The sequence below is a fragment of the Vipera berus genome (assembly GCF_964194415.1).
Source record: "Vipera berus genome assembly, chromosome: 5".
NCBI lineage: Eukaryota > Metazoa > Chordata > Lepidosauria > Squamata > Viperidae > Vipera > Vipera berus.
The window spans coordinates 42015130-42255648 of NC_138207.1; the positions used below are offsets into that span (position 1 = coordinate 42015130).

General features: G+C 39.0%; 5 protein-coding genes across 13 annotated transcripts; 3 read left to right on the forward strand and 2 right to left on the reverse strand.

Moving 5' to 3' along the window:
- The first annotated feature begins 11560 nt into the window (after positions 1 to 11560).
- IGF2BP2 (insulin like growth factor 2 mRNA binding protein 2) lies at positions 11561 to 88176 on the forward strand. Of its 4 annotated transcripts, XM_081328138.1 has the most exons (17): positions 11561 to 12452; positions 13388 to 13569; positions 14925 to 14985; positions 51709 to 51757; positions 53881 to 53932; positions 56807 to 56870; positions 63307 to 63579; positions 65863 to 65997; positions 71771 to 71893; positions 73158 to 73293; positions 73491 to 73619; positions 75982 to 76050; positions 79450 to 79566; positions 82189 to 82263; positions 82906 to 83037; positions 83255 to 83368; positions 84111 to 88176. In XM_081328138.1, the coding sequence occupies exons 2-17, from the start codon at positions 13395 to 13397 to the stop codon at positions 84204 to 84206; spliced, it is 1800 nt and encodes a 599-aa protein (XP_081184264.1). In that variant the 5' UTR covers positions 11561 to 12452; positions 13388 to 13394; the 3' UTR covers positions 84207 to 88176. The 4 variants fall into 4 exon arrangements, with proteins under 4 accessions (XP_081184264.1, XP_081184266.1, XP_081184263.1 ...); XM_081328140.1 differs by lacking the exon at positions 13388 to 13569; XM_081328137.1 differs by lacking the exon at positions 11561 to 12452 and having other exon boundaries at positions 13286 to 13569.
- On the reverse strand, positions 54204 to 123756 carry SENP2 (SUMO specific peptidase 2). 4 transcript variants are annotated; one of them, XR_014026490.1, is made up of 18 exons: positions 123263 to 123756; positions 121209 to 121264; positions 118138 to 118247; positions 117313 to 117388; positions 116621 to 116696; positions 114652 to 114808; positions 111245 to 111348; positions 110460 to 110527; positions 106755 to 106800; positions 103983 to 104031; positions 97807 to 97971; positions 97395 to 97526; positions 96541 to 96744; positions 96364 to 96443; positions 96058 to 96142; positions 95803 to 95907; positions 94000 to 94095; positions 89450 to 89518 (listed from the first exon to the last, which is right to left on the reverse strand). XR_014026490.1 is itself a non-coding variant. In XM_081328141.1 (17 exons), the coding sequence occupies exons 1-17, from the start codon at positions 123370 to 123372 to the stop codon at positions 89456 to 89458; spliced, it is 1677 nt and encodes a 558-aa protein (XP_081184267.1). In that variant the 5' UTR covers positions 123373 to 123756; the 3' UTR covers positions 88620 to 89455. The 4 variants fall into 4 exon arrangements, 2 of the variants coding, with proteins under 2 accessions (XP_081184268.1, XP_081184267.1); XM_081328141.1 differs by lacking the exon at positions 95803 to 95907 and having other exon boundaries at positions 88620 to 89518; XM_081328142.1 differs by lacking the exons at positions 89450 to 89518; positions 94000 to 94095; positions 95803 to 95907 and adding an exon at positions 54204 to 54246.
- A 506-nt stretch (positions 123757 to 124262) lies between these two features.
- TMEM41A (transmembrane protein 41A) lies at positions 124263 to 143244 on the forward strand. The gene is made up of 5 exons (XM_081328719.1): positions 124263 to 124549; positions 132563 to 132716; positions 133931 to 134092; positions 140367 to 140505; positions 141426 to 143244. Exons 1-5 carry the CDS (start codon positions 124449 to 124451, stop codon positions 141647 to 141649), a joined length of 780 nt encoding a protein of 259 aa, XP_081184845.1. The 5' UTR covers positions 124263 to 124448; the 3' UTR covers positions 141650 to 143244.
- Positions 143245 to 143744: 500 nt separating this feature from the next.
- Positions 143745 to 194683, reverse strand: MAP3K13 (mitogen-activated protein kinase kinase kinase 13). 2 transcript variants are annotated; one of them, XM_081328385.1, is made up of 15 exons: positions 194643 to 194683; positions 188061 to 188173; positions 180732 to 181312; positions 179395 to 179578; positions 177798 to 177989; positions 177532 to 177690; positions 176805 to 176963; positions 162808 to 162916; positions 156033 to 156142; positions 155310 to 155426; positions 154826 to 154963; positions 152885 to 153608; positions 152582 to 152652; positions 148913 to 149210; positions 143745 to 148358 (listed from the first exon to the last, which is right to left on the reverse strand). In XM_081328385.1, the coding sequence occupies exons 3-15, from the start codon at positions 181231 to 181233 to the stop codon at positions 148257 to 148259; spliced, it is 2865 nt and encodes a 954-aa protein (XP_081184511.1). In that variant the 5' UTR covers positions 181234 to 181312; positions 188061 to 188173; positions 194643 to 194683; the 3' UTR covers positions 143745 to 148256. The 2 variants fall into 2 exon arrangements, with proteins under 2 accessions (XP_081184511.1, XP_081184512.1); XM_081328386.1 differs by lacking the exons at positions 188061 to 188173; positions 194643 to 194683 and adding an exon at positions 187373 to 187440.
- A 4244-nt stretch (positions 194684 to 198927) lies between these two features.
- EHHADH (enoyl-CoA hydratase and 3-hydroxyacyl CoA dehydrogenase) lies at positions 198928 to 233316 on the forward strand. Of its 2 annotated transcripts, XR_014026594.1 has the most exons (8): positions 198928 to 199064; positions 202993 to 203096; positions 204899 to 205081; positions 208977 to 209081; positions 210566 to 210670; positions 213988 to 214329; positions 230452 to 232752; positions 233066 to 233316. XR_014026594.1 is itself a non-coding variant. In XM_081329011.1 (7 exons), the coding sequence occupies exons 1-7, from the start codon at positions 198991 to 198993 to the stop codon at positions 231720 to 231722; spliced, it is 2184 nt and encodes a 727-aa protein (XP_081185137.1). In that variant the 5' UTR covers positions 198928 to 198990; the 3' UTR covers positions 231723 to 233316. The 2 variants fall into 2 exon arrangements, 1 of the variants encoding a protein (XP_081185137.1); XM_081329011.1 differs by having other exon boundaries at positions 230452 to 233316.
- Positions 233317 to 240519: the final 7203 nt, after the last annotated feature.

The following is a 240519-nucleotide window of genomic DNA, read 5'->3' on the forward strand; positions in this document are numbered from 1 at the left end:
CTATGTAAGGCACAAAATAGTTGACCATGATTTGACTGTTGCTCCCATTAACCAGTGTTCACCCAGGGTATAATAAAGTTCTGCTTTCTGCACACTCATTAATATTTTCTCTATCATATTTGTTCAAGCCTCATACTTTTCCTTGTTTTTGTTTCTTCCTGTCTTATTTAAATAAAAAACTTAACTTTTCTATGAATTGGTCAGGTATATTCCACTTACAGCCATTATAACATCTAAGGTATCCTGATCAGAAGGCTTTGTACAATCAAAACAATATATTTGATACTGGAAAGAAGAGTCATTGCAAGCCAAACATCTATATTTACCAACAGAAAAGAATGCAGGTCAGGGTTAAAACTAGCTCAAGGGTGAACTATACCAAAACCTCCCCAATTCAACCCAGAACTGTTTATTCAGGGGACACGTCAGAATTGGAAGAATTCCAATTTGCTATTAGAGGATCACATTACACCATTCCAAAGTCTCCTGATCCAAATAACTACCTTTTGGGAAGCAAGGATGTATTAACTTTTTTCCTTTTGAGATTCCAGCATTACTACCATATGACTATCCAGTGCAGCTGGATCTTTCAAGGGCCACCAGAGGGCAGTCACCACCATTTCAAAGCTAATGTCATTTATAGCTTGCACTTATTTCAGGAGCTGTTCTATCTCCCACCTCTGCCCCTAAAATAGCAAACACTGTTTGTTAGACTTGTATCCCACTTTCAGCAACTTGAGACAACATGCATAACATTCTCTCCTGTCATTTTGCCCCACAGCAACACCCTTGTGAAGTATACTTGCCAATAAACAAAAAAAATGCTCAGTAGAGTTGTTAAAGATGTATTTGGCTGATATAAACACAAGGAGAATCCTCAAAATCCTGTTTAATGCAAAAAATAAAAACAGGCTTTAAAGTAAAATTAATGCAAATTCAAACATTTCTTAATGGGTCAGAATACAATCTTTAGACTAAAGTCCTGGACTTGCTAATCTACAGTATCTACTATAAATCTAATGTCTTCCAATCTGAGGAAGGAGGAGGAATAATGCAGATATTCAGGTTGAATATTGCCATGCCCATCTTTGGAATTGTTTTGTGTCACTTCTTCAAAGGCAATGATCTCTGGATAGCCAAAAGAGACTTCCAAATTGATGACTCAGGAATTCTGGAAGTTGAAGTCAATAAGCTCAACTTGGTGGATGCTTCAGATCAGAAAGGAGCAGAAGTCCTGCCAATTGTATTGTTTCTCGGGGGGGGGGGGAATGTTTTATTGAGGCCAGAAATTATGTTTCCCAAGCCAACTTCGTTTAATTCTAAATTCCACAGCACTAAATCTCATCTCAGAATTACCTGGATTATTTTTCTCCATTTGAGTTTATAAGAATGTAAGAGCACCGTGAGGTAGAATAGTTAAAGAGAAACAGACTCCATAGAAAGGATTTATACTGTCTAAATTTTTTCCTTCCCTTCCTCTTCCTATAGCCCAGGGAGTCAAGGAGGAGCCAACCAGTATTTTTTTTTCTCTTAACATTTTTTTTCCATTTCCATGGGCTTAGCACATTTATCAGTACCTGTTGTCCTAATAGCTTTTGGATGCCTTCTCCAACATCATTTCCAAAGGTTCCCTACAGAATGATAACTAGCTTCCCAGAGTGGGGATACATATTCATTCATCTCAAGCAGAAACAAACTTGACGAAGGCATGAATACTGTCATAGAAAGCAAAGGCAGATGCCTTAGCTCACCCCTCTTGGGGTAGGAAAAAGATGTTTCTTTTAAAATCAGAAGCAGAACTGTAGGGAAACAGAAAAGTTGTGTGTTGGTTGTTTCCTTATCCTTCACACATTTCAGCTCTGCCCTCCTATCGATGAGGATGTAGGAGACTAGCAAACATTGCTTTGATTCCTGAGCAGGGTGCATTAGTCTAGATCAGAACTGGCTGTGGAATTCTGGAAAGTGAAGTCTACACATCTTGAACTTGCTGAAGTTGAGAAACATTGATCTAGAGGTAAGAGAAAGGGCACTCGAGTTGCCAGGCTTCCCAGCTTTGACTTGGCAGAAGCTACCAAGACACTTGACGTAGTACAGCTACAGAAAAATCTTTATTGCATAGCAAGGTAAAGACATTTAAGCAATTGTTTGCCCTCTGTAAACATGAGAGTGCAATTTCTCTTTTTGTCTATTTTCATTTCCCATAGTTTAACAAACATTTGTTCTGTGTTTCTCAGCCAAGTGCCAGTTGTTTTAACTGGCATTCCTTCTCTGGGAAACTCTAAATCTTACTGTAATTCCATAAAAAGGAAAATATGACACTGGGAAGAACAGGGTGACAAATGAGAAGGGAGGTGAGAGATCTTGTGCTTCTCCTCTCTTCTGATTGGTAGATAAGATCTTTCTCATCTAAGATTTGGTTATGCATGAGAGGACGGCTCTACCATGTTATACAAACACCTGAATTGGATAACTAGGGAATGCTCAGTATAGCACCAGAAAAGGTAGTCAGGGCAGAGGAATTATTGGAATGCCTAGAATCTCTTTCTCCAGGCTTATTGTCCACTCAGGCATCAATCTAGAATTTTTGGCTATTCAGAAAAAAATGTGGATTCTTCTACAGTAGTATGCCATCCTATCTGAGTGGATGGAGATGGTCTCAGGTGTGGTTCAGAACTCCTAGAGGATGAATTCTAGATAACTTTAACTTCCCTGCGAAGACTGCTTTGATTGGGGCTGCCCAGAAATTCATAGCTGCCATGCCAACCACTGATTTCTGTCAACTTGTTTCTGGCCCAGCAGACATCATACTCTGCATTTGATTTTCTATTGGGTAGAAGGATAGTGGTCAGAAAGCAACAGATTTTACATCTATTCCTGTCATTGTTGAATCAATTCCTACAGAGATTTCAGCTGATAACAACCATTTTGCTCCACAGAGGTGGGGAACCTATTAGATTGATTACCCATGGCAGCTGATGAATTGCCAATTGATTCTGGTAAGTTCTTCAGTGTTTTCTGGTTAGTAAGATTTGTACTTCTGTCAAAAATTTGACTACTCTGAATTCAACATATATGTATCCTCTCGTATACTGCAGATCTTACTCTGGCCCTTGGCAAACATATCAGCTGAGAATAGTGTAGCATATTGGGAGATAACTGTAGGTTAAAATTCATATAGAATTCTGTCATATTTGATACAACTTTATGATGGTGATGGAGGCAAAAAAGTGTTTCTTTTCCATTACTACATCCTCTCAGTGTCACCCAGTAGACCTTCAGGCCTTTAGGGAGCATGACCAGATTGGACTGGCAATCATCAATAGTCAAATAACTACTTTATATTAACACTGTAGTCTCCTGGCTAAATAAATGTTAAATAAAATAAATTTCACTATATATGCTTGTCTAGCATTGTAATTTTTTCCACTTTCCAGAATTGTGATTCTATTGTTGGAAACCCTTTGTTTGAATATTATCACATTATTAATGTCAATTTATTTACTGTATTAATAATGCATTATATGTCTGAGATTGCTAGATGCTGTATTCAGATACAATATTTAGGAGTCACATACTTACCGTATAATCTAAAAGCTGCAAAAGAAAAAATATAGTAAGGAAACAGGCACACTTCTATGTACTTTTGTGACATTTGATTTGTCCTGTTAAAGGAATTTACCTGGCAATGTATCTTGGATTTTTTTTTCATGTGGACTAAAGCAATTATTGTATTTTATTTCAATTGCTGATACTTTCTCATAATGAACAAGACATAGAAACCAAGTTTTTGGTAATAGTAGCATCCCTTTCAGAGAGATGTATGGGTCCAAATTAACTCTTGAAACTCATTTCATGATATTAAGACACCTCCCTTTAACTCATATTTATTCTTGATATCATAACAGCTTCCTGTGCCTCCTATGTCTTCCCCATAATTGGTTAGTTCTTCATAATATTAGCATTTTGATAAGAGTTGTGCTCTTTCCTACTTGAATATCTGTCATCTGAATAAAATCAATGCAGATGTGGTGTTCAAACATTCTGAATAGCTGAACAAGTGTTAGTATATAGTACACCAAAATGTTTACAGTGCTGGGCATACTTGACAGTACACTTGATGGCATTCTATGTGTATAGCAGCTATACTAGAGTGAGTGAGATCATGTTAACAAGAATAAAAAACGTTAAAGTACTGATTAATCCATAACTTAATGGCCTCAGATAGATGACATTAGCATCACCACCCCAAGTTGACATTAATTCTGTAAAAATTAGACAGATTAATTATTAAGAAAACCTAAGAGTTCTAAATTACAACTCATCCTCAAATAAGGATCCTGAGACATCATTCATTCAAAGTAGCTAATTTTACAATGGCACGGTGGTGTAAGAAAGGTTCACATAGAAAGTTTGGTAATATCCTCCCGCCTTTTAATGTAATTAATTTTTAACATTGCTTGCCTTTTTAAATTTTATATATGATTTTTTATGTTTTTAACATATTATTTGTACACTGCCCAGAGTTCCACTGTGAAAGAAATAGGTGATTTTAAAATTTGGTAAATAAATATGCCATTAGCAATAACTATACTTTGAAATTATTTCTTACAGCTCTACCTTATGCATTGCATATAAAGATAAGGTTCTTCACTGACTTCAATGGGATTTATTTTCAGCTATTGAAAGGGAAAGTTTTAAGTATAGGTACCGTATATACTTGAGTATAAGCCGACTCGAGTATAAGCCGAGACCCCCAATTTCACCCCCAAAAACTGGGAAAAGTTATTGACTCGAGTATAAGCCGATCCGCCGTTCTGCAAGCCTCCGCCGCCGGCGGAGGCTGGATCCGCGCTCTGCAAGCCTCTGCCGCCAGCAGAGGCTCGATCCGCCATTTTGCAAGCCTGAATACACAGGAATACCCTGTGTGGCCGCAGCTCTCGGGGAAGCCCTGGCTGTCCGCTTCCTCGCTCCACGCTGCCATTCGGGGCCCGCGCGTTCCCCGGGCAAATCGCGGCGCCCAGCAGACGAGGAAACACGCCCGCTCCAGTCGCCCCCCCTTCCCTCAGGAGACGTGAAGCAAGTGACCGCCCGGAGCTTACCGAGGACTTGCGCGCGGCCGAGGCTTCGGTGCTTCCAGGATCGCGCGCACCTCTCCCAAGCCGCCGCCGTCCGGAGACCTGCCGAAGTTTGGGGAGGTGCGCGCGCACCTCCCCAAACCTCCCCAAACGTCGGCAGGTCTGTGCGGAGGAACGGAGACCTGGGGAGGTTTGGGGAGGTGCCCAAACCTCCCCAAACGTCGGCAGGAGGAACGGAGACCTGGGGAGGTTTGGGGAGGCGCCCAAACCTCCCCAAACGTCGGCAGGTCTGCGCGGAGGAACGGAGACCTGGGGAGGTTTGGGCGCCTCCCCAAACCTCCCCAAACGTCGGCAGGTCTGCGCGGAGGAACGGAGACCTGGGGAGGTTTGGGGAGGCGCCCAAACCTCCCCAAACGTCGGCAGGTCTGCGCGGAGGAACGGAGACCTGGGGAGGTTTGGGGAGGTGCCCAAACCTCCCCAAACGTCGGCAGGAGGAACGGAGACCTGCCGACGTTTGGGGAGGTGCCCAAACCTCCCCAAACGTCGGCAGGTCTGTGCGGAGGAACGGAGACCTGGGGAGGTTTGGGGAGGCGCCCAAACCTCCCCAAACGTCGGCAGGAGGAACGGAGACCTGCCGACATTTGGGGAGGTTTGGGGAGGCGCCCAAACCTCCCCAAACGTCGGCAGGTCTGCGCGGAGGAACGGAGACCTGGGGAGGTTTGGGGAGGCGCCCAAACCTCCCCAAACGTCGGCAGGAGGAACGGAGACCTGCCGAGGTTTGGGGAGGCGCCCAAACCTCCCCAAACGTCGGCAGGTCTGCGCGGAGGAACGGAGACCTGGGGAGGTTTGGGGAGGCGCCCAAACCTCCCCAAACGTCGGCAGGAGGAACGGAGACCTGCCGACATTTGGGGAGGTTTGGGGAGGCGCCCAAACCTCCCCAAACGTCGGCAGGTCTGCGCGGAGGAACGGAGACCTGGGGAGGTTTGGGGAGGCGCCCAAACCTCCCCAAACGTCGGCAGGAGGAACGGAGACCTGCCGAGGTTTGGGGAGGCGCCCAAACTTCCCCAAACGTCGGCAGGTCTCCGTTCCTCCGCGCCCTGCCTGCCTGCTTCTTTCCGCTGCGGAAAGAAGCAGGCAGGCAGGGCGCGGAGGAACGGAGACCTGCCGTTTGGGGAGGTTTGGGGAGGTGCGCGCGCACCTCCCCAAACCTCCCCAAACTTCGGCAGGTCTCGGACGGCGGTGGCTTGGGAGAGGTGCGCGCGATCCCGGAAGCACAAAAGCCTCGGCCGCGCACAAGTCCTCGGTAAGTTTTTTTGTTGACTGGAGTATAAGCCGAAGTGGAATTTTTCAGCCCAAAAAGTGGGCTGAAAAATTCGGCTTATACTCAAGTATATACGGTAATCCTCGATTTACAACAGTTGTTTTAGTGACCATTCAAAGTTACAAGATTGAAAAAAGTGACTTATGACCGTTTTTCACACTTATGACCATTGCAGCATCCCCATGATCAAGTGATCAAAATTCAGATGCTTGGGAACTGACTAATATTTATGATGCTTGCAATGTCCTAGGGTCACATGATCACTTTCTGTGACCTTCTGACAAGCAAAGTCAAAGGGGAAGCCAGATTCACTTAACAATCATGTTACTAACTTAACAACTGCAGTGATTCACTTCACAATTGTGGCAAGAAAGGTCGTAAAATGGAACAAAACTCACTTAACAAATTTGTCACTTAATAACAGAAATGTTGGACTTAATTGTGGTTGTAAGTCAAGGACTATATAGAACATTTAAAAACTGGGTTGTATAAGCCATAAAAATGCCCCAATCATTTGTGTTTCATTTAATAAAAACTACTCTCTAACTCTTACTCTCTAGCACCTTTGGGTCCTCTTTCCATTCAAAGATTAGCAGCTTAACATCCCCCGCTAAGAACATTGTGCCTCCTTTACTATTTCATTCATATTGCAGGACTTCAAGCAGAATTCTCAAGTAGAGATTGGAGAAAAGAAGGACTAGAAGAGATCTTGTGGGCATGAGGCCTTCAGTGTATCTCTTTATGGTACTGTGTATTACCTCAGACAGAAAAACATTCACTGATATAATTAAATTAAACAATTATATTTAATTAGATACATTTTATGCTATTTTATCTTCACTTTCCATTATCTGATGAGAGTCCAAGCAATAAGACACGTATTAATAGCTCCTTTGTGATCTACATCAAAGCGCACAACTTAAGTAAATAGTTCTGCTGTACTGTTACTGAATGGGATGCAATATACATTTATACTAAAAAGTAGTATAGTCTGCATTTGTAGATACAGTGGTTTTTTGTGAGCTGACTGAAACTAGGAATGTAGTTTTTCTGTTGATGACAACAAATATTACTTCTCAAAATCTATTCACTAAATCCATTTGCTGGAGGAAAAAGTAGGAAAAAATTGAAAAAGTCCACTACCACTAACAGTGCATGTGAGTGGAAAAACGAATCTAATATGATATAGATGCAGCATTTGGAAAGGCATTCTTGAATGCTGAATGGCTGCTATTAGATTGTTTTATATAACTTGGCATTCCAGGTTTTTTAAACAAACTGTTACTAACAATGTGGGAATTTTTTCAGGCTAATACAGATGCTTGAAAGGATAGTGTGAAGTGAGAACATTTGCAGACTTATCTTCAAAAGAATGTAAATAATCACAATTGTGAAAAAATTGTTTGGAATGAAATGATATTCCTCAGGGTTAATAAATTGTTGGAATACATGAGGTTGAATGAAATTATGCAACAAAACATTTTCTTAATTGCATTGCACTCAAATATATAATGCCAACAGTCTTGAACAGCGTTAAACAGAAGGAAAGAGGGAATAGGGAATATTTGAGTGGGATGACAGCTCACAAGACCACAAAAAATTGCTCAACCTTATTGCAAACAAACATGCATTATGATTCAAGAGTGTTTATAAAAAATGAGACTTATTGAACTCAAAATGAACTACTGAAGGCATTTCTTGCTTATCCCTAACCATGATACAAAAACTTGTTTATTTTTCTTTATACTGTTTTCTTTGATTCCCCAACCCATGACCAGGAAAGCCTTAGCTGTGTTACCATTTTTAAATAAATGCTGTGAACCTTCACTGACTCCAGCAAGGTCTTATCCTCTGACCCCAGTAGTGTCTGTGGAGAAATCAGAAAAGGCAAGATAATGGAAGTGGTGTCACAATTCAAGTTCCATCCTTTTGTATATGCTTTATGATATTGACTTGTGGGCTTGCATCTTAATACTGTCTTAACATTTTTGCCTCTCCTTCTGTTGTTGTCATTATTTGCCACCCATTGAATCAGATATGAAATCAGAATACTAGTAATGTGGCATTTATTGGCCCTTTTAGATTAATGAAAGCATGTCTCAGACTCTGATCCCTTGACAACCATTCTGCTCTTATCTCATTAAGAGATGGACACTGCAACACTGTTCAGATGATTTCATAATTGCTCAATAGTGTCAAACTGTTTGGCTGCTAGTACTGTAAGCATTTTGATTCTGTAACCCTTGTTGATTTAGCACAAGGTAAAGTAGTAAACCAACCAACCAACTGGTCTTATTGTCTATAAAAAGAACACAAAGAAACTTGGCACTTGGCATGTGTTTCTTATATAGGAAAAAAAGTATAAATTCTAAGTAAATTAACTACTTGTGACTCAGCTCCCTTCATGACTCAAAGTTGTTTATTTTTTAGCTTTTTTCAGCTTGGTTACAACAGAATGTAGTGTATGATGGGCACAGGAAAGGAGCTTAAAGATGATGCAGTGTCCCTTTTGAAAGCAAATCCAAAGTGTTGAACAACATTTTTCAAGAAAACCTGGAGATTATCCACTACTAAGCTATGGAATTATCACAGTAGTATTTCTGCTTAGTTTGCAAATATACATATCCTACTGGTGACCAAAGATTTTCCTCTCAATCCACACCAGTCTAAGAACCCAAAGATCTGGAGGGCATCATGCCATTTTCCTCAAGGGTGATATATTTTTTTCCTTACAAATGGGTGGTTTCATATAGTGATCTACTATACACACTTGTCTGCAGGGAATCCTGGGATACATTCCTATTGGTACAATATCTTTTAATGGAATCTTCATATTGATTCTCCATAATGATCTAACTAAGGGAACACATTATACCCCTTCCTAGTTGTGTTATCTTACCTTTCCATATATGTAGAATTGGATATCATGGTTATCCAGTTAACATGTGTTGATGGGTTCCTTCCATGTAGAACTAATACAGGGAACAATAATAGAATGCAACAATACTGTTGCCATGGTCACTCTAGGAATATCTGTAATGTTTATGTGCTTTCTTTTTCTTAAAATAATATAGTTTCATGAAGTATATAGGTCTTTTAATTTGAAGGCACCACCCCACCCACGCATATACCTATCTATATATTTATATCTACACACACACACACAGTGTCACAATATGGGTGGCAAATCAGAGTGTTGCTATTTTCTACAATAATGACTATATAAATCAACAAAAGGGCTTCTGGAAGGGAGGATGTTCTAATCAGCCACTCCTTCCATCTGTCAAGTTTTTTCTACACATATATAACTTTGGAAGCAGTTCTCTTGAAAAGAGGAAAATAAGTATAATAAATTAAATGTGTGACAAATATAAACACAGAGATATTGATGTATAAGTAACTACAAATCATTTAGCTATTTAGTTCATTAGGAAGAAATAATCAAAAGCCCATAGCATGATGTGACCATCATCAGACTGAATAATCACAAAATTGTGAACAGATGGCTGCATCCATCTGAAGGATTCATCTGATGAAGCCCAGAGGTGACCTTTGAAGAAAGAAGCATAGGATGAACTTATGTATCCAGTGGCTACAAGAGGGCACAGGGCCAGGACGCTGCAGCACATTTACAAGAAATTGGCAGAGGAGACAGCAGCAGAAAGCAAGTGCATCATCAGTAGTATGCAGAGACTACCAAGGTGGCATATGTGGTCCCAGCTTTGGCAGCAGGTTTTTATTAAATAGCCCATACATTCAATTAAGCATCTAAAAAGCAAAAATGGAAAGCGCTCCCCAGTGTCCAGAAGCCGGAGAGAGAGAGAACGGGGCGTCTGAAATGAAAGAAGATAGGAAAGTGGGATGGACATTGAGAAGCCAGAAAAATCAGGGCTGCAACAGGAACACAATAGGAGAAAGTAGGATGACATGAGAGGCAAAAACAATTTCCTGCAAAAGGTTAGGATTTGGCTTTTTTTTATCATTCCTCCTCATCTGCCAGGTTTTTAATTTAACTTAAATAAAACTGGAAAATTCAGAGAGCGCAAAAACATGTTAGTTCCAAGGCATAATATAAAAAAATAAATAAGCAAAGTAATATGAATGACAATTTATTCAAAATTATTTATATTTACTACTTGTAGGTGCATAATCCTTCAATTTCTTATTTGAGAAGGAAACTACAAAAAACTTTAATACAATTCTGATTTATTATTCTGGATAAAGCAAGCTTCTCCAATATTTGGGGGAAAGGTGGAGAGGTCTGTGTAAATTGTTTACTGGATTAGTAAAAATATGCAATCTATTTTTTTCAATTCTGATGGGAGGTAGGAACTAATAATCAACTTCAGACATTAATATTGAACTTCATTTCACATACTACATTTGGATGCCATCAATTTCAACAACTTTTTACACATACTTCACTAGAAATATACCCATGTACCCCTATTTCTTAAGAGTTTGTGCAGAAGCTTATACATCATTATGTTCTGTTAACTGAAGAGATATTGGGCAAAACGTTTGCTCTTCTGAGCACCTTGAACTCAAAACCCTTAATGAATAAACATCCAGGGATTGCAAAATGTCAAATTCTTCACTAAGGATTTACAACATCTTATAGGATCAGCCAAGCATCGCCATGCTGTTGTTTCAGTAATAAAGACAGACACTGTCAGGACCCACCTCAATCCACATCTTAGGAAATAAGAACTCTTGGATGCAAGTTTAGTCCAAAAGGAAAATGTTTACTAGGATGGAATCGATTGTGGCAATACAAGACGGAATCTAACAAAGTTACATTTCAATCCTATATAAAACATTCCCATTTCAGCCCCTCCCCTCATCCATTTGGTCAGGCTCTCATCAGTTGCTAGGTGTCAGGTCCTTCCATGGGAAAGGGAACTCTCCTTGGTTTTATGGTTATTGCTTTCCTTTTCAGTTGTAAATGAAGATGCAATCCAGATCTGTCTCCCCCTCCCTCCCCCAGTTAAAACATTCCCTGTTGTTTGAAAATCGCTTTAGTAACCATCCTCTCCCCCCCCTCGGAGAGATGGCAGAATCCCCAGAAATAGCAAGTTGTTCTACCTATACAATTATGAAATGTGATATAAATGGATTCTGACAGACTTTTTATTTCCACAAAGATTTTCAAGTAACTCTAAAAGGTAAAACAGAGGTGGAAAAATAGTCAATAATGTCCAAATTGAGAAGCAGCGTTTAGCAGCAGTACTGCTTAGTGAACATATTCTGCTAGAAAAAGTGGCTCCCTCACCTAATTGTGACAACATGCAATAAAAAGACATTCTGACAAGCCTGAAAAACGGTATAAAAGTTAGGCATGACCCTGATTGTTGCTTTAATATTACTACTTAGCTTTTTAATCACCGGATACCATAATAACACAGGTAAACACTACAAGTGAAGGTGGAAGAGGGAAGTGGCCAAAATGCTTCATTTTGTCTCTATCCAAGTCCTCGTTAAGAGAAGTCTCAAAAAGAGTCCCATACAACTCATAGCAATGCTCTCCGTTTGTTGACAGACCCAGCTCTGCCTTTCTGGAACGGCAGAAACACGTAGCACTAAGGTCAACGGGGGTGGGGAGGGGGAGGAACCATCGCTTCTGACAGCAGAGCACAGGCTGTGGCTACGAAAATACGGACGGACTGGGCTCTGAGTTCTGATTCACCCACCCCAAATCCCTTCGCGCCGAGCGCGCTGCGATTTCAAGTCGAGCTGATTTTCCAGCCGACAGACGGGGCTCAAGTCAGGGGGACACGGAGCATCTCAAAGAGTTTCCACCGGGCCGAGCAGCAGGAAGTGCCCGGCCATTGCGCTTGCGACTTGGTGAACAAGATAGCTTTTCCTCCTCGCCACTTCTCATAGGCTAAAATCCCGGTTGAAGAAAGACGAAAGTGCCCATCAAACCAAACCCAGCATTAAAACGGAGACTTGTTCGAAAAGTTGCTTTCTACTTCCCATCGTAAACCGCAAAGATGGACGCGGGCGGGGGGGGGAAACAACAAACAAACTCTCCCTCCCCGGCTCTTCTCTCCCAGGTAAGCATTCGGGCGCTTCGGAACACGCTCGCCACACAGGAGATTAAAGGAAATCTCGGGGTTTGCCATCCCGCCGCCCGCGCAATAAAAAAAACGCCGCCCTTCGCTCTCTCTATACCCTCCGGTCGTCGGCGAAGGGCTTGCCCAGGGGTCGGCAACCTTGGCTCTTTTATGACTCGCGGACTTCAACTCCCAGAATTCCCGAGCCAGCATAGCTGGCTCGGGAATTCTGGGAGTTGAAGTCCGCGAGTCATAAAAGAGCCAAGGTTGCCGACCCCTGGGCTAGCCCGTCCCGCAGCAGAGGCGCAGAGCCATCGGTTTCAAGGCATCCGGTCGAGGGGGACCTTCGTGTGGGAGAGGGCTTCCCGACTCACGTGCGATTCTCCGAGAGTTACTTAAGCTAACGAGGAAGGAAGGAAGGAAGGAAGGAAGAGCGGTCAGAATTGCCGCGGGAGCTTCGGCAGAGCCATCCGGCGCGGGCTGGGCGCGGGGTAAACCCCGACCGAGCACGTGGCTACGTGTTTCTGACTAAGAGGAAAGGAGAGTGGAGGGGGGGGGTAGGTGGGGCTTGCTTGGCCGCTCGTCCCCCTCCCCTCTCTCCGTGTTCCGGCCGAGTCTCCGCAGGAGAACCGCTGGCTCCGGCCGCCGCCCCCCCTGTCTGTCCCGAGCGAGACAGGCGGGACCGAGGACCCGGAGAGCTGGAGGGAGGGCTTGCGCGGGGCTGGGCTCGGCCCCGCCTGTTCGTTTACTCGCTGCCCGCCCGGCTGCGGGGCGCTGTTGCAAGCAGCTTAGGAGGAGCGGCTAAGCTGGGTTGGGCCGGCCGACGGCGGGGAGGTGCTGGGACTCGAGCTTGACTAGGTGGGTGGGTGGTAGGAAAGCAGGAGGGGGTGGCCGCGGCGGCCTTGGCTTCCCTCCGACTCTCCCCCTCCTGATAGGCGGACGATGAAGAAGCTATACATCGGCAACCTGAGCCCGGCCGTGACCGCCGAGGAGCTCCGGCAGCTCTTCGGGGACAGGAAGTTGCCCCTCACCGGGCAGGTCCTGCTCAAGTCCGGCTACGCTTTCGTGGACTATCCGGACCAGAACTGGGCCATCCGCGCCATCGAAACTCTCTCCGGTAAGCCAGGAAACGCGGCGCTCAGGACTAAGGAAGAGGGCGTGCGGAGATACCTCTTAGCCTTGACACCCCCACCCACCCCCGCTCTTCCCGGGCTGGCTCCTGGCCATTATTCCGCCTTCCGTCTGGATGGACCAGGCCCCTTGGAGCCGGCAGGGCAGCGAGTGTCTCGGGGAGAATCCCCGCTTGGGCGAGGTGTTGACGCAGGGGGTGGGGGAGTTTCTGGTGTTTGCTCAGCTCCCCCGCGAGAGACGGAGAGAGGGGACCCGGTGCCCCCCCCCTCCTGACCGAACCGAAGCGATCCTCGATGCCTCTCGGAGGGAGCCTCTGAGCCGGTGCCCGCGCCTAGGCGCCCTTTCCCGTTCGCCCTGAGCGCGCTGCGCTTCAGCAGGCGGCCCGCCGGGCGAGGGAGGGATTTTTCGCTGATTTTTTTCTCCGATTTTATTGAGCGGCTCCCGAGTGCGGGGTACCGCTTCCTTTAGTTTTCCCGGCATCCACTAGATCTGGGGCACCTTTCTACGAGGTGCCCTGTCCCAACTCACCGGGAGCCCGGCGCAAAGAGCCCCAAATCTGCCCGGGGGCCCGGAGTGACGCGCAGCCCTGAGGCCGGCCAGTCACACGGGGGACGAGCAGAGCAGGGCTTGAATTGACGGAGAGGGACGTTTGGGTCAGCTCCAGGAAGGGAGACCGTCCATCGGGTTTGAGCGGGCCGGCCTGGAGCCGCTACGAAGAACCAGTTGGAGTCGTTGGCCCTTGACTCACACGCGCACCTCGCCCGTTTCGTTCCGGAGGCTGAATGCTAGCCAGAGCCCAGGTGGGGCCAGCCCAGTTTGTTTTAAGCACCCACCCTTTAATATGTCTTACTCACTCCTCGGTCGCTTGCTCGCGGTCCTAGAAATAGTTTGGGCAGAAGAAAATACCTGAATGGGCGGGGGTCCGCGCGAGCACCCACGGAGCAAACAGACTCCCGAGTCTTTTGGGCTGAAGCGCGCGCAAAAAATTCGTGTGAACGGTCCCAGTCGTAGATCCAGATGGGCAGAAATGTTTCCACGGACATGTGATGAAGTGGTTCCTTTGGCAAAACAGTCAATTGAGGAAACAAAGACAGCTTTCCCCCCCTCCCCCCAGCATGCCTGAAATGCTTTCAAAGCCCATTTCTGCTTAAGGGAGTTTTTACTCCCAAAGGGTGACTATTTGCTATCTTTCCCATCAAATTTCTCTCATTTTCCATTCTCTACCATCAACTCTGGGCAATCAGAAAAATGAGATGACCGTAGTAAGTTTCAACAAGTTTGGATGCTGAGCAATCAGGACTCTGGCACTTGGAAACGGATTCTTTTATTTTTACTTTTAAGGTAAAGCAGAGTTGCATGGCAAAGTCATGGAAGTGGATTATTCAGTCCCCAAAAAACTAAGGTAAAATATTTATTCTTGCTGTTATTACAAATTATTAATAAGTCGGAGAAAAATAAGCAGCAGAAAGTTGCTTCTTGAAGTTTAAACTGCAGTGCGGAAAATACTTTAATATGACATTTTTTATTTTGTTGTCTTGAGAGTTGTTTTTCTTTCTTGGAAATCATATATATATTCTTTTTAAAAGTCCTGATGCTATAAAACAAAATTGCCTCTTACATAAAAAAAAAACTTTTTCAGGATTCTCAACTGAGACCCTGGTTTTTACAAGGATGGGAACCAGGAATTTAAGTCATACTAGCTTTTTAGTACCAGTCAGCCAGAAGTAAAGATATGGCCAGGGACATAGATAGATATCAGTTCATAGCTCAATTAAATAAATATAAAAACAACTTTGGCTAAAGATGATGAGAATTGTAATTCAGAATATCTGGGAGAAGTTGTACTTCCAAGCCTCAACTATGTTGGGGAAGCTTTTATGTCTAAAAGCTTCTTTTATGTGACTTGTATAAACCATGTCTTATTTCTTGTGCTTTTTCAAAAAGTAGCAATCAGTGGCAGAAGTGTGTTACATAGATGATACTAGTATTTTCTAATTTGCTATTCTGGTTTTCCTATGCTCTATGTTGGCACAATATTTTCCACTGTTCTAAGTGAAGCATATTCCAAAAAGTTTTAGTATTTTAGATTAGAGGGCTGTGAAATTGTAATGTTTTTAAACCATCATTTTCTAATGTATTTTACTGATATTGTTAGATAAATTTCATCATTATAGCCCTCTACACAATTTTGAAATGCTTTCAAATGCAAAGTTCTGCTCTAGTTTGTTTCCAAATTACTAAAACAATGGAATGGATGAATAGAGTTATTGATCTTTTTTACTTATTTATTTTAATTGTGTGTATATATTATTTAAAATTGTACATTTTGTACAGTACTAGTCCTTCTATAACAAATTAGAAAATTGACTACACCTCTATTGCTCTGGAAAACTCTGCCTCTATATTGTTTTGTAATGAAATCAATAGATGTTTTGCACCTGGGAGTGTCAAATGATTTCTCATTTTCTGAAGATCTTAATTTGCTGATCTATAACTGAATAAAGATTTGATCTGATCTGATTTGACGATATTAAGAGGATTATTCTTCATACATTTCATACATCATGCATTTCAACAGTATTTTTGAGGTTCTGTTTAAGAAAAAGTTTCATAGTGTTTAAAAATAGAACTTTAAAATTTAAATTCCAAAAATATGTGGTACATGAATATGGTTTTTAAAGAAAATGGTTTTAAATCTAAATATAGTACAAAAAGTTGATTTCTAAAATACTTGTGTAAATGTGAGGGAGTTTTTCTTTGTTTCAGAGTGTTATTAAGTGACAAACATATAAAGTGTGATGTGATTCAGAACTTATCTGTTCTTCAGTTTGGCATTTCTAAAATATGTTCAGTCTATTAGAAGTTTTGTTTGAAAACCCTTGCTCCTGTGTCCCTTGATATGATTCTGACCTTTGTAATTAACTTTTCTAAAGGAAGTTCAAAAAGTTATTGTTTTATGCACACTCATACAAAAGTAAGATTCACTGTACTTACTAGGACTGATACTTAAGCAAGCATGAATTGGGTTTTAGACTTAATTGAAACATTTATAATAATTTTTTAATGCAGAAGTAACATGTTTGACCCTATATGGCCAGATTCTAACATGAAATTTTGTGTACGATGAAATAAAATATAATTGAAAATAGCTGCAAATATTTTGAATTATAAGAAATATTGCATCCAATTACTCAGTTTTTGGCTACTATGTGCTTTAATATGGTGGAGTACAAAAATATGGGAATTGGAGAATAATACAGTTATTACAACATTGTTCTAGTGACAGCTGTTTAATGCTGATCTTTTTTGGGGGGAAATGTTGATGTTTATTATATAAATTTGTCCTGTTTTATGTCCTTTATGTGGTACTTAAAATTCTCTAATTCATTCTTATCAGTTGTCCCAAAACTGTATAATCATTTTCAATTACATTTTTTGATCACTTCAGTCAGAATTATTGTTTTCCATTTAACCATGTAGTTACAATGGTGTGTCTTTGTCTAAACTTAAGAAAATTTCTTCCACGCTTCACAATTGATGAATAGAATCTTTGATAATATTCAGTGGGAATATTATCATGTTTTTGAGTTTAGTTAGAAGTTGAGAAGTCCTTGAAGTTTGCATTAATTTTTATTAGGTGCTCAAAATCCAAACCAGTGTCCTTTGCTTAAGCTACTTTTAGTTGATTTTTTTAAAAAAGAATAGATTGCAAGGCAACTATTTTGATCAGTCACAAATATTGTCAGATTTAAGGTTAGAAATATTATATTCTTAAATAGATTACTTTCATACTGTGGCAGTTAATATAAATTAATTATTTAAAACAAAAATAAATTTGGTATTTAGGTTTATTTTAACATTGTTGATATTTGGCTAAGTATGGCATGAAATTGTAAAATTTACAGTTTTGTGTATTAAGCTTGATTATTTAAATTGTGTTTCTAATTTGATCTTAATTTTATACTTTTTATGGAAATTTCAGTGATATATTCTGAATTCCTATGAGGTGCAATTATAGGGAGTTTTTGTAGAAACTAAAATATGTATTTTAAAAAGAGTTTTAAAATTGCAAAATATTTAAAAAGCTTATTCAACATGTAAAACTTAATGAATTGTTTACTTTAAAAATAATTTTAAAAATAAGAATGGGTTCGTAGTCTCTATCCTAAAAAGCCATTCGCTGTAATGACTTGAAATATTTGAAAGAGACAGTCTCATATTTGGTTTCTAGTTAATTTACATGAACAGGAAAAATACCTTTAATCAATTATAAAAGAAAAGAATACTGACATTTTTTATCTTTTAAAAGATGCCTCCAAATGTCTGTGTAAAACAAAACACACGAATTACTAAAATACTTTTTGTAGTATGCTTGGGTATGCTATGAATGGAAAACAGTTTTTCAACTAGAGCAAGAATTGGTGCCATTAACTGATCTTTACAATATGAATGGTTTTGTATTCTTAAAACATTAAGGAGACTAGACTTTATTTTGCTAATATAAACTATTATGTCATTACCCACCTCTTCATCTTGTCAGATAGGTTGTAATATTTTTTTAAAGTAGGTACTTTTCATTCAATTTATTTTCTATTTAAAATAAATTGCCAAAAGTGTTTTTAGTGCTTTGAAAGAATTACAGCAGGTAGTTATGCTGTATTGCACAAAATTAAAGCTATTCTTTAAGAGAGAAATATACATGTATTAGAACAAATTCTATTTAATACCGTAATTATTAAAACAGCTATCATTCTTATCTGACATATGATTAAAAATTATTAAATTGGTTCCTCAGTAATCATTTTAGTGATTCATCTGGATTTTGTTGCTTCTGTGAGTCACTTTCATAGGAGTATCTGAATGAAAAATAATCAGCATCTTAACCTGAGCGATGTGGAGAGATTAAGAAAGTTATGATAGAAATAGTTGCTAAATACTGGGTCAAAAGGTAAAGAGACGTAAAGAGAAGTTATAGTTTCAACTTATTCTGTGATACAAATGGTGACAAAATATTTCTGTGATACAAATGGTCACAAGTGGTAATTTTCAGGATTGTAAATCATGAGGTCCCTGTTCTTGGGCTTTTTAAAAGTAAGCAAAGAAACTGAAATATATAAAATAATTAGAAAGAACAAGTTAGTGGTCTTCAACTTCTGTGGGGATTGTGGGAAAGAGTGTTATGTAACACCTTAGTTGAAAAATGCATGGAATGAAATGAATTTTTCTAATACTTATTTCTAAAAAAGACTTGCTGAATGTACTGAGAATGACCACATTATATACATACTGTTTTAAATGATTTGGTATACATAATTGTTGTCAATTTTGATATGCCTGTTATGTATATGAATTCTTCCATTTCCCAAAGATACAGTTGATATGCCTTCTAAGGTTATAAATCACTATATAGACCTAAGGTACATTAGGTTTGCTGTATAAAAATATTCATAACCTTAAAGACATTAGACTCCCTGTAATTACTTATCTCAGTAAAGATAGGAAGAAATTTTTTTGTCTGGATGGAGCTTCAACCTAGTGATAGAAGAAGTAATAGAAGATGTACATGCATAGCCCCTAGTGCAGGGGTAGGCAACCTTGGCTCTGTTATGACTCGTGGACTTCAATTCCCAGAATTCCTGAGCCAGCCATTGCTCTACCCTAGCTCTAGTGGGAAGAAAAAGAAGCTACCTGGAATGATTTCCTTTATTTCACTAATTTGGCATACAATCCAAATGAAAACTCAGTCTATTGATTATAGGCTGAACAAGCGAACAAGGAAAAAGAAAACTAAAAGTAGAAAAAACGAACAGAATAACATTTGCTTACAAATGAAGGGAGAGAAAGGGACCACTTCTTCTGTTTCAGCATGATTAAATATTTTTAGTCTAACATCTTAGATGTAATTGTAACTGATGATGTTCCTGAAATTAAGTAACATACTCATGAAATGCATTTCTGCCAGTCAAAAGGAAGCATAGGGAAGGAAGAAATTTCTGCTTCTGCATGGATACAAACTGTATCCAGTAGGTGTAGAGAGGGAGATATTTTAGATTTTATTATAGACAGTCATTTTTGTTTTATAAACATCAATTATCCATTTTTTGGTGAAATGCAGTCCTGCTTTTCAATGTCCTGTGTTCCATTTCTGTATGTACCTGTAATGTACTGCTGATGGAGTTTCTTGCTTTATAAAAGAACGATTGTGTAGGTAACTGATGACATAATATTTGAATATCCCAATTACTTATATAAGCATCTACATCAAAGGCAACTGTAGGATTTTATTTTGTTTTTGACCAATTCAAAACTGAATTTTCTAAAGAAAAAAAATGCTGATCTGAAATCTAATATTAAGCTGGGTTTTAAAATGCCTTCTTAGCAGGTTTGTCACCGGGCATCAGAAATACATTGGAATTCTCATTCTCTCTCTCTCTCTCTCTCTCTCTCTCTCTCTCTTCATCTTCTTGTGATTTACACTGAAGCGATTCGTTATTCATACTATCTTACTATGAACTTGCCATCAACTTTCCTATATTATACAAATATGGCTCACCCTGAAAAAGATCAAGGTCTTCCACTGATCTCTGTGACTCAGACTGAACTCATGCCATCCAATCAGAATTTAGCCTACTCTTTGCCTGAGCTCATGAAAGTGACCCTGTCTTTTATCTGAAATACCGTCTCTTGTTTTTTCCCTTTGACATCATATCTTTTTCATTGGCAGTCACCCTTGTAATAGTGCTCTCATTGAGGATTTAAATGGCATGACTCAGGTTTGTCCAGAATCATGAGACTGCTTTGCTCATTTTACTGTAATCTACTTGGTGTACTTATTATTCATTAATCTGTAAGAAATCATGCTAGCCTTTTCTTTGAAAGTATGCAACTATCCACAAAAGGCTATTCTTTCAAATGTAAATCAAATGCTGTATCATTTTTCAAATGCTAAAGCTGACTCTGGGTGCTGATAAATTTCAGAGTTTGTTATTGAAGTGTGAATTATTCATTCAGCCATACTTCTAATCTTGGACAATCTAAGTCCAGTTGGCAGCAAACCATACCTAGGGATGAGTTAAAATTGAATACTTCATCAAAAAAAGTGTCACATTGAAAAGTCTCATAATCTTACTCTTCTAATGAATCAAAAGAGTTCAAAATATTTGCCTATTTAAATTATTTTATTTGCCCCCAGCATATTGTCTGCCTCACATATAAGATAAAAGATAAGATAAATGTAGTCACTGCTGGTTAGGAATATAAGCAGGGTCCTGTTGGATAGGACTCCTGACCAATCTAGTACAGCAATCTGTTCTCACTGTGAATAACCAATCACACAATGGATTTAATCTCTTAATGACTTTCATTGAAGTAGCACTGCCATCAAGACTAATAGTCATTGATCTACACAGTTTCAAGCAATTGTTCCAAGCCAGCCAACCTGGAGCAGAAAGTGAAGAGGAACTAAAGAGCCTCTTGTTGCGAGTGAAGAAGGAGAGTGCAAAAGTTGGGTTGAAACTAAACATTAAGAAAACCAAGATCATGGCATCCAGCCCTCTCAATTCCTGGCAAATAGATGGGGAAGAAATGGAGGTAGTGACAGATTTTATTTTCCTGGGCTTCAAGATCACCGCAGACGGGGACTGCACCCAAGAAATTAAAAGACGCTTGCTCCTGGGGAGGAAAGCCATGACAAACCTAGACAGCATATTAAAAAGCAGAGACATCACCCTGCCAACAAAAGTGTGCATAGTCAAGGCTATGGTCTTCCCAGTTGCAATGTATGGCTGTGAAAGTTGGACCATAAGAAAGGCTGAGCACCAAAGAATTGAAGCCTTTGAACTATGGTGCTGGAGAAGATTCCTGCGAGTCCCTTGGACTGCAAGGTGATCAAACCGGTCAGTCCTAGAGGAGATCAACCCTGACTGCTCTTTAGAAGGCCAGATTCTGAAGTTGAAACTCAAATACTTTGGCCACCTTATAAGAAGGAAGGACTCACTGGAGAAGAGCCTAATACTGGGAAAGGTTGAGGGCAAGAGAAGAAGGGGACGACAGAGAATGAGGGGGCTGGATGGAGTCACTGAAGCAGTAGGCATGAGCCTAAATGTTCTCCAGAAGATGGTAGAGGACAGGAAGGCCTGGAAGAACGTCCATGGGGTCACGATGGGTCAGACACGACTTCGCAACTAACAACAACAACAAACCAACCTGGAAGGTAGCACCATGTCTTGTAGCAAACTCTAAAGCTTGATTATGCATTGTGTAAAAATACATTTCCTTTTGTCTGTCCTTATTCTTCCAGGATTCAGTTTCATTGGATGACATAGTTCTCTAACACATTTTATAATTTAATTAGTAGTCTTTTTCCTCTGGTCAGCCCCTAACACTTAATCTCATCATACAATATCAGAAGATTCCTAGGTGAGTGAAATCCACACTGAGAGGTTTTCAATTAAGTATAGGTAGATCTCATTTAGTGACCACAATTGGGATTTGCAACTTGGATCATTAAGTGAAGTGTTTGCTAAGTGAAACCGGGACCATACTTTTGATCTTGCTTCAGCTTTCCTTTGCTTTACTGACCTACAAAGGTCATAAATGTGAGGATTCATCATAAAGTTACATTATTGTCATAAATGTGAGTGGTTGCTGAGTGAGGCAGTTACTAAATGAAGACTATCTGTAACTTCAGGCTCTGGATTGCCATCACTTACCCAGGTAGTTATTGATCCTATGAGATGGAAATAGTAGAAGATGGCTTCCTGTATTTGCTGACATCTGTAAGGAAATTCAGTCAGATCATTAATTACACTCTTCCTACTTTAAAAAAAATAAAGTTAAGATCAAGCCAGAGATACTAACAACCTGTAATTCTGCCACCCAAATAACACTAAATCTTTTAGCTCCAACCATGAGAAAACTGGCCTCTAAAAACTGGAGTTAACCATTTCCTGGTTTACTCCAGAGATGCACATAAACTACTATCACATTGCAATATCCCCTCAAGCTAATTCTCTCAGGCAGCCTTTTGGCAGCTTTCAATTCCTTTCAATGTCACTCCTGTTGATAAGAAATGTTCTTCTCAGAATTGAAATGATCAAAGCTAAAATTTCAGCCTTCAGTTCTAGTACCCTGAATTAGATATTTCCTTGGAACAATTCCTATGACTTGTAGTTTCCTAAGTAGATAATTTTGCTGCCTTGCATATATGAAAATCTATTCCAGCTTCATATTTTAAGATGGAGAATAGAGATAGCCCTTTTGCCATATCAAGCATATAACATTACAAAAGATATTACAGTTCAGTTTTATGCTGATATTGTTCAGTAAATGAAATGACTTTTAACTAGTTGGTAACCATGAAGAGCCATTTTATCCTGTAGCAATAGCTGAGAAAATCTATATTCTCCCTTATTCTTCTCCCCAAAGAGAAAATAATATATAATCTGAAAGTTCATTGTCAGTCCAGAGCTGTTCTTAAAGGTAATTACTTGATCCAGGTAATATTCAGTGAACATAGAATATTGGATTCTGAATGCCGCTGAAGTATCCTTTGCTGGCGTGCCAGCTAAAGTGAACAAAGAGGGAACAAGTTGAACTTTAAATGAATGAAATATTTTTTCTCCATTTTTGCTCTTTAAAAGAACTGTAAATTGTTTTAGTTGTAGGTCAAAATTTCACACATTTTATTTATTTAAAACATTATGTCACTTATGTTCTACCCAGCTCTGGGCGGCTCCTAATCAAAAGTTAAAACAACACATACAATTACATTAAAACTATAAAATTAAACAGATTAACACATTAAAACATTGGGAATATCAAAGACCTGGTGCCAAGTCAAACTTCTAATGTGCAATTATCCAATATTATCCCAACGCCTGGGGGAAAAAGCCAGGTCTTCAAAGCTTTATGGAAGGCTAAGAAAGTAGAGGCCTGCCAAACTTGGGGGGGTGCGGGGGGGGGAAGGCAGAGTGTTCCATAGGACAGGAGCTGCCACAGAAAAGGCACACTTCCTAGCTCCCATTAGATGGTAATATTTAGGGGAATGGACTAGGTTCAATCACTAGGAGCATGCCTACCTTATCTGACCTGGTATTAAAATTGATAAAAGTGAAGGGAGTCTGAATACTTTCTGAATGCACTGTAGATAATTAGGTAATGGCTAATAGCAACATGATTTACACTTCAGAACAAAGGCTTCTAAATAATTTGCACAGTGCTAATTTCTTCCATGAATTTTGTCTGTAAATATGTTGAGTTTTGATCATTTCTCATAACTGTGATAAATATATTTGTGTCCTCAAAGCAAACCTTCCCACCACACACATTGGTATTCTAAACATAAACTTAATGGTAGAGAACAACAGAGAAGAAGAGAACATGGAGCACAGTAAAACATGTAGCACCAGGAAAAAATTTTCCAGCTCATCATAGTGAGATGACGTACTACTTAACATTGAAGCATTTAGCATTTGTTCCACATTTTCATTACTGCATTGTTTAAAAGGGAAGCCTCCATATATAGAATGAGTAAATTAAATCACAGTATAGTTGCAGCAGTTACAGTATAGGGACACGGTGGCTCAGTGGGTTAGGACGCTGAGCTTGTCGATCAGAAGATCGGCAGTTTGGCGGGACAAATCCCGAGTGCCGCGTAGCAGAGTGAGCGCCTGTTACTCGTCCCAGCTTCTGCCCACCTAGCAGTTCGAAAGCACGTAAAAATGCAAGTAGAAAAATAGGGACCACTACGGTGGGAAGGTAACAGTGTTCCATGCGCCTTTGGCGTCTAGTCATGCCGGCCACATGACCACGGAGTCATCCTCGGACAAATGCTGGCTCTTCGGCTTTGAAACGGAGATGAGCACTGGCCCCTAGAGTTGGAAACGACTAGCACGCATGTGCGGGGGAACCTTTACCTTTATAGTTGCAGCATATTAAGATATGAGAATTCCCTTCTTTCAGCTTTCTCCTAAAAATGTATAGTTATGGAAATGGTTTGAAGGGCTGTTGAGAATGCAGAGAGCATTTTTCCAATATTTGAACTTATTTTCAAGTATATAAGACAGTGATGGTGAACCTTTTAGAGACTGGGTGCCCAAACTGCAACCCAAAACCCACTTATTTATCACAAACTGCCAGGACTGTATCAGCATTGTGGTGCCCTCGGAGGGGGTGTGTGGGGGGGTGGCCCACTGGGTGGACGTGGCTGCAGTGGTCATGGCAGACTGGGTGAGTGTGGCTGGGGCCAGTCCCTCACCATCTCCTTTGAAACTTTTCCAGGGGAATCCTTGCTCCTAAAGCAGTACATCCATTGATGTTCAGGACACTGAGATAATGTGAGGCTATGAATCAAATGGTTTATTTCTTTCCTATTGGCAGCCATCTAGAAACTGAACTTTGAGGCATGCACCCCCCCTCCAATGAATCTTTCTGATAACATGTAGAAAGAGGCTTTTTTCGGGGGGGGATTTCAATAAAGTGTGTCGATATGTGAGTGGGTTAGAGATAATATGCAGGCAGCTCTGAGAGGCTGACTAAAATAATGTTTAAGAATTTAATCTAGAGAAAATAACCACATATTTGGACCAACCTCTTTTCGCATACATGGAATTATGCAGAAATGGATAGGAGGAATTTAAGGTTGATTTCTGAGACCTGATTTGGGTGGCAGACATTCACAAAACTGTAGGATTTGGGTATGGAATCTGAGGTCCTCCAATTGTTGCTGATCTACGGTTTGCAGTAGCCCCACCCAGTATAACCAGTAATGAGGCATGTTGAGAGCTGTCATTCAGAAATGTTTGGAGGGCAATATCCCACTCTTTCTCTGAAGACAGCTAATCCATTAAGAAGGGGGCTATATAATGAGGGGGACAGATAGTTCCATGACAACAGTAGGCATTTCTGTTCACTTGTAATTTTTTGTGTTCTGATGGTTCATATGAGACACGGCCAAGTTAATGGAAGACTCCAACAATCCTGAGAGTATAATCTGTCTTCTCAGATTTCAGATTCTAAAATCCAGGAAATTTAACTTTTGCTCTAAAAAAAAGGGGGGGTGCATTGGCTATATAAAGGCTATATATACTCTCCAGATTCAAGAATGGCACGTTTAGGTTCTACTAGATCAGACTATTTGTCTATCCAGCATAAAATTGTCTGCCTATGGCTAGATGAAACAATATTAGGCTAGATAGACAAATAGTTTGATCTAATAAAAAGCAAAAAAAAATGTTACTCATGTTAAATATACATAGAGAACATATTGGGATCTGAGCCTCAAGCCAAATCATGTATTTGCCAACAAAATGCTGTACACAAAACAAAACAATGTCATTGAGGTTTGGAGAAACAAGAATGTACTTACACGAATAACAAATACATATGCATACAGAGGGACGCGGTGGCTCAGTGGGTTAGGACGCTGAGCTTGTCGATCAGAAGGTCGGCAGTTTGGCGGGTCGAATCCCGAGTGCCGCGTAACAGAGTGAGCGCCTGTTACTCGTCCCAGCTTCTGCCCACCTAGCAGTTCGAAAGCACGTAAAAATGTAAGTAGAAAAATAGGGACCACTACGGTGGGAAGGTAACAGCGTTCCATGCGCCTTTGGCGTCTAGTCATGCCGGCCACATGACCACGGAGACGTCCTCGGACAAGCGCTGGCTCTTCGGCTTTGAAACGGAGATGAGCACCGGCCCCTAGAGTCGGAAACGACTAGCACGCATGTGCGGGGGAACCTTTACCTTTACCTTTTACCTTATGCATACAAACTCCCAGGCAAAAAACACATAATTTTAAAAAAGAAAAAAGCCCTCCCTATTTAATACCCACCATGTACATAGAGCATAGGAACTTCCACTGGTCAATCTCTCTAGATCTTAAAACACTCAACTATCTGCTATTTCCAGTTTGTTTCATTGTTTCAACTGGTCGTACTTTAAAATGAAAATAGGTTTTAGCATTCTTCCCCTTTGAGGAACTTCTGGGTAGTAGAGCCATTCTTTGAAATAAGAAAGGTCCTGAAAAGGCTGTTTTATAACAAGCTGACCTTATAGAGGACCCCAAGACTAATCCCTTGTGCCACCTTACTTAATGTTTCTCTCTAATTTCATGAAGAGCCTGGAAGTTCATATTATTAATAATACTTGTTCTGTAATACATGCCAATTTGTGTCAAGAGTCCGAATTTTGATCACATGACCATGCGGATGCTGCAGTGGTTATAAGCGTGAAAAAATTGTTTTTTCAGTGCCCTTATAACTTCGAATAGTCACTAAACAGATGGTTGTAAGTTGAGGACTACCTGTAGTGTTAACAATTGACTTGATGACAGAACCAACTTCTAAGGTGCTGCAGGCTATGGTCCTAAAATTTTATAAGCAGACAAAGTAACACTTAGGGCCCCTGATGTGGAATTTTACATTTCTGGATTATGAATCTCTAACCAGCATCTCTGAATTGATATCACTTCATTGAAAAGCTTGGCTATAAGTAATAACTTTATGAAAACCATAAGCATATAAATACATACATAACTAACTAGAATTCCAGTTTAAGGCTGTACTCAGTTGTCCATTATGTAGAGGTACACCTGTATTTCCTGCAGTCTTCTGTTGAAATTACGGTGAAAGTTACTACAATCTTGATGGAACTTCACCAGGGCCTTCTGCCATTAACCCAGATAATAAAGATGTCATCAAATTTCTTCAAGTGGTAAAAAGAGCTTTTGGAACTAGAACTGAGAGAATATTGTTAGCTGAGTAATTATTGTTACAAGCCACCACAAAGATTTAGTGTATTATGGGGATGTGTGAGTTCCTGTGGCAATGCCACTGATTTAGAGATGTACATGCAGTCCAAAGCTGAAATAATTCTGAATGGGTAAAAGTGATATGGCAGACTTTGCTGGCTCTATATTCTATAATCATTATATTTCAGGTATTTTTTTAAATTTCATCTGCATAAAAGACTGGTATAAACTACTTCAGTGCCATCAATATTTAGGGTGATTCTTATGGCAAATTGATAATGAACATTATTTTTTGCCAAAATGATTTTCCATATGTGACTTGGAGTGTTGATGCCATAAAACTGAAGACTGGATTCTATGTAATTAGATACTCACACTTCTTTCCATAAGCCAGTGTTACATAAAGCTTTGTTTAGAGACTGATTTTATCTCCAAATTTTCTATCTACCGTAAAAATGGTGGTGGTGGGGTGTTAGTGGAGTTGTTGTATTGTTGAATACTCTACACCAGGCATGTCAAACCTGTGACGTATCGCGACGTATCATGACTTTTTTCCCATTGCTGGCAATGGGGTGGACGTGGTTTCAGAGTGACGCATCTGGCCTGCGGGCTGGCAGTTTGACATGCCTGCTGTACACTGCCGTGATGTCTCAATTAAAGAGTGGCAAAGAAATGGTGAGATATAAATGCAGCGAGTGAATTTTGAATAAAGTTGTTGGCCACTTGTCTTTGAAAGATATGGGCCTGATGAAGAAAGAAGATATAGAGAGAGCTTTTCTCCTTTTATATGTTCTGCTGATTGTACAACCTCCCAGTTGTGCCTTAACCTGACGACTTTCTAATTGATTTAGCTCCTTTGCCTGAACTGCAAATTAGTTTACATATTCTCTGATATCAACTTGTTCTACGCAGAATAGGTTTTGGAAAGTTTTCCTTTTTAAATTTTAGGGCTCTGCTTTGTTCACAGGAAGAATTTGTAAATAGCTGGATCCAGGTTCTGGCATCCATGTCTTTTAATCCCATGTACATTGTATGTACTTTTTCAAAGCTCCTCATTGTCTGGATTCTATTAATCTGTTTTGGTTATCTATGCAGAAATAACTGTAAATATGTATTTTGATGCATGGTACCAGCCAGGTGTTTATTGTACATGTAGAGGAATCCTGATATCCAAAGGTTAGTATGGCAACACTTCAACAGTGAACAGGTAACTGAAGTCTGTGTAAGCCTGATAGGGGAAAGTTCATAGTACAGTTTTTTTCAGCAGCTGAGTAACGTTATTTGAAGTGTTATATTTATCTGGATTCTTCTTGGTGTCATGTCTGACAATATGCATACAATAGAAAGGAACAGACAAAATATTCAAAATTAGAAAAGCAACTTGGTAAAATTTTTTTTATAGTTTTGCTTTGTTCATGAGCTGTAAAGAAATAATGCTTTGTAATGTTTATTAGTTTAAAATAACTAACATTGCTTTATATAAAAGGTTCATAATATTTTTAACATATGCTAGGAGCTAAAAGTGGTTTCTGAACATAATTGCTAAGAAATTACATTTCTTTAGCTTGAAAGAAGTGTACCTGACTCTGAAAACCCATTACTATAAAGATATTTATAGAATAATAGCTGCTCCAAGACTAAACAGTTTTTGTTATTGTTGTTTTCTTTAAAAAATGGAACATTATTTTTAATGTTCTCAGATGTTGCCTTTAAACTGTGTTGGCTTTATTAATTTTCTGAAGATCACCACCACTCTAGTCGGCTCCTCTGAGTGATGTCAACATAAAACAAACAAGCAAATGAAGCAAAGGGTGGCTTTGAAATACATTTTAGTAAGCAAAGCAGCAGCTTATAGAGGCAATATTTAGTGTAGATCTTATTTTATCAGATGAAGATGGTTTTATATTTGGCAACCCATATATTCATAGAGCATAAGGTTATATATATATTTATTTAGATTAGGACCAACCTTCCATTCTAATGATCTCTTTGCACCTCATTTCTAATCAAATTAAGAATCATCCCAACAACTGGTTTGAATTTAAATGAAAACATTGCACGTTATGACCAGAAATGTTCCACATGGTATATAGTTTGGTCCCAGAGGAAGTATTATTTTGTCAGTCATCTCTTTAACTTAAGCAAAGAGCCCTAGGGGGGAGCGGGAGAGCTTCTGGCATTTTTTCCTAATAGGAGATAAGCAGCTACCCCAAAGAGAGAGGGAAAATTAGTAGTGAAATTGGACAGTAACACTTGGTGACCAGACTCACCCATTGCACCAAGCTGTGGTTTACTTACCCATATTTTATTGAGTGAACAATAAAATTGTCTTATTTCTGCTGTAATTAAGTTTGGGTAAACTGCTGAGTAACACTCTCTTTAAAATAGATGTGACAGTACATATGGAATGTCGGAATGTAGCTGTGATGCTCCAAAGCAGATTGTGACATATTGTGGAACAGTGCCCATCTGAGCAAATATCAGGGGCACCCCAGAGATTTTCTGTACGCAACTCTGTCGTGTATTGATTTGGATTTGTAAATAGAATAAATAGTTTCATATTTGCTCATTGAGAATGTAATTGTGATGTGTTTTTTAACATTTTTGCCATGTGAGAAAGAGAGAGAGAGAGAGAAAGAGAAAGAGAAAGAAAGAAAATGAAAGAAAGATTTTCAAGTTTCCTGAAAACAGATATAGCTGTGTTTAAAGGTTGCTTTGGTCACATTTTTGTACATTGTCTTTCAAATCATTTTGGAAGCCTGCACAGCCCTACCCATGATGCTTGCTTACAAAGTAGTACTATATGGACTCAGGTGCATTGTGGGAAACTGCAGTAGTTCCACCTTTCAAACATTGCATTCCTCTTCGGTCTCTATCACCACAAATCAGTATACTAGGGCAGCCAACTCTTGGCATTTATAAAATAAAATGCCATGTGCTGATATGTGACTGTTTCTGTATAATTATTACAATGAGGTCAAACAAGACACAGATAGTCCAGGAGTTAAATTAAGCTGCAGGTATATTGCGCCAAGTGTTACAACCATCCTCAAATCTGCAAAATCAAAATCCAGGACTAGTTGCTGCCATGATATGTTATTCACTTGGCTCTCTGCTTTTCTTGCCTTGCACTGTTGTAGCAGGAGATACGTGGCACATCCAGCCAGCTTATTTAATATGATTTGCTCTAGGATGTGTCTTACTGTGGCTGATCAGAGTTCAAATCAGGAAATATGGATGTATCAGCACATCAAAGGAACAATTTGTAAATGATCATATAAGCACTGCAATAATATAAATATTTAATAACAATGCTGTTATTGCCCAATCAATATTATTTTAGACCACTTAGTTTCTACCGCCATTTAGTGTGCTGATATTAACTTATTAGCTGTAATATATTTTAGCAATTTTCACTCTTTTCCATTAATTTTCTTATGAAAATTTCACTGTTTTTTACTTGAAAATTACAGTTTAATTAAATACTATGAGTGCTCACATTGATAAATAAATTTAAAATACTATTTAAACTGCTCTTTTTGATAGAAAAATACATGGAGAAGAAAAGCGTATTCTGTTTATGAGACCTTTTAGTATTTAGTATGTTAAACAACAAAAAAAACCTGCCCCATCTTCAAATAATTACAAGTTGCATCTCAGTGTTTTTAAAACTTGGCCATTTTAAGATGTGTAGTGATTTGTAGTATTGTAACATGCTTATAGCAGAGTGGAGAAAAGGCTTAAAGAGAGATAACCTGCAGTCCTGCTGTGCTTTCAAAGAACTTTTTGTCTTGAGTTTTTATTCTGGCATGTGCCAGGATCTTCTCATGTACTGATGATAAAGGCTTGCTGAATTTAGTTCCAAGTTAGTACTTCCAGAAAAAAAGTCCTGAAAAAGCATGAATTATGCTGATACATCAGAAACATCATATTTTAAGGCACACTATGCAGCTTTTCAAATGCATTATTAACATATACTGCAGCAAACAGTTGCAGTTGATGTCAATATATCAACTGCACCTTGGAACTAATTTATATAATGGCAATTAGCAAGTGGTATTTGGGGATTCATATATCCCCAGTGCACTTTTTTCCCCCTTTTTGCTGGAATATTTATCCAGAAATGCATGACTTCTACAAATTAGGTTTGTAAAGTTTTAGTTCAACCTTGAAACAACTGGACTATGATAGTCTCTGGTCTTAGTAAATAACAATTATTTTTTTCATTATAGAATTGTAATTTGGTTTAATAATTGTATGTGAAACTTCAATCTAAGTTTTTAAGAAGCAAAGCATGAAATACAATCTCCCCGACATTTACAAGTAATCCTCAACTTACGACCACAATTGAGCCAAAATTTTATGTTGCTAAGTGAGAAATTTATTGAGTTTTGCTCCATTTTGCAACTTTTCTTGCCACATTTGTTAAATGAATCACTGCAGTTGTTAAATTAGTAACACAATTAAGTGAATCTGGCTTCCCCATTGACTTTGCTTGTCAGAAGGTTGTAAAAGGTGAACATGTAATTCTGGAATGCTGCAACCGTCATAAATGTGAGTCAGTTGTCAAGCATCCAAATGTTAATCACGTGACCATGGGGATGATGCAATGGTCATAAAGTGTGGGAAATGGTCATAAGTCATTTTTTCAGTATCGTAACTTCAAACAGTCACTAAGCGAACTGTTGTAAATCAAGGACTACCTGTATTTAGAATGCAGTAAAGGTAGTCCTTGACTTATGACCACAGTTGAGCCCAAATTTTCTGTTGCTAAGTGAGGCATTTGTGAAGTGAGTTTTGTTCCATTTTACAACTTTTCTTGCCACAGTTGTTAAGTGAATCTCTACAGTTAAGTTAGTAACCTGGTTGTTAAGTGAATCTGGCTTCCCCATTGACTTTGCTTGTCAAAAGGTCACAAAAGGTGATCACATGACCCCAGGACACTGCAACTGTCCGAAATATGAGTCAGTTGCCGAGCATCTGGATTTTGATCACATGACCATGGGGATTCTGCAGTAGTTGTTAATGTGAAGAATGGTTATAAGTCAAAAAAATTTCAGTGCCATTGTAACTTCAAAGGGTCATTAAATGAAATATTATAAGTTGAGGACTGCCTGTACCACTGTGAAAAATGTCCATAAGTGTAATGGATACATGGTATTGAATTGTAAGAGCATAATGAGAAAGGTAGGTAGGGCTTAGATACCGCACTAAACTGTTACCTACTGTAGCTTCATTGAGGATCATTTTTTAAACCATAATTTATGATCAGTTGTGATTTACATCATAAACTGTGCTTAAGTACCATGGCTTAATACAATGTACAAGCTTGCTAAGATAGTATTTGACAAGGGATTGTAGATAGCCCCCCAACTTAGCTGTGTTTTCACTGCAACAGATACCCATACTTAATTTAATCATAGTTCTTTTAAATGGATTATCATTAGTGTTATTGGTTTTGAATTTTACCTTTTTTCTTGAGAGTTCAGGAGAATTTATAGAAGAGCTGACCTTAATTTTGTCTCCACAGCAAAAAAAACCCTGTAAGGTACATTCGGTTAGTCTGAGACAGAGTTATTGACCCAAAGTTGCACAGTTTTATGGAACTTGAACATAGGTCTCCCTGATCCAGGTACAACGTCTTATCTAACTACATTATTTTGCAGCTATTCTTCTTCCCATTCCTCTGAAGGAAGCACTCACTTCAGGAACTTGAAAGTAAGCATCCCTGCAATTTGCTTTTTGTAGCAAAGAAATTAGTTCTATATTAGTTACTGTTTTAATCTGATAGCTATGAAAACTCTTGATGTTCTAGCTGTAATTATACTGTAACTGTTCTCCCATTTGTTCCAATTCTGGTTGTTACTTCAAGATTTATACCCTACTACTTCTCTTAAATAACTAGTACCCAAAGTCCTACTTCCAATAAAATTAAAGGTATCTTTAAAAAAAACACCAACCCACTATTATCTGTGATAAATTGGATCAGACACTGAAACTGAGAGGCCAGGCTCAAATCATTATTTAGCATTGCCAAAGGTTCTGATTCACCATGTGATCCAAGTACAAGACCCATGGAATACCATGTGTCAGGAGTGGTTCAGCTACAAAGCTTGATTTTGAATCTCTACAAATTTTGCCACCCCAAGAGAGCAAAAGCTTGCGGAAGAATCTGGTCATACATCTTAATTTTATTTTCTATTTCTGGTATATAGAGTAATCTGTTAAAAAAAAGAAAGAAAGAAAAGAAAAAAGGGGAGTGATACGGATAAAGGAAAAAGCACTTTCTATGGTGAAAAATGCAAGGAAAGTTAATATTATATGAATTATAATATTCATTTATAAATATTAGATGCTTTACTGATACTGATCTGTCAGATACTGCAAGGAAAAAGCTAGCAAGTATCTTATTATTGAGTACCTACCAGGCATATTGAATTCAGCCTACTGACCCAGTGAAAGTAAAATTAGAATCATTCCTTTTGCCGTTTGGTCTTGTTTGTGAATGCTCCCACTGTGTGTTGTCTGCTTCTGCAGATGATGCGTTAGAGGTTGGTTCTTTTTCTCAACAGCATTACCGTGCAGTTGGACAACATGTCCTGCTATGATGTCAAACTCCTCCTTTCACTGCTAACAAGCTGATTTAGGTGTAACAGCCATAGTTTTTTCTGCAGAGAGATATATCCCATTACCTGAAAGCATCCCTTCAAATGTTATGACATGTTTATATCAACTTAACTTTGATTAACCCAATTTTCTGGCTTTGCACAATATATTGAACTACAATATAAATAAATAAATAGAATGGGCACTGAGTATACTAAGATATGCTTGACACTGTGTTCAAATATGTATTTTGTTTCAATACAGCCAGAGTGGACTTAAATAATAATTATGTAGAGATTGTAAGTCTTTAATTGGTTGAGATAGTTATTTTATGCATTAGATTCATATCCTCTCTTTTGTCCCGCTGCTCACTGTGGCATTGAAACATAGAATGTAAAGTTCAGAAACTATATTGGGGATAATCTGGACCAACCTCTACCCAGTGCAAACCATCTCTTTATTTTTATTTATTTATTTTATTTTAATTCCATTTATATCCCGCCCTTCTCCGAAGACTCAGGGCAGCTTACAAGCTTAGCAGTAGCCTTCATTCTATGTATATGCCTGCTTATTAGGGTTTTCATACACCCCCCAAGTGGCATTATTACAAAGTCAGCTTAATTGCCCCCAACAATCTGGGTCCTCATTTTACCTACCTTGGAAGGATGGAAGGCTGAGTCAACCTTGAGCCTGGTGGGATGCGAACCTGCACTAATTGCAGGCAGCTGGTGTTACTTAAGGAGGCATTAGCCCACTGCTCCACCAAGGCTCTTTCCATCCACCCCGACAATATTTCTGTGAAGCTGAGGGAGAGGGGGAGCAGGAGGGGAAGGGAGGGAAGGAGGGAGGGAGGGAGAGGGAAGGAGGGAGGGAGGGAGACTCAATTCCCCCATGAGTTTCAGTGATTGGGGATAGATTTAAATCTTGAGTCTCTCTAGTCCCAGTCCAATATCTTAGCCACTTATACATTATGGACTTTCTTCTATTATAGACATTAAAATTGGAGTTGCCATTTTTCATAGCAATGAGAATGTCTAAATTTCTCACAATAATATAAGATAGGGTCATTTTTAAAGAAGAGATTGGAGCTACATAAACCACAAATTGATCTTAGAACTGAGTGGCAGAGATTGATTCATATATCACACTAAGTCTTAATGTGGTTGTTTGCTTTCAGTTTGTGGGACCCAGTCATTGTTACTTGTAAACTCTAGTTTATGGCTTTATTCAATGTGTTAATTATTCATTAAATCACTGTTTAAGTAGACCATGTCTTAGCATGATACCTGAGCCCATCGAACCCTGTGATTGAGAGAAAGAAAGAAATGGACTAGGTACCCAAACTCCAGGGCAATTAATGTCTAAAGTTCAAAACTAAGACAAGAGTCATTAACTTTGGGGATAGAATCGGTACAGGGTAGAACAAAAGGTTCGGTTGTTTGAGAAACAGCAGGAACTTCAAGGAGCTTTCCTGCTATTAAACTGAATTAAAATTAGTTAACTGAGCATTACAATATCCCGGTAACTGGGAAACAGGTGGAGCTGTACAGAACAAAAACCAGAGTGTACTTTTAACCATCTAGTCTAATCTGGAGTGGGAATGCTTTTGAATGAGGTTCTACTGCTCCTTAATGTTGTGAACAAGCTGTGTGGCTACAGTAGTGACTATAATCAGAAAGTGCAGAATTTCTTTCAAGATCCTATGGACCCAAGACATATGTGGCAAGGTATTCAGGTAATTACTTATTATAAGGCAGCTTCCCTGACATGTAAGGATGACACAGACTCTCTAAACAAGCTACATATATTTTTGGACAGTTTGAGGCCACAAACAACAATCCAGCAAGGAAGGCTCTTCCCCTTCCTGATGAGCAGGTGCTCAGGTTTGATACAACTGCTGTTCGGAAAGTCCTGTGAAAAGTCAATACTTGGAAAGCTGCGGATCATGATAATATCGGATGGGCGACTACTTAAGGAGTGTGCTGACCAGCTGGCCACTGTTGTCACAGACATCCTCAGTCTCTTGTTGCACCAGGCTGTGGTTCCATCATGTTTTAAGACTGCAATCATTGTACCAGTGCCCAAAAAAACTATAATCACATGGCTTAGTGATTACCATCCAGTTGCACTCACTTCCATTATGATGAAGTGTTTTGAGAGATTGGTAAAGGACTATATATAGTTTCATGCCTTCCTCCTACATTTGACTCATTACTGTTTGCTTATGGAAGAATCGCTTTGCAGAAGATGCACTTTTCCTGTGTGCTTCATCTTTGCTTGGTGCACCGGGAGGGGAAGAATACTCATGTGCGAATGCTTTTTTTTATTTTAATTTTAGCATTCCTCAGCATCTGGTGAACAAACGGCCTATTAGGTTTTAATACTCGATTATGTAATTGGATACTTGGTTTCTTTATTAATAGGCCACAGTTTGTGCGAGTTGGAAAGAAAGTTTCCAACTCCATCTCCTTGAGTACGGGTTCCCCACAAGGCTGTGTCCTGAGTCCGCTACTGTTCACCTTGATGGCACACCACTGCTGTGCCATATTGTAAAGTATGCAGACGACAGGGTAGTGGTGGGTCTTATCCAGGATGATAGTGAAGATGCTTATAGGGAAGAGGTGAAGGCTCTGGTGGACTGGTGCAATAAAAGTAACCTGGTTCTAAATATTGATAAAACAAAGGAGGTCATTGTAGATTTTAGAACGAGCCGGCATAGTCATACTCCACTCAGTATCAAGGAGCCAGCTGTAGAGATGGTCAACAGTATTAAATATCGGGGGATGCAGATAACTTAACAATCTGAATTGGTCTCTCCACACCTCATCCTTAATGAAGCATGCAAACCAGCATCTGCATTTCCTACCTCAGATGAGAAGAGTACATCTTTCTTTCTGCCCTGGCCACTTTTTACAGAGGCAGACTGAAAGCATTTTAACAAACTGCATCACTGTCTGGTTTGGTGGCAGCAGTGCCTCAGATAGAAAGTCCATACAAAGAATGGTAAGGACAGCCAAGAAGATCATTGGAAGCTCACTTCCTGGTATTCAGGATGCTACTTCTAAGTGCTTTGTGCTTAGAGTTCAAAGCATTGTTCAAGACCCCACACACCCACTTTACAATCTGTTTCTGTTGCTCCCCTCTGGGAGGAGGTCTCAAAGTATTTCTGGCAGGACTACCTGATTCTGTAATAGCTTTGTTGCCTATGCCATCCGTCTGGTAAACTCACAAGATTCGTTTTTCTCGCCATGTACATGTATACATAACCCAGACTAGACTGTGTTGTTTCTCTGTGTCATACAATATGTGGGTATGTGCATAATTCTGTATTTATTTCTGTCATATTTATCTAGCGTATATCGGAGGTGGTGACCCTTTGAGAGCTGAGTACAACAAAATTGCATTTTAATGTATGGCAATTAGTGTACATTCAAAGTAACAATAAAGTTATTATTCTATTCTATTATTCTATTGTATTCTTATTATAAGGATAGTAGGACTTTGTGTCACTAGAAGATGCATATTTGAGCACTAGATATTGGCTCCTTCGTTAAAAACTGATCTACTCCTGTACCTGGAACCGTTAAGCTTCTCACTCATTGATGTTTGAAAACGGTAAGAAACTAAAATGCCCAACTGATGCATTAAAACATGTATACTTTGTGCACAGAAATCTGTAGTTTTGAGTTTCTTCTATAGCAAGTAATCTGGATGATTTTTTTTCTTGGGACAAAAAAGAAAAGGCTAACAGTGAAGAGGTACTACTAATTTATTTATTTATTGCTTTTATGTGAGATATTATTTGTGAAGACTCATGCATCTTACATAGATATAAATGCTAAATTACAGTTACCATTATCTTCTGTTGTAAATGACTCATTCTGAAGCAAATTACCAAAGACCTGATACTATGTTTATATCTCAGTGCTAGACTTAAGTAATGTGTAGCATCAATTTTAAACTTGTTTTGTACTATTTTCTTTGAAGAGTCCTCCAGAGGAACAGAAAGTGAAACAATAAGGATATTTATTCCTGTTTGCCAATGCCTGTGTGCCTGCATATTCGAATGAACTACTGAAGTTTGTTAACCACATTAGTTTCCGCAGGAAAATACTTGACTTTTTTTTGCTTCCTCAGAAAAACAATATTAAATTGCTAGTCTAAATGAACTTTTTTAATTGCAGAGAGTATAATCAGTGAAGAAATTTGTGTAAGTGAATAAGGCAGTGTTCATATGCCACACACTGGACTGCTAATTGTAATTTAAGTAATTGCTTTGCACTCACCAGCACATATAATGAATTTATTTTTCAGTATGTTATGCAAACTAAAAAAATTGTTGATTGACTAAACCAGGGGTCTTTAAACTTGGCCCTTTTATGACTTGTGGACTTCAACTCGGCACTCGGGATCTAAAAACCTATTTATTTGAGCAATCTGGCCTGGTCTGATGGGTTTGGGGTTGGGTTTTTAATATGGTTTTAACTATTGTATATATCGGGCATAAATTATTTAATTGTTTTTTAACTTTTGTATTTTGTTTTTTAATATTTATTGCCCTGTACACCGCCCTGAGTCCTTCGGGAGAAGGGCGGTATAAAAATTTAATAAATAAAAAATAAAAATAACTCCCAGAATTCCTCAGCCAGCATGCCTGGCTGAGGAATTCTGGGAGTTGAAGTCCACAAGTCATAAAGCATGGTTGAGTTAGACAAGAGCGAACACATACAGAGAGGACCTTACAACCATCACCTGGTTGGGCTACTGCTTTATCTAAGGCTGTCTAAAGGCACATAATTTTGAAACAGCAGTTGGAATAAAATGTAATGTCTCATGTGCTAATTGATGTTAGTAAATCAGTGTTGCAGCCTTTAGTGACTGTCAGCATGTTTCCAGATTCAATTTAAAGAGTTGGTTTTAAGCCATAAACCCTCTATGGTTTTGTAAAGAGGGATCGTCATCCATCCTACTTAAGCTCTTTCGATATAAATAATATTTAATAATTTAATTTAATTTAATAATTTGATTTCTATACCGCCCTTCTCCCGAAGGACTCAGGGCGGTGAACAGGGCAATACACAATAAAATAAAAATAAAAAAAAGCAATAAAAATCAGATACAAAAATTAAAAAACCATTAAAAACCATTAAACATCATGCCCATAAAATCAATACATATTAAGTTAAAAACTAATTTTAAAAACCCAACCCCATCCACCAGCATTTCCCCATGGGGGAAATGCTGGTGGTTCTCCGCTATGCTGAAGTCAAGGAGTCTCAGATTAGAAAGAGGTACTTTTCCACTATGTTGTGGGATAGTCTTCCACTGGAGATCAAAGCAAGCCAAAGAGGAGCTATTCTGAAGGGATGGTGTTTTGTTTTTTTTTAAATTAGGATAATTCTTTAAAAAGAACTCTGGTTTTAAACTGAGAGATGTTTTTCTGATTTATAATTATTATATAATTGTACAATATTTTATTTTGTTTTTAAATTGCTGTGAGTCCCATGAGACTGTGGAGGTCTAAAAGCCTAATAAATAAATATATAAATAAATTCAGTCATTTTTATTTAAATCATTTATATCCAGCTTTCCTGTTCCTAAAAGCATTAATAACAAATAACGTAATTGTTAAACATTATCTCCAACATAATATCAAGCTAAGTAAGACATCTCCACAGAAATATCTGAGATTACATCTGTCCTCCAATACAAAGTGTTTTGCATTGACATGAAAGAACACTTTATTTGTAATTGAACTGATTTATTTTAATAAAAAGGGGCAAATTTTTCAGATGCAAAAAATGAGAAAAGTCTTGTTCGGAGCTGAATAGCAAAGAATAATCCAGGAGTATAGTTTCTTAGGGACACGGTGGCTCAGTGGGTTAGGATGCTAAACTTGTCGATCAGAAGGTCAGCAGTTTGGCGGGTCAAATCCTGAGTGCCGTGTAACAGAGTGAGCGCCTGTTACTCATCCCAGCTTCTGCCAACCTAGCAGTTCAAAAGCACATAAAAATCCAAGTAGTAAAATAGGGACCACTACGGTGGGAAGGTAACAGCGTTCCGTGCGCCTTTGGCGTCTAGTCATGCTGGCCACATGACCACGGAGACGTCCTCGGACAAGCACTGGCTCTTTGGCTTTGAAATGGAGATGAGCACCGACCCCTAGAGTCAGAAACGACTAGTACGCATGTGCGGGGGAACCTTTACCTTATAGTTTCTTATGCAAGATGTAACCTGGCCTCTTTTCCACCTAGGCTATTGTGTGTGCTCATGATAAAAATAAAAACATTTGCATTAGTTGCTCCCCAAGAAGTTCCATTATATGTAAACTTCTACACAAAAATTTTAAAAATTCACACTAACAGTGAATTTTAAGAACCAACTATGATTAAGGTTAGGTGGAACTGAAATAAAATATCCCCTTCAGTTTATTTTCCTTCATTAGATTACTATATAAGGTAAAGGTTCCCCTGCACATGCGTGCGAGTCGTTTCCAACTCTAGGGGCCGGTGCTCATCTCCATTTCAAAGCCGAAGAGCCAGCGCTTGTCCGAGGACGTCTCCGTGGTCATGTGGCCGGCATGACTAGATGCCAAAGGTGCACAGAACGCTGTTACCTTCCCACCGTAGTGGTTCCTATTTTTCTACTTACATTTTTACGTGCTTTCAAACTGCTAGGTTGGCAGAAGCTGGGACGAGTAACAGGCGCTCACTCTGTTATGCGGCACTCGGGATTCGACCCGCCAAACTGCCGACCTTCTGATCGACAAGCTCAGCGTCATAACCCACTGAGCCACCGCATCCCTTAGATTACTATATAGTTCATAGCAAATTGGACAGCATGCTATTACTGGAAGTTTCATATTCATGAACTAGAGAAAGTGTCATGTTTAGATATTATCAGTAATTACAAGATATAATGCCTTGAATAAAAAGATTGGTTGTAGCTGTAACTACTTGGGCACGTTATTTAGTTTATTCTAACTTGTTTAATTCAAATTTATTCTTAAATACTACTTTAAAATTATAATTACAGTCCATGCATATAGGTCCCACATATTTCCTAATCCTTCCTGCCTTGCTAACTCCAAAACTTGCATCCATTCAGATAAAGTAACACGATCTACACTGAGTTTACTGTACACAGTTTGGCCATTGCTCTCGAATATTAGCAATAAACCAAGAGGTTTTGCCACTGGAAGCCCTGAGGGAAGATTCAATCTAATAATTGAGGATGTCAAGACAAATGTTATAGTAAAAGCAGCATTTGTAGTACACTAATGCTATCCATTCTGATCCTGAACCAAAGGGCTGTCTGCCCTCTTGTGGCTAGCCAGAAAATAGTTTTAGATTCCGGCTACCTAAGAATCCTCTGTGCCACAGCAAATATTATTAAGGATTTTGCTGAACAAGATTTTTGTTATGCAGTTTGCTTCATTCATGGAATCTTCATTTTTTCCCCCTATGTCAGTCCCTGAAATTTACCCACTTCTTTGTTTTGTTTTAATTCTATAAAAAAAGAATATTACAGAAAAAATAGCTGGATAATTTTTTTTGTTTGGTGGGGCTTCTTTCTGGAAGTATTACAAGTTGCATGCTGTGTGGAAGAACTGATTTAAAAAATGAAACAAAATGCACCTGAGACAGAAAAGCAGTGTGGAACCTTTGAAAATTTGCTAGGCAGAGTGGTAGTTTTTATACCACTTCCCATTCCTATTTTCATTTGCCTTCAGTATCTCCAAACCAGTTACCTTTTCTGCAAGGAACCAGGTTGCAGTTTTGATTTGCAAAAAGATAGATTCTCCTTTTCCACCATTGTGAACAAATTTGCATCCCTGTGATCACATTTCAGATTGATTTAGTTTGTAAGAAGAAACCCAGTCAGTGCTCTCATGAATAATGTTTGAGTCTAAACAGAAATACCATTTTACGAACATCTTTTAGTTTTCTTTGAAACATAGGTAAAGGTAAAGGTTCCCCCGCACATGCATGCTAGTCGTTTCCAACTCTAGGGGTCGGTGCTCATATCCGTTTCAAAGCCGAAGAGCCAGCGCTTGTCCGAGGACGTCTCCGTGGTCATGTGGCCGGCATGACTAGACGCCAAAGGTGCACGGAACGCTGTTACCTTCCCACCGTAGTGGTTCCTATTTTTCTACTTGTATTTTTACGTGATTTTGAACTGCTAGGTTGGCAGAAGCTGGGATGAGTAACAGGCGCTCACTCTGTTACGCGGCACTCGGGATTTGACCCGCCAAACTGCCGACCTTCTGATCGACAAGCTCAGCGTCCTAACCCACTGAGCCACCACTTTGAAACATAAATCTTACCTAATACTCTTGAACCTTTCTTCACTTTCTCCTGAGATGAATATTTAATCAGTTTCTAAGAGAACTGAATACAATATTCCTCTCTCGCCAGTTTGGCATTCCCTCTTTCAGGTCATTGTGAATTAGACAACACTAGAACTTAGGTGTGTATTCCCTGGATAGTATGGAAGAGCAGATTAACCTGTAAGCATTCAGGCTTGTGTAAAAACCATGCATATATGAGTTGATGTATTTGCATGTCCGAAAGTACTGTACACATATACCAACTAATAATTCTATAAATCTGATTCTCCATATTCTTGAAAAGTAACACAACTGCTCTACTGAAAAACATTTTAATGAATGGCACAAAATATAGCCAATTAGAGTAGCGATTGATTACATATATCTGCCAATCAAAATAATTTCTAGTCCATGAAAATTTACATCATAATAAATCAATTAAGTTTTGCAGAGTTACAATTGACCAAGATAACTAGTCTAGAAAATTGTCAGGGAGTACTAGTTCTGGAACAAGCTTGCCAAACAAGGAAAGAAACACCTGTTTTTCAGATTAACTTCATAAATGTACAGATTCTGCCTTAGAAAAGGCCAGGAGCTTCTTATACAGATTGTGTATGTTCTATTAGGCTCTAGCTAATTTCACAAAATCTGAATTGTAGTCTTTGACTTGTGACCTTCTTGGAAAAACAGTTACAACGTGGTTGCGAAGTTCTGACAGTTGGAGGCCTTCTCTCAGTCAATTCAGATACTTGGTGACACGGCTGCATTTATGGCGACTACGGTACTAAGGCTTCCGTCTAATGTTTTTTGTGACTATATGAGCAAGAATTTCTTATAGATTTTTAATTCATTTATATTGGAAACACAAGAAATTAACTAAACACTTACCAAGAATTTTCAACATATTGGAAACAACATGGGAGTCACCAATCATTATCACCTTCATGCCTTATTAACATAAAACTGGATTTAACTTAGAAGAAGACCAAGTATAGGAAATGATATAAATTTCTAAAATTATTGTGTAGGAAAGTTGGTGGGAAAACTCACTCTCTCAATTAAGTTTTGCAGAGTTAAAATTGACCAAGATAACTACTCTAGAAAATTCTCAGGGAGTACTAGTTCTGAGAGATTCAGTACAGACAAATTAAATACTCAATCCAGCACATATTTATACCATGGAATTCACTATTGTAAGATATAGCACTGCCCAACATGAGGATAATTCTACTAATGGCTTCTAATATATATATATATATATATATATATATATATATATATATATATATATATATATATATATATTACTGATTTTTTTACAGTCTTTAAGTCTCTTAAGCACAGTAAAAAAAATCAAGAAATGATTACCATTGTAAAAATCCATGCCAGAATTCAAATTCAGTGTTTAAGAAATCACTGTAGATTTATTTTTCTTTTGTTTTAGAGTTTGGCCATTAACACATCATTGTTAACAAAAAAAAATAAACTTCTACAAGTCTTAGCTAGATAAAAATCTTATAATTGTTTAAATTTTCCAATTTTTTACCCATTCATTTTTCATTTGGATTATTTCTGATTTCTGAAAAAATGAAAATGGAACCTTTATAGTCAGCACTAATGCTTTGATTTTATTCTGGAGGGTGAGAATTGTTCTATTTCCCTCGAGTATATTGCTACTTCAATTGATTTGGGGTGAAATACAATTATAAGACATCATTGGGCTTAGAAATTAATTTTTCAGTAGAATCATAAGAGCAGTAAATAGTACGTAATTAACCTGAGTATCACATGATGCTGCTATATTAACTGGAGAGGGTATACACTTAAGTATGTGGGATTTGCAGGGAGAAATCTATTTTATTCTTCTGTTTGCCAGCATGAGTGAGGCAGTGGCTTTTTCAGAATGGTGCCCTCAGATACACATTCTGTTTTGCCTCCCTTGTGCAAGGGAGTCCTCTGCTGAAATGCATAACAAGAAAACACTAATAGAAGGTTTCACAAAGAAGCTTCTTATGAAAATGAAAGTATCGGAAGTGCCAACTAAAGAGAGAAGAGTCTTGAATGACAAAAGTCTTGGAAGGTTAAACTACTGTACATAAATCATGCATTGATGCTTGTGTGTCTGGCGGTAACCCAGTGCCAACTATGTGTTGTTTTATCATATACAAATTAGTGTATGTGACATTTCCTATTTGTATATATTTGAATACATGTGTGGAAGTGACTTTGAAGGTTTTGTATGTCAGAGAATGAATTGTTACCTAAATTGTCATTGTGTATGAAAGATCATGGAATAATAATAATAATGGCATATTATGCTTCAGTGGATGATGAAAATGAAAGATTCCCAGATGAGTTTTGGCAAAATTCCACAACATTCTGAATAAATGTGTTCTGGGGAAAAACAAAGATGGGTGATATGAATGGATGGATGGGAATGAAACAAAGAAGTACTTAAACAGTGAGTCAGCCATTCAGAGATCTAAGAATGAATCAGCAGGGTGACTGGTATCTGCTTAGGAAAAGATACTGTTCGTCTCACTAACTGGTTTAAGTATGTCTATTCCTGCACACGCATGGCAAAACTAAAAGCTTGATTGATTTGATTGTTTATAATGAAAGTTTCAGAGAATTAGTGAAGAATGCAAAGATGATAAGAGCCTTGGTCAGGCAAGTAATTATTTTGGTAATGTCAAGAGTGGATCTTGACATGAAGGAAAATGTAGCAAATATCAGAAGTGAAAATACTGTACATGTTTTGTATGGACAATGTTAAAAAAATAAATTAATCCACTGAATGAATGATGAATGATGATAAGGCAATGATTCTCAAACTGATCCCTTTGTTCACCACCAGTCAGCTGGCTAGACCCTTATCATCAGTTAACTGGTTTGCAGAAGTGGATCAGTGAAATATGGTTCATTGAAACCTACACATGAATAAAGTAAGAGCGTAAGTATAAAAATTTAGAAAATTAACAGTAGTGAATAACCCTTGAGTGCAGGTAACAGCCCATATATACTACCGTAAATGGAACTGAATTTTGCATATGTAACTCCAAAATATTTTATATTTCATTGGATCTTATTTTTCTCCTATACAAAGGAAAAATAATGAGTGATTCAATGATTAAGCATTTTTGAGGTGTTTGGCAAAATCTGATTGAAAAGGTACATGAAGTGACAATGTCCAAAAGTTTTGAAGCACGGTTATGTTATATGAAGTATATGGTGTCCAAATTCTTGCTTTGCGGAGACCTTGGTGCTTTCTGAGCTTGGTTGTTTGTTTGCAGATGTTTCATTACCCAATTAGATAACATCTTTAATACTAGAAGACAGTGAGATTTGTTCTTTTTTATATACAGTAACTTGCCCTGTCAGTTTTTGCTTTTTAGAAGATCATTGAGAAATATATGAAAGTAAGAAAAAAGGTTTATTGCATCTTTATTCATTTAAAGAGAGTATGTAAAAATTGGCTTGAATTACAGAATGTTTTGCATGATTATTTTTAATGTATAAAGAATGCTTATGATGATGTTAGATATATCAGTCAGCAGTGTCAATGTATCTGTATTTTTGTATGCAGATCATACTGTGCTGTTGGTTGACAACCCTAATTGAAGTTAATATTAAATGGGTTGTATGAGGCAAAGAGGTACACAGACCTGTTTCAAAGAACAAAATACTGCAGTTTGACAGGGAAAATGGAATAAATGTTTATAAATTACACATATATGGTGAAAAATTAGAGTAAGAAGATGAATGTATATATGTACCTTTGTAGAAAGTTTCCCAAAATAGAAAAATTGAGACATTTTAAGACATGCAAATATGGGTGGTAACATAATATGCATGTTTTTGTGAGCAATAATGTTGAAAGAAGCAGAAATAGCTGTGTATAAGTGTGCTTCTGCTCACCTAGTTATGTGGGAGTGAGAATTGTTATAACATAAAATTAAACGAATACAGTGGGAATTGGCTACTTAAGTGAATACATATATGATCAAACAAAGGCAGGGTCAGAAATACAAGGGGGCCGAAGGAATGTGGACTTAATGAAAAAGTGAGTGACCATGGTGCAAGAGGTACATTGAAGTAGCTTAATTAGATAGAGAAGGACCAAACGCAAAATAAATATATGAAGAAAGAATGAATGGATCAAGAGGAAGGGGAAAACCATGCAAATTGTGTTTGAATTAAGTTGATGAAATTCTCAGGAACAGACAAAATAAAATTGTATGAAGCTGCATGTGGAGTCAAAGCAGGCAAGGGTGCTGTGGAAAGTTACAAGGTTAAGGATAGCTGTAAGTAATTGTGTCTGTTTAAATTAGGTTTACATTTACTTAAAAAAATATCTTATTGCCCACCTTTCATTTCTGTTGCCCACTTTTTTCTTGTCAACTCTTTCATGTTAATCTCATCAGATGTAACTCCGACAGGAGAGTCTCACCAAGCAGGGAGATTGGCAGTATATGCATTTAATAGATAGATAGATAGATAGATAGATAGATAGATAGATAGATAGATAGATAGATAGATAGATAGATAGATAGATAGATAGGCTTTAAATTGTAAATAAACCACGGTGCATTGAATTTTGGAGGAAGCTGTGCCCACAAACTTAACTTCCTCCATTCATGTATCTTATCTAATTACGTGACAGACATTACTATATATTTGCCTTTTTGGATGTACTAAGAAATGTAGTTTGTAAATCTGAATTTATGCTGAATTGCCATATACAAGAATTCATAGGCAAATAATAATTTTAGTACCCTTTTGCAGGAAATTTGTCAGACATAAAATTCTCCTAAAGTTTAATGCTTCTGCACTTAAAACAATATAGATTTTTGCTACATGTTCAAGAATTCTTGAAAGTATGGAATCATGTAATTAGCTTACATTAACATAGGGCCAGAGCCTCCTTCCTCCATTGCTCCAGAGCAGGGGTAGGCAACCTTGGCTCTTTTATGACTCGTGGACTTCAACTCCCAGAATTCCTGAGCCAGGCAGCTCAAGAATTCTGGAAGTCCACATAAAAGAGCCAAGGTTGCCTACCCCTGCTCCAGAGCAAAAGATAACATTGCATAGAAAACCAGAGGAGGACAAGTCTCACCCTCGATGTGCCTTTGTTCTCCTCTGCCTGCTATATATCCTTCGCCACTGAGGGGGAGTGATTCACAACTATGAATGAGCAATGCCACAATTCCCATGCTTCACTAGCACAATATTAATGCATTTATACCCCCTATTTCTGGGATTTTTGTCCAATACTCAAGACAGTGTACAATAAAAATATGAAATAGAAAGCAACATATTTCTTTTTAAAATTTAATAACCAGAGAATTCCAGGGAATAGCAATCATGTGGTCTGAAATGTAAGAATGCAGTAACTACTCTTCCCCGGGAAGAAAGATAAAGTAGATGAATACTGTTTAGAAACTTGCTGATAACAGATTTGTTTTAGCTTTATTGTCAGTTCATCTTACTGGTTCTTCTAAGTACAATCCAAAATGAACAGTTCAGGTTCTAAATACTCTATAATTTCAAGTTCGTCACAGCTGAAATCTATTATATTCTAGAGTACTTTGCCCATTTTTTTGGTAAATAAAGGTTATAATCTATCCTGGGATTAACATTCAGCTGTTAATGAAGGAAAATGATTTTTATTTCTGTTTTTTATCCTACTTGGGACAGGATAATTAAAGCTGAATCTAGCATGCATTTATATGGAAACAATTTTTAGTGAATTGAACAGGGCTTTATTTATGTATAGATATGTATGAAACTTGAAACTTTAATACAGCTAAAGACCAGCATTGTACAATGCCGTAGGTAGGTTGAAGATGTTAATACTGTACATGAATGTACAGTACATGAATGCCTCCTACGTTTTAGACTGCGTATCTGAGCAAAACTCGTTTATTAAAATGTCAGTGATATTGATTCTTGGATTATATATTTTTATGTTGATCTACTTATACAGTGAGGGGAAAAATGATTTGATCCCCTGCTGATTTTGTACATTTGCTCACTAACAAAGAAATGATCAGTCTGTAATTTTAATGGTAAGTTTATTTTAACAGTGAGAGATGGAATAACAACCAAAAAAATCCAGAAAAGCACATCTCAGGCGGGATTTTGTCCCACTCCTCTTTGCAGATCCTCTCCAAGTCATTAAGGTTTTGAGCCTGACAATTGGCAGCTCGAACCTTCAGCTCCCTCCACACATTTTCTATGGGGTTAAGGTCTGGAGACTGGCTAGGCCACTCCAGAACCTTAATGTGCTTCTTCTTGAGCCACTCCTTTGTTTTCTTGGTTGTATGTTTTGGGTCATTGCCATGCTGGAATACCCATCCACAATACCCTGGCTGAGGGAAGGAGGTTCTCACCCAAGATTGGACGCTACATGGCCCTGCCCATTGTCCCTTTGATGCCCTGAAAATGTCCTGTCCCCTTAGCAGAAAAACACCCAGAAAGCATCATGTTTCTACCTCCATGTTTGACAGTGGGGATGGTGTTCTTGGGGTCATAGGCAGCATTCTTCCTCCTCCAAACATGGTGAGTTGAGTTAATGCCAGAGAGCTTGAGTTGAGTTAATGCCAGAGAGCTCGATTTTGGTCTCATCTAACCACAACAGTTTCACCAGTTCTCCAGCATGATAGATGGAGAATCCATGAATGGGTTAACTCTGTCTTCCTGCCCAATTAGACTAAGTCAGTCAAACTTGCCACACCTCTCCTGGGCCAGGACACCTCCCAGTCACGACTTAGTCTGTGCCCAGAAAAGACGTAGCAAATTTGGCTCCCAGAATCCTGCTGAGTCTTCTCTTCAGAGTAATTGGAGCAGGTCATATAGTCCCCCCCCCTTTGTGGATTCTTGTCACCCTAGGGTTCTTCTTCCCCTTTCCAGCTTCAAGCTCTGTCTGAGCTGCAGCCTTCCAAAAGCCTCAGCCTTTCATTTTCGGCGGCCGCCATTTTGAATGCCTGCTGTTTATTGTCAGTTCAGGGGGAGTTTTTCTCAGTTCAGCTGTCTGTTTAAGAATGCCTGAAATTGCAGGAGCTCCTGAAAACGTTCCTTTTTTTTTTTTTAGCTGCAAGCTCTGACTAAGCTGCAGCCTCTTCTGACTCTCTGGCTTTTGTTTTCGCAGCGTGTTTATTGCGGCCGTCATTTTGAATTCTGTTTTTGAATTTTCCAAGTCTTTGGGGAGGCTTTCACTTAGAAATTCTTCGTTACTTGTTTTTTTCAGTGTGCCTGAAGTAGCAGAGGCACGCGAAGAGTTTAACATTTTTTTGCCTTCTATCTGGTCTTGAGGGGAAGGAACAGATTCCCTCCTGTGCTCATTTTCAGTAGCGGCCGCCACTTTGGGCGTTGCTGTCATCCCAGTTTTTCCGGAAAGCTTTGGGCTCAGTTTGTCCTTGCCAGCTCAGGAGGGGGAGGGGGTGGATTTCAAGCATCCCCAAACTACAGAGTTGCAGTTTGCTTTGTCAATCCAAGGGAAGCTGGCCTCTGAGGCGAGGACAGGAAATCTGAACTTTCCTTCCGCAGGACCCACCAGGCTTCAGCATGGGCGGTGAGGGCGGCCACATCCACCTCTTTCTTTGCCAGAACCTCCTTTCTCTGGCTCCACCAACTTCAGGCCAGAGTACCCCCGGAAGAAGTCCGAATGCACCAGGACTTATCCAAGTTTGTGGCTGCTTCGGAGTACATGGCGGATGCATCTTTACATGCCGCCAGGTTCTCTTCTAGGGCCATAGCCTCCAATGTTACCACTCGCAGGCTCCTGTGGCTCAAACACTGAAGAGCGGATGTTAAATTCAAGTGGCACTTGGCGGCTGCCCCTTACTGTGGTGGTCAGCTTTTTGGGGAGGCCTTGACACCTTATTTGGTGGAGAACAAGGACAAGCATAAGGTGATGTCTCATCCTCTTAGACAGGCAGATAGACGGCCTACCCTGTACATCTGCAGGCAATTTTTCCAATCAGGATTGGAGTTTGCTCAGCCTTCCCGCTCCTTCCCTCCCAGGTCTGACCGTCAATTTGACAGCTTTGGTATGTCCCATTCGTGGATTCTCCATCTATCATGCTGTAGAAGGGGCGTTGTCTTACCTGAATACCTTTTCTCAGCATGATGATGGAGAATCCACACCTACCCCTTAGTGTCCGTCAGGTCCTGTGTCAGGGGTATGGGAGCCAACACATCGGAATGTCTTCATTTGCTTTGCCTTCTTCGTGATTGGGAGGTGTCTTGGCCCAGGAGAGGCATGGCAAGTTTGACTGACTTAGTCTAATTGGGCAGGAAGACAGAGTTAACCCATTCGTGGATTCTCCATCATCATGCTGAGAAAAGGCATTCAGGTAAAACAACGCCCCTTCTCTCCTGAATGTTCATTGGCAAATTTCAGACAGGCCTGTGCATGTATTTTGTTGAGCAGAGGGACTAAAGGACTGCAGGATTTCAAGTCCTTCACAGCGTAGTGTGTTACCAATTGTTTTCTTGGTGACTATGGTCCTAGCTGCCTTGAGATCCTCCCGTACGGTTCTGGGCTGATTCCTCACTGTTCTCATGATCATTGAAACCCAACGAGGTGAGATTTTGCATGGAGCCCCAGACTGAGGGACATTGACAGTTATTTTGTATTTCTTCCATTTGCGAATAATCACACCAGCTGTTGTCGCCTTCTCACCAAGCTGCTTGGCGATGGTCTTGTAGCCCATTCCAGCCTTGTGTAGGTCTACAATCTTGTCCCTGACACCCTTGGCAGCTCTTTGGTCTTGGCCATGGTGGAGAGTTGGAATCTGATTGATTGATTGCTTCTGTGGACAGGTGTCTTTTATATAGGTAAAAGCTGAGATTAGGAGTACTCCCTTTAAGAGAGTGCTCCTAATCTCAGCTTGTTATCTGTATAAAATCTTGCTGGTTGGTAGGGGATCAAATATGCAAATCAATTTATAACTTTTTTGAAATGCATTTTTCTGGATTTTTTTGTTGTTTTTCTGTTTCTCACTGTTAAAATTAACCTTTAAAATTAACCTTTATAACCATTTAAATTATAGACTGATCATTTTTTTGTCAGTGGGCAAGCGTACATAATCAGCAGGGGCTCAAATAGTTTTCCCCCTCAATATATGTTACTTGATTAGAATGGATTGCTTATAATTCCAAAATGTACTCCATGTGGCATATAATTCTTAATCAGAAAGAGGGAGAAAGGTGTAAAATTATATTCTGGACTGGTTTTGTTTTTTGTCTGTTGTGATTAAAAGACAACTAGAGGTTAGAGCCACTTTGCAGGAACCAAATATATGAGGTAATTTCGTTGTTATCTTAATTTGGCTCATTGCATTCAATTAGAATTGCTAGAATTGTATGTAATACTAGATAAACCATGTTCTGTTGTACTGTCTTAATCTGATCTTGCTTTGTGGACTCTTTCTTCACAGAAGCAGAAAGATTCAAATCCGGAATATTCCTCCACATTTACAGTGGGAGGTAAGGGATAAGATGGATTATTTTCTGCAGTCTATTTTCCCCAAATTATGTATAAGAAATATTTTTTTTACTATTTCTCCATAATATTATCTAGGATATTATAGTAGGCTTACAGAGGATAAAGTACTTATTGTAATTTGTATTGACTCAATGCCAGTAGTATATGCAAAAAATTGCGAATTTGGCCCCTTTAAGCTGAAATGGCCAATACAGAAGTATTCTGATTTTAGAAACCTCTGGTAAGATCAGAACAGCTTTGGGACATTTCTATAAGGTCAAAGTAGCCCATTTGAAATTTGAAATACTGTACGTGCTTCTATTTGATGTCCAATAGATAAGCATTAAATGATACTGTTCTAAAATTCATATCAGAATAGGTGTTACGAGCATACATTGTCAAATTATCTCTACAACTTTTGCTGCTGTGTATTGTGATTTAGTACATTAAAACGCATGTTCCTGTTGTTCTGTTTTAGTTATGTTTCATATAGTAGACTAACAAAGTGTGACTTACAATTGCCATTTATACGTGATGAATGCTACTTCCAAATGTACCTCAGCTACAGTGAGGTCTTAAATCCATCAGTTTCCATTGAGGCATCAAGCAGAAGAGTTATAGTTCAATGTTAGAGCACATGCCTTGCATATAAAAGATCCTAAATTATATTTGTGTCATCTCCAGGTTTTTCTAAAATCTGAGGGAACTGCAGCACCAAACTAGATAGAACAATTATTTAACTGGAGAGAAGGCCACTTGTTGCAGGAATCCTATCACTAAATTTCAGGTTTTTAAAAAGCTGTCCATAAGTGCTTTGCAGTTATGAAACGCAGAGCAGTTTATAGATTAACAGGTTGATTGTCTTGGTCTGGTTTCTTAAGTCAGCTGGAGTAATGAGGGCAGTGGATCACTTTTGGCCAGCCATAGCTTGAGAATGAAGTCTTAATATATCCGGAAGGTATCAGTTTATGGAAAACGGATCTGTAGAGAGATTGTGAGTGTAATTTGTGGCTTATTGTTTCATTAGTATTGTATATTGTATTGTATATTGTATATTGGAAAGACTTAATTAAACCAAAGAATGAGGCAGTATGGTTACTTTCCATAGTTTTGGAGTCCTAAAAAGATTTAAAAAACCCCTTCAGAACAGGTTGATAGAGGAACATTTGGGGACGGAAACTTTTGTATCAGTAGTCTCGGTTGCAAGACTAGATTATTTTTCCACTCTGGGCAAAGGAGTTGTCAGGAATGACTACACGTGAGTGTTTGTTTTTCTTGGTCATCATTATCACAAATATGATGATTTTGCTCATTAGAAGGCCTGTTGTGCTGCTTTTATATAGAGGCTATTGTGCTAGTAAAATGGGTGGCAATAAAAATCAGGTGATTGAATTTCTGCTTTCGGGTATTGGCTGAAGGGGACAGCTTAAATGTTTAATTCTGGGAAAGGGGGTTGCCTGGCAATCTGTGTCAGCAATCTGTTAGGGAAGAGTGAAACATCTGCAATGGTCTTTCAGCTCAAAGGCTGCACTAGACTTAGCGTGAAAGAGAAAGACTGATATTCTAAACTGAGGCATGTGCAAGGCCCATTTTTTTGAAGAAGATTCAAAGGTTTTATGGAGTGAAATAGGTGTCTTTAATAAACTTAAATTCCTTCCTCTCCCCATCAAAGAAAGAGTTCAAATAATTGGGTCTGCTCATTATAGGGCAGTCACATATTTCCACCCCTAAGTTCTTTTTGTACCTACATACCTTCTTTGTACCTGATCTATCAGCTGTACTTAATTCTCTTCAATATTAAGGTAGGTTGGGAATTGATCTAGCCATTTATAAAATCCCTTACAGCCATTACTTTGTGAAGTTCTTTTTTTACTAGTTTATGAAACAAGAAAAACAAAGAGGAACAGAAAAGACTGGAAAATTATATTCCTTATTCATTAAAAATAGGCTAATTCAAAAGTTGATTTCAATCATCTTAATCAAACAATCATCACTTTCCATTCTGACTGCTAATAAAGTTAAGTTGGAGTCAGTTGAAGAGAGGGCTGATTTGTGCTTTAGTAACTTAATTTGACAATTTTTCAGAATTTTGTTACCTATATTTTATGACTGATTTCTATTTCAGGTGCTAGATGGTCTTTTAGCTCAGCATGGCACAGTAGAGAATGTAGAACAAGGTAAAGACATTTCCTGCTGTTTTTGTTTTTATATAATTTAAAATGCTTTATTAACATTAAACTTTCTTTAGAGACCAATGTACACATTGAATATCTGCTTTATAGTACTTGAAGATAATAAGTTTACTGTTGACCTTGTGGTGTTTAAGAAGATTTTTAGTGAAGTATAAATGCTGAAACATTAACAAACAGATTTTCTTGAAGTTATAGGACTATTTATTCACCCAGCATAACCATTAAAAGGAAGAAGATCTAGGGCTACTTCCTGGATGGTTCATATCTCTTTAACCAGGTCAAAGGTTTACTTGCTGTGACTGCAATAAAACAAACTTGGTTAGTTTTAATTATAATTTAGTTCATTTTGTTACCAAAGTTCAATATGCTATGTAAACTTCAAAAATGACTTAATTCAAGTAATCAAATCTTCTGAGACTCCAGCTATGATATATCACAGAAGGAGAAGCTCTGAATATCATAATGTATGAAGGCATAGGTGCTACTGTATGGGCACTTGAAAATATCTGATTAGCAGAGGGGGGCACAGTAGTTGTCTCCAGGTTTTCTACATGTATCTTAAAAGAACTAGAATATTTGATATTATTCTGAAATATGTTGCTTTGTCTTTCCAAAAGCCAGAAATCCTGTTAGCCTGTACACTAATAAAACTGTGGACTAAGCAATTTTTAGGTCACCTTAAAGAGTTCTAATATTTCTTTTATAAAAAATTAAAAGTAAAACTCAAATGGGAATTTTCTTATAGATGTTTTGATGACTGATAGATGCATGCTGAGGTAGCCAAGTTATTTCCACATTTCTGACATTTCTCTCTGTGATTCTAAACCAAACAATAATTTCAGGTGAGCATATATGCACTCTTTAGAAGTGGTAAGGGAATTTCCAGCCTGTTAATCCTATTTAGATGATTCAACATGGGTTACATTAACTATGAGTTTATTAGATGATTTGCTTGTTCATTGCCATTGGATCTAATTGTCCTGCATTGGTATATGTATGTATTTATTCATATTTATTTGCTTCTGTTGAAAATGGATATCATCATCCTGTTCTGAGATTCAGTTTTTTTCTTTGATATATAAAAGTTTTCTTGGGGTTTAAATTGGGCTGGATGGAGATTTTCAGCATGATTGTTACTTGCTGTGATTTCTTAACATTTAAAATGTTGTCAAATTAGATGAGTTGTCTTATAGATTACTTCTTTCTTGCTATTTAGCAAATGAACACAGTATCTTGTTACAAAAATCACCGCTAACACTACGTATTTTGAGCCTGCATATTTCATCAGTTTATGTACTATAGCAAGAAACTCAAAGCTGTTTCTAACTAAAAGTATCTCAAACCAGAAGATGACTGTAATGAAGGTACTAGTTCATAGGATTATTTAGACCATGTCAATAATGGAAACTAGCTGGTTCTCAGACTATGTGCAGATGGATTCACTTCATCTTAGATGCATATTGTGGCATGCCATTTTATGAAATGTGAAATAGTTAGATACCAAACTTCACTCCGATTTGAATTCTACTTCCCATGTCATATGAACTAAATCAGTGATGGCGAACCTTTTAGAGACTTGAGTGCCCAAACTGCAACCCCAAACCCACTTATTTATCAGTAAGTACCAGGGTTGCATTAGCATTGTGGTGCCCTCGGGGGGGGGGGGCAGGAAGGCGCCTCTGAGTGCCGCCTCTGGCACACAAAAATTGGGGTTGAAGAAACGGCCACCATGGCGCCGCGGGGTGCAGATACACTGCGCAAGAACAGCAGGGCTAATGAGTACTACGCAGGCACTAGCCCCACCCCATTTGCAGCGCTTGCGTGCTCACGGCCCTGTGTGCGCATGCACGCATGTAAAATGCTTCCCCCTCCCTTCCAGTCCACCAATCGACAATGGTTGGTGACCTCTGCTCTACCACCTCTACTCGAGCTTGCTAGTTGGCCGCTTTGCCTCCTTTGTGCTGGGCAGGGCTCCTGCTCTGGGCGGCGGTGGCCTGATGGACCTATTGCTGGCGGCGGCGGCGGCATGCGTGCCAACAGAGAGGGCTCTGAGTGCCGCCTTTGGCATGCGTGCCGTAGGCTCGCCATCACTGAACTAAATAAATGATAACAGAATGATAATGTGTTCTAATTTTGTCAGGTTCACACGAATTTAGTAAAAAAATTCATCCAGTTTCAGAATTTATTTTCAGGTGGGTTTTTTTTAAGATCCAAATATGAAAATGCTATTTTTTTGTATTCAATTTTTCCTATATAAAGTATTATTCTGTGCAACTTTCTCTAATATACTTTAAAACAACCTTAATCTGGAATCACATTTCTAAAATGGAGGAAATGTACATTCAGAAGATAGATATCTTTTAAGTAGCTATTGAGAGCCATATTGGGGTAGTGGTTAAAGCGTTGGACTAGAAAATAGAAAACTTTGACTTCTAGCCCGATCTTAGGTATGAAACTGTGTGACCTTGAGCCAGTCACACACACTTTCAGCCCCAGGACGGAGGCAATGGCAAATCACTTCTGAAGTCTTGCCAAGAAAGCTTTGGACTTGTCCAAGCAGCCTCCAAAAATCAGCTTTGATTCAAAGTCAGCAAAAGAGAAAAAGAAAAATCTGCCTACTAATTTGAGGTGTGCAGACTTGACTAGTTTGCTTTGAAAAGATTGCCACACTAATATTTGCCCTACTCCCATTTTCTTGGATTGAAAATCTGCACAATCTGTATTTTCTTGTTCAGTTGCTATTGACTTTGTACAAGGTTCTACAAAAATGTTTGTCCTCATGATATTTAAAATACACCTTTCTGAAATTTTCCCAGTTGGTTGCCACACATATGTATTTGTTTTGTTTTTGTTCCTTAGTGAACACAGAAGCGGAGACAGCAGTTGTCAACGTTACATATGCAACAAAAGATGAAGCAAAAGTGTAAGTGGTTATGATACTTTCAGGTGTATTTTCCACTTATCCTGGTCTTTTAGTTTTATTCTCTTGGCAGGTTCTCTTAAATTTTCTTTCTGCATTTACAAGTTTAAAAATTGACATAGAATTCCCCGTTGCTGTTATCCCATAAATTTCAATCTGCTGCCGCCTCAATTTTCTGCTGAGTCAGAGCTGATACTAATCAGCTAATGAGCTTTGATTTTGAGAGCAGTGCAGAATAAATATTATAAAATTGGAGTGCCATATATGAGATGTTAAATAATTCTTAAAGCACTTCTTGAAAAAAGGAATTCTGTGCAGAGGAAAGGATTGGCAGGTACACTCTCATGTGTATCCATAGAAGAATAATGGGCATATAAATATAATCAATCAATCAATCAAACTTGGTTTGTGTTCTACTTATGAAATCATAGAACCAGAAATAGCTATTTGGGTCATTATGTCTAGCTCTCTGCTCAGTGCAGGAATCCCAATTCCTGCAGATTTGTCTAGCTTCTCATTCAACATACCCAGTAAAATTGAGCCTGCAAGCTTTCTAAGCAATTGATTCCATTGCTCTTACGTAGGATTTCTTTTTCCTGATACTCAGTTGGAATCTGCTTTTTTGAACTTTAATAAATATTTTTCTGCATTTAGAATAACAGTGAGCATGTCTCGATCTTTTTCTGAGTGACATCCTTCCAGATATATAAAGAATGCCATCATATCTCCTCACTCTTCTTTCTCAGCTAAGCTTTCTCAGTCTTCAATCTCTGTTTATAGAGGTTGATTCTAACCCTTGATCATCTTTGATCTTTGATTCTAACCCTTGATCATCTTCATTAATCCTTCTTGGAGTCTATCCAGTTTGTCTGAAACTTTCAATCATAGCTCTGATTTATCTGGTAAACATTTAGCTTCTCTCATTCAATTGAAATTGGCTTCATTTCATATGCTACAGCTTATTTTTTAAGTAACTATACTCAGAATTATGGTGCAAATTCCATTGCAGCAAGCCATTTATTTAGCATACCATTGTATCTGCATGAGATCTCAGTGTTTATAATCATAAATCAATAATTAAAAAATCTATGCTGAGATTATCAATAATTAAATGATGTTGAAATAATATCACAAAAAATGTAACAACATGATAAAACAATCATAATAAATAGTGTCTGATATTAACCATTAGATGCTCCCTGGAAGAACAGCATCATAACTATCTTCCAGAAAATAGTAATAGACACAGCAAGACCCGGCGTTAGAGCCTGGAGGATCCATAAGGTTGGGTCTCCAGCTGAAAAGTAAAATTGAACCCAGCAACGTAGGTGCCACCAGTGTGAAATGCAAGTATAAAATTTTACTAGTAACCTGTATTTGCCAGTAAACAAGCCACCATACTTTGTATTAACTGTATTTTCAAGGTGGGCTTCAAAAATAGATCATATGGCAGTAGTCCAGCTATGTAATACTGAGGACATTAGCTGCTATTTCGAGTACTCAGGGCTGCTACTAGTATACTAGCCAAGTCTGCCCATCCAGCAGTGTCTATGAATCTAAAAGAAACTCTTAAGTCATGGACCTTGCTCCCTTAGGGCTTTCTCCTCAAGAGACAACACTGGAGTTAACAAGAATCTTAATGAACAATCAGTAATGCTGTCTCCTTTGGATTCAATTTCACACCATTCCCTTCCATCCAGAATCTAAAATGTCCAGACATTAGAATAAGACTGCCATGCTATCACTTTTATGGTTTTGCTACTGTTAATACTGCCAGTAACACAAATACTTATTACAACAATGCACTGTATGATAGTGCTTCCAATACCCAGATCTTGCTTGCAGTGCAGAAAGATATGGTGGTTGATGATATCAAAGGCTGTTGAGAGATCTAATAAGACCAGAAGGGGTGCTCCATCCCAATCCAGTTCCTGACATGTCATTCATCAGCATAAATGGTACCATTTCCATTGAATTTGTCAGATCAAATGAATGCCTATTAAGAAAAGGGCAAGGCTGCAGACCTCTTCAAATAAGCAGTGACAGATGTCACCTTCTGCCTTTCATTCTGCCACCTGCACTCTGAAGGAACTAGGAAAGCATAGAATTAATGTGCAAGTTCCATAAGGTATACATTCATCAAAGGCCAAAAGGAATTCCTGCTGGTATGGCAAAGTGTCCCCTCAGGCACCACTCAAACCCTGTGCACACTGAAGAAACTTTTGGAGTGCGAAATGGTCACAGTAGCCAGGCAAATATTCTTTATGCCTCAGCTATAGGCCCAAATGTGTCTCACCCACACTCAGTCATTCAACTTTTTACCTTTTTTTTGCTTCAGGCATCACTTTGCCAATTTGTCTTAGTAAAGGGGAAACAGATTGACAACCCGAGAAAGGTTGTCCTCAAGAAATCACATCAAGACTGAGGGTCATCTCCTGATGACAACAAGTACCAACAATCAGTGGAACTATTTAGCAGATAGGTGGGAAATTCCATAATTGGAATCCATGCAGTTATGAAGCACTTGGGGCCAACCATCCTCATTGATCAGTTAGCCTTGCAGAGGTCCCAGTTAACAGTATCATATGGACAGAGATAATTTCATCATGGGAGAGAGCTAGCCCTGCTTATCCAGATCACCTCATAGATCTTTAGAGGCAAAGATGATGTTCAACATGTTAAATCAGAGATTACTGGGATGACCCCATGCTTGCCATGGAGGTCATGAAATTCTGAACTTACCAAACTAAAATCCAAGAGCATGAAAACTAAAGTCCCCTGACACAGAAATTTGGGTGATTCCAACATCAGCCCTGATATTAGATACAGCACCTATAGGTTCCCCGTCTTGTCTCTACAGCCCGCTGTATCACAGAAGTAAAATATCCTACCACTGCAAAAGCACAGTGCCTTGTTGCAGGTGTGATATCTTTATAAATCAAGTACACAGACACACACCACCTTTGCTATCAAGACTACTGTAGGACCTCAAGGTTAGGAAGGTAGATCTCAGGGTGATAAAATAGTAACTGATCTAGTCCAATCAGGTTTCAATAATACAAGCCCATCCATTCATCAACTACTAAGCTGATACTCTTTTTACAGACTGACTCGATATTTACCTTCAGCAGTTTTAGGTCAAGATCTCCAGTAATTTGACAACCAGGTCTTGGGTTCAGGGTCAACAAGCCAGGAGTGGAAATCAACACCAAATTATCAATTCTTCTTCACCAGGTATAGCACACTTGCCTCATCTCCCAGTTGGGATTATCTTGGCAAATTCAGGGTTAAATCTATTCCCTGCATTTCCAAGGGGAAATAGCCATCTCACAATCTCACCAATCAACTGGGTGGCCAACAATCTAGTGATCTGTTAGACCCTTGACTCATTGTTCCACATATCCTCTTTTCATTCCAGTATCCTAAAAATCACAACATTAGGAAAAAGCCAAACACAGCAACCTCTTACAGTGCCCACCATTCAAGAGCCTCATGTCTGACCTACATTTTTACATTAGGTTAAGCATCCCTCAGACTTTTAGGAAGCCAAATAAAGCTAGAGTCCAACTTGCACCCCTTGAGCTCCTTCTTCACAGTTGGTACAACCAACTTAGAGATGCTGATGTTACTGGAGGCTCCCAGTCAGGTGTGAATCAAGGCCTCATATTCTGGACCTTTGTGTTAGATTAGTCCCTACTCATCTGCTAGCTAGACTGACCTCTGTCTTCCTTTTGTGCCTTCCATTCAGCCTTTAGCTCCAGCTGAATGGAGCAATGGCAGCTATTGATTTGCATCCCGTCACTGCAGCCTCCATTGCCATTCTAGACCTAAGCATAGCTCACATGCCAGTTCCTGGACTTCATTTCATTTTGCCACCACACCAGAGAGCTAACTCAGCTGGCAGTCAGCCTTTTTAACAACCAGCAGACAAGATGACCTTCCAGGTTAGAAAATCCTTCAGAGAAAGAAATCTTCCACCATTTCTTCACAGCTTCCAAAATACTTGAACAAAACAGTGCCATTCATTTCCACAGTCACTTCAGCCATTGCCTGTTTATATCATATCTCTAAATCTCTTACTATTTCTTCAAAATATTATTGCCCTGACAACCTACTAAAATAATCCACCCCTTATAATTAAAAATTAGAAGCATTTAATCATAACTATCATGTAGCTGAATGTAAGTCAAAAATTAATTCTGCTGATTCCTAATAATTCTTGGAATATATTTGATTTCATAAATTATAATCAGTCATTCCGCACAGTACCTGCTCTGTAACACAATATTGTTGAATCATTTGCAAGTGCTATTCAGGCATTAATAAAATACATTTGGTTAATCTGTGCTTTAGAAAAATACATAAACAGATTTAAGGTAACTATGGAAAACCACTCAGTGCAATTGAAGGGAAGAGATTATTTAATACATCTGATTTGACAAACAGGATCCACATTCAGAGACAGGTGTATAGAACTGCTTATTTTGTGTCATGTCCTGCCTTCTAATCAAGAATATTATTTGTTTTTTAGAATTGTTACTAACTTGTATCAGCAATGTATACTAAAGAATCAACTTTTTATTTTCTATGTTGTTTTGGAAATACAATATATATCTCTGCTTCTTTTGCTTTATATAGAGTTCATTTACCAAATCACTCAGCTAGATGCCTCACTGACTTTTCAGCATATAATAATTTGAAAGAGCTAAACTTCAGTCTATATTCTTGATTTCATAATTAAAGAATTTTGATATGTATCTTTAAAATAGATGACCGGAAAATCTTTGTTTTGTCAGTGAAGTGAAAGCCTCTTAACCAAATTGCTGAAGATAGTCTGAAACATTACCAGATTTTCCCCATTTTAAGACAGGGCTGGACAAGTACTATTCAGAATAAAGACTAAAACCTGCTTCCTGCCTGGGCATACAGAAAGATGTTGGGGTGGGACTTAAAGCAATAAGATTTGGTTCTTCCTCTTATTTCTGTATTCAAGTTGTAGGCCATCCAGCCCTGTATCAAGACAGCCTGTTGCCCTTGTGGCGCAGTGGTTAGAATGCAGTACTGCAGGCTACTTCTGCTGATTGCCGACTGCCAGCAGTTTGGCAGTTTGAGTCTCACTGGTTCAAGGTTCAACCTTCCATCCTTCCGAAGTCAGTAAAAGCAGGACCCAGATTGTTGGGGGCAACATACTGACTCTGTAAACTGCTTAGAGAAGGCTGTAAAGCACTGTGAAGTGGTATATAAGTCTAAGTGCTTGGTATTGCTATAATAAAAATATTAATAAAATATAGATGATACAAATAAGATCCCATTCTAACCACAACCAAAAGAAAAAATGCAGAGGTTCTACCATCCTTCAACCAAATTCTGGGGAAAGAACCATGTTTTCAAAGCTTTTTTAAACAGTCAGTATAAATTACAGGATGGATGGTATTCCAGGGGGCAGATGCTGCAATTGAGAAGACATTTGCCATTGGTCATACAGTATGAAGTGGGGAGTCTGTACTTCCTATGTTGTTCTGCATGAACTGCTTGAGTAAAATGTGGAATGACCAAAATATAGATGCCACTTGGTGATAGAAACTAGAATGCCTGCAAAGGCAAACTATTGCTTGATCTCAACACCTTTTATCTTCCCCTGTAAGGTAAGTGCTCCATTTGGGAGGTGAGGGGCATAGGTTGGGGAAATGGGGTCTCATTCAAGTCCCTGTGTTCCAGATCAGGCTTATCCCTGCTTCAAAGTAATGTGTAGGCCCAACCTACTTGTGATGCTTTCTTCTATATGTGACAATTCTGTACTTTCAAAGCACAGGGCAGCCAAATTATGTCTAAGGCAGTATTACAATTGTAAACATCAAAATTGCCATTTAAATAGAAAATATTGGCTTCCAAAAGATATCTATTTTTGCAATCATATGCTCACTTGTATAATATGTGTGTGTGCGTATGTATGTATATGCATATCTATATATGTGTGTGTGTATGTATATGTATGTATGTGTGTGTGTGTATTTAAATGTTCAATATTTCAAAATTCCTCTGTGTTTTATCATGGTATTAGTGATTTCCAAAAGGTGAAGTCAAACATTAGGATTGAGGTATGCATCCATATGTTAGGAATGTCATATGCATCTATTTTAGTAAGCATATTGAAAAAAGGAATCTCAATGTTAGCTCTCTATTTAAGTCTAATAATAGCCTCAGTGAACTGTTGTATTGGTGGTAGTATAAATGCCAACTAGAGAATCAGGAATGTTATTGGCATGATTTTCTTTTAGGAATTATTTATATAATTATTTGGGGCCTATGGGTGGATGGTGATTATGGACCTTCATATGCAGATGCTACATGTTGAGGCAGGTTTTTACAGAGGCTGGTGTGCTGAAGTAAACATTTCTTATAGTAATTATATTCTCCACTCCTTTCTTTGTATTTCTAGAGCAATTGAGAAGCTTAGTGGTCACCAGTTTGAGAACTATTCCTTCAAGATTTCCTACATCCCAGACGACGAGGTGAGCTCCCCTCAGCCCTCTCAGCGATCCCGTCGTGGGGGCCACTCTTCCAGGGAGCAGGGCCCCTCCCCTGGGGGTTCCTCGCAGCCCAAACAACTCGATTTCCCACTACGGATCCTGGTGCCCACGCAATTTGTTGGTGCCATCATAGGAAAGGAGGGCTTGACCATAAAGAACCTTACTAAGCAAACCCAGTCCAAGTAAGTATCACAGATGGTTTAATTTCCTTCTATAGAGGTTGTTTGTAGCCTTTGTGTCCCTAGCTTGTGATCTTTGGACCGATTGAGCTGTGAGCTCGTATGCGCATTACATGACAAAAGCTTGTTATCTTGTGTAAAAGCCTTTTAACTCACTGTTGATGTGTTTTGTACAAATTCTTAGGAATGTTTTAATAGTTACTGTAGTCCTACTAATATTTATCCTTCACTCATCTTGTTTTTCAATAGGTATTATTTATCTGTTCTGAGATATTACTGTAACCCAGCACTTTTCCCCCATTCCAGATATTTTTTCTGCTCCTTTTCAGCCACCTCTTAATGATTTCTACTATTCAAAGAGAAATACTTTCAGCCAACTGAGGAGATTAAAAATATGCTTTCCATTTTGTCATAAATAGTATAAAATATTGTGGAATTACTATTTGATCCTTCATCTCCGTGTTAGCTTTCTAATTAAGTCTAACAATATCTTCAGTGATCTGTTGCTTTGGAGGCAGTACATATAGGATATGACTTTAGGAGTTACTTTCTTATCTGTATTTGAGTATTAATTGGGAACATTTACCTCCTTAACCACATTTTGCATTATAATGCTTGGTGTGTTACTGAAGGCAAATCGTATGCATGAAATAATAATGCCATTTATTTACTTAATATTTGTAGGCCACCCTAAAAAGAAAACCTTCCCAAGCTCTACCTCCTTGAGTAGAGCAAGGAGGAATTGCAATCACTGTATTCTGTAATGCTTCGTATCTGATATTGCATTGGTTATGTATATAGTACTGTTGAGATTAGAGCTGAAATTTTATATGATTCTCTTAGGTAATTATTTTCCTAAAAATACTGCAAATGATACTTTAGCTAAAGAATATAAATGAATTTTTATTCATTTTCTGTTGTTTCCACTATTTTACAAAATGAATTTGTGCCTAGACCACAGGATTGCGCCCATTCTCCCCTTTAGACATTTATTTCACCTTCAAAATAAATGTATGGTTTTTGATACAATGTTTGCCTAGTGCAAATGTAAAATGATGGTCTAGTGTTTTTTTGATTGAAACTATATGATGATAGCTAGAAGTGCTTGGACTTACAGATATCAGATCATATATCTTTAGGCTTCTCTGTCAGCCATATTCCCTGAAAGATCACCTGATTAGAAGGCTAGGTATTTTTGGGAGATATCGTGTTTCCCCGAAACACGACCTACCCTGAAAATAAGACCTAGCTTGATTTTTGGGGGTGGGCCTAATGTAAGCCCTATCCTGAAAATAAGCCCTACTTAAAACCTCGCCCACTCAGCCCCACCGTCTTGTTTTTGGCAGGCAGGATCACGTGCCTCTCCCCCCCTCTTCTGCCTATGCCTGTTGCTTATGTCACCGCTACGAGTTGGCCTGAATGTTAAGAGAGCACGGGGTGGAGGCAAGCATAGGCTGCATTTTTGTATCCCTGCCCGGGATCGGGTAATCCAGCAGTCGGGCAGGGGTGGGGCTGGCTGGCTCGTCAACCATCAGTTCCTTTCTCTCACCCTCCCCCTGAAGCAGCCTCCAGAGGTGGTCTGCACTGCCCCGCAGGCTTTGCCGGCTTTCTCTTCCTCTGTGGAAGAGTGGGAAACAAAGCTGGGCATCCTGAGCTGTCTGGGAGGTGACTCAAGTTTCACTTGATGGAAGAAGGAAGGTCTTTGAAACTGCCTTTTCATTTACCTTCATCATCTTCTCCAAGAAGCTTCTCCAGCTCTGAAACATCTTTGAAACTTCTTCAAAGAAAAACAAGGAAGTCCAGTTGCTTTGTAAAAAAAAGCATCTTTGAGATAACCATGACCTGGATGACTGAGAATCTCCATAGACAAGTAGCTGTGTATTCTTTATTCCCCTTCATGTACCCTAGATTCCCTTTCAACAAATTACTTTCTGAACTTGAAAATAGAGCAAGCTTCTGTGGACAACAGATGCAAATCATTAAATGCTATTCAAATATAATAATAATAAAATATGATTTGTCATGAATCAGGAAGTCAAAGTGCAGGAAGGAGCACACAAATTCACACCATTACAAAGCAATGGTTTTGGACTAACATGTGAACAAATTGTATTTGATTCCAAAGTCTTAATACCTCCCTTGCATTAGCCTTCAAAGCAAATTAATAGTTTTGTCTATCCTTGTAATACTGTTGTTTTTTTATTTGCCTGTTTTATCAAGGTGTCAACTTAGGCACCATCCTCTGATCCCTAGCAGATTTTTTTTGTATGCACTCTGTTGCTGCAGGGTAGACATTCATCGGAAAGAAAATGCTGGTGCTGCTGAGAAACCAATAACCATTCATGCTACCCCTGAAGGGTGTTCGGAAGCATGTCGCATGATACTTGATATTATGCAGAAGGAAGCTGAAGAAACAAAATCGTAAGTAGTTCTTGTGTTGTCAGGGAAGGTGGGAAATGAAAATGTTTCTTTTTAAAAAAAATATGCAGGAGGAAGGTGATCTCTAGAACTGTAAATAGCAAACAACATTTATATGAAACCAGTTATCAAAACTACAGTCATGCTCGAAATTGTTGGCACCCCAGAAATTTTTCCAGAAAATCAAGTATTTCTCACAGAAAAGTATTGCAGGAACACATGTTTTGCTATACACAGGTTTATTCCCTTTGTGTGTATTGGAACACAACAAAAAAAGGGAGGGGAAAAAAGCAAATTGGACCTAATGTCAAACAAAACTCCAAAAATGGGCCAGACAAAATTATTGGTGCCCTTTCAAAATTGTGGGTAAACAAGATTGTTTCAAGCATGTGATGCTCCTTTTAACTCACCTGGGGCAAGTAACAGGTGTGGGCAATATAAAAATCACACCTGAAAGCAGATAAAAAGGAGAGAAGTTCACTTAGTCTTTGCATTGTGTGTCCGTGTGTGCCACGCTAAGCATGGACAACAGAAAGAGGAGAAGAGAACTGTCTGAGGACTTGAGAACCAAAATTGTGGACAAATATCAACAATCTCAAGGTTACAAGTCCATCTCCAGAGATCTAGATTTGCCTTGTCCACAGTGCGCAACATTATCAAGAAGTTTGCAACCCATGGCACTGTAGCGAATCTCCCTGGTCGTGGACAGAAGAGAAAAATTGATGAAAGGTTGCAACACAGGATAGTCCGGATGGTGGATAAGCAGCCCCAAACAAGTTCCAAAGGAATGCAAGCTGTCCTGCAGGCTCAGGGAGCATCAGTGTCAGCGCGAACTATCCGTCGACATTTAAATGAAATGAAACGCTGTGGCAGGAGACCCAGGAGGACCCCACTGCTGACACAGAGACATAAAAAAGCAAGATTACAGTTTGCCAAAATGTACTTGAGTAAGCCAAAATCCTTCTGGGAAAACGTCTTGTGGACAGATGAGACCAAGATAGAGCTTTTTGGTAAAGCACATCATTCTACTGTTTACCGAAAACGAAATGAGGCCTACAAAGAAAAGAACACAGTACCTACAGTGAAATATGGTGGAGGTTCAATGATGTTTTGGGGTTGTTTTGCTGCCTCTGGCACTGGGTGCCTTGAATGTGTGCAAGGCATCATGAAATCTGAGGATTACCAAAGGATTTTAGGTCACACTGTAGAGCCGTGTCAGAAAGCTGGGTTTGCGTCCGAGATCTTGGGTCTTCCAGCAGGACAGTGACCCCAAACATACGTCAAAAAGCACCCAGAAATGGATGGCAAGAAAGCGCTGGAGAGTTCTGAAGTGGGCAGCAATGAGTCCAGATCTGAATCCCATTGAACACCTGTGGAGAGATCTTAAAATTGCTGTTGGGAAAAGGTGCCCTTCCAATAAGAGAGACCTGGAGCAGTTTGCAAAGGAAGAGTGGTCCAAAATTCCGGGTGAGAGGTGTAAGAAGCTTATTGATGGTTATAGGAAGTGACTGATTTCAGTTATTTTTTCCAAAGGGTGTGCAACCAAATATTAAGTTAAGGGTGCCAATAATTTTGACCAGCCCATTTTTGGAGTTTTGTTTGACATTATGTCCAATTTGCTTTTTTTCCTCCCTTTTTTTGTTGTGTTCCAATACACACAAAGGGAATAAACCTGTGTATAGCAAAAAATGTGTTCCTGCAATACTTTTCTGAGAGAAATACTTGATTTTCTGGAAAAATTTCTGGGGTGCGAACAATTTCGAGCATGACTGTATATACAAAAAACTGTAAGGAGTATAGACTTTCTTTCCCATTCTTGTGTTGTAGTCTTACTGGATAATCTTAGTGAATATTTTACTTAGCTACAGGAGAAGCAAAAGCTCTGAAGAAAACCAGAAAAAATGCAGCCTAAAATTAACCAGAAAGGGAATACAATTTTTGTATAGGATATACTCAAAAAGAATTCAGTTAGCATATTTTTGATAGTTAATAAATTGATATTCCTTTCCTGTTTGGACAGGATGATCTGGCCTGCTCTTCATAACGTTCCACCTATCAGGGAAATTTATTTGCTATAAAGCATGAGGTTTAAATCACCAGCATTTTAAATTAAATTATTTTGGAATCCTGAATATCATAAAACTGGAAACCACTTTCAGATGGGGACGAGAAACAAAGTCCTTATCTATCAGAGAATAATACTGTTGGGAAGGATTGCATCTGTATGAGGTAATGAACACACATGTACTTGAATGCACTTAAAGATGCATGCAGACAGATTGGTTGAACAGTAAATAAAGGCTTTCACCCATGATTAGGCAAAAAGGCTCATTTGTGTATCTGTTATACATACATGACATGGGAAAGATCTTGCTGGAGCAGAGAATTTCTGGTTATGTAGAAATTGCTGCCAGTGTATCACTGTAAAGCAATTAAATAAAAACTGCCTTTGTAATATGTTGCTGCTCTCTTCCCCGCTCTTATCTTTTTGGCCATTTTTGTCTTGAATGTTACATGGTTTTTCTACTATTTTTATTGTTTTTACTGTTGTTTGTGGGCCACTGCATAAGATGGGCAGTTCTATAAATATTTTCAAAAATTAATAGATTAATCAATACAAATTTAGCTAAGAAGACTAGAGGTGATAATGGAGGAAGAAGCTACTGGGAGTCAAGTAAATAGTTGACAAGTTATAATCATAAGCTAAGTAGATCTCAACAATTGCAAAGTAAAACTTAAATATCTCTGTAAGATTGTGATAAAGGTACCTCTAAAGAGTAAAGATGTGTGTCCACGTTGTTTTACTACAAGCTTGTTACTTTATTCAGTATAGAGAAATGCTAATGTAAGTTGAATAGTAAATCCCATTATCTTTTAAACTGTGCACCATTGTCTGTATTCACCGTATATTCCACTGACTCAATATGAAGTGCTTTTAATTCTGTGTGTAACCAGCCATACACTAAATAAATCCACTGACTCAAATTACTATAATAAACAGAAGAGTTCAACATCAGGAAAATTTTTGTGGGTTGGAGTAATACCAAATCTATAACTCCCTAGAACAGTGATGGCGAACCTTTTAGAGACCAAGTGCCCAAACTGCAACCCAAAACCCACTTTTATCGTTGGGTGCTGGGTGGGCATGGCCCATTGGGTGGGCATGGTGTTGGGTGGGCGTGGCTGCGGTGGTTATGGCAGACTGGGTGGGACTAAAAAGTTCAATCAATCAATTCCAATTTTGCAAGATCTTTTTTTTCCCCGGGAGAAGTTGAAATTGATTGATTGATTGAATCTCTTTTTTTTTTTTGCACACAGCGGTGGAGGCCTAAAGCAAAAAGGTTTTATAAAACCCAGTTGAAGGCCTAGGACTGGGGCAACAGTGCACGTGCCCACAGAGAGGGCTCTGTGTGCCACAGATTCGCCACCATGGCCCTAGAAGAACACATCCCCAACCTATCAGAAATAGTGCCATAAAAAACAGAATAAAAACACAAGTTAAGATAGGCAAGAAAATGGTAAGGGAGCACCTGTCCAGCCTAGATGAGTTCAAATCACCAGGTCCAGATGGATTACACCACAAGGTTCTCAAGGAATTGGCGGATGTGATCTCAGAACCACTGAACTATATTTTTCAAAGATCCTGGAGCACTGGGGAACTACCAGAGGACTGGAAAAGAACTGATGTAGTTCCCATCTTCAAAAAAGGGAAAAAAATGGATCCAGGAAATTACTGACCTCAATACCTGGGAAGATTCTGGAAAAGATAATCAAACAATGAATCAGCGAACATCTAGAGGCAAACAAAATCATTACTAAAAGCCAACATGGGTTTGTCAAAAACAGATCATGCCAGACAAATCTTATTGCATTCTTTGACCAAGTGACAACATTAGTGGATCAGAGGAATGCTGTGGATATAATTTACTTGGACTTCAGTAAGGCATTTGATAAAGTAGATCACAACCTACTACTTGATAAGATATAAAAATGTGGGTTAGACAGCACCACCACCAGATGGATTCGTAGCTGGCTGACTGGCCGTACTCAGCGTGTGGTCCTCAATGGAACCGCATCTACATGGAGGGAAGTGTGTAGTGGGGTGCCTCAGAGCTCTGTTCTGGGCCCAGTGCTCTTCAACATCTTCATCAACGATTTGGAACTCATCAAATTTCCAGATGACACAAAGCTGGCAGGAATAGCCAACACTCCATAAGACAGGCTTAAGATACAGGAGGATCTGGACAGACTTGAACACTGGGCGCTATCTAACAAAATGAAATTCAATGGTGAAAAAAGTAAGGTTCTACATTTAGGCAAGAAAAACCAAATGTACAGGTATAGTATAGGGGGTACCTTGTTCAATAGTAGTAACTGAGAGGGATCTCGGAGTCCTAGTGGACAATCACTTAAATATGAGCCAGCAGTGTGCTGCAGCTGCCAAAAAAGCCAACACAGTGCTATGCTGCAGTAACAGAGGGATAGAATCAAGATCACATGAAGTATTAATACCACTTTACAATGCCTTGGTAAGGCCACACTTGGAATACTGCATCCAGTTTTGGTCACCACGATGTAAAAAAGATGTTGAAACTCTGGAAAGAGTACAGAGAAGAGCAACAACAATGATTAGGGGAGTGGAGGCTAAAACATATAGGGAACGGTTGCTGGAATTGGGTATGTGTAGTTTAATGAAGAGAGGGGTGAGGGGTGACATGATAGCAGTGTTCCAATATCTCAGGGGCTGCCACAAAGAAGAGGGAGTCAAGCTATTCTTCAAAGCGCCCGAAGGCAGGACAAGAAGCAATGGATGGAAACTAGTGAAGGAGAGAAGCAACCTAGAACTAAGGAGAAACTTCCTGACAGTTAGAACAATTAACCAGTGGAACAACCTCCCTCCAGAAGTGGTGAATGCTCCAACACTGGAAGTTTTTAAGAAGAGACTGGACAGCCATTTGTCTGAAATGGTATAGGGTTTCCTACCTGAGCAGGGGGTTGGACTAGATGACCTCCAAGGTCCCTTCCAACTTTACTATTATGATTAATTTTTAAAGTCTGTCTCAGACAACCTCCTGCTTCCCAACAACATGACTTTGTTGTAGTAAAATTGCTTATTGATACTATTCTGCTATTAACTAATTGCAGAATATACAGGTTAGTTTTTAGAAAACTGATTTTTCATGCCGTGAAGTCTTACTATTCTGACTCCAACTGTTGTTTAATGATGTATCCCCTTGCTGAGACCCCTGTGCCTGGCCTGTATAAGTGGATACTATCACTGCTAACAGCCTTTGCCAGATAGTAGAACTCATGAAATTACCTTTTTATCATCCACAAGGACCTTTATTTGCGTGCAGAGAAGATTACAGCAGACAAGATGTAGTAGATGATGAAATGGACGGTATTTCAAAGTCAAAGACAGTAGAATTCCTACAGCCTGCAATCCATATGTGTGTGCCATATCTGCAAGCAAGCTCAGTGCAATCCGCCATCTTGTGAAAGCACATGGTCGCACAAGCTTACTGCACATCTCCTGTGTATGCTGAAAACTGTTTCTGTACATTGGACTGTGTTATAAAACCTGTCTAAGCTGCAATTCGTCTTCTTAAAGAGACAGCACACTAACAGTAGATTCCCCTTCCTCGGTTTACAGTATTGGGTGATGGTGGTGATGGAATATCCAGCACTGTTTTTTCCTCAAAAATCTGGTTGGGAAATTTTTGGAAGTGCATTTCCCTGTTTCTTTGACCTTTTGTATGTTTTTTATACTCCTCAGGGCTGAAGATATTCCTTTGAAAATCTTAGCACACAACAGCTTGGTTGGAAGATTGATTGGCAAAGAAGGAAGAAACTTGAAGAAAATTGAGCAAGATACAGGGACCAAAATCACTATTTCTCCGTGAGTACCAGTGAATGTTGCTGCCATCAGGCAAGACCAGCCTTCCCCAACCTAACACCCTGCAGGTACGTTGGACTTTTAACACCCATTCTCCCCATGCAAGACATCAAATAACTGTGTTAGCTGGGGATGATGGAAGCTGTAGTCCAGCACTTTTAGGGGACACCTGGTTGGGAAAAGCTGGACGCAACTCTTACTTCTTAGTCTTGTGCATGGTGCATTCTAGATCCATGGCTTGCTCACCCTCCTTCTAAGCAGAATTCACATGTACTGCCTTAGCTACTTGAGAGAGAGACATCTAGATTTCATTGAGCCCAGAAACATTGTAGATTTATAGTGCTAATGTTTAACTGAGTTGTAAATTTGCATGGCATATTTAATTCTGTTTGCCACCCAGAGTCCTATTAGTACACAAATGGCTATATAAATTTTAATAATTTATAAAACACATCAGCTTTTAAATAAAAAATAAAATAGATAATATGTCAGTAAAACACCACATGTTTATGTGGCTTGAAAAAATGAATGAAACAGGGAAATACCCTTAAAGGAAGGAACATAATAGCACTATAATTCTATAGTACTAATTTATTTATAGGGATGAGGGCTTGCTTTCCAACAGCCATTGTCTTCCTGCCTTTGTCTCATCACTGTCTCCAATCATCCACCCATCCACCAATCCGTCTACTTACCTCTCTGTAATGAAGTAGTTAGTGCTAATTAAAATGACTGAAAATAATAAAACTAGAGTGATAATCTTTACAATGGGAAGTATTTTACAGCAGATGTATGCTAAATGATTCCCTTTCTTCAACACACAATGTCACTGTTTCTGGTTTGGGAACAGTACAAAGTTCATCTAAAAAAACCCAGTGATTTATTAATACAATAAGTAGTCTAGGAACCTGTCTTTTTTGCACATGGAATTTCTCAAAAGCTTTAGTTCACAAGCAACTCTACCATTCAGTGTGATTCAAGCAGTCAGAAATTAAAGACCTCAAAGTATAAAGTCAAGCACTTAATAAAATTATTGGTGGCTTGTAGATCCCAACTTTAACTCTTCCATTCACTGTTGCCTTCTGCCTAAATAGGGTGTTTTCCTAATTTGTTGGGTTTCACCCACCAGCAATATAATTTAACTGCTTAGGTTTTATTTAAAAAGGCTCATTCTGACAATCTTGCCCTATTGACCACATTTTAGAGCTGGCTATAAATCTTTTTTTTAATTGAAAGGATATTCATCTGTTATTTTGTGGTTGTTCAGTTTGCAGGATTTAACCATTTATAACCCTGAAAGAACCATAACTGTGAAGGGTAATATTGAGGCCTGTACCAATGCTGAAGTAGAGATAATGAACAAACTGCGGGAAGCCTATGAGAATGACGTGGTAGCAATCAATGTAAGTTCCTGTCCTAGTGTATATGTATTTTCTTTGTCAAAGCCAAATAATTACAAATCATATATGAAGTCTAATAAAGACAGAAGTGAACCTCCGATGCTCCAGAACTTGCTAAATAAAAGTCCTGTAGCCTAATCTTTTTCCCCTCTCCATCAGATTATATTGTTTATTCCATTTTTCCTTGTGTTTCTTTCTAGCAACAAGCCAATCTCATCCCTGGACTTAATCTCAATGCATTGGGCATCTTCTCAACAGGTTTATCCATGCTTCCTTCAGGAGCTGCAGCCCGCAGACCTGCTATTACTGCTCCCTACAACCCTTTTGCTGTAAGTAGACACACATGTCCATCTGTAAATATAACCCACAACATGGTTCCCAAATTGCTAGTAGGTATACAGACCTGTGCCTTGGAAGATTGCCAAGCTCCCTGTCCCAGATTGACTTTTTTTACATACATACATACGTACATTTATTTTAAAAACCCATTTTTTAATAAAGCAAGTTCAGTATCATCTTTGCTTCTGAAAGTAGTTCTGGGCTCCAGAAGGGCCCCATAGGCAATCTTAGAAAATAAACTTATTATGTGGCTGTACCTCAGTGTTTATTTGGAAGGGTACCTATCTGCCAAGACCCCTTTTCTATAAGTCTCAAATGCTTAGGCTGGTTGCTGATATGCTGGCCTTCAGTTCTTATTAGGAACTAAGGGTTATAATAGTATTGGGCTTTCCTCCTTTGGCTGTGTATAAGAACATGTTTTAATCTGTAAGGGAATGTCAGCTTTGTACTACATACTTTCCTCCTTTGTTTGGCTGTGTATAAGAACATGTTTTAATCTGTAAGGGAATGTCAGCTTTGTACTACATACTATCTTTACACAATTGTAATCTCCAATTGTAATTGGAGAGAAACAGCAAATTCAGTTGCAACAGACTAGAAATAAGATTTTCACACACGTTAGTAATAAAGTTCCATCTCTCAGATTATTTCCAATCTAGTGGAGAGGACTTTCAAACAAGGATAAAATGACATATTTCTTTAGTACCTCTCTTTGAAAGCCAACTATCATGGGAGAATTTGCCTTTTGTGGCTGAGTGTCTTTTGAGTGTGCATTCTTTTGTAGAGGAAGGGTTGCTGGATACTTTTTGATTTGCATGAGCTTAATTTTGAAAACAAAACATATAAAATCTTCTTTATAGATCTGTGACTACATTTGGGAAATGTATATTCTTATTTGGTTATCAGTATGTCATTCCATGCAAAGTAGTATGATTTTCATCATCCATTTCTGGTTCTCCTATGCTAAAGTCACTGTTCTTTCTTATACTGGCCTCCAGAATATACTGAGGTAATGATACAGTTGTTTGGTGGTGGAGCACATGTTTTGTATATACATAGGTTTCCAAGGGATCCCCAATGAAAAAGGGATCTTAGACAGATCTTGGAGAGCTACTGCTACCACTGATGGGCCAGTGGTTTGATTCAGAATAAGACTGATTCATATGTTATTTAATTTTAAAAGATTGTACAATGGTTCACAACTATGACAATAATAACCAAAATTACAGAGAACTCAAGTCAGTGAAACAATAAAGTAGTAAGGTAAAGGTAAAGGTTCCCCCGCACATGTGTGCTAGTCGTTTACAACTCTAGGGGCCGGTGCTCATCTCCGTTTCAAAGCTGAAGAGCCAGCGCTTGTCCGAGGACGTCTCCGTGGTCATGTGGCCAGCATGACTAGACACCAAAGGCGCACGGAACGCTGTTACCTTCCCACCGGAGTGGTCCCTATTTTTCTACTTGCATTTTTACATGCTTTCAAACTGCTAGGTTGGCAGAAGCTGGGACAGGTAACAGGCGCTCACTCTGTTACGTGGCACTCAGGATTCGACCCGCCAAACTGCCGATCTTCTGATCGACAAGCTCAGCGTTCTAACCCACTGAGCCACCGCGTCCCACAATAAAGTAGTACAAATATGCAATTATAAAAATAAATCAATATATGAGACAATGGGACGCGGTGGCTCAGTGGGTTAGGACGCTGAGCTTGTCGATCAGAAGGTCGGCAGTTTGGCGGGTCGAATCCCGAGTGCCGCGTAGCAGAGTGAGCGCCTGTTACTCGTCCCAGCTTCTGCCAACCTAGCAGTTCGAAAGCACGTAAAATTGCAAGTAGAAAAATAGGGACCACTCCGGTGGGAAGGTAACAGCGTTCCGTGCGCCTTTGGCGTCTAGTCATGCCGGCCACATGACCACGGAGACGTCCTCGGACAAGCGCTGGCTCTTCGGCTTTGAAACGGAGATGAGCACCGGCCCCTAGAGTCGGAAACGACTAGCACGCATGTGCGGGGGAACCTTTACCTTTACCTTTTTACCTATGAGACAATAGAAGCCATTTAATGGATCTTAAGCAATAGCACATAAAATCAGAACTACATTATCTTTTGGTTGGTTTCAGGCATAAAATAGAAAGAAATAGTTTCTGGAGGTGTTGTTGAGGAAGCTCAGTTTGTTACAGAGGCCAGTTTTGTAAGATGCAAAAAGGCTTTTTTTGCAAGAACCTAGAGGAATAGGTTCTCAAGAGGTTTTGGGGGTTCAGTCCACTATCTCTCCAAAAAGCCCCTCACGTACATTTTCCTGGTACACCCTTGGCTTCTGGCCTGTCCTCACTGACTGTCACTTTTTTTCCTGCCGTAGAGCCAAGCAGCATACCTTTCGGGCCTTAATGGAGCCTCGCTGACAGGCACATATCCCCATCTGCACTCCGTAAGTGCGTTACCCTCTTCCGTCTGGATGCCACCCTTTCATGCACCTTGCTTTGTATCATGCCCGCCTTTTGCTTTGCAGGCTTTGAGGCTGCCTTCAGATGATTCTGCATTGTAGCAGTTTTCTAAACATTGATTCACCCAGTCCTGTTTAGAGAAAGTAATTTAGCTGTGCGATAAAGCTAAGCAGACCTTCTCTGTCCTTGCATGTAGTATTTGCTTTACACATTTTGCTTACAGTTCTGGAAGTACCTACACCAACTGCTGCACTTTGTGTCTCAATGGGCGATTCGCCAGTCAAGATCAAGTATAGAAGCACAGTGGTCTCATAATAATTGTTGGAAATAGTTTTCCTCAGGACAATTGCTAGCAAATCACTATTTATCATGTCTCAGAATCAGTTTTGCTACTTTGATAATGTTTTACCATGTGAACATATAAAGCTGCCTTGTACTGTCAGCTATTGGCCTTCATCCAGTGTTACCTACTTTAATTGGTAGTGGCTCTCCAAGGTTATGGAAAAATTCTGTGAGACCCATAATGGCAGGGATTGAACCTGGGTTTTTCTGCATGTTATATTATGTACACTACTGCTTGTTTATGGCCCATACCATTATGTAGCAGCTTGGTGCCTTCACAGAGAAAAACTTCACCAGTGGCAGAGATCAAAAGCTAAATCTCTGAGCTTCAGAAAGCTTCACTTGATACAATTCTGTTATTGCCTAGAGTTCATGACCATAATGCTACGTTGGTCCCTCTTGCTGTATAGTGGCAGTGGACAGTGTGTTCTTTAGATTTTTTTTGACATTTTAATTCTCTGACAGTATTGGCTAAGAGTGATAGCGAAGGTCAGAAACAATTGGGAGGGCTGTTTATTACTACTAGACAACCCATGACCCCTTTGGTCATCGTTTCAGAGATATTCCCTCACCAGATTCCTCAGTGCCTTCAACAATGACAGAGCTTCCAAAGTACTGCCTTCACTGGCAAAGCTGGGATACATTCAGAGATATAGCTGTGTTGAAAATAGCCCATGCTGAACTTTATAGCAGTCAAATGTCAGCACAGGAAGTATTTTATGACATTTTGTATTATGTCAAAGTGTTTCATGATCATTTTTATGTCATACAATGTTTTATACAATTTGCAAAATTTCAATTCCATAGGAGTCATGGCTCCTGGATTTTAGACACATTCTGTAAACTAGTTCATTTGAGGTATCTCGATTGAAAGGTTTTACCCTATGGTGTACCGTTTTGGCCAGTTAAAGATTATAAGAATCAGAGTTTAGTAATATATAAATCCTTGCTCAATTAATCCATTGGGAAATTGTCATTTCTTGAGAAATGACATTTTAAAATGGCAGATTTTCCCTTCCTGTCCTATTTTTGCGGTATATTTCATTTTTAGTAATCCTTGGGAGGCATTCCCGCATTTTCAGATAAAACTGCATATACTTATCTTGGAGTGGGATCCTAAGACCACTGGTTTTATATTCTTTTCTTCATTTCATAAAATTGTAGAGCTGTGAATTATCAGCCTTTCCACTCTGCTTGTATCTGTGTATGTTGGGATCTTTTGTTCATTTACAGTTCAGTTCTTCTGTCCTAATATAAACTAGAAAATGCTTTTAGTGATGCTTTACAGTCTGACATCTCTGGGTATGCATTTCTACTATAGAAATAATTCAAATTCAAAGGATTTTCTCCAAGCAAAGTTGAAAGTACATAGGAAAAGTAGAGGAGCCAAGCTCTCATATTGTCACCACTGCTGTTATCCTTTCAATAATAGCCTGGCATAGTACATAGTATTCATGACTCTCAGTGACTAGAGAAAGTTATTGTGTTATTTACATTTGTATACCACCTAACTTCTAATGACTTTTGGTGGTTCAGAAAGAGACATTAAAATGACTAATATAAAATTTATTAATTATTGAGCTTGTATGCCTTGTTCTGGCCAGTTTACAATAATAAGCAGAAATTAGAATAAAATCAGCAACAGAAGTAGTGAACTATACATAGTCCACAGTTGAGATTGACAGCTCATTTGCCAAATGACGTGATCACTAAGTGGATAATTGTGTGACTGCAACTGTGCTTATGATTTTATTCCATTTTTTCTTTGCTTTATAGCAGCGCCCTCCCCCCAACCTTTCCAGCCTGCCCAAGGGTGGGGAAGGGATAGTTCTGTGTGAGTGGCAGGTACGCTTAGGTGGGTGCAACTGTATTTGTGCAAGCAGAGGCCATGTGCACATGGATTTGCGCAAATGGAGGTTCATGCGTAAGCATGAGCGCCCCCGCTGGCACAAATGGAACTTCACAAATGGAGCTTTGAGTGCAAGCACCTACAACTCACACAGTACTCATACAGTAGTGGCTTGCAAGGCCTGATTCCACTACTGGGCCCAGGGAGTTGAGAGCCAATCTTATAACTCTTTTTCCCCACTCTCCCACCCTTTAAAAGGCTTATCTCAGTGCTGGGATAATTAGCAAGAAGAGAATAATCTTTGTATTTACATTCATTGAAGAGGAAGGGATTGCAAGGCAGTAAGCAGACGCACAGTGAGAAATACACATTGAAAGTTATACACTATCATTGGCTGTTTGCTTAGCATGTGACTAAAGTCTTGTCAGTTACAGGCAGCAGTTGCCAGACAGCTAATTAAAACCACAAAGCTGAGCTTGCTAACTTGAAGTTAGCATCTTTTTGGTAAGTGCTGCACTACAGAGAAAAACAGCTCAGGAAGAGATAGCTTCTTTATGTAATCTCTCTGCTCTGCAAGGGAGAGGGAAGAAAAAAATGGCACAGGACAATGTGTACTGACTGACTGTAAAATAAATATGTGACAGAGAAGACACGGCAAAAGTTTTCTCTTTGCAGGCATGGTTGCAAAGTCACTTTTTCGTTAACATTGTAATTTTGAATGGTCGCTGCCTAAATGAGATCTCCCTGTACTGCAAATTCCTGATCTTCTTCTTGCTGATCTTTGACTTTGATCTTGTTCTTCTATACAAGCTGATATAGTGTTTATGTGGTTCAAGATGATGAGGATGGTCAGTGATATATAATGTGAATTAGATCCCATTTAATGAAGTACTATTCTGTAATATTAATAAGGATTGTAAAAGAGTTTAGTGCATATTTATACATGAAATTATTATTCTAGTATGTGTATATTTGTGTAGAAAATACTTATTCTCTAAGTGTAGAACCTTGTATAGTAGCCATTAAAGAGTCATTAGGATCAGTATTTTGCATTAACAAGCTGGCTTTCCTTCCTCCTTTTCTCTGTTCCTGCATGCAAAACATTTCAAGTATACAAGATAACCCAACTTGGGAGGCAAAAAAATCACCGTCTTCTCCCAAAGTACATTATGTCTCATTTTGTTATCCACAGTTGCCAGAGCAGGAAGTTGTGAATTTGTTCATCCCAACCCAGGCAGTAGGTGCCATTATTGGAAAAAAGGGCCAACACATTAAGCAGCTGGCAAGATTTGCAGGTGCTTCAATCAAGGTAAGATATGCGATTGGTACCATCACCCTCTTTTCTCTATTGCTATGTTTTGTTTTTTCCATCACATAAACCAAAGTCCTATACTGAACTTTGGTCAGAAAGTGAGGGTGCTGGATTGGGGTTCAAATCCACCGTCAACTAAGACGGCTCTTGGGCAATCATTCTCCCCCAGCCTAATGTTCATTACAGGATTGTTTTTGTGAGAATAAAATGAAGGAAGATCCCATGTAAGCTGTCTTCAGCTCTGGAGAAAAGGCAGGATATAAACTAAAAAAGTAAAGAAAAATAATTAATAATAAATTTATTTATTGACCTTCAAATATTGAAGAACCAGCAGCTCCAGCATGCATGACCAAGTAGTAAAGGGATACTGGGAGTTGCAAAAAGCCAGTTCATTCTAAGAGCTGGGCAATCTTTGGGGAAGAAGGAGTACCTGAGATGTTGGGGCTACGTGCCTGTACCTGCAAGAACATTTCTTTAAGAATTTAAGATACAAGTGCTCAGTTACATGAAAATATATTACATTGAAAACTTATCTGGTCATTTTGAGCACTATTCACAAAAACTTTCCTGCAAACCTTTCTTGCTGTAACAAACAAGATAAGAAAGATTTCTTTCAGCAGTGCAACTTTCTTTAAGTAGAGCAGTATTCCTCTGAGACCTTTAAAAAAACACATTTGCTGTTTTCCCCGCTCTACTGCCTTCCTGCAGCTTTTGTGATAAGCTGGTAATGTAACAGTGAATTACATGTATCTTTTCAAGAATTTCATATTTAACTATTTCTCCACTGTATGTATGTGTATCTATTTCTACAAACACTATGCCTACTTAGACTTAGGTAAGGATGTTAATTACACTTGGCTACCAACCTGATGGAAGTGGTGGGACTCAATCATCAGTTCTTCAACAATCTGCCAGGTCTGCTGTCTAAAAAAGACCCAAGTCACTTTCTGCATCTCTCTGCCTCTTTGTGTCTTTGGGCATTCTCCTAACCAATTGGTTGCCATTTTCTTTCTTTCCAAAACAAAACATACACACATATCTGTCTGCTAAATTGTAAGCAAGATAGCAGGGAAGACTTACTTCACACACAGCTCACATTCTTCCTTCTTTGCACACCTTTTAATGCTCACCTACTTAGGATAGTGGGCTATTGTATTTTCTCACCTGTCAACTATCTTAACTGAGCAGTACTTTCCGAAAACCTTTCATGGGCTTCCATATACAGTATTATTCTGAGAAGGTTCCCCCCCCCAAAAAAAAACACCTAATAGTACTCTTAGGCAGAACTGACTGACTGGTAGACTGAACAAATGTTAGCAAATATTGAAATGTAATCCACAGGTTAGCTATCCATTTTATACCTTATTAACACCAAAATATAAAACCCTATTTTCATTCATTTTATGAATTGCAATTGCTTCCTACCTATCCCCTGGGTAATGTAAATTACTGACCCCTGCAAACAACAATGTACCAGTGAAAAAGAATTCTCTGGAGGAATAACTGCAGATCTTAGCTATGGACATCTCTTTAGAAGGCAATTGTTTTCTCCCAGCCTTCAAATACTGTAGACTGATATAGAAAAGACATCTGGATGAGTACACAGGAAAGTAGTGTATTTAAGAAATGATTCATTATGAGACACTGACTCAAGTTACTTCTGGGACTGTCTGATGAGGGGGCTTGACTTGTCTTACATTACATGAGCAAAACAGCTTTGGGTAAAGTTTCACCAATCAAAGTAATCTCTGAATGAATCCCCTAAATTATACTCATGATATCTTTGTATTGCAGCCTACGATACACCAAAACTACTGCTGAACTTATTTGAATATATTCTATATAGAACTATTGAATTGCTAACTTAACAAATAATTATATTTTTAATATAGTTTTCACTCTGAAGCTGATTCCCATGGTAGAAATTGAGAAATGAGACATTTCCCTTAAGAAAAAAATTGGAGACTTTGTTGAATTCCAACAGGGTGTTTTGATGTGAAATCTTTTGCCTTTGCTCTCTTAGGCTGATCTTGTTCAACTAGTATTCAGATGTAATTATTACATGCTATAATAATTATTCTATACTATATTATTACTGGATTATGATTTCCATCATCCCCTATGGTAATGGCTAGGATCTTCATTGCTGTCCAAAATATATAAAAGTTGGGAAAAGCTATCTCAGGTTATAATCACCAGTGAAGGAAGAGTGGAACCTTTTCCCCCTTATTTTGAGCAAGAGGTTCTATTTTTGAAGGAAGGATTCTAGAAATTGTTGTTGGTCACTCTAAGAAACAGAATAGAATCCGTATTGTTAAAAATGAAGAACAGTTTTTCCGTTGCTCCCATTTATACTTGAAATTGCTATTCAAAATCAAACACAGCAAAAATTGCATTAAAAAGCCTAGATGCAATAAAGAATCCAGAGATGAATGCAAGAACCAATCTAGATTTTCAGTAATAGTCAGTTGTATGTTTTCATTGCAAAGGAATCCGCAGCAGTGTCCTTTGAACTTCAGAGTTGCTTCATTAGGTTTTGTATTACATTTATAAGCATTGATTGAAAGCTGAGGGAAAAATAAATTTATTATACACTGTTGTGTTCTCTGTAACTTGCAGATTGCACCAGCTGAGAGTCCAGATGCCACTGAGAGAATGGTTATCATTACAGGGGCCCCAGAAGCACAATTCAAGGTCAGTATTAATAAGCCTGTATCATGAAAAGCGAGACAGTTGCCTGCATCTTTATTCCAGCTACTGAAATGATGGGGGGCAGCAGCTGTTCAAGAGGACTGATACACTGGCAGACCCAGCAACCTACCAATTTTACTGCTGCTTACCCCAGTGTTACAGGGATATGAATGCAGGCAATCCTCACAACCATAGCTTTAAACACCATAAAATAGTATCCAGAGCATACTTACAAGAGTATCCAATTAATGCCTTCACCCATTCTTTACTCTTGTTCATATGGTTTCTTCGTTTTCAGAGAATGCTTACACAGGTAGTCCTCAATTGAGCCCCAAATTTCTTTTGCTGAGACGGTTGTTAAGTGAGTTTTCCTTTGTCACTGTAGCTGAATTTGGTATTGCACACAGGCTGAACGAATCCTCAACACAGCACCCCCATACTGATGTCATACTGGATATGTTAAGTAATTTCAAGCTGTTTATCAACTACCTTTCAAAAACTCAATTCTTTCCCCATGAAACACCAAAATGGATTCTTTGTATCATGAATACATATTATAAATTAAATTTCATCTTTTTTCTCAAAGCTTTCTTTTGCTGGTTGATGAATAATAGAGAGACTCCATTGACCTAATTTCTACCTTAGGCCCAAGGACGGATATTTGGAAAACTGAAAGAAGAAAACTTTTTCAATCCAAAAGAAGAAGTGAAGCTTGAAGCTCACATCAAGGTGCCTTCTTCTGCAGCAGGTCGGGTGATAGGAAAAGGTGGCAAAACGGTAAGTGGGACAACACCTTACGTTGAAGGGAAGCATTCGTCATAGTTTACGGAATGATTCGCGAAATAAAATACAGTACATGGTCTAATTCTGAAATAAGGAAAGTGGTTTTAAGCAAAAATTGTTCTTTGTCACCAGAAGCAAATGGGTGCATCTTCACTTTGTTAGTTTGACAATAAACCACCTTAGAACTTCTTCTGTATATTTGCTGTTATAGGTGAATGAACTACAGAATTTAACTAGTGCAGAAGTAATTGTACCACGTGACCAAACTCCTGATGAAAACGAGGAAGTTGTCGTCAAAATAATTGGTCACTTCTTTGCCAGTCAGGTACAGTAGTACTATAAAATTTGTTCAGTAAGTAGCTAATCAATCTTCAAAGTGCTATTTGGATGATATAGAAATGCATGCTCCCAGGTATAGGTGTATGTCGTCAGAATGGTGGAAACAGCCGTGCCCATCTTCATCAGTATCCTCTTATCCCACTCCTGAAAATGCCACACAGACAGTTCTGCTAATTGCAATTGGCTATTTCCTTTGGGAGCAAAGAGCCCAACAAACCCCCCCCCCCCGCTTAAATCTCATTTGCAGCAATACCATTTGCTATACCTCTCCATCCATTCCTATTATTGCAAACCAACTTTGCTTACAGCACGGTCACACAACTTTTACATTGTTTTTTGTTCTATATTTGTCCCCTCAAAGTATATACATGCATATTTTCCCATTTTTTAAAAGAAATCCCAAACTACTTTGCAAATACTTATGGGTGGCTTAGGTTGGTGTTTAGGGAAATAGCTTGAAAATAAACTCTTCAGTAAGTAACTGTAATTTTCTGCTAAACTGATGTTTAAATTCTACACTAAAAATGGGAAAAATCATGCAGCATCCCTAAATGTCACAGTATCAATGTTTTCCTAACACAACGCATAGCCCATTCATTGTTTATGGCTTTTTCCATACTGAAGAGGAGGATTAATATACACATCCTAATCAATTATATAGAGACAGCTTTCCAATTTTCTCCCTTTTTGAAACCAACAAGTACTCTGTCTTTCTCCCTATTATATAGACTGCTCAGCGGAAGATCAGGGAAATTGTCCAGCAAGTGAAACAGCAGGAGCAGAAACATCCACAAGGCACCCCGGCCTCACAGCGCAGCAAATGAGGCTGCAGGGTACTGGCCAGCAACAACTAATGAATGTAGCCCTTCCAACACCTGACAGAATCACCGGACCAGGGAGCAAACCAAAGACTATCTGACGGCATCCATGTCTGCCCAAGAGGCTGGGGCTCTACAGAGGACATCCAGTACCCAGGGAGTGGGAAGGGATGGGCTTCAGCCAGCAGGAACTGCCTCTCTCACCCCATAGTCTCCATGGAGTCTCTCTAACAGTACAACGCTATCCCTTTAGTTGGACTAACATAGGCAGAAATTTTGCAAACTTTTTCTGTACATGTATGTACATACTAGGAAAGCATTTTTTTTACACAGTGCATGAGCTGCTGCACCAGATAGCATTAATATATTTTAGAATTAATCTAGCTAACTAAACTAACTCCAGTCTTTAATTGTTTAACAATTACATTTCTTGCTTTCTTTTTTTTTTTTTTTTAGAAAAAGCCAGCTTTTCTAGACTAAAATTAAAAGGTTAGTCCATTATGGGTTTCTAACAGAAAGTAGGATGGGGACGTAGGATAGCCAGAACAAAATTGAAATGAGACTCAAAAGTGAACAATTACTTTGAAGGACTTCAGGATGATTAATGGTAGCAGCACATCATCATAGATTGCCTGTAAGTGCCAACAGAAGGGATACCGTCTTGTTAGCAGAGGAATCTCTATGCATTTCTTTCTCCAGCTCGTATGATCTTCTCTTTGCTTCACAGATCTCAAAGTGGTTTTTGCATACAGTCTCTCATTTTGTACCAGGGTGCAATCCTCCAAATACATGCGCATGTGTGCATGCGTGTGTATATATGTATGTGTGTATGTGTATATATGTATATTGTATACATACATACAGACACACACAGAGAATGTATGTGTGTGTTATATATATATATATATACACACACACACACATACACAGACACAAAATGCCAAGCTTTATATCAGTTTCCTGAAAGGGTGGGGGAGGGGAAAAAAATTTCCCTGCTTACAGGAAAAGAGCACACTTGGTATTTTGCGTGCAGAATGCTGCCACCAATACTTCGGGAAATGGATTTTTAAAATGGGATTAACAAGAGGGTGTTGGTTCAGGGCATGAAAATTGTAACTTTTTTCAAAAAAAAAAAAAAAAAGAAGAAACAAACTACCTCAGGTGTTTTCATACCTCAGCACCTTGCTCTTGTGTGTCCCTTTTTGAGATTTTGTATGCCTTGTAAAACTGAGAGTTGGAGCATTTTTTTATTTTTTTAATAAAACTGAGTTGGAAATAAATTAGACAAAAGACAGCTGCCAGGTGGAAGAAAACATCATTCTGTATGATGATTATTCTGTATTATTCTTCTGCTAGATGTGAGTCAATAACCTTCAAACATAGTAATAATAAAAATAGAAGTGCAAGAGACACTGGAGCAGAACTCCTGAGTTTGACAGGTTAAACACACTATTAGAGAGTTTGTTTGTGCTAACAGATGGATGTTATACTGGTTCTGTCAACATACCATTGTACCATCAGACTGAAACACCAGTTTTCTCTACTTCAAACAGTGTTCTGTGGAAAAGCAAACAAAAAACCCAAAATACATCCAGCTAACAAGACCTGACCTCTGTAGTTTTATTTAACTACAAAGTTGGAAAATCCATGGGGTGCAAGCTTTCCTCTCTCTAATTTATGTTTTCCCTTGCTTTTAATCAGAGGATCTTTTGTGGTCTTGTGAGGTCAGTGGGTGGAACAGAAACAAAGATGTGTTTTGTACAAGTACCTGGTTCACATTCACTTAAATTACAGTGGAAACATCAAATCAGATAGAAATGCTGTTTCAGCCATAGAGCCAGCATACTCAGTGCAACAATCCATTTTAAAGCATCCCTCCCAGATTATGTCCAGCCATTGTTTGAAGGCATACATTGAAGGGAGAATCTTTTTAACTAAGATGCCACTACTACAGACTCCAAAAACACATTTTTCATCTGAATTTGCAGGGGACATTTAACGAAGCCCTTTACAAATAAAATGAAAGACACAGAATTAAACCAAGATGACCTGATAACTTAAAATATTTTGGGTATCTGGCTATTTATTGTGACAGGAAAAAATATTTTCTAAGATAAAAGTTTACAGAGCACTAATATCTTACAGCAGAACCTTTGAACAGTTGGTCAGGACACTTGGAGATCATAGACAATTTAGGTCATAGTTGCTTTTAAAATCTGATCAGGCTTGTGAAAACAAAGTCAGCATGGTCAAAAAATGCCTCCGTCTTTGTGAAGCCACAAGTGGGCAGCTGCAGTACCACAAAGTTGGAGAACTCCTTAATAGGAGTAACATCTGCCCAACTGTAATCACAGTGAAATAATTATTTTATTCATGGGCGATCACATTTGTTCATTTATCATTTTAGTGGGTTATGGGTTAGGGAGTTTTTGAGAATTGAGAGCCACTGTTTTACAGAATTAACTGGGCATTTTGTAAGATACTTGTTTTCCTTTGTAGAACTAAACTTGGTCCTGTTGGGAGTGCCCTATAAAGCAGAGCCAAAGATTAATAATTCTCCACTGGTTTATCCCCAAATCATCATCTTCCAGCTCCAACAAAGACTTCACACTTTTACAGAGGGCATATTCTCTCAATAGTCTCCAACTCATTGCCTCCTGCCTCTTGCTGCTGAGGCAAGCTGAAGGCCTATCATTCTGTCCTGTAGAGCCACTTGAGATGACAACCTGCAGGGCTCCAATTGGATTGCTGCAGGATTGTACACCCCATCCAGCCACAGGTACCTCTAGCTTTTTATGCTTTCATGGAAAAGACTCTTAGAAACCCAAGGTCTTAGAAATAATGATCTCATGGAAGGCCTTCAATTCTCCGAATTCTATTTTGGCTCTTTCCCCCCCACCCTCCTTTAATTGTCCTGAATTTAATTCAATTTTCTTCCTTGAAACTGCCCAGTTTAGAGCACAAAGATAGGAGATTCAAGCTGGTACTCAAAGCTAAAAACGCCCATTTACCCAAGAATTTGCAGAATTCTGATTTCTAATATGCAAAGACTTTGGGCTGCATGGGTCTAACGTCTGCTTCCTCATTCCCAACAAAACTAGCCACCTCACCTAAGCTGCATCTGTGCTGGCTGACCAGTGACTCTTCAAAGTACAAGAGGCCAAAGGATGATCATGGATTTGGATGGGCAACAGTAGGCCAATTCCTGTCTCAAGGTGACGTCTTCCCTCTGCCACAAATATTCACAAGTCACAAATGGAAATACTTCTACTGTAGAGAATGCAAGGAGGGAAGAAGAGGCCTGTTGTCTTGTCCAGCCAAGTGGATACTTTGCCTTCCCTACTGTCCCACAAGCATATAGGGAAGGGAATGTCCAGCAAAGGATAGAAGAATAAGGAAGGTCCAGGGTCTGCACTGTAAGAATCGTCCCTGATCTGCAGCTGTTAACTACTATCTGCATTAGGGCAGGTAGTCTGGCCTTGATCCTGAGACATGGTAAAAGGGGTTAAAATGGCAATGAGTTTGACATCAGTATACTTTTTTCCCATTGAATAGTCTGAGTAAGCCTTTTCACACTAAATGACAGCATCTGCTGTTAAATTTCTCCTTTGTTTTGGAGCACAGCTTTTAAATTATGCTTACTAGAAATGCAGTCAAATTATTCTCAAACACCTAGACTGAATGTGTAAAACTGATAGTTGAGCTATATTGGAAGAGCTGGCACAATTCAGCACTGATCAGCAAGTGCTAATCACTCCAGTAGAACGTACTTCTAGAGAAGATAGGGGTTTTTTTAATGTAACTGAATATATCTTTACCAAGAGCCCAGAAACCATCACAGTTTCCATCCCTGATGTATTTTACAGTAAAAGACTTAATTCTGCCCAGGACACAGCTTTACTTTGTAATAAAATTACTTCCTGTAAACCTATATCCATTGTCATCTCTGTTTAACAGAAGTCAGGGCTTCAATATTAACTCCAAATGCTAATTGTCCAGTACTGTATAATAAGGCAATTCAGTGAAATAGTATGCATAGAATAATAGAAAACTAGGCAACTACGATATCTGCAAAACAATGGGTAGCAACAATAATTACGGTTATATTATTTTACTAAAAGGTTGCTGTGATTAGGCTGTGAAAACAGTAAATAACGGCCGTTATTTGTTTTAGCTAAATTCCATGATAAGCTGTTAGAAGAAAGCTTTCTTTATGTGGCATGAGATGCCTAACATTGTGCACAATCTTAACGTTTAGCCTAAAAAGCTTGACAGTAATGAAAGAATTAAGGTTGTCATTTTCTGAAACAGAAAATCATTGATCTTGCTATTCCTCACCCTTATTATACTGCAGCATATAATAACATAGTTGAAAAACACTTATTTCACTTCTAAACAGAAAAGGCAATGAAAGTCACATAATTTATATCATTTTTACTAGATATTTATCTTCATTTTAGTTAAACTATCTTGGAATTCCAATACATGTCCAACACATACAAGAATACAAATAAATACTCTCATACAACATTTTAGTTTTTAAATAAAGAATAATTCCCACCCTAGGGCTTTCACAATGGATTTGTTACAAATCAAACAGAATTTTCCATTCTTCAGCATCACTAAGATCCAGTTTTATGAAAATATAAACTCAGGAACATACAATGGGTAAGCGTACTCCTTTCACTGTCTTGCAAAATACAGTCGTCCCAACCATGGTTTTCCGGACCAAATGCCTCAACATTAGTATACAATAAAACTTCAAAAATAAAGCTCAAAAAGCATGCTTTTTGCTTATAATCAAAGGGCGAGTCCAAATTGTATTTTGGGTTGAGTGGATCAGTTAAAATTAATGGGACAAATCAGCTACAACTACAATTGCATTACTTATAAGCAGTACTAAGTTTGAATCCAATCAGGGCATTGAAACCACAGACAATCTGGCATTCTTTGGAAAATCGCAATATATATATATATTTCATGTTACATAGGTCATATTCATCCAAAAACTCAGCATCATTCTACTTAAAAATACTCTGCAGATTCCTGCCTTCATATCTTTTTTCTCCTTGGAAGGAAAATTTCAAGAAAGCAAGCTTCAAGAAAAAAACTTCTGGATAACTACTGGATAACTCCCATCTTTGAATGGAGCTTAGCCAAGAGAGTATTTTGAATCTTTGCCTTTAAATGGGTACAAGTCAACTGTATACTTAGATGGTGTTTTATGCACATGAAACCATAATAGTGCTCTGGCATCATAGCAACTGCTGATGAAGAATCTCCCATACCATTTTTTTCCGATAATAAGGCATGTGAAACTGCAAAAAGAAACTCTGTTAACATATTTCATACTTTCATTTAGCAAACATGCTATTTTATTTTTACTTTCCTTAATAACAAATGTTCTCTCAGTAACTGACAAAGCACACATGCACTAAAAATCAAAATAAAACAAGCATTAAAAATGAGACTCACCAGCCCAGGATATAAAATACAAAAGACATAAAATAGCTGAGATAAAATTAGTAAAGCTCTAAGTCTATAACTACTTGTGTCTAAATAGTTAAGTATCTAGAAGAAGAGAAATTATTTGCCTAGCTGTTGAAATATGGGCACTAAGCAAAACTCCTTTGGAGACTGCATTCACAGAATACATAACCTAGCTTAAAAAGCTCTCCCTAATGTTTATTCACTCTAGGAAGACACTAGGGAAGGGACAATCATTTAGATTTTGGCCTCAAAGTCAATAAAAGTCAAAGCCAATGTTTGCATAGGACTAGAAAAGACTGGAAGCCAGTGCAACTATTAAGGTACTGGCATTTCATGGTTGTATCAATCAATACCGTTTTAAAAGGTCCCTTTATTCTACCCTCTGAAGATCCCGAACTGTTTTCAGGAGATATCGTTACATACAACACATTACAATAATCCAACTGGAAAATCAGTTTGTTCTCTCTTATCCAGATATGAGTTACAACTGGTATATTAACCAAAGCTGATAATTGGACCTTTTAATCATTGAGACATCTTGTGCCTTCAGTGATAACATAGAATCCAGGAATAATCCAAGCTGCACATTTGAATTTTGGAGGAAATTTAACTTCTCCTACTGCCAGAACAGATTAACCACTACTCAACTAGGCAAATTAAGCACCTTTAGATTACTGCCTCCTTACTACAGAAATTAAGCTTTAGTTTCTAGCCGTTATCTAAACTGTTATCTTGTGCAATATAGGTCACCTACTGTCCTCTCAAATTAAGTAAAACAGATTATATTAATCTACATACCAATAACATGAACAGCGGCATAGTGTTTAGTAGGTACTTGCCAATATGAACACATTACATTTGTCCTCCGGGACCTTCACTGGCTTCCAATCAATTCTTCTATGCAATTCAAAGTGTTGGCTTCACCTTTAGAGCCTTTCAAATTTTGGTACTGAAGCATCTCAAAGGCATGCTCCACTCGTTTCAACTTGCTAGATACAAAACTCCCAAGAAAATCTATTAGTGGTCCCTCTTTTCTGAAAGGCCACTGCTTTTATGTGGTGGTGCTGATGCTATGGAATAGCCTGCTGTCTGAAATCTGATCAGTTGCCACTTTGTTAGGCTTCAGGAAATTATTAAGAGCAGTACTTTTTAAGACTTACAGATGCAATGACTATTTTTACTGCTTTTTAATTGCTTGCTTTATAATTTTATTCAGCTAATTACCCTTGTTATATAAATCATTTATACTATACACATTTTATTAAGATTGTAAGTCAGCAAAAGTTTCCTGATGGCAACATTTTTAAAAAAACTAATAGTTGATTCAGGATACTATTTTTTCCGGTATCAAAATCACAGTGAAATCCAAAAGAGCTAATTGGGTGATATTTTATTTTTATTTATTTATTTATTTATTTATTTATTTGTTTTTATAAACCGCCCTTCTCCCGAGGGACTCGGGGCGGTGTACAGAATAGGGTAGGCATACAGAATGAACAATAGTGAAAAACAAACAATAGCAAAATACAAACTGGGACCCCAATTAGAGCTATCAGGCCAGGCCGGACTGCTGGAACAGGTAAGTTTTTAATTCGCGCCGGAAGGTGCGGAGGTCAGGGGCCATCCGGATTTCGGTTGGCAAGCTGTTCCAGAGGGCTGGCGCACCCACTGAGAATGCCCTCCCCCTGGGGGCCACCAGCCGACATTCCTTGAGTGGTGGCACCCTGAGGAGGCCCTCTCTGTGGGAGCGCACAGGATGGTGGGGTGCTGACATTGGCAGAAGGTGCTCCCGTAGGTAGTCCGGACCCATGCCATGTAGGGCTTTGTATGTCATTGTTAGCACCTTGAACTTCACACGGAAGGCAACTGGAAGCCAGTGCAGCGCACGGAGGAGAGGTGTGATATGGGAGTATCGGGAGGCTCCCAAGAGTGTCCGTGCCGCTGCACTTTGCACCAGTTGAAGCTTCCGAGTGGATCTCAAGGGCAGCCCCAAGTAGAGAGCGTTACAGTAGTCTAGGCGAGAGGTCACAAGAGCATGGGTGACTGTACGTAAGGCATCCAGGTCCAGATAAGGCCGTAATTGGCGAACTAGTCGAACCCGGGAGAAGGCCCCCTTGGTCACAGCTCCTATGTGATCTTCCAGGGAGAGCTGCGAGTCAAGGAGGACACCCAGGTTGCGGGCCCTATCAACAGGGGGTAGTAACTTGTCCCCGATGTTAAGGGATGGGATGTTCTGAGTATCCTGGCTTGCCGGTACGTACAGCCATTCAGTCTTGTCCGGGTTCAGTTGAAGCCTGTTCCTCCCCATCCATTCCCGGACCGCTTTCAGGCAGCGGGACATCACGTCGAGGGCATCACTGATGTTGTTTGGAGTTGAGATGAAAAGCTGGGTGTCATCAGCATACTGATGGTACCCTACTCCAAAGCTGCGAATGATCTCGCCCAGCGGTTTCATGTAGATGTTGAACAGGAGAGGCGAGAGGACCGACCCCTGAGGGACTCCGCAAGCGAGAGGCCTCGGGGTCGACCTCTGTCCCCCTGCCAACACCGACTGCGAGCGACCCTGGAGAAAGGAGGAGAACCAACGCAGAACCGTGCCTCCCACTCCCAGTCCCCTGAGGCGTCGCAGCAAGATACCATGGTCGATGGTATCGAAAGCCGCCGAGAGGTCTAATAAGACTAGGACAGAGGAATGGCCCCTGTCCCGGGCTCTCCAGAGATCATTTATCAGAGCGACCAATGCCGTCTCCGTGCTGTAGCCCGGCCTGAAGCCCGATTGGTACGGGTCTAGATAAACCGCTTCATCCAGGATCTGAGGGAGTTGGTGCGCCACCACGCTCTCAACAACCTTCGCAAGGAAGCGAAGATTGGAGACTGGACGAAAGTTATTCAATGAGGATGGGTCCAAGGTGGGCTTCTTGAGGAGAGGTCTCACCACCGCCTCCTTCAAGGCGGTGGGGAAGTGACCCTCACTCAGAGAAGCGGAGATGACCGCCAGGAACCAGCCTCGTGTCCCCTCTCGAGCTGCATATGCCAGCCAGGAAGGGCACGGGTCCAGTAAGCATGTGGAGGAGCTCAACCTCCTCATAATCCTGTCCACTTCCTTCGGAGTCACAGGATCAAATTCCTCCCAGGTGACGTCGACAAGACTGTCCATGCCTTGTTCTTCCAACTCAGCCCAGTTGGAGTCCAGGCCGGTTCGGATCCGAGCAATTTTATCCAGCAGATATTGGCCGAATTCCTCGGCTCGACCCTGCAAGGGTTCCTCCCTCACCTCTTGGTTCAGTAGGGAGCGAGTCACCCTGAACAAGGCAGCCGGGCGATTATCTGCGGACGCGATGAGGGTGGAAAAGTAGTTGGATTTTGCCACCCTTATCGCAGCGAGATAAGACCTGGTGAGGGTTCTTAATCGCAATCGGTCGGATTCGGATCGACTGGATCTCCAACGGCTCTCTAGGCCCCGTCTCCGACGCTTCATTTCCCGGAGCTCCGCGGTGAACCATGGGGCTCGCTGGGATCTGCGCCGGGTCAGAGGCCGCATGGGTGCAACTCGGTCCAGAGCCTCCGTGGCTGCCTTCTCCCAGGCTTCCACTAAGGCATCCGCCGAGCTGTGAGCAGGGAGTGCATGTGCGTCCCCAAGCGCTGCCTGGAACCTATCAGGGTCCATTAGGCGCCTAGGGCGGTACCATCTGGTTGGCACCGCGCACCCACGGCGGGGGGTGGCAAAGGGGAAGTCTAGCCGCACGAGGTGATGATCGGTCCATGACAGGGGCATAACAGTCGTGGCACCCCCACCGATATCATCGCGCCACCGTCCAGACAAGAACACTAAGTCTGGGGTGTGGCCTCTCTCATGAGTCGGTCCAGAAATTATTTGCGACAGGTCCATGGCCGCCATGGAAGCCATGAACTCCCGAGCCAGGTCGGACGATCCTCCCAGGGACGGTAGGTTAAAGTCGCCCAAGACCATGAGTCTTGGGAATTCAACCACCAACCCTGAGAGGACATCGAGTAGCTCGGGCAGGGCTGCCGCTGCACGATTAGGTGGTAGGTATGCCAGCAGCAGGCCCAACTGCGCTCCTTCTTACATAAGGGAAGCCAAAATAGTTTCTGTCCAAAAATTAATCCAAAGATGAATCCAGACAATTAGTTTCATCTTAAAATGCTCAAAAATAATTAACAATTCCAAGCTTGAGCATCTTATTCAAGGGGATAATAATCAGTCTACTGTTTCTATCACAGCACTAATAACAAATATCTCAAGAGATAGAGTAGAAAGAAAATTATTTCCTAAAGTATTTCAACTCACCTGTGTAAATGCAATGGGTTTATCCCTAGTGACAAAGTCTGCAAATTTGCAAGTAAACATTCCACAGTCACTGCCATTTAATTGCTGCGGAATTTCCTAAGATTGAGAAAAGGGAATATACAGGAAAGCCTATTAACTTTTTCTTGTTTTATTTAAATTACAGATCACTGAAACCTAAGAGCAGCAATTCTATAACAGATCATCAATTAAACAGGCATCTAAATTGATTGCTCAATTTCAAAAAAATTATATAACAAGCTGTACTTTAAGGAACAGGAAATTCCTAAAGATGGACAATAAATGTTTATTCATTCAAATTTACAGGCCACCTACATCATGATAAAGTAACTTTGGGTGTCATACAATAAATCTTAAAAACGATTAATCTATAAATTATTAAAAAATGAAAAACCCAAGTCTAAGAGAGAACAGCAGATGTTAATAACCATGGAGCCAGTTCAATATCTCATTGGTCTCCTGGAATGTCCGGGCCTGATGGCATAACCAGATTTTGAGGGACTTCTGGAAACTCAACAGTGATAGAGCCAGGTCATTTCAGGGGAATTTCCATAAAGCAAGTGGCATTCACCAAATGCAGCTCCCATACAGGACCCATAGCATGCCTCTCCTGCTGAATCTGGTGGGATGGGCAGATACAGTCAGGGAGAGACAATCCCTCAAACAACCCAAACTATGCCATGTAGGGATTTAAAAGTCAAAACCAGCACCTTTAATTGGTCCCAGAAACAAACAGATATCTAATGCAGCACATGGAGCAGAGGTGTAACTTGTATTGCTGTATAGATACACATTAATGCCCCGCACTGCTGCATTTTGCACCAGCTAAGTTTCCGGATACTCTCAAGGGTAGCCCCATGGGCATGACAGTAATCCAATTGGAAGGTGACTAGCGCATGAGTGATTGTGAGCAGAGCCTCCTGATCTTGGAACTGGTGCAAGCAGCACACAATATAAAGTTGTGCGAAGGCTTTCTGTCAGGTCTGAAAAACCACGTCTGCACCTGAAGATTCAGTTTAGCTGATTTTTCTGTTAAAAGCCTATGCACAGGATTCTTCTCAGCAGTCATGGTTAGAGTCAGATAAGAATCAAGGGTATTCAAGGGGGGTTAGTTCACTTCTGGCTATATAACAACTGTAAGCTGATCCCTCTTTTAATTCCTCCTCCTGGTTCTGCCAGTCCTTCTCCTACACTTTTCTTGCCATGACTGACACCTGCTGTTCAAGCACAATTCCTGAGTCCAGGAAGACTCCAAGATTATGCATGGAATCTCTTTGCAATCCCATCCAGCAGCAAAAATAGAATAAATCAGGAACTGGCAGGCCCCCCAATCCCAAGACACTCAGTCTTTCCAAGGTTCAGTTGAAGTCTGTTTTCCCCATCCAGACTCTCATAGCCTTCAGGAAGCGAGATAAGATGTGCGCAGCAACACTTAATTTTCCAGAGGCAGAGATGAATAATCGGGAATCCTCAGCATACTGATGACACCTCACCACATGGTGACAGATGAGCTCACCCAGCAACTTCATGTAGATCTCTCCCCTCCCACCACATCACCACTGACTGAAATGCCACTTGATATTTTAGAAGCTTTCACCTAATACATTTTATTTTTAATAAACAAATGTAGGTTTATGCTGCAGATTCAGAAACTACACAAATGTCCATTTAAATAGAACTTCACGGCATCTACGGTATATGTTGCACTTAAATCAGGTGTGGATATAATAATCGTAGTTAAGAATCTATGATTTAGCAAATCAGACCTGAATAAACCTCTCTTACCCATCACATCTTCCCATATCTCTGAAGTGCTGTTGTTTTTTAAACCACAGACCCATTTCATGTGCAATAAGGAAGCTGTGGTTTGAAGAAGTCACCACTGAAGCACTGAAATCAGTATAGAAGGGAAATTGGGGGTGTGCGAAGACTAAAACATTTATTCCTAAATTAATACTTGAATCTTGCTGAAATGAGCATTTTAGAAGTTTAGAACTTGAGATGCGGAGTAGAAATGAAAAACACAACAGTTGCACATACATGAGGCTTCATACTGTAAAGTATCCAAGACGAAACATTAATATCCAGGTTTTTCTTTGCTTTACTTTCCTCTTGCAGATATTGTCTGTTCAATAAAATCATAACAAACAAAGAGAACATTTTCCTAAGAATTAAGATCATCACTCTTCAGAGGTAATAAAGTTTTGCATGCTGTATTTTTAATACATAAAAAGTAAAAAAATATCCACCCAGTTTACAGCACTCAACAGATGTAATGGTTCATTTTATCAAACTAATAGAAAAAGTAAAAAGGGATATTTTTTGTACCATTAGACATCTACTTACAACAATCTCATACAGATCCTGATGCCATTTTGTCCCATTGAATCAAAATATTTGATAGTTTTTCTTCTCAAATCTATAACCTACAACAAAATGAAGATTTTAGTAGAATCTGGCAGGCAACCATCACATTATATCCTCATCACCCAAAGAATTTCAGAAAAGCTAAAATGTATTTACCACTAATGCCCAATGTAGTCTGATATGAATAGGCACCAAGACTATGTCATGTTGGAATAAGTCAACTTCTTTGGTCCATTTTTTTACTGCATTATAGCCCATAGAACTTAGCTTGGAATAGAAGAAAGTACTAAAAGCATAAAGTACTGGAAATCCTGGCATTTTATTTCTCTCAACGAGAAGATTCATATAGAAGTTAATGACCTATATCAAAGAGAAGAGACAAGATAAGAGGAAGAAATACACACACAGATACGTATGTGTGTACGTACACACACACACACACACACACACACACACACACACACGTATGTATGCATGTATATATCTTCTAATATACTAATAAAATGCAATTAATTCTCAGGGCTATCTTTATAGAGATATTCCCGCAAAGCCTTTACTGGAATATTTCTATTCCTGAAAAATAACCCTGAGAATTAATTGTTTTCATTAGTGCACTTGAAATAGTGTATAGGCAGTCCTCATTTAATGACTGCCTTGCACAGTGGTAATTTGCAATTTTACAGTGAGAAAAAGTAACCTTGTGACCAATCCTGACAATCACATTTTTGGCACACATTTTCCTTATTTAGGAAGAAGATGCACATTTGACAAATTGTCATGAAGTTGATGAAGTGGGACTGTGCTGCCTTTCTATCTGTCTCTTATGAGGGAAATTAAAAGCAGAAATGGACTGAGATGACCTCAACATTTTGCAAGCCAGATATACTGGTCTGATGGGTAATTCAGGCCTCTAGATCAGAAGCTTTGCAACCCCGTGATAGGTCATTACAGTTATTTCTACAACAAAGGACTAATGAAACTTTAGCTACTAATGAGAAAATTTATTTTACCACATCATTGAGCCACTGCTGGTTTCTTAACGTTTGAATGTCTCTTCGTGTAATATTCAGCTTGAAGGCACAAGTCAAAATTTCATCATCTTGACCATAGCTCAGAGCATTTGCTATCTCTGTTTCCATATCCTGCAAAAACATTTTATACTATGAAGGTCATAAACAGTTAATATTAAAACTAAACTTATACATTTTGAGGAAGTGAAGTGAGGATAGAAATGACATAATCAGGTTTTATCTTGTAAAGAAAAAAGTTAATTCAAATGTCTTATTTCTAGCATACTTTATACTGAACAGTTTGGATATAATCTCATTTGAATGACTATTTCTTGAAATAAGTTACATTCCTATACTGGGGACAATAAAGGCAGAAGATATCTGGAGCTAAACTTAGTCCTTTAATACCTACCTCTGTAAATTCAGGAAAGCACTCTGTAGCCTTTTCCAAACTTAGATATTTTTCTCTTAAATCAACCAGAGAACGTCTTCTGTATGACGATTCTTTCTGGACCAGGCTTAATCTAAGTGACACTTCTTCTGATAGATCATTTCCCATCAAAGGCTGCATTGAGTTCTAAAGAAAATGGAAAAAAAGAAGCTGCAAAATCAAACTCTGTAATTGGATTGTTCAAGGGAAGGAATCCTTCAAAAGACAAAGAATCCCATCAAAAGCTTCTTTATAAAACAACCAACTAGGAAATCCCTTACCTTTTTACCCAGTGAACTCCTGAGGCTTATAAGAGCCTTGGTGGAGCAGTGGGCTAATGCCTCCTTAAGTAACACCAGCTGCCTGCAATTAGTGCAGGTTCGCATCCCACCAGGCTCAAGGTTGACTCAGCCTTCCATCCTTCCGAGGTAGGTAAAATGAGGACCCAGATTGTTGGGGGCAATTAAGCTGACTTTGTAATAATGCCGCTTGGGGTGTGTGTGTGAAAGCCCTAATAAGCAGGCATATACCGTACATAGAATGAAGGCTACTGCTAAGCTTGTAAGCTGCCCTGAGTCTTCGGAGAAGGGCGGGATATAAATGGAATTAAAATAAATAAAAATAAAATAAGAGTTTTGGCTTATAAATTAAACTTTAAAAAGGGAGGAGGGGGAGAAGTAATGAGTTTATGGTTCCCTGAGGTGGAGACATGAGATATATAAAAAAAGGCTCGACTCTTTCCCTGCACCATGAGCTTAACTCTCAAGGGAGAGAAAAAGTTGAAGGGTTTACTTTTTCCTTTTCTCAGTCTTGGAATATGCCCAGCTCTCTGACACATAACAAAATGCTCAGGTTTGAGACTTGCAATTGCTTCTTTAGTACTGCAGGCAACAGCACAGAAGGTTTTAGCAGAGCTGAACATAGGAAGCTACCTCATAACAGATTGTTCAACAAGTCCAGTATTACCTATTCCAACAGTAACCTTCTAGGGTCTAAGTCATGATCGTCCACATCATATTTGAACTGATGTGAACTGGAATTCATCAAGGACTGAACTTAAATCTTATACCTACAAATAATGAAATGCATGTCATTGAGTTATAGTCTCCTATTTGTTTCCTTTTCTCCCTCCCATCCCTCCCCACCCTTCAGCAACATTTTAAACCACCCCGAACCTATAAAACCAATTTCCTAGAATGGTTCCTGACTGTACAATTCCAGCTAGTTTGGAATAGAATCCTAAAAAATACACTCAGATCTGTTACAAAAAAAAATCTGAACAATTTCAGTAAGTCATGAAAAGAAACACAACCATCATTCTGGTTTTTACTCTACATTCTACAATTAACAATGCAGACTATCCATGTCCAGATAAAATAATATACTTCTACATGAAAAGAAGGAAAACATTTTATTAGTGCAGTATATATTACAATATTAATCTTGTATTGGAGATAAAACAACTTGGCATCTAACAATTTTACTAGTCAGAACTAAAAAAGTTGTCAGACTCCAAGATGTTCCTTAGAAGTGAACACATACCTGCTATAACATTATGTCAAGTATTTAAATCTTAATTTATTAAGATTGACAAATGGTTCAAGAAGTTCACAAAAGTTATTCAAATGTGGTTAAAAGATTTTTAAACAATCTCCTCCGTCCCAGCCCATCCTTGAGATAATGAGTGTGCTATAGGCCCTCTCTATTAAACAATATGATCTTGCAGGACTAGGAAAGCATGACATTGCTATCACAAACCCTGCCCTCTGAACAGCATCTCCCTCAGAGATATGGACAGTGCCCTCTTTCCTAGGATGTAGGAAGGGCTTTAAGATGTGGGGTTAACATGTTTGTAGAGGCCTTGTTGTAGTTTGTTGTTGTTCTTATGGTTGTTTTAGCCTGAGTTGTCCTTTTTATGTTTTAAACTGTTTTTAGGATTTTGTAAGTGGCCCAGAATCTACTCAAGTAGGTGGCCATAACAATTTTAAAGAAATAATAAATGGAACTCTACCATTATAGGGTATAATGATAGAATCTTAAAACCTTAACAGAGATTCTCTCTCTCTTCTCTTATACCAAACAGAATCAAGCTAGGACAATCTTGATTTTTCCCCCCTTATTCCATCCTATTTGGGCTAAGCTAATATTTAGATAACAGTAATTGAATTCCCCCCTTCATGGATTACTGCCTTGTCGTGGCGAAGGGGCTTGCGTAATTCAATGAAGCTATGAGCTATGCCGTGCAGGGCCACCTAAGACGGACAGGTCATAGCAGAGAGTTCTGACAAAACGTGATCCACTGGAGAAGGAAATGGCAAACCACTCCAGTATCTTTGCCATGAAAACCCTATGGACAGTACCAAAAGGCAAAACGATATGACGCTGGAAGATGAGCCCCTCAGGTCAGAAGGCGTCCAATATGCTACTGGGGAAGAGCAGAGGACTAGTACTAGTAGCGCCAGAAAGAATGAAGCGACTGGGCCAAAGCCAAAAGGACGCTCAGCTGTGGATGTGTCTGGTGGTAAAAGGAAAGTCCGATGCTGTAAATATTTTTTCTCCATAGGAACCTGGAATGTAAGATCCATGAATCAAGGAAAGCTGGACGTGGTCAAACAAGAGATGACAAGACTGAACATCGACATCTTAGGTATCAGCGAACTAAAATGGACAGGAATGGGTGAATTTAATTCAGATGACCATCAGGTATACTACTGTGGGCAAGAATCCCTCAGAAGAAATGGAGTAGCCTTCATAGTCAATAAAAGAGTAGGAAAAGCAATACTGGGATACAATCCTCAAAATGACAGAATGATCTCAGTTCGAATCCAAGGCAAACCATTCAATATCACAGTAGTCCAAGTCTATGCCCCAACCACCAGTGCTGAAGAGGATGAAATTAACCGGTTCTATGAAGCCCTACAGCACCTTATAGAACTAACACCAAAAAATGATGTTCTTATCATCATGGGGGATTGGAATGCTAAAGTAGAAAGCCAAAAGATAACCGGAATAACAGGCAAGTTTGGCCTTGGAGTGCAAAATGAAGCAGGTCACAGGCTGATAGAATTCTGTCAAGAGAATACGATGGTCATAGCAAACACTCTTTTCCAACAACCCAAGAGACGGCTCTACACATGGACATCACCAGATGGTCAACACAGAAATCAGATTGACTATATGCTCTGCAGCCAAAGATGGAGAAGCTCTATACAGTCAGTAAAAACAAGACCAGGAGCTGACTGTGGCACAGACCATGAGCTTCTCATTGCAAAGTTTAGGCTTAAACTGAAGAAAGTAGGGAAAAGCACTAGGCCACTCAGGTATGAATTAAATCATATCGCTGTTGAATATACAGTAGAGGTGACAAATAGATTTAAGGAATTAGATCTGATAGACAGAGTGCCTGAAGAACTATGGACAGAGGTTTGCAAAAGGTAGCAACCAAAACCATCCCAAAGAAAAAGAAATGCAAGAAAGCAAAATGGCTGTCTGAGGAAGCTTTGCAAATAGCTGAGGAAAGGAGGGAAGTGAAAGGCAAGGGAGAAAAAGAAAGATACGCCCAATTGAATGCAGAATTCCAGATAATAGCTAGAAGAGATAAGAATGCCTTCTTAAATGAACAGTGCAAAGAAATAGAAGAAAACAATAGAATAGGGAGGACCAGAGATCGTTTCAAGAAAATTGGAGAGATGAAGGGAACATTTCATGCAAAAATGGGCACGATAAAGGACCAAAATGGCAGGGACCTAACAGAGGCAGATTAAGAAGTGGCAAAATTACACAGAGGAACTATACAAGAATGAGCTTAATGTCCCTGATAATCACAATAAGGTGGTCACTGACTTCCAGCCAGACATCCTAGAATGTGAAGTGAAGTGGGCCTTAGAAAAGCTGAGCAACAACAAAGCTAGTGGAGGTGACAGTATTCCAGCTGAGCTATTCAAAATCTTAAAAGACGATGCAGTAAAAGTGCTACACTCAATTTGCCAGCAAATTTGGAAAACTCAACAGTGGCCACAGGATTAGAAAAGATCAGTTTACATTCCAATTCCAAAGAAAGGCAGTGCCAAAGAATGTTCAAACTATCGCACCATTGCACTCATTTCACATGCTAGTAAAGTCATGCTTAAAATCCTACAAGCTAGACTTCAGCAGTATGTGGATCGAGAACTACCAGAAGTAGCTAAAGCCTTTGATTGTGTGGATCATAACAAACTGTGGCAAGTTCTTAAAGAGATGGGCGTACCAGACCATCTTATTTGTCTCTTGAGAAACCTATATGTGGGCCAAGAAGCAACAGTGAGAACTGGACACGGAACCACCGATTGGTTCAAAATTGGCAAAGGAGTCCAGCAAGGCTGTATACTGTCGCCCTGCCTATTTAACTTATATGCAGAGCACATCATGAGAAAGGCAGGGCTAGATGAATCAAAAGTTGGAATTAAGATTGCTGGGAGAAATATCAACAACCTAAGATATGCAGATGATACCACTCTAATGGCAGAAAGTGAAGAAGAACTAAAGAGCCTCTTGTTGCGGGTGAAGAAGGAGAGTGCAAAACCTGGGTTGAAACTTAACATTAAGAAAACCAAGACCATGGCATCCGGCCCTCTCAATTCCTGGCAAATAGATGGGGAAGAAATGGAGGTAGTGACAGATTTTATTTTCCTGGGCTCCAAGATCACTGCAGATGGGGACTGTAGCCAAGAAATTAAAAGACGCTTGCTCCTGGGGAGGAAAGCCATGGCAAATCTAGACAGCACACTAAAAAGCAGAGACATCACTCTGTCAACAAAAGTGCATATAGTCAAGGCTATGGTCTTCCCAGTTGCAATGTATGGCAGTGAAAGTTGGACCATAAGAAAGGCTGAGCGCCAAAGAATTGAGGCCTTTGAACTATGGTGCTGGAGAAGACTCCTGCGAGTCCCTTGGACTGCAAGGCGATCAAACCGGTCAGTACTAGAGGAGATCAACCCTGACTGCTCTTTAGAAGGCCAGATCCTGAAGCTAAAACTCAAATACTTTGGCCACCTAATGAGAAGGAAGGACTCACTGGAGAAGAGCCTAATGCTGGGAAAGATTGAGGGCAATAGAAGAAGGGGACGACAGAGAATGAGGTGGCTGGATGGAGTCACTGAAGCAGTAGGCGTGAGCTTAAATGGACTCCAGAAGATGGTAGAGGACAGGAAGGCCTGGAGGAACGTTGTCCACAGGGTCGCGATGGGTCGGACACGACTTCGCAGCTAACAACAAAATTGAATTCCTTCAAGGCCATCTCCACACAATTCTATACAACAAATTGTTTTTCTTTATATTTAAACCAGGATCCTTGGGGGTGGGGGGAGGATCCACTATAGGATTTTATTCAAACTAGTAACATTAATTTGGAAGTCTTTTATCTTGTCCCGTTATACAGCAGACCACTGCCATCTTGGAATTTGTCTAAGGTGCTTGGATTTTGAGGAGAATAGTTCATTTTAATTAAATTCTCAGTAGTAACACTATGATTTGAGAGCTGTGTGATTTGTCTTTCTCGAAGTTAATATTTGCATTTTATATTTAAAATTAGGAAGGATTCTTAACATTTTTAAGTAAGTTTGATTTTTTAAAAATCTCTGGTTGACATTGCTCTATTTCCCAAGGAAGGAGAAAAGTGCTTATTTTTTTGTATATTTACCACAGCACGGGGTATGATAGCCCTCTCCCTCTGACACATCAGCGGTAAGGGCTTGGATACCAGATGACGCTACTTTAGAAGGTAATGGCAACAGGATTTATCAAGCCACTATCCTAAAGCAGAAGATAGAACCAGGCTGAGAAAACCCAGAGGCATTCTGACACAGGAGATTTGAGACTGTGGGCTTTCTATTCTATGTGCTCATTATTAATATTGTTCAGAAAAGCATTGAAAAGGAAAAGTTGAAGTGCTGAAATGCAAGGAAAATAATACTTGGTTGAAAATTTTCAGAAAACTGTTCTGAATGGTATTTGAAAATTAATGTTGGCATTCTAAACAGCTTCATTATAATGCATTTCATTTCTTGTAATTATTTTAATGACATTATCTTGGCTAAAATTTTAATTGAATTCCAAAATAATTATTAATAAAATTGAAAAGAAAAAAAGACAAAAGTGTCACAATAAAGAGTGCATCTCACCTCTTTTTTCTGTTTGAATACCTTTTCATGTTCTGTTGTTCTTTTTGATCTGATAGAAACATGGAGACAAAGAGGTTACTGGGAATATTACAAAAGTAGAAACACTTTTATGATCAGGAAGAATTTTACAAGCATTTTATGCTTGCTAATCTAATGTAATCCTACAGAATAACCCTATAAATGTCAATTACTGTATAGTGGAATACAAAGAATGAAGCAGAACTAAATTATACATTGTTCAGTGGCTCATCCTTTCACACAAAACGTTATTGCTGAAGAATTATAAAATCACTACAGCCATGTAAAAAAGGATCTAGGATTAAAAGTTTGGTTAAATATTTAAAATCTGTAAACTTGTTAAATAGTACAGTGAAGAGAGAAAGTCTGTTAACGCATCTCAACCAACTATGATCATGCAACCCTAGGATCTATAAATGAGATGAGACCTTCATTTAGACTATCTTATTACATAAAGAGATTCTGGTTAAAACCAAACCACAATACCATGTCATGATCTACTGAACACACTCTGCTAATTCTCATTTTCTCTGAGTCTGCTCTTCATGACACAGGTTTGTGAAAGTGAATATTTCAATCAAGAGAGACTCGCAGAACTCAAAAAATAGTTGTCAATGCTCATCAGAATGGGAGGCTTACAAAATTACCGTCAATGGTCAGATAGAAAAGTGTAAAAATGGAGAAAATGCACACTGTGATTAATTCCCAGTAATAGTTGTCCAACAAAATTCACAAGAGCAAGGCATGTAACATTCCAAAATGCTGCAAAGAATGCCAGGTCGATACCAAAGGATCTACAGGTCCTTCCTCCGTAGCCTGATGCCAGCAGTCATAAATTTACCATACGCAAAACATTGAACAAAAGTAATTTACAGGAGGATATCAAGGAGGAAATTGCTACTATCATAAAGCGTATCACTGCCCATTTTAAGTTTGAGAAGGACTTTTGCAATGAAAACCAGTTGAAAGTAAACCAGTTGAAAGTAGAAGTTTTATGCATTAAAGAGAAACATGGTATTAGGAGAGAATCAAACCTTGCATTCCAACAAAAAAACCTAACTCCAGCTTTGGAGCATAGCAGTGGAAATGGTATGGTTGCAGCTGCTTTGCAGCCTCAGGATCCAGAGACCTTGCTCTCCTTGACGGAACAATGGATTCATTGAGGGAATAATATAATTTACTAGCCAATTCTACTGGAGGATGTCAGGGTATCTGCCTGTGAGCTGAATTTTAAATGAATTGGGCTCACGCCACACAACAATAATCCTAAACAGAACAAGTAATAGAATGGCTAAAGTAGAAGAATTCTGTATTTTGAATTGGCTGAAACAAAGCCCTGGATTTAATCCAATGGAACATCATGGCATAATCAGAAGCAAATAGTTCATGCAAGAGAGCCCAAAGATATCAAAAGATTAAAGCAATTCTGTAAGAAAGATTGAGCCAAAATAAATACTTGCCTGCTGATGTGCAGATCTGATTATCTGGGACAGCAAATGTTAGGTGGAATCAATGCAACTGAAGTGCCACCATTTATATATTCTAATACTTTATATATTTCAATGTGTTCACCAAAAGTATAACACAGAACATTGTTTTCATGCTGTTTGTTTAACCAGAATCTCTTTATCTATTAACAGAATTCAGGTAAAGCTGAGGTCTCAGTGTAAGTCATAGTACTACAGGATAGCTCTAGAGTTTACAAATATCTAATTAATCTGTGTTTCACTGGAAAAGTTCCAGAACAGCATCATCAAATGAAATGTTTAAAAACTATACATCCACTATATTTAGAAAAAAATATAGAAAAAAATCAACTAGCTTTTCATTTTAATGTCTCTCTCCTAATTTTATGTTGTATGTACTAAAACTAATATGTAACACCCAATTTCAAGTTTGCTTCACTCTGAGCCAGTATGTCTCAATAGAATAGAATAATAGAATAGAATAGAATAGAATAGAATAGAATAGAATAGAATAGAATAGAATAGAATAGAATAGAATAGAATAGAATAGAATAGAATAGAATAGAATAGAATTATGGAAGGGACCTTGGAGGTCTTCTAGTCCAGCCCCCTGCTCAAGCAGGAGAACCTATGCCATCTCAGACAAGTGACTGTCTAGCCTCTTCTTAAAAATCTCCTGTGATGGAGCGCCCACGATTTCTGGAGGCAAGCTGTTCCACTGGTTAATTGTCCTCACTGTCAGGAAGTTTCTCCTTAATTCCAGGTTGCTTCTCTCTTTGATCAGTTTCTAACCATTGTTTCTTGTCCTGCCCTCTGGTGCTTTGGTGAATAACGTGACCCCCTCTTCCTTGCGGCAGCCCCTCAAATACTGGAATACTGCTATCATGCCTTCCCTATTTCTTCTTTTCTTTAGACTAGCTAAACCCAAGTCCTGCAGCCGTTCTTCATATATTTTAGTCTCCAGGCCTTTGATCATCCTAGTTGCTCTTCTCTGAATTTTTTTTCCAAACTCTCAACTTTTAGAACACAAATGCTCCTGGCTCATAGCACAGATAGATGCCAAAAGATGACATATAGAATAAATGCTCTCAGTAGCACATAACTATTTAGATATGAGTGTTTTGTTCTTCCTCTTATGTAAAAGGTAAAGGTTCCCCCGCACATGTGTGCTAGTCGTTTGACATTACTCCTGAGAAAAGGACCAGAACAAAACCTAATGCACAAATATTTTCTAGGTTTTAATCCTCTCTTAAAACCACAAATTATAAATCAATGAACTTTCACTTACCTGCTCATATCATTTTTAGAGCCCAAGGGACCAAAGTTTTTGATTCCTTAAAAAAAAGATATAATAAACGTAACTCAGTTGCCCTCTCTACACATTGGTGGTATTTTAAAGGAGCATTGTCTCACACATTTTACTGATTTATTCTTTCAGTTCTTAGTAATTAGCCTAGAAAAGAAAGCTTTTCAAAGAAGAATTCAGTTCTTGATGCAAACCAATAACTCATTTCCAATAAAAAGAAGCACTTTTGTTTGATCTGCTGATAATGAAAAAAAGAACCCTGCTGGGGGAAAAAAAGAATGGACAGGAGATACAGATTGTTGGGGGCAATAAGCTGACTTTGTAATAATGCTGCTGGGGGGGGGGGCGAAAGCCCTAATAAGCAGGCATATACATAGAATGAAGACTATTGCTAAGCACATTGATTTGTGCTTCTTAGATTGTAAGCCGCCCTGAGTCTTCGGAGAAGGGCGGGATATAAATGCCTTTTGCCTCACTTCCACCCACTATATTAGCTTCTTCCCAGTGCAGCTACCTCCTACCTTTTCCTCACTTCTATGGGGTTTTTTTCTCTTTTTCTGCTGCTTCTGCTGAAATCAGTGTGAGATCAATTTGTGCATATGAGAATGACTGTTATCTATAGATGAGAGATCAGTTACGTGTGTAGTGACATGGACATGTTAGTTCTTTTTGGATGATGGTTTCTGATATATAGATACATTATTATTATTATTTATTTATTATTATTATTATTATTATTATTATTATTTATTATTATTATTATTATTATTATTATTATTATTATTATTATTATTATTATTATTATTATTATTATTATTATTAATTTTATTTGTATACCGCCCTTCTCCCGAAGGACTCAGGGCGGTGAACAGGGCAATGCATGTTAAAAGACAAAATACAAAAATTAAAAGAAATTAAACAAAATGCCCACAACTCTTACAATAAGTTAAAACACAATAAGAAAAGTTAAAACACATTAATAAAACCCAACCCCATCCCATACAAAAGTGCATGAACTTGTTTGACAGATATGCTTTAATATTAAAAATTGCTCAGAATTAAATTTTATATTTTTAAAATAGTATCAAAAATCAAAAGGCACTCTTACTTTTTCAGACTAACACATTTTATTTAAAGGCATATACCTTTGTTAACTACACAACTTTAGATGCAACAAAATTTACTGAAGCTTATGACTTCCAATAGCATTTTTTGAGAAGGTCCCACTGGATTCTTTTTAATTTTTAGTCAACTCTCTTCCTCCAAGATATTACCAAGAAATTGAAATCATATCTTTTAGGGCGGGGGGAAGTATTTATCAAAACAGGAATAGGATTACATCAAAACATTTTTGCCAATAAAAAATTTCAAATATTTTTGAGTTTTTTAAAATGATATGGGTTAAGATGTATATATGCTAAGAATGATAGAATATATTTGGATGCAGAGATATGAAGGATGTATTGAATGTTAAAATGGAACAAATTTTGGTTAATGTTTAATATGTGGAAACTATAAATGAAAAACGAATATTTTATTGTCCTCCTCCTTTTTTCCCCTCCTTTTTTTCTTTTTTCCTTCTTTTTTTTCCTCTTTTTCTCTCTTTTTTTTTCTCCTTGCGATTTGTATCTTAATGACTACTATTTTAAATATTGTAAAATTGATATAGATATGGAAATGAGATAAATGAGAACTGGATTACATTATTAAGTATTGAAGAGAATTGTATAAAGGAAAAAGAAGTTATTTAGTAATATGAAATTGAAATTAATTTTAATATTAATGTAAAATTAAAGCTAGAAAAAATAGATAAGGTGTTTGATGTTTTAAAGATGGAATGTTAAAATGAAATATATTAAAAGATCGATGGATATACATTCAAAAAATAAAATAAAATAAACTATTAAGTGATTGATGGATAGCAATAAGAAATATGTTAATTTAGATAAGAGATAATATATATCGAAGAAAAAAGAGAGGAAGTATTGGCTATAATAATGTGGAGATTTGTAATAATATGTATCTGTCTGAAATGGAACTATTGTAACTCGGACACGTTGCTTTTTAAAGATATTATTGTAAACATTAAAAAACTAATAAAATATTTTAAAAAATCAAATATTTAATTCAAATATTTTATTTCAAAAATTTTATTTATTCCAAGAATAAAATATTTGGGGGGCCAGTGGGCACATTGTAAATTTTGACAACACATTAGAATGATAAATATGGTCAACAGCAAAAACTCTGACTTTTTCATTCATTTGATTTATAACCTGCCTTTTGTCTAAGAGACAAAGAGTAGTATTATATAATGCATTCTCCTCTTATTTTTTTTTCTTACAATCGCTACCCTGTAAAATAGGTGAGATTGAGAGGGAATAACTGGCTCAAAGTCACCCAGCAAGCTTCCCCTGTCCAGGAAGGATTAGAAACTGTGTCTCCCTGATCCTAGTCCAATCCCGTCTTCATACCAGTTCTCACGCAAAAGCAAACTAATGAGCATCCTTTCCACTACTCTCTCTAGCGCACATATAGGTAAGTTCCCTTAGGTGTGTGTGAGGTGCAGCACAGGTTGGGTACGTTAGAGGTATGGCATGGGTCAAGGAGGGTGCAGCAGGGGTGTGTGGGTGGCTGGTGTGAGCACAGCAGGGAAGATTGCAAATGGCGATCTTACGAACACCAGGCACTGCAAGCAGTCCTAAGTGTAAACCTGTTGCCAAGTGCCCAGATCACAATCATATGTTGAGTACGGCCGGTCAGCCAGTTACGAATCCATCTGGTGGTGATGCTGTCTACCCCACATTTTTCTTTCTTATCAAGTAGTAGGTTGTGATCTACTTTATCAGACGCCTTACTGAAGTCCAAGTAAATTATATCCACAGCATTCCTCTGGTCCACTAATTTTGTCACTTGGTCAAAGAATGCAATAAGATTTGTCTGGCATGATCTGTTTTTGACAAACCCATGTTGGCTTTTAGTAATGATTTTGTTTGCCTCTAGGTGTTCGCTGATTCGTTGTTTATCTTTTCCAGTATCTTCCCAGGTATTGAGGTCAGGCTGATAGGTCTGTAGTTTCCTGGATCTATTTTTTTTCCCTTTTTTGAAAATGGGAACTATATCAGCTCTTTTCCAGTCCTCTGGTAGTTCCCCACTGCTCCAGGACCATTGAAAGATATAGTTCAGTGGTTCTGAGATCATATCTGCCAGTTCCTTGAGAACCTTGGGGTGTAATCCATCTGGTCCTGGTGATTTGAACTTGTCTAGGCTGGACAGGTGCTCCCTTACCATTTTCTTGCCTATCTTAACTTGTGTTTCTAGTTTATATTAATCCACTGGACAGATAACTTTAAGATAACTCATTTTAATCTACTCAGATATAGCAATGAAAGTAAATGCATAAGAGAAGTTTAAGATGGAAAATACTCTGGAAGGGTTAAAGATACAACAACTGGAGATCAATTTTATAAACTAACAAGGGAAAGTGACAGACCCTGAATATCAAATGTTTACCAGTATGAAATGTCAAGGCAAGGTTGTAAATAAATAATACTGATAACTAAAGTACAAATGTAAATATGCCATTCACTATACATTTTTAGAAAGTTTCCAATCCTTCATTTAATATCCCACTTAGATTTTAACTTATTTCACTGCTATGTATATTTATTCACTATTATTACTTACCATTTCTTGGCATTTCAGATGAAGGGATGAGATCAAACTTTAAGGATCCAGTGGCATAATCCTGAACACTTTATTCAATGTATTTGAAAGAACAAAACAATTAATGTTTTGTTAAGGAAAAAGTATTGATAGTAAAGCATGATATTGAATTTAATCTACATTTTATATATTGTATATCAACATTTAATATTGGCATTTAATCATTAATAGGGTTATAGCATGGGTGTCAAACTTGCAACGTCATGTGACATGTCACAACATATCGCGACTTTTCCGTTGCCAGCAATGGGGTGGGCACGGTTTCACGATGCATCCGGCCTGCAGGCTGGCAGTTTGACACCCCAGGGTTATAGGTATTCCATAGATTAAAAAGATAAAACCCTTTATATAGATAACAATATTCCACATTTTAATTTGGGTTAATATCACATGTATTGTAATAATTGCAAACAAGACTGAATTTATAACAGCTTTAAATTTGGCTTAAAAACACTTATCTGCAGTTCAGAGATCACTTCTTATAGAAACAGGTTAAATATGATCCTGACTTGTTTTTCCACATGTATGGAGAAGTGAAATGGTAAAACAGGAACCCTAGTGGACATTCTAAATCATGAAGTTATGAACTAAGCCTAGAATGGAATCTGAATGCAACCAATACTACTGCATCATATAGTTTAGGATGGTATTTCTAATTCTCAATATCCAGTGTGCAAAATTCCAATTGCTTTACTAGTTTATTTCATTGCTTCACTTTAAATATTATTTTTTCTGCAAGAACTTACTTATGGTATTTTGCTACTGCAGCAGAAGAGTGAATTTTAAGACTCTTTTCTTTTCCTTGCTTAAGCAGTTCTTTGTATTTCTCTTGCTCCAGTCTCTGAACTCCCTAGGATAAAACAAATACTACAATTATTTATCTTTAAGAGCATAATAAACTTGATACTTAAAATTCGTATTTTAAGCATACCCTTTTGTACTGTGCTTGAGATTTCATTGTATAAAACAGGGGAAATCATTTTATCTACTTCTTACCCACCAACGTCAATGCAGGAATCAGGCAACCCGATTGCTAGACACTTCAGCCTCAAGCTGCTGTTTTTGAATGTGGGTCTCCCTAAGACATGATTGTAGATGAGAAGACAAACCAGCATGTGTTTCTGAGACCTAGCTGGATGAATGAAAGCTCCCCCTTCCTGAGATTCCTTCAGCAAAGTTCTGCACTTGGCATCAGTCCCAACTCCAAGGCAGAGGAGTTGGCATGTACCCGAAGACCTTTGGCATTGTGATAAAGACTATTCTCCAGGTTTAGCAGATATGTTAGGATTGTGAGGCAGGGCCAAAGAGGAAACTGAAGTTGCTGCTGTTCAACTGCTTCCCCAACTACATGACAGTATCTCTTCCCAAGCTGTTGGATCTTATTGTAGGAGTGATTATGGATTCCCTCAAACTGTTGATACTGGCAATTTTAATCTCCTCCTGGATTTCAAGAAAGCTCAAAAACTTTTGACAGCCACAACAACCATGTCATCACTGGCCAACCTACTTTACTAGCTACCCATTAGATCTGACATTTTTCCTGCAGCAGATGAGATAGGATTGAACTTTGTAGTAACGTTTACTTTCTCCTGATGGTGAACTAGAGCCACCAGTCTCAGCAAGGAGGAAAGACTTGTTCAAAGGGTCCCTTCAGAAGTCTCATGGAACTGTAATGGTTTCAGACAATATTTGGGGTTTTCCTACAAATCTGGAGGACATATATGTTGAGTCCTGTTTTAATCTCTGGAACACAGAGGCAACCAAGCCATCAGACAGGATTATCTCTAAGCAGTTTCTCCCCAGCCACTGATCCTGTGCAGGTTCTTGTTTTTCCAAAAAGCCCTAGGAAATTAAGCAAGCAGAGATATCTGGATTGATGTTAATGGTAAATAAGAAATAGAAAGAGATATGGGTATGATGTCAAATGCAAGCCTATGCTGAGCTGATAAAGGCATTGGAACTGAATTACTTCTGATCTTTTACTGAATCTGTAGAATATCAGTCAACTGCACTAGTTGGAATGTCCCGGGTCCTTTAAAGGGAGGGATGGGCCAGAAGAATCCATTATTATAAATTGTGATTGTCTGACATTTCTTGAATAAAATTGCTTACATTCACTTCAACCTAGAAATTGAATAGAAGGAATCTATTAGGATGACAGAGGGGATGACTAAATCTTGATTACCTTGAGCCCCTGAATGCTGAGGAAGTGAACAGAGATGTCTCCAAACTCAGTTCTGCCACCTGTATATTGGCTCTCTGGCTAGTTGCCGAGGCTAGGGAGAGGTCTGGGAACTGGATCTAGCCTATACTGTAGTCAATGGGACCACAATTACAGAGGGTTTTGGAGGAAACAGATTATCTGGATTCAGGTTATCTATCTGCAGACTTGGGCATGGGATGGAAATTGGAATGGCTGCTAGTAAAGAGACTTGGGTGTATGGAACTAAACTATCCTTATCCTCTTGTAGTGGGGAAAAATGGGAGTCAGGACAACAACCCTGTAGATCTGATACATTATTACCAAAGCCCAATGACGGATACAAAAGTCCTGTCCTGAGGTCTGGTAAATGTCAAGAGTCTGACTGGGGGGGGGGGGGAAGCTAGGAATCAATTCAAACAAGATACAGTGGATATAATTTTTTTAAAAAAAACCTCTCATGCTAGGACTGTAACATATTTTACACTCTTGAGGATTGTGCTTCCCCAGATACAACAAGCTTACAGATGGGTTTCTCCTGGACTCATGGCTCCTGCTTGAGGAGCAAGGAAATCAAAGCCAGGAGGATCTCTATTCAACTTTGGCTGCTATGCCAGTTGCACTGAAGATACATGCCTGAAAATACTACAATTTGCTCTGTAGAAGCCCTTGTTCACTAATCATGATACTGCTATGTCACACCACTACTTTGGGAGCTGAATTGCAATGTATTTCTGAGTGCAATTTATAAAATGCTGATATGGCCCAGGGCTTAGGCATCTAAGACACCATCGTTGATTCTGCCTGTCAGACAGGCAGCACCTACTAAATGTCCTCACCTATCAGACGTTATTGTAAGAGGGGAACTAATGGTGGATGTTCAAGGCATCAATAGAAAACGATAGTTAAAATTTGTAATAACAAATGGCTAGAAGATTGGAAAAAGGTAATTGTTCACTAGCCAATGGAAAAGCACTGTCTTATGAGTCCTGAAAATAAATGCCTAAATCTGATTAAGTAATAACCGATTTACTTAAGCAAGAACAAAAAATTATTTTGTGCAAGTTGTTCTCTTTTGGTCTAGCCTACTTTGCAAGACTGTTGGTGCAGGGAAAATAGGAGTGAGTATTATATATGCCACTTTGAATTAGGCAAAATAAAGGTGGATATAAAAAGGATATAAATGTAACAAATAAATAATATAAAAATTTAACACTGATTGCACAACACTGTTAAAAGTTCCTAAATATTTATTGCCGTATAAATTTGACATAGTTGGTTGCAATAAGCAATTAATATGTTAAGAAAGTATCAACCATCTAGACTAGCCTTAATCAAAAAGATTTAGCAAATGTATGTACTTCCGAGTGTACCTGCATTAGTGTCCGTGCACATATGTGTACAAAAAAGCACACATGTAAAAGATTAAATTGGACTATTTCCTTAAATGAGCTCCACAGTATTAATACTGCCGATATAATTATGGATTCACCGCTAGGCATGAACAGAATGTCAGCAGCTTCTCTCAAAGATCCAAATTGATCCACTTGGAACATACTCATACACCCCTCCCCCCCACACACAAAATCAGTTACAAAAATGAGTGGCCCAAAATCACACTTACAAAAATGAGAGTCCAAATCCAAGAAAAACAAAGTATAAAATACTTTATCATGGCAAGAAATATTAGTTTATCAGTGGTTGGACATGAGATGGGAATGTCTTGGCTTCAATCAAAATTCTACATGGAATAAGTATTACATATATATTCTTCCAATTCTTATACTGAACATAGAAGCTATAAATTTTAATATAATTCAATCGATTTAACATACATTCTGCCTGAAACAAACTGCTTTCACATTACTGAATCAAGTTCCATATTCAAATATTTTGTAGTAATCTGCTATGAAGGACGATTTAAAATGCAATTTTATACATCTGCAGACTTGCCTCATCCACTGTATAATGAGGTTTCCTTTGATACCTTCCAGGCTCTAAACAAGAAGCTTCTAATGAATGTCTGCGAGTAAGATGCCTCCATGGCCGCAAATCCTCTTGAAGCACATGATGACTTTTCTTGTTACTGTTTTTGGAAGTAAAGTCATCTCTGATAGAAAAAAATAATATCAAAATGAAATACACTGCTGAAATCTGCATTTCTATTTGGATAACATCATGTCATTTTGAAAAAGGTACATATTTGAGGGTTGCTAAAGAAGAATTATTCTTATGTATATTATTTAAGTCACAATAATTCAAGCTACTGGTATTTTGCACATAAAAAAATGTCGGAGAAAGCATAATTAATTATAGCTAACCTTCCTGAGATTTCACACATTTCCCTGATTATTCAATTTATTTAAGTTCATGTAATGTTAAATAGCCAAATGCACAAAGAGTTGAAGTTGAATTCTATACAATTTAGAAGCAAATTTCCTGTAGTATTTAATCTGTATCGATAAATGAAAACTTCCTGCAAGGCAAGTTTATGTCTCATGTACAATGTTCAACAAAGCATATTTTGTAAGAGTATACATTAATTCTCCTTGCATCCTAAATTGAGGATGAGGATAAAGCCACATAAATGCACCAGGCTAAAGACCAGGAGACTGAGTTCAAGTCCTGCCTTAGCCCTGAAAGCCAGCTAGCTGTCTTTGGCCAATCACTCTCTCTCAATCCAGCCCACCTCACAGAGTTGTTGTTATTGGGAAAATAGGAGATGTATTGGCTATATTCATTGCTTGGGTTGTTTGCATACATACATACATACATACATACACACACACACACACATACACCCCTCCATATCCAAGTAGCACAGTAGCCTAGAGATGAAGATGTACACCTTCCACTCAGAAGGTTGAGAGTTCAATCTAGGCAGCAGCAGAAGTTTCTCTATCAGGGTGTAAAGAGAAAATATCTGCTGCAAATGCCATATAGGCATCAAGGGCATATATTTTCTTTGTATGACCCTTTCAGGATGACTGAATGGAGCTGAGCATTTACTGGCCAGATGCCCTTCTTCTCATTTTTAAAACAATCATCACACATTAAATTAGAACAAGGTTGCAGTTCAATGAGTGCAAAATGCTTGAGATTACTATCAATCCCTATGAAAAGTAAGTATTTAGGTAGCTGGTTAGAAAGTGTTTTCTAAACTGCAATACTAATTTCAGGAATGAAAGAAATGATATACTAGTATATTATTAGCAATATACCAATGGCACGGGTATATTATTGGCAATATACCAATGGCACCAGTAAGTCCATACTTGAAATACTGTGTCCAGTTTTGGCCATCATAATACAAAAGAGCCTGATACTCTAGAAAGAGTGCAGAGAAGAGCAACAAAGATGATTAGGGGACTAGAGGCTAAACTGTGTGGTGAACGGTTGCAGGAACTGGGAATATCTAATCTGATGAAGAGAAGGACTAGGGGTGACATGGTAGTCTTCCAATAATTTAATCGGCTGTCACAGAGAGGAGGGGATAAACCTATTCTCCAAAGCACCTGAGGGCAAGATAAGGAGTAATGGATGGGAGCTTAATGAAGAGAGAACCAATCTAGAATTAAGGACAAATTTCCTGTCAATAAGAAACAATTAATCAGTGAAACGGCAGAAGTTGTGAGTACTCCATTACTAGAGGTTTTTAAGAAGAGATTAGACAGCCATTTGTCTGGAACGATACAGGGTCTCCTGCTTGAGCAGGGGTTAGAGTATAAGATCTCCAAGGACCCTTCCAACTCTATTATTCTGTATTTTGTAATATGCCACATTTTTGTATAATGCTAGGTTCAACACTAATTATTTATGTTAGAATAGACAGAGAAAAAACTCCAAAGGGGAGTACTGTAATGGCCCTGTGTTCTAAGAATTTCATTGTCTGTTGGCCACCAGCAAAAATTAAACGTTTTACCTCATATAACTCACTGGAATACGAGAGTCAGATGCTACATCTGGATGAATACGGGTACCATAACTTGTTTTTTTATCTATGGAAAAGATAAGTCATATTCATCACAACTAATTCCAAAACAACAGTACATTTTAATCTTACATGGCTCTACTCCAAAGAATTATTCAAGTCTGCCATATCAAACACATAGCAAAACTCATCCTCAATGGCAGATGTATTGACTGGGAATATTTATGATGCAATCCACTGCCTTATAAGGAAACTGCAGCATTCTAGAACACTTTTCATCAACTGATCTAAAAACAAAAAATATAAGGGATACATACTACAGCATGGAAGAACTGGAAAAGCTCAGTATATATAAAGCACATATGGGAAAGAAGTGGTAAAAGAAATGTCCATAACTATTTAAGAACATTCAGTGTAGACCCAATACCTATAAGCAATGGCCTACAATCTATAAGAGTAAATTACATCTTAGTGCAAGTAAAATAATAGCACGAACTAATTTAAAGGAATTATAACATGAGCTTCTTCTTAATCAAAATCAACATATTGTTTAATTTATAATATGCCATATAAGAGTTAAGTACTTCACCAAACAAAAATAATTACAACTATTGCAAAGGAAAATGAATACACCCATTAGAATAACAGGATCTAAAATATAGCCTGAGTATCTATTGACTTACCAAAGTTACACATCTGCATCTCACAGTTAGGTTGCATCTGCTTATCAGCCAAGGCATCAGAAGCATTTGGGAAAAACTTGAAAATATTTGTATTAGTGTTACTCCACTTATATCAAATGAACAAAGGCCCTCAGCCACAAAATCTTAGTGGTCTTAAACTATATAGGTGCCATTAATAGGGCCATCAGGGACTTCTCCCCTTAAGATCCACTAATTCATTCTCTAGAAGAATAGCACACTTGCTTTACCAGGTAATGTAGACCAATACTTTCTGAGCTGCCACCAAAAAGCATTACATATGGAAGAATGTTGCTTTCCTGTTCAACTCTTAATGAAAGCTTTTTCCCATTCAGTACTGTTCATTTCTCATGCATTCATTCAGCAGCTCTATAGTCAGTCTTAAGGATCAGCAAGAAGAGTACTTGTTTGCTTTCTCTATTTATTCTAAAGAAGCAAGAGGAAACAGAAGAAGATACCTTTGCCCAGAATTTGCTTTGCTGCTTGTGAAATAAGGCAGAGGTAATTAAGATAGTAAAGCTAAGACTGAGGTCACAAGGCTGACATCAATTCCCAGATACAGAAGTTCACTTGGTGAAATTGGGCCTCTATTTCTCAGCCCAACTATTTTTACTGGGGTGAACTGAAGAAAATATATATGTTAGCTTGAATAACTTCCAACTTCTGGATATGATACATTCCATTCTCTCTCTTATTTAATTTAATCATGCTGCTATTCTAGAAGACAAAAGATCACAGACCCAAGAATTTAATTTGCAAACAAAATGTTTGCAATTTATTTTTAATCTTCTCAAAAGGCACACAAACCTCTTTTGTAGTTTCAGCATATTGATCTCCAACTTGAAAATATTTAGCTGTTAAGTGGGATGGTAGCTTAATCAGACTGACAATTCCTTGAGTGAATATACCAAAAATATCTGGAAAAAGTTAAAAGTATTAAGCTTATAGTCAGAAATGCTGACTTTCAAAGCAAAACATCATATTTGTAAACAAAATGACTCCCGAGTTCATTTAATTCAACTTTGGCAAATGTAAGAATAATATTTGGAATAAAATTCATGCAGCGTTTTTTTATTCTGAATATTATTCTTACATTTACCAAAATTCATAGGTAGGTCCAGCAATGTCTGCAGCAACCTTTGAGACCCAAAAACATACACAGGGCGATGTCATTGACTTGTCTTATTGTACTGGCAGGATGTATCTGATATGATAACATTTAGCATTTTCCTGTTTATAAACATTGTATTGACTTAAGAGATATATTTATGAAAGTAAGTTCCCTTCCTGTTCTTTTATTCTAACATTCTACAATCTATTTAAAGTACTGTGTTTTGTTTTGTTTTTGGGGGGGGAGATTGTTTTCTATCTTGGTTCAAAGGTGATATTCATTTTATTTATTCATTCATGGTACATATATAACACCAGATTCCCAAAATGATTCAAAATACTGAAGTGATTACTGTCTTTTTATTAAATCTACCTCACCTACAGTTATACAAAAAATATCTTAACTGTGGGAATCTTCAAAAATTAAATCAAAATTAAATCATGAGCAATGGCTGCTGCTGCTTATTGTCAAAAGTCCTCCACTAAGGATTTGGACTAGCAGATACTTGCCCGTTTTAGAACAGGCTTGTCTTTTCCTAAAAATGACAAGTTGCTCTGTTCACATTCAGAGAAAGAGGGATTTAACCTCACTTTTCTTAAAATATTTCTGGTTGCATCAATCCTACACTTCCAATCTGGTGTTACTTCACTAGATGCCTTTTTATTGTATTGCTTTATAGTAATTCAACACTTTACTCCCCCGTTCCCCCATTCCCCTTCCATATACCAGATAAGACAACCTCCCCATATTATTTTTAATAAATTTACTTTTTGTTCTAATTAAATTATGTATCACTTTCCTATATTTATATTTATATATTTATATTTATTAAACTTATATACCGCCCTTCTCCCATAGGACCCAGGGCGGTTCACAAGGCAATTAAAACATTACAATACAAAAATTAATAGCAATTAAAATAGATTAAATTTTCCTTGATTAAAATCTAAACCCATATATCTCTGATTAAAAACCCAATTACAATAAGTTAAAAAATCCTCAGTCCTGGCCGGAAAGCTCAAAGAGCCAGGTCTTCAGGTCCCGGCGGAACTAACGAAAATCAGGGGCAGTCCTAAGCTCTACGGGTAACTGGTTCCAAAGGGCAGGCGCACCCACAGAGAAGGCCCTCCCCCTGGGTGTTGCCCGCCGACAATCCTTTGCTGGTGGCACCCTGAGAAGGCCCTCCCTGTGGGAGCACACAGGACGAAGGGAACTTGATGCCGGCAGCAGGTGTTCCCTCAAATATCCCGGACCCAAGCCATTTAGGGCTTTATAGGTCATCACCAGCACCTTGAATCTCACCCGGAGGGCAACCGGAAGCCAATGCAGCTCACGGAGCAGAGGTGTTATATGGGAGTATCGGGAGGCCCCCATCACAACTCGCGCGGCTGCATTCTGCACCAGTTGAAGCCTCCGAGTGGTCCTCAAGGGCAGCCCCATGTAGAGAGCGTTGCAGTAGTCTAACCGGGAGGTCACAAGCGCATGAGTGACCGTGTGCAAGGCATCTCGGTCCAGATAGGGCCGCAACTGGCGCACCAGGCGAACCTGGGCAAAAGCCCCCCTGGTCACGGCTCCTATATGATCTTCAAGGCTGAGCCGCGAATCCAGGAGGACACCCAAGTTGCGAGCCCTATCGACGGGGGGGGTAACACCTCACCCCCCATCATTAAAGATGGAATAGAATGGTTCACTCGAGATGCCTGTACGCACAGCCACTCAGTCTTGGCAGGATTGAGTCTGAGCCTATTTATCCCCATCCAAACCTGAAACGCCTCCAGGCAACGGGACATCACGGCGAGGGCATCACTGAGTTGGTTTGGGGTGGAAAGAAAAAGTTGGGTATCATCGGCGTACTGACGATACCCCACCCCAAAACCACGAATGATCTCACCCAGCAGCTTCATATAGATATTGAACAGGAGGGGAGAGAGGACCGACCCCTGAGGAACTCCACAAACGAGAGACCTCGGGGCGGACCTCTGCCCTCCCGTCACCACCGACTGCGAACGGCCCAAGAGGTAGGAGAACCACTGCAAAACAGTGGCCCCCACTCCCAACCCCCTGAGACGTCGCAGCAGGATACCATGGTCGATGGTATCAAAAGCCGCTGAGAGATCTAATAGGACTAGGACAGAGGAACAAACCCTGTCCCGAGCCCCCCAGAGATCATTCATCAGCGCGACCAATGCCGTCTCCATGCTGTACGGGTCAAGATAATCAGTTTCCTCCAGGAACAGAGGAAGCTGATGCGCCACCACACTCTCAACAACCTTCGCTAAAAAGCGAAGATTGGAGACTGGACAATAGTTATTCAAAATAGCTGGATCCAGGGCAGGCTTCTTGAGAAGGGGTCTCACCACCGCTTCCTTCAAGGCGGCGGGAAAGACACCCTCGCTCAAAGAAGCAGATATCACTGCTTGGAACCAGCCTCGTGTCTCCTCCCGAGCTGATTGTATAGCAATGTTTCTTATATGCAGTAAAGCAGCCTTTGGCTTTAGATGTTAATAAATTAGCTGTTTCAAGTTCAAAACTGTTTACATATTTCCAAAAGTGTTATAGCACTGTTGCAAGCATTCAGGAAATGTTCTAAGTTTGAAACATTTCTAAGTTGATTAGGCATCAATAAGTTTAATGAGCTGAACATTCTTACTTTTAGGTCAAAACATTTTTTGTAATTGTTAATTATCACAATTTAGAATAAAATCCTTTCAAATATTTATGAAGTTATATTTCAGTCATGAGAAACATCACAGAAAGTAGACATTACCAAGTTTTCGTCTTTTTGCTTGCTCCTGATCAGGCTCTTCTACATAGGACTGAGAACTAAGGAGAAAAAATAAATCTGTTTAAGGTAGAGTACTGCTGACTAAAGAACTGGTTCACATAACTATAAATTAAATGCTCATATTATTTTTAAAAATTATCTACATCAATAACTGGGACATTATATAATGATAATTTTATTGTCACTTTGAATGTACACCAATCGGCATACATCAAAATGAAATTTCGTTGCATACAGCTCTCAAAGGGTCACCACCTCCAATATATACTCCTTGTTCGGGGCCTGCTCAAATTTCACATTGTCCATTTTAGTCTCTAGGGAGTGAACGATGGCAAACAGGAGAGATGGAAATGGGGCTCCATGTGGATTAGCCCTCAAGTTAGCTTGTATTCTTTCTGATCCTGACTCTTCCACCTTTTCCTTAAAGAGGCCTTGCTTCTTTTCACCCCTGGAGCACGCTGCCGCCGCCACCAACTCCTCCAAAAGCCTTTCTCTCTTCCTCTGGGCCTGCCAACAGCCTCATCCAGTTCCTTCGCTCCATAAGCTCCAGGTCCTCTCCTCCTCTGCCTCCTCTGGAAACAGCCCTGATTTGCAATACAATCCATCACTAGGCCAGCAGTCAGATCTTGCTGCTGGTAGAACAAATTCAAACAGCGCCAACGACTTTTAACGGTCTCACCAGCAGTTCCAAAACAACTAGAAACTCGCCAGGCCAGCAAAGATTGTCGGTCGTATGTTACCTTAGTTTCACCATGTTGCTCAAACACATTAAAATCTTCCTGATCATGTGGCCTATAGCCCTTACTATCCCTCCCAAAACTATTCGCCTTCAAGAGCCAATGCAGCCGCAGCCATTCCAGGCGCCGCCATCTTAGATGATCTATGATATTCATAAAATAATATATTAATACTTTGCAGATTAAAATGTAAAAAAGTATGTAAAATCAAAAATTAAGAGACAACGGACAAAGAGGTCCTCTTATCACCATTAACTACTTCCAGTGGTGAGCGCCCCAAGCCAAGTTTTAATACCCCTAAAGGTAAAGGTAAAGGTTCCCCCGCACATGCGTGCTAGTCGTTTCCAACTCTAGGGGCCGGTGCTCATCTCCGTTTCATATAATACCCCTATAGGAGGCCAAAATGATGGGAGCAGTTCTCCAGTGGTGGAATGTTCCACAGGGATGAGGCCATCCTGAATCCACATAAACATGTCTTTCCTTCCTTCTCTCTCCACAACCTCATCCCAATTTAAATCTTACCTCAGTTTAGTAATTCTATGCATTTGATAAAGTGAGTTGCAGCTTATAAACATGTACGCCTTTTAATAAAATTGTTAGCTGGAAAAGATGCTACCGGTCTCTCTGTTTGGGGACCTCACCATCCGGCCAGAATTTCCCAATTTTGCGAATCTATCCACAAAGAGGGAATTTTAATAAGGATCTAAGAACCAGTTTGGTCTAGTGCAGGGGGTCTTCAAATTTAGCCCTTTTATGACTTGTGGACCTGGCTGAGGAATTCTGGGAGTTGAGGTCCACAAGCCATAAAAAGGCCAAGTTTGAAGAACCCTGGTCTAGTGATTAAGCCTTAATCGTTAAGGCATCAGGGTAGAAACCAGGAGACTGACAGGTGTAGTCGCGGCTCAGGCATCAAAGCCAGCTGGGTGACTTGGGAGAGGGTAGAAGAGTATTAGGTATTTCCGCCACCTTGAGTTCTTTATACAATTAAAGAAAGCGGGGTAGAAATAAATAATTGCAAAACAAACGTATGAAGGAAATGTGAATGAGTCGAGAGGAAGGGAAGACCCAGGAAGTCAAGGCTGAAGGGAGCTGACGTGACGCCCACTTTAGCTCGGGCTATCATGCAGGAGGCGTTCAGATCCTTTTCCGTTTACGTTGAGTCTCTATCTCGATTCACGCCAAAGTCTACCAAATCTTCTGAGCGGCATCCTGGAAGTATTTTGCCTTTACCTTGTTCCGGGAAGCTTTTCGATTGCCCGGACTAGCCTACAGCCCTGAAATGATTTCGTGCTCTCTCACCTGTGATACCGTCTCTTCCGCGCTCGAGGGAAAGCAGGCTCCACATCCCGGTGACAAGAGGAAGGTGAGAATAGCCAAGAACGCAGAGTCTCACAGACCCACTTGTACATAGGCCTCAGCCTCCACGGCCAGGCCGGAACTACGTCACGGATGACGCGCCCAAGATAATGAAAGCCCTTCCCTTATCACCGAGATGAAGAGAGGCCCTTTTGAAACATTCCCCTCGGTCCGCGCAGCCGGGATAGCTCGACTCCCGATTGGCCTCGTTCTGGCAGTTCGGACGGAGCTTCGTTTCGGTTTACTTCGCCGACATCAGGCAAGCAATCCGGCACCCTCAGCGTGACTTCCGAGAGTCCTAGACCAAAACCAAACGCATTCTGGTTTCAGTATAACTCGTCTTGGGTTTCCCAACTCTGATTTTCTGATTTGTGGTTTATGAGTCTTTTATGTGCATTAAGCTATTATTTGACATGACATGATTAAACATTGGTTTAACGTAATCCATGTCTTGTAAATTGTCTTTTCTTCCGGGCGACTAATGCTCAGAGCGGAATCGTAGGTTAAGCAAGATCCGATCCTGCTCGCTTTGACTCACTCGTTCATTTATTAATAAACGGGCGGCCTACAACCAATAAAACAGCATAAAATCAACACCAATAAAATGAAACACTTTCCCTGAGATTAGTCCAGGTGCAGCCGTGTGTCTCTGGACGAAGAACTGTCAACGGGAGTACAAGCAGAGCACGACACCTCGGGGTTTTAATATCCTATAAAGCCGCGTTGCTCAACCTCACCATTTTTTAATACTCGGCGTTGAAGTCCCTAAACCAGGGGTCTTCAAACTTGGCCCTTTTATGACTTGTGGACTTCAACTCCCAGAATTCCTCAGCCAGCAAAGCTGGCTGAGGAATTCTGGGAGTTGAAGTCCACAAGTCATAAAAGGGCCAAGTTTGAAGACCCCTGCGCCTAAACCTTAAAAAGTTGCCGAGGTTGAGAAACGGTGCTATAGGGAATAGTGGTGGACGGACCAAGCTTCTGTGTGTACTCTTTGTACAGGAAGTTTCGCCATTTACTTAATCTATGGAAGGAAGGAGAAATTGTGTCACTCGCCCGAGTGTGAGTATTCAGTTCATCGGCCGTTGCCTTTAGTTCCTGCTCCTCTTGGTGTCCCTTATGAGCGGCGGCGATGCGGTCGTTGGTGGGGTTCTTGCTGGTCCTGGCAGCAGCCACGTCGGGCCTTTATTTGCTAACTGCCTGGTTGCCTAGAGGACCGCGCGCGGGAAGCGGGTGAGTTGGCCGTCTCCTCTTTATTTCGGGCCCGCTGTCATGCCGGGCGCTGGTGTCTCCAAGCGAGTTTTGGTTTAGCGGCAGTCAGGCAGCTGAGTTCTGCAAGCTACCTCAGCTCTCGGTGGGTCTCAGCTTTCAAAGGCCGAAGGTCTGGCTTTTTGCTGAAAGGGGCTAGTGACGTTGAGAACCGACTGGAAAATATATCGCCATCGAAATTTCGCAGACGTGGCAATGGTACTGCTGAGGACTTCGAAGTTGTTATGAAACCTAATCGCAATAGCGCGTTTATTTACAGTGATTTGACGACCCGGCTTTGAACGACGCTGTTTTTTGTCGAAAGGCGATTGAGTGATTGCAGTACACTATATCCTTCTGCTTTGTATGTAGCCAATAGATTTCCTCTAAGCTGATTTTAAAATGCTTTTAGCATAGTCTATTCAATTTTAGGGACGGGGTGGCTCAGTGGGTTAGGCTGAGCTTGTCCATCAGAAGGTCGGCAGTTTGGCGGGTCGAATCCCGAGTGCCGCGTAACAGAGTGAACGCCTGTTACTCGTCCCAGCTTCTGCCAACCTAGCAGTTCGAAAGCACGTAAAAATGCAAGTAGAAAAATAGGGACCACTACGGTGGGAAGGTAACAGTGTTCCGCGCGCCTTTGGCGTCTAGTCATGCCGGCCACATTTTTTTTAAATTTTATTTTAATTCCATTTATATCCCGCCCTTCTCCGAAGACTCAGGGCGGCTTACAAGCTTGACCACGGAGACGTCCTCGGACAAGCGCTGGCTCTTCGGCTTTGAAACGGAGATGAGCACCGGCCCCTAGAGTTGGAAATGACTAGACTAGCACGCATGTGCGGGGGAACCTTTACCTTTACCTTATTCAATTTTAAGGTATCTTAATTTGATTTATCCAGCAAGGATAGCCCTTTGTATTATAGTTTGAGATGTCATATATGTATGAATCTTGCTGCCTCACCTGGTCCATAACATCCTAAGGGAGAAGAGTAGTTGCACAATAAGAATTAGGTTTAGAAACACACCATCAAGTATTTCTAAAGATCCTCAGTGATTATTTCAGATACCTATTGCTTGCTGTACCTACTACCGGTAAGAGCAAGTTTCTCGGTAAGAGCAAGTTTCCCGTATAGAAGCACTGAATAAAAACAGCATATCTACTTACCAACCAACATCTTTCCTAAGTAATTTAAAAGTAATAGGTCAAGTCCAGCAAAGCAATAAATATAGAATGAAATAATCTTGGTGTTTTGTTTACTTTCTCTGAGAAAATCGAGAACATTTCCTACAATAGTTTCTGTAGGGTTTTTTTTCCCTTCCATTTAATTGTATCTGATTCTTGGAGATTACCTGGAACTTCTTTCTTTACCTCTGAAGTATATGCCACTTTTTTTTCTTCATAGCTCATCTTTTTCTTTCATATGGTATTTTTTTCTCTAAACTATACGACTTCTCTTAGGAAAAAAATGTTCAGCATGGCACCATTTAGGCCAGATATGTCAAACACAAGGCCCGGGGGCCGGATCTGGCCCGCATAGTGGTTTCATGTGGCCCGCGAAGCCATCCTGGAAACAGTGAGGGAACGGCCCCCACTGCCTTGGCCCTGGCCCAGAGACCCTCCTTCTGCCAGAGACCCTCAGATCTGTCCCACTCCTGCCCAGACCCCCATAGGCACCCTTGATGCGAATGATGTAGAGCTGGCCACGCCCACCCAGTAGGCCATACACACTCTAGCCACGCCCACCCAGTAGGCCACGCCCACCCTGGCCATACCCACCCGGCCCCCTGAGGGCAACCGCAATGCTGATGCGGCCCTCAATGAAATTGAGTTTGACACCCCTGATTTAGGCATACTGATACTCTTAAGAATTTTAAAAAGAATAATGTAAACAAATCTGCTAAATTTAAATGCCATTCAATTTGCATTGATTCTGGGGGTTTAGAAAATATTGTAAAAAATCTAATACAAGAAAGAATAGTGAACAAAAAGGAACAAAGATGGCAAAGATCTAACCCACATAGGAACAAACAAGAAGGGCTTCATGCTTGCCAGAAGCCTGGACAAAGAGCCATGACTTGAGAGCCCTTTTGATACACCAGTAGGGTACGGCCATTCGAATCTGTACTGCTACAACGAAAGCATGTTTCTGGGGTCCTGATAGATACCATTGTTTAATTGAAGAATCCCAGTACAAATTATCAGGGGTTAAGCTACTTTCCTAGAGAAAAGACTAGATTGTTGAACTACAGAAGTTTTTGTTTTCTCTTAAAATTCTATGGGTCGTTGAATTAAATTGATAGCAAAGATATTTACAATACACCAAAGAATTTTTTCAAGAAAATATATAATAAATTAACTATCAGAAAACATGTGATGTCTATTAACTTTGGTGTTTTTAAAAGGCTTCTAGATAGACTCCTGGATAATTGTACTATCACAAGCTGTTGGTAATAAAGATTCAACATTATATCTTGATTGGGTGCAGCATGTCTTCATATTTATTTATTATTTATTTATTTATTGATGGGATTTATATCCCGCCCTATCTCCCGAAGGACTCAGGGCGGCTAACAACAAAACATATAATAAGTACAGAAATCAAGATAAAAATAAAATTGAAATCATCTGTGCAATAAATTAAAATTAAAGAATTAAAAATAAATTAAAAATTCTAAATATAAATTAATTAAAATGCCTGTCAGTCCAGGTCAGCCTGGTGGAACAGGAGTGTTTTGAGGCCGCGGTGAAAGGATTGGAGGTTTTGGGCCATCCGAAGCTCAGGGGGGAGCTGATTCCATAGGGCTGGCGCTCCCACAGAGAAGGCCCTCCCCCTGGGGGTCGCCAGCTGACATTGCCTAGCTGACGGTACCCTGAGGAGGCCTTCTCTGTGTGAGCGTACTGGACGATGGGAAGTCGTTCCCGGCAGCAGATGGTCCTGCAAGTATCCCGGACCTAAGCCATGTAGGGCTTTAAAGGTAAGTACCAGCATCTTAAATCTCACCCGGAGGGCAACTGGTAGCCAATGCAGCTCACGCAGGAGGGGTGTAATATGGGAGTATCGGGGTGCTCCCATCACAACCCGTGCAGCTGCATTCTGCACCAGCTGAAGCCTCCGGGTGGTCTTCAAGGGCAGCCCCATGTAGAGAGCATTACAGTAATCAATACGGGAGGTGACGAGTGCGTGGGTGACTGTACGTAGGGCATCTCGGTCCAAAAAGGGGCGCAATTGGTATATAAGACGAATCTGTGCAAATGCCCCCCTAGCCACGACTCCAATATGATCTTCAAAACTGAGTCGTGAGTCTAGGAGGACGCCCAGATTGCGTGCTCTATCAATAAGAGTATACCAGTACCAGGAGAACAATAGTGTGAGAGAACTATCTCCTGCTTCCAAGAATACCAGAAATGTCTAATTGGTCACTGTAAGAAAGAAAATGCCTGACTAAGATGAACCTTGGTCTGAACCACAGGTCCGGAGCCGCATGTGGCTCTTTCAGCTGTCTCCTGTGGCTCCCAGTCCTATGCCATGTGCAGTCCAAAAAAAAAAAGTGGGACTAAAAAAGTTCAACCAATCAATTCAAATATGCAGGGTAGGTGCATATCTTGCCTTGGCTCCACTCTTCAGTCAAACCCTGTTCTGTGCATGTGCGCATGTATGCGCATGTGCACACATTTTTTTGCGGCTCCCAGTTTTTCCTTTTGTGAGGGAACCGGTTCCGAGTGGCTCTTTCACTATTTCAGGTTGCTGACCCCTGGTCTGAACCAATAGAGCTGTTCTTATAAGTATTGGGGCTTGTTGAAATGAAACAATATATGGCATGACTAAGCCACAGTTAAAGGAAGAACACATTGTTTAAAGGCACAATATAATTTTTGTTGTGTGGACATCACAAATTACAGAGCTTTTATTTTTTACATTTAAATTATAGTAAGGGTCTCATAAATTCCTTAGATGACTTGGAGACAAACTTAGTTTTTTTAGTGAAGGATGCAATTAGGTGGGGGAAAGATAATTATTTAGGTATCAGCGAACTAAAATGGACAGGAATGGGTGAATTTAATTCAGATGACCATCAGGTATACTACTGCGGGCAAGAATCCCTCAGAAGAAATGGAGTAGCCTTCATAGTCAATAAAAGAGTAGGAAAAGCAATACTGGGATACAATCCTCAAAATGACAGAATGATCTCAGTTCGAATCCAAGGCAAACCATTCAATATCACAGTAGTCCAAGTCTATGCCCCAACCACCGGTGCTGAAGAGGATGAAATTGACCGGTTCTATGAAGCCCTACAGCACCTTATAGAACTAACACCCAAAAATGATGTCCTTATCATCATGGGGGATTGGAATGCTAAAGTAGGAAGCCAAAAGATAACCGGAATAACAGGCAAGTTTGGCCTTGGAGTACAAAATGAAGCAGGGCACAGGCTGATAGAATTTTGTCAAGAGAATACGATGGTCATAGCAAACACTCTTTTCCAACAACCCAAGAGACGGCTCTACACATGGACATCACCAGACGGTCAACACAGAAATCAGATTGACTATATGCTCTGCAGCCAAAGATGGAGAAGCTCTATACAGTCAGTAAAAACAAGACCAGGAGCTGACTGTGGCTCAGACCATGAGCTTCTTGTTGCAAAGTTTAGGCTTAAACTGAAGAAAGTAAGGAAAAGCACCAGGCCAGTCAGGTATGAATTAAATCATATCCCCGTTGAATATACAGTAGAGGTGACAAATAGATTTAAGGAATTAGATCTGATAGACAGGGTGCCTGAAGAACTATGGACAGAGGTTCGCAACATTGTACAAGAGGTAGCAACCAAAACCATCCCAAAGAAAAAGAAATGCAAGAAAGCAAAATGGCTGTCTGAGGAAGCTTTGCAAATAGCTGAGGAAAGGAGGGAAGCAAAAGGCAAGGGAGAAAAAGAAAGATACGCCCAATTGAATGCAGAATTCCAGAGAATAGCTAGAAGAGATAAGAATGCCTTCTTAAATGAACAGTGCAAAGAAATAGAAGAAAACAATAGAATAGGGAGGACCAGAGATCTTTTCAAGAAAATTGGAGAGATGAAGGGAACGTTCAATGCAAAAATGGGCATGATAAAGGACCAAAATGGCAGGGATCTAACAGAGGCAGAAGAGATTAAGAAGAGATGGCAAAATTACACAGAAGAACTATACAAGAATGAGCTTAATGTCCCTGATAATCACAATGAGGTGGTCACTGACCTCGAGCCAGACATCCTAGAATGTGAAGTGAAGTGGGCCTTAGAAAAGCTGAGCAACAACAAAGCTAGTGGAGGTGACAGTATTCCAGCTGAGCTATTCAAAATCTTAAAAGACGATGCAGTAAAAGTGCTACACTCAATTTGCCAGCAAATTTGGAAAACTCAACAGTGGCCACAGGATTGGAAAAGATCAGTTTACATTCCAATTCCAAAGAAAGGCAGTGCCAAAGAATGTTCAAACTATCGCACCATTGCACTCATTTCTCATGCTAGTAAAGTCATGCTTAAAATCCTACAAGCTAGACTTCAGCAGTATGTGGATCGAGAACTGGTTATGATCTTTAAGTCCCTACATGGCATGGGTCCGCGATACCTCGAGGACCACCTGCTGCCGGCGTCGACTCCCCTCCGCCCTGTGCGCGCCCACAGAGAGGGCCTCCTCAGGGTGCCTCCTGTCAAGGAATGTCGACTGGTGGCCCCCAGGGGGAGGGCCTTCTCTGTGGGTGCTCCGGCGTTATGGAACCAACTGCCGGTTGAGCTCCGGATGGCATCAGACCTCCGATCCTTCCGTCGCGGGTTGAAGACCCATTTATTCGAACTAGCGGGTCTGGCCTGATGGGGGTACTTGGGTTTTTTATAGGTTTGTTTTATTATTCTGGTTTTAACTTGGGCATTAATTTAATTATCTTTTAATGTTTGTACTGTTGTTTATATTTATGCCCTGTGAACCGCCCTGAGTCCCTTTGGGAGAAGGGCGGTATAAAAAATCTCAATAAAATCAAAAATCAATAACTACCAGAAGTACAGGCAGGATTTCGAAGAGGCAGAGGAACTAGAGATCAAATTGCCAACATACGCTGGATCATGGAGAAAGCTAGGGAGTTCCAGAAAAACATCTACTTCTGCTTCATTGACTATGCTAAAGCCTTTGATTGTGTGGATCATAACAAACTGTGGCAAGTTCTTAAAGAGATGGGAGTACCAGACCATCTTATTTGTCTCTTGAGAAACCTATATGCGGGTCAAGAAGCAACAGTGAGAACTGGACACGGAACCACTGATTGGTTCCAAATTGGGAAAGGAGTCCGGCAAGGCTGTATACTGTCGCCTTGCCTATTTAACTTATATGCAGAGCACATCATGAGAAAGGCAGGGCTAGATGAATCAAAAGTTGGAATTAAGATTGCTGGAAGAAATATCAACAACCTAAGATATGCAGATGATACCACTCTAATGGCAGAAAGTGAAGAGGAACTGAAGAGTCTCTTGTTGCGAGTGAAGAAGGAGAGTGCAAAACTTGGGTTGAAACTAAACATTAAGAAAACCAAGATCATGGCATCCGGCCCTCTCAATTCCTGGCAAATAGATGGGGAAGAAATGGAGGTAGTGACAGATTTTATTTTCCTGGGCTCCAAGATCACTGCAGATGGGGACTGTAGTCAAGAAATTAAAAGACGCTTGCTCCTGGGGAGGAAAGCCATGGCAAATCTAGACAGCACACTAAAAAGCAGAGACATCACCCTGTCAACAAAAGTGCGTATAGTCAAGGCTATGGTCTTCCCAGTTGCAATGTATGGCAGTGAAAGTTGGACCATAAGAAAGGCTGAGCGCAAAAGAATTGAGGCCTTTGAACTCTGGTGCTGGAGAAGACTCCTGCGAGTCCCTTGGACTGCAAGGCGATCAAACCGGTCAGTCCTAGAGGAGATCAACCCTGACTGCTCTTTAGAAGGCCAGATCCTGAAGCTAAAACTCAAATACTTTGGCCACCTAATGAGGAGGAAGGACTCACTGGAGAAGAGCCTCATGCTGGGAAAGATTGAGGGCAATAGAAGAAGGGGACGACAGAGAATGAGGTGGCTGGATGGAGTGACTGAAGCAGTAGGCGTGAGCTTAAATGGACTCCAGAAGATGGTAGAGGACAGGAAAGCCTGGAGGAACATTGTCCATAGGGTCGCGATGGGTCGGACACGACTTCGCAACTAACAACAACAACAACAACAACAACAAAGATAATTATGAGAGGTGATTGGAAATTTTGCTCTTTACTGTTAGCATTACTAGGGTAATTCAACTGGAATTTTGGTCTATTTTCAAGTTTATGAAGTTTAATATCTATTGCTATTAGTTTGAGCAACTGTATTTCAGTGATTGTATACTTCCAATAGAGAGCCATTTTGGTGTCAAGTCATCAGTCTAGAACTCAGGAGAGTGAGTTTTAGTCCTATCTTAGGCATAAAGCCAGCTGGGTGACTTGGGCTGGTCATATTTGTCAGTCCTAGGAAGGAGGCAATGGCAAATCACTTCTGAAAAACCTTGCCAAGAAAACTGCAGGGACTGTGCAGAATTGGACATGATTGAATGGAAGGAAAAGAAATACTTGTAATGTTAATAGCTGCTTTTTCCCAACACAAAATCCAGTCTCCTATCTTTTTTTTATAGTCCTGCAGATATTGTTATTGTTAAAGATACATTTGTCTTGTCGGAACTAAAATAGTAGAAAATGTTAATATTTTGTTTTTAACATGACTTTTGATTTGATGTTTCCTTTTAAGCTCATTTTAAAAAACAACTATTATAAACATGTTAAGTAGCAAAAAAAACAACCAAATATCAATATTTGTAAGATTGAACTGATTTATTTTCTTGAGAGAGCTCCATGTTGCAATAAACCTGTTCATCTTCAAGGCTGATCTCATAATTATCCTCTGTTCCTTCTTTTAATCCAATCGTTGTACAACTAAACTAATTATGTTCTTTCTTTATCAGGTCATTAAAATTCCCCTCAGATCTAGAGGAACTACAAGAACTTGCAGAATTTCTACAGTACTACAATAAAGAGCACCATGCATACATGATTCTGCTTTTCTGTAGTGCTTACCTGTACAAACAAACCTTTGCCATACCAGGCTCTAGCTTTCTGGTATGTATATATGTCATAAAAGTCATAGATTGGTTTTGCAGCATGTTGCAAAAAAATATTCCTATACTTATATTGTTATAAAATTTATCCTTCCATAACACACACATTTTATATATATATATATATATATATATATATATATATATATATATATATATATATATATATATATATATATATATATATATATATATATATATATATATATATATATATATATATATATATATATATATATATATATATATATATATATATATATATATATATATATATATATATATATATATATATATATATATATTCTTGCTGCTATTTGTCCATTCATAGGAAAACCCCTTCAGAATATAATATGTGGATGTGTGAGAGAATGTTGTCCTGGGAGCCCTGAGTTTTTATTGTGACTTTTAGGAGGTGCTGTTTTTATTGCCTTGTGAACTGTCCAGGGTTGTGATTACAATATAGACAGCCGTATCAGTCTTAGAAATAAATGTTCCATCTTGCTGAAAAGTCAGAGAGTATATATTTTATATTATATATTTTATAAATGTATCTTTTAAGCAATCAGGATATACTGAACTCAAGGAATCACCTGTCAGAAGGTGGTAAAGTTAAAAAGTAGATACTTGTCATAGTATTTCCAGCCAGGCCTAAGCAAGCACAAAAGAGACAAAGAAGCAAGCTTTCTTTGTAGCATCTGTTGCCACAGAGCAGAATTTCAGATGAATCATAAAAATAATTCTCATTCCTTCTCTTCATCACCATGGCTTCAATCCAAGTTATGTTTTGTTGGCCTCTATCTTGGGGTTCATTAAAAATGGTTCATTATTCTTTAATTCTGAATTATTTCTACTGTTCCATTTACCATTTCAACCTGATGTAATGTGAGTTTTTTGAGTTAGCTGGGAGGTAGGGATGGAGGACAACCAGATCATTTTATTGAGGAACAGTAGAAAAATTCTTGGTGGAAAGTTATATAAATAGCACATTGAGGCTCATAATACAGTATACTGTATTATATTAAAAGTAGCAAATATCTGTGTTTTATACCCAGTTTATAGATTTGGCAGAGACATCACTGACCACTGCTATTAATAGTATGAAGTAAATGGACCAGGCAAGGCTGTCCTTACATTCTTATGGTTCATAAAGCCCTTAATGCTTTCCTCACAGTTTTTAATGGACTGGATCACTATCTAGTTTTGCTCTAACAGAACATCCTTGCTGGGGCTCTCTTTGGACCATGGATAGGACTTCTGTTATGTTCTACTCTGACTTCTGTGGGTGCTACTTGTTGCTATGGACTATCCAATATTTTTGGGAAAAACGTTGTTATGTACTATTTTCCTGATAAAGTCACCATGCTTCAGAGGAAGGTAAGAAAAAACTAATTACAATTAAATTTTATTTAGTAATGGGTAAGAATTGTATATAATAGAATTCAATGGTATATGGCTGCACCTAAAATATCTCAGTTTCAATTTCTGGCATTGCAAAGTAAAAATCCTATCTGAAAACTTGAAGACCTGCTCCTAGTCAGTGTACAAAATATGAAGCTAGATGGCCCAGTAATCTAGCTTGGCAGAAGGCATCTTGCCATGCTTCTGTGACCATATTCTAGCCGACAAAGTTTACTGCTAGTGATTTAACATGCATTGACTGAAGTTACATAGTTTTATAAGATTTTAACAATCCATATTATAAAGTTTTTAGTAATCCAAATTAGATGATTAAAAAAATGATTGAGAGCATAGGGCCACAAATTTGGCTTCTGTAGGCACTTCTTCAACTGAAACTTGTTTTGTGCAATTATCTACGTAAGCCAGGAAAAGATGCAATTTCTTTAGAATAGAATATCTTTACTGTGTTTGTGTATCTCACAGTGAAATTAAGTGCTGTCCACAGTGCACACTACACACAGGTAAAAATCACAAGTAAAACATACCTTATTTACACACATACTTCACATTCTATTCACCATTGTGCTGCCCCTAATAACTTGAATGTTGCACTATATGGAGTATTTAATGTAGTTACAGCTCTGGATAAAAACTATTTTTCAGCCTATTTGTCTTTGTTTTTATTATCTTGTACCATCTGCCAGATGGTAATAGTTCAAAAAAAAAGAATGTCCAGGATGAGATGAGTCTTTAAGAATGTTTTTAAGCTTTCCTAAGACCGTGGGAACTGTTATGGAATTTATTGTGCAGAGGTCTCCTTGTGCTACCAAAGAGTTGCACAGACAAGGAAGGGCACTGAGAGCAGTAAAAGTCACACAAGAATACACTGAGTTATAAAAACAAAAAGTAGTTTACTTTTGAGGTGGTGTAAAAACAAAAATGCACAGTCAAAAATAAACAGTCCAAGTAGCAATCCAAAATACAAAGTCTTCTTACCGGTCCAGAGGTCAATACACAGTTCAAGTTTACAACAGTAGTAAACCAACAGCAGAGCAAAAAACAGTAACAGTAGAGATCAGTGAATTCAGAGAGAGAAAGAAGCTACGTTCCTAGCTTCCTCTTATGGCCATGAGAACACTTACACACCCATTGGCCAATTAACTTCTTAAAGCCATAGCATTATGGTTAATATATTTTCAACCCAACATTGTAGGCTAACACCATATGCCTAACATTCTCCCCTTTGGGTAGAATAATATATAACTCTTACAATCTTATGCACATTCTTTCACAATTAGCATTGTGTTTCACAGCACTTTGTACCTTCGTAAAATGGTCTGCAATATTTACATCAGATGGACAATACTCTAACTGTATTAATTTATCTTTGACACATTGTCTGACATTTAAATAACGAAGATCAGTATGTTTAGATCTTGTTCTTACTGCAGCACTATTAGCCATCTTTATCGCAGCTTGATTGTCCTCATACACAATAAATGGATCATTTACATTTAAACCCATATCTAACAATAATTGTTTGTACACTAGCAGTTCTGTACATAACACTGATAGACATGAAAATTCAGCCTCCATTGTAGACAAGCTTATGTGCTTTTGTCTGATGGACTTCCATCCAATCAAAGAATCACCCAACATTATAGCCAACCCTGAGGTAGATTTACGAGTGTTTGAATCAGAGGCAAAACTCGCATCTGCATATGCAGTAAGGATTAACTCACGATTTGGCTCTAGATATAACGAGTAGTGAATAGTTTGCTTCAAATACCTTAATACTCGTTTAGCTGATTGCCAGTGTCTAACAGTTGGATTATTGTTGTACCTAGCTAATTGGTTTACACAGTAAGAAATATCAGGTCTAGTCCAATTACTCAGATACATAAGACTTCCTATCAAAGATTGGTACATAGTCTTATCAAATACAGGACTCTCCACATTAGTGTCCTTAAAATCCATAGCCATCGGAGTTTTAGCTGGTTTACACATTTCCATATTGTATCTCTTTAATAACTGAGATATCTTACTGGCTTGCGACACCTTAAAACCCCTATTTGTTTTCACAATATCTAACCCCAAATAGTGGCTTATTTCTCCAAGATTTCTAATTGTGAATTTATTTTGCAATCTTGAAATGATAGTTTGTGCTTCTAACTCAGTTTTTGTTATTATTGCAATATCATCTGTGAATAATAAGAGAAAAGATAATGCTCCATTGTGTTCTCTTCTAAACAAACAAGGATCAGCATTACTGGCCACAAAACCTAATGCACTCAACTCATTAACTATACATTTATTCCACTCATAGCCCGATTGTTTCAATCCATAGAGGCTTTTCTTTAATTCCCAACAATCATGGTCTCTATCACTGGTCAATCCTGGTGGTATTCTTAAATAAATAGTATGTTGCAATGGAGCATGTAGATATGCAGTTTCAACATCTACATGATTAACCATATATTGGTTTTTAGCCGCCCATACTAAAGCTGCTCTTAAAGTAGTTGCCCTTAGACTGGGTGCAAACACCTCGTCATAATCCTCAGTAGTTTGGGCAAAACCTTGTGCAACCAAACGTGCCTTATGGGTTACAGTCCCGTCTACACCTTTCTTTAACTTATATATCCATTTACAACCTATAGCTTGCTCACCAGGTGGCAGTTTTGCTTTCTGATAAACCTTAAGATTCTGCAAAGACTTCAACTCCCTGTTCATTGCAGCTTTCCAAGATGCTTGTTCCTTTTCAGGATACATCCTGATCTCATCATAGTTAGATGGCTCTACACTAACTTGACATATACTTGCTTCATAGCGATCAGGTGGATGTCTGATACGCGTTGAACGCCAAGGAATTACAGGGCTTTGAATTTCTGACTCCTTTCCTTCCTCTGATTCCTCTTTTATCTCCCCTATCTCCTCTTCATCTTTTATATTTACAGGAGAAGTATTATCATTACTAGTTATGTTATCATGGGAGTCCTCAAACACTAGAGGATCAGTATTAACGGTTACTTGCTCTAACCTATCCCAACCATCGTGCTCAAGGAATTTTGCACTCGCACTGTTATATACATTAGTTGTGCCCCGTTCCCAGAAACGATAGGATCTATGGTTAGCTTCGTAACCTACGAAGTATAATTGCCTAGCCCTATGTTGGCCTTTACTCCTGAGTTGTGCAGGAATGTGGACCCAAGCTGGGGTGCCAAATGTGTGCAGGTAATCAAGGTTTGGTCTTCTACCATGCCATATAGTATATGGTATTTTACCAGTAGAAGTATTAACAACTATATTCAGAACATGGTTTGCACATTTTGCTGCCTCCCCCCACAGTCTATCTGTTAAGCCAGAATCTCTTAACATCGTTCTCATCATGGCTTGTAACGTTTGCCCACGTCTCTCAACAAAAGCATTATGTTGAGGTCTATAAGGGGCTGAACGTTTATGCTCAATGCCAGCTGATTCTAGCATATCAACAAAACACTTATTTGTAAATTCAGTACCATTATCAGTAATTATGCACTGAACCTTTCTCTTTGTTTTTCTCTCCACGAACTTCAGCCAGTTTGCAAATTGTTGGAAAGTATCTGCCTTTGACTTAAGCAGATAACAAAAACCATATCTAGAGTAGTGGTCCAATATACTTAAAACATAACATGACCCTCCTAAACTTGGTTTCATGGGTCCAATTAAATCAGCAAACACAACTTCCAAAGGAACAGTTGTTTTGAAGCCGTTTATCCTGTTTGCAGGAGTTGCCTTGCTCTTTTCCTGATTACAGGCATTGCAATTCAAATACTTACTACATGGCTTCAGTTTAACTCCCTCTACTAATTCCACTGTTTTACGTAGTGAGTTAAAGTTTACATGCCCTAACCGCCTATGCAATAAATGTATACATTCATCATGTGGCTTCTTGTTCTCACATATTGAGTTAGCTTTAACTGTACTAACCTGGTTACTTGTGAGAATGAATAAACCATTTTTCAAATTAGCAGTTACACAGGTTCCATTCCTCTCAATAGTGCATTGCTCCCCTCTGAATGTTACCACAAACCCAACCTTAACCAATTCCCTTACAGATAACAGGTTGAATCTTAGTTTAGGTATATATAACATAGGTAACTGTTCATCAATGCATGGACAATAGGAATTACCTTCACCAGAGGCCTTCATCCTCCAACCGTTGGCCAGTGAAACATATTGGTTGCTGTTTTTCATAGTAATAAACCTCTTTTTCTCTTTAGTAATGCATTGTGAAGCCCCACTATCAACAACCCACAATTCATTATTTCTGGATGTTGGTTTACCAGAAATAGCCAAACCAATGCTCTTTTTAGCCTTCCCACTGCTATTTACATTCTGTTTTCTACCCTTTCTACAGAATTTGGCTATATGCCCTCTAGCCCCACAAGAATAACATTTCTTGACATTGTAAGCAGTGGTAAATTGCTGCTCCTCTCGTGGCTGTGTCTCTCTCAGCTGGTCTCTGTCACGCCTCCTTCTGGACTCTTCCAGCAGTCTCCCAGTAATGTTAGTCAATGTCAGTTCCTCTCTGGTCAGGACTTCCAAAGAAGAAACATACCCATCATAACTCTCATCCAAAGATGACAGAATAATGTAGACCTGATGCAACTCTGAAAAAATCAGCTCCTTTTCATGAAGCTCTTGAAAAGTTGCCTTCATGTAATTTAAATGGGTCAGCATATCTCCATTCTTCTGCAGACGAGCCCTAAACAGCTTACGCGTAAGGTGTATATGTGCACCCACACTGTCACGAACATAAAGCCTTCGCAAAACATCCCAACACCTAGCAGCAGACTCCTCACCACGAATATGGACAAGCTGCTGGTCATTCAGTGTTAGTCCAATAATGCAAAGAGCTTTCTCGTTGCTTCGTTTAAAGTTGTCTAACTTCTTTGCATCCTCTTCGTCATCTGGATCCCAAGCAGTAGTATCTGGTGGGTTATTTACAACAGCCCATAGTCCTTCCTTGCGCAAAAGCAAGCAGCATTTTGTGGACCAGGAAACATAGTTTGTCCCATCCAACCGGGTTATCCAGGAGATGCCTGACAACTGTTCTTGTGCCATTTTACACCAAATAGCTAACACAAACTCAGGTAGGAATACTGTGTGAACTTACTCTCAGTACAGGCCTGGGCCCATAACCAGTGTTATGGAATTTATTGTGCAGAGGTCTCCTTGTGCTACCAAAGAGTTGCACAGACAAGGAAGGGCACTGAGAGCAGTAAAAGTCACACAAGAATACACTGAGTTATAAAAACAAAAAGTAGTTTACTTTTGAGGTGGTGTAAAAACAAAAATGCACAGTCAAAAATAAACAGTCCAAGTAGCAATCCAAAATACAAAGTCTTCTTACCGGTCCAGAGGTCAATACACAGTTCAAGTTTACAACAGTAGTAAACCAACAGCAGAGCAAAAAACAGTAACAGTAGAGATCAGTGAATTCAGAGAGAGAAAGAAGCTACGTTCCTAGCTTCCTCTTATGGCCATGAGAACACTTACACACCCATTGGCCAATTAACTTCTTAAAGCCATAGCATTATGGTTAATATATTTTCAACCCAACATTGTAGGCTAACACCATATGCCTAACATGAACTATATAGTTAATCCCCCCGGGGTGTGTGTGGGGGGGGCAGCCAATAATCCTTTGCACGATGGTAATGACTTTAAAAAGTGTGCAGTAAAATTGCTGCATAGACTTATAGTAAATGTTTTTTGCTAGTATGGGCCTATACCTAATCAATAGAACACAAACAATAATACCATGGTAACTATACCTTCCACCAGCAAACTGTTTCTCTACTTTGTTTATGCCAGTGGAAAATGTCTGCTAGTCTTAGATCCTAACTAGTAGCCTACATTTGGAAGGACTCCTTCCAGTCATAGATGGGTCCAAGCTGCAGGAAAAAAACCCTGCCTTTAAAGAGCAGAAGGAAGTTTTCAGGCATTCTTCCTCCCTTCACTGTCTTTCCTCAGGCTCCTCAGATTTCAGAGAAGGGAAAATTACCAGAAATATAGTATTCTTCCCTCATCCCCATTCTCTTGTGGATGCCTTCCTTAAAAGAACAGAAGAGCTGAGAAATAATAAGTTGATTAATTGAATATTATTTAGAACATGTTTATATTACAGTACTATACAATTTTTGGGAGAAGAAAGCATGTGTGGAAGAAAGCAGTTTGATCATGTCTGGTTTTTATCTTCCTTTCACAGGTAGAAGAAAATAGACATTCCTTGTTCTTCTTCTTGTTATTTCTGAGACTGCTCCCCATGACTCCAAACTGGTTTCTGAATATTGCATCTCCAGTCTTGAACATCCATGTAACTCAGTTTTTCTTCTCTGTTCTCATAGGTAAGAACAAAAACAGCATATTTACATGCATATTGTTTAGTATTTTATTTGGTCTTTCTTCACTTTTGCATTATGCTTGCTTCTCATTATTTCTATTATTCAAATTCAGTGATTTTTTTTTTGCTATGGCAGTACATGTGGAATAATGGTATGGTTGCTTGTAGGTAAATGGTATGAATGGAGGAGATGGATGAATTAATGAGCCCATCTTCTCTCAAGTTTCTGGAGCTATAAACGTTTAGTGTTCTTTGAGATAAAGCATGAATTGAACTGATTCTTGAAGAAGAGATGGGAAGCATTTCTGCCTGGCTATTGCAGCTTTTCACAAATGCAGATAAGCAACCTCAGCTTCAACGGAACACACATTGGATTTCTTTTATACAAGTGTCCACTAGGCTGCAGAAAGCAAATACATAAATAATTTACAAATTACATAGCAAGAACATATTTTTGCTAGGGTTCCCTTATTTCCTTATATTTTACCAGAAAGTGCTAACAGAAAAACACTGATTTTTTTTGTTGAGCTCATTACTTCTTATTGTGAGAATTGAAAAGTATCTCCAATTTAATGCCATAATTTCAACAATTCTTAAAGTGATTAATAAAAACTTTATCAGTACCATTTTTATAATGTGATTTAAGATGTTAAACCAGGTTGCACAAACTGTAAAAAAAAAATATCCAGGTAAGCAGAAGTTTCCAGCTTGTTCATGTGTAGGGAACATCTATACATCAAACTTGCAAATTCTTTATTTTCTCCAATGACATTTGTAAATTTATGTTTTTTCTCCTCCATTGATGCTCATATCTATTCCCCTCCATTTGTATATTCAAGCCCTTTTTCTATTTGCAGGCTAGAACTTAAGAGTTTGTGAAATGTATACATTTTTCTAATCTTAGAATTTTCCTTTCACTTACAGGATTGACTCCCTATAATTTTATCTGTGTCCAGACAGGCTCAGTACTTTCACAGATATCTTCCCTGGATAACATTTTCTCCTGGAGTAACTTATTCAAGATGTTGGCTATAGCCACGATGGCATTAATCCCTGGGACTCTTATTAAGAAATTCAGTCAGAAATGTCTCAATTTAGACAAAAGTGAACAGAAAACTTACTTGCTGGATGGAAGAAAATACAACTGAATAAACTATCCCTAAATAGATATCACACAATGTGGAATTCTATTTAAGAGAGAATTGGAAAAATAGGTATTTTGAATCAGCAGTTCTGTTGTCATTGAACTTTGGACTTCTTATTGCTGTTTTAGGCATCCTGTTTTGTTAATGTATAAAGATGAATCTTTTAAATTACTTTTTTTTAAAAAGAGCTGAGACTGGTGTGTCCCATTTTATTAAATTACTTGTGATCCAGTTTATCCAGAAGTCAGAGTTTGAGGGACCAAATGGACCTGCATCTATTGGTTTGAGGAAATCTAAATCCTAGCATCACTGAGTAAGCCTGAAATTGCTTGCCAGGTGAACAGCATTTGTTTTGCACATTAAGCAGTTACAATGTTGTACTTGGGCCAGATATTGATTTGTTTAAATAACAGCAATGATGAATTGTGTTTCCTCCCAATGTGAGGAATGCAGTGAAGTTTTGTATTATTTTCTTTCACCAGTTGAAACATCACAGAGAAGAAAAATGATATACTGTAGAGGGTGCTACAGTCATGCAGGAATGGCTTGCCTCTTATCTTTCTCAGCATTACAATTTTTAATAAGTATTTTATGATTTCCTGTATAAGGTAACATGAAATGCCTGTGGGGTCTAGGAGACTTCAGATTAAGTCTCTGAGGAAATTTTCTTTCTGGCTCTATGGAAAATTGCATTTTTCATTTTTCAAAGTAAAATTATATTAAGCAAAAGTAATATTTTGAATATAATAATTGAAATTCTTATATTGTTTGCTCAGTCCAGTTTTCATAGTTGTGAAAATCCTCTTATAATATGGCACTTGTTCTTAATCCAAGTGTTAGTTAATGCCATTTTCCCCTGAATTTCCTATTTGAAAATGGCCTTGGTCTTGCTTGTCTCTGCATCAGACTGTGGCTTCAGAATGCAGGAAAGAGCCTTGTTTGGTCCTTTTTATACTACAACAAAGAAATGGATAGAAGACAAGGTGTTAATGAAATTGATAAGGGGTTTTTTTTTGCCTGATGTCTGCAGTGATGCAAGTTTGCCATTTTAGAAATCAAAGCAAGCAGAAAGTTGCTATACTCTTAAACCAGAGGTGGGGAGTAATGGCCCTTTTATGACTTGTGGACTTCAACTCCCACAACTTTATGACTTGTGGACTTCCTTGGCTGGCTCAGGAATTCTGGGAGTTGTCCACAAGTCACAAAGCGGCCATTGTTCCCCACACCTGCACTAAACAAAGGTCATATTGTATTAAATGTATCAGTCTTAGCAAACTTCTTAGGATGGTTGCTGTTGATTCTTTGTACATGTGGTATGCCAAGAAAACAGTAATAAAAGCTAATCTGAAGAATACACTGTGCAAGTTATAACTGATTATCTGGTTTGCATCAGCATGAGCAGCAATTCTATCTTAAGCACCTTATTTTTAATACTTCTTCCCATTATGGAAATCATAATCTGTTTATTTTCACAGACATTACATATTTATCAGATAAATGGTAGTGAAAATGGTTGATAGTTTGATGAAATGACTTTATGAAGTGCCATATGAGTCTGTATAGCTCTAACCAGGTCTTGATCAGCTCCTACCTTTCAATTGTGCACATTAAATAATGAGGAAAAAACACTGTTTGACTTTATTTCAAACTGCTCATCTTTTCCTTCAAGCAAGAAACAGTAGGCTGGCATGCAGGAGGCTTAATTTAGTTCCATCTGTATTATGTTGTAAGGCTGGCATTTTTACACTTTCAACATGTCCTCAGGAGGTAGCAGTAATAGGCTGATGTTAGAATAAGTACTCCTTAACAGAGGATATAGAGAGGAATATATTCACATTCATGTTGTCCTTTAGTAGCAAAGGACATAACTAAACTGAATTGAAAGCTGAAAATGTCAAATCTTGCATTTATATAGCACTTATTATACAGAATAAGTTATATAATATTACATTTCCTCCACCCAAAACAATCAGCAAACCACCTTCTTATAGTTTGAAACCTATAACTACTGTACAGAAAAAAAAGATGATTTTGAATAAACACAGATATACCTTTGAGTCATACATTTATGTTCAAAATTGAAGCTGCAAACACGTAATGAGGTACACTGGCTTTTTATTCCATGCATCTATTTGATAGTCATTTGTTCCCAATTGATATACAATGTTCAATACAAAAAGAAATCAAGTTTGCCTCAAAGTAGAGAGAAAAGACAGCACAGAAGATAAAATTATAATTCTATATGACATATAAACATAATTTCCACTAACCATTAGCCAACATATCGATTGTACCATAACTGGACCCAGCAAGTAAGAATAGAGTGTACAAATCATGAAAATATGCCAAAGAAGGCTTTTCAATCAAAAGCTATCTCTGGTTTGCATTGCTTATTCTTATGCTTTGCCACTGTCGACCCCTTAATCAGGTAGTTACAATATTGTAATGCCCTTGCACAGAACAGTCATAACACAGCAAGAAAACTAACACTAATTCACACATGGCAATACTGTGTCATAAACTGAATGAAATGGTTTATGGCTTTTGGTTTGAAAAATTTAAGAACTAAATCTAGATTCTGCTATTCTTTTGTAGTCTGTAAGATTCTATCAAAGAATTAATACAATAACAGTACTATTTCCCTTTCTTATTACAAAACTGCATCATTTCTTGTGCTAGCTGCTTCTATGAATTCAATGTAATATGTGAAAAAATATGGTGGCTCCCTTTTCTTCCAGTAAGGAGACCTCTTGCTTCCTAGGAGAAAGGAGTTAATATTCTGTTTCTTACTATCTATTCCCATAGTTCTGAACATTTTTCTTAATATTTTGTGCTGTGAACTAATGCTCCAGAAACCAAATAGTACTTTTCTATTGGGGCGAGAGAACACAGCAAACTTTTTAAAATGCCCAAATTCACCTGAGAATTGTTTCCATGTTTAAAAGAAATGTTTAATTTTCACAATTGAGAAAGCTTTAAAAAGGTAACCGGCATATACTAGAAAATCAACTATGTATGTTTGACCAATATTTAAAGTGGAATTTGTCAACATCCAAAGTTTAGAATTAATTATTCTATCGTTCTTGAAACAAAACATGCACAGGTGTATTGTAATAACAGAACAAGCAACATCTCTGCTTAGAGTCAGGTTACATCACTGTTGAATATAACTATTGCCTATGTACCTAACTTTATGACAGAAGAACTTGTTGTATTGACTGTTTTCCCACAGTGATCATAATATGTAGCCCAGCTGTCAGTTTAACTATTATCAGCAATAACACTGCTTAATTTGGATCCCTTTGCAATTGTGAGACTATATTTGTGAAGACATAAGACATTTTTAATTTGTGCTTTAGGGAATGCTCTGAAGTTAGAACTGATATATAGTGCAATTGAACTGGGAAAAGTAGGATTGCACTTGTGATTAAAATTTCAGTTTCAAAACTTTCTACTTGTTTACAGCTGAACAAACTTTTAGGTATAATTTGATAAAAATGTATCTAGAAGAATCCTTTTATTGTATTCAATAACAAACCATGGATTTCTAGCCATTTGGAATGTTTGTAAATTGATCAGTAACAAATATTAAGACACATCCAAAATATCTGCTAGATATTACATTCTTAGGACCCCCAAATTCATTTTGCTTCTTAAACCAGTGTCTCCTAATAAGTAGAGAGCTCTTTGGGTAGGATCATTTAAAACACTTTTTTTCTTCAGTGTAATGAGATACACAGGCTACATATTAGCAGGAGAGTGTAAGACTGAAAACTTTACTGGATACTCATCCTAATTATTTCTTGAATCATAAAATAGTCTCTTGAAGAATTGCATTGTGCAGCATGTCATTGCAAATGAGGATAAGTGCAAATACCAAAAAAGAAACAACCAGTATCTACCAGACACAAGAAAGATAATTAAATTGGACACATTCTGCACTAATGTAGAGACTTTTACTTATTGGTAAAAGGCATGCTTTGCATGCATAAGATTCCAGGCTCAATATCTGCAATTAAAGGATTACAAGAAAATCCTTCATTCAGGATCCTAGATAATTTTTGCCTGCCAAATTGATAGTTGTACACTCCTGTATTCTTTTCCAGGGTAGCAGGATATTAGAATAGAACTTCTCATAGAAGAAACATTGGGGTAAAGTTAGCACTGAGATAATAATCCCAAGTGCTTCATATGGGGGGGGGAACAGCATGCAGCACTTTGTCAATCCTGACACTCTTATTTTGCCATTTTTTTAAAAAAAGGAATGTTCTTTTCCAAATACAGAGCTATCCATGGGCTGTTAAACTCCAACCTGAAGCCATAGGGAGAACATGTCTTTATTGCTAACACTACCTGCAAAGCAGATACTTGTTTGGAGATTATCTTCATAATGCAGATACAAAGTGGTGATAAGTGTTTATGAAAGAGTGACCCTAAATAGAGAAAGGGCAACGTGATAGTTGTTCCTGTCAGTTTTAACTGCCTAGATCAAGCAATGTTTCTGAATTAGGGATTTTCCATGGGCTTGGCAGATGCAGCAATCTTCCTAGATAGTTTGCCCCATATATATAATTGGAATGGCATTAATGGGGAATGTAGTATCAACAGCATATAGGTCTCCCTAGAAAAGTAGTTCCTCCTTGGGGAAATAGGCAGGGAATGCAGGAAAAGCAATTTTGTTCAGAACACACAAAACTCGGTTCCCTCTGATATAAAGCTTGAGGAATCTTATTTTAGCAGGAGATGCCAGTTCAAGTGAACAGGTCTGAATTCTTTTATATTTCAATCTGACAATATCTCACAGTGTTATGGATTGCAACAGGGAACCTAATGCATGCTGAAGCTTCATATGATTTACTACTTATATACTTGACACTCATGGCAAATGGAATTTTTTATCTGACTATGCCATGTTTATTTTCCATAGGTTGCTGCAATTGAGTAAAATCAGTGTGGCCTATATAAGATTATTAAATTGCATTATACATAGAGCACTTTGGTTACTATTCCTCCTGGGATATAATCCACAGCATAGCTGAAGAACATGCTGCAGTACAACAAGCCCTATCATTAATCTATAGAAATTATAATAAATAATAAAATAATTTATGATTCATGTAGTCCAGCTACAGAATTTGAAAGTATGGAATAATTTAACTCATACAATACTGTTCTTTAATATTAGTAAAGAATTTTCCTACATTTTGTCACTAGGCTATTAATGCTTTAAAAAAAACATTTCAAATCAAATGTAAACAAACAGCAGCACAATATCAACCCATGCTTGCCTTTCATTCTGCAGATGAAGTGAACGGTGCAATTGATATTCACTTAAACCCTGCTACGCTCGCCAAAGGCTTTCTTTCTTAATGTCATTCTTTAGCCAACATGATGGAAGGAAGCACTGATACTTAACGATTAACACTTTGATTCGAAAACCGGACTTTAGTGTTACGTATTTTGCTCTTCTTGAACATTTTAATTATAGGAAATAGAATGAATGGTAAACCATATTTGTAAAAAAGAAAGAGGGATATCAGTCCAGAATCCACAATATAAATATAACTTAATATTCCTTCAAGCTCAACCCAAAGACCATTTTCATGAATTGCCTTTTTTAAAAAAAAAAGTTATGTAACTTTCCATCATAGTAAGTGGCCAGTTCTCTCCTATTAAAACCGTATCACTGAAACAGTAGGAAGACAAATTGTGTGGCCTAGCTGGACTATCCCCGAGCTGTAGGGGGAACAGTTCTAATTTCTTCCTTCAAGATATATAAAATATATCTTCCATGGCTTGTAAGTTCTTCAGCATTAATTTGATACGTATATTTTTAATTGAAGGAACCAAATAAAAGGCAACATATAAAGAGAACAAGCTAACAGAGCAAAACAGTATGTGCATCTATCCATCAAACTTTCAATACTTTGATCTGTCCTCACAGTAATATGATGATCATATAAATGCTGAAGAGAAGCTGTAAATGTAGTTGTAAGATTTTGCAATCAAGTAACAATGAAATAAATTTTAAAATGAAAACAATTAAGTTTCCATTTTCTTATGCTGAGGAACAGCATCTCAGATACTTTTTCCTTGGAATGTGAATACTTTATATTGAAAAAGTTACATTGGTTATACAAATGATTTTTTGCTCATAGATTATCTCATGCACTGTTTTAGTGAAATCAATGAAGTTGCTGTGTTTTTAAACTGTCAGCCCTTCAGAGCCACATGGCCAAGTAATGACAAATTCTATTCTGTCTACATATGCTCTCTTAAAATTCAAAATGATTCTTTTTCAGATTTCTATTTTTGTAATGAATTATTTTGCCTATGGACAGTGATCATCTTATTCAGTAAAAAGTGTTAAAATGCCAAAAATATGATACAATAGTTCAATTATTCAATAAAATACATCCCTGCCATTCATGATTGAAATGCTCATTGAGAAACCAATTCATCAGAACATTTCTCCAAAGATTCAAGTTATTGCAGATCATTTAGTTGATGGGGTGGAGGAGCAACTTCTCAAAGACGGAATGAAAAAGTTTTTCTGAGTGGAATCAAAATGCCAGTTGATCAGATTAATGAGGCTAAAGGAGATTTATCATTACAAGGTTGCAGAGTTGCAGACTTTACTGGTTCTCACAGTTGCATCAGAACAGTCTTCTTCTGAAGATTCACCACCCGAGTCTCCAAACTCCCCAGGATTCTGTATTACAAAGTAATAGAAGCAATTCAAATTATTTATTGGCATTTCAAATATACAATATTTTTATTTGACAGGTAAAGTGGTTCCCTTCTATGCAAGCTAAAAACATACACAAGCCACTGATGGAATTCAAAGTTTATTTCCCCCTTCCCCCATTATCCACTATCCTAATAAAAAAAACCCAATCCTCTGATCATCTGGAAAAGCTGTCTGAATGTTGCAAATGACTGCAGGGAGTGGGGAAGTTATTTCTATGAACTTCCTAAGGTTAGCTTATTTTAGGATTTAGCCAAGACATTAATAAAATCATTTAAGAAGCAGGTAGGTGATCAAGCAAAATGATTTAATTAAACACAGGCAAACTGGGGTATTCCAGATGTTGCTGAATTCTATCTCTCATAAGCCATAGCAAGTATGCTCAAGGGTGACAGGTGATATAAATTTCATAGGATCACACGTAGGTCACCCCTGCATTAATTGGTTGACAGACCTGGTTACAGAACAACTAAATAGTGTGTAATATCCCTAAGCAAAGGAGAGACAATGTTTCTAACCTCATAACTATGATCCTCTGGACACAATTTGCCAAGTGACATCTGGGTTTTCACCCTGCGTACAGCACTCTCCTTATCTGAAAGTCCATCAGACTGAGTAGATATCTCAATGGGGATTTCTGGAGTTTGTGACAGCATGTCATCGAACTTCTCAGCCAAACAATCTTCCCGCCTATTAGCCAGCTCATCCAGACTGTTGGAATGGTCACTGGTATTGCCCTCTTCCCCATCAGACACAGAGAGGTTCTCGGAACTAAAGGTTGAATAGGACTGGCAACTACTGATGCAACGATGTGGCCTGCAAATCCATTAATACATGAGTCAGTTTTGATTCAAATGCTGCACACAACTGTTTTTATAATACTGTATATGCAAATAAAATGACAAGTAGAAAGCCAACTTTGACATTCTTAAAAAACATTGTATATACAATTTCAAAACTATTATGCATAAAAATGTAATGTTCCTCTTCATGAAGAATGCACATTCTGTTTCATAATAGTCTTTCTTCTGCTTTTTAATAATTGTAAACTATTCTAAATAAGTTGGAAACTATCCTACAGCAAAATACAGTCTCTTTATTCTATTCTGGTATGGTAGAGAATTGACAAGATAGGGTTTAGGGTAAATGAATCCAAAGAAATTCACAAATGAAAACTGCCCATTTCCTTTTGGACCTGCAGCTTGCTGCACCATGGAAATCATTTTCAGAGACCTTCCTACACTATGAGGAAAATTGGGAGGTTTGGGAAGGAGAGAATACTAAAATTAAATGGCTCTATGTTCAATTTTGCACAATTCTTCCATTCACAAGTGCCATTCCACATTGCTCAGATGAGGTCAGAGGATCAGGGAGGGCAATGGGGAGAAACTTCATTAACTCATTTTAGAAACAACAGCTTTATCAAATGGCAGCAGTAAAAAAAAATGCTAATTTTTCTGTCAGCAAAATAATAAGTTTATAATTATTCCTGAACATTTAGAATAAACATGAAACTTCATTTTTATGTTATCTCAGAAATCATTTAAATTTATGGAACATGCTAAACCCCACAAAAGAGGATTTTTTCTTAATGTTGAAATGGATCTCATGACATACACACTTTTTACCCTGTTTTCTGACAAATTTTTTAATCCATATACATCAAATGCACAAAAACAATCATGTAACAATACATGTTTTATTTTCTTACAAATTAATAACGTTTGCTTTTTTGGTCCATTTTTTCCAAACAGTGCACTTTGGTATGAAGAAATCTTACTCATAACCTGCTCTAAACTTTATATCCAGATTGGTACTTAGATGACAATTTTCATCTAGAGTATTTTCCTTTCTGTTGCAAAAACCTGGATACATTATCCATAATCTCCTAATTTTTTCTTTCTCAAAATTCATTTATCTCTTTCTCCAAATTTTGTCATATCCAGCTTTTTTCCATCAAGGAAAAAAAAAACATTAACAGCAGCAATTCTCAGTATCTGCTAAAGTTTTGAATACACACCCTATATCTCAACATTACTAAATTAAAACAGTTAATCTTAAAGAAATCAATAACTATCAAATGGATGGCTGGAGGATAACCACCAGACTTATCTTTAATTTCTCTGAGGATATCAGTTCCACTAGATCCAGATTTGCACAGAATGAGCATGCTCCAGGTCCCTTCCTAGAAACACTGCCATCTAGTGGGTCTTAGGAAATATGCCTTTTAAATTCCTACCATTCCTACCTTTTGGAATATACTCCCCCCAGCAATCTGGCAAGCCCCCACATTCTTAGCTCTATGGAAGGCCATTAAAGCCTGGCTCTTTACCTAGGCATTGGAATAGAGTAGTGGACCTACAGAAAGTTGTTGGAGTTGCTTGGGAGGTGGAGCTGGGTTTTTTTTAGTTTGTATATGTTTTTTATACTTTTATTGCTATGAGCTGCCCAGAGTTGGATGATCACTCAAATCTATTAAAATGATAAAAAATATGCTAAATGCAAATCAAATTACAATTTTGGACTGTGGCCAGACACACAAAACTCAAGGACCAATGTGGGTCCTCAGCCTGAAAAAACGGTATACAATTATGTAAAACATTTTTACTATAGTATCCAAAACATTTTGAAACCGAAATATTTTGGGCCTGAATCTCTGAATATTTCTAGTTTGAAATTGGTTGTTCCAAACATCAGGTTAAAGTAGCTCTCTTTCAAGGTCAAACAATGTTTCTAATTTGAAATGACTGAAGTTGGAAAAAGAATATTTCAAGTATGGAACATTTTGAATTTCAGCCATTGTATACAACTCTCTTTTGTACTCTTGTACCTGTTAGGCTCCTTCCAAATAAACTCAAATTATGATATGAAATTCACCAAAATTTATGAAACATTCTGCAAATACTTAACAAAATATAGTTAAAAAAATGAAAACTTCTATTCAAGTTAGAGAAGAAAAACTATGAGAGAGATACAAGAAAAACAAGGAACAGGTGGCAAAGTCCTACAGTATACTTATCCACAAACATTCCTTGTTTTCCTTGTGTCTTATTATATTTATTCTTTACTCTGAGAATGTCTGTAAATTGATATATATCTGGGATATACATGTGTGTGTGTGCATGCACACACACATGCACACACACAAACATATGAACATCTTTGCAGTTATAGGCAATAATCGTTACGTCCCCCAAAAGGATCAAAGTAGTAGATTTAAGGTGCTGGTACTTACCTTTAAAGCCCTACATGGCTTAGGCCTGGGATACTTGCAGGACCATCTGCTGCCGGGAACGACTTCCCATCGCCCAGTGCGCTCACACAGAGAGGGCCTCCTCAGGGTGCCGTCGGCTAGACAATGTTGGCTGGCGACCCCCAGGGGGAGGGCCTTCTCTGTGAGAGCGCCAGCCCTATGGAACTAACTCCCCCTTGAGCTTCGGATGGCCCCGGATCTCCGGTCCTTTCGCCGCGGCCTCAAAACACTCCTTTTCCATCAGGCTGGCCTGGACTGACAGGGATTTTAATTATGTTTTTAATTTTTTAACTTAATTTTAATTTATTCTACTGGGGCTATTAATTTAATTTCTTTTTAACTTTTGTATTATTGTATTTTATTGTTGTTAGCCGCCCTGAGTCCTTCAGGAGATAGGGCGGCATATAAGTCCCAATAATAAATAAATAAATAAATAAATAAATAAACTTTCCAAGCGTTATCTTTTTTTAAGAGTCACTTTTCATGTACCGGTACGTATTGTAGACGCGGTAGAAAGATCTTTCCTGATAATTTCATCTGAACATTTTATTCATAGTGGTAAGTTTGCACATATAATAAACTGTAATTTTTATTTTCATGTCTGTCCATTGGCCACTAATCATATCCCAGTGCTTATCAGTGAGATCAGTGATGTGCACGTGTGCTGCTGAAAGAAGCAAGTGGTGTTGTATCCACGTCTTACTTGCTCAACATCTTAGGTCTGACACAATACACACATTTGACCATATTGTTTTATCCCATATATTTTGTTTCTAAAATAGAGATGGAGAAGCAACTCTTTGGATGAAAATCTTAGCTAACATTGTCAAACTCAAAAGTTTTCTTTATGCAGAAAGGAAATTAAATCATATGAAGATTCCTTAAATGAACTGCTATTAAATAATTCATAAAATGTCAGACTGGGTTGTTCTACCTCTGTCTCCGTGGAAATTCCACTTCACTATCCACTTCTCCTTCTTCTTGTTCTGAAGAATCATCACCACTCTGGTAGGCAACAAAAGGAATTGTTATTTGACAAATAATTACAAATATGCAGATTCCAATTTAAAAGTAAGCCTCATAAATATGCAATTTTCAGGAAGAAAAATCTTTTAATTTCATTCTAGTCAGCATAAACTATAAAACCTTGACACAGTATAATTAAGCAAATAGCATGAATGAGAAAATAGAACACAGGTAAACAAGAATATTGTTTTAAGAATTCTGAAGGCCTCACCTTCGGAATGGATCGAGTTTTACCCAGCAGTCCTGGAGTGCTTGCAAGATGAGAGGAGCCAAGAGGAGACACTGACCTGTGGCTGCTGAATTCACCTTCTTTATTCTTTGCAGGAAACTCCAAATTTGTATACGCTGAATCGTACAATGGTCCTTCAGGCTGTTCTAGCCCTGGATCAAGTGATTGTTGTTGATTTGCATCATTTGCTCCCATTCTGCACTGAGGACAGAGACTATATGTATCTGTTTGACAACATTCCCAAAAATCAGCTTTATTCTCTCCATCTTTCTTTACCTCCAGATTTCTCCTTGAATCGGCTTCCACAGCAGCAGAGATAAGATCAGGACTAGAGCCAGACATCCTCCGTTGGGCATGACTGCTAAGAGGGCTGCGTAGGGCAGCAGCAGGACCAAAGTATCGTAGGTTGTTAGCACAACTGGCTATATCTTGTCCATGTATATTAAGTCGAAGATAATTATCATGATGATGGGGATGATGGGGATGATGGTGAGTTGGCTGGCCCACGTCATCCTGTGCTGGCTGATTTTTCAAGACTCCAGTAAAATCATTGTAACTGCCTTTGCTATTTCCTCGCCGGTGGCGTGGTTTGCTGCGGTAACGTCCCTTGCTACTAAGTGTTGTCATTTTGGGACTCCCTGAGAGAGGAGAGCCGCTAGGGGCCACTTCAGTGTTGGATATGCCATCAGATCTCAACAGGTCAGGTCTGGAAAAGAATGCAAAATCATTCAAATTATAGGTAGTTTTGCTTTCCGACCATTCACTCAAAGTCATTCAGAGTTATAATGGCGCTGAACAAGGAGAATTATCACAAATGAAGACAAACATACATGTCCCAGGATAATGTTGCAGGATCCAATCCGGGTTGGTCACCGGATCATCACTAACCATTGTCATGCTCAACAATCCACTGTGATTTGCTTAATGAATGTAGTCAGAATTGATGTCATGTCAGATAGAGTTGTGTGGTTTTTTCACTTTTTAATTGCATCACTTGGTAACAGAGTTATCTGTGCTAACCTGCAATATATTCAGTTTTCTTCATAAAGATCTATGGGGGGAAGTGTTGAAATTTGCATCATGATGCAAAAACCACTAGTTACAACTTGCATCAGATATCCGACACAAGGATAAAAGGATGGAGCCTGCATCATGACATTGCCCCATGGGTGTCATCATTTTAATATAATTTTGATTGGCTAAGGAAGCCTGTGGCTTTATTATTATTGCCAATGAGTCCACTTATATGTTTAGAATAAAGAAAACTAAATTGCACATATTTAATTAAAAATAAAATTATGGATATCATGTAGGAAAGTGCACAATGTGAGAACTAAGAATGGAGGTGTAGAACTATTTGGGATGTAACCAAAGATAGATCTTTGGAATGATGTCCACCCAAAACTGAGTTCGTTGGTTCTATCCATGCAGCCTTTAGAAAAGCAATTAAAACCTGGCTCTTTACCCAAGCAGTTGGTTGAGATACAGTGTATTTTAGTACTGATTGCCATTTAATTATTTTAGTTTGCTTTAGTGGTGCATGTTATTTGTCTTTTCAGTTCTTTTTTCTTTTGTATTTTTATTTAATGACTTTATATGCCATCCAGAGTCATGTGGTTTGTGTTTAGTATCCATGTAAGTGTTTTAAATAATAAATAAAATGTGTTTATTTACCACATCTTACTGTCCAAGCTTCAAGACCCATTAATCATTTTATCTGATTATTTGAACATATCCATTTGTGACTATTAGGTTCTTTTCAAAGCAGTTAAATAGCAAACTATATTCATATTCAAATATTACTATCTAATTTATTGCACATGTCAACACCACTTCAGTGATCAGAAATTGGCATTCAAAAGAATTCAGGAAATTATGAAAAGTAACCCTCCCCCTTGAATATACTATGGTTATTTGCCTCACCGTTTAGTCTGCCCCCCAGATTTGTGGGAGAGTCCTCTTCTCTTCATTAATTTTTCCATTGCATTAGCATGGATTATTGGTCTGACAGGATGACGCTTGTAAGTTCCAGGATACTTTTTTTCCACAGCTTGTTCCCGTCTAAATGTAACATTAAAAAAAACCCTCTTAATCTTCTCTTAATCAAAGGTTATTCAAAGGTTTACAAACTGCTGTAAGCAAAGTATGTTAAAGTATATACCTGGCAGTTGGAAAAACCTAATTATCCTATAAGGCATCAAGCAAAGTTGTCAGAAATTCCAGTTATGCCTCATATCAATATCCAGTAACCCAACAGAACTATCATTTCCTGCAAATGAATACACCTTTCTTATTCACAACTTTGATCAGAAGAAAAAAGTGCTTAACAAGAAGAATAAAGATTCTCCCAATTTTGGAGTCAATTACAGAATTCTTATAAAAATTAAACATAGATGGATATATGTACTTGAGGAGCTCTTTTTCGCGAACTTCCAACTGTAACATGATGGCACTGAGTTCCATGTACAAATTATTGGCTCTTTCAAGTTTTCTTTCGTAATGTTCACGAATGTCCAAGGCATGCCTAAGAAAAGGAAAGAGCTGACAGTACAATCCTATAACCAACAGCATATACTTATGCAGCATTATTCTTAAGCATGTTAAGGGTAACTTTTAAAACAGACAAAAGTTATGAAAACATTTGAATGCTGTCAAAACAAAAACATGGTTTATTTAGAAATAGATAATAGTATTTGGTCTCTTTGTCAAAAAACAAGAATTCAGCTCCACCTAGTAAAAACAATTAGCCTACAGTTCAAACCGATAAAAACTCATTACTGACAAGAGTAAATCAACCTTTCGTAATCTGGCAGTTATTGGGACTACAGCACCCAGAAATTAAGGAAGTATAATCTCAACATATCTGGAAGGAACTGAATTGAAAAGGGCAGATTAGACACTTTAGGAAGGGCGTATTTACCAATAGACAGTTGCCATGCTAATTAAATGCATCTCCCAGGTTCAGAAGTTATGTGAATACCAACTGCTAGAACCAGAGCTGTTTCCTTCGTGTGACCCTTTTAGAATTTCCAGATATGACTTACTGGCACATGTGGGAAAGGTATAATAAAGTAGATGGATTCTTAATCTAAAACCAGTAATCACCGTAACCTCTTAAATAAATACAGACCTGAGCTCTTCTCTTCTACGACGAATAAGTTCTTCATCTAACCGGTGTATACAAGTTCCTTCACTTTTAATCTTTTCAAAGTGCTTCTTTACTTCTTCTCTCCATTCAGCCTATTCAAGCAATTTTACATTTAGATGGTTATACCTCATAACTCAGAGCTTTGGCAATTACATCACGAAAAGTTACATTGCACTAACATATGAGAAAGAAAGCCGAGCTACACTCAACTTGTTTCTCAGCCTTGAGTTATTTATACAAAGTAATAAAGGTGGGATAAAAATCTAATAAATAAATAAAATATGATCAAGGTACAAAAAGTATGCATGTTACAAAGAAAACAGGTAAGGAGTCCCTGAAAACATTACAAGAAGGAATCTCCCAATGAAGCTAATTGAAAGAGAAAAAAAAGCACTTCTCTGCCCAGTGTATAATTAACTTGGGGAATTTACAGATTAATATCATTAGCATTAGACATATGAGGGTTACTAACATGGACCTACAAAATGAATCTGTTATGCACTGTTAGTCTTGAATAATCAATTATACATTCAAGATATAAGTAGCAAATCTCCAAATACCAGTTGCAAGACATCATTAATAGGAGAGAGGTATATATCTGTCTCCTTGCTTATGAGCACCTCAGAGGCACCTAGTTGGCTACAATGAGACACAAAACGCTGAATTAAAATGGACTTTGGCTTGATCCAGCAGTCTTTTCTAAAGTTCTTATGACAAGATGACAGACTGAATCTGTTGCTCTCAGTAATTATTGAATTAGAAGGGGGCGGGGCCAGCACCGTGGCGGGACGACACATCCTTCGGAAGCTCCCAAAGGATTGTCGCTTTTCAGCTGTTTGGGGGTCTGAGTTTCAGACAGATCAGAGCTGTCCTGTAGGGATGGTGACGAAGGGAGGCGCAGTTTTGGCAGCACAGGAGGGATCACAACCTCCTGGAGAGCCGACGGAAGCTTCCCGGACCAGCAGCTGTCAGACGGCCATTGCGAGCCGTCACAAGCCAGGGCGGCCATTTGGAAGATCTTGAAAGTAAGTTTGGAGGATTGCCTGGGTGAGAAGATTGAGAATCCTTAAATGCTGGAAACTGTGGGGGGGGGGGAAATAAAAAGAATTTGAAGCCGTGCAGAAGTGAGGGAGGGGAGCGGATTTTTAAACTACTCCTCTCCTGGAACTGCAGCGGTGGATAACAATGGAAGGCAAAAGAAGGCAATGAATCAAGTATCTCGGCTGAGATACCCTTGAAGCTTAAGAAAAAAAGGGAGAGTAAGTGACCTTGAATGACAGCTGCTGAACTCACTGATAAGAAGTTTACAGAGTCTGTTGTTGTTGTTTTTTAGTTTGCAGAATGATGGATTGTTTTTTACTTTGATTTTTTTTTCTTTTGGACTAAGGCACAGAGACTCTGAAACGAACAAAGAGTGTAACCTGTATGGATTTCTTTCTTTCTTTCTTTCTTTTTTAAATATAAGGATATTTGGCTTTTTCCTTTTTTTCTTTCCTTTTCCCTTTGTACTCACCTTTACTTGTCGCTGAAATTTTTCGTACTCCTTTTTTTTTGGAGTACATCTGGATTATAATACCCCATCAACATTTGGATTACAAACTACTGGAGAAAATGAAGAAGACCACAACACACCCAGCAACAGCTGCCCTAATATCACAGAGTCCGGTGGCACAGAAATCACTAGACAACACAACGCAGCAAGATAGATCCAACATGGAATTGAAAAATATGATACTGGCTCTACACACAGACTTCAAAGAAGGGATTGGTAAACTAGAAGAGGACCTAAAAGAGGTCAAAGAACTGATGGAGAAAAATGAACAAAGATTGCAACAAGCTGAAGAAAGAATTGAATTAATAGATAAAAGACTAGAGGAGATTGATAACCGACTTACATTAACAGACAGGAATCAGGAAAAAATGATCATTGTTTTAGAGATGGATAGAGCCGATTATTATTTAAGATTCCAAAATGTTGAAGAAGAAAAGGGAGAGAACCTAGCAGATGTAATGGTGGGAATATTAGCAGAAGCATTGGAGGAAAGCAAGGAAAAGATAATTAATGATATAGATGAGATATTTAGAATATACACTAGATATGCTATGAGAAATACTCTCCCCAGAGAGGTGCATATAAGATTTACTAAAAAAGCATTAAGAGTAGATATACTGCAGAAGCTGTGAAATGTTAAAATAAAATATAAAGGAAGAGATATAGTGATGTTAAAACAGATCCCAAGAAGAGTGAGAGACCTGAGAAAGGAGTATCAATCTCCGATAAAATGCTTAATTAAAAAAGGGATAAATTTTAGATGGTTAATACCAGAAGGAGTAATGATAAATTGGCAAGAACAGAGACATAGACTGGACACATTAGAGAAAACAGAACTTTTCTATGATCAATACTTTGGGCAGCAAGAAGAAGAAAGGCTGAGAGGGGAAAGAGTAACCAGACAGCAAGGAGACGAGACAGAGAAGCAATGCAGTAAGTATAGCATAGAACAGGAGGAAAGGGTGTTGAGAGAAGGGACAAGAGCAAAAGAGCAAAGAGAGATCAGAATAACGAGAGCAACTAAAACTTCAAATAAATAATCATGGAAGAAGAAATAAAAGCAATTTCAATAAACGTAAATGGACTGAATTCGGCTATAAAAAGAAAAAGAACACTAAATAAATTGGGGAAATTAAAGATGGATATAATTTCTTTACAAGAAGTTCATATTAAGCAACAACATAAATATCTACTAGAATATCCAAAATTGGGAGAATTATATACCTCACTTGCAGATCAGAGTAAAAGAGGTGTGGTATTATATATTCAAAAAGCAATACAAACTACATTGTTATATTCAGATGAAGAAGGGCGAATTTTAATGGTGGAAGTAATTATGAATTGTAGAAAAACTTTATTGGTAGCAATTTATGCCCCAAATGAAAACCAAGAAAATTTCTATTCAAAATTACACCAGAAAATAATAGAATTGGAATTCGAAAGCATATGTATGATTGGAGATTTCAGTGCTATCGTAAAGGCCGGGCTGGATTATAATACGACAAAAAAAAAAGACCCTAAGGAGAACACTTCCAAAATCTTTTCATAATATGGTGGACGAATTAAATATATTAGATGTTTGGAGAGAAAAATATCCGGAAAAGAAGCAATATACATTCTATTCTAACAGACACCTGTCCTGGTCGAGAGTAGATATGATATGGACATCAATAGACTTATTTACAAGTACATACAGGGCTTTTTTGTCATAGAACGCTCAGAACAGAGTTCCGGCACCTTTTTTGGATGGAACCTTGTAGGGTAGGCAAGGCGGGGTGTATGACATGTGTGAGTTCCGGCACCTTTTTCTTTTACAAAAAAAGCACTGAGTACATAAAATATAAACATAGAAACAAGCACATGGGCGGACCACAATCGAGTCACAATTACATGGAAGGGACAAAAAAAAAAGAACAAGATGGACATTAAATCAAACTGTATTGAATGAAAAAGACTTCCAGCAATATATGGAAAAAGAAATGACTTTCTTCTTTAAGGAAAACAAAACAGAAGATACCTCACTTCAAAATGTCTGGGATACGGCAAAAGCGTACATGAGAGGACTTGCTATATCTTATATGGGGAAAAAGAATAAACAGAAAAGACAAATTAGGGAAAAACTGGAGGAAGAATATAAGACTCTTGAGAAAGAATTACAGAAAGATACACAAAACAAAAAGATAAAAAATTTAATGGAGTTGAACAAGCATAAAATGAACAATAGAAAATGAAGAGGTGGCAACGAAAATAAAGGCAGTTAAACAAACCTTTTTTGAACATGCAAACAAACCAGGGAGATGGTTGACATATAAAATTAAAAAGGAGAAAGAGAAGAGATGGATTAAACAACTGGAAGATGCCGAGGGGACTTTACAACACCGGAATGAAGAAAAGAAAAAAATAGCTTGGGAATATTATGAGAATTTATATAAGCAACAAGCAGTTTCAGATGATAGGATAAAACAATTTTTGGAAAAAACAGAGATACCTAAAGTACCAGAGAAATTTAAAAAGCTACTAGAAGAGAAAAAAACAATGATGGAATTAACAGAAGCAATTAAAAAACAAAAGAATGGCAAAACACCAGGACCAGATGGGCTACCAGCGGAACTATATAGAACATTGCAGGAACTGTTAGGCAATGTAATGCTGGAACTCTATAATGAACTCCTCTCTGAAGCTAAGATCCCAGATTCATGGTTGGAAGCACAAATACCTGATACCAAAGGAAGAAACGGAAATACCGAAAATAAAGAACTATAGACCGATTTCCTTGCGGAATGTGGACTATAAAATATTCGCATCAATCATGGCTGAAAGACTTAAAAAGTTCCTAAATGAATTTATACATTTAGATCAAAATGGGTTCCTGCCCAAAAGACAGATTAGAGACAATATGCAAATTATATTAAACACATTAGAATACTATGAAACACACCCCGAAAAAAAGATAGCATTGATGTTTTTGGATGCGCAGAAAGCATTCAATAATGTCAATTGGCAATTCATGATAAGACAACTACAGATTACGGATTTTGGGGAGAAATTTATAAATGTAATTAAAGCAATTTATAATAAGCAAATAGCCAAAATAATGATTAATGGAGATATGACTGAAAAGATTAACATTGTGAAGGAACAAGGCAGGGATGCCCTTTATCCCCATCATTGTTTGTATTGACACTAGAGATACTAAATAGAACTGTAAGACAGAATAAGGATATAAAAGGTATGAAAGTTAAGAGAGAAGAATATAAGCTACAAGTTTCGCATATGATTTAGTATTTATCTTGGAGGAGCCACTAGAGACAGGACCTGTATTAATAGAACAAATAGAAAAATATGGTGAGGTAGCAGGTTTGAAGATTACCGGTAATAAAGATAAAACAAAAATAGTGAAAAATATTACTGAAAAACAAAAAAAAGGATTGATGGGAAAGTTAGATACAATACCAATAAGATTGGAAAAGAAATATTTTGAGGGGCTAAATAAAATAATTTTGAAATATATTTGGCAGGGGGAAAAGGCAAGGATTAATTTTAAAATGTTACAGGATGCAAGACTCAGAGGTGGATTTAGCTTACCTAATTGGGAATTATATTACCAGGCTGCAGCAATGTCATGGATGAGAGAATGGATTTTACTGAGGAATACTAGATTATTGACATTAGAGGGACATGATTTACAGTTGGGATGGCATGCGTTCATATGGTATGGGAAAAATAGAATACACAGCTATTTCTAGAGACATCATATCAGGAATTCTTTATTGATGGTTTGGGAGAAAATAAAGAGGAAACATTACTTGAGGATTCCAGATTGGCTCTCAACGATGGAAGCGTTAATACACCCCAATATGTTTAACATGGGAAACATTATAAGATATAAAGACCTACTAACAGATACGGGGAAGCTGAAAACCAAACAACAATTAGAGGAACAAGGAATAAAGATGGATTGGTACATGAGAACGCAAATACAATCTAGATATGAAAAAGATGCTAAAATAGATGGTTTTAATTTGGGGAGAACAGAGTTAGATGAAGTACTTACGGGAACTGAAGAAAAATGGATTAAAAATGTATAGGTACTTATTATATAGGGAATTAGAAGAGGAGCAAGTTAAGGAGTCAATGATAAAATGGTCAAGAAATTTTGGATATACGACTGAATTAGATAGATGGCAACAATTGTGGGAAAGTAACTATAAACTGACAATGGCGACAGCGTATAAAGAAAATACGTACAAGATGTTCTACAGATGGCATATGTCTCCAGAGAGACTAGCTAAAATGTTTGAGGACAGATCTATGAAATGTTGGAAATGCCATCAAATACCAGGCTCTTTCTATCATATGTGGTGGACGTGTTCAGAAGCTAAAACCTATTGGAACATAATCAAATCACGGATAGAAAAGATGATACAACGTATAGAATTAAGACCAGAAATATTCCTGTTGGGTATTTACCAGAGAAATATAGCAAAGAGAACACATATTTGATTATTCATATAACCACTGCAGCTAGGATTGTGTTTGCACAAAACTGGAAGGCACTGAAAGCTCCTCCAGAAGAAGAGGTGATCAGGAAAATAATGGAATGTGCAGAAATGAACAGATTAACAATGATAATTAACGATAAGACAGAGTCAGTGTGTTATGAAATTTGGGGAAAATTTTACGAGTGGGTGGAAAAGAGAATATGCTTAAAAGACGGCTAACACTAATTTAGATGGAAGAAAAATGAGGAGATAAGGATATTATCATACCTAATATAGACATTGAAAATCCAAGAGGAGCTGCTCGGACATCTCCCCTGAATTGTATCGGAAGAGGAATGGGAGGGAAGAAAGGAGAGGAGAGAGGTTGGAGGGAAAGAGGAGAAGTGGGGAGAAATGGGGGGGGAGTGGTGAGGGAAAGAGGAGAGGAGAGGAGAGGAGAGGAGAGGAGGGGAGAGGAGAGGAGAGAAAGAAGAGGGAAGTAGGAAAGAAAGGAGAAAGGGAGAAAGAAAGTAGAGAAGAGGGAAGAGAGAGAAAGAGGGTGGATACGGTGAAAGGGGAAATGGACGAGCAGCACCCAAACGTACGTGTAGGTTTTTATGTATGGCGATATATTTGTTGACTTGTTTGTGGAAGAAATGGAAAAATAAAATTGAATATATATTTTTTTAAAAAAACATGTAAAAAAAAGTAATTATTGAATTACCTGAGACTTGAAATAAGTCTCCTGTGGGGTAGCCAAAACATCAGCAGATGCTATGTCAAGGTGCATAAGTGTCTGTCGAAAAGAAGGTCGATTCCGTGGCTTGCTTTGCCTGCCAAATTAAAGAAAACAAAAGAGATACCATCCAGTAAACTAACTTTAGCCAATTTTTTTTCCTTTGAAGGTAAACTTACAGAAGGATATTAATTTCTATATCAGGGGTCGGCAACCGGAAAAAGGAAAAGAGCCACTCAGAACCGGTTCCATCACACAAACAAAAAAGTGGGAGCTGCAAAAATTGCGCGCGCGTGCGTCCACACATGCGCATGTGCAAAAAATATTTTGCGCATGCGCAAAAAACATGGGAGGCACCTGCGCGGCGACGGGTCTCCCCTTTGGAGAGGTGCGTGCGCACCTCCGCCCGAACGAAGTTCTCGGCACTAGTGGCTTTTGTAAAGCAGGAATTGCTTCCAGCGGAGTCTTTTCCCTCTATTTTTTTTTTACAATAAGTTTCTCCTCCCTCTTCCCTCCCTCAAAAATAGAGGGACCTGGTCCGAAGCGCTAATTAGAAACATCATTTGAGCAATAAACTTAAACACTTTCGAGCAAATAATGCCTGCGGAAAAGAGAGGGAGCGAGCCAGGAAGCTGGTCCTCGCCTACAGCGGCCGGGCCCCGGTGGCTTTTAAAAGCCCGGGGCCTCACCAGGAACGTAATTTTTAAGGGAGGGCTGTGAGAGGGAAAATGGAGGATTTTCACCTGGAGGTTGCGGGGGATCGGGCAGCTTTCCAAACACGGCGCCATTGTCCGTTCGGGCGGAGGTGCGCGGGCAGCTCTCCAAACCTTTGAAGAGGTGCACGCGCACCTCCGCCCAAACAGCGGTTTGGAGACCTGCTGGTGCCGGTTTAGAAAGCTGCTGCGGGCCGCGGCAGCTTTCTAAACCGGCACCAGCAGGTCTCCAAACCGCACCTCCGCCCAAACACCAGCAGGTCTCCAAACCGCTGTTCGGGCGGAGGTGCGCGCGCACCTCTCCTGCGCGCGCAGCTCTCCAAACCTTTGGAGAGGTGCGCGCGCACCTCCGCCCGAACAGCGGTTTGGAGACCTGCTGGTGTTCGGGCGGAGGTGCGGTTTGGAGACCTGCTGGTGCCGGTTTAGAAAGCTGCCGCGGCCCGCAGCACCTTTCTAAACCGGCACCAGCAGGTCTCCAAACCGCTGTTCGGGCGGAGGTGCGTGTGCACCTCTCCAAAGGCTTTCTAAACCGGCACCAGCAGGTCTCCAAACCGCACCTCCGCCCGAACACCAGCAGGTCTCCAAATGGGTGTTCGGGCGGAGGTGCGAGAGAGGTGCGCGCGCAGCTCTCCAAACCTTTGGAGTGGTGCGCGCGCACCTCCTCCCGTTCGGAGTGGTGCACGCGCACCTCCGCCCGTTCGGAGAGGTGCGCGCGCACCGGGCGACTGGGAGAAGCAGGAGACGGCTCAAAGAGCTGCATGCGGCTCTGGAGCCATGGGTTGCCGACCCGTGTTCTATATCTACTAGAATAACCCAAAAGGGATGATTTCTAACTAAATATACCATAACTAAAATAACTAAACAATAAATTTGCTGCTTTTCTCACTGTATATAGTCTTTTTATGAATGGACAACTAGTCTTTCTTCTTTTAACACTCTATAGTCTGCATCTCCTTTATTCTTTTAGCATATTTATGTTTTCTATGCCACACTAATACCTCAATATTCGTAGCATTCCTTCTTCATTGCTAATTTTTACTTCAAGCTACATAAATGTACACTTTACACCTGGACATTGCTTAATAGACAGCAACAGAATACAATAAGATACATATTAAAAAAGTCAACCAGGATATTTCCATGTGCAGATTGTGGAATGTAACACCAAACGTGAGACTTCCGGGTGGCAAGGCTCCGCCGCCGGCAGCCATTTAGGCTGTCAGCCCCGTTGTTTCTGTAGAACCACCAAAAACAGCGCTGATCAGCTGTTTTGGCGGCTCGGAAGCCCGCTCCTCGGGAGAAGAGGAGGGGGTGAGCGCCCAGGCAGGGGTAGAGCTCTCCCAGACCGCCAGAGTTAAAACTCTGGTGGTTGAAGGATTGAGCCCCCCTGAAGCCTGAGTTTGCTCCGGACTTCGGGACGCCTCTGCTCCAGGGCTTTGGAGCAGAGCAGGGTGCAGCAACCATCCCTGCTAGCGAGAGTGAACTTTGGATTACTTGGATGCAGGCAGAGATGTACAGGAGAATCATGTCAGAGCAAGTATATGATCTTTAACTCAGTGGACTTTGTGGAGATTTTTAAAAAGTGAAAGTGCGCAACAGAATTGAGTGGGTGAAAATGGCTGCCAAATCATCTAAAGTTCCTAGAAGTGTGGGGGCTTCCCCGGTGCAGCAATCTTCGTTACAGGCTTTAATGCCCCCTCCCCCTGCACCAGCTTTGACAGTAAAAGATTTGCAGGATGTTTTGCAAGAGGCTATGAAAAAGCAATCTCAACAATTAGTTGAACATATGGATGAGAAGCTTACAGAACTTATGGATGAGAAGCTAACAGAAATGAGGGCAGACATTTTACTTGCATTTCAAGGCATGGCCGTTTGCATTGAGCGCTTGGACGAGAGAGTAGAAGAACTTAGTCAAAATAACATCAGATTAGATGCTAAAATGACGGATGCTGAAACTGTGATGGATAAGATTGACGACGATTTAACCATGGTCCAATACCATGAGATGGAGTTTGCTGTGAGAATTAGGGGCTTAAAAGAGGATTCTAAGGAAAATTTGAAAAAAGTAGTTTCAGAAGCCCTGGAAGGCTTTTTGGGGCGTTCAGCAGAAGATATTATGGTGGATATAGACAAAATATTTCGTGTTAATTCATGGATTGCAAGACAAAGGAAATTACCTAGAGATGTGGTGGTTTATTTTACAAAGAGAGCAATTAGAAATGAGGTCATTCAAGCTTTTTATAATAGTAAGTTTGCAATTGCAGAGCAAGAAGTTTTGATTTTAAAAGAGATCCCTCCAAAGATTTTAAGAAGAAAGGAGTTTGCTTTTTTGGCAGAAGAATTAAGAAGACGGGAGTTCAGATGGGAGATTCCAGTGGGTATAGTGGTGATGTATGCAGGCACGAGACATCGTCTTCTTACAGTGTTACAGGCACGTGATTTCTATGCCAATGTTTTAAAGGCAGTCCCTATACCACTTTTGGAATCCAAAAAGAAGAATAGTGAGGGAGAGCGTCAATCACAAAGTAAGAATGCACAAGGTGCTGAAGGAGCTACGCAGATGAAAAATGGAGAATTTCAGAAAGTAACAGGAGTGGATCAAATTTCAGTATCATCGCAGGAGGTTAGAGACCAAAGAATGACACGTGCTGCTGCTAGACGAATGAGACAAGAGCAAGAGCAAGAACAGCAGAGAGTTATGACGGCACCTCAAAAACTTACTTATAGTGAAGCAGTGGGAGGAGTGCGACCAAAGAGAGTGCAGGTGATTTTGGAAGAAGCGCTCCAAAAGCTTCAGGTGAGGTGTGGTTGTGAGGACGCAACGTATTTTCATATATGGTAGACTTGTAAAAGGGTTAAAGCTTTTTGGATTAAAATTTGGTGGAACATGCAAAAAATATTCAAGAAAAGGATAAAGTTTTCTCCGCAACTGTTTTTATTGGGTATTATCACAGATACTACTGTTGTGGACACTAAGTTGATGTTGAATTTAATTACGGCAGCGAGACTTTTAGTAGCGCAATATTGGAAGAAGGAAGAACTGCCGACTATAGAAGAATGGACTTTAAAAGTTTCCAACTTGGCGGAAATGGCAAAGATCTCAGCGTATTTGAAAGACCAATCGCAACAGAGATACATTGTGGAGTGGAGGAGATGGATTGATTACATCCAGAATAAATATGGGACTAAAAAGTTTCATTTAGCATTTGAATAAGTAGTGGATATATATGATGTATAACTAGCTTGTAGTTATTTTACTAAGAGTTACAGTGCGATAGAATTTAATATTTTATTGTTGTTTGCATATTTTAGATTATGTTTGTTTGTATTTTTATACCCTGTATTTTGCTCTGGGAAGTCGGGGAGGGGGGAGAGGAGGGGTGGGGGGGTGGGGAGAGGGGAGGGGGAGGGGGGTTGTATTCAAAAATGTATTGTAAAACTTTTCAATAAAAAAAACACCAAACGTTAGTTTCAAATATTTGGGTTGAACTTAAAAAATTAAATGACCCAGGACATATAGTTGAAATGTCAGGCAATGTAAGTTAATTGTTTCAATACATTTAATTTATACAAAAAAATTAGAAAAGCTCAAAAAGGCATAAGAATCACTGAGTTCCTAGAATCGAGGGATAAGCCAACAAAGATTGGGGGAAGATCTCAGCATGGACAAAGAACGAGTGCCTGAAACCAGCACCCCAGCAGCGGCTGATACCCCAGAAGGGAGAGCGACAGCCAGAGCCGGTGGAGAAGAAACTTTTTCAGGCCTTCCAGCTGGGGGCAAAGCCCAAGCCGCGAGGACAACTGATCTGGTCATCAGAATGAACCCTACCCAGCAGAAACCTCAGACACCTCGAGACGGCCTTGCCACCATCAAGTGCTTCAAAGGCGGATGAGGTTGAGCTGCAAAGAGGGGATTCCTGCATGCTGCGTTCCCCAGACCGGGGAATAACCACAAAATCATCTACCGCTGAGGACTCGGGTGAGTGGAAGTACCTGTCCACAGCCCGTAGTCAGTCAGTGGAGAAGTTGGTGGAAAGATTTGAGAAGCAGCCACCAACTCCTACCAAGGGGAACCTCCAGTCCCCCCTGTGCAGATCAGGCAGCCTCCCCATCCTCAAAGCCACCAACCATGACTTCCAGCCCCGCGGGGAGAGACAGCTCCAGTCGTTGCTCCTCCAAAAGCCCAGATCGCCACCAACAGAATAAGAGCTCAAACCGTCACCAGGACAGCCAAACCACAGATCAACGTGCTTACTGGCCACCCAGCCCGGGGCCCATAAAACAATGGGAATGTCACAGCCTCCCCAGGTGGGAAGCCAGCAGTCACTGACTGTGCAGCAGCCAAGCTAGGGGTGGCCACAGCCCCCAAATGTGCAGCAGCAGATGGGGACCTTGCAACAACTGGGGATGATGCAGCTGTCAGGGGGTCAGCAACTGCTGGGAGCACTGAAGCAGCAGTGGGGCTGGCTGCCTCCTCCAAATGTGCAACAGCCGCTGAGGTACCTGCAACTACCTCCGGGGCTGCAGGGGGGATCTGCAGCAACTGGGAGCACCACAACCCCCCGCAGGCCAGCAGCAGTGGGGATGGTAGCAGCCCCCACCCATGCAGCAACCGCTGAGAGGCCTGCAGCAGCTGGGGGTGCCATTACAGCAGCCACTGAGACCAGTAGGGTTGTACAGTAATTGGGGGTGCCACAGCCGCCGGCAATGCACCAACAGCCCTGGGGGTGGCAACTGGGAATGAGGCAGTTGCCATGGGGAGGCCAGCAACCACTGATGGCACCACCTTTTAGGGCCATCAATGGGGACCCAGAGAAGCTGATCTTTTTCCTTAATTAGGTGTGGTCTCACTTGAACCGCTGTGCCTATTTCTGTCTGAACCCAACCACTATGGTCGATGTGATTGCATCCAGCTTGGAAGGAGAAGCATCCAAGTGGCTGAACAATGCATATAACGAGCAAGCACCCAAGTTAGAAGACCCCCCATCTCTTCCTCCTAGGACTGAGAGCAAGGTTCAAGGACCCATCCATTGCCCTAAAAGCGGAGGAGCAAGTCCACAAAATAAAACAAGCCAGCAGGCCTGCACTGAAATACATACGAGAGTTTCACAAGATAGCCGGTCGAATAGAGAGGTGGCCCGAACAATCCCTAGTCCATCACTTCAAGGAGGGACTAGACAACCACCTCTCCCAGGCTTGTATCTATCAAGCAGTCCCTGATCAGCTGCTAGAGTTGTACCAGGCAGCAGTTAGACTAGATGTTCAGCTTGCCCACTATCAGAAGCCACCCCCACAGGAAGCTGAGTTGAGGCCAAACCAACCCAAACGACATCCACCCCCCCACCCCCCGAAAGCCTACAACTGCTGAGACTACTGAAAATCCCAGACCACCTGCTGGCCCACCTATCAAGTGTTTCAGATGTGGACAACAGGGAAACTGAGCAGCGAATTGCCCAATCTCTTACCCTCAGCAGCAGAAAAGACCGGGACCACCAGCAAGAAAGAAACCAGCCCAGCAGCCAACAAAAGAGAAATCCAACTGGATTGCGCAGGAACCTGTTGCCCAAGTCACGTCCCCCACGCAGGAGAGTACTGAGACTCAAGCCGAAGTTGCCGCCACTCTACCCTCCTACAACAGCGATGACAAAGGAAAGAACAACCCGATAGTGAGTCGACATGTCCCACCTTTTTCACTACCTGCCAAACTCATAATCCCCAAGACGGGGGCACAGATAGATTTAAAAGTACTAGTCGACTCCGGATGCTCAAACTATGAGGTTTGAGCAAGCCGATGGCTCCCTAATGGGAGGAACTTTAGTCACACAATTCACTGAACCCCTACGCTTAGAAATTGGTGAGCACTGGGAGTTCATTCGTTTCATGGTGGCTCCGAAAATGACTGAGGCTGTGATCCTAGGGCTAGCCTGGTTGGACAAATGGAAGCCGTTTATCTGGTGGGAGAAGGGAATGAGGACCGTAAGGTTACCTACAGGACCCAAGCCCCCCTTAACTCAACGGATGTTACAGGAAACTTTAGCCCACCCAACAAGCTAGCGCACATGGCTGTCTTGTCTCAACCAGGCGAGTCACTCATCCCCAGTGAATACCGGGACCTAGCAGAGGCGTTTAGTGAGACGGAATGTGACACCCTGCCTCCCCACCGACCCAATGATTGCTTTATCGAATGTTACTGGGAGCCAAACTCCCACAACCAAGAATGTATGCTATGTCCTCCCTTGAAATGGAGGAGATGCAGCGGTATGTGGACAAAAATTTAGCAAGGAGATTTATCGAATGGGCCAAGTCTGCCGTGGGAGCCCCGGTGTTATTTAAAGAAAAAAAAGACAGGTCGCTTCGTCTCTGCGTAGATTATAAAGGTCTGAACACGCTAAGCATGGAAAACAAACACCCCCCTCCCTCTCCTGAAGGTTTACTGACCCACCTGGCTAAGGGGAGGGTCTTCACTAAGTTAGACTTATTACTGGGTGAGGATAAAGAAGGGAGATGAGTGGAAGACTGCTTTTAACTATCCCATGGGGAGCTACCAATTTAAGGTCATGCCTTTTGGTTTGCAAGGGGCTTCAGCTGTCTTCATGCAGCTGATAAATCAGGTACTACATGACCATTTATACAAAGGGGTTTTGGTGTACCTTGATGACATCCTGTACAGCACAAATATGGCTGACCATATAAAACTAGTGAGAGAAGTGCTAAAGAAACTGTTGAATGCCAAACTTTATGTTAAACTATCGAAGTGTGAGTTTCACCAGACCCAACTGGATTATCTTGGCTACAGAATTTCCAGCAAGGGCATTGAAATGGACCCAACCAAAGTGAAAGCTGTAACTGAATGGCAACCCCCAAAGACTTGCAAACAGCTCCAGAGCTTTCTGGGATTCGCAAACTTCTACCATCAATTCATTCCCTCCTTCGCCGAAATTGCCCTGCCCCTTACGGAATTACTAAAAACAGGCAAAGGGGGAAGAAAACTGCGTCCAGGCCAACCACTAGCATGAACTATGAACTGCTTTTGAAGATTTAAAAAAGACTATTTATGCTCAAACCAGTCTTAAAACATCCTTGCCCAGGGAAGACCTTTGTGATTCAAGCCAATGCCAGCAACATGACTGCAAAAGAACCAGACTGAGATCCTACAACCCTGTGCCTATACCTCAAAAAAAATCACTGAATGCGAGAGGAGGTGGGCTGTGTGGGAAAAGGAGGCTTTCAAAATCCGCTGGGCTCTCTCAGCCCTCGTCTGGAGAAAAGGGAAAAAATGCAACCGGAACGAGCGCCAAGTCCACAGGGAAAAGTTTATTGTCAACAGACAGCAATTTCAGGGAAAACAAAGCCAGCGTTGGCCGCAGCCAACGCTGCTAAATACCCGCCGAAAGCAAACGCCCACACCCCACCCAACCGCACCCACATCCGCCCATCCCCTACTTAAGGCCCGCCCCTCCTTGGAAGAACCTTTCAGCCCTCGCCCTGACACCCAGCACCCTCCACCGTCCCGGTAAGCCCCCACCCAAGACCACGACCCACCACCATCATGTTCCGCCCTTACGCCCCACCCCAGGGCAGGCTCCACCCGACCCAGACCCTCGGACACCGCCCCACCCCCCACCCCAGCCGTCTGGGCATGTTCGAGATGCCATTGCGGCTTCGGCGATGGAGGAAGCGCAGGAGTCGGCTGCCGTGGAGCAGGTGCATCAGAGAGACAGAAGGGGTGTGAGTGCCTCGCCATGACAAGGGTCCGTGGGTGCGGCGCTGGTCGTCAGAGGCCTGCTGAATGTCGGGTCCGCGGGGCGCAACAGGCTCTATTAAACTGGTGACACTATCTAGAGGGGAGTAAGGTGCCTTTCGAGGTATGGACTGATCACAAAAACCTAGAAGCACTAAAGACTCCCCACAAATTGTCCCCAAAACAAGTATGATGGGCGCAGTACTTTAACATTTTAACTTCACCCTAAAATACATACCGGGAGGAAAAAAATTCTTAGCTGATGCTCTATCCAGACTGCCCCAGTACAAAAACCAGCATGAAGAGGTTAGTGAGGCAATTATCTCCAATCCACAAACCACTTCTCAGCTCACACTGCACAGAGTCCCATCTCCAAGAGCCCCTAATCCCAATGACCATGGGGCAAAGAAAATAAAACAAGAGCTCCTCACCGACCATTGGTTCAAGGACAATCAAACCTCCCTAACATGCAGGGACGGGTTGGCTTACAAAGGTGGAAAACTATATTTGCCAGAGACACTCCGCCTTAACGTGCTCCAACACAGCCATTACATAAAACAGGCTGGCCACTTTCGATATTTAAAAACACTACACGTCATCCACTGTCAATTCTGGTGGCCGGGATTGAAATGGGACATGGAAAACTATGTCCGGAGTTGAGCTGTATGTGCCACCGTGAAAAGAATTCCAGGAAACCCACTGGGTTATTGCAACTGGTGACAGACCCTTCCCAACCATGGGAAGAAATTGCTATGGATTTTATAGTAAATCTACCTGAAAGTAGGGGAAATACAGTTATCTGGACTGTGATAGATCTGTTCTCAAAACGGGCTCACTTCATTCCCTGCAAAGGGCTCCTGTCTGCCCAACGACTAACCAAAATGTTCCTGAAACACATCTACAGACTGAATGGCGCATCTAAATGAATAATCTCTGACAGGGAGGTACAGTTCACAGCTAGGTTTTGTAGAAGTTTTCTTAAACTAAATGGCTCAACTCAAGGATGATCTTCTGCTTTTCATCCATCTACTAATGGGGCGACTGAATCCGCAAACTCAATGGTGGAGCAGTATCTCAGATGCTATGTTGATTATCAACAAACTAACTGGACTGACCTCCTCCCTTTCGCAGAGGTGGCTTACAATAACTCTGTTCACAGCAGCACCGGCTTCACGCCTTTTAAAGTGGCCACAGTAAAAGAGTTCAGCCCGATACCCAAATACCCCCAACCACCCTCCGCTTCCCAGACTCTTGATCAATGGGTGAGGGGGTGGGAAGAAGTTTGGAAAACCACGAAAACTGCTTAAAAAAGGCTTCCGAGACATACAAAAACAGGCAGATAAAAAGGGCTCCTCAAAGAACATTCCAAGTTGGGGGAAAGGTTTATCTGTCAACTAAATATTTACAGCTTAAGTTACCTAGTAAAAAGTTAGGACCGAAGTACTTAGGACCCCCCCTTCATGGATTACTGCCTTGTCGTGGTGAAGGGGCTTGCATAATTCAATGAAGCTATGAGCTATGCCGTGCAGGGCCACCTAAGACGGACAGGTCATAGCAGAGAGTTCTGACAAAAGGTGATCCACTGGAGAAGGAAATGGCAAACCACTCCAGTATCTTTGCCATGAAAACCCTATGGACAGTACCAAAAGGCAAAACGATATGACGCTGGAAGATGAGCCCCTCAGGTCGGAAGACGTCCAATAGGCTACTGGGGAAGAGCAGAGGACTAGTACTAGTAGTGCCAGAAAGAATGAAGCGACCGGGACAAAGCCAAAAGGACGCTCAGCTGTGGATGTGTCTCGTGGTAAAAGGAAAGTCCGATGCTGTAAAGATTTTTTCTCCATAGGAACCTGGAATGTAAGATCCATGAAGCAAGGAAAGCTGGACGTGGTCAAACAAGAGATGACAAGACTGAACATCGACATCTTAGGTATCAGCGAACTAAAATAGACAGGAATGGGTGAATTTAATTCAGATGACCATCAGGTATACTACTGCAGGTAAGAATCCCTCAGAGGAAATGGAGTAGCCTTCATAGTCAATAAAAGAGTAGGAAAAGCAATACTGGGATTCAATCCCCAAAATGACAGAATGATCTCAGTTCGAATCCAAGGCAAACCATTCAATATCACAGTAGTCCAAGTCTATGCCCCAACCACTGGTGCTGAAGAGAATGAAATTGACTGGTTCTATGAAGTCGTACAGCACCTTATAGAACTAACACCAAAAAATGATGTCCATATCATCATGGGGGATTGGAATGCTAAAGTAGGAAGCCAAAAGATAACCGGAATAACAGGCAAGTTTGGCCTTGGAGTACAAAATAAAGCAGGGCACAGGCTGATAGAATTTTGTCAAGAGAATACGATGGTCATAGCAAACATTCTTTTCCAACAACCCAAGAGACGGCTCACCAGATGGTCAACACAGAAATCAGATTGACTATTTGCTCTGCAGCCAAAGATGGAGCAGCTCTATACAGTCAGTAAAAACAAGACCAGGAGCTGACTGTGGATCAGACCATGAGCTTCTCGTTGCAAAGTTTAGGTTTAAACTGAAGAAAGTAGGGAAAAGCACTAGGCCACTCAGGTATGAATTAAATCATATCGCTGTTGAATATACAGTAGAGGTGACAAATAGATTTAAGGAATTAGATCTGATAGACAGAGTGCCTGAAGAACTATGGATGGAGGTTTGCAACATTGTACAAGAGGTAGCAACTAACACCATCCCAAAGAAAAAGAAATGCAAGAAAGCAAAATGGCTGTCTGAGAAAGCTTTGCAAATAGCTGAGGAAAGGAGGGAAGCGAAAGGCAAGGGAGAAAAAGAAAGATACACCCAATTGAATGCAGAATTCCAAAGAATAGCTAGAAGAGATAAGAATGCCTTCTTAAATGAACAGTGCAAACAAATAGAAAAAAACAATAGAGTAGGGAGGACCAGAGATCTCTTCAAGAAAATTTTAAAACGTTTCATGCAAAAATGGGCATGATAAAGGACCAAAATGGAAGGGACCTAACAGAGGCAGAAGAGATTAAGAAGAGGTGGCAAAATTACACAGAAGAACTATACAAGAACAAGCTTAACGTCCCTGATAACCACAATGAGGTGGTCACTGACCTCGAGCCAGACATCCTAGAATGTGAAGTGAAGTGGGCCTTAGAAAAGCTGAGCAACAACAAAGCTAGTGGAGGTGACAGTATTCCAGCTGAGCTATTCAAAATCTTAAAAGACGATGCAGTAAAAGTGCTACACTCAATCTGCCAGCAAATTTGGAAAACTCAACAGTGGCCACAGGATTGGAAAAGATCAGTTTACATTCCAATTCCAAAGGAAGGCAGTGTCAAAGAATGTTCAAACTATCGCACCATTGCACTCATTTCACATGCTAGTAAAGTTATGCTTAAAATCCTACAAGCTAGACTCCAGCAGTATGTGGATCGAGAACTACCAGAAGTACAGGCAGGATTTCGAAGAGGCAGAGGAACTAGAGATCAAATTGCCAACATACGCTGGATCATGGAGAAAGCTAGGGAGTTCCAGAAAAACATCTACTTCTGCTTCATTGACTATGCTAAAGCCTTTGATTGTGTGGATTACAACAGTGAGAACTGGACACGGAACCACTGATTAGTTCAAAATTGGGAAAGGAGTCCGGCAAGGCTGTATACTGTCACCCTGCCTATTTAACTTATATGCAGAGCACATCATGAGAAAGGCAGGGCTAGATGAATCAAAAGTTGGAATTAAGATTGCTGGGAGAAATATCAACAATATGCAGATGACACCACTCTAATGGCAGAAAGTGAAGAACTAAAGAGCCTCTTATTGTGAGTGAAGAAGGAGAGTGCAAAACTTGGGTTGAAACTAAACATTAAGAAAACCAAGATCATGGCATCCGGTCCTCTCAATTCCTGGCAAATAGATGGGGAAGAAATGGAGGTAGTGACAGATTTTATTTTCCTGGGCTCCAAGATCACTGCAGATGGGGACTGTAGCCAAGAAATTAAAAGACGCTTGCTCCTGGGGAGGAAAGCCATGGCAAATCTAGACAGCACACTAAAAAGCAGAGACATCACCCTGCCAACAAAAGTGCGTATAGTCAAGGCTATGGTCTTCCCAGTTGCAATGTATGGCTTTGAAAGTTGGACCATAAGAAAGACTGAACGCCAAAGAATTGAGGCCTTTGAACCATGGTGCTGGAGAAGACTCCTGCGAGTCCCTTGGACTGCAAGGAGATCAAACCGGTCAGTCCTAGAGGAGATCAACCCTGACTGCTCTTTAGAAGGCCAGATCCTGAAGTTGAAACTCAAATACTTTGGCCACCTAATGAAAAGGAAGGACTCACTGGAGAAGAGCCTCATGCTGGGAAAGGTTGAGGGCAAGAGAAGAAGGGGACGACAGAGAATGAGGTGGCTGGATGGAGTCACTGAAGCAGTAGGTGTGAGCTTAAATGGACTCCAGAAGATGGTAGAGGACAGGAAGGCCTGGAGGAACATTGTCCATAGGGTCGCGATGGGTCAGTACCCCGCTTACAGTGGAATTAAAACTTCCTGGGCTCTTAGGAAAAGTTCACCCTGCTTTCCACTGTAGCCTAATGAAACCTTTTGGGGGTCCCACTTTAAGACCTCCCCCTAAGAAGGCACCCAGTCCCCTTGTGGTGGCAGGACAGACTCACTATGAAGTAAAGTGTATTCTTGATTCTAGAATTTTTAAGGGGAAATTGTAGTACTTAGTGCAATGAAAGGGATATTCATTGTCTGGACCAACTGGGTGAAGTCTAGCGATGTGAAAGCTGACAGACTCATTAATAGGTTCTATAAGAAACACCCTAATAAACCAAAAGGCAATCCATAACCTCTACTTTTGTTTACATTACAGGATTTTTCCTTTTTGTAAGGGGGGGCCAGATGTCAACGTTGCTAACATCGGATGTTTTTGCTTTGACAATAGATGGAAATGCAGCCATCTTTTCTCTTTCACTTTTAGAGTTAGATGATGCTGGGAGGGGGATGTGGATGAGAGCCCAGTTAGTCATAACAACAATAACTTAGTCACGGGAATCAATGTTATTGCACCCAGAACTGATAAAGATTTGGCGGGCTGGAGAGCTGGGGAGAAAGCCCGCGATTCAAGCTAATTGGGGAATGTGATTTATGACTGTTAATTGGAAGAGGGAATTGTGCTTTGCTACTTTGTGCCGGGGGGGGGGGCAGGAATTCAGTTTTGGCTTTAACTATGTAGTGCTGATGCTTTGTTTCTCAAATAAAAGATTCTTTAAGGTAAACAATGCCTCGAAGTTCTTTTAAAGAGTTTCATCTGTGGGAACAATGACATTCATATTAATACTCATTCTTTAAACTTCTCAGTTTTATCCAGCCAACAAATGATTTAAAATCATACTGTTGCAATTTATGTACAAACAGATAAGATTATACTGTTAATAATTCATTTTACTTCCAACGTCCAATTTTTATCTATATTAAGGTACAGTACAAGGAAGTACAATAACAATTAAATACAATTTTTACCATGATTGCTTCATAAGGATCTTGAATCCATCTGGACAAGTCGAGGGTACAGGAAGATGCAAACTATTACTACCTACACCCCAGATGATGGCTGAAGAGTCTACATCTTTATATGGAATTTCTCCAGTGAGAAGCTCCCACAAAACCACTCCAAATGACCTAATAAAATTAGGGAAAAACAGTATCAAAAGCAGGAAAATATTGAAATTTTATTTATTGTCAATAACCAGCAAAGTAGTTAGGGTTTATATGTTCTAGTGTTGTAACTACTTTGCTGGTTGTCTATGGAGATTCTTAGTCATCCAGGTCATGGTTGTCCAAAGGTACTTTTTCGAAAGGCAACTGGACTTTCTTTGTTTTGCTTTTGGCCTTCAAAAGTCCAGTTGCCTTTCTCAAAAGTACTTTCGGACAACTATGACCTGGTTGACTGAGAATCTCCATAGACAACCAGCAAAGTAGTTACAACACTAGAATATATAAAAGCAGACTCAAACATAATAAAAGCAATAAAGCCCTAAGGATCTGCCAATTAAAATTCACAGGTATAAAAACAAAGTACCGGTAAGATAAATTATTTTGCAGAAAGCATAGTACAGAAAAATATTTATCAAAAAGAAAGCTTAATAAAAAATAAAATCTGCCAGCAACCACAAAACATGGAAACATAAAGTAATGATTTTTAATGGAAGTACTGAAATAGGTGAGTAGTTATAATAGTATTACTTGCCATATATCTACTTTTTCAGAAACAGGTTCATTACGAATCACTTCTGGGGCCATCCAAGCAACTGTTCCTGCAAAGGACATTTTTGTACTCTTATCGCAGAGTTCTTTAGAGGTACCAAAATCAGAAATTTTCACACTATCGTTGTGGGTAACTAATACACTGAAAAGAATAAAATACACAGGAAATGACACGAGAGATTCATAGTAATTACACCCTTATTTCAATTTCCTTTATCTCCTTATATTTCATAAACTCTGGCTACTCACTTGGGTGACTTGAGATCTCTGTGGATAATTTTATGGAGGTGTAAATAATTCATTCCGCTAGCAATTCCAGTGGACCAGTCTACAAGCAAACGAGGTGTTATCTTTCTACCTGCTCGCAACACTTCGTACAATTGTCCATGTGCACAATATTCCATTATTATGCAGTAGCAGGGTGCCTGTGTGCAAACGCCCCTAAGATAAAAAGATGTTTTAAAAAATCAAAATCAAAGCAATGGGGAATTAAGAAAGAAACTAGTAAAGATAAGTTTCTGATTCACATTTCTACAGAATAATCAAAAGCACTTCCTAAGAAACTACTATTGCTTCTTTGCCATTTGGTCAAATTAGACCTAGTATATGCAGAAAATTTAACAGTAAACAGTACATGATTTCCCTCGAGAACAGATTACGTACATCCTTGAAGTGCATGAAATTGTACTGACTGCATAATGGTAAATGCTTTTTTTTATGCTCAGCAGTGACATTTTGATGAGATGAAGATAGAAAAAAAATAAGTTCATTATAATGAAAATTCCAAAGATTTCCCCAAAACACAGACATTTATTATTGTTCCTGGCTAGAAGTGTACCAAATATTTGAAAAGAACAGAACACTAAGAATTGTCTGAACAGCATTAGAACATTTCTGCTAAAGTTTGAAATAGTCAAGGTTTCAAGGTTGGGACATTTTCATTTCAAAAAGCTTTCTGCATGAGTAATAGTCTTGTATTGACTATTATTTAAATAATGGGGAAGCAATTATAATAGTTCTCTAAAAGATTTCATTATTCTTGCTCTTTTCAACAATATTGTTTTTAATCAAAAGAAATAGCATATGCTATTACAAACTACTTCTTACTACATCAGAAAATCCACTTACAACAAAAGTAGTAATTCTACTGTATTACCAGATAACACTTTTTCATTAAGAACTAAAATTCAAAGGATAAAGGAAACTTCAGTACTGTACTCTGAATGGCTTTAATTCAGATACCCGTGTATCCCTGAAAATAAGACCGGGTCGTTTTTTTTCCTCCAAAAGAGGCACCAGGTGTTACTTTTGGGGGGTTTCTTACTCACCTCCAGCACCGACAGCTCCGCCCAGCTGGTCCACTTCTTCTGGGGTCAAAGGAGCAGCTTCATTCTGCAGCTGCATTTTGGCCTGCATTTTGCAGTCAGACATTTCCGGAAGGACTATGTAGCCGTCTACCAAGCTATGGATTAAATCCATAGCTTGCTCCTTGGCTGCAAATTTCTTGCAGAACCAAGCTATAGATTGTGACTGAAGAATGCAGGCCTGGCTGCACAAGACACTTCAGGAGAAGTGGGCCGGTGAGGAGAGGCCTGGCTGCAAGTTAAGTGGGTGCAGGATGCATAGGGAAGATCCACCACCCCACCCCCATCCCCGCTTGATTTTTAAGTGTGTGCCTCACCCCACAACTAGGGCTTATTTTGGGGATAGGGCTTATATTAGGCCCACCCCCAAAATCAAGCTAGGGCTTATTTTCAGGGTAGGCCTTACTTTCAGGAAAACAGGGTATGAAGACTTACAGCATTAGTTTGAAAAGGTAGCCCTAGAATCAGAATAAGTCACCTACTTGAAAGCAATGATGTTTGGATGTTTTAGCTTCCTCAGGTGTTTGATATCAGTTTCACTCTGTTCTCTCACTTTCTTGATGGCCACTTCCTCTGTTCGAAATTTGCCTAAGAAAACAGCTCCTTGTGCTCCACTGCCCAACCACTGAAGCTCAGATATCTCTTCAAAAGGAACCTCCCATGTATCTGATAATAAATAAGCACAGTTATTTTAATTGCAAGTAACTGCCTAATGACAAACAACAAAACTCATCTAGTATCTTGGTAGTTTGCAGGCTTTTTAAGAACATGCAAAATGTATCTTGAAAAGATTTTGCTTCCTACATAACAATAAATGAGTAATGGAATTCTAAAATATGATTGTTTTAATTCCATATAATGGGTTTGGGGAATTGCTTAACTGTCTTGAAGTCCTGCAAAGAAATAATATTTTTTAAAACACCTCCTATCTGCATTATGCCTCCATCAGCAGCAAGGTGTATTAGATAGAAATCAGGAAAGTCTCTTCTTTACCCAAATCACAAAGTTCGAATTAGAAGACTATCCTAACTAATAAAAGAGAAGTCAATTGTGACTGAAATCCAGTTAAATCTTCAAAATGTATTTTTTATTTTTATTTGGGGGGGGTAGTTAGAACAATGAGTACAATTTATACAATCATTTCATCTATGTCAAGAGGGAATTTTTTAGTCACTCTGGTCAACTGCAATAGAAGGACATAGAAGACCCAGCCGTTTTAATGAAGATAGGCAGCGAATTACAGCGAAAGCTTGATTTCTAATTTAACTTTGATTCCCAGGGAGAGGGGATTATAAAGTCCTCAAGCCTTCAGGAAATAAAGAGTTTCCATTCATTTAAAAGCTATGAATACTATTCCAACTGTGCATTAAGCTTTTTAAAATAAATGCAGAAAATGTAATTTCTGAGTAAAGTTTCTTTCTGTTCCACTAATCTATTTAATCTTAACTACAATAACAGATGCTTTGACTTAGAGAAGCTTATATATGATGAATTATTACATTATAACTTATCTGAGCAATAAGAAAAATGGTCTTGTCAAAGCCAGGGGAGTCCATTATTTGCATGGAGTGATTCCTAACAACTATTAACACACTGAGAGCAAAAAAGACAAACCAATAATGAATAACTAGACCAAAACAAGATGTATCAGAGACAAGATTATCTGCTATTTTTGGAAATGTCTAAATATAAAACGTATACAATAAAACTACATATAAATATAAAATGACACATACTTCCTTTTCATAATTCTGAGTTTTAAAGTGTTTTAAAGATAGTTTTAAAGTGTTTTAAAGATAGTTTTATTTGCAGAGTTTACCTTGTTGTTGTAGTTTGTAGTCAGTAGAATAGGCTTTCCCTATAATATTCCATACTGGCTTTAAACAGCCAAAAAGTCCTTCAAGAAATCCACCATTTCCACTTCCTGTCCTATTAAATTGAATTTTGATATCTTCAGTTCCATGGTTGTTCTGTCCACTTATATTGTTACTATTGCCCTGATGAACAGTAGTTTCTAAATCATCTTGTTCAGTTAACTGGAGCACACTATTTTCAAATTGGTCCCTGGAATCTTCACTCACATTGGTTAATACTGTTGTGGCCACTGGACTATTTATATTGTCTGATGCATTGTTGTGAGGTAAGCCCCTTTCTCTTCCATCTTCTATGACTTCAGATGAAGGATGGACACCAGAGGGTATACGTTCCCCATGCATCCCACTGAAACTTTCATCTTCATCGAGACTCTTATTGATAATCGTTGTAGAGGAAGACCAGCTCAGGAGCTCCTGAGAACTGGTCATTGTATTGTGGGTATGCATGTGTATGGAGCAAATAGTCAGATATACTGCTTTAGAAGAAATGAAAGTCCATCCTTAGTGCAAAAAGTGGCCACAGCACCTGTAACAAAACCAAGGAACAGATTACAAGAATCATACAAACAGGGAGCACATCTGGTGAGGACATGGCAAGCTGAACTTCCTCCAAGGAGCGGGGATGGCACTGCAGCCTCTTATCTTCCTTCAGTGTGGCTATCCTATAAAACAGGAACTCAGAAGCAAGGCAGCACAGTGTAAGTAACATGTAAAAAATGTGATACAGTGAGGTACTGAGGACTATGCTTAGAATATGCATCTTTTGGATTGCCCACAGATTTAAGAATTAGAATTAAGGATTTTTTAAAATAAGCAATTATTTTTATTTATTTTCTAACTTGCTTGGGTTTCTATTATACTCCACCCATTCAATTATCAGCAGGTTAGAAAATGAACTAAACTATGCTAATTTTGTTATGATTACTGCCAATATTTTAAAAGAGGCATTTGGCTAGTGTACCACTTATGTATGATAAGGCACGTTTCATATACTGTCCCCAGGAAGATAAAATTCTGCCCTTACCTCTTTTAGAAGAATGTTAAAGACTTCAGCTGTTTTCATGACTTTTGCCGTCTTGTACTCTTACATTTATTCTTTCCCTATTTTTTTTGATTAAGGTGATTCTTGATTTATGATTTAGACTTTTTTTTAATATACCATGGATTATAATTAATTGTTGATATCATAGAAACTATTGAGAGTCCTTGGATTGTGTTAGGTAATAAATAGTTTAATAAATAATGATTTATTATATTAATTTGATCCAATTTACAGGTTTAAGTTTCAAAATAAATCAACTTTCAAAAGTATTGTTTTTTTAATAACAGCTGCCCTATTATTATAGCTGAAGAAGCTAGCTCTTGCCTAAAATGAACATTTAACATTAAATGTGTTTTTCATCAAAACCATAAATTTAAATTAATTCTATGACAACTAACATTGCTTTTTACATTAGTTTCTCACAGCAGAGTATGCTGAGTAGGTGCATATTAATCAACTGGGAGGGAAGAAAGAAATAATAATATCAGGTGCTCAGGAGAACATGCCTCAGCCTGAAGAAAAGCTAATTTCTCCAAACACTGCAAACTATCAGTCTTACTAATATTTCCAATCAGAGCAATAAATGCAGGAAAATACTTGGTGTGGCTCCTTAAGGACAAAGAGAAGATAGAATTATCCCCTTTAAAGTAGTTATCTGACATTGCTTCTTCAATTTCTATACAGTATCTATACTATACAGTAACTCTACAGTACTTTGGAGCTTATTCTTCAAGGGGTGCAATGCACTGCCCTTCTTTGCAGGGATTATTCACAATGAATTTCTACTGACCTCAGTAGCTCCTACTGCAAGCAATTCCCGGAAGGGGCACCACATTCTGACCATCAATAAATAGAAATAGATTGGGATTATATATGAAGTACAATGCTAGAACGGGAGCTGACAACATGCTGAGATTTACGTTTAATGCAAAACGGTTTAATGCAAAACATCTGCTGTTAAAAAGAACTGCTTGCATGTGAATGACCAAATCTACCCATTAACCAAAAATAGTTAAAAATCAGTTTGTTTATAAAAATGAAACATCTTAAGAAATAAATGTGTAACTCAGAACTAAACCGCGTAGCATGCTTTTTTCCTCCATCCAAAACATACTGCTAAAACTGTTAATCATGTTAGATTTTAAACTATATTAAAGGGTTCTGAAGCCATTTCACCAGACAATCAGATTACATTCTCACAAAGGAAAGGAGGGAGAGGGGAGGGGGGGTAGCCTGCTGTTCTGAAATCAATTGCAGTTATTTCTCTTAATATTCTCATGATAACCTGCATTTCAACTAATTATTAAAATTCATTCTGTTCTGTTTTAGAAATGGATGAAGATCACTGCACAATATGCCAAATTGCAAATTCAATATGTCTATAATAGCTCCACAGAGAAGTAAAATACAGACAGTTGCCCAAATACAAAAATATCCTTAGCTTTAATATGTCTTCCAACATTTTTCTATTGTACTGACAGACAAATCTATCCTATCTTTTGAAATGAATGATTAAAACATAATATTGGTCCATCTGCAAACACAGACCTTGAAGCAAGACAGATTTTTATCAATATACTTACAATGACAGGAACATTATACAACTATGCTCCATGTCCTCATTTAATGCAGAGTTAGCTAAGATAAACCTGCTCAATAAAAGACAGAAAGGAAATTCCACCCACACAATCCTGCAACCCCACTGCAAACACAGAAGCTGCTAACGTCACAGATTCATGAATGGATGCCTACGAGGCTGTTTCAGGTCTCCGAACAAACCCTGCGGTGGTGTGTGCCTGGGAAGGGGAGGGAAACAGAGGAGCAGCCAATCAAAGGCAGGCAACTATAGCTTGCCTTTCTTCAGAGGAACCTCATCGCAGAATGGAGAGTTACCACCAATCAAACCCAGGCCACGCAGTCTCAAAGGGTTATCAAATAAACCCTGCCAGCTGGAAGGGGTGCAGAGCAAATAGAAACAGATGACAACATAAACAATTCTAAGGCATAAAGGCGAGTATTAGAACAACATATGGAAAGCATAGAATTGTCGTTACAAAGCTGCAAAACAGAAAAGCTCTATACTTCCACTATATAGTGAGCATAAAAATAAACTTTCTTAAATAGGCTTTGTTCACCACCTAATGTATATTTTGTTTGTTATTAATATATATATCATAATATAGTATTATATTTATCAAGATCACTCTCCATTTTGTTTTAAAATTGCATATACAGCCCATGAAATGTAGTAATCTTAAAATATGGATAGATTAGATGTCTGTCTAAAAGCACCTTTTTGTTCTAGCACTGCACAACCTTCTAATTTAATGTCTAGTGCAGATGAAGATATTCTTCTTTAAATGCCAGTTCCTCCAAAACCACATACAGCATTTGAAAACCTCATTAAACAGCTTTTGCATCTGGTGTATATGTCTGTACTTCTGTGTATTACATGTCATTATTTTCACATTCCTTTATGACAAAGAAAAAAGAACGAACAGATAAACCTATAACTGACAACCATAATACAGATATTATAAAGAAGACCTACTTAAAGATTATACCAGCCCGTCATAAATTCCTCCCTAGCTTAAAAAAAAAACCTCCACGTTGCATAAAGTGTAGTATACATTCCTCCATGGAATTTATGGCTACCATACATCTTGCCTTCCAGAACTCCACCTCCTTTCCTCATCCCTGTCAGTTCCTTTAAAGAAACAATTAGATTTGGTCAAGATTGCATATAAGCATGCCCCAGATGCACAAAAGCAAGAGGACATCTGTGGGAGAACTGGTGTGGCTTTCCACTAAGATTTGTCTGTTCCTGGTAAATGGATAAGAAAAAGATGGAGTGGAATGTATTCTGGATTCTAAACATAAAGCAAAATTTATGAGTATGTCATTCACTGGAAAGGCTATTCCAAATCAGAGAAATAGAGGGAGACGGCAATAGATGTCCATACTCCACCTCTTGTATTCTAGTTCCTAATGAAATTCTTGCACAATACTTGCCTCTATTAATTGTAGTTACTATCAACAGCTCCAGAATGGAGACACTTAGGTTCTCTGATGCTGGGAAGGAGAGGGAGGAACTTTCCAGTTCTATCTGACTCTACTCTGCCAAATTTATACATTGACTTTGTTGAGATGCCAGGCCCATTTGCAAGTGAAAGAGACAGGAGGAAGTCTGTAGCCATTGAGAATGATTCTAACAGCTGAGGTGATATACAAGAGTTTATAGTTGTCCTTGAGGAAGGAACAAATGAGCCAAGAAGCTGAGACTTAAACAAGAGCTATTACGCAGTCCAGAGGTCAAGACATATCTGATAAAGTCACTCAAAATAACCCTACCTTGATTTTCTTTACCATATGATGAGATAGAAACTGGTCAGCCTTTCAAGATTCTGTTACCTTACAATAATAAAATGTCTTTCCTAGTATCCCTGGAGTGTTTGTTTCTTGACCTGGCCTACTTCAAAGGGTTGAAATTAAGCTATATTATGAAAAAATAAAGCAAATTGATTTGTGTCATTTGGCAGAAGTTTTCTAAAGTTAGGGATGTGGATGAAGAATTTTTAAAATTTATACATCCTCATAGAAAGATATAAGTATATGTGGTAACACAAATAAGGTCAAGAATAAATGAATGCAGAATGAAAGTAGAGTGAATATAAAAATAAATGATTAGAACAAAATAAGTATATTACGGCAACGTGCTCTTTCAGAGAGAATAAATGAGGATCAAATTGCTAAACAAATTTATGAAGGAAGAGTGAAACAATCCAGATGAAGGGATAGATTGGAAAAGCTGAGGTTTGGTGAAATAAATGAGATTCCCCAAGAAGACAAAAAGGCGAGAGGTTTAAAGGAAAAAAGACAATACTTTAATGTGTCTATGTTGTTACAAAGCACAGCTTCCAGGGATAGAAGCATATGGAAATATGTAGAAACCAGATTTAGTAGGATTTCATTTTCTTTTCTCTTATCTCCTGCCTTTCATTTTATTTGCTTACTATTTCTTATTTTTTTCTCTGCATAGTATTTATTATTCTGAAAGGGAACAGCATGACAGATATGCATACAGAAATAATTTATTAGAAATACAACTGCTTATCAATAGTGTTTTATAAAGCAGCAGTTAAACACGTAAGAAAAATATGAAATATTTATTAGCATAGACGTTTGGACACATTGGTAAGCCAGTGTTATTCGAACTGGTTAAAAAAAACAACAACTGTTAATCTAGGTCTATTGATACTGAAAAAGTCTTTACTCAGAAGAATGAGAAAATTCGTTTCTCAAGAAAAACCTTTATTTATTAATCACTGTACTTGACTCATTTTCTAGCCAATTTCAGATATCAGTATAACAGTGAGTTAGAGACATATTCTATTTATTAAAAAATAATTATTTGTCAGACTATATATTTCTGTTCCACTGATTACCTTCAATTAATAAACTTTGTTCCATCAGGGCTCACTTTTGTGACTTTTTTACACAATTTATCTGATTTCAAAAGCCTTGTGGTTTTTCTGTCCAATTCAGATTTATTATTTTAACTGCTGGTTGTTAAGCTTTATTTAAGGGTACAAAGGTCGAGTTTAACACACAGGAAATCAAAGAACATTAGGGAAGCCAAGAAATTGTGTTCTATGTGTTATTTCCTTATGTATGAGTTTCTGGCAAGTCGTCACATTTTCTTACTATCAATCTTCTGCCTTTCTCTTTGTTTTCTAAGGATAAGTATTATAATAGATTACCAACTGCAGCAAAACAATTTTACAATCAGCACTATACAATAACCTCAGTCTTTCAAGCCACTTTGGTCAATGGAAGGTCTTCAACATTAATTTGTAAGATTTTATAATAGAATGTCAATCTAATCCCATGTGTGATTGTTTTTTTTAAATGCCCCTATGACAAAAAAAATGCAAAGGAAAAATAAAAAAAACATGAAAAGGAGAAATGCACAACCCTGGTTACTTTGGGCAATGGAGTTTCTAGGCAATATGTAGAAATACTTTGCACTTGTAATAATTGTATTCAAAGAAAACTATTTTTCAAAACTAAGTTCACTCAGTTTAGTTAACTCACTGTAGCTCAGTTCTTATGCTTACCTATCATTCAATCTTGTTTCAAAGGCCCTTCTAAATCTTGTCAATACTTTTATATCCAACGTATTTTATTTTATCCTTGATTACAACTAGATATTTTACTATGTAAGTTATTATATTAACACTACTAAAGGAAACAGTTATAGTTCATCAAAATGAATTCCCCCATATTTATTTAAAATTTTCCATACTGATACTTTTTTGATGTAAAAGAAAAAAGCCAAATATACAGCATTTAAAAGCAATTCTTAATCTGAATAAACCAAAAAGAATTCCTATCCTAATTTGGTCTGAGCTGACTGGGGAGGGGTGCCATACATTTTGAATAATTTTATAATTATTGTTTTGTGGTATTTATTCAATTATACTCTCTACTTAGATGTTTGTTTTTTTAGTTCTCTACCCAAAGTCCTTCATATAATATACATACTATTTGTTGTTAGCTGTGAAGTCGTGTCCGACCCATCGCGACCCCATGGACAATGTTCCTCCAGGCCTTCCTGTCCTCTACCATCTTCTGGAGTCCATTTAAGCTCACACCTACTGCTTCAATACATACTATATTAATGTCAAATTATATTCTTACTATAAGGAAGCCTTGATTAGCAAGATATTTAATTGCATAAAATAAATTCTAATGAGATTCCTTTAATAACTTGTAGAAGTAGTCCTGGACTTATAACAGTTTGTTTAGTGACCACTGGAAATTACGACACTGAAAAAGAGTGATTTATGACCATTTTTCATATTTACAACCATTGTGGCATCCCTATGCTCAAGTGATCAAAATTCAGATGTTTGGCAACTGACTCATATTTTTGACAGTTGCAGTGTCCCGGGATCATGTAATCATCTTTTGCAACCTTCTGACAAGCAAAGACAATAGAGATGCCAGATTCACTTAACAATTGTATTACTAACTTAACAACTGCAGTGTTTCCCTTAACAACCGTGGCAAGAAAGGTTGTCAAATAGGGCAACTCACTTAACAAATGTCTGTTTTAGCAACAGAAATTTTGGGTTCAATTGTGGTAAATCAAGGACGAGCTGTACATTTACTCTTCAAAAGATGTTTTATGTCTCTAGAATTTTACACAGAGTAAAAAGTAATCACTTACCATTCTCAAATCGTGAATTCCAATACAAAGGCAACAATTCATGGCTTATTTTATTGCATTCCTGCTGATTGCATCTGCCTGATTCTTCCTCCCAAAATGTGGATTTGGGCAAACTAGAAGGCAATTTCAACAAGTTAAATGTATGTAGAATCAGCCAAATATATTATCATATAACATTGTCAGAGTTTGTTTTATTTATAACTTACATATATTATTTTTATGCCATATTTCTGTGCGACATTATATTATATTATACACCTAGAGTATTAAGTTACATTTTATGCAATATAAAATACATATATAAAATCAATCAAATATATTTCATTTTATTCATGGCTGGGAGTCCAGGGGCCTCTCCCAGGTCATTCTACTGGGACATGATTTTCTTGTTGGACCAGTGACAATGTGATCTGAGAGATCATAGTAATGGTGAGATCACACCTTAGTCACTTTGAGATCCTCTTGCACTACCCCCCCCCAGTAGGGAGACTGCACTCATTCAGTTGGTCCACACTCGATGACTAAGGGATCCAACTGGATTTCAAAGAAAGTTGGGGAGGCAGGACCGCACCTAGGCAGCCTCTTCTGACCCATCACTTCCATTACACCCCATGATTTGCAGAGGAGTTAAGAGAGTTGAAAAAGGTCAAGAGATGCCTAAAGTACCACTGAGGGAAAACAAACTTACCGAAACATGAGTTAAGGCTGTTATTAAGGGTTACCCTGTGGCAGTAAGAGTAACCTAGCATCAATACTTTGCTCTTATTGCACCCGCAGAATGCCCCCCATTGGTCCCATTTAGGGTCACCCTCACCCTATCCCTAGAAAGGGGGGGGGCAGAGGTCCATCTACAGACCCATGCAGAGGAATTCTCCAGGCATAAAATCACTGATTTGTTCCAGTTGGATACCAAGCATGATGTAAGTTCTGTAGAGAAGCCCAGAGAACAGTCCTATCTATTTATCTGGGAACAGTTTAATTTTGTGGACAAGGGTCGATGGAATGCAAATGCTACCATCTGTGCATTAGATACATCCTCCTCCTGTCTGGTTAAGGCAGCTTGGGAGATATCATGTGGTGGGTCCAAGCAATGGAGAATTTATTCTTTTGGAGGTGTTCCCAGCTCCTTTTAAAGAGGCGCTTGTTTTCTTCCTATTCAAGTAGCCATCACTGAAACCTACCATTCTGGACAATTTTTGTCCAATTTCCCACCTCTTTTTTGGAAAAGTGGTTGAGAAGGCGGTGGCATTGCAACTCCAGAGGATCCTGGAGGAAATGGATTCTCTGGATCCCTTTTCAGTCAGGTTTCACATCCAGATATGAGACCAAAATGGCATTGGATGATCTCTGATAAGAATGGGACGGTGGTGGTGCATATATCTTGCTCTTCTTGATCTCTCAGTGGCTTTCGATACCATTGACCATGGTATCCTTAGGAAATTGGGAGGGGCAGAGTTTTTTGCTTGTTCACCTCCTTTCTCTCAGGCAAATCCCAATCAGTATTAATAGGAAGTGAGAGGTCCAACTTACAGCCCCTGCTTTGCAGGCTATCACAGTGCTTGATGTTCTCTCCACTCCTTTTTAACATCTACATGAAACCTCTAGGTGAGATCATTACCAAGGGATGAGGTATCACCCAGACACACTGATAATACCCAGTGTATCTGTCCCAGATGAAATCTGTGATGTAGTCTGCATCAGTTCGGCAGAACCAGTAGCTAATTTTTTGTTGCCCAGGCCAGAATGGACTTCCAGAAGCAGCATCCACACAAAGAACCAATTGTTCACATATATGAATCCCACCACTGGATATAGTGGATATTCTTCTGCAGTGCCTGGAGGCTGCAGAGGCCTGGATGAGGAACAACACACTTCAGCTGACCCCTGGTAAGACAAAGAGGCTGACATACCCGGTGCATAACTTGGGGGCCATCTTGGATTAACAGCTCTTGCTCAAAAAGCAAGTAGCAGCCATGGCTAGGAAGGCCTTTGCTCAACTCCATGTTATGTGCCAGTTCGCCCTTCCTGAATAGGGAGACTCTCCCCTTGGTCATCCATGCCCTAGAGCAGTGTTTTTCAACCACTGTTCCGCGGCACACTAGTGTGCCGCGAGATGTTGCCTGGTGTGCCGTGGGAAAAATTGAAAAGTAATTATAAAATACTTTCTTTGTGTTTATTTGATTCCTATTCAAGAGAATTACTTTATATATAGTCAATATAGGCACAGAGTTAAATTTTTTAACATTTTCTAATGGTGGAGTGCCTCGTGATTTTTTTCATGAAACAGGTGTGCCTTTGCCCAAAAAAGGTTGAAAAACACTGCCCTAGAGCAGGGGTGTCAAACTACCAGCCCACGGGCCGGACGCATCACATGGAAGCTGCGCCCACCCCATTGCTAGCAATGGCAAAATTGTCCCGTCGCACGACATCATGTGACGTTGCAAGTTTGACAAGTCTGCCCTAGAGTCATTTTCTATTTGGATAACTGCAACATGCTATCCTTGAAAAGTATCTGGAACTTCAGCTGGTAAAAAATATGGAGCTATATTTGGTGCTCAAATCTATAACACCTCTGCTCTGCAAACTGCATTGGGTTCCAGTTTACTTCTGGGTCCAAGTTGTTGGTTATGACCTAAAGCCCTACATGGCATAGGGCCAGGCAGTGCTTTTTTTGTAAAAGAAAAAGGTACCGGAACTCACACGTCATACAACCCGCCTTGCCTACCCTACAAGGTTCCATCCAAAAAAGGTGCTGGAACTCCGTTCTGAGCGTTCTATGACAAAAAAGCCCTGGGGCCAGGCTTACAGAACTGGCTTCACCCCATTATATTGGTCCTTCCCACCCAGTCGGACAGGAAATGTATGTTACAGATTCCGTCAGTTAAAGAACTTTGACAGGCAGGGTCTAGTCTATGACACATACTTTTTCCAGAGGTGAGGCAGGCCCCCACTCTCCTGGCCTTCCAAAAATGGGTTAAAACATGACTCTGTGACTTTGCATGGAATGAAGCACAGTTGTGGGGTTAGTTGGTGCCATGACAGCCCTTCTTTTGCCTTTGGCAAATAATTTTAACAAGGTCTAATTATACTTGCCTCCTTATATTTTTTAAAAAATTAAAATTTCCAATTTTAAAATTTTAACTCCAACATTTTAATTTTTTATATGTTTTTATATTTTGATGTTTTATTGCACACTGCCCATAGTTCCTCCTGGAAGGAAATAGGCAATTCAGAAATGTAAAAAATAATTAAATACATAAAAATAAATATTAAGTTGTATTAAAACATTCAAAATATATATACTAGTAGCCATTAGTAAGAGCACCAGTTTGATGCAGTGGTTGAGGGCAGGCTAGAAACTAGAAATTGTGAATTATACTCCTGCCTGGGCCAGTCACTTTCTGTCAGCCATACAAAGGAGACAATGGCAAACCACTCCCAAAAAACCTCGACAAGAAAACTGTCAATCAAAAACTAACTTGACCCCATTTTTTTTAAAGTCATTGTATTGGAGAGATGGCATCAAACATATAATAACAATTTGTCAGTGCAATTAATTTGAAATAAAGATAGTGCATATTTTTTCAGTATCAAAACCATAGCAGACAATAGTGTCTTCCTGGTTGATACTGAATGCCAATATGATGCAGCAAGCTCAGGCAGTTCTCCATTGCTACAAAAGCTGCTTCATGAAGCACTGTGGTTCCTTGACTTCTTCATATAAAACAACCATGTTGCTATGCCTCAGACTGCCTGGAACTCCTCCCAGCTTTCTCCTGCAGAATTTGTGCTATGAAAGATGGCTAAGAAAAGCCTCATTTGGCCAATGTTGTGGAAAACATTTAATGCACCCTCACAAAGCATTAGTCAAAGCATTTCTAGGTTTGGCACTTTAAGCAAATGGTGCAGGATTGCTCTAACTGTGCATTGAAGGTGCCCCCCAAAGATCATCTAGACTGGATAGCTTCACCAAGTAATCTCAAACTCATTGAGTTTAAAATTACTTCAACCAGTACTAGTGGAGATGGAAAATTTGACAAAGCAAATTGTGTGACCAGACTGAAGCAAATCCATTGCTTAAGATAGGCATACTATTTACTGTATAGTGTCTTACTACCTGTACTGTGCATTATGTGATTCTGGGTTTCTTTAATGAGTATGCGTTTTATCTGTATTTGTGTGTGCATGCATAAAATTTGCAAAGTATTGCAGAGAAAATTATAGATATTTTAATCCATCAAAACACAGATTCCCAAGGAGTAATAACGTGGGAAAAACATGATTTATTTTCTGAGTCTGTGCCTCTTTTCTAATGTCCTTGATAATATTTTAAGACAATGATGATGCAAATTGTGTACTGTGCACATCATTTGCATCACATGCCAAATGTAAATTACATAATTTGTGTTATTTACATATTTTTGTTACAAGATATGCAATGTCTTAAGTTTTTACTGGAGCCTCACATGCTTAGGTAACTTTTTCTCTATTTCTGCTAGGAATCTACATCTATATTTTATTAAAAGGACCTATTTGGTAAATCCATCTTAAAAACCTGCTTATACAAAGTGGCAGCATAGATACATATACTATGTTATTTGTGTGTCAATGGATGTGCTTGTGGGATTTTTATATAGGATATATTTTTCCTGAGTGTATTTGTCAAGAACTATTATTGTTTGTTTTCTACAATAGTTATTTTTGTTATACTTTATGGGGACAGTATTTAAGTTTGGAATTTATGACTCGGTAAAGAAAGTGAAGTCATGAACTACTGCCAAGAGAATAAGGAATTGGGAAAAGAAGCAAGAAACTGTAATTTAATTGAACGTTTTAACAGGTTACGCAGCATACTGCTGCAAATTAGGAAAAGGCTTAAACTAAAAATAAATCAAAATTTCAGGTTCAGCTATAAACAGTATAACCATTATATATATATTGACAAAAATCATTTTCTTACTTGGCTAAGCTGAGAACTTCTAGCTTAGTATTCCGTGTTAATTATTTTAGACCTTCTGAACAAAGTTATAACAGAAAATATAGCAAATAATACACTTACCATGGCATAAGGAATATATTTGCTAGCATTTAAAACTGTATAAATTAATTGCAAGACAAAATTTTCCTTTAAAAGTATAATAGATGAGTACAGGATCAGAACAAATTAGAAAACATTAAAAAGACGTTCTTATTTTATAATGTTACTTCTGTTTTGCAAGGCATACTGGAAAAAGCATTACAAACTGTTCCAGAGATGAAGTAGAATTTGAAATTTTTCGTTACTACTTATTTGGGTAGTCAATGTATTTGCACCACTTCCAAAATACAGAGTCTGTAGAATGTATCAAATGCTCGATAGAACTTTTTGTGCCTTCCTATTAAAAATGCTATCTTCCCTTTTTATAGTAGTACTCAATTCCAAACATAACCCCATACCCTTTATCTATTTCAGGTATTCACCAACAATATGCAGAAGAAAAAAAACAGGCAGTGAGAAAATGCACAATACTGCAAGTAATCTCCAATTCATTTATTTTTGCCCCAGGTTTCATGTCAAACACAGATGAAATCTTGGATTTCTTTAACTTAGGTCTTGTTATCTTTGTTGCTGATTACTGCATCTAGTTTGAAGCGATCCAAAACAAGCATTTTGAATTCGAATGAAATAGTATCAGGAAGCCTTAATAAAATAAGGTATATACTACATTAAAGTGATGTCTAGTATGGTTTGCATTTCTTCTGCAATTGTGAGTATACAGCAAATGTGGGCCAATTTATATTCAAAGTTGAAATCATGTTCTATGACAACAAAACAATTAATTAACAAAGTTTCTTACTCATACGTGGCCATGTTTCACCTTACTTTTGCCTTGGAGGAATATTTGTTATAATGCTATTACTGCTAGGGTGTAGTGCTATTATTCCTTCACATCCTAAAGTTTTGTAGAAAAAGGACGTGTAAGTGGAATTTATCACTAGCATGCATTTTATTCAGCAGATAAAACAACCTTCTGCATACTACCTAAGAATTAGTCCCACTGAACTTAGTAGAACCTATCACTATATAGTTTGAATTACTCTCCCCCCTCCCAAAAGGGTTTTTAAGACACTCCTTATACTACAGAATAACATATTGCGGGATGTGTACGGTTTATTTTTATTCTCAAGTATCATCACACCTCTACCTCACTCCACCCCCCAATCAGTAGAAGACGGGCACGACTGCTTTCCAAAAAATATTCCTATGAAAACAAAAAACAAATGTTACAAACGTGCTTTAGTTTCTGTCTGATCGATAATGGACACAGATGATGCGCGCCTGATGATGCGAATCTGCAGAGCCGGTGCTGCATTGACTCCGGCGGTCCTGCCCCTACCACGTAGCCAGGTATCCATATCAAAGGTGGAAACACTCCTTTGGCCAACAAGACTAGGCAAAGCCAAAAAACACCCCAGCGCAGGTAGCTCTGAATATCCCAAAGTGCCTCCTGATGTCCCCACGATCAGAAGCCGCTATGCCTCTGCCATAACAAGAGAGACGCACATTCCCGAAGAGCTCATTTCGCGGCGCCCGTTACTTACCGCCTGAATGCCGTCTTAAATCGGCCATTGGTCCTCCTCCCACCTGCCGGGTCGTCAACATTGCATCACTTCCGGCATCACCTGACAGAAAAGAATACAGCTACTGCACTGCCTCCTATAAATTCGCTTTTGATAAATGTACTTCCGGCTATGCCCTCACCCCGTAGTTAAGGTTGCAGGAGTGTTGTGATCCTTTGCGAACGGTGAAATTCGAGACTCGGGCCTGAAATACTTGAATTGAATCGCTGTTAACGTAATGCCAAGCCCGGCAGTCTGTGCTTTCTCTTCACTGTAACCCCGGTGACATACTTGCATAAATAAGCCCGAGATATCCTCCTAGCCACACAAACCAGTGCAAAAGATGCTCTCTTGTCCTCCAAGTCAAAAGGGTTGCTGCCATTACCGTACTGTACCCCGTTGTCTGAGTTAGTGTTTTCTGTCCATGAATTTGAAAACGAAAATCCTTAAACCTAGAAAAGGGAAGTGTTGAATCAGGTGTTTTGATTCCTCATCGCTGATTTTCATATTATTGAAAATAATATTAAGCATTTACCTTTGTGTGGCTTCGCCTCTCCAGTCATAAGTTTTACAGTGTAGCTTCCACGGGTGTCAAACTTGCCACATCACATGACATGTCACGACATATTGCGATTCTTTTTGCATTGCCGGCAATGGGGTTAGCGCGGCTTCGGTATGCTGAAACTGGCCCGCGGGCTAGCAGTTTGACACCCTCTACTACTTGATAAGAAAGGTGAAGTAGAATGGGCCTCAGCAACGGTTGCTAACGTTCCCTTTTGTGACTTGTTTGATTTGATCAGTTGTTTAATTCCTGTCAACCAGGTGATTTGTAAAAAAAATTGCACTTGTTTTGTGTGTTCCAGTTGCAAATAAGCCCACTGAACTCAATAGGATGTTTATCTACACAACAATACCTACAGTATATAGCTGTTGCATATGTTATTGGAGGAAAAGGTAAAGGAATCCCTGCGGATTTTACTCCGCTAGTCATTGCTGATCATAGGGGGCGGTGTTCATTTCCGTTTTTGTTAGGAAACAGGATCTTCTGAATTTAATCATGTGTCCCCTCCAGAAAACCTTCATAAGTACTGGATTTGCATTTTATCCTTGCAATCTAGTAAATTCTGCACCTATATCTGATAAAATGTGTCTGAAAAAGTTAGTTGGCTGTTCTGAATTGCAATTAATGATTGGAATGACTGTTCTCCGCTGCAAATAATACATTTCAGTCCACTTCCAGTTTACAAATGTGGCCGCCACAGTCATTTGGAAGGCGAGCTCCGTCTTCCACGTCCGATTCCGCATAGCTGGGGGACCCTGGAAAGGGTCAAAAGTCGCCCGTAGGGGTGACCAGCAAATAGGGATCCTGCTTGATCGCGGGAGGGCAGTAGCCCTTCGGCTCAATCCAGGGTAGCCCTCCAAACTGGCAGACGGAAGACTGGCCATAGCAATATGGCTCGTCACTAGGCTGCTGACAGCCGAAGTCAAATTTACCATCAGGCACCTACAAAGCAGCGCGGATGAGACTGGGTGAGATCTACCTCTTTTCAATCCTACTTATTTTTTCCACCTGTATAAGCTGCCCAAAGTATTTTTCCCCCTGTAAGAGAGGGAAGGGAGATTCTATCCCACCCTCTAAAAACAGCAATGACTGACTATCCAGGGCAGTTTAAAACGTTGCAAGAATAACCTGATTCTAACTGGAGCTTTATCCTTTTAAAATATGTGGACTAAAAGATTTTTTATTCTTATTGAAGATTTCGGTTTCTACCTACAAAAAAGAAGTAAAATTGGAAAAAAGATTATAAAAATTTCGGACTTTAAAGAAAAAAAACCCTAAATGGTATGGGCGACATCTTCTGGCTAAACCTGATATTACAATTTGTTATTGTCTAAAAGAAACTTGGCTCGATGCCTAGACTATAGATAAGACTTTTGCAACCTTGACAGATATCAGATGAGAGAAGCACAGCTGTGTTCTATACTCTGTGACAAAATTATTTTCATTCTCTGATTGTAAAGCTTTTAACTTAACACTCTACTAAGAGAACATGGATGAAGATCAGGAACAGATTCTCTTTATGTTGAAAGCAATTTCTGAAACTATTCTTACAGCTACTGATGAAATAAGAAGCTACAGAAAAGAACAAGATGTCAGCCCAGATATACGAATCAAAACTTTGATTACAACTAAAGAATGAACTACACAGAATATAATAGAAGTAAAGCAATTAAATACTATGATAGAAGATTCAATTGATCAACAAACACAGTTAATGGAAAACCTAGAAAAGAGACTGACAACATGGAAAAAGGAAAAGACTTTCTATATAAACCAGAAGAAACCTGAAGATTAAGAACAGACTGAAGGGAAGATAAACATTTCAGGACAACTACATCGAGATGGAAAAATAAAGAGACAATTTGTTAGTCCTCCCAAAAAAATGGCGACCAGATGGCCTGTTCTACTTTAAACAATATGTATAATAACACAGGGAGATCTATTGGACGACTTAAAAGCACGGAAATGGAGGGGGAGTTGGCAAAAAAAGAAAGCTAGACTAAGACTGAAGAAAATTGGGGTTTTGACTTATTAGTGAGAATTAAAATAGAACATACTCAGACGAGTACTTTGAATACTAGATTTTATTATGAGCTGAGACAAAGAAAACTTTGGTCTTTTAAAACTTGGAAGTATAACTATTAAAAGTTAAACTCGAATATTGATTTGCTTATAAGGGTTGAATGTAAAAGTAATTAAGATATATATAAGATAAAAATTTATTGATAAATAATAAATGTTTTACTTAGCTGTTATAATAAAAATTTCTAGCTTAAATATGAGATAGTAGACATCAAGAAAAAAAGAGATGAAATATTTAATGTTGAGATAAGTGAAAATTTTGGTTACTAAATTTAAGACATTTGAAAATAGAAAATAAGAATGTTATATTGTATTATTAATTAGTTGATGTAAGAGGGTGAGAAATAGAATACATTTAAATAGATGTGTATTCTGAATATTAGATTTTGTGATGAATTGCGATAAAGGGAATTGTGGTCATTTGAAACTTGGAAATTATAAATATTAAATGTTAAACTTAAATATTAATGGGAAACTAAAAATTGGGAAAAACTAATTAGAACATTGTCTATAAAGACTGAATGTTAAAATAACCAGGATATGTATAAACTAAAAATTATTGATAAATTTAAGAAAGTTATTTCTATTTAATTGATATAATAAGAATTGTATTAGTTTAAACATGAGATAGTAAATACTAAGGGGAAAAGAGGAAATACTCAATGTAGTAGTTTGAAACCTGTACTAAAGATATTTGTATGTAATTGATTTATCGATCAACTCAGCCACCACGTTGCTTTTTAAATATTTAAATGTAAAACTAGAAAATCAATAAAACTTAAAAAAAAAAACAATTTCAGTTCATAAGTGCAAAGGCTGCATCCTATAACATCTCTAGCTATTTCTTCCCTCTTAAATGATTTTTCTGTGCATTTTAATGGCCTAAAATGACTTCAAAATACTTTTTTTAAAAAAACCCCAAAGAAACATTAAAGAAGATATCAATATTACCATTTTATTTCCATTTATTTAGGTATATACAAGCACTAAATCACTTATATCTCTAAGCTCTTCACAATTATTCGAAATCAGGAAATCAGGGGGGAAAAATTCTAGAAAATCTTTTTGAATAGCACAATAGGCATACGAAGGCATTTACAAGAGAAAACCCGTATGATATATCATCCTATTTCTATCCCGTTCCACTTCGTATTTATATGTATTTTGCATTGACTTCAATGGAACAGACAAGTGATCTTGTAATTTTTCAGCCCCCATTACTCTTCTTTCTATAGATCTCTTTGCTAGAAAGCAGCCCCGGTGTAAAACCATGTTGACCGCCTTAATTTAAATCGAAATATTTTCCGCGTTTAGTCGACTCCACAGAATTTGGATTGCTCTAAGCCAGGGGTTCTTCAAACTTGGCCCTTTTATGACTTGTGGACTTCAACTCCCAGAATTCCTCAGCCAGCTTTGCTGGCTGAGGAATTCTGGGAGTTGAAGTCCACAAGTCATAAAAGGGCCAAGTTTGAAGACCCCTGCAGCGCGCACCGCCTTCTGTCAGGATTTCCTGCTCCAGTTGGAACCTCCCTCTTAATGCGCGCGCGGATGTAAAACAGCAACGCCCAGTTGCCAGGTCTTGCTTTCACAGGCTCGCCCCACCCCCATTCCCCACCCCCTGCTTGTAGCCCGAGTAAATTTCCAGGATTTGTTGTCTTGCTGTTCCTTAACGATCTATCGAAAATTATGGCTGAATACCTGCGGGGAGCTCCTGAAGTGTCAGTGATTCGAATATGTAATCCTCCGCTCAATACAATCAGGTAATTATGGGTAAAGACTGGAAAAGTTACCAGCATAGTCCCATACCTGTTTAGTCGTGAGTGAATAATCGTGTACATGAAGAGTTCTCGAAAAAGTGAAACCTTGTACACCCCTTTGGATTAATTTGATGGGTAGTATCATCCCAGTTGGATGGATTTTCAGTGTTCCCCGAATGAACCAATAGTGCTACGTGCCACTGAATTTCCTTGTGTTTAATAGACGTATGCAAAGGAATGTTGTTCGGGTAACTAGTACACTTGCATTTTTGGATCCAGTTAGATTTATTCCATGAAAAATGCATAGGAACCAACTTTATTGCTTGTCTATTATCTTTTTGTTAAGTTTCTGTCAGTCAAGCTTGGTTCCTGGTGATTATATTGACACAGCAGTGTAATTTACTTGGCCACAGTGCAGAAATGTTTGCTTCTTCTCTATCCTATTGCCCAGGTATTTTTGTTTGTTTCGGACTAACATCCAAGTACTAATCATTCAAACTATGCCACACTGGATTTGAGGAGGAAAAGTGTACTGGAGTGCAAATATACCACCTGTCAGTAAATTCTTAAACCTGAACAAACAAAGAAATAAATAAAGAAATAAAGAAATATAAGACCATGGGAGAAAGCATCAAAGTTTCACATCCTATACAGTCATCACATGGGCTGCCTATTTCCATAATAGCAAAACTGATGTTTAACTAAGTCGGAGTTGGGCAATATGGAAATTCATTTTTGCACAGTGAAGTCCACTAGTCATAAAAGAGCCAAGGTTGCCTAGCCCTGGTATTGCCTAAATTAAAGATAAATTTTAAAAAGAATATTCTTGCACTTTCAATTTTTCTTGATACAGTAAAATGTGGAAAATAATTATATTTAAAAATGAAGTAAATTATATAAATTCCGCTTTCAGAATATAGAGTAATGTTGGCACAATAATGATTATGCAGGGGGAAAATATCATGGAAAGAGTTCTGGTTAATATATAAACCTTGGTGTTCTCAGGACTTTGGATTCTATTCAGCTGACTCAGATCAGTAATCCCATTATGAAATGCTCAGTAACTATGTATTACTAAATGAACTGTTTTTATTTTTCAACTTTAATAAAACATTTGTAGCATGTATTCCAGATTTTGCATTTTGTTTATGATATGAAGATGCCCTATTATATGCCAGACATTCTAATACGTCATACTGAATTCAAATAATTCAAAGATTTGTGAATTCTTAAATATGAATTAAATAATGAATTAAAATATAATTTAAGTATAAATTAAATACTTTATAGGATGTGAACAATTTCAGTTGAGGCGTTCACTTTTTATTATTGCAGAAACATGTTTATATGATACAATACTCTGAGCAAAATATATCATCAATCATACATACTATGTTAATTACCTATTAGGCTAGAGTCAGATGACATACATACCAGTAGCATATTAAAACTTGTCAAAGTTTCATAATAACTGATGTCCCAATCATCTTTACAGTGATTGGCATTTTTATTTTGTTTTGTTTTAAATTACAAAATAATTAAATGAAGTTGGTATCAAACTTACTGTGGACAGGATGAAAATTGGCATTGCAACATGTGATGAACAATACATGTATCGTTCATGCATCAAATACTTGGATTATGAGATTCTTCAATTTCCATTAATCTGGAAATGATAAAAAACATTCAATTCTTTACTTAATATACGATAAATTCTTGCTAGTGTTATAGCTACCTCTAGTGGCAATTTTAATCTTCTCCATCTTCATGTATTAACAATGTGTCAGATTTATAAATTATTTTAAGAACACAGTTTTTAGCAAAAGGCAAAGTGTCAGGACCCACCCCAATCCACATTTTAGTAAAGAACGAACTCTTGAAACAGGAATTGTCCAAAAGGAGCTTTTACTGAACCATGATTGGTAATGGGAATAGTAGACAGGATCTGAACTGTGTTACAGTTTGGTGCTTTTTAAAGAGTCCCCGGGTCGAACCCCCTCCCTCCAAGCCATCTGGTTTGTCCTGGATCAATTAAAATTCAGGTGTCAAATCCTTCCATGGGAAAGAGGGAACTCTCATGTCTTTACGACAATTGCTCCCTTCCTTTAAATTCTAATCGGAGATACAAACCAGATCTCTTTCCCCCCCCTTCCTTTGTTGTTCTCAGTTCAAAGGTTCTTCCCCTGGTCTTTGAAGACAGCCTCCAAGCAGGCTGAATACACATCCTCTCTTCTCCTCCTTGGAAAAATGGCAGAATCCAGAGGGAGGTATAAGATTTTAGAAACATACAGATAGAGTTTTATGAATGGGATATAAATGGATTCTGACAATCTGCTCCCCTTAGAAAAAAGTTAGGTCCATCTGTAGAGGAAATAAAATATAAATGTTAGCTTGGTTTGTTCGGATATTCTGTATGAAACCTCTTAAGCAACTTTGGTGCTTTAATGTGGTGTTTATTGACCCACTCATTTTCTGAAGAGGGAAGGTGTTTCCAAGCCACTAGATACTGAATTGCTCCATGGTGTTTCATGGAATCTAGGATTTCCTTCACCTCAAAATGTTGTTCTCCTTCCACCATGATGGGAGGTGGTGGTGGTGGGTTTTTTGTTCGCAGGGGTGACTGTTGTTCTCTCTTTAGTAAACTGCAGTGAAATATTGGGTGTATTTGTCTAAGATTTTTGGGCAGTCCTAATTCAACTGTTACTGGGTTTATGATTCTTTTAATTGGAAAAGGACCAATATATTTTGGTCCCGAGTTTTTTACAGGGTTGTAGTGATTTAAGTATACACCATCTCTCCCACCCTGAATAGTATGGGATCTACTCTTTTTTTGTCAGCCTGTGTCTTGTATGCTTGTCTAGCTTCATCTAAAGCTTTCCTAACGATTGGCCAGATGTTTTGCAATTGAGCAATCCACTCTTTCAGTTCAGGAATTACCGGTTTGGTTGGGGTTAGTTCTGGCATGGGGTTGAAACTTTGACCGGTAGCTACTTGAAAAGGAGTGTAACCTGTGCTGGAGTGCATTGCAATATTATATGCCACTTCTGCGAAAGGCAGTAGGTCTGTCCAGTTTGTTTGCTGGAAATTAATAAAGCATCTTAAATATTGCTCCAGCACTGAGTTAGCCTTTTCACATTGACAGTTCGATTGAGGGTGATGACTAGATGTCAGTCCTTGGGTGGTTCCTAAAAGGGATAAAAATTCTTTCCAAAATGCCGATGTGAATTGCACTCCTCTATCAGATATGATGTGTTGTGGTGCCCCGTGCAATCTGTAAATATGCTGTACGAAAAGTTTTGCTAACGCTTTTGCGGTTGGGATCTTTTGGCAAGGTATGAAATGCACTTGCTTAGAGAACAGATCTGTGACAGTCCAGACTACCATGTTCCCGTTACTTTCTGGTAACAGCTGCCCACATAGATCTTGATCTTGATAAGCAAAGTAAATAGAAAATGACAAATATATAGATATTATGTAGTTCTAACCATTGAAAATAAATATATTACCACATTATGACTATCAGTGTAAGAGGCCATTGTACTGATAGTGTACATGGAGAGCTCATGAACCAAAGATGTAAGCTATACTTATTAGAGCTACATTTCAAAAATCTGGATAACCACTAAATGGCAGCAAGAAATTATTTTTTGCTTTATTTCTTTGTGTAGTCTAGTTGTCCAGATTTGTTTTAACCTGGATCTATTAAGTTATTTTTAAAGAGCTGTCAAACTACGGTATTACTTCTGAATGAATCTGTTTTATGGACACTGATTAACCTTTCAAGTAGATTATTGTTGCTGAAGTAAACTGTCAAGATTTTGTCTTGTATCTCAACTTATTTCAACTATTACTTGAAGAATTCTTTCTTTTATATTGACACTCGGGCAGGTGTATCTTTTTTCTTACACTGTAAATGACTGCTTTATTTTAGTGCTGTGACATTACAGGCTTTAAAACAAGAAGTAAATCGTGCAAACATTGACCCCACTGTGAAAGCTGTTGTGATTTGTGGAGCAAATGGGAAATTCAGTGCAGGTAAGAACTTTTGATTCAATTCAATTTTGTTATAAACACTGAGAAATATTCAATATTCATACACATCAGATACAATACAAACAATGATACAGAAATCAAATAAAATTAAGTAACATAATGGAATATTAATTCTATTTGACACCCACCTGACCTGATAAGTAGCCAAACAAAATTTTACAACTTCTCATGCCTGCAAGTAAATAGGTTAGGGTAAATCATCCAAGCAACTATGAATTTTGCAAATTGCACAATGCTACAAAGTATTGCACAAGTTTTCAAAAGAAATAATGTAAGAGGGCAGGAGCGGATGTTTCTGTTATATTTACTCTATCATCATATGTTTCTTCAAAAATTGCTGAGGGAAGGATTTTGAAAGATTCCAAGAAACTCTGTATCATATTTTGTTTCCAAATATGTTACTGTCTACAGCTTAAACTTCCTATTTCCAATAATTGCACGTGTAGAAATTCTGTTATTATCAACTTTATATCGCTATGCATTTTTCTTTGCCTTTGTGCTGTTTTTGCTTCATAATATCCTGTCCTATTCTCCCACTCAAACCACCTTGCCCACTGGCTCCAATGTGGACTAGTGTGATGCTCACTTTCACAGTATAGGATGTGCTGCCTTAACATAGCCTCCATCTTCTTAGTATTCATTCTGATAACCAATGGACGAACAAAAAGATCAGAATACCTTACCACCAGCAATCAACACCCAGATGAACATAGATTAACATCAATATTAACATCAGACCTATAGCCCAGAAATAAACAATTTCCCACTCAAGGAACTGCCAACCAAGCTAAGAGTAAACAGCCAACTAATAAGGTCATGGTTTATAGATTAGGTCATTTGGGATTTTTTCCCCCAATGGATCAGAATCTCATCATCATTCATCACTTAGCTGAATTTTTAATTCATATATTTAGACATTTCCATTTTCTTTTCTGCTTTACATTTACACTTGACAATAGTATCCTCTGTTGATTATAGATATACAGTATTAAATATTTCAGTCTGTTTCCCTTCGGAGTTGGGAAATGTGGTTCATTCCAGCCATAATTTCATCATTCAACTGCCCCATATCTGCACCTCTACCATGATGTACTGGATCAGAGTCTATGTTTGCTCTCTTCATTGTTTATTCTCGTAGAATTTATATCTCTGCTCTCTCTTTTTTTAAAAAAAACCTTGTTAAACATTATTTTGAATCTTATATATAGTTATCTTGGATTTTCCTTGTTCAGTAGCTACATTCATAAATTTATCAGGTAAAAATGTTGATTAACTAGACAAGATCCCAAAAGCAAGAACTACATAGATTTCAGTAAGGTATTCTAATGTCAGTCTTTGGTAAATACAGAATCTTGGAAACTATCAGAAGAATTTTTTAGCCACATTTATCATGAATAATTTAAGGCAACATCTCTTTCAATTACTCAAAATACTTTTCAGATTTCTTCTTACCTTGGCTGCTGTCTACAAAAAGCTCACCCTTTATTTCATCATTTTTAAGTCAATTTTCACTCCCATTCTCAGCCTTCCCACATTCTTTCTCAAAATCCCACTTTTTCGCACTACAAAAAATGACATATATTGTACACTACTGAAGTTTTTTATTTTTATATTTGAATTGAGTTGAGTTGTACAGAAGCAGAATCTTGTATCACAATTACCTTCCCCATTTGAAGTATGTAAATCTACAATACATTTTGGTTCTATACTAATTAGCACATCTTTAATGGGGTGGTTACTTGAAGCAATCGTGGATTCTCAGAATTTTGTTCAATTTTTTTTAGGTGCTGATATAAGAGGATTTTCCGTTAGTAATCCAAAAAATACACTAAGTATGGAATCTGTAGTTGCTTTTATAGAGAAGAGTGAAAAACCATTTGTGGCTGCTATTGAAGACATAGCTTTCGGAGGAGGCCTGGAGTTGGCACTGGGCTGTCATTATAGGATTGCAAACATGAAGGCAAGATGTCTTTCAAGTATCATTTCCAACCTATACATTAGCTAGAACCCCCTGATACCTATGTATCTCTCCCAACATATGAATTATCAAATGTTCTATTAAAAATTTAAAGATATCAATCCTGGCATACTAGTATATAAAGAAACAGAAGATTATGGACACTGGAGGCAGAGGAATGATACTTCATGTTACAATTACTTTATTGTAGTATTTGCAAGGTTGTGTCATTGTGTGCATGGTATCATTGTGGTTTACTATGGACGCTATTTCAGTAAGATTAATAACTCCAACTGAATCAAAAAAGAGCTTATAAAATGAATAGTATGTAATCAAGGCAATGGGTACTTATTATAGAACAACAGAGGTAGTCCTAATTTAGCAACTGCCTCATTTAGCTACCATTTGTAGTTACAACAGTGCTGAAAAAGTACTTTATGATCAATTCTTGCATTTATGTCGTTCACAGTCCTGTAAAGCAAAGGAAAGCTTTAAATAAGTAAGATCATAAGCCCAGACACTGTTTCACTCAGTAACTACTTTGCTTAACGACTGAGGTGTCAGTTCCAATTGTGATCACTAAACAAGAATTCTTGTAGGAAAAAGAATGCAAGAGAAATGGGGATACTAATATTGTGAGGCACACACTCTGTTAGGGAATTGTTCCAGTCAAAGATAAGACCTTTTAAATTCCAGTTTCATGAGCAGGAGATATAAATATGTACCATATTCTCCTGTTAAAACTATGAGGAATTAAAAATGTTCAATATAGTTGGAACAAGTCTATAAGTAGTTACATGGTGACTACTTATAGGAATCTCTTAACAGCAGTTATACGATGTATTACTGTTACTAATTATAAAAGTAATATTTTGTTTTATGCTTTGTATACAACTATAGCCTATAAGACCACAATTGGGGCCAGAATTTCAGTTGCTAAGCGATGTAGTAGTTAAGCAAGTCATCATCATTTTACAACCATTTTTACCATGGCCATTAAGTATATCATGCAGTCATTAATGAATTTGACTTCCCCCTTTGATTTTGCTTGTCAGAAGCCAGCTGAGAAGATTGCAAATTGCTATTACATGACTGAAAGATGCTGCAACTGTTGTAAATTTCAGCTGATTGCCAAGCACCCAAGTCACAATCACTTGATCAAGTGCAACAGTTTAACTTCAAGGACAGATCTTAAGTCATTTTTTTCATCACTGTCATTATTCTGACCTGTTGTTAAACAAATGGTTGTAAGTTGAAGACTACCTGTAGTACAAAACAGTGGTTCTCAACCTTTTCTTCACTATGGACTCCATTTAAATACCTTTGTGGCCATGGGCCATGGCCTTGGGCCCCCAAGACTTAAGATTTAAATCATAAATTAAATAAAAAGATAACTAAATGAGTTAAATAAAAAGGTAATAGATTTATTCCTGAGAAAGAAGAACAGTTCAGGTATACATAATCAAGTTATACACTGAGATACTTTTAGATGTATAACTTGAAATTGCCTATAATAATCTCCATCACTAAGTATGAAAAAATACTAAGGTCTTGTATTAATTTTACAATTGTTGATTTGTTTTGTCAATATTACAGATAAATTATTTGTGCGTTTCAATTGTTCAGTCATTTCTGAAATTTCATTGAGTCATAAACAGTGGTTCACATTTCATTACATTACACCGTATTTTCCGGCGTATAAGGCGACCCGGCGTATAAGACGACCCCCTACTTTTCATGTTAAATTATAGGGTTTGGGCTAATAACTCAATAGTTCACTTCCTGGCACACAATCTGCATATTAACAACTCATTAATAAATAAAAGAGGTAAACTTCGTGACCCTCCCAGCCCGTGCATAAAACAGAAATGAAAAGGCTTAAGCCTTTCCGTTCCCAAATACCAAGGTTTCCCCCGAGTTTTGCGCGGTTAAACAAACGGCATTTGCATATTAATGTTTCTCCACGGAGCACAAAATTCACCCGAATTAAGGAAAGTGGGGAGCTAAAGAATGTGGGGCTACAGGGAATACCTGTGGCACGACAGGCAACCCTGGGAAACACGAGGACTGTAGTGGCACGCTCAGTTTGCACAATCCGATCCAGAAAGCACCCGGAGGCTCCTTCGTTACTTCTAACTGCAGAACGTCTCCACGTCCTGCCCGCCTTGCCTTTTAAACCCCGCCCCCTTTTCCCCTGTAACGTTTCTCTGCTCCGCCTGCTCTGTGATTTGCCCAGCTTTGCTCCTTCCCCGCCAAATGGGCGCCTCGCCTTCTTTTCTCTGAGCTCTCTCGCCTGGTGCGCTGCTGCTCTCAGTTCCGGGCAAGGGGCGCCAAGTGGCTGCAGACAAGAGGCGCTCCATCTCTCTTTCCCCCCACCCTCCCGCCGCCCAAAACCCGAAGATTGATTGGCAGACTCACCACACTGAAAAGAGCGCCCCGCGCGCTGGAGACAATTCACGGGCAGCGGCAGTGCGCGAAGCCGAGGCGTGACCGGGCAAGCAATTCTGGTTGGCGCGAGTCAGGTGGTGCCTCAGCGGGAGCAAAGGTGCTCCCTTCCTACGGTCGAGCGGGGCGCCTCTGGGGACTGCCTGCCCCTCCTCTCATCGGGGGCCTGACGGCCAGCATTGGAGGCGCTAGCACGGCCAGTCCTAGAGAGAGCAACGGCAGCAGCTGCAGTAGCCGCCCCAGAAGCTGACGAGAGTTTGTCCTCCATCACCCGTTCGCCGTTCGCCGTCAGCCGCTTTACCACGGGTCGCCATGCCTACCTCCATTCACCCAGCGATCCCGCCGCCCAGCAGAAAAGAGAAAAGATCCGAAGGGTTTTTTTCCCGGCGTATAAGACGACCCGGCGTATAAGACGACCCCCCCAACTTTTGAGGTGATTTTCATGGCTTAAAAAGTCATCTTATACGCCGGAAAATACGGTAGCTTAGTTTAATGAGGAAACCCACTGATACTAGTTTAATGAGGGAACCCGATTGTAAGAGTTAAATAGGAATTCTTTATCACCTTTGGTAGATTTGTAAAAGAGTTAAATAATATTGGATGGAAATGAGTAACATAATTCAACAAATTTTGAACATTAATGTACAGTTTAGACTGGAAATTTTGTTAGATTTTAGGGATAAACCAGTGGAAAAATCACAGTGTTTTTGTTGTTATATATGATACTGTTATATATGACTTTTGTATGCTCAGTGTTGGAAAGGCATACAATACTCACAATAGAGGAATAGTTAATAAAGGTGACAAAACTGGAATCATTGAAGGAATTCATCTACAGTTGAAATCTTTTGTGGAAATTTTGCAGGAGATGGAAAAAAATCAAATTTGACATATGGATTTGATGATTATTAAAATTTAAAAATGGGAAATATTTTTCTCCTTTTCTTTTGAGGGGGTGGAAATGGACATTTTATTATAGTCTTAAACGAAGAGTCAAATGTAAGCATTCTTTATATCCTTGGAGGATGAAGTCAGAAGTCATTCTTTGTATATATTTGGGTTTTCCTTTCTTTATACTTTTTCACACTTCTATCTCTAGTCTCTTTTTATTCTTTATCATTTTTTGATTGTTAGTTTAAGTTATTTTTATGCTTATGCTTTGTAAAATTTAATAAAATTTATTTTACAGAGAAATCCACTTATATAAGTAAGATTGAGTTACTGATCCAGGAATCAACGTTTGCATGATGATACACCAACTGTAATGTATAATTTTAAATATAGAAAAGGATTTTGAAATACAACTTTCCCCCAGATCAATTGATCTTTTCTTACATTATACATATATATCCACATATAGGCTTATATAGAGCAGGGTTTTTTTAAAAAAAAGAGAAGATGCTATATGTTTTATATATTGTAAATATTTACAAATATTTCATCCTCACTTCAGGCTAAAGTTGGTTTGCCAGAAGTCACAATAGGTTTACTTCCTGGAGCTGGTGGGACTCAACGGCTTCCAAGATTGATTGGGGTACCTGCTGCACTTGATATGATCATCACAGGTAAATTCTTTCATTTGTGAATACACATGTGTCGTGTGCAAATAATATATGGCATATTTGCATATGTTGCTGTTTTTATGTAATAGCAAATAAGCCTGCTAAAAATATAGGACAGTATGACTAGAGTAAAACATGCTTTAAACTTTCTGGGTTTGTTAGATTCATCATCTGAAATGTTAGCTAACAAATCTTAGCTAGCAGCTTAAAAAGATTTGATAAAATAGCAGCACTTTAGATGGACTTTTCACTAAGATGTATATTGGAAAATGAGTGTGTTGATAGAGGAATTTCAGCTTACTTTTAAGAATATCACTTTTACTTACAATCCTACAGAGAAGACTGAAAAATATATAGTATTTTTGGGAGTTCTGTTATTCCAAATGAGGTTTGGCTTTCAGCTTTATTTTGAATGAGACTGTGCTTCTCATGCAAATACATGATTTCTGAATGTTTCTAGATTTAGCACTGTTCTGTCACAACATTGTTGTATTCTGTCTCATTGCTGGACTTATTATGTAGTCAACAAAACCTGGGTGAAGCAGTGAATTTCTTGGATGTTATTTTTAAAACTTTGGTACTGCTTTGGCTTTATATTGATTATAATTTTTTATTTAAAAAAGGATATAAATTAAAAGTTTGTGTTTTACTAAAATATCAGTGACAGCTTGTTTGTGCCATTCAGCTCAAGAACATCAGTTTTGTGATCTGACATTCAGCATGATGTTAAATAGGTATGAACAATCAGAAAGCCACTTAGTTAATTCCTGAATGACATTGACAACTGAGAACCTAAGCCAGAGCCAATTATTTATAGGCTTGTATTTGCCTTTACTGTCACCTGACCCCTGCTGATTTGTTAGTTATAATTCCATCATGTAGTTATCAATTCGAATGTTTCAGCACAGCAGCTCAATAATGAGTTGACAAGCATCCTTATTCTCTAGCTGGTTGCTGTGGGACAGAAGGCACCTGTAGAACAGACATGTCAAACTCACAATGTCATGTGACATTGCACGACGTATCAGAGCTTTTTCCCCATTGCCGGCAATGGGGTGGGCACAGTTTCCGGGTGACACATCCGGCCCGCAGGCCAGCAGTTTGACACCCCTGCCTTAGAATATGTGGCCCACTTCTGCCTTACAGTTTAGTAGATAGTATTGCCTTGCTGACCCCTTTGTGCTTCTGATGTTATTGGATTTCTCTTTATTATTTTAATATGCTGTTCTAACACATGATTGTAGAATCAAAGATTAACCAGTTTTGTTTAATGCTGGAGGCTCCAGACTTATCAACTTTAAGAGTTGTTTCCATGGCTAGCTGAGGAATTCTGGGAGTTAAAGTTCACACGTCTTAAAGTTGACAAGTTTGGAGTCCGTTGGTCTAGTGTGCTTAAAGTAGCTACCAATAACACACCTTGAAACTCCCAAGGAGCAGGTGGAATTTAAGTGAACCCTAAATGAAAAAGTCATATTTCTATTTGTCAGGTAAACATGTGCCAGCTACTGAAGCACTGAAACTGGGGATCTTAGATGAGATTGTTGAAGAAAATACAGTTGCAGCAGCTATAAAGTTAGCACAAAGAGTATCAGGTAAGAACATTCAGTTGTAGCAGGCAAAATGTAATACAACAAATTCCCAGAAGAAAATACCAACCAGTGGAAACAATTATTTAACTGATGTTACCATTGGTTGGCACAAGGTTTTTTAATTAAAAATTGTAGTGTATTGCTTTAGGAGTTGGGGATCAAGCAGGGAAAAGTTAAAAATAGACAGATATTTTATAATTGAAAATCAGATTTATTATCTGTATCTCTCTTTTTCTGTCTGTCTCTCTGTCTCTATCTCTCTGTCTGTCTCTGTCTGTCTCTCTCTCAATCATTTGTTGGCAGTGTCTGATAGGTTTTTGATAAATTGATGTTTTATAATTCACTATATCTGTCATGGCATCCACTTTGCGAATAGGCATTTTATTATAGCATTCACAAATACTAGTTCTACAAAATAGGAAATGACCATTTTAAAATGTTTTTCTTTTCCACCGTTTTTCACACTTACGACTGCTGCAGAAATCCCATAATCATGTGATAAAAATTTGGACGCTTGGTAACTGGTTCATATTTATGATGGTTCCATTGTCTCAAAGTCATGTAATCACATTTTGTGAACTTCTGACAAGCAAAGTGAATGGAGAAGCCGGATTAGTAACAATCGTGTTATTAACTTAACTGCAGTGATTCTTTTAATAAATATGGGCAAGAAAGGTCATAAAATGAGGCAAAATTCACTTAACAGCTATCTCACAGCAACAGAAATATGGGGCTCAGTTGTGGTTGTAAGCTGAGGATTATGTGTTTTATAAATGTGGATAGTAAGGAAGATAACCTTGACATTAGTTTGCAGGATCTTTGCCGAACTACAAGGAGATGTAGCATTTTTAAGACTGGAAGAGCTTATTCAGAAGTGGTCAGCCAGATGCCTCCCTAATTCATTGAACTATGAGAAAGGGAAAGAGATACAGCTCAATCAGACTTGCAAGACTCTGTTATTATAGCCAATTCTTATAAAAGTAGCTTTAATGTTCTTGTGGTATTGGTTCCCTGGTCTTTTGAATAACAAAGCACTGGTTTGGTCAACATGTTTATCTTAAGTATCAAGAAAATAAGCTAGATCTAGAAACTGTATTTTCCCACGTAAATTGCCATATTTTTCACTGTTTCTCTGAAGAAGACAGTGATTAATAACATATACTTCATATACTCAGGCTTCCACATTTAACCAGTTAGCTTGTAAACACACTGAAGTGATGATTCTATCTATATTTACTAGGTTTTAGTCAGTTGGCATTTCTTCTCAAAAATACATATTGGGTTGCCCTAGGGATTTACTTAGATGCACGGAGATACAGATGTCTCAAATGCAACTTGTATTTCAGGAAATATTATTTTTAATTCAGTTAAATCTAGTGTGAACAAACAACAAATGTTTGACTTGTGTGGATAATGTTTTGCATCAGTTGCGTTTGTCCACATGATGGCACCAAATCTTGAAAAATAATGTCGCTTTCTGTCATCATTCTCAATGTTCATGGAAGCAATAAATGGCAGCTTATCTAAGTTCCAGGAAAACAACTACTGTGCCGTTATTAAATAAAATCTGGACAATGGCTGGCTTCATATTAATACTATAGCTATTCTAGACTTCTTGATAGAAGAGAGGAACATAACAAAAAATTATCCTGTCAGTTTATGTATTCTGTGCGTAAACCAAGCCAGGAATGCTTCCAAGTCTTACCTTCATTATGATAGCAAATCTTTACATAAATCTTCATATCAATACTATTTGAATTTTATAAAAGCTGTTTGCAGATAATCAGCAATTATCTCCAAACATGCCAGCCATGAAATAGTGCATAAAAGGAATACACTGCCTCACCAGAAGCAAGTCCACTCATCCCTATTCCATATGAAAAAGTAATAAAATACTGTAAATTGCTTGCCCACACACCATCCATATTCTTATTTCATCTTGCATATGCTTTTGTCTTGCATAGGAATAAGGGAAAATGTTCCAAGCTGCCTCTTTCTTTAGAAGAGAGAAATTGCAAGGACAAGGCTGCAGGGCGACACAAGTGTTCCTGTTAATGGGGAAAAACAGTTTCAAATGCCCTGCAGATGGACCAAAAATAAATCAGTTCAACCGTTAAATACATCTGATATCACAGGGTCACGACAAGCTGATGCATGGTCTTTATACAGAAATGCTACCACATCTAAGACAGCGTTCTAGAAAGGCACATTTTGCTGGCATTCCCGTAGTTTTACTGTCTTTACCAATGGTGCTTTAGGAATGAGAAGATAGGGAAATGTGGTTTATCTACCTACTTGCCACAGTCTACAAAATGTTTGCCTGCCATTTGGTTTGTACAAGTAGACATGGATTGTAATTTACATCCCATAAGTTTTATGAGTCTTGTAATCATATAAGAAACCTTTTTTTCTGAACATCTTGTTTGAAGTCAAAAATAGGAAAACTCCTTTCCAGAAATGCATATCTTTCAGGGACTCTTGTTCTATAGAACATAAGTACGGTAATATTTTTTCAAAACTGATCCAGGACTATAACTTATTAAATTGTTTTAATATTTATTAACTATGGTTTAAATTTCAAGATAATTAAAACATATGAAATAGTTTTGTTTATGCTATTTTCCCTTTTATACAAAAGGCAGTCTCTGTTGAAATAATGTTTTAAAGTTCTCAGCAAACGTGAAACTTACAATTCTTTTAAATTTAAATTGCTACATTTTCTGAAATACTCTTTCTGTGGAAGAAATACCATTAAATCATTTTTATAATTAAAAATGCTCAGCAACTCTCAGGATTCTTTGAAGAGCAACTTATTTCATTGCTCTAATTTTGGTAGAAGATAAGGAAAAGAGGTTTAGGGAGGCCAGGCCGATAACTAGATTGCTATACAAATTGAATTTTTTACACTACTGCTGGTCCAAATTGCATTAATTTGCATTTCCAAATAAACAGCATTAGACAATACAGGTAAGTTTTTAATTTACAACCATAAATGAGCCTGAAATTACAATTGTAATCCTTGTGGTTGTTAAATGGGTCATCACATGACTGACCCAATTGTACATTTTTTTTGCTATGGCCATTAAGTGAATATATGGTTGTTAAGCGAATGCTCATTTTTTTTGCCAGAAACTGGAAGTAAACATTAGTTTCCAGGAAAAATATATATCATAAATTGTGACCAAGTGACTGCAGGATGCTGCAAACAGCCATAAATGCAGGCCTTTGCTAAGCATCCAAAATGTAGTCACAGGACCATGAGTGGGAAACTGATTTCTAAGCTAGCCTGTCTTATGAGATGATTTGTTTGCCCTCTCTAGGTCAGCCATTGGGACCTCGCAGACTCTCTCTGAAACAGACTCCCAAACTCCCTAATATGGAAGCCATTCTATATGATGCACATTTGAAGGTGAAGAAAGAGGCTGCAGGATGTCTCTCACCTGAAATGTGCTTTCAAGCTGTGGAAGCTTCAGTGTACTTGCCCTTTGTGGAAGGAATTCGCAAAGAAAAGGAGCTTTTTCTCTTTCTTCTCACTTCAGGCCAGGCTAAAGCATTGCAATATGCTTTCTTTGCCCAAAGAATTGCAGAAAAATGGATGTTGCCTAATGGGGCATCCTGGAAGACTGCATCTCCTCAACCAATCCGGAAAGCAGCTGTGATAGGTAAGACTGTGGGCATCTTTGAATTATTCAAAGTTCAACTGTTTTTGTGTTGGGGAAAGAAAATATTTTCTATAGAAAACATGAAGAAGACTATGCAAACACTACACAGTTACTTTAAGGTACCTAGTTTGCACTTCAGGCAGTGCTTAATTTCATAGATAAATTGCAAAGCTAGATTGTTAATTCCTCTTACCGTCAGTTTCCTTACTTCAGAAGCTCAAACATAACACAGGTTAGAGGAAAGATCATGGTTCTATTTGCATTACTACATAATTGTAATTAACTAAAGATGGATCAACTAATCCAGTTTTCTGAGATCACATACTAAACAATACAGTAAACAAACAGACTTAGTGCACACAACATCCTGGATTACGTGTGATTGGTTACTGTAGTGTCCATTGGATCATGCAAACTCAAAATAGGGTTGTAAACAAGTAAATCTTTTCTTTTAAATCTCGCAATTGAAAAGGGACAAAAGGCAGTCAGTGACATACTAAGTCCCTTCTGCATTTTATTGCTTTTAAATAAAAAATAGCAGTTGATGAAGAATGTACTTTTTTGGTGATATGCAGCAATGAAAGAATTTGTAATTTCTATTATGCAGTTTTGTCACTGCAAGAATAGAGATTGTTCTGCTTTCCCTCATGCCACCCTGGGTAGAATCTCTGTAGGGGGAGTTAGCAAAGAGACTCTCAAAAATTGTTTTCTTCCTTTAATTCACATATTTAATCATTAATCTCAAAATGTTGTGTTGACACTTGCCTTTTAAGAAGTTTTAATTTTCATTGTAATGATCCACTGCTTCCATTTCTCCTTGCCTATCCCCAGGAAGATAATGCACTCATTAATTTTTTATAAAGGTATTAAAATTAAAAAAGCTCTCTTTGATGTACTGTACACTTTCTTCAAAAGCTCTTTGTTGCTCTGCATATTGATTGGTTTATACTCAGTGGGAAACTCTTCCCTAAGTAGCCCAGTCCTTGGTAGTGCCCTCTTTGATTTTAAGAGAGTGACAGTCACGTTATACTTTCACTGTTCTCCCCACTCTTTTCACCCCCGCAGTCTGACTGCTATATACAAGATGTGGTTTGCTGCAGCGTGTGTACGCTGAACTCTCTGAAGCTCACCTGAGCAGGAGGCAGCCTTGAGGGACCAGTCTTCATATGTTTCTTTCCCTCTGCCACTTTGCAGCCTTAATTATGCTTCTCTGCATGATTTATATCCCTTTAGCTTAAAAAGTGGCAAATTAAATCTGTTTTCAACCTTGAACCCTTTTAAGTTGCTATGACTTATTGGAGAACTGACATTTGTGTGAAGTATCGTGGAGTCTAAACTCAGTATTTGTGGAATATCATTATTTTGCTCCATATATGCACACATAATATGTATGAGTCTAATTTCCCTTGCCATGCAGAAGGAAGAGTCTTCTTTATGAAATTTCATGGAAAGTCACTAGTGATGAATATGCAGAAATACTATCTTAAAGAAGCACAGATACAATTTCAGATTTTTCCAAGTTACTATGTGGAATGAAGCAGAACTAGTAGATGTCATGGCCCCATTGGAGCCTGGTTCAGAGGAGGAGGAGGAGGAGTTGGAACCGGGCCGTCCGACACGGGTGGCACATCTCTCGTAGAATGTTTGGAGAAGCCAGGGACTGAGGGCGATGCTGTCCTAAGCTCCTCAGGCTTTGGGGGAGGTGGTTGACCAAATGGAGAGCTGCCTGCCCTCACAGACACAGTACAGGATTGGCTGCTAACAGACATTGGTAGTGATAGGCAGCAAATCCCTTCTGATGTGGAACAGCTGCCTCCCCTATTTGATCCAAGGACACGGAGAGCAGAACATAGGCAGGTCAGAGAAGGGCTGTGAGGCTACTCAGGAGAAGGAGCACCTGGAGTGGATTGACTTAAGTAGAAGCCGTGGGGAGTTAGTCTTTGTCAGGAACAATTCTTTGTTTTGGTTTACACTCGCCTTGCCTGGAGGACTGCCTTTTGCCTTTTGCCTTTTGCCTTTTGCCTTGCCTTGACAACTGCCTTTTACCTTGTACCTTGACTTTGTCTTGTGGACTACAGTTTGCCTCGGGGACTCACTTAGCCGGGTGGACTGGACTTGGGACCCTGGACCATGTAAACATGCCCTGTAAGCATGCTCCTACTCTGTGGACTTTCTTTGTTATATGTGGGCTGTTGTTTGGGGGACTGAGCGTGGCTGCCTGCAAGCATGGAGCCTTATCAGTTGTTGGAGAGCTGTTTGTTGGAACATTTACTTAGAGCAATAAAGGGCTCTCTAGAGGCCTGCCTCACCTTGATGACCTGTCGTAACAATAGAGGGTCTTATATCAAGCTAAGAGCAGGTTACTACGGTATATGGAATGAAGCAGAGCTAATAGAGGGCCTTATATCAAGCTTATTATTTCATGCAAAATGTATGCCTTACTTAGTGGACTGGTGCTTTATAGTGCATTGACTCTGAACACTGAGATAATTTAACAAAGCAGACCATGGCTGGGAGAAGCACGTGGTGACTGCTAGTTTTTTACATTGTCAACTGGTCAGCTGGAAATGCACTAACTGCCTCTTGTTCATTATGTTTTAAAGTCTGCAGCAGCAAGAATGACTATGAATCAGGTTAAAACTTGTTTCTGAGGAACAAGCAATTTAATAATAATTCTAGGGGCCATGTTGTAGAAGTATCTAAGAGCTGCTCAGAGTTGAGTTTTAAGAAAAACGACCATGCAAATCTTTTAGAATAAATAAACATTAATGTCTAGCCATATTTGTACTCACATTTGGAAGCCTCTTAGCATATTATCAAAAGAAGATGTATATAAAGAACTTAGATAAACATTAGTAGTTTGACTGAACAATTATGGTTTGAATATATTTTAGGCCTCCTGAAATGTCCACAATAAGCTTTCTGTAATTACGGAAGAGCATGAATCATTATGTGTTGATACAAGCCTGATATATTGCTTCAAGCTAATAGAATCAGAAAAGCTTCTGGGGCACTGGTAAAATACATTTTGCTAGATTGATTGCTGCATGACCATTTCTGGTGCTTGGCTGCACAACAAATTGATCTTTTCTTGTAATAAGTAAGCATGCAGTAACCTAGTACTAGCTCATAAAGCTTTGTATGTTGTGTGTACTAAATACAAATTTCATTTCTAGTGTTTTACTATGTACTAATATTAATATTCATTAGTGCTTACAGGTTTTTTAAGAACCAGGACTGGGCTCTTTGATTTGAACTTCTGTATAAATACTTTTCTCAGCACACAAGTAGGCAAGAAATTGTTTCAAGAAAAGAAAATACTTTTCTGTCCCCACTAAAGATGAAATTATATTTAATGTGGAAGATCCATAAAAAGAGGTATGTGTGTGTGCATGTTTTAAAATGTGACAGTTACCATGGAAAACAACGATTCAGGCTGGGGTTAAACTCTGGGGAAACAGGACTCAACCTTTTCTCCATTTATATTTTCCCAATTACAATTCCTCTTCCAGCTGTTTAGGGGCTTCTGAGTTTTTGGAAGAAAGACATTTTTCTAAAAGGCCACATGGGTTTTGAAAAAATGATTTAAGAAAAAAACTTGTAACCAGCAATAAATGAATAGGCTCAAACCTCACAATAAGCCATGTTGCATGCAAATCATGGTTTGTTGAATGACCCATAAGTGCTGAGTTCATGCAGTATGTTAAAGAAAACCTAAACAGGTACAATCTGTTTATAACCAAATTACAGTAATGGATAGAAATGACTGTTAACTATATTCACATTTCATATAAAATTATTATACAGTTCATTTCGCGTGTTCTGCAAACCCAGCTTTCTGGATTATAATTTATGGTATATGCTTTGGTGATGCTTTTGTTAGCCTTAGGCCTTTCCAGATGCTCAGAATTCAGTTCCCAGAATTCTCTGCAATGGTGATATGCTGGCTAGGAATTTTGGTGTTAATGTTTATAGATCTAGAACTTGGGAAAGACCAGTTTTATGTCCTCGTATGAAGTAAATCATTGTGACTTATTGAACAAACAGCAAAGTCTTTGCTAGGAGATGAAGTTCCTTACATGGAACTCCAATGTAGTTACAGAAACTTACTGCTCTTGGTGCCTGCCAGTGTTCTTGTCCCCTTGCCTTGACTTTTTACATTTAAAAAAAACCCACCTGTAATGCAATAAGAAACTACACATTGTTTCATAATACGAATTTCTAAGAATTCTTCTGGACCCTAAATTAACTTTCTTAGAAAATAAAAACAATGAGAGACTGCAGTGCAATGTATTATTTAGAACAGTGGTCACCAACCGTTGTGGCTTACGGTCCAGCAGTGTGGAGAGGGGAACTGCCCCATGCAAACAGCGGGTTGGTGCGTGCGGGATGCACACCGGCCTGCCGGTCACACAAGTCAAGCTGTGCACACACATGTACCAGCTAGCCGCTTGCACGTCCTGGTCCAGAACTGGCCACAGCCCGGTAGTGGACCGCAGCCTGAGGGTTGGGGATGCCTGATTTAGAAGTCTGCTACTTGAAGGGGCGGGGCCAGCACCACGGCGGGACAACACATCCTTTGGAAGCTCCCGAGGATTGTCGTTTTTCAGCTGTTTGGGGGGTCTGTCTGAGTTTCAGACAGATCAGAGTTGTCCTGTAGGGACAGTGACGAAGGGAGGCACAGTTTTGGCAGCACAGGAGGGATCGCAACCTCCTGGAGAGCCGACAGAAGCTTCCCAGACCAGCAGCCAGGGCGGCCACATGGAAGATCTTGAAAGTAAGTTTGGAGGACTGCCTGGGTGAGATGATTGAGAAACCTTAAATGCTGGAAACTGTGGAGGGAAAAATAAGAATTTGAAGCCATGGAGAAGTGGGGGAGGGGAGCGGATTTTTAAACTGCTCCTCTCCTGGAAATGCAGCGGCGGATAACAATGGAAGGCAAAAGAAGGCAATTGAAGTGTAGAAGGTTAATACACACAAGACGACGCCAGGCAGTGAATTCAGCTCTTTATTTGTAGAGAAGAACCAGCAACAGAATGGGCTTCCAGTGCCCTTTATATACTCTGGCTGCTGAGCTGACAGCCAATCAATTTAACCAGGCTTTCCTGCCGAAAGCTGAGCCACGCCTTGCGACAGTTATGTACAGCCTCTTCTAGTTGTCATCTGTTAAGCTATTGCTTAATACATTACACACTCCAATACATAGCACCCCTTCCCTCTTAAGAATGAACAATACAACAATATAATACAACTATATATACATTTTTCCAGACAATATGTTGGTTCTTATGGTTGCACATAGTCTTTGAAGTAAGCCGGTAGCCTGTGATTCCTAGCAGATCTTTTCAGAGGCTCGCCTCTGTCCTGAGCCGATGAGTCAGTGGGTGCCTCTGCTCTACCCAGTGTATCACCCCCAGTTCCCAGCTCATTGTGATCTCCCTGTGCCTGTTGCCCGGGTTGAACAGTTCTTTCTGGCCACAGATCCAGTTCCCCCCTTGCGTTCGGTTGGTGATCATACAGAATCGTGGGTGGTACTGACAAGTGTCCCTCATGTTGGTTGCTGGCTGGCAGTCTCAGAAACTCGTGACCTGATCTGATCAATGTGTCTTCTTATTTGTCGATCCCCCACCACCCCTATAATGTAAGACAACGGCCCTGTTCTGTCAACCACCACCCCCGGGATCCATACGTGTCCAGGCTCATAGTTCCTTGCCCATACCAAGTCGCCTGTGTGTAGTTCCCTAGGGGGGTTGGATCGATCCGACTCCGCAGCCACTCTGTCGGGGTGCAGTCTGTCTAGCTTGGTGATGAGCCTTCTGCCCCAAAGAAGGTCCGCTGGGCTCTTTCCGGTAGCCGTGCATGGTGTGGTGTGTTGGTTAAGTAGGAATTGGGCTAACCTTTGGTGCCAGTCGCCGCTGATAATTCGTTTTAATGCGTCTTTGGTTGTGCGTACCATGCGTTCTGCCAATCCGTTGGTGGCCGGGTGGAAGGGTGCTGATGTGACGTGTCTAATTGCATAGCTCCTCGTGAAAGCTTGGAATTCAGAGGAGGTGAATTGAGAGCCATTATCCGATACTAACACATCCGGGAGGCCATGTGTGGCAAAAAGTCCCCTGAGCGCTTGGATTGTCCTTGCTGTGGTCATGGTAGTTACTGGAACTACCTCCAACCACTTGGAATGGCTATCTGCAACCACTAAAAATAACTGTCCCTGGAATGGCCCTGCGTAGTCAATGTGGACGTGGGACCATGGGGGGTGTGTGGCCTCCCACTTGTGAACGGGCGCATGTGGCATCTTAGGTCTGGACCTTTGACACACTTAGCACCCTTTTACTTGCTCCTCTATGGCCTTATCTAGGGCTGGCCACCACAGGTAGCTTCTGGCTAGTGCCTTCATCCTTACTATTCCTGGATGCCCCTCATGTAGAGATTGGATGACTCTGTTCCTTAGCTTTTCTGGAATTACCACTTGGCTGCCCCACAATAGGCAACCCTTGTGCATGGACATCTCATGTCTGCGAATAAAATACGCCTGGAATTCTGGCCCCGGGCTTTTCTCCTGCCACCCAGTTGCTACCCATGTTAAAACTCTGCTCAGGATCTTGTCTGCCACTGTCTCAGCAGTGATATCCTTTGCCTTGAGTGGGCATTCTGGCAGGTTCTGAATGGTCAGTAGTTGAGCTGCTGGTGCCGGATCCGGATCCGCTTGAGTTAGTGGCAACCTACTTAGTCCATCAGCGTGACCCATCTCCTTCCCTGGCCTGTACACCAGTTTACAGTTATAGGCCGATAGGAAAATGGACCACCTGAGCATGCTTGGGGATAAGATCTGGGGAGTTTGCCTATCTGATGTGAACAACCCCAGTAGTGGCTTGTGATCTGTGAATATTGTGAATTCTCGGCCGTAGAGGTAATCATGAAACTTTTTAACCCCAGCCACTATTGCCAAGGCCTCTTTATCAATTTGAGCATAATTCCTTTCAGCCCCTGACAGTGTCCTGGAGTAGTAGGCAATGGGTCTTTGGACCCAATCCCCTTCCAAATGACTCAGAACTGCACTCACTCCATATGGGGAAGCATCACATGCTATGCAAATGGGCTTAGATTCTATAAAGTAAGTCACAGTTGAATCGCTGGACAACAGTTTCTTTAAACTCCTGAAACTATTTTCATGTATAGAGGTCCAGTTCCACATTGCCTGCTTATCCAGCAACCTGTGAAGGGGCTCAGCAATAGCTGCTTTATTTGGGAGGAATGAATGATAGAAATTTAGTAGCCCATTTAGTAGCCCCAGGAATGCTTGCAGTTCTGTCTTATTCTTGGGGGTGGGGGCCATCTTGATGGCCCTTACCTTGGACTCTGCAGGATGGATTCCCCTGGCATCAATTCTGAAACCCAGGAATTCAGTGGCCTTTACGCCAATTATGCATTTGTCTTTCTTTAACTTAAACCCTGCAGCACGAAATCTTCCTAACACTGTCTCCAATCAGTCAGCCAATACTTCTTCCGTGTTCCCCGCGATAAGTACATCGTCAAAGTGTGGACATACTCCTGGAATCCCTTTCAGAGTCCTCTCCATCACCTGAAAAATTCCTGGAGCCAAAGTGACTCCGAACTGTAAACGGTTAACTTTATATTCTCCACGGTGAGTTACAATAGTTTGTGCGTCGGCCATCTCCCTGGTAACCGGGAGCTGCTGGTATGCCTGCGCAAGATCTAATTTAGCGAAAATGGCGCCGCCTTGTAGGGAAGCGAGGACATGGCTGACCGTTGGGACCGGGTAAGCATGCGGATTGAGTGCTCGATTGATCGTGCACTTGTAATCCACGCAAATCCTAACCTCTCCATTTAATTTGAGGGGGGTGACTATTGGGGTTTCCCACTCACCCCCTTCTACGGCCTCTAATACCCCTTGTTCCACTAGTTTGTCCAGTTTGCTCTCAATTTTATGCTTGAGAGCGAAGGGAACTCTTCGGGGCTTAATTCTAATGGGCGGTACCTTAGGGTTTAACTTAAACGAAATGGGGGGCCCAGTGTATTTGCCCAGTTGATCATTGAACACGTCTGCAAACTTTTTGCAGATGGTTTCAATGCTCTTGGCCTGGGTGTTGTGGATCCCTCCAATCACAATACCCAAGGCCTTGAACCAATCTAACCCCACTAAATTAGTCCTTCGGCCTTCAACTACGAGGACATCCAAACGCCCCTGGAACCCCTTGAACCCCACGGACAATATGGCTTCCCCCTTAATTTTAATTGGAGTGTTTTGGAAATCTGTTAATTTGATATCGGAAGGCCTCAACTTGACCCACCGCTGACTCCAGTTGCACACATGTTCAAAAGTCTCATTTGAAATTACTGAGACCGCTGAACCGGAGTCCAGTTCCATCTTGCAGGGAATCCCCTGCACACAGATATCCAATTTGATTTTGGGGGTGAGTGGCCGATGAACCCCAGTGTTATATATTTTGAAATTGCCAATGGACAACTGCTGGGGCCCCCAAGTACCTGTTAGATCTTTGTCCTCGGACTGGATCTCGTGCAGGCCGTCTCTGGGGCAATTTCAGCAGACTGCTGCGATGTGGCCTGTTTTTCTGCAGGCCCGACATTTGGCCGTATGGAATTTGCAGGCCGCTCTGGTGTGATTTCCCCTGCAGCCTGCACACTTGGGGTGGGTCGTGACGCATTTGCAGCAGGTGCATTTGTGTTGTGTCGTTGGTGTTGTTGGTTTCTTCGGGGTCCTTTTGCTGTTGTTGTGCCCTTGCCGTTGTTGTGGCATCTGGTCTTGGTGAACCACGTCGATGTCAGTTGTCTTGTCCCAATGTCCACTCCCGTCGTACATAGCATTTGCTCGGTGCATGGCCCCTCCAGTAGTGCTGGGTCTAGGGTTGCTCTGATCTGCGTCATCATCCAAGTCTCTGGCCAAAACCTCATCCTGGACCTCCTGGAAGGTCAGGTTCGGCTTGATGCAAAGTTTTTGCCGCAACCGCTTGTCCCGGAGGCCAAAAATGACCCGGTCACAAAGCCTCTCATCTAAATTTGTGAATTTACAGAGGCGGGCAGCTTCTCGCACCCCCGCAATAAAATCTTCCCCTGATTTGCCCGGCCGCTGATCCCTTTTTTCAAAATGGAATCACCAGGTCAGTTCAGACATTCTTCTGTTGAAATGCCTGTTCAGTTTTTCCACGAAGTCGTTGTATGTAACGGCTCCAATGGCTGTTGGCGCGCACAGTCCAACGGCCATATTGTGAACGGCTGGGCCGCTTGTGCACATTAGAGCCGCTACCTTCATACTGTCCTCCGTGATTCTGTTCACCCGTAGGTAGAACTCGACCTGACTCAGGTGTGATTCCCATCACTCGGGACACCTTGGGTCAAATGGCTGGATCTGGCCGAACTGTGCCATGTTGCGTCTGGTCCTACAGATCCTGCTTCGGATAGCCCTTAAACTCGGTAGCTGGGGAAGATGCCTCTTCCCCCAGTGAGTAATGCGGGCCCTTTGTTAAATCAACTCTTTCTGAAGCAGGATCCCACCTTCGTCGCCAGTGAAGTGTAGTGGGTTAACACACACAAGACGATGCCAGGCAGTGAATTCAGCTCTTTATTTGTAGAGAAGGAACCAGCAACAGAATGGGCTGCCTGTGCCCTTTATATACTCTGGCTGCTGAGCTGACAGTCAATCAATTTAACCAGGCTTTCCCGCCGAAAGCTGAGCCACGCCTTGCGGCAGTTATGTACAGCCTCTTCTAGCTGTCATCTGTTAAGCTATTGCTTAATACAATACACGCTCCAATACACAGCAGCAATGAATCAAGTATCTCAGCTGAGAATACTCTTGAAGCTTAGGAAAAAAAGAAGGGAAAGTAAGTGACCTTAAATGACAGCTGCTGGACTCACTGATAAGAAGTTTACAGAGTCTGTTTTTTAGTTTGCAGAATTGTTTTTTACTGTGGAGATCATATTTTTGATTTTCTCTTCTTTTGGACTAAGGCACGGAGATTCTGAAATGAATAAAGAGCGTAACCTGTATGGATTAATTTCTTTTTTTCCCTTTTTTTTAAAGATATATGGATATTTGGCTTTTTCCTTCTCTTTTTCTTTCCTTTTCCCTTTGTTCTCACCTTTTCTTGTCGCTGAAATTTTTCGTACTCTTTTTTTTTTTGGAGCACATTTGGATTATAATACCCCATCGACGTTTGGATTACAAATTACTGGAGAAAATGAAGAAGACCACAACACACCCAGCAACAGCTGCCCTAATATCACAGAGTCCGGTGACACAGAAATCACTGGACAATGCAATGCAGCAAGATAGATTTAACATGGAAATGAAAAAAATGATACTGGCTCTACACACAGACTTCAAAGAAGGGATTGGTAAACTAGAAGAGGACCTAAAAGAGGTCAAAGAACTGATGGAGAAAAATGAACAAAGATTGCAACAAGCTGAAGAAAGAATTGAATTAACAGATAAGAGACTAGAGAAGATTGATAACCGACTTACATTAACAGACAGGAATCAGGAAAAAATGATCATTGCTTTAGAGATGGATAGAGCCAATTATTATTTAAGATTCCAAAATGTTGAAGAAGAAAAGGGAGAGAACCTAGCAGATGTAATGGTGGGAATATTAGCAGAAGCATTGGAGAAAAGCAAGGAAAAGATAATTAATGACATAGATGAGATATTTAGAATACATATTAGATATGCAACGAGAAATACTCTCCCCAGAGAGGTGCATGTAAGATTTACTTTAAAAAAGCATTAAGGGCAGATATACTACAGAAGCTGAGAAATGTTAAAATAAAATACAAAGGAAGAGAGATAGTGATGTTAAAACAGATCCCACGAAGAGTGAGAGACCTGAGAAAGGAGTATCAATTTCCGACAAAATGCTTAATTAAAAAAGGGATAAATTTTAGATGGTTAATACCAGAAGGAGTAATGATAAATTGGCAAGAACAGAGACATAGACTGGACACATTAGAGAAAGCAGAACTTTTCTATGATCAATACTTTGGGCAGCAAGAAGAAGAAAGGATGAGAGGGGAAAGAGTAACCAGACAGCAAGGAGACAAGACAGAGAAGCAACGCAGTAAGTATAGCATAGAACAGGAGGAAAGGGTGTTGAGAGAAGGGACAAGAGCAAAAGAGGCAGAAGAGCAAAGAGAGATGAGAATAACGAGAGCAACTAAAACTTCAAATAAATAATCATGGAAGAAGAGATAAAAGCAATTTCGATAAATGTTAATGGACTAAATTGGGCTATAAAAAGAAAAAGAACACTAAATAAATTGGGGAAATTAAAAATGGACATAATTTGCTTACAAGAAGTTCCTATTAAGAAACAACATAAAAATCTACTAGAATATCCAAAATTGGGAGAATTATATAACTCGCAGATCAGAGTGAAGGTGTGGTATTATATATTCAAAAAGCAATACAAACTACATTGTTATATTCAGATGAAGAAGGGCGAATTTTAATGGTGGAAGTAATTATGAATTGTAAAAAACTTTATTGGTAGCGATTTATGCCCCAAATGAAAACCAAAAAAATTTCTATTCAAAATTACACCAGAAAATAATAGAATTGGAATTCGAAAGCATATGTATGATTGGAGATTTCAATGCTATCGTAAAGGCCGGGCTGGATTATAATACGGGGAAAAAAACAAGACCGTAAGGAGAACACTTCCAAAATCTTTTCATAATATGGTGGATGAATTAAATATACTAGATGTTTAGAGAGAAAAATATCCAGAAAAGAAGCAATATACATTCTAGTCTAACAGACACCTGTCCTGGTCGAGAATAGATATGATATGGACATCAATAGACTTATTTACAAGTACATAAAATATAAACATAGAAACAAGCACATGGGTGGACCACAACCCAGTCACAATTACATGGAAAGGACAAAAAAAAAAGAACAAGATGGACATTAAATCAAACTGTATTGAATGAAAAAGACTTCCAGCAATATATGGGAAAAGAAATGACTTTCTTCTTCAAGAAAAACAAAAGAGAAGATACCTCACTTCAAAATGTCTGGGGTACGGCGAAAGCGTACATGAGAGGACTTACTATATATTATATGGGGGAAAAGAATAAACAGAAAAGACAAATTAGGGAAAAACTGGAAGAAGAATATAAGACTCTTGAGAAAGAATTACAAAAAGATACATAAAACAAAAAGATAAAACAATTAATGGAGTTGAACAAGCATAAAATGAACTTAATAGAAAATGAAGAAGTGGCAATGAAAATAAAGACAGCTAAACAAACCTTTTTTGAACATGCAAACAAACCAGGGAGATGGTTGACATATAAAATTAAAAAGGAGAAAGAAAAGATGGATTAAATAACTGGAAGATGCCGAGGGGACTTTACAACACCGGAATGAAGAAAAGAAAAAAATAGCTTGGGAATATTATGAGAATTTATATAAGCAACAAGCAGTTTCAGATGATAGGATAAAACAATTCTTGGAAAAAACGGATATACCTAAAGTACCCGAGAAATTTAAAAAGCTACTAGAAGAGAAAAAAACAATGATGGAATTAACAGAAGCAATTAAAAAACAAAAGAATGGCAAAACACCAGGGCCAGATAGGCTACCAGCGGAACTACTGTATATAGAACATTGCAGGAACTTTTAGGCAATGTAATGCTGAAACTCTATAATGAACTCCTCTCTAAAGCTAAGATACCAGATTCGTGGTCAGAAGCACGAATACCTGATACCAAAGGAAGAAACGGAAATACCGAAAATAAAGAACTATAGACCGATTTCCTTGCTGAATGTGGACTATAAAATATTCACATCAATTATGGCCGAAAGACTTAAAAGTTCCTAAACGAATTTATACATTTGGATCAAAATGGGTTCCTGCCCAAAGACAGATTAGAGACAATATGCGAATTATATTAGAATACTATGAAACACACCCCGAAAAACAGATGGCATTGATGTTTTTGGATGCGCAGAAAGCATTCGATAATGTGAATTGGCAATTCATGATAAGACAATTACAGATTATGGATTTTGGGGAGAAATTTATAAATGTAATTAAAGCAATTTACAATAAGCAAATAGCCAAAATAATGATTAATGGAGATATCACTGAAAAGATTAACATTATGAAGGGAACAAGGCAGGGATGCCCTTTATCCCCATTATTGTTTGTATTGACACTAGAGATACTAAATAGAACTATAAGACAGAATAAGGATATAAAAGGTATGAAAGTTAAGAGAGAAGAATATAAGCTACAAGTTTCGCAGATGATTTAGTATTTATCTTGGAGGAGCCACTAGAGACAGGACCTGTATTAATAGAACAAATAGAAAAATATGGTGAGGTAGCAGGTTTGAAGATTAATAAAGATAAAACAAAAATGTTAGTGAAAAATATTACTGAAAAACAAAAAAAAAGAATTATGGGAAAGTTAGAGATACAGATTGTAAAGAAGGCAAAATATTTGGGGATTCACCTGACAGCAAGATGTATAACAATTAAAGAAGATAACTATTATAAATTGAAAAGACAAATTGAAGTAGATTTGGATAAATGGAAAAAGGTACAACTATCATTAATGGGTAGGATTGCAATAATCAAAATGAATATATTACCACGATTGTTGTTTTTGTTTTCAACAATACCAATAAGATTGGAAAAGAAATATTTTGAGGGACTAAATAAAATAATTTTGAAATATATTTGGCAGGGGAAAAAGGCAAGGATTAATTTAAAAGTGTTACAGGATGCAAGACTCAGAGGTGGGTTTAGCTAATTGGGAATTATATTACCAGGCTGCAGCAATGTCATGGATGAGAGAATGGATTTTACTGAGGAATACTAGATTATTGACATTAGAGGGACATGATTTACAGTTGGAATGGCATGCGTTCATATGGTATGGGAAGAGCCTTGGTGGAGCAGTGGGCTAATGCCTCCTTAAGTAACACCAGCTGCCTGCAATTAGTGCAGGTTCGCATCTCACCAGGCTCAAGGTTGACTCAGCCTTCCATCCTTCCGAGGTAGGTAAAATGAGGACCCAGATTGTTGGGGGCAATTAAGCTGACTTTGTAATAATGCCGCTTGGGGTGTGTGTGAAAGCCCTAATAAGCAGGCATATACATAGAATGAAGGCTACTGCTAAGCTTGTAAGCCGCCCTGAGTCTTCGGAGAAGGGCGGGATATAAATGGAATTAAAATAAATAAAATAAAAAAAAATAGAAAACACAGCTATTTCCAGAGACGTCATATCAGGAATTCTTTATTGATGGTTTGGGAGAAAATAAAGAGGAAGCATTACTTGAGGATTCCAGATTGGCTCTCAACGATGGAAGTGTTAATACACCCCAATACGTTTAACATGGGAAACATTATAAGATATAAAGACCTACTAACAGATACGGGGAAGCTGAAAACCAAACAAAAATTAGAGGAACAAGGAATAAAGATGGATTGGTACGTGAGAACGCAAATACAATCTAGATATGAAAAAGATGCTAAAATAGATGGTTTTAATTTGGGGAGAACAGAGTTAGATGAAATACTTATGGGACCTGAAGAAAAATGGATTTAAAAAATGTATAGGTACTTATTATATAGGGAATTAGAGGAGGAGCAAGTTAAGGAGTCAGTCATAAAATGGTCAAGAAATTTTGGATATACGATTGAATTAGATGGCAGCAATTATGGGAAAGAAACTATAAACTGACAATGGCGACAGCGTATAAAGAAAATATGTATAAGATGTTCTACAGATGGCATATGTCTCCAGAAAGCCTAGCTAAAATGTTTAAGGACAGATCTATGAAATGTTGGAAATGCCATCAAATACCAGGCTCTTTCTATCATATGTGGTGGACGTGTGCAGAAGCTAAAACCTATTGGAACATAATCAGATCATGGATAGAAAAGATGATACAACAACGTATAGAAGTAAGACCAGAAATATTCCTGTTGGGTATTTTACCAGAGAAATATAGCAAAGAGAACACATATTTGATTATTCATATAACCACTGCAGCTAGGATTGTGTTTGCCCAAAATTGGTAGGCACTGAAAGCTCCTCCAGAAGAAGAGGTGATCAGGAAAATAATGAAATGTGCAGAAATGAATAGATTAACTGATAATTAACGATAAGACAGAGTCAGAGTATTATGAAATTTGGGGAAAATTTTACGAGTGGGTGAAAAAGAGAATATGCTTAAAAGATGGCTAACTAATTTAGATGGAAGAAAAATGAGATAAGGAGGGAGACCCAGGCGACACAGTATTGCATAACTGGAGGTAGTATAAAAATTTATAGACGTATATACTAAGAAGGCCAGATTTATAGAAATTTTGATGTAATAGAAAATTAATGTTATCATACCTAATATAGATATTGAAAATGTAAGGAGAGGAGCTGCTCGTACATTACCCCTGAATTGTATCGGAAGAAGAATGGGAGGGAAGAAAGGAGAGGAGAGAGGGAAGAGAGTAGAGGAGGGGGAAGGAAGTAGGAAGGTTAGAGGAAAAGAGGAGAAGGGAGAAACGGGAGGGGAGTGGTGAGGGAAAGAGGAGAGGAGAGGAAGAGGAGGGAAGTAGGAAAGAAGAGAAAGGGAGAAAGAAAGTAGAGAAGAGGAAAGAGAGAAGGAGGATGGATACAGTGAAAGGGGAAATGGACGAGCAGCACCCAAACCTACGTGCATGTATCTATGTATTGCGGTATATTTGTTGACTTGTTTCTGGAAGAAATGGAAGAAAAAAAAGTCTGCTACTTACCCCGGAAAAGGACAAAGATAAACAGGATTAATAGAAGTGGATATCTTTACTTATGGTTTGTAATTGATCATATTCCAGTAATTTTATTTTTGAAAATCACCCAAATTGCCATTTTGGTAGTATGTTCAAATATCAAAATTCTGATTATATTGCCAGTCTAAAAACTTTGGAGATCTTGGAACAGTCCTCTTTTCTTACATTTATAGTATCAATAGTCTCTGCCTTACTATCAGAGTTAATTGAGGAATGAAAAATTTGCCTATAGTATTACAGTTTAATAAACATTGGCCAGAATATTCTAATAATTGCTTCTTCTTTTTCTCTCTTTCATCCAAAAGGTTTGGGGACAATGGGCCAGGGCATCGTGGTATCTCTGGTGAAGGCTAAAATTCCAGTTGTGGCTCTGGAGAAGGATAAGAAGCATCTTGAAATAGGAAGGAAAGCTATCAAAGCTTGTTTAGAGCGCGAAGCTTTAAGAATGCAACAGAAGGGCAAAACACTGGATGTCTATAAATCTAAATTACTTCACTTCACTCTGGATTTTGGTGCACTAAAAGATGTAGATCTAGTTATTGAGGCTGTATTTGAGGATATGGTTCTGAAAAAAGAAATATTCTGTAAATTATCAGAAGTCTGCAAGCCAGAAGCCTTTTTGGGCACTAATACATCTTGCCTGGATATAGATGAGATTGCTTCTATTACTAACCGTCCCCAGCAAGTCATTGGTACTCATTTCTTTTCACCAGCACATGTAATGAAGCTAGTAGAGATCATTCATGGGCAGCATACATCTCCTACTGCTATTGCCACAATTATGAACCTGGCCAAAATTATGGACAAATGTGGTGTTCTAGTAGAAAATTGTTTTGGCTTTGTTGGGAACCGGCTACTCAATTCTTATAATGACCAAACATATTTCCTTTTAGAAGAAGGCAGTTCTCCAGAGGAGATAGACAAAATTCTGGAGGAATTTGGTTTCAAATTGGGTCCTTTCAAAGTATCTGATCTTGCTGGGCTTGATGTGGGCTGGAAATCTAGAATAGGGCAGGGCCTGACAGGAGCCAACTTACCTCTTGGTACACCTCCCCGCCAACGAGATGGTAGACGATACAGTCCTCTTCCTGATATCCTATGTCAGAATGGGAGATATGGTCAGAAAACTGGAAAGGGCTGGTACCTATATGATAAACCTGGGGGAAAGATAGCGAAGTCTGATCCCTGGCTTCATGATTTCCTTCAAAATTATAGAAATGCTCATAACATTACAACTCGCACCATTACCCACAGTGAGATCTTGGAGCGTTGTTTGTATTCACTTTTCAATGAGGGTTTCCAAATATTATCTGAAGGAATGGCATCTTGCCCAGAAGCCATTGATACCATCTATATCAATGGTTATGGGTGGCCCAGACATAAGGGTGGTCCAATGTTCTATGCTTCTGAGATTGGGCTGCCTGAGATTCTAACAAAACTGCAAAAGTATGCTGAGGCTAATCCTGACATACCTAAACTACAACCCAGTCCCTTTCTGCAGAAACTCGTCACCCTTGGCAGCCCTCCATTGAAGAACTGGCCATCACTTGTGAGATCCCAGCAAAGCAAGTTATAATTAATGCTTCCTGAAAATCATCTTTCCATGCAAGTGGAAGGATTTTCTTTTCCTACCTTAATCTAAAAAAGCTTTGGGATGCACGTAAATGTTCTCACAGGTAATTTTTACGCTTTCCTTATTGTTAGACTTGGGGTGCTACTGTTTGCATTGTTTTCCATCGTTGTGAAGCCCATCCATCTCAGGGAAGACATGATGAAAACAATGCTTTTCTAATATGCCTTCACATTTAATGGAAGCCTGGATGATTTTGTAGATGATTGGGAGAAAGGATACTTGCACCCATGCCGTTGCCACTCTTCAGTAAATGGCAGAATATAACCTATGATAAGTTCAATGAAATCCTTTTCTTCTTTGCAAGAAACTTACAAAGCAAATTCTCTTTCATCAGATGAAATGAGAGCTGATAGGAAGATAAAGCACAGAATATTTTTTCTACACACAAGTTATCATTCAGTATAAACAGCCTGTTTCCTATTCAGATTTTTTAACTGAATGATTTCAGGCTGTAGTCTGAAGTACAGCGTGCTATAGAACAATATCACTGTCTTTTCTGAATTTCAAAAGTGACCTTACACCTTCTATCTCCAAATGATAAATTGTTTCTCACAAAATGCTTTTTATCATACCACTTGCTTGAAAGCACATGCTAGTAATAAGCTGCCTTGTCTCTGAATATACTTGATCAAGCCATCTTACAAGAAGAAAAACAAATATTGTTCTGAAAGTTGTATACTATTTTGGAAGTAAATACATTCCTGGGCTGAGTATATTCTTTGCTTTTGCTCCACCACTGTTTTTAACCAATTGGACCTCTGAATTCTACCAAAAAAGTTAAACAAATCACTGTTAAATCTTTGTACCCATACACTATTAAATTAGTAAAGCAAATTTCTTAAACTTGGCACCCTCCAGTATGCTATAGCAGGCAAGGTATTGGACTGAGAAGGTCCATGTACATGCCAATCCTTAGCTAGGAATGTGCTCTGTTCCATTGAACCAGTTGCTATGTTTCAGCCCAACCTTATAGGCCAGGGGTCAGCAACCTGAAACAGTGAAAGAGCCACTCGGAACCGGTTCCCTCACAAAAGGAAAAACTGGGAGCCGCAAAAAAATGTGTGCACATGCGCGTACATGCGTGCATGCGCAGAACAGGGTTTGACTGAAGAGTGGAGCCAAGGCGAGATATGCACCTACCCTGCATATTTGAATTGATTGGTTGGACTTTTTTAATCCCACTTTTTTGGGGGGGACTGCACATGGCAGAGGACTGGGAGCCGCAGGAGACAGCTGAAAGAGCCGCATGCGGCTCCAGAGCCATGGGTTGCAGACCTGTGTTATAGGCTAATCAGAAGAATTGGAGGAGATTGTTCTTATATGTGCTGCTGTGATTCCTGGAGAAAATTGAATATTCTGACACATCTGGAAGATACCAGGTTGGGGAAAGCTGTCCTAAAATTCTAATTTGTGAAATTGTATGGTTTTTCAAGCTTATCAACTTGTTAGCTCTTTTTTCATGGAAATAAATATGTGTCTTCCTCAAGTTAATGCTCCACAAAAAATGTTAATTCTCTAACTCTAACTCTCTAATTCTCTACCTGAAGAGAGCTTGGAAAAGGCTGCTGTATACCAAGTATACAAGTATACTATTGGTTCTAGGATATGCAATGCAAAGGAAGATATAAAAAAGGTGATAAAAAGAATAATTCTGTGTGACGGGAAAAAAACAAGAATACCTATTGTTTAATTAATACTGGCAAGGCCTTAACATTTATAAAGTTGTTTTGTTTTCAAAGTTGCTATTTCTATTTCTAGAATCCAGGAAATTTAAGATCAAGTGCTGATATCCAAAACCACCTTCTTAACTGAAACATTTTATTAACCCCCTTGTGTTTTTCTGTAATGTCCCTCCCCCCCAAATGTTACAGAGAGAAATTAGCCATGGAACTAACCCTCACATCCCGTTTACCACAGCCTGAAGATGCATGGTTGTTTTTAAAGGATGTGTGCTCATGATGTCTTCAGGTCTTGCCAATCCTGTGTTATGAAAGCCTGCAGTCACTATTAAAATTCTTCCTCCTCCCCCCCCCCCCCCGCAGTGTAGGCTTTCACCTTATGAGCAATGCAATGCTTCAGTGATGAGGCTGGCAATTGCATCAGAGATGGAATACTCCCAGTTCCTATTGACTGCTTAAGCCTGCTGTACACATGCCCTTCCCCATCTGGTCACTGCCTTATTCCTTCATGTGGTCTTGGGCTGCAACTAAGACTGTATAACCAGCTTGTACAGAGTTGATTTGTTGGCCTGGATTTCCCCCCCCTCCCTTTTTTTTAACCATAGGACATCAATTTCCAAGATCAATAGTTGCAGGAGATTAATCAATAATCTGGTTAATGGTTAGTGTGGCATATGAAGGGAACAAGCAGGAAGGAGCAGCTAAGACTACTCTGTCCTGATTGACAGGTTATTTTTGTTTTGAAGAAAAGATTATCTATCTCCTAGGATACAGTCTTACGGCAGAAAAGAAAAAGGAATTGGATTACATAGTGTAGCACAGGAGACATAAAAGATGAAATTGGAGAGACCATGTGGAATACCCCAATATTCCCCAGTATATGTTATAACAAAAAATTGAATTAATTAGTTTTGCCTACACCAAAAGGAAATGCAGGCTGAATGGGGTAAGGATGCTAGAGAATCCACTAATTACTATCTTAAACTGCATTAAATTCTGTAGAGGTGGAGCTAGACTGTGCAGACGGTAAAATCTACACTGACATATTTCTCTGCTGACACAAGGATATGAAGAATATAAATTAACATGGTCATCAGGCTGTGTCCACTGGCACATGAAAAATCTAATTTGTTGAAGCAGCATGAGATTAGTGATTAGAATAGCCTTCAGCCAGAAGATTGCACCATCAAATGAGATGGACTACATTAACTGGTTATTGATAGTTATTGGAGTTGTAGCTACCAGATATGGGAAGGCTGAGTTAAAATATAGCGACAAAATTTATTGAGTGAACTATCATTATAACTTACCTGGCAGCATCTACAACATGGATGAGCCCACTTCTACACTTCTGAGTATCATGGTGAAAGTGATGAAAATGTAGCATGCATTCAATAAGTAATAATTCATATTCTTATATCCCATGCTAAGCAACTTAGAAATGCCTAACTATTCATTGGTTTATTATCATCATATATATGCACATGTTTATGAACTAATATTAATCTGTTAAGATCTTGGAACAAAACCTTAACCTTTCACCTCCCAAATGTGCATTTTTAGTTCAAACTAATTTGTGAAAGATATTTCTTCATTACCTTTTGGCTCTCATTATCTTTCCGGGATATTGAAAGGTCCCTGTACTTTCAGAGTGGAATAGAAAAGATGATTTCTTAAACTATGGCTTTTCCCATCATGGATTACAGTAATGAGAAAACATGTATCTAATAGCACATACTGTCAGTAGCATGTTTTCTCGCTGTGAATTTCTCAAAATTTTACAAGCTCTCTCCCAAGACTGGAAATGGTAATGTTTTATCCTCCACTCTTTTCTTTTCCCTAGTTGTTGGACTTCTGATGTCTTTTCCAGTCCTACTAAAGCTACTTCAAATCCATATCCCTTTTCTTCAGATCAATAGCTGAGTTAATGTACAAATGTGCTAAGTCATAACATAAGCTCTATTTGTGTCCAGGATATAAAATGTTCTACTGTAGTGCTACATGCTCCTTTTGTTAGGCCCTTTTAAACATATCATGCTACAGGGCATGAGTTGCAAAGTTTTATGTCAGCTGAAACCATCTCAGGCCCTGACCCTTACAAGCAGCTTGTCCCAGTGGGAATATATTGGCAATTTCTTGAAGGTAGGTACACGTGACATCTTCTATTGGTTGGCATATAGGTTAACTCCCCCCCCACACACACACTTTTTTTCTCTTTTTTTTGCTACACAGAAAGGAAATCAAAATGTTCCTAATTTTTGGTGGTGCTGTCCAGTTTAACTACTGCCTTTGATTTTCTTGTAAACAAGTGCCTCTTCTCCCACAGGCTATTCTGATGGAATGCCTTCCCCCTTGAGTAACAATCGGATAAAGAGACAAGAGCAAGGGCAAGAGGCTCAGAAGAAACCTTGGCTTCTCTGACTGTAAAGGAATTGGGGGGAGGGGGGAGAAAGAACTGTACCTTCAAACTTGCAAGATTTTGTCAATGCAGCTTTACAATAAAGTAGAATTAGCACATCTGATGTGATTCCTATCTGGTTTACCCTGCAAGGCTGACAGAAAGTTGTTCATCCTGTGATATACTGTTAGCTTTATCTGACACACATATACTGAATCGGTTAACACATATGCCTCTTCCCAGTTATTTCCAGAGAAGCTTGTCCGATGTATTATCTGCACCATAGTCTGGCAGGAGATAATGAGACCGTTTTTGCAACAAGGAATATTTCTTTGCGCTCTGCTTTTGAAGTAGCTAAGGCATAAAATCACAAGTTCAATTAGACTATCTTTTATAATTTATTTTCAAAGTACATAGACTGTTCTTTTTTTCTTCCAAAAGTGGAGAGAATATCAACTCAGTTTAATCCCTGCCACAGATGCTTCTGACACATGCTTACTGTATCAATAGAGACTATCTAGATAAATAGTGTGGTGATAAATACTTGGCAATTTCTAATAATGATTTTGCTTCAAGAATATTTTTGTTCAAGATCACTTTGTCTAGTTCCAATGGTTATGTGGGATTACAAAACAATTACTGTAAATATGTACACTCAGACCCAAATGGTGTGATAACTTTTTATCCCGATCACCCAATACCATCAGTTTCTCACAGAAATTATTATTGATGAGAGAAGTACTTATACAAAACCCAATTCCATGGCTCTTTCCTACTACATCTTAACCAGCCACACCTCTTATTGCTAATTTTTATAGTGCAGTTCTATGAACAGGGTCAAAAGCTTCCATTTTAAGATTATCAAATCACAATCTTCTTTCTCCATGAAGAGCCAGTACAACTATGTAAATTTTTGATTAGGAAAGCGCTTGCAAGGTTTCATTACATCACCAGTTCCTTTCTCATTTGACAGGTAGGAAACAATAGGTCTGGCTTGCCCACTGAAAGATACATTCTGTACTGCAGGACTTTAGCAGTGAGTTGTCTTGAAATTGAGAGATTTGATTCTCGGCCATTCTAGATTACTGTATTGAGTGAAGTTAACCTGGGCCATGACTGATTCAGTTTGGAGTTAAATTTAAGCCCCTATGAGTTAATTACTTAGGTCAATTAATCCCTATTTGCTGTACTTATTACATACATATTATATTTGAAGTAAGAACAAGGCCTGAGAGTGTGATTCTATTGTGTTGCTTGGAAGTCTGAGAAGCTTTCTGGGTACAATTGATTGAAGAGATCAAAACAGTACAGAAATTCATTCATTTTTACTTCCTATCCAAGTAAAAGCTGGCAGCTTCCTGGAAAAAAGGCTAATACTAACTATTGTTTGCAGGGAATGTAACATATGGCGTAACTATGACTGCAGTTAAGAAGCGTATTCCTCCATTTTATTAAAATATTAGATAAAAGTCCTGACTGATCAAATTCATGAAGGTTACGGTCAGAAGCATTTGTTAATGGCCATGAGATATGGAATATTGGCGATTCAAATCTAAGGGGAGTAAACGGTACAAAGTGTGAGGTGAGGTAGTGAGGGGAAAGGGAAGGGGAGAGGAAATGAGAGAGGAAAGGAAAGATGTAAAAGATCTGAATTATTTGTTGATACAATGTATTTTTAGGGCCACCTGACTGTGTAACAGCTCTGGACAGCTTAAACATTTAAAAAGGGGAAAAAATCAGTATCAAAAGGGAACAGTGAAAACTCTCTTACATAATACCCAACCAAAAGGGGTCCATCAACCACCTTTGACCATGCCTTGAAGAAAAAGTCAGGTTTTTCAAGGTTTGCTTAAAAGCACAAAGGATAGGGGACATTTGGATCTCTTGGGGATGTTATTCCACAGGGCAGTGACAGTGATAGAGAAAGCATACCTCCTAGTCTTGCTAGATGATATTGTTTAATAAAATGAGACCAAGAGCACATAAATTCATCTGTTCATACAAGATGCAGGGAATACAAGATCAGAAGTTGGTCTGGTCTTGTGCAGTACAAATGAAGATGATTGTAATAACTAAAACGTGTGTCATTATAAATTTTATTGTAGTGGGTGTATATGCAAGTAGGAATTTCTTTGCTGATGATAGTTGCATATTATGATCCACTGAATGGTGATAATGGCAGATACTCTCTAGACGTGATTTTGAGGAGATATTATGCAACATTCTGAATGATTAAGATTACGGAGAAATGTTATTCTGCAAGGTGAACATGAATGGATAGATAGGTCAGAGAATACAGAAAAAGCATTGGGCCATTCAGAAATTATAAAATTGGATTTTCATACATGCTCTACTCATAAATCTATTCATATTTACCCATGGCAAGGGAATGAATATCAATCTAATCTAAAAGTGTAATCAATTTTAGGATTTATGATGAAATATAAATTAGTGAAATATGCAAAAGTGATATGATTCTGAATGTGAAACATCATTTCTTGGCAATGTCAAGAATGGTCTTGGGGGAAAAATGAGTGTGGGGAAAAAAGAAAATGAAAATAGAACACCTACAGAAAGAAAAGGTATGCATTCTGTGTGACAAAGGATTAAATGATAGATTAATCTCCCAGTGGAATGAAGGAAGAGTTGACATAAGGAAATATGATGTGGAAATTACTTGGAAGAAACTGAAAAATGATATCACAGAAGTAAAGCGAGTTATGTGGGTGGGAAATGGTGGCATGGTGAAATAAAAGATGATGTAAATATTATTTAAAAGACTGCTGCAAAATGAGGATGAAGGAAATTTGTATTACAAAGAAAAACAATAGTTGTGTAGAATATAGCCAAGTAGAACAAGGAAAAGTTATCATTAAAAAAGTAGAAAAAAATGCAAAGTGATTTTGGTGGACATTGATAAAGATTGTTTTTGGAATGGGCAAAAAGGATTGTCTTTGTTGGTGGTGAAAATAACACTTTGAGGATGCTGTTTATGTGAAAGTCCATTAATGGAATACATTCCTTTCCTTTTCTCCTAAGAAACAAGCATTTCTCTGGAAAACTACAATGGACATGGCAAGTGAGGAAAGACCTATGTATGGTAATCCTTATCTATGAAACCCTCTATGCCCCATAATCTCAGAAGAACTTTTTAAAATTGCATCATGATCATGGAAAATATATCTTTATATGCATAGTGAGGCCACACTTGGAATACTGTTCCAATTCTGGTCACCATGATACAAAAAAGATGCTGAGGATCTAAAACAAGTGCAGAGAAGAGAATGCTTAGGGGAGACCTGATAGCAGTCTTCCAATATTCGAAGGGCTGCCACAGAGAAGAGAACGTTGATTTATTCTCCATAGCACTTGGGAGTAAAACAAGAAGTAATGGGTAGAAGTTCATCAGATGGAGATTCAACCTGAAAATAAGGAGGAATTTCCTATCAATGAAAACGATTAATCAATGAAACAGTTTGCCTCCCTGATTCATGGGTGCTACTCCATTGCTGGAGGGTTTTTTTTAAAAAAAAAAGATTGGACAACCATTTGACTGGGATGGTACAAGGACTCCTGCCTTGGCAGGGGATTGGACTAGAAGACCCCCAAGGTCCCTTTCAGCCCTATGATTCTATAAGCATTTTTTAATACAGGGGTTCCTAACCAGGGGTGCTCACACCCCTTGAGGGTGCGAGACGATATTCCAGGGGGTGTAAAAGCTTGGGTTTTCAAAATTATAGTGTATATGCATAGTTTGTTGCTGTTATTACAAACTTTTGCAAGGGGTGTGAGAATATATCAGAAACGTTCTAGGGGTGCGGGGTATAGAAAAGGTTGGGAACCACTGTTCTAATAGTAGAAATATTAACTCTTTTAATCTTTCATCTGCTGTCTTTTCTCCTTTTTAAATTGCACTAAAACATGCAAATTAAATTAAAGCCTGTAAAAGTCATGTTCATCATTAATGAAAACCAATTTAGCTAGAGAAAGATAAGATGAAAAGCTTCGTTGTTCAGAAGTGCTTTCTACGCAAAACATCTGGAGCAAGCGAGCATCATTTCAGCAGTGAAGGCGGATTCTTAAGTGCTGGTGAATCAGGTCATAGAGAATAATGTACTAAGGGAGCAGAAGACAGCTTTATGTAATGGCATTTATCTATTTCCATAACCTCTGATTTTCTGCTCCAGTGAACCTCCATGCCACCAGTTTAAGGAGGAAGACATATCAACTGGCCAGACAGAAATGGTTTCATTCATAAATACTAATGGCACATTTATGAAATCGCTTTTTTTAAAAAAAAACACGCAAGTAAATTATTTATCCTTATTTATGGCAAGGCTACAGGAAGATATTTACATCCCAGGCCAGTCTACTGCTGAGCAGCGAACCTGAGGTATCCTGTTGGGTCCAGACACCAAGGTGCGGAGATGGAAGCGAACTGGAAAGGTTGAAGGGAGGGGGAGAGCAAACGTTGAACGACAGCTGTGTGCCCGGCGGGTATATTAAAAGAGAAACAATTGGTCACTATACGCTAAAATCCCAAAGGATCTAGGCCAGGGGTCTTCAAACTTGGCTCTTTTATGACTCGTGGACTTCAACTCCCAGAATTCCTCAGCCAGCCATGCTGGCTGAGGAATTCTGGGAGTTGAAGTCCACGAGTCAT

Coding starts and splice junctions, on each gene's coding strand:
- IGF2BP2 (XM_081328138.1), top strand. CDS start 13,395: ATGAAGAAGCTATACATCGGCAACCTGAGCCCGGCCGTGACCGCCGAG. Junction 63,580..65,862: donor ACTAAGCAAACCCAGTCCAA/GTAAGTATCACA, acceptor CTGTTGCTGCAG/GGTAGACATTCATCGGAAAG. Junction 73,294..73,490: donor ATGACGTGGTAGCAATCAAT/GTAAGTTCCTGT, acceptor GTTTCTTTCTAG/CAACAAGCCAATCTCATCCC.
- SENP2 (XM_081328141.1), bottom strand. CDS start 123,372: ATGTACAAGTGGGTCTGTGAGACTCTGCGTTCTTGGCTATTCTCACCT. Junction 121,265..123,262: donor CGGAAGAGACGGTATCACAG/GTGAGAGAGCAC, acceptor TTTTCTCCTTAG/TTCTCAGTCCTATGTAGAAG. Junction 96,745..97,394: donor AGCAGTGGCTCAATGATGTG/GTAAAATAAATT, acceptor TCTTTGATATAG/GTCATTAACTTCTATATGAA.
- TMEM41A (XM_081328719.1), top strand. CDS start 124,449: ATGCGGTCGTTGGTGGGGTTCTTGCTGGTCCTGGCAGCAGCCACGTCG. Junction 124,550..132,562: donor GGACCGCGCGCGGGAAGCGG/GTGAGTTGGCCG, acceptor TTTCTTTATCAG/GTCATTAAAATTCCCCTCAG. Junction 134,093..140,366: donor TCACCATGCTTCAGAGGAAG/GTAAGAAAAAAC, acceptor TTCCTTTCACAG/GTAGAAGAAAATAGACATTC.
- MAP3K13 (XM_081328385.1), bottom strand. CDS start 181,233: ATGCATACCCACAATACAATGACCAGTTCTCAGGAGCTCCTGAGCTGG. Junction 156,143..162,807: donor AGACTTATTTCAAGTCTCAG/GTAATTCAATAA, acceptor TTGCTTGAATAG/GCTGAATGGAGAGAAGAAGT. Junction 149,211..152,581: donor GAATTTCCACGGAGACAGAG/GTAGAACAACCC, acceptor ATGGATTTGCAG/GCCACATCGTTGCATCAGTA.
- EHHADH (XM_081329011.1), top strand. CDS start 198,991: ATGGCTGAATACCTGCGGGGAGCTCCTGAAGTGTCAGTGATTCGAATA. Junction 199,065..202,992: donor CCTCCGCTCAATACAATCAG/GTAATTATGGGT, acceptor GCTTTATTTTAG/TGCTGTGACATTACAGGCTT. Junction 214,330..230,451: donor CCGGAAAGCAGCTGTGATAG/GTAAGACTGTGG, acceptor TTCATCCAAAAG/GTTTGGGGACAATGGGCCAG.